The sequence below is a fragment of the Pristiophorus japonicus genome, chromosome 1 (genome assembly GCF_044704955.1).
Source record: "Pristiophorus japonicus isolate sPriJap1 chromosome 1, sPriJap1.hap1, whole genome shotgun sequence".
Lineage (NCBI taxonomy): Eukaryota > Metazoa > Chordata > Chondrichthyes > Pristiophoridae > Pristiophorus > Pristiophorus japonicus.
The window spans coordinates 20,803,803-21,047,900 of NC_091977.1; the positions used below are offsets into that span (position 1 = coordinate 20,803,803).

A 244,098-nucleotide genomic window follows, 5' to 3' on the forward strand; every position below is an offset into this window, starting at 1 on the left:
GCCTGCCTGACATACTGGTCAGTGACAACGGGCCATGTTTCACCAGTGTTGACTTTAAAGAAGTCATGACCCGCAATGGGATCAAACATATCACCTCGGCCCCGTTTAAACCAGCCTGGGCAGGCAGAGCGGGCAGTACAAACCATAAAACAGAGCCTTAAACGAGTCACAGAAGGCTCACTCCAAACCCGCCTGTCCCGAGTACTGCTCAGCTACCGCACGAGACCCCACTCGCTTACAGGGGTGCCCCCGGCTGAGCTACTCATGAAAAGGACACTTAAAACCAGACTTTCGCTGGTTCACCCCAACCTGCATGATCAGGTAGAGAGCAGGCGGCAGCAACAAAATGTAAACGATGGTCGCGCCACTGTGTCACGGGAAATTGATCTGAATGACCCTGTGTATGTGCTAAACTATGGACATGGTCCCAAGTGGATCGCGGGCACGGTGATAGCTAAAGAAGGGAGTAGGATGTTTGTAGTCAAACTAGATAATGGACAAATTTGCAGAAAACACCTGGACCAAACGAGGCTGCGGTTCACAGACTGCCCTGAACAACCCACAGCAGACACCACCTTTTTCGAGCCCACAACACACACCCAAAGGATCAACGACACCACGCCGGACCAGGAAATCAAACCCATCATGCCCAACAGCCCAGCAAGGCCAGGCTCACCCAGCAGCCCTGCAGGGCCAACAACACGCCAGCCCAGCGAGGGCACAGCCAAAACACCACAACAGGCAGTCCACCAGGGAAAGAAAGGCTCCCAACCACCTCACCTTGTAAATAGTTTTCACTTTGACTTTGGTGGGGGAGTGATGTAGTGTATCTGTAAAGCATGCACTCCCATGTTCCGCCACCAGGGAGCTCATCTCCTGAAGTTCCAAGGGATCCCAGCATCCCTTGGGAGCACTGTATATAAGGCCTGTTCCTCACTCTGGAGTGTCTTATTAAAGACTGAGGTCACTGTTACTTTAACCTCCCTGTGTGCAGCCTCATCTGTGTTCGGAACACAATAGATACCCTCAAAGCCTCCCTGATAAAATGCAACATCCCCACCGACACCTGGGAGTCCCTGGCCAAAGACCACCCTAAGTGGAGGTAGTGCATCCGGGAGGGCGCTGAGCACCTCGAGTCTCATCACCGAGAACATGCAGAAATCAAGCACAGGCGTGAAAGAGTGTGCGGCAAACCTGTCCCACCCTCCCTTCCACTCAACGCCTATCTGTCCCACCTGTGACAGAGACTGTGGTTGTCGTATTGGACTGTTCAGCCACCTAAGGACTCATTTTAAGAGTGGAAGCAAGTCTTCCTTGATTCCAAGGGACTACCTATGATGACCTTTTTAAATAAGGAGACCAATACTGTACACAAAGAGACAGAGAGACCGGCGGGGGAGGGGGAGGGTGGGGGGGGGGGGTATGTGTGAAGGTGGCAGGGCAGGTTGAGAAAGCACTAAAAAAAACATACGAGATCCTGGGGTTCATAAATAGAGACATAGAGTACAAAAGCTAGGAAGTTATGATGAACCTTTATAAAACACTGGTTTGGCCTCAACTGGAGTATTGTGTCCAACTTTGGGCACCGTACTTTAGGAAGGATGTGAAGGCCTTAGAGAGGGTACAGAAAAGATTTACGAGAATGATTCCAGGGATGAGGGACTTCCGTTCCGTGGATAGACTGGAGAAGCCGGGGTTGTTCTCCTTGGAGCAGAGAAAGTTGAGAGGAGATTTGATAGAGGTGATCAAAATCATGAGAGATCTAGGGTGAGTAGATGGAGAGAAGTATGGCGAACCAGAGGACACAGATTTAAGGTGATCGGCAAAAGAACCAAAGGTGACATGAGGGAAAACGTTTTTACGCAGCGAGTGGTTAGGATCGGGAATGCACTGCCTGAGAGGGTGATGGAGACAGATTCAATCATGGCTTTCAAAGGGGAATTGGATAAGTACCTGAAGGAAACATATTGCAGAGCTACGGGGAAAGGCCGGGGGGAAGTGTGACAGGCTGAAGTGCTCTTGCAGAGAGCCGACACGGACTCGACGGGCCGAATGGCCTCCTTCTGTGCTGTAACCCTTCTATAATTCTACGATTCTCTCCTCGTCATCATCATCACAGGCAGTCCCTCGAAATCGCGGAAGACTTGCTTCCACTCTAAAAGTGAGCTCTCAGGTGACTGTGCAGTCTATCTCTAATGCCCATATCTCTAAGGCCGTCTCCTGAGGTCCCCACCATCACAGAGGTCAGTCTTCAGCCAATTCGTTTCACTCCACGTGATATCAAGAAACGGCTGAGTGCACTGGATACAGCAAAGGCCAAGGGCCCCGACAACATTCCGGCTGTCGTGCTGAAGACTTGTGCTCCACAACTAGCCGCGCCTCTAGCCAAGATGTTCCAGTACAGCTACATCACTGGCATCTATCTGACAATGTGGAAAACTGCCCAGATATGTCGTGTCCATAAAAAGCAGGACAAATCTAATCCATCCAATTACCACCCCATCAGTCTACTCTCAATCATCAGCAAAGTGCTGGACGGTGTCCTCGGCCCAATCATCTTCAGCTGTATCATCAGTGACCTTCCCTCCATCATAATGCTGGAATTCTTTGAGGATGCAACAAACAGGATGGATAAAGGGGAACCAGTGGATGTGGTGTATTTGGACTTCCAGAAGGCATTTGACAAGGTGCCACACAAAAGGTTACTGCACAAGATAAAAGTTCATGGGGTTGGGGGTAATATATTAGCATGGATAGAAGATTGGCTGACAAACGGAAAACAAAGAGTCGGGGTAAATGGTTTATTCTCTGGTTGGCAAACAGTAACGAGTGGAGTGCCGCAGGGATCAGTGCTGGGATCCCAACTATTTACAATCTATATTAACGACTTGGAAGAGGGGACTGAGTGTAATGTAGCCAAGATACAAAGATGGGAGGAAGGGTAATGTGTGAGGAGGACATAAAGAGACTGCAGGAGAACATAGACAGGCTAAGTGAGTGGGCAAGAATTTGGCAGATGGAGTATAATGTTGGAAAGTGTAAGGTCATGCACTTGGGCAGAAAAAAAATCAAAGAGCAAGTTATTATTTAAATGGAGAAAGATTGCAAAGTGCTGCAGTACAGCGGGACCTGGTGGTACTTATGTATGAAACACAAAAGGATAGTATGCAGGTACAGCAAGTGATCAGGAAGGCCAATGGAATTTTGGGTTTTATTACAAAGGGGATAGAGTCTAAAAGCAGAGAAGTCTTGTTACAGCTGTACAGGGTAATGGTGAGACCACACCTGAAACACTGCGTGCAGTTTTGGTTTCCATATTTACGAAAGGATATACTTGCTTTGGAGGCAGTTCAGAGAAAGTTCACTAGGTTGATTCTGGGGATGAGGGGGTTGACTTATGAGGAAAGGTTGATTAAGTTGGACCTCTACTCATTGGAATTCAGAAGAACAAGAGGTGATCTTATGGAAACGTATAAGATTAGGAGGGGGCTTGACAAGGTGGATGCAGAAAGGGGATACTAGAACTAGAGGGCATGATCTTAGAATAAGGGGCCGCCCATTTAAAACTGAGATGAGGAGAAATTTCTTCTCTCAGAAGGTTGTGGATCTGTGGAATTCGTGCCTCAGAGAGCTGTGGAAGCTGGGACATGAAATAAATTTAAGACAGAAATAGACAGCTTCTTAAACGATAAGGGGATAAGGGGTTATGGGGAGTGGGCGGGGAAGTGAAGCTGAGCCCATGATCAGCTCAGCCATGATCTTATTGAATGGCAGAGCAGGCTCGAGGGGCTGTATAGCCTACTCCTGCTCCTATTTCTTATGTTCTTATAATGATGACTGCAGTGGTCAGTGCCATTCACAACTCCTCAGATAATGAAGTGGTCCATGCCCGCATGTAGCACGACCTGGACAACATTCAGGCTTGGGCTGATAAGTGCCAAGTAACATTCGCGCCACAAAAGTGCCAGGCAAGCGAGAGTCTAACCACCGTCCCTTGACATTCAACGGCACGACCATCGGCAAGTCCCCCACCATCAACATCCTGGGGGGTTACCATTGAATAGAGACTTAACTGGACCAGCCACATAAACACCGTGGCAACAAGAGCAGGTCAGAGGCTGGCTATTCTGCTGCGAGTGTCTCACCTCCTGATGGGAAATGTGGAAATGGCTGATACCTTAAACAATTATTTTGCTTCGGTCTTCACAGTGGAAGACACAAAAACATGCCAAAAATTGCTGGTCACAGGAATGTGGGAAGGGAGGAACTTGAGACAATCACTATCACTAGGGGGGTAGTGTTGGACAGGGTAATGGGACTCAAGGTAGACAAGTCCCCTGGTCCTGATGAAATGCATCCCAGGGTATTAAAAGAGATGGCGGAAGTTATAGCAGATGCATTCGTTATAATCTACCAAAATTCTCTGGACTCTGGGGAGGTACCAACGGATTGGAAAACAGCTAATGTAACGCCTCTGTTTAAAAAAGGGGGCAGACAAAAGGCAGGTAACTATAGGCCGGTTAGTTTAACATCTGTAGTGGGGAAAATGCTTGAAACTATCATTAAGGAAGAAATAGCGGGACATCTAGATAGGAATAGTGCAATCAAGCAGACGCAGCATGGATTCATGAAGGAGAAATCATGTTTAACTAATTTACTGGAATTATTTGAGGATATAACGAGCATGGTGGATAGAAGTGTACCGATGGATGAGGTGTATTTAGATTTTCAAAAGGCATTCGATAAGGTGCCACACAAAAGGTTACTGCAGAAGATAAGGCTACGCGAAGTCAGAGGAAATGTATTAGCATGGATAGAGAATTGGCTGGCTAACAGAAAGCAGAGAGTCGGGATAAATGGGTCCTTTTCGGGTTGGAAATCGGTGGTTAGTGGTGTGCTACAGGGATCGGTGCTGGGACCACAACTGTTTACAATATACATAGATGACCTGGAAGAGGGGACAGAGTGTAGTGTAACAAAATTTGCAGATGACACAAAGATTAGTGGGAAAGCGGATGTGTAGAGGACACAGAAAGGCTGCAAAGAGATTGAGATAGGTTAAGCGAATGGGCTAAGGTTTGGCAGATGGAATACAATGTCGGAAAATGTGAGGTCATCCACCGTGGGAAAAAAAACAGTAAAAGGGAATATTATTTGAATAGGAAGAAATTACAACATGCTGCGGTGCAGAGGGACCTGGGGGTCCTTGTGCATGAATCCCAAAAAGTTAGTTTGCAGGTGCAGCAGGTAATCAGGAAGGCGAATGGAATGTTAGCCTTCATTGTGAGAGGAATGGAGTACAAAAGCAGGGAGGTCCTGCTGCAACTGTATAGGGTATTGGTGAGGCTGCACCTGGAGTACTGCGTGCAGTTTTGGTCACCTTACTTAAGGAAGGATATACTAGCTTTGGAGGGGGTACAGAGACGATTCACTAGGCTGATTCCGGAGATGAGGGGGTTACCTTATGATGATAGATTGAGTAGACTGGGTCTTTACTCGTTGGAGTTCAGAAGGATGAGGGGGGATCTTATGGAAACATTTAAAATAATGAAAAGGATAGACAAGATAGAGGCAGAGAGGTTGTTTCCACTGGTCGGGGAGACTAGAACTAAGGGGCACAACCTCAAAATACGGGGGAGCCAATTTAAAACCGAGTTGAGAAGGAATTTCTTCTCCCAGAGGGTTGTGAATCTGTGGAATTCTCTGCCCAAGGAAGCAGTTGAGGATAGCTCATTGAATGTATTCAAATCACAGATAGATAGATTTTTAACCAATAAGAGAATTAAGGGTTATGGGGAGCGGGCGGGTAAGTGGAGCTGAGTCCACGGCCAGATCAGCCATGATCTTGTTGAATGGCGGAGCAGGCTCGAGGGGCTAGATGGCCTACTCCTGTTCCTAATTCTTATGTTCTTATGTTCTAATGACTCCCCAAAGCCTTTCCACCATCTACAAGGCACTAGTCAGGAGTGTGATGGAATACTCCCCACTTGCCTGGATGAGTGCAGCCCCAACAACACTCAAGAAGCTCAACAGAGCATCCATCCAGGACAAAGCAGCCCGCTTGATCGGCACCCCATCCACCACCTTAAACATTCACTCCCTCCACCACCGGCGCACCGTGGCTGCAGTGTGTACCATCTACAAGGTGCACGACAGCAACTGGCCAAGGCTTCTTCAACAACACCTCCCAAACCCACAACCTCTACCACCTAGAAGGAAAAGGGCAGCAGGCGCATCGGAACACCATCATCTGCAAGTTCCCCTCCAAGTCACACACCATCCTGACTGGGAAATATATCGCCGTTCCTTCATTGTCGCTGGGTCAAAATCCTGGAACTCCCTCCCTAACAGCACTGTGGGAGTACGTTCACCACAGGGACTGCAGCTGTTCAAGAAGGTGGCTCACTACCACCTCCTCAAGGGAAATTAGGGATGGGTAAAAATGTTGGCCTTGTCAGCGACGCCCACATCCCAGGAACGAATACAAAAAAAATTTAGTTACCCAACATCACCTCCTAAGTTAACATGCAGGTACAGCAAGCAATTAAGAAAGCAAATGTTGTCCTTTATTAAAGTATAAGAGTAAAGACATTTTACTGCAATTATATAGGACCTTGGTGAGACTGCACCTGGAGTACTGTGTACAGTTTTGGTCTCCTTGCCTAAGGAAGGATACACTTGCCATAGAGGGAGTGCAACGAAGATTCACCAGACTGATTCCTGGGATGGGGGGATTGTCCTGTGAGGAGAGATTGAGTAGACTAGGCCTGAATTCTCTAGAGTTTAGAAGAATGAGAGGTGATCTCATTGAAACATACAAAATTCTTACAGGGCTTGACAGGCTAAATGCAGGGAGGATGTTTCCCCTGAGCTGGGGAGTCTTGAACCAGGGGTCACAGTCTCAGAATAAGACTCCTCGAGCCTGTTCTGCCATTCAATAAGATCATGGCTGATCTTCGACCTCAACTCCATCTTCCTGCACTGTCCCCATATCCCTTGATTCCATTAGTATGCAAAAATCTATCGATCTCTGTCTTGAAAATGCTCAACGACTGAGCCTCCACAGCCCTCCAGGGCAGAGAATTCTAAAGATTCATCATTTATTGAGTGAAGAAGTTTCGCCTCATCTCAGTACTAAATGGCCCCTTATTCTGAGACTGTGACCCCCTGGTTCTAGGCTCCCCAGCCAGGGGAAACATCCTCCCAGCATCTACCCTGTCAAGTCCTTTAAGAATTTAATGTTTCAATAAGATCATCTTATTCTTCTTAATGCTAAACTTTAATCCATATCGCTTGATAGAATTTGCTCAACAAAAATATATCTATCTCAGTTCTGAAAATTTCAGTCGACACAGAATCCATAGCCTTTTGGGGGAACGCGTTCCATATTTCCACTGCCCTTTGTGTGGAAAAAGTGCTTCCTGAATACACTCCAAAATGGTCCAGCTCTAAATTTAAAATGATACTCTCTTGTACTGAATTTCCCCACCAGAGGAAAAGGTTTGTCTTTATCTATTTGTACACTAGCTTTCGGATGAGACATTAAACCGAGGCCCCGTCTGCTCTCTCAGGTAAAAGATCCCATGGCACTATTTCGAAGAAGAGCAGGGAGAGTTATCCCCGGTATCCTGGCCAATATTTATCCCTTAATCAACATAACAAAAAAAAAACAGATTAACTGGTCATTATCACATTGCAGTTTGTGGGAGCTTGCTGTGCACAAGTTGGCTGCCGTGTGTCCCACATTACAACAGTGACAACACTCCAACAGTACTTCAGTGGCTGAAAAGCGCTTTGAGATGTCCGGTGGTCGTGAAAGGCGCCACACAAATGCAAGTCTTTCTTTTTCTTTTAACTGCATTCGGGTGAGGGTTAAAGGAGTTTGAGATAGCATCTACCAACAAGGGTGCTGTGCTCAAGGATCTTGGAAGGACAGATTATGCTGGTGAAAAGGAACCTGCGTATTGTGTGATGGAGATAATGATAGTAATTAACAAAGCTTGTTAGCGTATCAATGATTTGACTGAAGGATCATTTGTTCTGCATTTATGCAAATAAGCTGTATGCAAATTCATTATCAAACCATTCCTGTGGTAATGAAAGATTGTGGGAGTTCAGTTCTTTTTCCCAAAGTGTTGCCATACTTGGGAGGTTTTGAGTAAGCTTATCTTTGGGAAGTTTGCCCTGAAAATCGCACTTCTTCCTGTTAAGTCATAGCCTTTGCCGTAGTGGTTTGGTACAACTGAGTGACTTGCTCAGTCATTTCAGAGTCAACCATGTTGCTGTGCGTCTGGAGTCACATATCGGCTAGACCGGGTAAGGACGGCAGATTTCCTTCCCTAAAGGGCATTAGTGAACCAGATGGGTTTTTAATGATAATCCGGTAATTTCGTGGTCACCATTACTGGCACTAGATTTTAAATTCCAGATTTATTTAATTAACCGAATTTAAATTCCCCCAGCTGCCGTGGTGAGATTTGAACTTATGTCTTGTGGATCATTAGTTCGGGCCTCTGGATTGTTAGTCCAGTAACATAACCACTACGCTACTGTGTGTGTGTCTGACCGTGGGACAGATCCAGAGCACTGGGCAGCAACACTCCAGTAACAAAATCACGAGAACAGATTATCCGGTCATTATCGCATTGCTGTTTGTGGGACCTTCATTTGCGCAAATTGGCTGCCGTGTTTCCGACATTAGAACAGTGACCACACTTCCAAAAGTATAATATTAGTTGTGCAGGGCTTTGGGATGTCCTAAGGTTTTGTGTAAATGCTGGTTCCATCTTTCTGATTACCGGATTTATCGTCATCGCTTTGGGGTTTGTATTCTGGACGCAGTCCATGATCCGTGGAAAACTGCAACTAGTGCCCTTAATCATAATGGCTCACGTTGCAACATTAATGATGCCCAAGCACTGTATACCAGCCTACTGGTGGCCGAGATTACATTACAGCCTCGGAATCACGCTCCTTCAGCTACAGATTGAACCTCCCTTATCCAGGACTCCCTTATCCGGCATCACCCCTCGTCCGGAACCAGGGGGTCGGGTCTGTGTGTGAAAGCAGCAGGAGCTGCTGCAGCGTCGCATGTGGGATGGCCGGTGATCCGGAGAATCGTCCGGCATCCCATTCTCTCACCGAACCCCCCACACCCACAGCCCCTGAGAGAGAGAGAGAGAGAGAGAGAGGGACAGCCCGACAATCACACACACAACTGCAGCCGTCCAGCTGCACAGCGCCCGCCATTTTGCCCAACAATCCGGCGTCAGCAGACCCGACCTGGGTGAGAGCAGTCAGGTCTCTTGGTGCGAGGTCGAGCCCAGCGGGGGGGGTCACGGCCCACATGAGGTCAGGGAGGAGTGGGAGGTGAGAAGTCAGGGAGCAGTGGGAGGTGCGGGGTCGGGGAGCAGTGGGAGGTGAGGAGGTCGGGGAGCAGTGGGAGGTGAGGAGGTCAGGGAGCAGTGGGAGGTGAGGGGTCAATGAGCAGTGGGAGGTGAGGAGGTCAGTGAGCAGTGGGAGGTGAGGGGTCAATGAGCAGTGGGTTGTGAGGGGTCAGGGAGCAGCGGGAGGTGAGAGGTCGGGGAGCAGTGGGAGGTGAGGGGTCAGCGAGCAGTGGGAGGTGAGAGGTCGGGGAGCAGTGGGAGGTGAGGGGTCAGCGAGCAGTGGGAGGTGAGAGGTCGGGGAGCAGTGGGAGGTGAGGAGGTCAGTGAGCAGTGGGAGGTGAGGGGTCAATGAGCAGTGGGAGGTGAGGGGTCGGGGAGCAGTGGGAGGTGAGGAGGTCGAGGAGCAGTGGGAGGTGAGGAGGTCGGGGAGCAGTGGGAGGTGAGAGGTCGGGGAGCAGTGGGAGGTGAGGGGTCAGCGAGCAGTGAGAGGTGAGGAGGTCAACGAGCAGTGGGAGATGAGAGGTCGGGGAGCAGTGGGAGATGAGGAGGTCAGTGAGCAGCGGGAGGTGAGGGGTCAATGAGCAGTGGGAGGTGAGGGGTCAATGAGCAGTGGGAGGTGAGGAGGTCAATGAGCAGTGGGAGGTGAGGGGTGAGTGAGCAGCGGGAGGTGAGGGGTCGGGGAGCAGTGGGAGGTGAGGGGTCAGTGAGCAGCGGGAGGTGAGGGGTCAGGGAGCAGTGGGAGATGAGGAGGTTGGGGAGCAGTGGGAGGTGAGAGGTCAGGGAGCAGTGGGAGGTGAGGAGGTCGGGGAAAAGTGGGAGGTGAGAGGTCAGGGAGCAGTGGCAGGTGAGGGGTCAGTGAGCAGTGGGAGGTGAGGGGTCAGTGAGCAGTGGGAGGTGAGGGGTCAGCGAGCAGTGGGAGGTGAGGGGTCAGATAGCAGTGGGAGGTGAGGAGGTCGGGGAAAAGTGGGAGGTGAGAGGTCAGAGAGCAGCGGGAGGTGAGGGGTCAGTGAGCAATGGGAGATGAGGAGGTCGGGGAGCAGTGGGAGGTGAGGGGTCAGTGAGCAATGGGATGTGAGGGGTCAGCGAGCAGTGGGAGGTGAGAGGTCAGTGAGCAGTGGGAGGTGAGGGGTCAGCGAGCAGTGAGAGGTGAGAGGCCAGTGAGCAGTGGGAGGTGAGGGGTCGGGGAGCAGTGGTAGGTGAGGGGTCAATGAGCAGTGGGAGGTGAAGAGGTCGGGGAGCAGTGGGAGGTGAGGGGTCAGTGAGCAGTGGGAGGTGAGGGGTCAGTGAGCAGTGGGAGGTGAGGTGGACGGGGAGCAGTGGGAGGTGAGGAGGTCGGGGAGCAGTGGGAGGTGAGAGGTCAGCGAGCAGCGGGAGGTGAGAGGTCAGCGAGCAGCGGGAGGTAAGAGGTCAGTGAGCAGCGGGAGGTGAGAGGTAAGCGAGCAGTGGGAGGTGAGAGGTCAGCGAGCAGTGGGAGGTAAGAGGTCAGCGAGCAGCGGGAGGTGAGAGGTCAGCGAGCAGTGGGAGGTGAGGAGGTCGGGGAGCAGTGGGAGGTGAGGGGTCAGTGAACAGCGGGAGGTGAGAGGTCAGCGAGCAGTGGGAGGTGAGGAGGTCGGGGAGCAGTGTGAGGTGAGAGGTCAGCGAGCAGTGGGAGATGAGAGGTCAGCGAGCAGTGGGAGGTGAGGAGGTCGGGGAGCAGCGGGAGGTGAGAGGTCAGGGAGCAGCGGGAGGTGAGAGGTCAGCGAGCAGCGTGAGGTGAGGAGGTCAGGGAGCAGTGGGAGGTGAGGAGGTCGGGCTGAGGACACAGCGTGGGTGTTGTTGGTGCCTCAGGTCAGCAGTAAATCTGGGGGCGGTCGGCGTGACCTCCACTCATCTGGTAAAATCCTTTATCCGGCACAGGCCAGGTCCCGAGGGTGTTGGATAAGGGAGAGTCAACATGTATTACTATTTACAGTAGAAAATAAACATTTTATTCGTGTTGCTCGAAGCTTTTTGTCTGACCATTTTGGGTGTTGATCTGACATGTGCAGCTGTGACTCATTGTTAAGGCGCTTTGCAGTTCATGTTAAATAATTTTTTACTAACAAAAAGCAGTTTTAAAGAAGTTGGTAAAAGGAGTCAATTAACAAACTATATTGAACGCTCGTGGGTTCGTTCCTCTGTGGGTTGACAGCTAAATGTAGTGAAGGACTTTAATAGATCACGACATCTAGAATATGGCTTTGTAGATAATAAGTCCTTTCTCAGGTAAGTTGCATCTCTGACAATGCAACACTCCCTCAGAACAGTGCTAGACTGTCATCTCGATTAGGCAATCAAGGCCAGGAGTATGGCATAAGTTGTCACTGGCAACCTTGAGAGTCAGAGACAAGAGTGCTACCCACTGAGCCATGTCAACGTGTCAACAAGAAAAAAAGAAAAAGACATTCATTTATATAGCGCCTTTCACAACCACCGGACGTCTCAAAGCGCATTACAGACAATGAAGCACTTTGGGAATGTAGTCGCTGTTGTAATATGGGAAACGCGGTAGCCAACTTGCGCACAGCAAGGTCCCACAAACAGCAATGTGACAATGAACAGATAAACTGTTTTGGTTATGTTGATTGAGGGATAAATATTGGCCAGGGCACCGGGGATAACTCCCCTGCTTTACTTCGAAATAGTGCCATGGGATCTTTTACGTCCACCTGAGAGAGCAGACGGGGCCTCAGTTTTAACGTCTCATCCGAGAGACGGCACCTCCGACAGTGCAGCGCTCCCTCAGCACTGCACTGGAATGTCAGCCTAGATTGAACCCACAACCCTCTGCCTCAGAGGCAAGAGTGTTGCCCACTGAGCTACAGCTGACAGGAGTAGATAACAATGAAAAAAGCAAATTACTGCGGATGCTGGTAATCTGAACTGAAATCAGAAAATGCTGGAAATGCTCAGTCGGTCAGGCAGCATCTGTGGCGAGAGAAACAGAGTTAACGTTTCAGGTCGATGACCTTTCATCAGAACTGGAAGCAGTTGGAGATTTAACAGCTTTTTAAAGCATATGCAGAACCTGGGGAAAAGGACGGCAGGGCAGAGAACAAAAGGGGAAGGGCTGTGGAAGGATGGAGGGGAGGAGCAATTAAATGACAAGAAGGATGATTGGTGCAAGGCAAAAGGGAATGGTGATGGAAAAGAGTTTTGGCTGTGAAAGTGCGCTTTGGCAAGATGTTATTGATTTTAATACAGTCGAATTTGTTCCAATTATTTTATGTTACAGTGCTCTACGGTGTCTAAATTGAAATGGCCTGGTAAAACTAGATTCATAGAATGGTTACAGCACAGAAGGAGGCCATTCGGCCTGTCGAACCCGTGCCGGCTCTCTGCAAGAGCCCATCAGCCAGTCCCACTCCCCGGCCTTTTCCCCATAGCCCAGCAAATGTTTTTTCTTCAGGTACTTATCCAATTCCCTTTTGAAAGCCACGATTGAGTCTGCCTCCACCACCCTCTCAGACAGTGCATTCCAGATCTTAACCACTCGCTGCATAAAAAAGTTTTTCCTCATGTCGCCTTCGGTTCTTTTACCAATCACCTTAAACTTGTGTCCTCTGGTTCTTGACTCTTCTGCCAATGGGAACAGTTTCTCTCTATCTATGCCGTCATGATTTTGAACACCTCTATCAAATCTCCTCTCAACTTTCTCTGCTCCAAGGAGAACAACCCCGGCTTCTCCAGTCTATCCACGTAACTGAAGTCCCTCATCCCTGGAACCATTCTCGTAAATATTTTCTGCGCCCTCTCTAAGGCCTTCACATCCTTCCTAAAGTGCGATGCCCAGAATTGGACACAATACTCCAGTTGAGGCCAAACCAATGTTTTATAAAGATTCATCATAACTTCCTAGCTTTTGTACTCTAAGCCTCTATTTATGAAGCCCAGGATGTCATATGTTTTTTTTTTAACCACTTTCTCAATCTGCCCGGCACCTTCAATGACTTGTGCACATATACCCCCAGGTCTCTCTGTTCCTGCACCCCCTTTAGAATTATACTTTTTACTTTAGAGTGCCTCTTCTCATTCTTCTTACCAAAATGTATTACTTCGCACTTTTCTGTCTTTAATTTCATCTGCCACGTGTCCGCCCATTTCACTAGCCTGTCTATGTCCTCTTGAAGTCTATCACTATCCTCCTCACTGTTCACTATACTTCCAAGTTTTGTGTCATCTGCAAGTTTTGAAATTGTGTCCTGTACTCCCAAGTCCAAGTTATTAATATAGATCAAGAAAAGCAGCGGTCCTAGTACCAACCCCTGGGAAACACCACTTAGCTTCCTCCAGTTCGATAAACAACCATTCACCACTACTCTGTTTCCTGTCACTTAGCCAATTTCATATTCAGGCTGCAATTGTACCTTTTATTACATGAGCTTCAACTTTGCTGGCAATCATATTATGTGGCACTTATTCAAAAGCCTTTTGGAAGTCCATGTACATCACATCAACCACATTGCCCTCATCAACCCTCACTGTTAACTCATCAAAAACAAATCCGTGCTGGCTTTCCTTAATTAACCCACATTTGTCCAAGTGACTGTTAATTTTGTCCCAGATTATCATTTCTAAAAGCTTCCCCACGACCGAGGTTAAACTGACTGGCCTGTAGTTGCTGGGTTTATCTTTACACCCTTTTAACAATCAATATCATCTCCGCTAACGAAAGGTCATTAACCTGAGATGTTAACTCTGTTTTTTTCTCCGCAGGTGCTGCCTGACATGTTGAGTGTTTCCAGCATTTTCTGTTAATATCATCTCCTGCTTCGATTCGTGCCAGATACTGGATTGAATGGGCATTCCCAGATATCTATGCATGGTGTGGATTTAACCTCTTTCTGCGCTGAATTTAACTTATTAACAACATCTTAATATAAGTTTTATCGGAAGCCCCACTCCCCCAGCCAAATAAGCAAAATTCTGGAAATGCGACACAAGAGGCGAAGGTTGGACCGAGTCCCCGCAAGGAGAAGGAAGCACTGACCACTGGCTGTACCACTTGGTTCAAAGGGCTCAGCCACGACCTACGGTCAGCTCGGGACAGAGAAAGAACACCGATTACAAAAGGATCACATCACCTTGGAATCTGGTATTTAAGGAGGGATATTCTTGCATTGGACGCTGTTCAGAGAAGGTTCACGAGGTTGATTCCGGGGATGAGGGGGTTGACTTATGAAGATAGGTTGAGTAGGTTGGGCCTATACTCATTGGAGCTCAGAAGAATGAGAGGTGATCTTATTGAAAGATATAAGAGAATGACGGGAGACGCAGAGAGGATATTTCCACTCATAGGGGAAACTAAAACTAAGGGACATAGTCTCAGAATAAGGGGCCGTCCATTTAAAACTGAAATGCGGAGGAATTTCTTCTCCCAGAGGGTTGTAAATCTATGGAATTCTCTGCCCCAGAGAGCTGTGGAGGTTGGGTCATTGAATATATTTAAGGTGGAGATAGACAGATTTTTGAGCGATAAGGGAATAAAGGGTTATGGGGAGCGGGCAGTGAAGTGGAGCTGAGTCCATGATCAGATCAGCCATGATCTTATTAAATGGTGGAGCAGGCTCAAGGGGCCAGGTGGCCTACTCCTATTTCTTATGTTCTTAGGTGGAGTCGTTTGGTCACTTTTCAAGGGGTGTGTTTTATAGCAGCATTAAAAATCCCTTCTGGTTCTGTGTGTGTAACAAAGCACTTTTAATGGAGACAAATCTATTTTCTGCAACACCGAGTCAAATGATGTATTTATTGCATGAGGAGCATTGTTTGTTCAAGAGTTGGAAGAACATATAACCTTTGTCACTATATGAATAATGCGCCACAAACAATTTGGGGCAGAACTGGTGCCAACAACTAACTTTGAGCTTCATTCTTCAACTGTCGAAATGATCCCTCCCGGTATTGCGACCAAACTGCAGGCAAAATTAGATCTACCCAATCTCCGCCACATCTTGGGAACAAGATCTCAATCTATCATTCCGATGAGACATTAAGTTCACGCAACTGGACATGAAAGATGCCATGGCACTATTCAAAGAAGGACAGGGAAGTTCTCCCCAGTGTCCTGGCCAATATTTATCCCTCACTAAAACAGATAATCTAGTCATTATTACATTGTTTGTGGGAGCTTGCTGTGCGCAGATTGACTGCCACATTTCAACATGGACTACACTTGAAAGGCGCTACATAAATGCAAGTTTTTTTTCTGTCAAACTGGATCAGAGTCAGGTGCAGAATGGGTCAGGTGCAGAATGGGTACACAGATACAGAATGGGTACACAGATACAGAATGGGTACACAGATACAGAATGGGTACACAGATACAGAATGGGTCGGGTGCAGAATGGGTCGGGTGCAGAATGGGTCGGGTGCAGAATGGGTCGGGTGCAGAATGGGTCGGGTGCAGAATGGGTCGGGTGCAGAATGGGTCGGGTGCAGAATGGGTCAGATACAGAATGGGTACACAGATACAGAATGGGTCAGATACAGAATGGGTCAGATACAGAATGGGTCGGGTACAGAATGGGTCAGATACAGAATGGGTCAGATACAGAATGGGTACACAGACACAGAATGGGTCAGATACAGAATGGGTACACAGATACAGAATGGGTCAGATACAGAATGGGTCAGATACAGAATGGGTCGGGTACAGAATGGGTCGGGTACAGAATGGGTCGGGTACAGAATGGGTCAGATACAGAATGGGTCAGATACAGAATGGGTACACAGACACAGAATGGGTCAGATACAGAATGGGTACACAGATACAGAATGGGTCGGATACAGAATGGGTCAGATACAGAATGGGTCGGGTACAGAATGGGTCAGATACAGAATGGGTCAGATACAGAATGGGTCAGATACAGAATGGGTACACAGACACAGAATGGGTCAGATACAGAATGGGTCAGATACAGAATGGGTCAGATACAGAATGGGTCAGATACAGAATGGGTACACAGATACAGAATGGGTCAGATACAGAATGGGTCAGATACAGAATGGGTCAGATACAGAATGGGTCAGATACAGAATGGGTCGGATACAGAATGGGTCAGATACAGAATGGGTCAGATACAGAATGGGTCAGATACAGAATGGGTCAGGTACAGAATGGGTCAGGTACAGAATGGGTCAGGTACAGAATGGGTCACATACAGAATGGGTCAGGTACAGAATGGGTCAGGTACAGAATGGGTCAGGTACAGAATGGGTCGGGTACAGAATGGGTCGGGTACAGAATGGGTCGGGTACAGAATGGGTCGGGTACAGAATGGGTACACAGATACAGAATGGGTCAGATACAGAATGGGTACACAGATACAGAATGGGTCAGATACAGAATGGGTCAGATACAGAATGGGTACACAGACACAGAATGGGTCAGATACAGAATGGGTCAGATACAGAATGGGTCGGGTACAGAATGGGTCGGGTACAGAATGGGTCGGGTACAGAATGGGTCGGGTACAGAATGGGTCAGGTACAGAATGGGTCAGGTACAGAATGGGTCAGATACAGAATGGGTCAGGTACAGAATGGGTCAGATACAGAATGGGTCAGATACAGAATGGGTCAGGTACAGAATGGGTCAGGTACAGAATGGGTCAGGTACAGAATGGGTCAGATACAGAATGGGTCAGATACAGAATGGGTCAGGTACAGAATGGGTCAGGTACAGAATGGGTCAGGTACAGAATGGGTCAGGTACAGAATGGGTCAGGTACAGAATGGGTCGGGTACAGAATGGGTCGGGTACAGAATGGGTCGGGTACAGAATGGGTCAGGTACAGAATGGGTCAGGTACAGAATGGGTCAGGTACAGAATGGGTCAGGTACAGAATGGGTCAGATACAGAATGGGTCGGGTACAGAATGGGTCGGGTACAGAATGGGTCGGGTACAGAATGGGTACACAGATACAGAATGGGTCAGATACAGAATGGGTACACAGATACAGAATGGGTCGGGTACAGAATGGGTCGGGTACAGAATGGGTCGGGTACAGAATGGGTACACAGATACAGAATGGGTCAGATACAGAATGGGTCGGGTACAGAATGGGTCGGGTACAGAATGGGTCGGGTACAGAATGGGTCAGATACAGAATGGGTCAGATACAGAATGGGTCAGATACAGAATGGGTACACAGATACAGAATAGGTCAGATACAGAATGGGTCAGATACAGAATGGGTCGGGTACAGAATGGGTCAGATACAGAATGGGTCAGATACAGAATGGGTCAGATACAGAATGGGTCAGATACAGAATGGGTCAGATACAGAATGGGTCAGATACAGAATGGGTACACAGATACAGAATGGGTCAGGTACAGAATGGGTCAGGTACAGAATGGGTCAGGTACAGAATGGGTCAGGTACAGAATGGGTCAGATACAGAATGGGTACACAGATACAGAATGGGTCAGATACAGAATGGGTCGGGTACAGAATGGGTCGGGTACAGAATGGGTCAGGTACAGAATGGGTCAGATACAGAATGGGTCAGATACAGAATGGGTCAGGTACAGAATGGGTCAGATACAGAATGGGTACACAGATACAGAATGGGTCGGTACAGAATGGGTCAGATAGAGAATGGGTCAGGTACAGAATGGGTCAGGTACAGAATGGGTACACAGATACAGAATCGGTCAGGTCCAGAATGGGTCAGATACAGAATGGCTACACAGATACAGAATGGATCAGTACAGAATGGGTCAGATACAGAATGGGTCAGGTACAGAGTGGGTCAGGTACAGAATGGGTCGGTACAGAATGGGTCAGATACAGAATGGGTACACAGGTACAGAATGGGTCAGGTACAGAATGGGTCAGGTACAGAATGGGTCAGGTACAGAATGGGTCGGGTACAGAATGGGTACACAGATAGAGAATGGGTCAGGTACAGAATGGGTCAGGTACAGAATGGGTACACAGATAGAGAATGGGTCAGGTACAGAATGGTCAGGTAAACAATGGGTCAGGTACAGAATGGGTCAGGTACAGAATGGGTCAGGTACAGAATGGGTCAGGTACAGAATGGGTCAGATACAGAATGGGTCAGATACAGAATGGGTACACAGATACAGAATGGGTCGGTACAGAATGGGTCAGATACAGAATGGGTCAGGTACAGAATGGGTACACAGATACAGAATGGGTCAGGTACAGAATGGGTCAGATACAGAATGGGTCAGGTACAGAATGGGTCAGGTACAGAATGGGTACACAGATACAGAATGGGTCAGGTACAGAATGGGTACACAGATAGAGAATGGGTCGGTACAGAATGGGTCAGATACAGAATGGGTACACAGATAGAGAATGGGTCAGGTACAGAATGGGTACACAGATACAGAATGGGTCTGTACAGAATGGGTCAGGTACAGAATGGGTACACAGATAGAGAATGGGTCAGGTACAGAATGGGTATACACATACACAGTAAAACTCCCTTTGCTCTGTTCCACCAATGTCCATGTCCTCAACCGCAGAAGGTCGCCCCTTCTGCTGCACCAGTGTGACTTTGTCATTTTGCACACCAGCTACCCTTATGATCCTTCAATGTTGGGGAAATCCAGAACCAGGGGTCACAGTCTAAGGATAAGGGGTAAGCCATTTAGGACCGAGATGAGGAGAAACTTCTTCACCCAGAGAGTGGTGAACCTGTGGAATTCTCTACCACAGAAAGTAGTTGAGGCCAATTCACTAAATACATTCAAAAGGGTGTTAGATGAAGTCCTTACTACTCGGGGGATCAAGGGGTATGGCACGAAAGCAGGAATGGGGTACTGAAGTTGCATGTTCAGCCATGAACTCATTGAATGGCGGTGCAGGCTACAGGGGCTGAATGGCCTACTCCTGTACCTATTTTCTATGTTTCTATGTTTCAGAGAAATTGCCAGTTTAGCAGCAAATTATGGGTTTGTGCACTGGGTCCATGCCCACGAAAAACTGGATGGAGACCATTGAACCTTATTTCAAAGTAAGCAGAAACCTCTATCAGTCTGGGCCAGATCCGAGAAATCAAAGATTAGTGAGCGAATCCACTGCACCAGACTAGGCGAACAAATTGCATTTATATAGCACCTTTCCTGACCGCAGGACGTCCCAAAGCGCATCACAGCGAATGAAATACTTTTCAAGTGAGGCAGACACTGTGGTAATTTAGGAAAACACGGCAGCCCCAATTGGCACACAGCAAGCTCTCACAAACAGCATCTGATAGTGACCAGATATTCTGTTTTAATGAGATTAGTTAAGGGATAAATACTGGCCAGATGTCCTCCCTTGCTCTTCTTCGAATGGGATCTTGTACATTCATCCGAGAGGGCAGACGGGGCCTCGGTTTAATGTCTCATCGGAAAGATGGCACCGATGAGTCAGCCCTAGATTAATATGCTCAAGTCTCTGAGGTGGAACTTAGACCGGAACCAACTTAGGGGTAAGTGTGTTACCCACCGATCCATGGCTGACAGCTAATTATCAGTAGGCACCTTTTGTACAAATGAAATGTTGGTCATATAAGAAAGCGGCAAGTGTAAGTGTAAGTTTTTACTGATTCAGCAATGCCATTTGAAATCAAATGACCCAATTATAACAATTGTATGTATAGCTCCTATGCACCCTTGCTCAATCGGTACCACACTCTCCTCTGAGTCAGAAGGCCGTGGGCTCAAAATCCCACTCCAGAGCACAAAAATCTAGGCTGACACGCCAGTGCAGTGCTCAGGGAGCGCTGCGCTGTGAAAGGTGCGGTCTTTTGGATGAGACATTAAACCGAGGCTCCATCTGCTCTCTCAGGTGGATGTAAAAGATCCCACGGCACTATTTCAAAGAAGAGCAGGGGAGTTATCTCTGGTGTCCTGGCCAATATTTATCCATCAATCAACATAACAAAAAAACAGATTCTTTGGTCATTATCACATTGCAATTTGTGGCAACTTGCTTGTGCGCAGATTGTCTGCTGAGTTTCCTACATTACAACAGTGACTACACTTCATTGCTTCCACACTGCGATATGTGTGCGTGCTAGGTCCATGCAGCAGAGCTGGTCTCCAGTTGTCTTGGTTAACCCTTGCCACTGGACCAGGACCTAGCTCTGTCAAGCCCGTGTGGTGGCTGATGAGCAACAGCCACCACACGTTAAAAAAATCCACGCACAGGCATCTTCCACCCTTCAATATGTAATTCGGGATCTGGAATATTAGGTCCTTCCTTGAAACACCTGTGAACTCATCCTTTTTGACGAGGAAGCAAGTCATGATCATATTGAATGGTGGTGCAGGCTTGAAGGGCCGAATGGCCTACTCCTGCACCTATTTTCTATGTTTCTATCCTCGTTTCGGGGGACTGTCTATGATGATGATGACACTTCATTGGTTGTAAAGCGCTTTGGGACATCTGGTGGTCGTGAAAGGTGCTATATAAATGCAAGTCTGTCTTTCTTTCTATTCAGTTGGAACGTACACTGCAAAGCGAACATCACAGATGAATAAGCCAAAAGCTGCATGCTGCCCGAGGGGAACATAATATCGAGGAGCAGCAGGAACTTCTCGTCTCCAACCTTCCAGTGCCAAAGTTTGAAAAATACCAAGCACTGGGCGCTCTCTCATTCCCTTTCTCTACCATTGGAATGGATCAACAGAGAAGGAAATGGACTCCCTCTGCTGAAAACATCCACGGAGAAAACGCACACAGCAGCCTTGATGAGGTGAATCAATGCAACTTTTGTTTGTAAACTTCGGACAACTTTTGAAGCGATGGGTTTGTGCCCACAGAAAACGAAGGAGAGTAGCGGCCTAATGCAGATGCAGTAGCAGAAAGGAATTAGAAATTAAAGATTTTTTTTTTAAATCGAGCTGTCGACCGAATTATTCCTGGTCACGTACTGCAAGATCGACACGTACAAGGTTCGATCACAAAAACAATGCAGGTCACCTTGCACATTGCAAAGGTCTCCTGTCACATGCACTGGCAGACAAGAAGTATTTGGGCTCTGGCACACCTGCAGATAACAAAGGCCGTCACACCCGTCGGAGTTCTGTCCTCCCTCCCGGGATAGCTTGTTTATACGAGCTTGATTAGCATTAATTGTTGAAGAGTTTACAGCATCGTATTTGCTGCTGTTTTATTGTGTGCCTGCTCCATTAATTCCAGTCCAGTCCTCGACAGGAACCCGTTTCAAAATGGATTTTGAAATTGCTGTTACATTGCCTGTATCAGGTCAGTCGAGGAGAAAAAAATTATCCCTCGAGTCAATCTCCTCTCCTTTTATGTTGAGTACTGTCGGCCGATAGAACATGGAAAAACTGTGGGAAACTTTAATCTCACCCACCCGTTGGGTTCATGTTCATTACATTACATATATAATGGTGGACATACTAAATATATTAATATATTATTTTATATCATAGTTAAATAATAATAATGCAGATAAATAGTAAAGATCTTGTCTCTGCAAAAAAAGTTATAAAAACATAAGAAATAGGAGCAGGAGTAAGCCATACGGCCCCTCGAGCATGCTCCGCCATTTACTACGATTATGGCTGATCCGATCATGGACTCAGCTCCACTTTCCTGCCCGCTCCCCATAACCCCACATTCCCTTATCGGTTAAGAAACTGTCTTAAATGTATTCAATGTCCCAGCTTCCACAGCTCTCTGAGGCAGCGAATTCCACAGATTTACAACCTTCTGAGAGAAGAAATTTCTCCTCATCTCAGTTTTAAATGGGCGGTCCCTTATTCTAAGATTATGCCCCCTAGTTCTAGTCTCCCCCATCAGTGGAAACATTCTCTCTGCATCCACCTTGTCAAGCCCCCTCATAATTTTATATGTTTCGATAAGATCACCTCTCATTCTTCTGAATTCCAATGAAGGTCCAAACTACTCAACATTTCCTCATAAGTCAACCCCTTCATCTCCGGAATCAACCTAGTGAACCTTCTCTGAACTGCCTCCAAAGCAAGTATATCCTTTCTTAAATATGGAAACCAAAACTGTACGCAATATTCCAGGTGTGGCCTCACCAATACCCTGGATAACTGTAGCAAGAATTCTCTGCTTTTATACTCCATCCATTTTGCAATAAAGGCCAAGATTCCATTGGCCTTCCTGATCACTTGCTATACATGCATACTAACCTTTTGTGTTTCATGCACAAGTATCCCCAGGTCCCGATGTACTGCAGCACTTGGCAATTTTTCTCCATTTAAATAATAACTGGCTCTTTGATTTTTTTTCTGCCAAAGTGCATGACCTCACACTTTCCAACATTATACTCCATCTGCCAAATTTTTGTCCACTCACCTAGCCTGTCTATGTCCACGTTAAGCCAATAAACAGTATTTTCCTTGGTCTTGTTTTTCCTTTCTTATTGTCTATTCTATTCAGCCTATTTGGGAGTCCTTATATTTTTTTCCTACATTTATTTGGTGGGCCTGGGGTTACAGCCCCATCCGCCCCAGGGTTAATCCACCCCTGGTCGGGACCCTGACGGGATCGGGTGCAGCATTGGTTTTGCACCTCGCCTGATTTTGCTCTCCACTGAAATCAATATTGGGCAGGATGTAAATCCAGCATTCCGCCCTTTCCCATGGGTTTCCCCCCTGGTGAGACATGTGGGAGGCTCCATGTGTTCACTTTACTAAAGGTATTACTGCAACTTGCATTTATATATCGCTTTTAATGTAGTAAAACACGTCCCCCAAAGCGCCTGACAGAAGCGTGATCGGACAAATATACTGACATCGAGCCAAAGCAGGAGCCCTTAGGACAGGTGACCAAAGGCTTGGTCAAAGAGGTAAGTTTTAAGGAGCTTCTGAAAGGAAGAGAGGTAGGGGAGTGGAGAGGTTCACGGAGGGAATCCCAAGGCCTAGATGGTTTAAGGCACGGCCTTAAGGTTGGAGGAGTACGAGGTTGGGGGGGGGGGGGGGGGGAGGGCGGATGCACAAGGGGTGTCAAAACTGGCTCTCTTAATCCAACAGCGCAGTTGTAGGCCTGCATTTTCATGGGTTTACAAAGCCTTCAGCTCCCTGAGCCTGGGACTAGCTGTATTATGGAATGCAGCTCACGGAGGGAGACCCCTCCATCTTTTGCAATATAGAAGCCCCATAACAATCCAGGTGGTAACTATGAAAATGAGGTCTGAAAGAATAGGTGTGTGAGCACTCCCCAGGAGCCTGTCAATATTTGCAGGGATTATATAGAAACACAGAATTCTACAGTGCACGCCATTTCGGCCCATCATGTCTGTACCGGCCGGCAAAGAACCGCATACAGCCCCCGAAGGTTACATATAAACCTATAAACAATGAACAATGGCGAAAAGGTAAAGAGCACCCAGCCCAACCAGTCCGCCCCACACAACTGCGACACCACTTGTACCAAAACATTCTACACTCCATCCCAACCACAACCATGTGATCTCCTGGGAGTGGCAAAAAAAGATAAAAACCCAGGCCAATTGGGGGGAAAAAAATCAGGGGAAATTCCTCTCCGACCCATCCAGGCGATCAAAACTAGTCCAGGAGATCACCCTGGCCTTATTCCGATTCCCTGCAGTACTTACCATCATATCTGCGCCAGACAACAAAAGGTCATCCAGCCTAATCCCACTTACCAGCTCTAAGTCCATAACCCCGCAGGTTACGACACTTCAAGTGCCCATCCAAGCACCTTTTAAATGTGGTGAGGGTTTCTGCATCCACCACCCTTCCAGGCAGTGAGTTTCAGACCCCCACAACCCTCTGCGTGAAGAAGCCTCCCCTTAAATCCCCTCTGAACCTTCCACCAACCACCTTAAAACTATGCTCCCTCATAAGTGACCCCTCCACCAAGGGAAATAGACCCTTACTATCCACTATGACCAGGCCCCTCAAAATGTTGTACACCTCAATGAGGTCTCCTCTCAGCCTCCTCTGTTCCAATGAGAACAAACCCAGCCTATCCGATCTGTCCTCATAGCTAAGATTCTCCATTCCAGGCAGCATCCTCATAAATCTCCTCTCTAATGCAATTACGTCCTTCTTATAATACGGCGACCAGAACTGCAAAGAGTACTCCAGCTGTGGCCTAACCAAAGTATTATACAATTTAAGCAAAACCTCCCTGCTCTTATATTCTATGCCTCGGCCAATAAAGGCATGCATTCCGTATGCCTTCTTAACCACCTTATCCACCTGGCTTGCTACTTTCAGGGATCTGTGGCCAAGGACTCCAAGGTCCCTTTGTTCATCTACACTTTTAAGTGGTCTACTGCTTAACGTGTATACCCTTTCCTTATTAGCCCTCCCAAAGTGCATTACCTCACACTTCTCTGAATTAAATTTCATTTGCCACTGTTCTGCCCACCTGACCAGTAGATTGATATCCTCCTGCAGCCCATGACGTTCCTCCTAATCATCAACCACACAGCCAATTTTAGTGTTGTCTGCAAACTTCTTAATCATACTCCCTATATTCAAATCTAGATCATTGATGTATACCACAAAAAGCAAGGGACCCAGTACTGAGCCCTGCGGAACCCCACTGAAAACATCCTTCCAGTCATAAAAACATCCATCAACCATTACCATTTGCTTCCTACTTCCAAGCCAATTTTGGATCCAACTTGCCACTTTGCCCTGGATCCCATGGGCTTAAACATTCATGACTAGTCTATCATGTGGGACCTTATCAAAAGCTTTGCTAAAGTCCATATATACTACATAGTACGCACTACCCTCATCAACCCTCTTGGTTACCTCCTCAAAAAATTCAATCAGGTTAGTCAAACACAATCTTCACTTAACAAATCTGTGCTGACTGTCCCGATTAATTTTCGCCTTTCCAAATGTGGATTCCCCAGGAATGTGTCCACACGCAACACGGGATGTGGGCATTGCTGGCAAGGCCAGCATTTATTGCCCATCCCTAATTGCCTTCAAGGTGGTGGTGAGCCGCCTTCTTGAACAGCTGCAGTCCGCGTGGTGAAGGTACTCCCATAGTGCTGACTTTTTTGTAGTGGTTTGGTGTAACAGAGCCATTTCAGAGGGCAATGAAGAGTAAGCCACATTGCTGTGGGTCTGGAGTCACATATAGGCCAGACCGGTTAGAGGTGGCAGATTTCCCAGATTTCCCAAAAGAAAGAAAGTGAACCAGTGGGTTTTTTCAACACAGACACTAGCTTTTTAATTTCAGATTTATTTAATGAACTGAAGTTAAATCCATAGCTGCCGTGGTGGGATTTGAACTTACATCAACAAATTTAGTCCAGGCCTCTGGAGTACTAGTCCAGTAACATAACCACTATGCTATCGTACCTCCTGTGTGCACAATATTCTCTCAATGTGAGGGAGAAAATGGCAAGTGCATCCACATTATATACAAAGTGGTGATGCTTTATTTATGAGATAAGACAGGTCAAGATAAAGCCACGAGCCCACATTCTAGTTTTGAAAAATCCTACATTTCAGGTTTCCCTCGTAACATTTGAAGTTAAATGCAAGACTCAATCAAGACACCAGTTTCAATTCTGCTGCAGGAACATACCGATGCCAGTCTCTCCAGCCAAGGCAATTTTCACACATTTAAAAAGAAAAATCCCAGATAAGATATGCAACAATTACTCATTTAATTTCATTCAAGTACATATATAGCTTTTTTTTGTGTGTGTGTCTCTTTCTAAAGGATTTATAAAAAGATAGGTTGGCCACATCATTATATTTCAAGGGCGTTTCATGTCCATTACAGCATGGTACAGGCCATCCAAAAAAAATCAAAGAAGGTACTCGTCAGGTTAAAACAGGACTCAACATACCCAGCACTGTACCGAAGCACCGGCAGGTTGGTGCCTTTCCAGGTTGACAGTGAACCAGATAGTTCTGACTTCAGGCACACCCCACGTCCAACCGAGTTGCCACTAAAACATTCAGGTACAGCGCCAGGAGACAAGCCCAAGTCGTGGGCCCAGTATGATCTAAACTGAAAAGTAAAAACAGAAGAGTGTAACGGAGAGAGATTTTTTTGGGAGGGAAAGAAAGACAAAACAAAAAGTGGTCCTGCACCATTTCACGTGGTCAAGTAATATTGGTCCAAAGCTGTAGGCCCCAGCTGGGAAGCTGTGGGTTCATAAAAAGTGACCAATGTAGCCATTGAGAATATAGGCAGCATGCACAGTTTGAATTACTGTGTGTCGGGGTGGTGGGGGAGGTCATGAACAAGGGAGGGGAGGAGCCACTGTGCCCAAATAAGTCAAAATCAATTATCATTACGGGGGCTAACCAGGCTGTCCCGGGACTTCTGTTTGGAGAATTGTATTTTGAGATTGTATTTTTCCCCCGCGTACAAGCCACAAACCAGTGGCCTTGGTCACAATCAAACGTGCTTCGAATGGCAAGAGCATGTGAGAAGCGGTGGTGACAGAGTGGAGAATTCCTCTCGTTCTATCGATGTGTTTTGCCAGTCACTGTACTGCCGCTCCACAGTTTCCCCTGTTGCGGTCCGCTCAGTGCCATATCACGCTCCGCGGGATCCTTTCTGTACAAGAGTACAGTTGGGGTCCCAAACCTCTGCATTTCACACCAACAGGGTCTAAAACCGTTACTCACCTGCGCCGGACAACATGACAAGACCGTACAGGCCCTTCCCTTACACCTCTGATAAATTCACTAAATAGGTAACGGAGATAAACGCAAGGAACCAGAGCAGGAGTCAGTGTTCGGCCATTCAATGACAGCAGAAAGGGAGGTGTGGGTGTGTGTGTGTGTGTGTGTGTGTGTGTGTGTGTGTGTATGTAGAAGAGGTACTCTGTCGAACTGAATGGCGAGGAGAGAATCCAGCTTCCCCTCTCAGATAATAACACTTATAAATTATCACAACTTTCAACACTTGACATTATAGAACTTTCACTTTACATGATGAATCAAAGACTAAAAAAAAAATCTAATCCAATAAGTTACAAAGTTTTTGTCTCAATTACAGCCTCTTTGTAAACTGTTTGATGTCATTACATGTGCCACAGAGAGAGTAGCTGGGGTGTTTTTGATTCAGTAGAGAGGAAAACAAACAAGTAGCCGGCGACGGACTGAATGACAGCGAAAGGCACAGACTGACTGGGAAAGAATGTCACAGACTGCACCCGCCAGGAGTCCTGTCACTGGTGAACATTCACTGGTGCTGCTCCTGTATCTCTGCAAACCCCAACACAAAATCCAAGCAGCCGACGATGTCTTGTTGCGCGGAATCTCCTTGTTCAGACTGTTGCTTAGGAATGTTCTGCTAAATAACCGGTGCTCTTAGACTGTTGGGTGTGCTTTATACACTTCTCGGGTGCGGGCGGCGTGCGAGCGCTGGATCAGATGCTCTCCACGAAGCTGCCGGGGAACAGGCCGGTTTTCCCATTGCGCTGCAGGGTACCCTTGAACCAGCCATCCTCACGCCTCTTGTGCACAAACACAATGTCGCCCTCTTTCAGCTCCAGCTCCGCCTCGCTCTGGGGGGGATAGGATACAACAACTCTGTACCTGTTGACAAAACAAATATATACACATCACTCTCAGCTGGAATATCGTAGCTCGCATGCTGCAAGACCTGGACAACATTCAGGCTTGGGCTGATAAGAGGCAAGTAACATCTGCGCCACACAAGTGCCAGGCAATGACCATCGCCTACAGCAGCGTCCAACCATTACTAAAACTAAAAACAAAAAATGTTTTTTTTAGGGGCATAGTTTTGGACTGCAATATTTTACAACAGGCTATAACTGGGGTCACTGGTTCACTGTGACTGGATGAGTCAAATTTTAATACTGGGATTTAAAAAATAATTGTTTTGCACACTGCTTTCTGTGATTACCACCATTTCTAAATGAAAACTGTAAACTGGTCAGCTCGTAATTTACCAACGCAAGAATCCTCTACTTGGTGGGGGGGGGTGGTCCCGACCGAAGCTCAGTAAAATATCCAGCTTAGAATATACTGCTGCTGTTCAAACAATGCAAGCAGATTCAATAGTAATATTCAGAAGGGAATTGGATAAATACTTGATAAAGAAGAAATTTTCAGCAATATGAGGAAAGAGCTGGGGGAGTGGACTAATTGGATAGCTATTGCAAAGAGCAGGCACAGACACGATGGGCCGAATGGCCTCCCTCTGCTGTATGATTCTATGAATGTAACTTCACAGCCTCAGAAATTGGCTTGTGTCTTAAAACTGTTTGAAAAGCACAGAAAAAAAAAAATCACATTAACCTGGACGCCGGAGGATGCACAATGTGCGTGGGTGATATTTAGATAGAACAAAAGACTCTATCCGATTTCTCAACAGGACATTTGCCTCAAATATTCCAGGCAGCAATCTCACCTCTAAAAATTTTTTGGGGGTGCACAGTCCCTTTTACAGACTGCGCGACCCATTCAAAATTTTGCGCATGCCCGAAATCTCGCGTTTTAAAGCCAGTGAGTGGCCTGCGTGGGACCTCCAGACAGCAGGAACGTTGCCAGGTACATGAAGGAGGTTAACAGACAGCAAGCAATCTGAAGACAAACTGCGAACCCGTTGCCACAAAGCTTTCTCCACCTGTTCCTGCCACAGCTGGGATGTGTTAAAGCCACCTTGAATTCAATCACCGCCCCCCCTCCTCCCCCCGGAGCAAAACCATACAACACATTTCCAATTAAACAGCATATTCCAAGTGGAATAAGCTATTTTAATGGCTATGCAGATAAGTTTACAGTTCGGAAATTGTGGACGGGCAATTAGCTCAACGGTGCCTCGTTAGTCGCCCGTTGGTTTCCTCCAGTTTTAATAAAGTTCCAAATAAAAAATGATCTTTAGCAATTTGCTCCATATTTATACTGGTGTTTGGGCTCCTGTTTTTGGCTGCCCGCAGATTTTCTCCCAGTAAGTGACATTTTTCACAAGCAAAACTTTAAAGCACCTGAAAAAAACAAGTTTTTATTGATTTTAACGACTGGAGCCCAAAAATAAGCATACATTTAGAAACATAGAAAATAGGTGCAGGAGTAGGCCATTCGGCCCTTCGAGCCTGCACCACCATTCAATAAGATCATGGCTGATCATTCACCTCAGTACCCCTTTCCTGCTTTCTCTCCATACCCCTTGATCCCTTTAGATGTAAGGGCCACATCTAACGCCCTCTTGAATATATCCAATGAACTGGCATCAACAACTCTCTGCGGTAGGGAATTCCACAGGTTAACAACTCTCTGAGTGAAGAAGTTTCTCCTCATCTCAGTCCTAAATGGCTTACCCCTTATCCTGAGACTATGTCCCCTGGTTCTGGACTTCCCCAACATCGGGAACATTCTGTCTGCATCTAACCTGTCCAGTCCTGTTGGAATTTTATGTTTCTATGAGATCCCCTCTCATCCTTCTAAACTCCAGTGAATACAGGCCAAGTTGATCCAGTCTCTCCTCATATGTCAGTCCTGCCATCCCGGAAATCAGTCTGGTGAACCTTCGCTGCACTCCCTCAATAGCAAGAACATCCTTCCTCAGATTAGGAGATCAAAACTGAACACAATATTCCAGGTGAGGTTTCACCAAGGCCCTGTATAACTACAATAAGACATCCCTGCTCCTAGACTCAAATCTCCTAGTTATGAAGGCCAACATACCATTTGCCTTCTTCACCGCCTGCTGTACCTGCATGCCAACTTTCAATGACTGATGTACCATGACACCCAGGTCTCGTTGCACCTCCCCTTTTCCTAATCTGCCGCCATTCAGGTAATATTCTGCCTTCGTGTTTTTGCCACCAAAGTGGATAACCTCACAGTTATCCACATTATACTGTATATGCCACACGCTTGCCCACTCACCTAACCTGTCCAAGTCCCGCTACAGCCTTTTAGCGTCCTCCTCACAGCTCACACTGCCACCCAGCTTAGTGTCACCTGCAAACTTGGAGATATTACACTCAATTCCCTCATCCAATTCATTAATGTATATTGTAAAGAGCTGGAGTCCCAGCACTGAGCCCTGCGGCACCCCCCTAGTCACTGCCTGACATTCTGAAAAAGATCCATTTATCTCGTCGCTCTGCTTCCTGTCTGCCAACCAGTTCTCTATCCACGTCAGTATATTACCCCCAATACCATGTGCTTTAATTTTGCACACCAATCTCTTGTGTGGGACCTTGTCAAAAGCCTTTTGAAAGTCCAAATACACTACATCCACTGGTTCTCCTTTGTTCACTCTACCAGTTACATCCTCAAAAAATTCTAGATTTGTCAAGCAGGATTTCCCTTTCATAAATCCATGCTGACTTGGACCAATCCCGTCACTGCTTTCCAAATGTGCTGCTATTTCATCTTTAATAACTGATTCCAACATTTTCCCCACTACTGATGTCAGGCTAACCGGTCTATAATTACCCGTTTTCTCTCTCCCTCCTTTCTTAAAAAGTGGTGTTATATTAGCTACCTTCCAGTCCATAGGAACCGATCCAGAGTCGATAGAATGTTGGAAAATGATCACCAACGCATCCACTATTTCTAGGGCTACTTCCTTAAGTAGATGCAGACTATCAGGCCCCGGGGATTTATCGGCCTTCAATCCCATCAATTTCCCTAACACAATTTCCCGCCTAATAAGGATTTCCTTCAGTTCCTCCTTCTCACTAGACCCTCGGTCCCCTAGTATTTCCGGAAGGTTATTTGTGTCTTCCTTCGTGAAGACAGAACCAAAGTATTTGTTTAACTGGTTCGCCATTTCTTTGTTCCCCTTTGGAGGAAATATTAAATGGTTTTTAATTATAATTTTACTAGTTTATATAAAAGTGTCTCCAATTGAACTACCCACTTTGTCTGTCAATTGCCCAACAGGAGCAAGAAACCCATTCATCTACCAGAAGTAGCAAATCAAGTTCAAAAAGTTCCTTGATTTATTGAAAAACATTACGGTTGGGTCCCGTCTGTCTTTCGGGTGAGACGTTAGACCGAGGCCCCATCTGCCCACTCAGTGCTACTATCTCGAAGAGCAGGGGAGTTCTTCCCCCGTGTCCTGTCTAATATTTATCCCTCAAACAACATCACTGACAAGCAGATGGAATCATAGACGTTACTGCACAGATCGTAGCAATTTGGTCGGTTGAGTCCGTGCCGGCTCTCTGCAAGAGAACTTCAGCTAGTCCCACTCCCCCGCACTTTTTTTTCCTTCAGGCACATAATGTCAGCTGTGGCTCAGTGGGTAGCATCTTCGCCTCTGAGTCACAAGGTTCTGGGTTCAAGTCCCGCTCCAGGAACTTGAGCACATAAATCTGGACTCGACATTCCAGTGCAGCGCTGAGGGAGTGCTGCGCTGTCACAGGTGCCGTCTTTTGCATGAGATGTTAAATCGAGGCGCCGTCTGCCCTCTCAGGTGGACATTAGAAACATAGAAAATAGGTGCAGGAGTAGGCCATTCGGCCCTTTGAGCCTGCACCGCCATTCAATGAGTTCATGGCTGAACATGCAACTTCAGTACCCCATTCCTGCTTTCTCACCATACCCCTTGATCCCCCGAGTAGTAAGGGCTACATCTAACTCCTTTTTGAATATGTTTCTCTTCATCTCGGTCCTAAATGGCTCACCCCTTATCCTGAGATTGTGACCCCTGGTTCTGGACTTCCCCAACATTAATAAGAACATAAGAACATAAGAATTAGGAACAGGAGTAGGCCATCTAGCCTCTTGAGCCTGCTCCGCCACCCAACAAGATCACGGCTGATCTGGCCGTGGACTCAGCTCCACTTACCCACCCGCTCCCCATAACCCTTAATTCCCTTATTGGTTAAAAATCTATCTATCTGTGATTTGAATATATTCAATGAGCTAGCCTCAACTGCTTCCTTGGGCAGAGAATTCCACAGATTCACAACCCTCTGGGAGAAGAAATTCCTTCTCAACTCGGTTTTAAATTGGCTCCCCCGTATTTTGAGGCTGTGCCCCCTAGTTCTCGTCTCCCTGACCAGTGGAAACAACCTCTCTGCCTCTATCCTGTCTATCCTTTCATTATTTTAAATGTTTCTATAAGATCACCCCTCATCCTTCTGAACTCCAACGAGTAAAGACCCAGTCTACTCAATCTATCATCATAAGGTAACCCCCTCATCTCCGGAATCAGCCTAGTGAGTGAAGTTTCTATAGATATGTAAAGAGAAAAAGGTTAGTAAAGACAAACGTAGGTCCCCTGCAGTCAGAATCAGGGGAAGTCATAACGGGGAACAAAGAAATGGCGGACCAATTGAACAAGTACTTTGGTTCGGTATTCACGAAGGAGGACACGAACAACCTTCCGGTTATAAAAGGGGTCGGGGGGTCTAGTAAGGAGGAGGAACTGAGGGAAATCCTTATTAGCCGGGAAATTGTGTTGGGGAAATTGATGGGATTGAAGGCCAGTAAATCCCCAGGGCCTGATGGACTGCATCCCAGAGTACTTAAGGAGGTGGCCTTGGAAATAGTGGATGCGTTGACAGTCATTTTCCAACATTCCATTGACTCTGGATCAGTTTCTATGGAGTGGAGGGTAGCCGATGTAACCCCACTTTTTAAAAAAGGAGGGAGAGAGAAAACAGGGAATTATAGACCGGTCAGCCTGACATCGGTAGTGGGTAAAATGATGGAATCAATTATTAAGGATGTCATAGCAGTGCATTTGGAAAGAGGTGACATGATAGGTCCAAGTCAGCATGGATTTGTGAAAGGGAAATCATGCTTGACAAATCTTCTGGAATTTTTTGAGGATGTTTCCAGTAGAGTGGATAAGGGAGAACCAGTTGATGTGGTACATTTGGACTTTCAGAAGGCGTTCGACAAGGTCCCACACAAGAGATTGATGTGCAAAGTTAGAGCACATGGGATTGGGGGTAGTGTACTGACATGGATTGAGAACTGGTTGTCAGACAGGAAGCAAAGAGTAGGAGTAAATGGGTACTTTTCAGAATGGCAGGCAGTGACTAGTGGGGTACCGCAAGGTTCTGTGCTGGGGCCCCAGCTGTTTACACTGTACATTAATGATTTAGATGAGGGGATTAAATGTAGTATCTCCAAATTTGCGGATGACACTAAGTTGGGTGGCAGTGTGAGCTGCGAGGAGGATGCTGTGAGGCTGCAGAGCGACTTGGATAGGTTAGGTGAGTGGGCAAATGCATGGCAGATGAAGTATAATGTGGATAAATGTGAGGTTATCCACTTTGGTGGTAAAAACAGAGAGACAGACTATTATCTGAATGGTGAGAGATTAGGAAAAGGGGAGGTGCAAAGAGACCTGGGTGTCATGGTACATCAGTCATTGAAGGTTGGCATGCAGGTGCAGCAGGCGGTTAAGAAAGCAAATGGCATGTTGGCCTTCATAGCAAGGGGATTTGAGTACAGGGGCAGGGAGGTGTTGCTACAGTTGTACAGGGCATTGGTGAGGCCACACCTGGAGTATTGTGTACAGTTTTGGTCTCCTAACCTGAGGAAGGACATTCTTGCTATTGAGGGAGTGCAGCGAAGGTTCACCAGACTGATTCCCGGGATGGCGGGACTGACCTATCAAGAAAGACTGGATCAACTGGGCTTGTATTCACTGGAGTTCAGAAGAATGAGAGGGGACCTCATAGAAACGTTTAAAATTCTGACGGGGTTAGACAGGTTAGATGCAGGAAGAATGTTCCCAATGTTGGGGAAGTCCAGAACCAGAGGTCACAGTCTAAGGATAAGGGGTAAGCCATTTAGGACCGAGATGCGGAGGAACTTCTTCACCCAGAGAGTGGTGAACCTGTGGAATTCTCTACCACAGAAAGTTGTTGAGGCCAATTCACTAAATATATTCAAAAAAGAGTTAGATGAGGTCCTTACTGCTAGGGGGATCAAGGGGTATGGCGAGAAAGCAGGAATGGGGTACTGAAGTTGAATGTTCAGCCATGAACTCATTGAATGGCGGTGCAGGCTAGAAGGGCCGAATGGCCTACTCCTGCACCTATTTTCTATGTTTCTATGTCTCTGTACCCCTTCCAAAGCTAGTATATCCTTCCTTGAGTAAGGTGACCAAAACTGCACGCAGTACTCCAGGTGCGGCCTCACCAATACCCTGTACAGTTGCAGCAGGACCTCCCTGCTTTTGTACTCCATCCCTCTCGCAATGAAGGCCAACATTCCATTCGCCTTCCTGATTACCAGCTGCACCTGCAAACTAACTTTTTGGGATTCATGCACAAGGACCCCCAGGCCCCTCTGCACTGCAGCATGTTGTAATTTCTCCCCATTCAAATAATATTCCCTTTTACTGTTTTTTTTCCCAAGGTGGATGACCTCACATTTTCCGACATTGTATTCCATCTGCCAAACCTTAGCCCATTCGCTTAACCTATCTAAATCTCTTTGCAGCCTCTCTGTGTCCTCTACACAACCCGCTTTCCCACCAATCTTTGTGTCATCTGCAAATTTTGTTACACTACACTCTGTCCCCTCTTCCAGGTCATCTATGTATATTGTAAACAGTTGTGGTCCCAGCACCAATCCCTGTGGCACACCACTAACCACCGATTTCCAACCCGAAAAGGACCCATTTATCCTGACTCTCTGCTTTCTGTTAGCCAGCCAATTCTCGATCCATGCGAATACATTTCCTCTGACTCCGCGTACCTTTATCTTCTGCAGTAACCTTTTGTGTGGCACCTTATCGAATGCCTTTTGGAAATCTAAATGCACCACATCCATCGGTACACCTCTATCCACCATGCTCATTATATCCTCAAAGAATTCCAGTAAATTAGTTACACATGATTTCCCCTTCATGAATCCATGTTGCGTCTGCTTGATTGCACTATTCCTATCTCGATGTCCCGCTATTTCTTCCTTAATGATAGCTTCAAGCATTTTCCCCACTACAGATGTTAAACTAATCGGCCTATAGTTACCTGCCTTTTTGTCTGCTCCCTTTTTTAAACAGAGGCGTTACATTAGCTGCTTTCCAATCCGATGGCACCTCCCCAGAGTCCAGAGAATTTTGGTAGATTATAACGAATGCATCTGCTATAACTTCCGCCATCTCATTAAAGATCCCATGGCACTATTTCGAAGAAGCGCAGGGGAGTTATCCCTGGTGTCCTGGCCAATATTAATCCCTCAATCAACATAACATAAAAAACAGATTATCTGGTTATTATCACATTGTTGTTTGAGAGAGTTTGCTGTGTGCAAATTGGCTGCTGCGTTTCCCATATTGCAATAGTGACTACACTCCAAAAGAACTTCATTGGCTTTAAAGCGCTTTGAGACATCCAGTGATCGTGAAAGGCGCTATATAAATGCAAGTCTTTATATAAATGCAAGTCTTTCTTTCTTTACTTATCCAATTCCATTTTGAAAGCCATGATTGAACCTGTCTCCACCACCCTCTCAGGCAGTGCTTTCCAGATCATAACCGCTTTCTGCGTAAAAGTCTTTCCTCATGTTGCCTTTGGTTCTTTTGCCAATCACCTTAAATCTGTGTCCTCTGGTTCTCGACCCTTCCGCCAATGGGAACAGTTTTCTCCATCTACGCTGTCCAGACCCCTCATGATTTTGAACACCTCTATCAAATCTCCTCTCGACCTTCTCTGCTCCAAGGAGAACAACCCCAGCTTCTACAGTCTATCCACGTAACTGAAGTCCCTCATCCCCGGAACCATTCTTGTAAATCTTTTCTGCACTCGCTCCAAGGCCTTCACACCCTTCCTAAAATGCAGTGCCCAGAATTACTCCCCTTGAGGCTGAATCAATGTTTTATAAAGGTTCATCATAACTTCCTTGCTTTTGTACTCTATCTGGTCATTATCAAATTGCTCTTTCTGGGAGCTTGCTGTGCGCAAATTGGCTGCTTCGTTTCCTACATTACAAGAGTGACAACACGTCAAAAGTACTTCATTGGCTGTAAAGGTCTTTGGGGCGTCCTGAGGTGGTGAAAGGCGCTATAAAAATACAAGTTTTTTTTTCTCACCCCACTGCTTTTGGCCTTGCTGCTCAGTATGATACTCCTGACCAATCAGGGACACTGTTAGCTCACAAACAGCACTCAGACAGATGTCTCAGCCAGTCTGTTCCCATGGCAACCCTTAGCTGAATCAAAATAAAACAAAGATATTTGGCTTGGTAGTTGCTACTTTCCTACATTGTCACTTGATCAAAATAAAAGATATTTATTGAAAGTGTAAACTGTAAAAACGTAAATAAATACCATTTATAAAACCTTATTTACACAATGGACTCCAAATATTATATTGAAAATACCCTATGTGAGGTACCTTTAAAGAAAGAAACACTTGGGTACAGCAAAGCTCCACAAACAGTAATCACAAAAATGATCGTTAACGTGTTTCAGTGATGTTGTTGGAGGAATATAAGGAAACATCAGCTGTTGTTCTTCAAATAGTGGATTGAGATATTTTGCATCCAGAGGGCAGACCAGCTCTCGGTTAAAGGTCTCATCCAAAAGACAGCGCCTCTGACAGAGCAGCAATCCCTCAGTACCGCACTGGTGTGTCAGCATGGATTATGGACTCAAGACAAGGCTCACACACAAGAAACCGGGGTTATTAGGAACAGGAGTATTCCATTCAGCACCTCCAGTCTGTTCCGTCATTCAGTGTCAGCTGTGGCTCAGTGGGTAGCACTCTCGCCTCTGAGTCAGAGGATTGTGGGTTCAAGGTCCCACTCCAGAGACTGGAACACAAAAATCTAGGCTGACACAGTGCAGTACTGAGGGAGCGCTGCACTGTTGGAGATGCCGTCTTTCGGATGGGACATTAAACCGAGGCCCCGTCTGCCCTCTCGGGTGGACGTTAAACATCACTTGCCATTATTTCGAAGAAGAACAGGGGAGTAATCCCCGCTGTCCTGGCCAATATTTATCCCTCAATCAACATAGCAAAAAAACAGACTATCTGATTATTGTCACATTGCTGTTTGTGGCAGCTTGCTGTGCACAAGATGGCTGCTGCATTTACAACAGTGGCTACACTCCAAAAGTACTTCATTGGCTGTAAAGTGCTTTGGGACGTCCGGTGGTCGTGAAAGTTGCGACATAAATGCAAATCTTTCTTTTATTTTAGATCATGGCTAATCTGTACCTCAACTCCATTTACCCGCCTTTGCTCAATATCCCTTGATACCCCTCCCCAAGAAAAATTTATTGATCTCAGTCTTGAATGTATCAATTGACCCAACATCCACAGCCTTTTGGGGGACAGAATTCTGGATTTCTACTACCATCTTTGTGAGGAAGTGCTTCTTGATTTCATACCTAAATGGCCTGGCTCTAATGTTAAGGTCCGGCCCCTTTGTTCTGGATTCATCTACCATTTTAAACACCTTGAATTAGGTCACCACTCAATCTTCTATACTCAAGGGATTACAAGCCAGGTTTATGCAACCTGTAACCCTTTAAACCCCTCCAAGGCCACTATCTCCGACCTGGAGTGCTGCGCCCAGAACTGAACACAGTTACTCCAGGTGGGATCTGACCAAGGCTCTGTTTAGCTGAAGCATCACTTCCTCCCCGTTCTATTCTCGTCCCCTTGAGATAAAGTCCAATATTCCATTAGCCTTTTTGATTTTTTTTTGTACCTATGCACTAGCTTTTAGTGATTTGTGTACACGGACAGCCAAATATCCTTTGCTCGTCTACAGTTTCTAGCTTCTCGCCGTTTAGAAAGTACGACTGTTCTTTCTTAGATCCCGAGCGGATGCCCTCACACTTTGCCGCACTGAACTCCATTTGCCACAGTTTTGCCCACTCACTTCATTTGTCTACTTCATCAGAACAAAGGAGGCTGAGGAGCAGCTCTGTTTGGGGGTGCTCAAAATTATGAAGGGTTTTAACTATTTCTACTGATCAACTAGAGCACATAAATGTAAGCATATCGTTGAAAGAATGAAGAGAAGGGTTAGGAGAATTTAAAAAAAGAGGGTAGTTTTTAAAATTCATTTCTGGGATGTGGGCATTGCTGGCAAGGCCGGCATTTATTGCCCATCCCTAATTGCCCTTGAGAAGGTGGTGGTGAGCCGCCGCCTTGAACTGCTGCAGTCCTTGTGGTGAAGGTGCTCCCACAGTGCTGTTAGGGAGGGAGTTCCAGGATTTTGACCCAGTGACGATACATTTCCAAGTCAGGATGGTGTGTAACTTGGAGGTGGTGGTGTTCCTATGCTGTCAAAGAAGCCTTGGTGGGTTGATGCAGTGCATCGACAGGTTGTGCGTACTGCAGCCACGGAATGCCCGACCAGGAACAGCAGTGCAAGCAGTTTCCAGAATCTCCTTCAAAAGTGGATAGAATAAATATTTTAAAAAGAAAAGTTTGTCAGGTATATGGGGAAAGGGCAGGAAAATGGGAAGCTCTTCTTGAGAACTGGCGTAGGTGTGAAGGAACAAATGGTTTCCTTCTGTGCTGTAACGTACTGTGATCCAGTGCCATTTATTTCATGTTTGGGCACACGGTGACTTTTCAATTGCTGCCGCACAGAGAAGCTGAAGTTACTGATGGACTGCATCATTTTCCAGTCTCTTTGGATCTGGGTATGGTGCCGGAGGATTGGAGGACAGCTAATGTAGTACCCTTGTTTAAGGAGGAAAAAAGCGATAGGCCGAGTAATTACAGGCCCGTCAGCCTAACCTTAGTGGTGGGAAAATTATTGGAAAAAATCCTAAAAGACAGGATAAATCTGCATTTGGAAAGGCAAGGATTAATTAGGGACAGTCAGCACGGATTTGTTAAGGGAAGATTGTGTTTGACCAACCTGATTGAATTTTTTGAGGAGGTAACCAAGAGAGTCAATGAGGGTAATGCGTACGATGTAGTATGTATGGACTTTAGCAAGGCTTTTGATAAGGTCCCACATGGTAGACTGGTCATGAAGGTTAAAGCCCATGGGATACGGGGCAAAGTGGCAAGTTGAATCCAAAATTGGCTTGGAGGTAGGAAGCAAAGGGTAATGATTGATGAATGTTTTTGTGACTGGAAGGATGTTTCCAGTGGGGTTCCGCATGGCTCAGTACTGGGTCCCTTGCTTTTTGTGGTATATATCACGATTTAGATTTGAATATAGGGAGTATGATTAAGAAGTTTGCAGGTGGTACTAAAATTGGCTGTGTGGTTGATAATGAAGAGGAAAGTCATGGGCTGCAGGAGGATATCAATCTACTGGTCAGGTGGACAGAGCAGTGGCAAATGGAATTTAATTCAGAGAAGTGTGAGGTGATGCACTTTGGGAGGGCTAATAAGGAAAGGGTATACACATTAAGCGGTAGGCCACTTAATAGTGTAGATGAACAAAGGGACCTTGGATGCTTGTCCACAGATCCCTGAAAGTAGCAGGCCAGGTGGATAAGGTCGTTAAGAAGGCATACGGAATGCTTGCCCTTATTGGCCGAGGCATAGAATATAAGAGCAGGGAGGTTATGCTTAAATTGTATACTTTGGTTAGGCCACAGCTGGAGTACTGCATGCAGTTCTGGTCGCTGTATTATAGGAAGGATGTGATTGCACTAGAGAGGGTGCAGAGGAGATTTAATAGGATGCTGCCTGGAATGGAGAATCTTAGTTATGAGGACAGATTGGATAGGCTGGGTTTGTTCTCAGTGGAACAGAGGAGGTTCAGAGGAGACCTCATTGAGGTGTACAAAATATTGAGGGGTCTGGACATAGTGGATAGTAAGGGTCTATTTCCATTGATGGAGTGGTTTATTACAAGGGGGCATAGTTTTAACTTGGTTGGTGGAAGGTTTAGAGGGGATTTGAGGCGGGGCTTCTTTACGCAGAGGGTTGTGGGGATCTGGAACTCGCTGCCTGGAAGAGTGGTGGATGCAGAAACCCTCACCACTTTTAAGAGATGGTTGGATGGGCTCTTAAAGTGCAGTAACCTGCAGGGTTACGGACCTCGAGCTGGTAATTGGGATTAGACTGGATGACCTTTTGTTGGTCGGCACAGATATAATGGTAAGTACTGCAGGGAATAGAATACGGCCAGGGTGATCTCCTGGACTAGTTTCGATCGCCTGGATGGGTCGAGGAGGAATTTTCCCAGATTTTTTTCTCCCTAAATTAGCCTGGGTTTTAACTGGTTTTTGCCTCTCCCAGGAGATCACATGGCTCCGGTTGGGGTGGAGTGTAGAATGTTTCAGTATAAGGGGTGTCGCAGTTGTGTGAGGCGGACTGGTTGGGCTGGGTGCTCTTTGCCTTTCCGTCATTGTTCATAGGTTGATATGTAACCTTTAGGGCTGCTGACCGAGGGCCGTGCAGCTCTTTGACAGCGGCGCGGACACGATGGACCGAAATGGCCTCCTTCTGCGCTGTAAATTTCTGTGTTTCTACATCCACCTCATGTGATGAAGTTGGTGAAGCAGAGGAACAGCATTTGGGGAGGGTGAGAGGACTCAGTGCAGTGCACTGAGGGAGCGGATCAAGTTGCCCTCAAATTCCAACATCCCAGTGAAAAATTCACATAAAATTAACACAAAAAGTTAGCATGCAGGTACAGTAAGTAATCAGGAAATGGAATGTTGGCCTTTATTACAAGGGGAATAGAGTATAAAAGCAGAGAAGTCCTGCTACAACTGTACAGGGTATTGCTGAGACCACACCTAAAATACTGCGTGCAGTTTTGGTCTCTGTATTTAAGGAAGGATATACTTGCATTGGAGGCTGTTCAGAGGAGGTTGACTAGGTTGATTCTGGAGATGAGAGGGTTGACTTATGAAGATAGGTTGAGTAGGTTGGGCCTGTACTCAGTGGAGTTCAGAAGAATGAGAGATGATCTTATCGAAACATATAAGATAATGAGGGGGCTCGACAAGGTGAATGCAGAGAGAATATTTCCACTCATAGAGGAATCGAACTGAATAGTGTCAGAATAAGGGGACCACCCATTTAAAACTGAGATGAGGAGGAATTTCTTCTCTCAGAGGATTGTAAATCTGTGGAATTCTCTGCCCCAGTGAGCTGTGTAGGCTGGATCATTGAATATATTTAAGGGGGAGATAGACAAATTTTTGATCAATAAGGGATTAAAGGGTTATGGGGAGCGGGCAGGAAAGTGGAGGTGAGTCCATGATCGGATCAGCCACGATCTTATCAAATGGTGGAGCAGGCTTGAGGGGCCGAATGGCCTACTCCTGCTGCTATTTCTTATGTTCTCATCATCTGTTATTCCAAAGAAATGTTCTGGCTTCATTTTGTTGTTGTTAGGTTTCTATTTTGCAAAAAGCACTTCTGGTAGATTTGTAACCATAACACAGTGTTAATAATTTACAATTAGAAACTGGTTTGTTTCTCATTCTCCAAACAGCAAGGTACAGATGCACAGAAGTGAGTTAGCTTTAATTTGTGAACGTAGTGTTGCCAACAAATGGCTGTGTTAATGATTTATTAACTCTGCATTATTGTTCTGATGCTGGTGATTCACCAGAAGAGACAGAGAGAGAGAGTAAAGAAAGAAGAAAGAAAGATTTGCATTTATATAGTGCCTTTCGTGACCATCGGACATGGCAAAGCGCTTTACAGCCAATGAAGTACTTTTGGAGTATAGTCACTGGTGTAATGTGGAAAAGAGAGCAAGAGAAAACAAGATCAAGAACGAGAGACTGAAAGAACGAGAGAAGGAGAGAGAACATGAGAGAGAGACCGAGAGAATGAGAGGGGAAGAAAGAAACAGAAAGAGAGAGAGACAGAGAAAGAGAAAAAGAGAGAGAGAGAGAGAGAGAGAGAATAAAAGAGACAAAGCGACAGAGAGCGAGAAAGAGAGAGCGAGAAAGAGGCAGAGAGCGAGAAAGAGGCAGAGAGCGAGAAAGAGGCAGAGAGCGAGAAAGAGGCAGAGAGCGAGAGGCAGCGAGAAAAAGGGGCAGACAAAGAGAGAGAGAGAGAGAGAGAGAGAGAGAGAGAGACAGAGATAGAGAAAGAGACAGAGAGAGGAGATGGTACTGAAGTATAGTGAGGAGAATACCTTTCACAGGGTATGGATTTGGATTCCAGCTGAACTGAAGCCATGGATGAACAAGGCTGCCTGGGAGGAGGGGCGATGGGGACGCCGGAATCTAAAGAAGCTGTCTTTCGATGGAGTGTTTCGAACATTGCTCCTTGGGCCTCGGTGTCCACGGGGCAGGACCCGGCTCTGCTGTGGTTGACACTTGAGGGAACCTCCGGCCCCACGGCTCCCTGGAGGAATGACTCTGAAGCTGCCTGCTCCGATTCGAACGTGGGTGAAGACGGGGGCGAGGGCCGAGACTTTCGCTTCGCCGATGCGCCAGACAGGAGTTTTAGGAAACCTTTCTTCTCCTTCTGTGAGGCAGCAAAGAGTTTAAAACAATCAGTTTCAATCTTAATCAATGGTCACATTTAACAGATGGATCTGATATTTGGCACTGAGAATATTGGTTATACATTAACATGCAACAAGAGACAAGAACATTCTTCCGTGTGAAAAGGGTGCTCACAGAGAAAGTCTCATCAGACCAGCCATGATCTTATTGAATGGCGGAGCAGGTTCAAGGGGCCAAATGGCCTACTCCTGCTCCTATGTCTTATCTTCTTATGTGCTTATTAAATCACTCGGAGGATCCCCTTATCCCCTTCCATTTTTCACCAAGTTTCTCCCCCTTTCTCTCTCGAAGGCATTGACATTTCCGAGGTACTGGACAGTTCCATGGGGGTTGTTATCAGCCAAATGGCTATTCTTTATGTGGCAGCCTCGACTGTGGGAGCTGGCAGGCTGTGTGTGTAAGGGGCATTGCCACAGAGCCTGATCCTGCTCCCCCACAAAGCGCACTTCCCAGCAGGAGGCGCTGGATGCAAATCGGGAGTGGGAACCCTGCCTAATCCAGTGAGCTGCGGCTAACTGCAGCCACTCCTGGCTGGGAGCAGTTGATATCAGCATAAACCAAGGCATGCACTCCAGATCATCTTGGCTCAGCGAATACATTTAAATTGAGCAAACCAGGGAAGTGTCCTAATTTCTACCCATCAGTTTAAACACAATTGGCCTCAGCACTCTGGATCAGGGAGGGGGAAAACAGGCCTGAACTCCAGCTCCTAATCTATAGCCAGTGCCTCCTTGTGGATAGCGCGCATTTTGCAGGCATCAATTGAGGACAAAATCAGGCTCAGCTATGATTTCCCCCTTTAATCGAATGACTGCTAAACCTCACTGTGCCGGCTTTTTAAAAAAACATTCTTGGGATGCCGGCATTGCTGGCAAGGCTGGAATTTATTGCCCATCTCTAGTCGCCCTGAGAAGTTGTGAGCCGCCTTGCTCTTGGTTGCAATTTGATACAATTATCTAGTGTGCTAGGCTACTTCAGATGGCAGTTCAGAGTCAACCACATTGGTGTGTGGCTCGAGTTAATCATAGGGCAGTTCACCAGGTTTCCTTCCCTAAAGGACACGAGTGAACCAGTTTGGTTTTCACAACAGTCTGACCACTTCATGTTCACTTTTACTGAGAGCAGTTTTTTATTTCCCCTTTTCAATAGAAAGCTGAATTCAAACTATCAAAATTGCCATGGTGGGATCTGAACTTGCAAGTTGTGGATTATTACACCAGGCCCCACTCTATCTTGCTTAAAAACAGAAAATGCTGGAAATACTCAGCAGGTCAGGTTCCGTGGAGAGAGAAAAAGTTAACGTTTCAGGTCGATGACCTTGCGTCAGATAACGTTAACTACGATGGGCACTAGGATGTAGAATTAGAAAGGAGTAACAGGGCACAAAGGATTGGGAGAAATGGACAGCACTAAAGAAATAGTAAGGTATTAGGTGGGTTCAGACTAAGGGAGAACACAGGATGATCTAAGTTGGTTTACAGTGCATGTATGTGAACACACAAAGCATTATAAACAATGTTGGTGAGCTGCAGGGGAACATAGCCACGTGGGATATGACGTTGTGGCAATCGCAGAGACCTAGCTCAAAAAGGGCAGGATTGGGTACTAAATATTCCTGGATATAAGATGTTCAGGAAAGATAAGGAAGGAAAGATAGGATGGTGTGTCTGTATGGGTTAAGGAGAATGTTACAGTGCTGGAGCGAGAGGATGTCCTGGAGGGGTCAAGGACAGAATCTATTTGGTTAGAGTTAAGAAATAATAGAGGTGCCATTACACTACTGAATAGAATGGCAGCCAACATAAAAGGTAATCCACAAGTCTTCTACTGGCATATAAATAGTAAATGGGTAGCAAGAGGTGGGGCTGATTAGTGGCCAAAAAGGAGACCTACGCATGGAGACAGAGGGAGGTATGGCTTAGGTGATAAATGAGTACTTTGCATCTGTATTCATCAAGGAAGATGCTGCCATAGACATAGTGAAGGAGAAGGTGGGGAGGTACTGGATGGGATAAAATTGATAAAAAAAAGAGAAGGTACTAGAAAGGCTGGCTGTACTTAACGTAGATAAGTCACCAGGGCCAGATGAGATACTGGGACGCTGAGGGAAGTGAAGGAAGAAATCGCGGAGATGCTGGCCATAATCTTCCAATCCTCCTTAGATATGGGGCAGGGGGGGGGGGGAGCTGCCAGAGGACTGGAGAATTGCAAATGTTACACCCTTGTTCAAAAAGTTGTTAACCCATCAGCTATAGGCCAGTCAGTTTAACCTCGGTAGTGGTTTTAGAAACAATAATCAGGGACAAAATTAACAGTCACTTGGACAAGTTCGGATTAATTAAGGAAAGCCAGCATGGATTTGTTAAAGGCAAATCGTGTTTAACCAATTTGATCGAGTCTTTTGATGAGGTAACAGAGAGGGTTGATGAGGGCAATGCGATTGACGCGGTGTACATGGATTTCCAAAAGGCGTTCGACAAAGTGCCACATAATAGGCCTGTCAGCAAAGTTGAAGCCCATGGAATAAAAGGGACAGTGGCAGCATGGATCTGAAATTGGTTAAGTGACAGGAAACAGAGAGTAGTGGTGAACGGTTGTTTTTCAGACTGGAGGAAGGTATACAGTGGTGTTCCCCAGGGTCGGTACGAGGACCACTACTTTTCTTGATATATATTAATAACTTGGATGCGGGTGTAGAGGGCACAATTTCAAAGTTTGCCAATGACTCAAAACTTGGAAGTTTAGAGAACAGTGAGGTGGATAGTTATAGACATCAAGAGGACACAGACAGGTTGGTGGAATGGGCGGACACGTGGTAGATGAAATTTAACGCAGAAAAGTGTGAAGTGATACATTTTGGTAGAACAAGGAGAGGAAATATAAACTAAAGGGTACAATCCTAAAGGGGGTGCATAAACAGAGAGACCTGGGGGTATATGTGCACAAATCGTTGAAGGTGGCAGGACAGGTTGAGAAAGCGGCTAAAAAAGTTTACAGGATCCTGGGCTTCATGAATAGAGGTATAGAGTACAAATTCGTGGATATTGTGATGAACCCTTATGAAAAACTGGCTCAGCCTCAAACGGAGTATTGTGTCCAATTCTGGGCACTGCACTTTAGGAAGGATGTGAAGGCCTTAGAGAGGGTACAGAAAAGATTTACAAGAATGTTTCCAGGGAGGAGGGACTTCAGTTGCATGGATAGGCAGGTGGAGATTTGATAGAAGTGTTCAAAATCATGAGGGGTCTGGATAGAGTAGAAGGAGAGAAACTGTTCCCATTGGCAGAAGGGTCGAGAACTAGAGGACACAGATTGAAGGTGTTTGGCAAAAGAGCCAAAGGCGACTTAAGAAAAAACTTTTTTACGCAGCGAGTGGTTAGGATCTGGAATTCACTGCCTGGAAGGGTGGTGGAGGCAGGTTCAATTGTAGCTTTCAAAAGGGAGTTGGACCTGAAGGGGAAAAAAATTGCAGGGCTACGGGGAAAGGGTGGGGGAGTGGGACTGGCTGAAGTGCCCTTGCAGAGATCCGTGCAGTAACCATTCTGTGATTCTATCAATAAAAAGGTCAATGCTGCTTGCTCAGCCTTTTAGCCATGGGGCAGTCAGTGACATTATTACCGCGGGGTTGGAGGAGAGAAAATATATTTGAAAAAGATGGACAAAGGGGAGAGGGGGGGCGAGAATCGATTATACTATTCCAATGCACTCCTGGCCAGCCCCCCACATTCCACCCTATGCAAACGTGAGGTCATCCAAAACACTGCTGCCTGTGTAATAACTCGCACCAAGTCCCATCCATCCATCACCCCTGTGCTCGCTGACCTACATTGGCTCCCGGTTAAGCAATGCCTCGATTTCAAAATTCTCATCCTCGCTTTCAAATCCCTCCATGGCCTCGCCCCTCCCTATCTCTGTAATCTCCTCCTGCCTCCTCCTGCCTCCTCCTCCCCTCCACCTCCCCCGCCCTCTTGAGCATCCCTGATTATAATCGCTCAACCATCAATGGCCGTGCCTTCTGTTGCCTAGGCCCCAAGCTCTGGAACTCCCTGCCTAAACAACCTACCTCACTGACCAAGCTTTTGGTCACGTGCCCTAAATTCTCCTTATGTGGCTCGGTGTCAAATTTTGGTCTTATCTGAAGGCCTTGGAATGTTTTACTGTGTTGAAGGCGCTGTATAAATACAAGTTGTTGTTGTTAAATGGTATTCACCGTAGGTCGTTGACAGCGACAGCAATCACACTATTGCCTCCTGCACTGTCAGTGCTGTCAGCCGGGTCATGTCTCGTGCAGGTTCAGTGCAGCACAATTCTCCATAATCAACCAGAACATGCAGCTTTCACAGTTCACAAATCGCTAAAGAGATTAAGTTTCCAATCACCACGCCAATTTAACAAAATGTGACTATTATTTTTTGTTGCTACAATTAATGGACCCTTCCTCGTCAAAAACATCGCATGGAAAATATCTTCCCTTCCGATCAATTCTGATGGTTGCGTGTGGCAAGGAGGTGGGGAAACAAGTGAGTACCTGGAAAGGCCCTCTCAGACCAGAGACCCAAGATACACGCCGGTGGAGTGGTCCGCACCCCTGGGGTCAACCCAACTCTCTCCGCCTCACATCCGGACCACGGGAGCCTTCTCCGCTTGGCCAGGCTTGCCACGCTTCCCTCCCCTTGCAATTCTGATGTTGCCATTTACGCCTCTTCTGGACCCATCTTTCCTTTACCTGTCTCAGTATCTCCCCCTTTTAGTTTGCACCATCATCGGACGGTCTGCACCTGGGCAGGACTGGAACCAATGTCCTCGGGGGAGTGTTTGCTAGTGCTGTTGGGGAGGATTTAAACTAATATGGCAGGGGGATGGGAACCAATGCAGGGAGACAGAGGGAAACAAAAAGGAGCCAAAAGCAAAAGACAGAAAGGAGATGAGGAAAAGTGTAGGGCAGAGAAACCCAAGGCAAAGAACAAAAAGGGCCACTGTACAGCAAAATTCTAAAAGGACAAAGGGTGTTAATAAAACAAGCCTGAAGGCTTTGTGTCTTAATGCAAGGAGTATCCGCAATAAGGTGGATGAATTAATTGTGCAAATAGATGTTAACAAATATGATGTGATTGGGATTACGGAGACGTGGCTCCAGGATGATCAGGGCTGGGAACTCAACATTCAGGGGTATTCAACATTCAGGAAGGATAGAATAAAAGGAAAAGGAGGTGGGGTAGCATTGCTGGTTAAAGAGGAGATTAATGCAATAGTTAGGAAAGACATTAGCTTGGATGATGTGGAATCTATATGGGTAGAGCTGCAGAACACCAAAGGGCAAAAAACGTTAGTAGGAGTTGTGTACAGACCTCCAAACAGTAATAGGGATGTTGGGGAGGGCATCAAACAGGAAATTAGGGGTGCATGCAATAAAGGTGTAGCAGTTATAATGGGTGACTTTAATATGCACATAGATTGGGCTAGCCAAACTGGAAGCAATACGGTGGAGGAGGATTTCCTGGAGTGCATAAGGGATGGTTTTCTAGACCAATATGTTGAGGAACCAACTAGGGGGGAGGCCATCTTAGACTGGGTGTTGTGTAATGAGAGAGGATTAATTAGCAATCTCATTGTGCGAGGCCCCTTGGGGAAGAGTGACCATAATATGGTGGAATTCTGCATTAGGATGGAGAATGAAACAGTAATTTCAGAGACCATGGTCCAGAACTTAAAGAAGGGTAACTTTGAAGGTATGAGGCGAGAATTGGCTAGGATAGATTGGCGAATGATACTTAGGGGGTTGACTGTGGATGGGCAATGGCAGACATTTAGAGACCGCATGGATGAAGTACAACAATTGTACATTCCTGTCTGGCGTAAAAATAAAAAGGGGAAGGTGGCTCAACCGTGGCTATCTAGGGAAATCAGGGATAGTATTAAAGCCAAGGAAGTGGCATACAAATTGGCCAGAAATAGCAGCGAACCTGGGGACTGGGAGAAATTTAGAACTCAGCAGAGGAGGACAAAGGGTTTGATTAGGACAGGGAAAATGGAGTACGAGAAGAAGCTTGCAGGGAACATTAAGGCGGATTGCAAAAGTTTCTATAGGTATGTAAAGAGAAAAAGGTTGGTGAAGACAAACGTAGGTCCCCTGCAGTCAGAATCAGGGGAAGTCATAACGGGGAACAAAGAAATGGCGGATCAATTGAACAAGTACTTTGGTTCGGTATTCACTAAGGAGGATACAAACAACCTTCCGGATATAAAAGGGGTCAGAGGGTCTAGTAAGGAAGAGGAACTGAGGGAAATCTTTATTAGTCGGGAAATTGTGTTGGGGAAATTGATGGGATTGAAGGCAGATAAATCCCCAGGGCCTGATGGCCTGCATCCTAGAGTACTTAAGGAGGTGGCCTTGGAAATAGCGGATGCATTGACAGTCATTTTCCAACATTCCATTGACTCTGGATCAGTTCCTATGGAGTGGAGGGTAGCCAATGTAACCCCACTTTTTAAAAAAGGAGGGAGAGAGAAAACAGGGAATTATAGACCGGTCAGCCTGACCTCAGTAGTGGGTAAAATGATGGAATCAATTATTAAGGATGTCATAGCAGTGCATCTGGAAAATGGTGACATGATAGGTCCAAGTCAGCATGGATTTGTGAAAGGGAAATCATGCTTGACAAATCTTCTGGAATTTTTTGAGGATGTTTCCAGTAAAGTGGACAAAGGAGAACCAGTTGATGTGGTATATTTGGACTTTCAGAAGGCTTTCGACAAGGTCCCACACAAGAGATTAATGTGCAAAGTTAAAGCACATGGGATTGGGGGTAGTGTGCTGACGTGGATTGAGAACTGGTTGTCAGACAGGAAGCAAAGAGTAGGAGTAAACGGGTACTTTTCAGAATGGCAGGCAGTGACTAGTGGAGTGCCGCAAGGTTCTGTGCTGGGGCCCCAGCTGTTTACATTGTACATTAATGATTTAGACGAGGGGATTAAATGCAGTATCTCCAAATTTGCGGATGATACTAAGTTGGGTGGCAGTGTGAGCTGCGAGGAGGATGCTATTAGGCTGCAGAGTGACTTGGATAGGTTAGGTGAGTGGGCAAATGCATGGCAGATGAAGTATAATGTGGATAAATGTGAGGTTATCCACTTTGGTGGTAAAAACAGAGAGACAGACTATTATCTGAATGGTGACAGATTAGGAAAAGGGAAGGTGCAACGAGACCTGGGTGTCATGGTACATCAGTCATTGAAGGTTGGCATGCAGGTACAGCAGGCGGTTAAGAAAGCAAATGGCATGTTGGCCTTCATAGCGAGGGGATTTGAATACAGGGGCAGGGAGGTGTTGCTACAGTTGTACAGGGCCTTGGTGAGGCCACACCTGGAGTATTGTGTACAGTTTTGGTCTCCTAACTTGAGGAAGGACATTCTTGCTATTGAGGGAGTGCAGCGAAGGTTCACCAGACTGATTCCCGGGATGGCGGGACTGACCTATCAAGAAAGATTGGATCAATTGGGCTTGTATTCACTGGAGTTCAGAAGAATGAGAGGGGACCTCATAGAAACGTTTAAAATTCTGACGGGTTTAGACAGGTTAGATGCAGAAAGAATGTTCCCAATGTTGGGGAAGTCCAGAACCAGGGGTCACAGTCTGAGGATAAGGGGTAAGCCATTTAGGACCGAGATGAGGAGAAACTTCTTCACCCAGAGAGTGGTGAACCTGTGGAATTCTCTACCACAGAAAGTAGTTGAGGCCAATTCACTAAATATATTCAAAAGGGAGTTAGATGAAGTCCTTACTACTCGGGGGATCAAGGGTTATGGCGAGAAAGCAGGAAGGGGGTACTGAAGTTTCATGTTCAGCCATGAACTCATTGAATGGCGGTGCAGGCTAGAAGGGCTGAATGGCCTGCTCCTGCACCTATTTTCTATGTTTCTATGTTTCTATCCCTTTTGTCATTTGTGTTCTTTCCTCTCTTTCCGCATCCAGTCCCACCGCTCCTTCCTCCCTGGCTCTGGACTTGCTTAAATCCTGTTCCATCTCTTAGATCTTTCACTTCTGAGGAAAGGTCATTGACCTGAAACATTAACTCTCTTTCTCTTTCCACAGATGCTGCCTGACCTGCTGAGTATTTCCTGCGTTTTCTGATCTACCGCTTCCGCAGCATTTTTACTTTTGTTCCCAATTTACCGATGCTTTAGAGGATCTGCTGTCTTCGGGTTCCTTTCGAAGCAAGCTGTGCTTCTGCTTTGCAACTCCATCACTGAACAGTACAACATTTAAAGAAAGACTTGCATTTATATAGTGCCTTTCACGACCCCAGTGCTTTACAGCCAATGAAGTACTTCTGAAGTGTAGTCACCGTTGTAATGTAAGAAGCACAGCAGCCAACTTGCACAGCAAGTTCCCCGAAACAGCAATGAGATAATGGTGATGTTGATTGAGGGATAAATATTGGCCAGAACACCGGGGAAAACTCCCCTGCTCTCAATCGAAATAGTGCAATGGAATCTTGTACATCCACCTGAGAGAGCAGACGAGGCCTCGGTTTAATGTCTCATCTGAAAGGCGGCACCTCCGACAGTGTAGCACCCCCTCACTGCTGCGCTCGAGTGTCAGCCTAGATTTTTATGCTCAAGTCTCTGGAGTAGGACATAAATCCACAAGCTTCTGATTTCAAGACAAGAGTGCTATCCACTGAGCCACTTCATAGAATCATAGAAATTTACAGCACGGAAGGAGGCCATTTCAGCCCATCGTGTCTGCACCGGCCGACCAAGAGCTATCCAGCCTAATCCCACTTTCCAGCTCTTGGTCCGTAGCCCTGTAGGTTACGGCACTTTAAGTGCACATCCAAGTACTTTTTAAATGCGGTGAGGCTTTCTGCCTCTACCACCCTTTCAGGTAGTGAGTTCCAAACCCCCATCACCCTCTGGGTGAGGAAATTTCCCCTCATATCTCCTCTAAACCTCCCCCCAATTACTTTAAATCGATGTCGCCTGGTTGTTAACCCCTCTGCCAAGGGAAACAGGCCCTTCGTAATTTTATACACCTCAATCAGGTCTCCCCTCAGCCTCCTCTGTTCCAAAGAAAACAGACCCAGCATCTCCAATCTTTCCTCAGAGCCAAAATTCTCCTCCGTACCCGCTCCAGTGCAATCACATCTTTCCTGTAATGTGGTGACCAGAACTGCACGCAGTACTCCAGCTGCGGCCTAACTAGTGTTTTATACCGTTCAAGCAAATTGGACTAATGTCTCAAACAAACTGGGAAAGAAAAAGAAAAACATCTCACCTTTTCTCTGCTCTCCTTCTCGAATTTATTAGCAGCCGAGACCGTCGCAGGCGAGGCGACGGAGACCGCCGGAACGACGCAGGTTGCCATGGCCGACGGCTCCCCCTCCAGAGACGTGGCACTGATGTTCGGAGGAGTTATGGCAGCTGCTGCAGAGGTGAGGGCAACACCCGGCCTGGTTGCGGTGGGAGCGGCGACCACGGTGAAAGGGGCGACCGCCTGCAGGGCCTGCTGTGGGTGCTGCAGAGAGACAGCTTGCTGAGGAGCCACTGGAGTAGTCGGGAGGGGGGAAGCCGGGTTGTGGGCTTGTATGGGAGTCACAGCTGCAGTCGGTCTCTCCTGGCCCTGGGCAGCTGCTGTCGGGAGTAAAGAGATTTCATTTTTTTTCATTCTTTGTCATTTCTGAATCACAAAGCAACAGGTGGGAAATGTCAGGTAAAATTTTTATCTAAAATTAAATTGGAGATTTATTACAATGGTACTAGGGAGAAGCGACTTATTTGGAGAGACTGGAGAAGCTGGCTGTTATGTATGCAACCCTATGTAACCAGCATTCTACCGCCACCAGTGGGCGCATCTGTTGGAATCCCGAGGGATCCCAGCATCCCTTGGGAGCACTGTATATAAGCAGGCCTCCCATGCTGTACCAGCACTCTGGAGTTAGAATAAAGAGAACAAGGTCACACTTACTCACGTCTACAGTACTCAATCACATTATTTTATTCTGGACATAACAGACTGTACTTGCTCAAAACCTGTTACATCTCTAATCTTTTGTAATTTCTGACGAAAGGTCATCGACCCGGAACATTAACTCTGTTTCTCTCTCCACATATGATGCCTGACCCGCTGAGTATTTCCAGCATTTTCGGTTTGTATTTCAGATTTCCAGCATCCGCAGTATTTTGCTTTTGTATTGGAGAAGCTGGAGTAGTTCTCCTTCGAGCAGAGAAGGTTAAGAGGAGATTTAAGAGAGGTGTTCAAAATGATGAGAGGTTATGATGTGTAAAGAGAAACCGTTTCTACTGGGAGGAGGGTCAGTGACTAGCGGACACAGATTTAAGATAATTGGCAAAAACTCCAGAGGGAGATGAGGAGAATTTCTTTCACTCCGCGACTTATACTGATCTGGATTGCATTGCCTGAAAGGTTGGTGGAAACAACAATTTCAACAACAATAACAACTTGTATTTTATAGCGCCTTAATGTAGTGAGTGGGACTTGGTGCGAGTTAGGACATGGGTAGCCGAGTTTTGGATCACCTCTTGAATGTGGGAGGCCAGCCAGGACTGCATTGGAATAGTCAAGTCTAGAGGTAACAAAGGCACGGATGAGAGCTTCAGCAGCAGATGAGCTGAGGCAAGGATGGAGACGAGCGATGTTACGGAGTTGGAAATAGGCGGCCTTAGTCATGCTGCGGATATGTTGTCAAAAGCTCATTTCAGGGTCAAATATGACACCAAGGTTGCGAACAGTGTGGTTCAGCCTCACACAGAAGTTGGGGAGAGGGATGGAGTCAGTGGCTAGGGAACGGAGTTTGTGGCGTGGACCGAAAACAATGGCTTCGGTCTTCCCGGTATTCAATTGGAGAAAATTTCTGTTCATCCAGAACTGGATGTCGGACAAGCGGTCTGACAATTCAGAGACTGTGGAGGGGTCGAGAGAAGTGGCAGTGAGGTAGAGCTGGGTGTCATCAGCGTACATGTGGAAACTTATGCTGTGTTTTCGGATGATGTCGCCAAGGGGCAACACGTAGATGAGAAATAGGAGGGGGCCAAGGATAGATCCTTGGGGGACACCAGAGGTAACAATGCGGGGGTGAGAAGAGAAGTCGTTGCAGGTGATTCTCTGGCTACTATTAGATAGATCAGAATGGAACCAGGCGAGTACAGTCCCACCCAGCTGGACGACGATGGAGAGGCGTTGGAGGAGGGTGGAGTGGTCAACCGTGTCAAAGGTTGCGTCAGGTTGAGAGGACGAGGAGGGATAGTTTGCCTTTGTCACGGTCACAAAGAATGTCATTTGTGACTTTGATGAGCGCTGTTTCGGTCCTGTGGCAGGGGCGGAAACCGGATTGAAGGGATTCAAACATGGAATTGGGGGAAAGTTGGGCATGGATTTGGAGGAGTCAACACGTTCAAGGACTTTGGAGAGGAAAGGGAGGTTGGAGATGAGGCAGTCGCTTGCACAGAAGGAGGGGTCGAGGGTCGGTGATGACGGCAGATTTGAGGGAGAGGGGGTCAGTACCTGAGGAGAGAGAACCGTTAGCAATGTCGGCTAACGTGGGATCCAGAAAAGTTTGCTGGGAATAAGGTCAAGGGAGCAGGAAGTGCGTCTCATGGACAGGATGAGCCCGTACCTTCATCGTCGCTGGGTCAAAATCCTGAAACTCCCTCCCTAACAGCACTGTAGGAGCACCTTCACCACACGGGCTGCAGCGGTTCAAGCAGGCCGCTCACCACCACCTTCTCGAGGGCAATTAGGGATGGGCAATAAATGCCGGCCTTGCCGGCGACGCCCACATCCCGGAACGAACGAAGCTCACCTGTTCGAACAGCGTTGCGAGCCTGGTTGACCGTCATCTGGCCCGTCATGTGCATCAGAACCTTGGCCTGCGGATTGGTAGCCTGCACGTGCGCTGCTGAGATTACTGCGGTGGGGAGCGGTTGTGTCGGACTAATCGGCCTGCTGAAGTCCAGGCCGTTGCCAGGAGATTTCGGCTGCGGCGCCACCACCGGCAAAGGCACAACGGCGGTCACCCCTCGCCCCACCTGTGCTGTCGCCGCCGCTGGCAACTTCGACTGCCCCGCTCCGGAAGTCGCCCTGCCAAGAATTTCAAATTGCGAGATTGAAATAAGCAGGCTGAATACGAAGCTGCCCTTTTTACACACGTGAAGCACTCTGCAGAACATTCTGCTGAAGGGCTCTGTCTCAAAGCTCAGTGATAGTTGAGGCAGGCTTAATGTAAAAAAAGAAATAGAAGCAGAAAACACTGGAAATACTCAGCGGCAGTGCTCCCTTTAAGCTGCGTGGCCGAGCAGCGCTCTGGAGCTCCCGGGCAGACGGCTCACCAGCTTTTAAATGGAAAAAAAAACTGCGCGCGTTTGAAATTTTGAATGGGCTGCGCAGCCCAAAAAAAAAAATTAGGGGGGGGGAAAACATTGCTCAGCAGGTCAGCCAGCATCTGGTGGAGACTGTAAAGTGCCTAATCAAAAGACGAGGTGCTGTTCCTCGAGTTTCCGTTGAGCCTCATTGGAACAGTATAGGAGGCGGAGGACGGAGAGGTCAGAGTAGGAATTGTGGAGAGGATTATCTCCACAGCTGTTGCCCGCCCTGCTGGGTACTTCCAGCACTTTTCTGTTTATATTTCGGAACTCCAGCATCCGCAATATTTTGCTTTTGTGATTCAAAAAAAGAGAGTTGCATTATTTAATTAACTACGTGGTTCTGTGCCAGTTAAAAAAATGTAAAAGGTGAAGCAGTGTCCCGCTGCTGTCACCCTGCCGGGACCGCTGCTTTACAAGGGGACGTGCTGACCAGTCTGCAGCTCCATCATTCTACCCACCCGCAGAGCGGCTTTGCCGAGCAAGCTGGCCACGGTCCAATGACGGGCACAGCAGGTTTTATGTTCGTCACGCCAGCTGATCCCAGAGCAAGACGGGACCCCACCGGGCTCGAGGCGTGTTGGAGCAACAGAAATAACTGTAGCCACAGTTCATGTTAATGGGCGGCCCTCTCCATTTCTGGATATCTACCATCGCACTGGAGGATGTGGCAAAGCCATCTGCATTTATATAAAGCATCCCTCGTGTATTTCATGGGGTGCGGACAGAAGAACAGGATGCCAAGATGACAAAAAGGGAGATGGTTTAAATGCACAAAGCGGTATTTTTTTTTTTTTAAAAAGAGGCTTTTGAAGAATGGAGAGTTACAGGAAGGTAATGTTGTTTCGGAGCAGTTTTCCAAAAAGCAACAAATTAAGCTTGGAAAAAAATGCCTCCCAACATAGGTGTAGTTGAGGCAGTCAAAACACCAGGCACAGATTAATATCGCCACGGATTTGTAAGAAAATATGCCTCGGATTTGATATCAGAACATGAGACCCAATACGGACTCTAGAATGAGACACAAATGCCTGGAGTAAAGCTCTTAACTCCTTACAAAGAATTAATATCCTCTTCTCTATGCCACTGACTCTATCCCTTAATTGTAATTCCACAATGCAGGCTCAAGTTTTGATTATATGCCTGAACAATTTGTTTGCTAATTCAGGTCAGATTTATGTGTGAGGCATTCTTGAATTATGTACCTATTACAACAACTTGCCCATTTAAATCTGAGATGAAGAGGAATTTCTTCTCTCAGAAGGTTGTAAATCTGTGGAATTCACCGCTTCAGAGCTGTGGAAGCTGGGACATTGAATAAATTTAAGACAGAGATAGACAGTTTCTTAACCGATAAGTGAATAAGGGGTTATGGGGAGCGGGCGGGGAAGTGGACCTGAGTCCATGATCACATCAGCCATGATCTTATTAAATGGCAGAGCAGGCTCGAGGGGCCGTACGGCCTATTCCAGCTCCTATTTCTTAAGTCCTTATGTCCTTTTAAAATAGTAAAACTTCTCAAGACACTTCACAGGAGTGCAATCTGACAAAAATATATATACCGGGCTGAAGGTGGTGATATTAGGACAGGTGATTAAAAGCTTAGTCATAGAGGTGCTTTTTAAGGAGTGTCTGAATGGAGTAGAGAGGCGGAGAGGTTTAGGGAGGGAATTGCAGAGCTTAGGGCCTTGGCAGCTGAAAGCACGGCCGCCAATGGAGCAAAGGAAGTTGGGGATGCACAAGAGGCCAGAATTGGAGGGGTGTCTAGATCTCAGAGGGTTGTAGGGCTGGAGGAGAGCGCGGCGAAGCCATGGAGGGATTTGAACACAAGGATGAGAAATGTTAAATTGTGGTTTTCGGGGACCGGGAGCCAATGTAGTTAAGCACAGAGGGTGATGGGTGAACGAGACTTTCCTCTTCAGGGCTCTTAAGAATAACCCACAAAAGGGTAAATTACATGATCTGTGGATGAAGCGGGCTTGATAGGCCTCATGAACTTTGCTTGAACTTAAGTGATAATGGGGTACATGTGAAGTTTCAGTTCCCATCTCACTTCAACATAAGAAAATGGGTGATTCCGTTGTGCCACACTGTGCGTCTGTGCAGGCCTGCACTTTTGGCCTGAGCACTGCTGGAGAAAGCTATGGAGCATTTTCCGATTACACATTCCAGCCGAAAAATCCTTAAGGTAAATATTGACTACTGTAAGACTGCAAACAAATTTTAATTAAAATTCAAAATGAGAAGGAACCTTGGGCACACTAACACATCGAGTCAGAGCAAAGAAAAGTATTTTACATAGATCATTTGACACGCAAGGGCATAATTTGAAGCCACACGAAAATAGAATGAGTATTGTCAGCAGACATCAATTTAAAAGCGTCTTGTAAAATTCTGGTTGAAGAAAATTGCTTGTACCAGTTCAGGTTACATTTTAATAGAACGGTGCGTTAAGTCTTAAAAACTTGATTCTGCGTAACAATCCATCAATGGCTACATTCACTTTTGGTCCACAAAACCTTATTTCTGTTGCCATGCTTTTCGTCACACTTTGTGCGTTAACTTTTTTAATTCCTGCACCTACATTTAAAATGGAAACCGCCGATAAACTTGTCATGCTGCAATGACACCCTCCTGCCAGTGGTGACGCTGCAGCGCCTAGTTTTGCATCTCCCAGCTCCTTTGCAGTGCAGAGTAACTCCCATGCTCCGGCCAATGCTACACCTTCTGCGGTAAGTTTTTAATATTAGCTTTAAATAATATAAAATCAAAGTATAAAACAATAGGGAGAGAATGAATGACGCAAAATGGGGAGATTAACTAGTAATAGGCCGAGGGGATAGAAATTGCCCTCCGCCCTTAACGGGCGCACCCTCCAGCTTTTAAAGTTTTTCTCTGCCACAACCCGGGTGCCGTCGATATTCGGCACTTGGAAGTTTTTTTCGGTTGGAGCGGATGCTGTGGCACCTGCGGGGCGGAAGTGCCCATACAGTGGGTCAGCCGCTCCGACCAGTCATCAGCACCACGCTGGGGATGTCAGTGAGACACGGGCCGACGCCGAACAATGTCCCTCCCCTCCAGTTAAAGGGGAGAGCCGCTGCGAGCTCTGCATATTTTTCCAAATAGGTTCACTGGGCTACCCGGGAGGGTTTCGGCCGAGCCAGCGGCCTGCCACCCAAGAGGGGGGGGGGGGGGGGGGGGGGGTGCCAGGTTGCCTGTTGGCAGCCCGGCCAAACCTGGGGGCGTAATTGTCAGGCCGTAGCTGGCAGTCAGCCGACAGTAAAAAAATAAAATGGCGTCGCCAGCAGCACCACTTCCCCTTTAAGGGCGGCCATGCCGCCGACCAACAGGAAAGTGCACCGACAGAAAAAGCCGTCGGGGGCAGCGGCGCCGCTCCCCCGGGGCAATTCCGCAAAAGGGCAATTTCCTGTGGGGCAATTTCGGGAATGGGATCGCCGTAAGGGGTCAGCGCATGCACGCCGCAGCAGGAAAATGGGCGGAACGGTCCCTACACCACTCGGACCCTCGGGAAGGGGCAATATTTAAAATGGCGGCCCCTCCGCGGAGACTCGGCGGTCAGCCCACACTGACCCGTGGCCGCCTGAGGCGAGGGGAAATTTCGGCCCCTAAAAATGTTGGATATATCCTGCTTTTCTAAGTGTCAGACTTCTTGTAACATAAGAACATAAGAAATAGGAACAGGAGTAGGCCATACGGCCCCTCGAGCCTGCTCCGCCATTCGATAAGATCATGGCTGATCTGATCGTGGACTCAGCTCCACTTCCCTGCCCGCTCCCCATAACCCCTTCTCCCCGTATCGTTTAAGAAGCTGTCTATTTCTGTCTTAAATTTATTCAATGTCCCAGCTTCCACAGCTCTCTGAGGCAGTGAATTCTACAGATTTACAACCCTCAGAAGAAATTCCTCCTCATCTCAGAATAAGGGGCCGCCCATTTAAAACTAAGATCATGCCCTCTAGTTCTAGTCTCCCCCATCAGTGGAAACATCCCCTCTGCATCCACCTTGTCGAGCACCCTCATAATCTTAGACGTTTCGATAAGATCACCTCTCATTCTTCTGAACTCCAATGAGTAAAGGCCCAGCCTACTCAACCTTTCCTCAGTAGTCCTTACTACTAGGGGGATCAAGGGGTGTGGCGAGAAAGCAGGAATGGGGTACTGAAGTTGCAATTTCAGCCATGAACTCATTGAATGGCGGTGCAGGCTCGAAGGGCCGAATGGCCTACTCCTGCACCTATTTTCTATGCTTCTCAGTCAACCTCCTCATCCCCGGAATCAACCTAGTGAACCTTCTCTGAACTGCCTCCAAAGCAAGTATATCCTTTCGTAAATATGGAAACCAAAACTGCACGCAGTATTCCAGGTGTGGCCTCATCAAAACCTTGCATAGCCGTAGCAAGACTTCCCTGGTTTTATGCTGTACCTGCATACTATCCTTTTGTGTTTCATGCACAAGTACCCCCAGGTCCCGCTGTACTGCAGCCCAATAACTCACTCTTTGATTTTTTTCTGCCAAAGTGCATGACCTCACATTTTCCAACATTATATTCTATCTGCCAAATTTTTGTCCACTCATTTAGCTTGTCTATGTCCTTTTGCAGATTTTTTTTGTGTGCTCCTCACACATTGCTTTTCCCTCCCATCTTTGTATCGTCAACAAACTTGGCTACGTTACACTCAGTCCCTTCTTCCAAGTCGTTAATATAGATTGTAAATAGTTGGGGTCCCAGCACTGATCCCTGCGGCACCCCGCTAGTTACTGGTTGCCAACCAGAGAATGAACCATTTATCCTGACTCTCTGTTTTCTGTTAGTTAGCCAATCCTCTATCCATGCTAATCATCATCATCATCATCATAGGCAGTCCCTCGGAATCAAGGAGGACTTGCTTCCACTCCCTAAGTGAGTTCTTTGATGGCTGAACAGTCCGATGTGGGAGTCACAGACCCTGTTACAGGTGGGACAGACATTCGTGGGGGGGAAGGGATCGGTAGGGCTGGTTTGCCGCGCGCTCCTTCCGCTGCCTGCGCAAGGCCTCTTCATGCTCCTTGCATTGAGACTCGAAGAGCTCAACGCCCTCCCGGATGGACTTTCTCCACCTCGGGCGGTCTGCGGCCAGTGTCTCCCAGGTGTCAGTGGTGATGTCGCACTTTACCAGGGAGGCTTTGAGGGTGTCCTTATAACGTTTCCGCTGTCCTCCTTTGCCTCGTTTACCATAAAGGAGCTCCGCATAAAGCATTTGCTTAGGGAGTCTCGTATCTGGCATGCGTACTATGTGGCCTGCCCAGCGAAGCTGATCGAGTGTGGTCAGTGCTTCAATACTGGGGATGTTAGCCTGGTCGAGGACACTGATGTTGGTGTGCTTGTCCTCCCAGGAGATTTGCAGGATCTTGCGGAGACATTGTTGGTGATACATCTCCAGCGACTTGAGGTGCCTTCTGTGCAGCGTCCATGCCTCAGACCCATACAGGAGGGCGGGTATTACTCCAGCCCTGTCGACCATGAGTTTGGTGGTAGATTTGAGGCCCTGGTCTTCAAACACTCTTTTCCTCAGGTGGTTGAAGGCTGCGCTGACGCACTGGAGGCGATGCTGAATCTCTGCATCAATGTCTGCCTTTGTTGATAAGAGGCTCCTGAGATATGGGAAATGGTCCACGTTGTCCAGGGCCGCGCCGAGGATCTTGATGACTGGGGGGCAGTGCTGTGCGGCGGTGACAGGCTGGTGAAGGACCTTTGTCTTATGGATGTTAAGCGTAAGGCCCATGTTTTCATATGCCTTAGTGAATACACTGATTGACTATATCCTGGAGTTTAGCCTCTGAAAGTGCACAGACGCAGGCATCGTCCGCATACTGCAGCTCAACGACAGAGGTTGGGGTGATCTTGGACCTGGCCTGGACGCGGCGTAGGTTATACAGCTTCCCACTGGTTCTGTAGTTTAATTCCAATCCAGCGGGGAGCTTGTTGACTGTGAGGTGGAGCATGGCAGCAAGGAAGATTGAGAAGAGGGTTGGGGCGATGACGCAGCCCTGTTTGACCCTGGTCCGGACATTGATTGGGTCTGTAATGGATCGGGTCTGTAATGGATCTGTTGGTAAGGATCACGGCCTGCATGTCATCGTGAAGCAGGCGAAGGATGTTGACAAATTTTTGGGGGCATCCGAAACGGAGGAGGATGCTCCATAGACCCTCACAGTTGACAGTGTCAAAGAAAGATCGAAAAAGGCCATGTATAAGGGCTGGTGTTGCTCCCTGCATTTTTCCTGCAACTGGCACACTGCAAAGATCATGTCTGTTGTGTCCCGTAGGGGACGAAATCCGCATTGTGATTCCGGGAGGACCTCCTCGGTTACAGGGAGAAGACGATTGAGGAGAACTCGAGCGACAACTTTCCCAGTGGCTGAAAGCAGGGAGATTGCTCTGTAGTTGCCGAAGTCGGACTTGTCCCCCTTTTTAAAAATGGTCACAATCACTGCATCTCTGAGATCTCCCGGCATGCTCTCCACCCTCCAAATGAGAGCGATGAGGTCATGTATCCGCGCCAATAGCGCCTCTCCGCCATACTTTAGCGCCTCAGCAGGGATTCCATCCGCATCCGTAGCCTTGTTATTCTTCAGCTGTTTTATGGCTTTGCCAACCTCAAGCAACGTTGGAGTTTCACTGAGTTGGTGGCGGGTGGCATACTGCGGGATGGAATCGAGAACACTCAAGTCAAATATGCTAATATATTGCCCCGACCCCGTGAACTTTTATCTTGTGCAGTAACCTTTTATGTGGCACCTTGTCAAATGTCTTCTGGAAGTCCAAATACACCACATCGACTGGTTCCCATTTATCCACCCTGTTCGTTACATCCTCAAAGAACTCCAGCAAATTTGTCAAACATAACTCCCCCTTCATAAATCCATGCTGACTCTGCCTGACCGAATTTTGCTTTTCCAAATGTCCTGCTACTGCTTCTTTAATAATGGACTCCCAACATTTTCCCAACCACAGATGTTAGGCTAACTGGTCTATAGTTTCCTGCTTTTTGTCTGCCTCCTTTTTTAAATAGGGGCGTTACATTTGCAGTTTTCCAATTTGCTGGGAGCTCCCCAGAATCCAGGGAATTTTGGTAAATTACAACCAATGCATCCACTATCCCTGCCGCTACTTCTCTTAAGACCCTGGGATGCAAGCTATCAGATCCAGGGGATTTATCTGCCTTTAGTCCCATTATCTTACTGAGTCCCACATCTTGCCCCATCGCACTTGGTTGGTAACAGCCCTGTTATTAGAGAAATACATATCCTCTGATTCGCAGTGAGCTACGCTGCAGGAGATCCGCAAGTTTTATTTTATTATTCCTTTTCGGATGTGGGCCTCTCTAGTTGACGAGAAGATGGTAGTGTACCTTCTACAGTCCGTGTGGTCTTGTTATTCTTTGCAATGCTTTTTTTGAAACAACTAGGCCAATTCGGGAGGCCTTTGAGATTCAACCACTTTGCTGTGGGACTTGAGTCACATATCGGCCAGACCGGGTAAGAGCAGCAGATTTCCCTCCCTAAAAGACATTAGTAAACCAGTTGGGTTTTCAACAACTTCAGGGTCACTTCTTTTTGTTTACTGATAGTAGCCTTTTATTTCCAGATTTTAGTTTATTAAACCGAATTCAAATTCCTAAACCAATGGGATTTGAATGAACTTTCTCTGGATTATCAGTCCAGAAACAAGACCACGACACTACAGATAAGTGCAGTGGTGCAATGTAATATGATAATGCTTTAAACTAGGTTCTTGATCACAGAACTGACATACTGACCTTGTTACAGGAGCCATGTAATTCCCAGGAAAAACACCAATTTTGCCCGTGTGCATAGACGTTCCCTTGAACCATCCATCTTGGCAACGCTCCAGCACAAGAAATATCTCCCCCTTTCGCAACTCGAGCTCATCCTCCTTGCGGGGAGCGTACGGATACAAAGCAACGTACCTAAAGGCACAAATGAAACATGTCAAAGGAGGCAAGCTGGCTGTGGTCAGAGCCAAGGACTACAGCAGAGCTGTAAAAGGGAGAGAGAATTCCAGTCTGACCCATAATTGACGCATTCATTTGAGGAATTACATTTGGTGGCCTGGTACACTTTAAACAGCAAAATAATACATTGTGTGTTACACGGCAAAAGGCTCCTGTTCTTATAACACAGCACATCCTAATGTACTGTGTACAGTACCGTGGACATACAAGATAAACAAGACAATGGATGAATATACTGTTTGCACTTTTCCAAAACTCTTCCACAGCCACCTAACTTCCTCAGGAACCGAAGCACATAGTACATGTGTTATGTTTTGTGTTAAAAGCAAAGAGGTACTTCAATTCTAGTGCGTGTAATGCAATGCTAGGGCGTCATGATTGACAAGCTAGCAGGTAAGCAATGAGGTGAAGATATTTACAGCAGTTACTATTTGGGATATCTCTAGAAATGAGAAGACTGAGATGTAACCTGACAGAAGTTACAAGAGGCTTTTTGATAGGGTATATATGGAGAAGATGCTTCCACTTGTGGGAGAGTCCAAAACTAGGGTCCATAAATAGAAGATTGTCATTAACAAATCTAATAGGGAATTCAGGAGAAAGCTCTTTACCCTGGGAGTGGTTAGAATGTGGAATTCACTACCACAAGGAGTGGTTAAGGCGAATAGTATAGATGCATTTCAGTGGAAGTTAGATAAGTACATGAGAAAGGAATTGAAGTATATGCAGATAGGGTGAGATGAGGGCGGGATGAAGTAGGAGGTGGGAGGAGGCTCGTATGGAGCATAAATTGGGCTGAATGGCCCGTTTCTGTGCTGTAAATTCTAGATATTACAAGTGACTCCCGCAAATCCGGCATAAAGCTGTGTTAAAACGTGCACTGCCAGATGGGCACGTGAAGGCCAATTCATCATCAGGGGGTTATTGGTAGGGAGCTCCACTCTCTGGGAGCTTGCTTTGGCGAGGAAAAGAGGGAAGGAAACAAATTAAATTTCAAAAGCACCCTTTTCTAACTTGATCCACCCTCGAAATAAATCGTCTTACTCACATATTTGGCCGCACTTGAGGTCTTGGATGTGCGACCTGGTCTGCCGGTCCCAAGGTCGGTCGTGGAGCGCTAGAAGCAGAGGTGGTAACTGCAGCATTCGAGGGAGGTGGTGGCGGTGGTGGTGGTTGATTCTCCTGCATTAACAAAAGACAAGGGTTGAAGGAGAGACGGGGACACAGCATGCGTAACAAATAATGACATACAATTTACAGCACGGAAACAGGCTAATCAGCCCGACTGCTACGTGCCAGTATTTACGCTCTACACTAGTCTTCTCCCACCGTATTTCATCTAAGGAACATCCTTCTATTCCTTTCTCCTTCATCAACATGTAGCTTTTACCTCAATCACGTCCTGTGGTAGCGAGTTCCACATTCTAACCACTCTCTGGGCAAAGATTCTCCCGAACTCCATATTGGATTTACGAGTGACTCTTTTAGAAGTTTAGAAGAATGAGAGGTGATCACAGTGAAACATACAAAATTCTTACAGGGTTTGACAGGGTAGGTGCAGGGAGGCTGTTTCCCCCTGGCTGGGGGGTCTAGGAATCAGGGGTCACAGTCTCAGAATAAGAGGTCGGCCATTTAGGACTAGGATGAGGAGAAATCTCTTCACTCAGAAGGTAGTGAATCTTTGGAATTCTGTACCCCAGAGCTCAATCGTTGAGTCGAGACAGACATCGATAGATTTTTGGATATTAAGGGAATCAAGGGATATGGGGACGGTGCAGGAAAGTGGAGTTGAGGTCAAAGATCAGCCTTGATCTTATTGAATGGCGGAGCAGGCTCGAAGAGCCGAATGGCCTACTCCTGCTCCTAATTCTTATGTTCTTATGTTCCCTCATTTATGGCCCCTAGTTTTGAACTTCCCACAAGTGAGAACATCTTCTCTACATCTACCCCATCAAAAAGACCTTCATAGTTTTGAAAACCTCTGTTAGATCATCTGTCGGCCTTGTCTTTTCTAGAATGCCCAGCTTTAACCGGATGTGTAGCGATCACAATTTGGTGGGACAGGCTAGTCTTTTCCTGCTTCTTCTTTGCTGGTTTATTATTACAAAGGATCTTCCTTTGTTATTCTGCCTCTCTCAGGAGACTGCACAACAGTGTGTGTGTGGGTGTGTTTGTGGGGTGTAGGGGTGTGTGGGGTGTGGGTGTGGTGTGTGGGGTGTGGGTGTGGTGTGTGGGGGTGTGTGTGTATGGGGTGTGGGTGTGTGTGGGGGATAGGGGGATAGGGGTGTGGGTGTGTGTGTGTGTGGAGTGTGGGGGTGTGTGTGTGGGGTGTGGGGGTGTGTGGGGTGTGTGGTGTGTGGGGTGTGGTGTGTGGGGGTGTGTGGGGTGTGTGGGGTGTGTGTGTGTGGAGTGTGGGGGTGTGTGTGTATAGGGTGTGTGGGGTGTGGGGGTGTGTGTGTGGGTTGTGTGGGGGGTGTGTGGGGTGTGTGTGTGTGGGGTGTGGGTGTGTGTGTGTGTGGGGTGTGTGTGTGGGGTGTGGGGGTGTGTGTGGGGTGTGGGGGTGTGTGGGGGATGGGGGTGTGGGTGTGTGTGGGGGTGTGGGGGTGTGGGGTGTGTGTGTGTGTGGGGTGTGGGGTGTGGGGGGTGTGTGTTTGTGGGGTGTGGGGGGTGTGTGTTTGTGGGGTGTGGGTGTGTGTGTGTGTGGGGTGTGGGGGTGTGTGTGTATAGGGTGTGTGGAGTGTGGGGGTGTGTGTGTGGGGTGTGGGGGTGTGTGTGTGGGGTGTGTGGGGGTGTGTGTGGGGTGTGTGGGTGTGTGTGTGTGTGGGGTGGGGTGTGTGTGTGTGTGGTGTGTGGGGGTGTGTGTGTGTGGGGTGTGTGTGTGGTGTGTGTGTGGGGTGTGGGGTGTGGGGGTGTGTGTGGGGTGTGGGGGTGTGTGTGTATAGGGTGTGTGGGGTGTGGGGGGGTGTGTGTGGGGTGTGGGGGTGTGTGTGTATAGGGTGTGTGGGGTGTGGGGGTGTGTGTGTGGGGTGTGGGGGTGTGTGTGTGGGGTGTGTGGGGGTGTGTGTGTGTGGGGTGTGGGGGTGTGTGTGTGTGGGGTGTGGGGGTGTGTGTGTGTGGGGTGTGTGTGTGTGTGGGGTGTGGGGGTGTGTGTGTGTGGGGTGTGTGTGTGTGTGTGGGGTGTGGGGGTGTGGGGTGTGGGGGTGTGTGTGGGGTTTGGGGGTGTGTGTGGGGTGTGGGGTGTGGGGGTGTGTGGGGGATGGGGGTGTGGGTGTGTGTGGGGTATGGGGGTGTGTGTGTGGGGTGTGTGGGGGTGTGTGTGGGGTGTGTGGGGGTGTGTGTGGGGTGTGTGGGGGTGTGTGTGGGGTGTGTGGGGGTGTGTGTGTGGGGTGTGTGGGGGGGGGTGTGGGGGTGTGTGTGGGGGGTGTGTGGGGTGTGTGTTTGTGGGGTGTGGGTGTGTGTGTGTGTGTGTGTGTGTGGGTGTGGGGGTGTGTGTAGGGTGTGGGGGTGTGGGGTGTGTGTGGGGTGTGGGGGTGTGTGTGGGGGTGTGTGTGGGTGTGTGTGGGGTGTGTGGGTGTGTGTGGGGTGTGGGGGTGTGTGTGGGGTGTGGGGGTGTGTGGGGTGTGGGGGTGTGTGTGGGGTGTGTGGTGGGTGTGCGGTGGGTGGGTGTGGGGTGTGGGGGTGTGTGTGGGGTGTGTGGTGGGTGTGGGGTGGGTATGGGTGGGTGTGGGGTGTGGGGTGTGTGTGGGGCGCATGGGGCGGGGCACGCGCGGCGGGCTGTGGGTCGTGCGATGGTGTGTGTTGGGGGGGGGGGGGTGTGTGGCGTGGGCTGTGTGTGGTGTGGGGGTGTGGGCTGTGGTGGTGAAGAGAGGGATGGGCAGTGATGATGTGTGTTGGGGGTGGGGAGGGGAGGGTGTGGGGTGTGGGGTGTGTGGAGGGGGGTGGGGAGGGGATGGTGTGGGGTGTGTGGAGTGTGGAGGGGGGGGTGTGGCGTGGGCTGTGTGTAGTGTGGGGGTGTGGGCTGTGGGGCGTGTGATGGTGTGTGTTGGGGGGAGGAGGGTGTGTGGCGTGGGCTGTGTGTGGTGTGGAGGTGTGGGCTGTGGGGCGTGTGATGGTGTGTGTTGGGGGGGGGAGGAGAGGGTGTGGGGTGTGTGGAGTGTGGAGGGGGGGGAGGGTGGGTGTGTGTGGAGTGTGGAGGGGGGGGAGGGTGGGTGTGTGTGGAGTGTGGAGGGGGGGGGGAGGGTGTGGGGTGTGTGGAGTGTGGAGGGGGGGGAGGGTGGGTGTGTGTGGAGTGTGGAGGGGGGGGAGGGTGTGGGGTGTGTGGAGTGTGGAGGGGGGGGGGGGGAGGGGGGGTGTGTGTGGAGTGTGGAGGGGGAGGGAGGGGGGGTGTGTGTGGCGTGGGCTGTGTGTGGTGTGGGGTTGTGGGCTGTTGTGGGGAAGAGAGGGATGGGCGGTGATGATGTGCCTCATGGTGCCAGGATGGGACAGACTGTGTGGACCAGTCTGCTCTTTTTCGTTCCTTCTTCATATCTCGCCATTCTGAATTGGGCCGAAGAATTATTCTCTGGTTCTTTGCCTCTCTCAGGAGACTGCGTGATGTTCGGGGGACCGGTGGGGTGGGGGGGCGGTGATGTGTGCTGATTTTACGCCATGCCAAGCTGGGACAGGCTCGATAGATGGCATGTTTTTTTTTTCTTTCTGTCCTTTTTCGAATGTTGCTATGACTATACGCTCAGCTCAACAGGCAAGGCATGAAAGTCCAGCAACTGAGTGAAATGCAGCCAATGTCACAAAATGAACCTCAATTTTCAAACAGAAAGCTTTCTTGGTGCAAGATGTGGAAAAAAGTTTTTAAAAAGCAGGTTACACACCAATGTTTTAACAGACACAGCAGAATATTATTGTAAACCATTGGGACACAATCTGTTGAAATATCTTCAAGTTGTTGAGGTAGATTAGCTGGTAATGTGCCACAAAGCTCCCCGCTCCCCGCTCCCCCCTCCCCCATTCAAACATTGCAGCAGATGATTAAAAATAAATAGCCTTTGACGCATCCTCCTCTAAAAGCGCTTTGCATGCAATTTTAATGAGCCTGAGAACCATCGCTGCACTGATCATTTAGGTCACATCCTATTTCAGTCATAACGCTGTTTAAAACCCTGAACACTGCCAACCTTTTACCAAATGCCACAGCGTGTTAGTTGAAAGCTACAAATTTTTATGTTGAGCTTTCTAATATCTGACATTTTTTTTTTTAAAAAGAGTGCAACATCTCTGAATTTTGTATGTCAAGATATGTCAAGATATGCAGACTGAGGAAAGCACGATATGAGGAATGAATAAAATATTTTCCGCTCATTTCTCTTTCCTCCCATGGGATTCTCGAGGGACCATCAATGCTACTTTCCTTGATCAATACATCAAGAAGCATGTTTAAGTAGCACGAAAACAGGGCCCTCTCTTTCTCTCGCACTCTAGCTACTTTTAACCGTCTATCTGGCCACCATGTCTTAATCCAAGATTCAGATTCTGGAGATCCTAAACTGACCTTTCAGTAATCCAGCACCAGGCAACGCATTGCCCTTCGGGTCACGTACGTGGGAACAGAAAACAGCAGACCTGTGCACAACATGAAAGAGTCTCCATCGGCTGAGGCCGAAAAGAGAAAAGGATTCAGCAGTGATCGCTGGTCACACTCCGGGAGCATCTGGTCAGGGTGAGGCCGTTATTAATAAAGGCAAATTGGACACTGGGAAGTATCTGGAGTGCAGAGGACAACGAGTCAGAACAAGTTACACTGACGTTGTACACACCAATGGGCCACGGATCAAGAGCTGGAAAGTGGGGTTAGGCTGGATAGCTATTGGTCGGCCAGCGCGGACACGATGGGCCGAAATGACCTCCCTTCCGTGCTGTAAATTTCTATGATTCTATGATCAATGGTGTGCCCAATTCTGGAGCATGGTGTGCAGTTACCTATCTCAACAAGGGCATCAATGCATAAAGAAGGGTTCAGGGAAGGGTGACCAAACTGATACCAGGCTTTCAGGGACTAAGGGCCCAAGTTTCCACACGATAAAAAACGGGCGCCCCTCCGAGCTGGGCGCCCGTTTTTCGCGCCTAAAAAAAAACTCGCGATTCTGGAGCGCCCTGCAGCTCCTTGTCTACCTGGCGCGGCGCCCGGGGGGGCGGAGCCTACACTCGCGCCGATTTTGTAAGTGGAAGGGGGCGGGTACTATTTAAATTTGTTTTTTTCCTGCCGGCAACGCTGCGCGTGCGCGTTGGAGCGTTCACGCATGCTCAGTGTGAAGGAAACATTGGCACTCGGCCATTTTTGTAGTTCTTTGTAGCTGTTTAATTTTTGAACATTTTTTAATAAAAGCACATTGCCTTCAGCACTTGCAGCCTTCTCACTGTCTCCTTCCCCCCCGCGGGAAGAACGGGTGCCTCCTCTCCCCGCCCCTCGCGGGAAGAACGGGCGCCTCCCCCCCCCCCTCGCGGGAAGAACGGGCGCCTCAGGCTGACTGCAGCATTCTCCGTGCCTGAAGCACTTTCACACAGGTAGGAAGATGGTTTATTTAATCTTTTCTTTGCTTATAAATGTTTATTCAGGTTGGATTTATTTGTATAATATTTGTAGAAGTATAAATAAGGATTTATTATAGAATTTAATGACTTCCCTTGGCCCCCCCCCTCCCCCCCCCACCTCGTTCTGGACGCCTAATTTGTAACCTGCGCCTGATTTTTTAATGTGTAGAACAGGTTTTTTCAGTTCTACAAAAATCTTCACTTGCTCCATTCTAAGTTAGTTTGGAGTACGTTTTCACTGTGGAAACTTTCAAATCAGGCGTCAGTAGCCGGACACGCCCCCTTTTGAAGAAAAAATTCTGTTCCAAAGTAGAACAGTTCTACCTGACTAGAACTGCAGGAAAAAAAATGTGGAGAATTGCAATTTCTAAGATAGTCCGTTCTCCACCAGTTGCTCCTAAAAATCAGGCGCAAATCATGTGGAAACTTGGGCCCAATGTTGTGAAGAGGAACACAAGTGATTAAACTTAGTTTCACTGTAGAGAAAAAAAGACAGAAGAAAGTTCCTTAACATAATGAAAGGCGCAGATGAAACTGCAGTAAATGAACTATTAACTTGAACAATAAGCACAGGACAAAAGGCAGAAAGTACAATATTCACTAGCCTCAAGCAAGGTTGGAGTTTAGAAAGAGCTTTTCATAAAATGAATTCTCAGGATGTGGGCATCGCTGGCAAAGACGGTATTTATTGCCTATCCCTCCCTCGTCACCCTTGGGTGTGGCTTGCTAGATCACTTCAGAGGGCAGGTAAGAGTCATGGGGGCCGAAATTGTCCCTTTCTATAGGGCTGCGGCCGCCCGAAAGCAGCAGCTACGGGTCAGTGTGGAGTGGCCGCCGAATACTCGGCAGTGAGGCCGCCATTTTAGAAACTGGCCTTCATCAGTTTTGGAGCGGTGTAGGGGACCGCTCCGCCCGTTTTCCTGCCGCGGCGTGCACGCGCTGACCCCTTACCGACTGGCGGCAACCCATGACCGAAATTGCCCCGCGGAAATTGCCCCTTTTGAAGACCACCGCCCCCGACAGCGTCTGTTGCCGGTATCCTTTCTGTGGCTTGGCAGTGTGGCCACCCTTAAAGGGGAGGTGGCGCTGCCGGCAACTCCAAGTCTTTTTCTTGGCGTCCAACTGCCAGGTCAGACCAACAATTATGCCCGCGGGTTCGGCCAGGCCGCCTGACACCCCCTCTTGGGTTTGCCTCTGATGGGGAGGGACGCTGTGACGTGCCAGCGCGATTACGTCATCACAACTCCGACCTGCCCCAACTCCCGACTACTCCGGCTCGACCGCAATTCCGCCCCTCTCCCCACGCCAACACCGCTCCAACCGGAAACATCACTCAAAAAGCCGAATTTTTCCAGATTGCCCACCCCATGCATTGAGGCGGACGGAACACTTCAAGAGCGGCAGGCGCAACTCGTTTCGAGTGGTGGGCAATTTGAATCACAGAATGATACCGCACAGAAGGCGGCCATTCGGCCCATCCTGCCTGTGCCGGCTCTTTGGTAGAGCTATCCAATTAATCCCACTCCCCTGTTCGTTCCCCATAGCCCTGTAAATGTTTTCCCTTCGAATATTTATCCAATTCCCTTTTGAAAGTCACTATTGATTCTGCTTCCATCACCCTTTCAGTCAGTGTATTCCCACAATCACAATAACTTGCTGCTTAAAACAATATTTCCTCATGTTGCCTCTGGTTTTCTTTCACTGATCACCTTAAGTCTGTGTCCTCTGGTTCCTGACCCTCTTGCCAGTGGAAACTGTTTCTCCTTATTTACTCTCTCAAATCTTTTCTTAACCTTCTCTGCTCTAAGAACAATCCCAGCTTCTCCCAGTCTATCCACGGAACTGAAGTCCCTCATCCCTGGTACCATTCGAGCAAATCTCTTCTAAACCCTCTCCAAGGACATAAGAGTGGTGCCTAGAATTGAACACAATACTCCAGCTGAGGCCCAACTAGTGTGATATAAAAGTTTAGCATAACTTTCTTCCTTTTAGTACTCTTCTACAAATAAAGCCAAGGATCTCATATGTTTTTTTAACAGCCTTCTCAACTTGTCCTCCCACCTCCAAAGATTTGAGTAGATACACCCCGGGTCTCTCTGTTTCTGTACCCCCTTTAAAACTGTACCTTTAGTTTATATTGTCTCTCCGCATTCCCCCTACTAAAATGTATTACTTCACACTTCTCGGTGTTAAATTTAATCTGCCATCTGTCTACCCACTTCAGCAGTCTTGTCTTGTCTATGTCTTCTTGAAGTCTGTTACCATCCTCCTCACTGTTTACTACATTTCCGAGTTTTGTATCCTCTGTAAACTTTGAAATGTTGCCATGTAGACCCAAGTGCAGGTTATCAATCTTTATATTAAAAAGAGCAGCGGTCCCAATAGAAACATAGAAAATAGGTGCAGGAGTAGGCCAATTGGACCTTCGAGCCTGCATCACCATTCAATAAGATCATGGCTGATCATTCACCTCAGTACCCCTTTCTGCTTTCTCTCCATACTCCTCGATCCCTTTAGCCGTAAGGGCCATATCTAACTCCCTCTTGAATATATCCAATGAACTGGATAATACCAACCCCTGAGGGCCACGACTGTATACTTCCCTCCAGTCTGAAAAACAACCATACACCACTACTCTCTGCTTTCTGTCCCTCAGCTAATTTTGTATCGATGCTGCCACTGTCCCTTTGGGCCCAAGTTTCCGCCCTCTGGAAAAACGGCGAATCTCGATAAGGTGCACCGACTTTCTGGAAGAAACAGGGCGCCGAAAACTTACCTTGTGATTCTCCGGTGTCCTCAGGACGTCTTTGTGCTCGGCGTGGCGCAGCAAAAGGGGTCGGGGGCGGAGTCAGGTCCCGGCACTGAAAACAGTGCCGGGACCTCTGCACATGCGCGCTAGAGTCTGTGCGCATGTGCAGTAGCTCCAGGCCCCCGAGTCTGCGAGGGAGGGGCCCAACCCTAGCCCTGGCCGAATGGGCTCACAGGGCGCAGATCGGGACTCGGACCTCCCTCCCGTTCAGCCTTCCTCCCCCACCCTCCCCCCTCCCATTCAGCCTCCCCCCCTCTTCTCTTTCTCTCCCCCTCCCCCCACGTTGGCCCGGCATCTCTAAGTGTCGGTGGTGACCGCAGCCCGGCCCATTCAGCCTCTCCCTCCCTCCCTCACGCTCCTCTCCCTCCCTCCCCCCTCTCTCTCTCTCCCTCCCCCCCACCTCCCCCCCCCTCTCTCTCTCTCTCTCTCTCCCTCCCCCCCTCCCCCCCTCTCTTCCCCTCCCTCTTCCCCTCCCCCTCTTCCCCCCCCTCTCCCCTCCCCCTCTTCCCCCCCCCTCTCCCCTCCCTCTCTCTCCCTCCCCCCCCCTCTTGCCCCCCCTCACTCTCCCTCCCCCCCCTCCCCCTCTCTCTCTCTCCCCCTCCCCCCTCTCTCTCTCTCCCCCTCCCCCCCCTCTCTCTCTCCCCCCTCCCTCTCTCTCTCTCCCCCCCTCTCTCTCTCCCCCCCTCTCTCTCTCTCCCTCCCTCTCCCCCTCCCTCCCCCCCTCTCTCCCTCCCTCCCCTCTCTCTCCCCCCCTCTCTCTCTCTCTCTCTTTCTCCCCCTCTCCTCCCTCTCTCCCCCTCCCTCTCTCCCTCCACCCCTCGCTGTCAGAAACACAGAGACACTGACAGAGACAGAGACAGAGACACTGACAGAGACAGAGAGACACTGGGGGGTGGTGGGGGCGTCCCAGCATGCTGCTGGAGGGCTCCCAGTGCTGCAGTAGGTGAGTAGAAATAATGTTTTATTTATTGATTGATTTTTAATTTTTTTTGATTTATTTATTGGTTTATTGATTTATTTATCATTTATTATTGATGATGGCTCTTTATTTGTAAAAGTGAAGTGTTTAATGTTTGTAAACTTCCCTCCCCCCCCCCCCCATATCTTTTGTTCCCTACGCCTGATTTATAAGTGTAGGCAAGGTTTTTCTGAGCGTACAAAAATCTACTCCATTCTAAGTTAGTTTGGAGTAAGTTTTCGCTGCCTAAATTTGCAAAACAGGCGTAAGTGGCTGGACACGTCCCCTTTTGAAAAAAAACCTGCTCCAAAATGAAACTGTTCTAACTCACTAGAACTGGAGCAAACTAAATGCTGAGAATTGCAATTTCTAAGATGCTCCATTCTAAACTAGTTGCTCCAAAAAAATAGGAGCAACTCAGGCCGAAACTTGAGCCCTTTAATTCCATGGGCTTTAATTTGCTAACAAGTCTATTATGTGGTACTTTGTCAAACGTCTTTTGAAAGTCAGTACACACATCAACTGCACTACTCATCAACCCTCTCCATTACTTTATCAAAGAACTTAATCAAGTTCGTCACACACAATTTGCCTTTAACAAATCCGTACTAGCTTTCATTAATAGCCCATACTTTTCTAAATGGCAATTAATTTTGTCTGAGAATATAAGAACATAAGCCTTGGAATATTTTCTCTATAAATTTCCCCACCACCGACATTAGACCACGAATGACTGGCCTGTAGTTGCCGGGATTATCCTTCTGCCCTTTTTTATTTTGAAAACCGGAGTTTAACATTTGTAATCCTCCAGCCAACCATGATGATGTGGGATTGGAATAAAACCAGAAAATGCTGGAAATCCCAGCGGGTCAGGCAGCATCTGTGGAGAGGAAGCAGAGTTAACGTTTCGGGTCGATGACCCTTCGTCAGAACTGGAGAGTGTTCAGAAAGGGAGCGGAGAGGAAAGAACAAAGGGAAGGTCTGAGATCGGTTGGAAGACAGGAGAGATTAGAGCGACAAAAGGGACGATGGCCCAAATTCAAATGGTAATGCCAGGAATTAGAAAAGATAGGGTCAAGTTAGGGCGTGAATGGTGGATTATGACCAGCTACCATTGGAGACAAGGAGAAAAAAATTAAGAAACAGGCTCTGAGGGGGGCGGGGGGCAGGGGAAAGGGAGCCAAAGATGGCAGCGGTTACGCTCTGAAATTGTTGAACTCGATGTTCGTCCAGAAGGCTGATCTGTGCCGAAACGAAAGATGAGGTGCTGTTCCTCGAGCTTGCGTTGAGCTTCGTTGGAACAGCGCCGGAGACCGAGGACGGAGAGGTCAGAGTGAGCTATGGAGTAGAGAATTTAAGTGACAGGCAACCAGAAGCTCATGGTCACATTTGCAGACTGAACGGCGGTGCCCCGCAAAATAAGAACATAAGAAATAGGAACAGGAGTATGCCATACGGCCCCTCGAGCCTGCTCCACCATTCAATAAGATCATGGCTGATCTGATTCTCTCCACAGATGCTGCCTGACCTGCTGAGATTTCCAGCATTTTCTGTTTTTATTCCAGATTCCAGCATCCGCAGTATTTTGCTTTTGTATTGGTGTGGGATTGGAGTCCGGGTAAGGACGGCAGGTTTCCTTCCCTAAAGGACATTCGTGAACCAGTTGGGTTTTTATGACAATTAGACAGCGTCATGGTCACTTTTCCTAATGTTAACTTTTCATTCCCAATGTTTTTATTTTTTTATAAACTGAATTTATATTCTCCAACTACCATGGTGGGATTTGACTTCTCATTCCCTGGATTACTAATCCAGTAGCATAATCGTCCAGGAACTTTCGCACATAATCTAGGCTGATGCTCCACTGCAGTGCTGGGGTGTGCTGCACTGTCAGAGGTGCCGTCTTTCGGATGAGGCCCCATCTGCTCTCTCAGCTGAACGTAAAAGATCCCATGGCACTATTTCGAAGAGGAGCAGGAGAGTTATCCCAGGTGTCCTGGCCAATATTTATCCCTCAATCAACATCACTAAAAAGATTATCTGGTCATTATCACATTGCTGTTTGTGGGAGCTTGCTGTGCGCAAGTTGGCTGCTGTGTTTCCCACATTACAACAGTGACTGCACTCCAAAAAGTACTTCATTGGCTGTAAAGCGCTTTGAGACGTCATGTGGTCGTGAAAGGCTCTTTTTAAATACAAGTCTTTCCTTTTAGAAACATAGAAACTTACAGCGCAGAAGGAGGCTATTTCGGCCCATCGTGTCCGCGCCGACCGACAAAGAGCCTCGGTCAGCAGCCCTGAAGGTTACATATAAACCTATGAACAATGAACAATGGCGGAAAGGCAAAGAGCATCTGGCTCATCCAGTCCGCCCCACACAACCGTGACACCCCTTACACTGAAACATTCTAGTTTAATGTCAATTAAATGTATTGACATTGTATTATATGATAACATTAGCACAGTCAATGGGTTGCAAAAGTGGAGATGGGCAGTGAAGCACCTTGAAGCCTGATGGGTGTTTATGCTGTAACTTTCAGCCGTCCCACAGTCAAATTCAACCATGCATGGGCTTCAGGTTTGTTTGGTTATCCCCACTGTTAACAAAAACGTTATGAACAAGAGTAGAAGGAAACTTGATGCAACAAAACACTTGGCTTGAAAAGCAAGCAACTGTAATCTAATGCACATCATAATTCAAATGTTCCACGCCCAGTACACCGGGATGAAACCTATTCATTCACCACCTGGCAGCTGCCTTTGATGTGCAACTTCAGTGAAAGCCACGACACAGATCACAATGACTGACCTTATCATTGTCCCTTTCTATGCCTCTGTTTAAGTGCAGAAGGCTTTGAAGTTGCGTCGTGATGAGCATCAGTAATCTTGAGCAATCAGACCTGAATAATGGCGACTTATGAATAGCGGCAATCCTTTGTAATGCCACTTTCTGACCACATGACGCTATTTTAATATCAATAGATAAGCTACAGTTACGATTAATGTAACCTCTCGCTGATTAAGAACGGATTTCCCTCCCCTCCCCAGCTCTGTATACTGACACTCCTGGGAAACCTGGCACACAGCAATAGAAATGCATGCACGTACACCACCACATCACCGTGTCGGAAGCACCGGGCAAGGCACTTAATGTGCCAAGTGTAATTTTGCAGACTGCAAAAATTCAAATTACAAAATTAGCTGGTCCACCACACCATGATGACCGGAGCCCCCCCCCCTCCCCCCACTGCCCCATTCCCATTGCCCCTCAGCCATGTAATCTCCGAGGAGAGGCAAAATAAAACAAAACAAGAGAAAAAAACCCAGGGCCAATAAGAGAAAAAAATACTCTGGAAAATTCCTCTCCTTGCCCCTCAGGCGATCAGAAGCAGTCCAGGAACAAGTGTAATTTCCCTCTTTACTCTTCTGCCAGTGAAGTGGAAAGCTCTCTTACTGGAGTGTTATTTTATATACAGAGTGACCCCGCTTTCTGCATGGAGGAGGGGAGCTCTGCCCCAAAAACCGTCACGCTCTCAGGAACACCCCTCAGTGAAGACCGACACACTCCTGGGTAATGTTCCCGTTTAGCCGCGCGGATGTCTGAAGCCCCCACTCAGGCCGCTTGCCGGTTTCTCAATGGAAAAACTGCGCAAGCGAAGAAGCTTGAAAGGGTTGTGCAGCCACTTAAAGGGGCCAAGCACCCCAAAAACATTTACAGGGAACACTGCCCCTGAGAATTACTGCCCGCGTATCCGGAAGTCAGTCAGCAATCTGAAGTGTTGTATAATTTTATAGCAACAGAAATCATACGACGGCAAGTCAACTGATACAGAAATCTGATGAGACAGACAGGTATCTGACAAGCTTACGCACCGCACCTAACGAGATTCCTGAAAAACCTGAAGGGTTAGGGTTAGGGCATGCTGGTCTTTCATTAGTATTAGCATTAAAAATCCCCCTGGATGCCGCCACTGTTCTCGGTCTGACCACCCACACTAACCCTGTATTTACAGTTTGAAAGTAGCCACAATGCCCTTAGCTCCAATCAATGGATTTACCGAGTGGACTTCTGTATTGTCAACTTGCCCTGACTGTGGTTTCCTTGTAAATGGGCAAACCATCCCATCTGGGACATGTCAGTTATTACAGCCCATTGTGGGGAAGACTCTGTAGTACAGTTCCTTTGACCACCGGGAGGTCCGAGGTCAAGACCCAGTCAATTCTTACTGACATGGAGGATGAGGGGGAAGGGGAATGGAGAATAACGGGGCGGGCGAGGCATCAAATTGGGGTAAGAGTCATTAGCTGGACAGGCTCAGTAGTAGTCTCAATGGGCCCAAGTTTTGGGCCACGCCTAGAACGGCGCAACCCCGACCTGGACGCCTGTTTCTCGCGCCACAAAGTGCGCCTAAAAAAACCTACAGATTCTCCGGCTCCCTGCTGCTCCTCTGGAGCCGGGCGCAGCGCAGCACGAGCTGTGTGGGGGTGGAGCTAGGTCCCTGCGTTGAAAACAGTGCCGGGACCTCTGCACATGCGCGCTACAGTGGGCATGCATGTGCAGTAGCTCCAGGCGCCCAAAACTGTGTGGGAGGGGCCCGAAGCACGCAGCCCCTAGCCCTGGCCGAATGGCCTCACTGGGGCTACGTGCATAAGACTGCCTCCCACGCCCAGCTCCTGCTTCCTCCCGACCCGACTCCCGCTCCCACCACCCCCCTCCCGACCTGACCTCCCTCGCCCCCCTCCCGACTCGAACTCCCTCCCTCCCACCACTCCCCCCCCCCAACCCGCGCTCCCGAACCCGCCCCACACCCCCCCCCCCGATACGACCTCCCCCTGCCTCCACCCCCCCCCGACCTGAACCGACCCGACCCGCGCTCCCTCCCTCCCCCCCCTACCCGAACCAACCCACCCTCCTGCCCCGCCCCCCCCCCCTCCCCCCTCCGACCCGACCCATGCTCCCGACCGCCCCCCCCCACCCGGACTGGACCCGACCCGACCTCCCTCCGCCCCCCCAACCCGACCCGCGCTCCCGACCCCGGACCTGACCCAACGCCACCTCCCTGTAAATCTGGTGCTGGGGACGCGCCCTGCCCGAAGTCTTGGGCCCGGCCTGTTCAGCCTCCCTCCCCCTTCTCCTTCCCTCCCCCCCTTCTCCTTCTCCTCTCTCCCCTTCTCCTCCCCCCTTTCCCCTTCTCCTCCCTCCCTTCCCCTTCTCCTCCGCCCCCCTTCTCCCCATCCCTCCCCCTCTCCCTTCTTCCCTTTCCCCTGCCCCCCCCTCTCTCCCTCTACCCCCCTCCTCGCTGTCAGAAACACAGACACTGACAGACAGAGAGTGAGGGACACACACAGACAGACAGAGAGATAGAGACACTGACAGAGACACACTGAGGGGGGCATCCCAGCACACTGTTGGAGGGCTCCCGGTGCTGCAGTCGGTAAGTAGAAAATGTTTTATTTATTGATTTTTTTAAAAATTATTTATTAATTTTTTGATTGATTTATTGGTTGATTTATTGATGTTTTTATCATTTATTATTGATGATGGCTCTTTATTTGTAAAACTGAAGTGTTTAATGTTTGTAAACTTCCCTTTAAACCCCCCCCCCCCATTCCCTATGCCTGATTTGTAACCTACGCCTGATTTTCTAAAGTGTAGACAAGGTTTTTTCAAGCGTACAAAAATCTTCACTTACTCCATTCTAAGTTAGTTTGGAGTAAGTTTTCACTGCCGAAACTTTGAAATCAGGCGTAAGTGGCCGGACACGCCCCCTTTTGAAAAAAAAGTTCTGTTCCAAAGTGAAACTGTTCTAACTGACTAGACCTGGAGCAAACTAAATGCCGAGAATTTGAATTTCTAAGATACTCCGTTCTCCACCAGTTGCTCCAAAAAATCAGGAGCAACTGAGGCCGAAACTTGGGCCCAAGAATTTCAGATTTTGGTAATTACAAAGATGGCTTCTATCATTAGTCCTAAAAATTTGGTAAGTACTCTTTTGCTGGATCTACATCTGTTCCTGGTAAGGGACATTAGAGATACTACAGTCAAGTTTACAAGGAGTTCGCCAAGTTCAGTGGGGCTGTAGGTTTGTCGTATTTAGGATTAGAAGTTGATTAGTTGGTTCATTAGTGCAGAGCTTTGGGGCGCGAGTGCAATATTGAGGGAGTGCCTTCTCATGTGGACATAAAAGATTCCATGGCAATATCTGAAGAGCAGGGGAGTTCTTTCTGGTGTCCTGGCCATTATACATCCTTCAACCAACGTCACAAATAGATTACCTGATCATTATTACATTGCCGCTATGGGACCTTTGCGCAAATTGGCTGCCGCCTTTCCTAAATTACAACAGTGACTACACTTGAAAAGTACTTCATTGGCTGTACTGCGCTTTGGGACTTCCTGAGGTCGTGAAAGACCCGATAGAAATGGGAGTTCTCCTTTCTCTTGTTTGTGGTGCTTTGTTCATGAGGAATCCCAGATATAAAAATCACAATGTGGTCCATGGAAGATCTGAAGAAGAGTTCTATTCCAGAGTTTGGGAGCACTAGGGTCGTTACGTCAAGACTTTGGATGACTCCCGCTTTAAATACTTCTGTGTCTAATAATGTGCCCTCAGATAATTCTTTGCCGTATTCCACTTTCTACCCTCCCTCTCAAGGAGGAGCCCCTTTTACGGTTACCTATTGGTAGATGGGCACATTTTAAAGTGGGGCCGTGGGTCTCCCCCGGCTGCATTGTTGTTGGTTGGTCCCACTGTGGATGGGAGTCTTGCTCTTACTGATCCCTCATAATCATGGTCTTGTTCAGGGAGTCGAGTGTGTGTGTGTGTGTGTGTGTGTGTGTGTGTGTGTGTGTGTGTGTGTGTGTGTGGTGAGTGAGACAGTGTTTATGTGAGAGAGAGTGTGTGTTTGAGGTGAGTGAGAGAGTGTGTATGTGAGAGTGTGTAAGTGAGAGTGTGTAAGTGAGTGTGTGTAAGTGAGTGTGAGAGTGTGTAAGTGAGTGTGAGAGTGTGTGAGAGAGAGAGTGAGAGAGAGAGTGAGAGAGAGAGAGAGAGTGTGAGAGAGTGTGAGAGAGTGTGAGAGAGATTGCGTGTGTGTGCACGCGCGAGAGGGTGCACGAGAGGATGCGCGAGCGAGTATGAGAGTGTGTGTGAGAGAGAGAGAGAGAGAGAGAGAGAGAGAGAGAGAGAGTGAGTGAGTGAGTGAGTGTGTGCCACAAACCACACACAAATTTAATAAGTACAAGTTATCTCCTCATAACTATAGTGTCCCATCCTGGACCTGACCCTGGTCTGTCTACACTGCCTTTAATGTTCTTTCCATAATTGGGTGCCCAAAACTGCACATTACAGTACTCTAAATGGCCTAACCAATGTCCTTATAATTTGAAAGGCATTTAACTCTTGGCCATGTGGTTGACAGTGAGGAGGAAAGCTTTAGACTGCAGGAAGATATCAATGGACTGGTCAATTGGGCATAAAAGTGAAAAATGGAATTCAATCCGGGAAAGTGTGAGGCAATGCATTTGGGGAGGGGCAATAAGACAAGGGAACACAATAAATGGGAGAATACTGAGAAGTGTGGAGGAACAGAGGGAGCTTGAAGAATATGTCCACAGATCCTTAATGGTAGCTGGACATGTTGATAAAGTAGTTAAAAAGGCATATGAATGCTTTCCTTTATTAGCCGTGGCACAGAATACAAGAGCAGGGAAGTTATGCTAGAACTGTATACAACATTAGTTAGGCCACAGCTTAACGGGGAGATTAACGCAGTTCTGGTCACCACATTACAGGAAAGATGTGATTGCACTAGAAAGGGTGCAGAGGAGATTCACGAGGATGTTGCCAGGACTGGAAATTTATAGCTATGAGGAAAGATTGGATAGGCTGGGCTTGGAACAGAGGAGGCTGAGGAGAGATTCAATTGAGATGTATAAAATTATGAGGGGCCTAGATGGAGTGGATAAGAAGGACCTATTTCCCTTAGCAGAGGGGTCAATAACCAGGGGGCATAGATTTAAAGTAGTTGGTAGAAAGATTAGAGAGGAGATGAGGAACTATTTCTTCACCTAGAGGGTGGTGGGGGTCTGGAACTCACTGCCTGAAAGGTGGTAGAGGCAATGGCTTTCTCTTGATCTATCTTTTGGGTAATCCTTGCTACTGGACCAAGACCTAGCTCTGTCAAGCCCGTGCGGTGGCTGGTGTGCAACGGACACCACACGTTAAAAAAATCCACGCACAGGCATCTTCCATCCTTCAACATGTAATTCGGGATCTGGAATATTAGGTCCTTCATTGAAACACCTGTGAACTCATTCCTTTTTGGCATGGAAGCAATTCATCCTCGCTTTGAGGGACTGCCTATGATGATGATGGTAGAGGCAGAAACCCTCATCACATTTAAAAGGTACTAGAATGTGCACTTAAAGAGCCTTAACTACAGGGCTACGGATCTCGTAATGGACTGTGGTATTAGGCTGGAGAGCTTTTTCGACTGGCACAGACACGATGGGCTGAATGGCATCATTCTGTGTTGTAATTTTCTATGATTCTAGCACTTTATGGCCGGAATTTTAATCGGGAGCCGGGGGGGAGAGCGGGAGACAAACCTGGGAGAACAGGTTTCCCACAGGCTCTGCTGAATTTAATGGCAGGGGCTGATACGCATTTCTAAGGTCTGTTTTCCACCTGCACCCAGGGAAGGTGGGGGGGAGGGGAGGAGATGATCGGAGGTCTCGTGGGACTTGTCAGATCGCCGGGGATGGTCGATCCAGGAGCTAAGCGTAAAGAAACTTACCTCCTGGATCCAGCAATCCTCACCTTCCATGAGCTGGGGTTTCCTGAGGCCTGTGAAACCCGACCAACCAAAGTTAAATTTGAAATGCTGGTTAAATCTGAGGCACTCCTGCCTCATTATAATATTTAAATGTGCGACCCGCCTCCTGGGAGCGGGTTGGCTTCCCGCACACCCCACCCCCCCACCCCCCGCCCCATACCACCTCCATTAAAACCAGATGTTGGCAGGTTGGAGGCAGGAACTGGTCAGGATTCAGTTCCTTTAAGCTCCCACCCCAACCCACATATTTGTTTAGAGTTAAAATTCCCCCCCGATAAAACCTAAAATGCTGTTAAGTCTATTCTGTGGCTTTACGAACCTGCACTTGCACTTTAAGGGTAGCATTACTACCAAGAACCCCAGTGCTATACCTGCATTATTCCTTATTGCACTTTCCAGTGACTAGATACGCAAAATGGTGGGGCTCACGAGAGAAAACAGAGGTCATTCAAGTGAGACACAAAATCAAATGCCTTTTCTGCCTGTGGTTGGGAACACCTTAGGAAAATTCCTGCTCACTTCCTCTTCATATCCAATACAAAAGACATATACAAAACCAAATATTTACAAGACACAAACCTAGAGAGCATCGTCACTGAGACAAACTAGTACACAAGGACTTCAAACGCATTTGTGAAAGCAAATGTCGCCTTCCCAACAAATCCCAAGAGCAGCAACAAATTCTGTCGCTTCAAATACAGTCATATATCTTCCATTTAAATTGCTGCAATGTTTCAGTCCTATTTATTGCATACACTGTGACGGGCAACGAGAGAGGTGGTTTCAATTTAGCATTTTTTTTTAAAATCTTCCCTCGCCGATATATGTTTAAACCTGACAGAACTCAGAATGCTTGGCAGCTAATCAGGTAACCCTTTAATCATACCGTGCTTGTTAAAAGCAGCCAGAGCTTTGCCGATCAGCTGACTGCAGCTTATCATTAGAAGGCTGGAGCATTAACTGTGAACACAGAGGGATGTAATCTGGTCAAATATTTATCCTACTTTTTCAGTCCCTGCTGGCAGCTGGTTCACATGACTTCACATTCTGTCTACTCCAGAGGCATTTTATGATTAGCTGCACTTTTCAGACAACAGTAATCTAAATTCAAGACATCACTTCAGAAAAGGTGTGAAACAAGCTGGTTATTTGCAATGAGATTGTTTGCCGTACCTTATGATACAGAGAAGATAGAAGACAACAAAAGCAGTGAAGGGAAGAATCAGGAAAACAATTAGATGGGTAATGCGTATCAAGGAGTACAAGAAAGAATTATAGGATGTGTATAAAAACAAAAAGACTTGGATGTATATAGCGCCTTTCACGACACTGGAAGTCTCAAAGCACTTTACAGCCAATTCAGTACTTTTTGGAGTGTAGTCACTGGTGTAATGTAGGAAATGTGGCAGCCAAATTGCACACAGCAAGCTCCCACAAACAGCAATGTGATAATGACCAGATAATCTGTTTTTGTTATGTTGATTGAGGGATAAATATTGGCCAGGACACTGGGGATTACTCTCCTGCTCTTCTTCGAAATAATGGCCATGGGATCTTTTACGTCCACCTGAGAAAGCAGACGGGGCCTCGGTTTAACATCTCATCCGAAAGATGGCACCTCCGGCAGCGCAGCACTCCCTCAGCACCGCACTGGAGGGTCAGCCTAGATTCATGTGTCCATCCCTAGAGTAGGATGGGAACACACAACCTACTGACTCAGAGGTGAGAGTGTTACCCACTGAACCACAGCTGACAAAGCAAAAAGGGAGATTAAGAAAGCTAAAAGGGAATGTGAAAAGTCTGAAATGGAGCAGGCTGGATTGAAGTATAATCCAGGTAGCTGTGGGAATCAGTGGGCTTGTGATAGGTGACAGTGGAAAGTCCATCCCTGGAGACAAAGGGAGAAGTCTAAGCAGATCAGGGAAGAGTCAGAGATGGACCATGTAGAGATAAGGGATGAGAAATTTGAAGCGTAGTTATTAAAATTGTCCAGATCATGGTGAAGGCAGGATGTAGTCATCGATATTTTTTTATTCATTCATGGGATGTGGGCGTCGCTGGCAAGACCAGCATTTATTGCCCGTCTGAATTGCCCTCGAGAAAGTGGTGGTGAGCCACTTTCCTGAACACAAATGAGTGGTTTGCTCAGCCATTCCGGGAAGCAGTTAAGAGACAACCACATTGGTTTCATATTATATCTACCATTTCCTTCCCGAAAGGACATTAGTGAACCAGATATTTTTTTTTAACGACAATCGGTAGTTTCACGGTCACCATTACTGATACTAGCTTTTTATTCCAGATTTAATTAGCCGAATTTAAATTCCCCCGCTGTCGTGGTGGGATTTGAACTCATTAGTCTCCGATCATTAGTCCAGGCCTCTGGATTACTTGTCCATTAACATATCCGTTAACATTACCGCTTAATAGAAAGAGGACAGGGAGGGGGCCCACGAGTAGAAGTGGAGCAAAGAGTGTTTGACACAAGACTGGCATAGCAAGGACCCATGTGGGATCACACGGTGACATCTTTTACCTGGAACAAGTGAACGAAGTTGATCCACATCTCAAATGTGATCATACCAAGCCTATCTCGTCACCCCTCGCTGCTGTCCAAAGGGACCATTCTCTCTGTGACACCTACTCTCTTTTGCCTGGTACAGGACAATAGGTGTCGGTGGTACAGGATATTCGACACATTCTCGTTCACCACCTTCCAAAACACTGCCCAGGACCTCAAACACCCCTTTCGTGTGTGACAGCAATTTACACATGCTTCCTCCAACCATGTGTATTACATCTACCATACGCAATGTGGTCTGCTGTACAGTGGGGAGACCGCTTTGCCAAACACCTCCACTCTGTCAGCAACTGCGATCCCGAGATTCCTGTCACTTGCCATTGCAATTCAGATTTCTACTCGCAATCCAAGTCTTTGGTCTTCTACACTGTTCCAGTGAAGCTCAAGGAACAGCACCGTAACTTATTAGACACTAGCCTACCCTCGGGCCTTAATAGTAAACTTAGTAACTTCAGATCTTAGCTTTAGCCCCCACTTTCTTTTCAGCAGGAGTCTCTGACGATGTAGGATGGTGTGTCGGTAATTTGGGGGAAGCGGGGTGAGAAGGGACAATGGGCTGTGGACCCTCCATTGGAATATCGTGGGCAGGGCAGTCTGTACCCTTGGCATCGACCTGCTTTTTCTTACTTCTTCCTGGCTGGTGTACACTGTTGCATTGAGCCAACTTTCCCTGCTTCCATTTCCAACCACCTTAGCTATTCGCACACTCTCGGAGTCACTTTAATGTCTCTCAATAACCTTATCAACTCATGTCCGTATCACGTCAGCCATCTCCACGAAGCACTTTTTTGGTTTGAGTGCATGTCGTGTATGCATGAGTTCCCCCCACTCTTCCATTTGTTTTAAACGCTGTACATCGGTTCTATTTTCCAGTTCTGATGCTGGGTCTACACCTGAAATGCTAACTTGTCTCTTCTCTTTAGAGATGCTGCCTGACCTGCTGAGCGTTGCCAGCATTTTCAGTTTACTTTCTTGGTTTCAGGATTCAGCTCAAAAAATAAAGTCTAAAAGGACATGTGATGAAGCTGAAGCATGTCACACAAGTGAGTCATGAGAAATACAATCTACAGACAGAAACAAAAATAGAGGTGAGGAGAACTGTGAGGGAGAATAAAATAAACTTGCTCACCACACAAGCAGAAATAGAAAAGGCTTTTTATAAAACCAATTAAGAAAAACAGAATCATTAAGGCAGGGTTTGGGCCACTCAAAAAAGAACATTATGAGATTATTATGGTGGAGAAGGAAATGGCAGTCGCCTAATGAATACTTTGCTTCAGTGTTTCACAGACTGAAGGAAGTCTTCAAAGGCGTATGGATGAGAAAGTAGAATGGGAAGCAGTAAACACACGCATTAATAAGGAAATGGCTCTTAATGGGCTGAGAGCATTAAACTTACATGTCCAGCACCAGATTACTGAGATATGTGAGGAGAAAAGTAAGTAAGAAAGACTTGCATTTCGATAGCGTCTTTCACAACCTCAGGATGTCTCAAAGTGCTGTTCAGCTAAATTAAGTACTTTTTGAAGTGTAGTCACTGTTGTAATATAGGAAACACAGCAGCCAATTTGCACACGCCAAGCTCCCACAAGCAGAAATATGATAATGATCAGATAATCTGTTTTAGTGATGTTGATTGAGAGGCGAATGTGATGTCGTCAGTGGGGCGGAAGCGCAGGCGGGTCAGTTCCATAAAAGATAAGGGAATAAGGGGTTATGGGGAGCGGGCAGGGAAGTGGAGCTGAGTCCATGATCAGATCAGCCATGATCTTATTGAATGGCAGAGCAGGCTTGAGGGGCCTTATGGCCTACTCCTGCTCCTATTTCTTATGTTCTTAGAACGGACGTCGCTCCAAGTCGTCAGCGCCGCTCTGACGCGTCACAACGTCCCTCCCCTTCAGGTAAAGGGGAACTCTGCAGCCACTTTAGTGGCAAACACTGGGCCAGCAGGGAGGGTTTCGGCCCGGCCAGCAGCCCAGTACCCAAGAGGGGGTGCCAGGCTGCCTGCCGGCGGCCCAGCCGAACCCATGGCCACCGTTGTCGGGCCGACCTGGCAGTCGGCTGACATTTAAAATAAAATGGCGACTGCAGCAGCGCGCCCTCCCCTTTAAGGGCGGACCCGCCACCCAGCCACAAGAAGCTTTCCGCCAGGGAAAGCTGTCGGGGGCACTGAGCGGCGGCCAATCCGCTTCCGGGGGGGGGCAATTTCCCACGGGGGACGGAAAGGCGTCCGCTGCCGGTCGACAGGGGTTGGCGCGTGCCCAACGGGGCGGGAAGATGGCTGGGGCAGTCCCGTATGCAGCTCCGAAAATAAAGGAGGGCAATTTTCAAAATGGCGGCCCCTCCGCGTTGACCGAGCGGTGAATCCTCACTGACCCACAGTCGCCTCTTTGAGGCGGTTACGGCTCTTATAGAAAAGGGAAATTTCGGCCCGCTCATGTTCACAAGCGTCAATTTACTGATTCGCCTCTCCCGATCACCGTAACCTCCTCCAGCCCTACAAGCCTTCGAGATATCTGCACTCCTCCAGGTATGCATCCCTGATTTTAATCGCTCCACCATTGGCCCTAAGCTCTGAAATTCACCTCGTTAACCCGCTCCACCAATACTCCCTTTGAGTTACGCGGCCGGGCAGCGCTGTGGAGCTCTCGCGCAGTCGCCTCGCCGGCTTTTAAATGGAAAAAAAACGTGCATTTTGAATGGGCCACGCAACCCCCCCCCCAAAAACTGAAGGGAACATTGCTCTCTCTACCTTAAAGATGCTGCTTAAAACCTACCTGTTTGACTGAGCTTTTGATCACCTGCCTTGATATCTGCTTATGTGGCTCAGTGTCAAGCTTTGATTGATATCACTCGTAAAGTGCCTTGGGATGTTTTGCTAAGTTAAAGGTGCTATATAAATGCATTACCACCATCAAGTTGTTGTTGACTGACATCACCAAGACCGATTCCACCATGTTGGCAATTGAAACATGGATGCTGATTCTAAGAGAACAGCTACATGTTTTCACACGACAGATCGATACATTGCACAAAGTACTTACCCCAGGAACAACGGAGTAGGTGCCCTCTGGTGGGAAGACACATGGAGCTACTGTATTGACGGGACTGCTGGGAGGTGGGGTCACTATTAAACCAGTAGTACTAATGTGGACCTGTTAATAAAGAGAGAGTGTATATTAAAATCACACAGCCACAAGTACTACACTGTATCATCAGCAAATCACACCTCAAAACATAAAGCAGCGTTCAAGTAACAGATCGGTTACATCCTTCAGGTACATGTTAATCCTTTTGGAACATCATAAATAATGCCACCCAGAACTTTCCACGGAAATGTCTGAGTAGTTAACAAAAGTGGACATTCAGCATCCTCCTCAAAAAAAAGAGGGAACTAGAAGCTGTAAGAGAGTAAAGCCATGGTTGAAGAGATGTTTATAGGCGTTTTTTGAAGAGGAATATGACATGGTGGAGATATTTTGATAGGATTTTAGGGAGCTCACTGATTGGATAGACGAGAGAAGCTGGGGTTGTTCTCCTTAGAGCAGAGAAGGTTGAGAGGAGATTTGATAGAGGTGTTCAAAATCATGAGTAGATAGAGAGAAACTAGGTTGATTTCAGAGATGAGGGGGTTGACTTATGAAGACAGGTTGTGCAGGTTGGGCCTATACACACTGGAGTTCAGAAGAATGAGAGGTGATCTTATCGGAATATATGATAATGAGAGGGCTCGACCAGGTGGATGCAGAGAGGATATTTCCAGTCATAGGGGAAACTAAAACTAGGGGACGTAGTCTCAGAATAAGGGGCCGCCCATTTAAAACTGAGATGAGGAGGAATTTCTTCTCTCAGACGGTTGTAAATCTATGGAATTCTCTGCCCCAGAGAGTTGTGGAGGCTGGGTCATTGAATATATTTAAGGTGGAGATAAACAGATTTTTGAGCGATAAGGGAATAAAGGGTTATGGGGAGCGGGCAGGGAAGTGGAGCTGAGTCCTGATTAGATCAGTCATGATCTTACTGAATGGCAGAGCAGGCTCGAGGGGCCAGGCGGCCTACTCCTGCTCCTATTTCTTATGTTCTAAACTGTTCCCATTGGTGGAAAGGTCGAGAACCAGAGGACACAGATTTAAGGTGATTGGCAGAAGAACCAAAGGCGACATGAGGAAAAACTTTTTTTACGCAGCGAGTGGTTAGGGTCTGGAATGCACTGCCTGAGGGGGTGGTGGAGGGTGATTCAATTGTGGCTTTCAGAAGGGAGTTGGATAAGTAGCTGAAGAAAAAAAATGCAGGGCTGCAGGGAAAGGGGCGGGGGAGTAGGACTAGCTAAGGTGCTCTTGCAGAGAGCCGGCACGGGCTTGACGGGCCGAATGGCCTCCTCCTGTGCTGTAACCCTTCTAGGTGGAGATATTTTGTGAGAAGATTTTAGGAAGCACATTGATTGAAATAACAATCACTGGTGGCAGGGCAGAGGGAGTGAGGGACAAGTAGTAGTTTGCTGTCAAAGGATTGTAGAGCACAAACAGACTGGATAATATTCGCAAAGCCACTAAGGCATTTGGAAACAATGGCACATCAATTCACCGGAACACAGGAAGTCAGTGGAGCATAGCAATGATGACTGAATAGCCATTTCCGGAATAAAATGCAAAATGGCATTAGGATTCATCATTATGCAATGTATTTTTAAGAATTATACGCCTCCTCATCCCTCCACACCCTCATGGGTCAACCATTGCTGCCTTCCATCAGCTGGTTAGAGAGAATACTGAACGAGGAACCTCCCAAATAACAACAACTTGTATTTATATAGCGCCTTTAACGTAGTAACACATCCCAAGGCGCTTCACAGGAGTGTTACAAAACAAAATTTGACAACGAGCCACACAAGGAGAAATAAGGGCAGGTGACCATAAGTTTGGTCATAGACGTAGGTTTTAAGGAGCGTCATAAAGGAGGAAAGAGAAGTAGAGAGGAGGAGAGGTTTAGAGAGTGAATTCCAGAACTTAGAGACTAGGCAGCTGACGGCACGGCCACCAATGGTTGAGCGATTAAATTCAGGGATGATCAAGAGACCAGAATTAGAGCATCAATATTATCCTCTCTGGTTAAGATGTAATGCACTGTACTAGTTAGGATTAGTATCTTCCAGAATTAAGTGTCCAATGTTTCAACTTGGAATCAGTAATCTCACCTACGAGGACAGATGACCTCACCACTAATCCTTTCCAGAAGTCAACCTTCTGGTTGAAATTGCAATTGAGTTAGGTGGGTGTCACATATATACTGAGCAAATGGAGCTGTAATTACTTGTGATTTTAACACTTATAGAAGTTAGAAACTTCGAGATCAGAGCCACCTTAACTAATCCAAACATTCCTTTTTTTTTAAAAAAACTGTATTTTCTATTCTGAGCACTTTTGATTCTCTGCAACTAAAACTGCTAGGATTGATATACAAACCACAGGGAGAGTAAATTGGAAAGAACAGGGCTTCATTTGAGCCAAATATAGGACACAGTTTTGAGGGACAAAGCTGCTTTTCTTGAACACCCAATCTATTACAATCTTTGCGCGGATGTGGTGTTGCAATATCCAAATGTACTTAGTTCCTGATAAATGACGGGAAAGCTACATTTCAAACTTTCCTCTGTCTTTGCAACCAAGATAAACAGTTGAAGAGAAACAATTGGCATGAACTTTCCCACATTCAAGAACTCAAAAACCACAGTTCCTACGGCTTGGACACTTGGGAGGATTTGATGGCGATTCGAGTCAAACCAACCAAATCTAGAAGTGTGTTTTGAAATTTGACGATTCACTTTCTTGTAAAATTAGTGTCTTCTCTTCATGAAACCTGGTGTGTGTGTTGAAACTATAAATGTGAGAGAAGGAAGTTAACAGATCTAACTTGTAAGTGGCAAAATAAGCCAGACTACCTCTTCATACCCAAATACCTGTTGTTCAAATATAATGGTACTGCTTTGTTTATCTTAGTTACAGTGTCAAACTAAGTAATAAAACGGCCTAAATGATTAAGAATTGCATCAATGGTATTTCAAAATGATTTTCAACTTGCAAGGTTACTAAGTTCCTTATTAAAACTTGTGAGGAAAGAACAAAACTAGGAGTCATAAATTTAAGATAGTCATTAATAAATCCAATAGGGAATTCAGGAGAAACCCAGCGAGTGATTGGAACTTGTAACTCGCTCCAAAAGGAGTAGTGAGGCGATTAGCACAAATGTAATAGCAAAATATTATGGATGTTGGAATCTGAAATAAAAACATAAAATGCTGGAAATACTCAGCAAGTCAGGCAGCATCTATGGAGAGAGAAACAGAAGCATAGATGCATTTAAAGGGAAGCTAGATAAACACGAGGGAGAAAGGAATAGAAGGTTATGCTGATTGGGTTATATAAAGAGGGGTGGGAGGAGGCTGATGCCGAGCATGAACACCAGCATGGACCAGATGGGACAAATGGTTTGTGTCTGTGTTGTACATTCAATGCAATTCTATGTAAAAGATTTGAAGGTGATCAGGAAAATTGCACCATCTAAAAGCGCCTTTCACATCATACTCCACACAAGCTAATGACTACATCTCAGGACCACTGACTAACCATGATTAATGTGATGAACCAATAACAACTTGCATTTATGTAGCGCCTTTGGTGTAGTAAACCATCCCAAGGCATTTCACAGGAGCGTAAACAAACAAAGTTGAACACCGAGTCACTTAAGGATATATTAGGACAGATGACCAGAAGCTTGGTCAAAGAGATGGGTTTTAAAGAGCATCTTAAAGGAGGAGAGGTAGAGCGGCGGTGAGCTTAGGACCCAGGCAGCTGAAGGCACCACCGCCAATGGTGGGGCAAAAGAAACATCGAAACATAGAAAATAGGTGCAGGAGTAGGCCATTCGGCCCTTCGAGCCTGCACCACCATTCAATATCATCATGGCTGATCATGCAACTTCAGTACCCCATTCCTGCTTTATCTCCATACCCTTTGATCCCTTTAGCTGTAAGGGCCATATCTAACTCCCTTTTGAATATATCTAACGAACTGGCCTCAACAAATTTCTGTGGTAGAGAATTCCACAGGGTCACAATTCTCAGTGAAGAAGTTTCTTCTCATCTCAGTCCTAAATAGCTTACCCCTTATCCTTAGACTGTGACCCCTGGTTCTGGGCACCTGGGTTAGTTCTATGGCTCTTATCAAACATCTCTTCTACACCCAAGGTATGGTGGCCACCCGAAACAACTGTTCGGCATTCAGTAAACGTCTATCTAAAAGTGGGCAGAGGAAACGTTTCAAGGACACCCTCAAAGCCTCCTTGATAGAGTGCTGCATCCCCATCGACACCTGGGAACCCCTGGTCAAAGACCGCCCTAAGTGGAGGAAGTGCATCAGAGAGGGCGCTGAGCACCTCAAGTCTTGTCACCGAGAGCATGCAGAAATCAAGCGCAGGCAGAGGAAAGAGCGTGTGACAAACCAGTCCCACCCACCCTTTCCCTCAACGACTGTCTGTCCCACCTGTGACAGGGACTGTGGTTTTCGTATTGGACTGTTCAGCCACCTAAGAACTCATTTTTAGAGTGGAAGCAAGTCTTCCTTGATTCCGAGGGACTGCCTATGATCTAAAATCACTGGCAGATGTATCACTGTAAAGATTATGTAAACCAGTAGAAAAAGTGGCCCCAAAACAAACCGCGATTATCACATTATAAGGGTTCCTGTTTTAGTTGCCACTAACATGAGAGTTGCTCTTGGCAAGAACCCATTTCATTCTAATTTGTTTAACTTTTATGCTACACATATCTATTCAATATCTGCCCCTGAAGGAAACTTTAGTCACAAGATCGTCTGCACCTGTGGCTCCCTTTGTCCAGAATCCTTTGTAGTCCACTTATTAAAATCCTAAAAGAGCTATAATAGGTTCCGCAGAATCATTTTAATATACTTTGAAAGATCAAAAGATAGAGTTGGGCAATGAAGACCATTCTTACATGATTCATCCAGACAGCCGACAGTTCTCTAATCACAGCAGCCAACATTTCGTACAAATGTTTTACTCCATGAGACTACCCAGAGGTCCATCCCATCTTCTGGCATTTGTGCTAAATTTAATCTTCACCAGTGTGAATCTGTGCCCCTACTGGCATGGTTTAGGCTGAAGTACTGCATTTTTATAGATTTATCTTTTCTATATGGTTTACAGTTTTATATGTACCTCAGTAAAAGTCACTTCAAAGTCACTGATTTCCCAGTCTGAAAAGCCCCAGTTCCTTTGGGATTTTAGCATTACTCAGTCGTATGATGCTCGAGAGGTGTTTCATGGCTCTTCTCTGCATTGTCCTCAAAGCTTGAATGTCTCCCTTGTGGGCAGAAGTGGACAATACTCAAGGGGTTTTCTGACTGAAGTATTGAGCAGTTTAAACTTGAACTTCTAAGAATGCACCCTGCCGGTCTGTAACATAGCATTCTATTTACTTTGTCAATTGCTGTTCCACAGTGCACAGAGAGAGCCTGCATAAAAACTAACATGGAAATAGGCCATTCGGCCCATTCAATCCATGTTGGCATTTACCCTCCATGCGAGCACATAGTCCCAAACACATTAAACCACCCAGTTTCCATATCCCTTCAACCCCTTTTTCCTGAAGGCAGAGGGGTGACCTATTAGAGGTCTTTAAAATCATGAAAGGTTTTGATAGATTGGTTACAGAGAGAATGTTTCCACTTGTGGGGAAGAGCAAAACTAGAGGCCATCAATATAAGATAGTCACCAAGAAACCCAATAGGGAATTCAGAAGAAACTTCTTTACCCAGAGAGTGCTGAGAATGTGGAAGTCGCTACCACAGGGAGTGGTTGAAGCGAATTTAATGGGAGGCTAGACAAGAAGAAGAAGGGAATAGAGGGTTATGCTGATGAGAATTAGATGAGGAAAGACGGGAGAAGGTTTGAGTGGAGCATAAACATCGACATGGTCTGGTTGGGCCGAATGGCCTGTTTCTGTGTCATATATCCTATATAATCTTCTGTGATCATCTTCTCAGGGCAACGAGGGATGGGCAATGCCAGCCTCGCCAGCAATGCCAATATCCCAAGAACAAACAAAAATCTCTTACATTTAATCTTGTATCTATGGCATCATCACAGTATTCAACTGTTTGCTAAATGATTCCAATCTGAGTAAGATTCCCAGATCGCCGTCAAATATCTGAATTATTTAACATCTAGAAACACAGAGAAGTATTGTTTGGTGCCCTGGAGGACTGAAACAGACAAAAGGCTAATGAAAGGGGACAGCATTCAGTCTGCTCCTGATAATTAACAGCCCTTCCAAAGTGTCTTCAGAAAAAAAAGTGCCAAGTAGATGATCTGACTTGGCTTTCTCCTGAGGTTCCCATTACCATAGATGCCACTGTCTAGCCAATTCAGTTCACTTCAAGTAATGTTAAGAAGTGGCTGAGTACACTGCACACAAAGACCCTGACAATATCCCAACTGCAGTGCTCCCTTAGTCAAGCTGTTCACTGCAGCTATGACACAGACATCTGACCAACAATGTGGAAAATTACCGAGCTATGTCCCATCTGCAAAAAACAGAATAACTTAATCCGGCCACTTACCGCTCCCTCAGCCTCTTCTCAACCTTCAGTAAAGCAATGCAATGAGTCAACAACACAGCTATCAAGCAACACCTACTCACCAGTAACCTGTTCACCAATGTTCAGTTTGGGTTCTGCTAGAACCATTGACTCCATCACAGTCTTGACCGAGACACAAATACAAGAGCTAAATGAATATCTGACACCAAGGAAGACAGTTGCGGCTGTCAGAGGCCAATCTTCGCAGCCCCAGGACACGGCTGCATAGTTCCTCAGGGAAGCGTCCTCGGCTCAACCATCTTTAACTTCTTCATTAATGACCTTCCCTCTTCATATAGGTCAGAAGCGAGTCCTCTCTCTGATGACACGTGTACAAGAAAGACTGGATCGATTACGCTTATATTCACTGAAATTTAGAAGAATGAGAGGGGATCTCATAGAATCATAAAATTCTGACGGGATTGGACAGATTAGATGCAGGAAGAATGCTCCCGATGTTGGGGAAGTCCAGAACCAGGGGTCACAGTCTAAGGATAAGGGGTAAGTTATTTAGGACCGAGATGAGGAGAAACTTCTTCACTCAGAGAGTGGTGAACCTGTGGAATTTTTTTACCACAGAAAGTTGTTGAGGCCAGTTCATTAGATATATTCAAAAGGGAGTTAGATGTGGCCCTTACTGTTAAAGGGGTCAAGGGGTATGAAGAGAAAGCAGGAATGAGGTACTGAAGTTGAATGATCAGCCATGATCATCTTGAATGGTGGTGTAGGCTCGAAGGGCCGAATGGCCTACTCCTGCACCTATTTTCTACGTTTCTATGTTTCCTCCAATAATGAAGCAGCCCTTGACAACCTGCAGCAGAACCTTGACAACACCCCAGACTCGGGCTGTCAGGTAGCAAGTACTAAGTGGCAGATAATGATCACCAGTGACTAGAAGAGCAAGGTAGAGGCTGGGCACTCTATTAATGAGTGGCTCACCTCCTTACCCCTTCAAAGCAAAACTATGATGGAATACTCACCACTCGCCTGGATGGGTGCAATTGAAATGCTCAGGAAGCTTGATGCCATCCAGGACAATGCAGTCCAGTTGATTAGCACTACTGGCTCTGGACTCGATTATGTACCCTTTCCATCAGCAGACATTGCGATTTAGTGCGTATGATCTAAATGGTGCACTGCAGCAATTTCCAAAACTTATTCCAACAGCACCTCCCCACGCTACAGCCTCCACCACCAAGAAGGACAAGAGCAAACAATGTTGTTTGAACACCTTCACCTCCAAATCACACACCGTCCTGACACGGACAGATATCGCTGTTCCTTCATCGTCACTAGGTTAACATCCTGGAATTCTCCACCTAATGTCATCGTGGGAGTATCATTACCACAAGAACGACAGCAGGACAAATAAGGTCAATCACCTTTCAGAATAACGAGGGATGGGTGAGAAATGCAGACTTGCAAGAACTATTTTTTTTTTTTTAATGTGCACTTCAGTCGAACTATGGAATACAACAATGTACATTTAAAATAGAACTATCCATTCAATTGTCATTTACATTTCTGTAGTTCCCCATCCAATTTCTCTTTTTCGTAATGGGCAACAGGAAAGACCTGGACCCAAGCTTTAAACGACATTATTGACGGTCAGAACACAGGAAAGCCAGAATGAGAACATCAGCAACTCGAAACAATGAGAATGTCAGAGGCAAGTTAGGCATTGCAAGGACTCTGAAGATTACTGTGAGAGGAGTAGCATAAAAATGCAGTACACAAATAAGACAAGGCAGGAAAGAGGGTACATGGACTGCTAAAGGAGGAAATAAACCATAGAATCATTCAGTACAGGAGGAGGCCACTCGGCCCATCCGTCTCTCAGAGAGCTATCCAATTAGCTCCACTCCAAGTTCCCTTTAAATTTCTTGGGGTGGGCGGCCCATTCAAAATACCGGGCATGCGTGGTTTTTCCTATTTATGCGCGGTGAGCCGGCTGCACGGGAGCTGCAGAGCACAGCGCGGCCACACAGCTTTACGTGACCATCGCTCCACTCCCCCCATAGTCCGGCAAATGTTTCTTTTTCAAGTCTATCTCCAATTCCCCTCTGAAAGTTACAACTGCATCTTCTTCCACAACCATTGCAGGCAGGGCATTCCAGAACATAATTCTATGACTTTTATAATAACGTCACGGTCACAACAGATCCCTTCAGAACTCGCGAGCAGCCGGAACAACGAGGCGCGGTACCTGAGAAGGAGCGCTGCAGGAGAGTCCACCCAACTCACTGATGCGAGCTGCGGCTGTTGGGTTACTGGAGCTGATCAGGACGGGAGGGCTGATCTCCATCGAGTGGCGGTTTTGAGATGACTGCGACGCTTTGTTGGACATGGTTAGCGAGGTGAAGGAGTGGCGCTTTTTGGTGTTCTTCTTCGTGATGTCTGTGGGCTTCTGGGCAGAGTTGCTGTGGGTGGCACCCGAGGTAGTGCTGCTTCCTTCTCCTGAATCGACTCCTCCAGAAGTGGTGGCTGAAGGTTTATCCAGCTGTATTAGCTGTTTGGCTGTTGAGTTGAACTAGAAATAGAAAAAAAATAGTAAAATATATTCTCAAACTACGGAAATAACCCTGTATATATTTATATAGTATTGGCATGCTGCTGTTGGGTATAAAAGGACTTACTTTATACTTTTCTCATTTGCATATGAAAGAACGTTGCACTGCAAAACTTTGCTTAGTTTTTTAATTACCATCTGTGCTGAACCAATACTTCTCAACTGAATGGACAGATTCAGCGCGCTGCTGCATCAATCAGCTCGAATTTTAATTTTGAGTGCAATCCAAATTAAATTTTGAAATGTTATCACTGTCGTTTACAAATATTTCAGCACTAAAAACACTGAATAAACTGGAGGTTGGTGCTATTAGCATGTCTGCAGCAGAATGATTATGGCATTTGCTTTGCACTTTCCAGTGTTATAACACCAAATTAGCGCAAGAATTGTGAACGAACATGCAAAATGAGCCTGTAAACTGGAGTATAAATTGGCAGCTCATTTCAACATGATCTGTGATCAATTTATATTTTATCTTGGGAGGCATCTATATATTATAAATAAATTATATTATATATTATAACATTAATATATTATTAATTCCAGTGCGATAATGAGGGAGCAGTCAGAGAAACATGAGCTCACTGGGTTAATCTCCTCACAAAGTGCTTTACAAATAATGGATTTCATTTGAAGTGGAGTCATTGTTCTTACATAGGCAGCCAATTTGCACACTGCAATATCCTACAAACAGCAATGAGATAAAGGACAGGTCAAAGGTGGGTTATTTTGAGGAGGCTTGCGATGATGGCAGTTTTCAAAGGGACCTATGAAATTAGTTTCCCCTATGATGGTACCTGAAGATAAGGACCCATTGATGGTGCCTGCTAGTTTGGAGACCGGGAGAGAGCGCTATGTGGCCAGCGGTTGAGGCAGGAAGGAATCAAGTGAGCAGTGGGTTTGGGAGAGGAAATGGCGACAGGGATTACTACTGCAATGGGTTGGGGTCTGGGGGAGATCAAGGTCAAAAGACAAATGAGATGTAGCAGCATAAACAAATGCAAGATGATCCCAATTTTGGAGATGAACATAAGAACATAACAAAATAGGATCAGGAGAAGGCCATTTCGCCCCTCGAGCCTGCTCCGCCACATGATAAGATCATGGCTGATCTGATCATGGACTCAGCTCCACATAACCCTTAATTCTCTTATCGCTCAAAAGTCTGTCTATCTCCACCTTAAATATATTCAATGACCCAGCCTCCACAGTTCTCTGGGGCAGAGAATTCCATAGATTTACAACCTTCTGAAAGAAGAAATTCCTCCTCATCTCAGTTTTAAATGGGCGGTCACTTATTTTGAGACTATGTTCCCTAGTTTTAGTTTCCCCTATAAGTAGAAATATCCTCTCTGCATCCAACTTGTCAAGATCCCTCATTGTCTTATATGTTTCAATAAGATCACCTCTCATTCTTCTGAACTCCAATGAATATAGGCACAACCTACTCAACCTTCTTCATACGTCAACCCCCTCATCTCCGGAATCAACCTAGTGAACCTTCTCTGAACAGCCTCCAATGCAAGTATATCCTTCCTTAAATACGGAGACCAAAACTGTACCCAGTACTCCAGGTGTGGCCTCACCAATACCCGGTACAGTTGTAGCAGGACTTCTCTGCTTTTATACTCTATCCCCCTTGCAATAAAGGGCAACATTCCATTTGTCTTCCTGATTACTTGCTGTACCTGTATACGAACGTTCTGTGTTTCAAGCACAAGGACCCCCAGGTCCCTCTGTACTGCAGCACTTTGCAATTTTTCTCCATTTAAATTATAATTTGCTTTTTTATTTTTTCTGATAACCTCACATTTTCCCACATTATACTCCATCTCCCAAATGTTTTGCCCATTCGTTTAACCTGTCTATATCCCTTTGTAGATTTTTTGTGTCCTCCTCACAATTTTCTTTCCCACCTGTCTTTGTATCATCAGCAAACTTGGCTACCTTACACTTGGTCAATATAGATTGTAAATAGTTGAGGCCCCAGCACCGATCCCTGCGGAACCCCACTGGTCACTGTTTGCCAATCCCCCATTTCTCCTGACTCTGTTTTCTGTTCGTTAGCCAATCCTCTATCCATGATAATATATTACCCCAACCCAGTGAGCTTTTATCTTGTGCAGTAACCTTGTGAAGAAACTCGCGAGGTTTGCTACAGTTGCTACTTGAGGTAAGGGTTAAGGGTGTGATCCATTAACCTAAACCAGTCAACACTGAACTCCATGATCTTCTTTGAAAAGTGCCACAGTATCTTTTACAGCTATTTGAGCAGACTATTGGAGCTTCAGGTTAAAAGACAGGCAGGCTTGCATTTATATAGCACTTATCCCGATCACAGTACGTCCCTAAGCACTTTACAGCCAATGAAGTACTTTTGAAGTGTAGTCACACTGTTGTAACGTAGGAAACGCGATAGCCAATTTGTGCACCGCAAACAGCAACTTGACGATGACCAGATAATCTGTTTCAGCGATGTTGGTTGAGGGATAAATATTGTCCAGCAAACCAGGGGATAACTCCCCTGCTCTTCTTCAAAATAGTTTCATGCGATCTTCTTCGTCCGCCTGAGAGGGCAGATGAGGCCTCGGTTTAACATCTCATTCAGAAAATGACAGTGCAGCACTCCCTCAGTGCTGTAGTGGAGTGTCAGTGTCGCTTTTGTGCTGACAGTGACTTCTGGAGTGGGACTTGAACCCATAACCTTCTGACTTGAGCTGAGGGTGCCAACACTGAGCCACGGCTGACATATGAAGCACAGCACTTCAGACACTGCAGCACTCAAGTGCTCAAACTCACAGTGGGGCTTGAATTGTGACTAAGAGGTGAGAGTGATTACAACAACGAAGATTTCAGGAAGCTTTTGAAGGCACAATAGCAAAAGGGAAAGTGGTTTAGAATTAAAGCTCCGGAGGACAGAGGCACAAAGATCAAACAAATAATTACATGAACATATCGACACAACAGGAATGTTGTCCAACTCATAGTTTATCAAATAAAGTCAAAAGGGGTTGTGTCCACATTGCTAAATAAATTGCGTTTCGAGATACACGGTTGTATATAGAAATAAGTAAAACAAAGTTTTAATAATCTAAAAAAGAGGGAGGTTTTATTTCACGAACACTACGGTAAGAGAATAAACTTGAATTCAATAAACACTTGCCTGCCCTACTTTACTGCTGTCGTGACTGTGGTCCCAGGCAGACAGGAATAACATGAATAAAATCATATGCTGACTGGTGTGATATCGAACGGTGAAGAAAACATGACCACAAGCTCAACTCAGCTGTCCCACATGATCTGCATTAACCGCTGACTGGAGACTTCTAGCTCCTGTTGTATTAACACGACTACACTGAACGCACCTAGCCTCCCTGTGCTGGAGAACAAGGCCTCACTGCCATACAAATTCTAGCCAGCAACAACAACTTTTATTTATATAGCGCCTTTAACGTAGTAAAACGTCCCAAGGCGCTCCACACCAGTGTTATAAGACAATACAAATAAATTTGACACTAAGCCACATAAGAAATTATGGCAAGTGTTTGGTCAGAGAGGGAGGTTTTGCGGAGCGTCTTAAAGGAGGAAAGAGAGGCAGAGAGGTTTAGGGAGGGAGTTCCAGAGCTTAGGGCCCAGGCAGCTGAAGGCACGGCCACCGATGGTTGAGCAGTTATAATCAGGGATGCTCAAGAGGGCAGAATTTGAGGAGCACAGAGCACAGGCATCTCGTGGGGTTGTAAGGCTGAAAGAGATTACAGAGATAGGGAGGGGGCGAGGCCATGGAGGGATTTGTAAACACGGATGAGAACTTTGAAATCAAGGTGTTGCTTAACCGGGAGCCAATGTAGGCCAGCAAGCACAGGGGTGATGGGTGAGCGGGACTTGGTGCGAGTTAGGACACGGGCAGACGAGTTTTGGATGTCCTCAAGTTTACGTCCGGTAGAATGTGGGAAGCCAGCCAGCTGTGCGTGGAGTAGTCAAGTCTAGAGGTAACAAAGACACGGATGAGGGTTTCAGCAGCAGATGAGCTGAGGCAGGGGCGGAGGCGGGCTATGTTACGGAGGTGGGAATAGACGGTTTTAGTTAAGCCGCGGTTATGAGGCTGGTAGCTCATTTCAGCAACACGCAAAGTAGCACTTTCACCAGGAAACCACGTCACAAGTGTGTCAGTCACCTTTGCAAAAAGTAAATCCTCCATCTTTTACACTAAAAAAACTTGTTGAAATAAAATATGTGCCCACATACGTCTCCCACCTGCTGAAAGTGATGGCTCACCTCAACGTACGAAATTGGGAATATTCCTATCTTGTCTCCCAACATTCCTTCAGCCCAGTTTTCATCCACTCGGCGTATCACTGTCAAGATATCATCCTGAAGGGGAAAAATAAATGAGCTCTTCTGGGAAACCAGTGATCCTCTGTTACAAAATAAACAAAATCTACCACAATAAGGAGAACTAGGATTTGGAAGCGGTATGTAAAATATTTAATGATGCTTTGTCGAGTCGAGGTAGACTTCGGTCATGGCTCAGTGGCTGATTTTAATGATTTCTCGGGTGAAGTTGGATGCATCACCATTATAAATATGCATGCGATTTACATTAAAAACAAAATCAAAAGAGTTTGTGCTGATCTGACATGACAAAACCCCTTCCTGATCAGTATTATAGCAAGTTCGCATTACTGAAACATCCCTCAGATTTTACATCTTGGGGTAAATGGTACAAAAAAAAAGCATAGCTTCTCACAAAACACCCAGGGCAGAGTCTGGTTATTTTATGATTACCATAATCTAAAGGTAAAGGAAAACCCATTGTTGGTACAGGTTGAACCTCCTTTATCCGGAACCAACCTACGTCCAGAACCATTCCCGGCCACTGGATGGCACATGCGCAGAACTGATATGAACAAATTGAAATCCTTCCTCGTTGCCAACTCCCGCAATCGCCACCGCCCCCCATGATTTCTCTGCCGCACTCCCAACCCCAAGCCTGCCAGCCCCGATATCCCCTTGCTCAGTACCTGTACCATCCAATTCAACGTGACCACCCGTCGTCCGGAAAAATCCCTTATCCAGGACAGGCCATGTCCCGAGGGTGCTGGATAAAGGAGGTGCAGCCTGTATATATTGAATGCTGCACTGTGAATAGTTTGGGCACAGAATAATTCCATAGAAACACTCCCAAAAGTCGAGGAGGAAACCCTCACCTTTGAGAATGGCAAGCAGTCTTTATCTGCTTCCTTATCCTTCACTTCAAAGTCATAAAGTGCTTTGCACTGTGGCGGAGGCTGAGGTAAAGGTTTAATGATCTGCACAAAGTTGGTGGGGAAAAAACCATGGACACCATTGAGCTCCCCGTGGTACCAATTCTCATCCACTTGTCGTCGCAGGATAATGATGTCGCCCTTGTTGAATTTGAGATCGCCGGGCTCCTTTCCTTCATAGTTGTATAATGCTTTGGCACACGGGAGTTGAGGTATACCCTGCAACACAATACAAGTACAATTTTAACAAGTATAGTTTCCTCTGACACGGCCATACATTATGCAACAGCTCACATATAATTCTCACACTCCCAGAGAAGTGCAATTTTGAACGTGGACTTGCAAACATTTTCATGGGAAAGATCTGCCAGTAACAGTGCTTGGTGAATTTTTTTTAAAATTTGCATCTCTCAAAGTGAGGGAATTAAAACACTTGGAAAAAGTATTTTATTGGCTGCAAAGTGCCTTAGGACGTCCTGAGGTCATGAAAGGCACTAAGTTCGTTCGTTAACCTTGGACATCATGTGTTGGCATTGGTTACACTTGGTGGGGCTTCCTCTACTCTGCCCCAACAATGTCACACACCATCCTGACTTGGAAATATATCGGCCGTTCCTTCATCGTCGCTGGGGTAAAATCCTGGAACTCCCTCCCCCAACAGCACTGCGGGAGTACCTTCAGCACACGGACTGCAGCGGTTCAAGGCGGCGGCTCACCACCACCTTCTCAAGGGCAATTAGGGAGGAGCAGTAAATGCTGGCCTTGCCAGCAACACACACATCCTTTGAATGAATAGATATTTTTAAAGTGTGCCTCAGGCCCAACTTGTGCAAATTGTTCACAGTGCACCATTCTGAATTTTTCGGTTTTTCACATCACCCATCTGCATGGTCGGAGCAACAGGCCGTTCCGTGATGTTGGCCAACAGCCTCTGAAAACCAGTTCAAAACTTCCCAAACTTATTCCACTTAAGTTTCTCACAGTTGTTGTTTCATTGACTTGGGCTAGATTCAAATGCAGCTCTGAATAAGTGAAGAAACATTGGGCCCAAGTTTCCACAAGAAAAAAAATCCTCGGTAGTCTGCACCTACTTACAGGTCCTCTGGCCCTTGGCGCAGTCAGCACGAGCTGTGGGGGGCGGAGCCAGGTCCCTGCGCTGAAAACAGTGCCGGGACCTCTGCACATGCGCGCTACAGTCGGCACGCAAGTGCAGTAGCTCCAGGCACCGAACTGTGTGGGAGGGGCCCGAAGCACGCAGCCCCTAGCCCTATGGCCTCACTGGGGCTCCTCCCACGGCCAGCTCCTGCTCCCCGCCTGACCAGACCCGACACCCGCTCCCCCCCCACCCCGACCCCCGCTCCCCCCCAGACCCGAGACCCGACACCCGCTTCCCCCCCCGCACCGACCCGACACCCGACACCTGCTCCCCCCCCCCGACTGACCCAACCCGCGCTCCTGTTCCCCGATCCGACGCCCCCCCCTCCCTCTCTCTCTCTCCCTCCCTCCCTCCCTCCCCTCTCTCTCTCCCTCCTCCTCTCTCCTCTCTCTCCCCCCCTTCCCCTCCCCCCCTCTCTCTCCCCCTCCCCCCCCTCTCTCTCCCCCTCCCCTCTCTCTCCCCCCCCCCCCTCTCTCTCCCTCCCTCCCCCCCCTCTCTCTCCCTCCCCCCCTCTCTCTCTCCCTCCCCCCCCTCTCTCTCTCTCCCTCCCCCTCTCTCCCTCTCTCCCTCCCCCCTCTCCCTCTCTCCCCCCATCTCTCTCTCTCTCTCCCCCCCTCCCTCTCCCCCTCCCCCTCTCCCTCTCTCCCTCTCTCTCTCTCCCCCTCCCGCTCAGCGGCACGAACGGCTGCAGAATTCTCCCTGGCTGAAGCACTTTCACACAGGTAGGAAGATGGTTTATTTAATCTTTTCGTGGCTTATAAATGTTTATTCCGGTTGGATTTATTTGTATAATATTTGTAGAAGTATAAATAAGGATTTATTGTCGAATTTAATGAGTTCCCTTCCCTCCCCACCTCGTTCTGGACGCCTAATTTGTAACCTGCGCCTGATTTTTTAATGTGTAGAACAGGTTTTTTCAGTTCTACAAAAATCTTCACTTGCTCCATTCTACTTTAGTTTGGAGTACGTTTTCACTGTGGAAACTTTCAAATCAGGCGTCAGTGGCCGGACATGCCCCCTTTTGAAGAAAAAATTCTGTTCTAAACTAGAACTGTTCTGCCTGACTAGAACTGCAGAAAAAAAAATGTGGAGAATTGCGATTTCTAAAATAGTCCGTTCTCCACCAGTTGCTCCTAAAAATCAGGCGCGAATCATTTGGAAACTTGGGCCCATTGTTCCAGTGCACCGCACCACTCCGTCCCTGGCCAACAACAACACTCACCAAGTTCCGACAGGATACTTGGCTCCTCACAGCTTCTCTCATTTGAAAAGTACAGTCAAATCTTCAAACAAGAAACAAAATGTACCAGACATTGTACACTATGCAATGAGCAAACATTACAAGTAATAGACACAATTTTCTAGCATCCTGTATTTGTGTATCTGTCAGAGTATTACATTGCAGCCTGACAGTTTTCAGAAACTCCGAGATGACACCAGTATAAAGAACACACTGCACTCTCGGGATATCTCAGTAATAGATAATGAAATAACACAGTGCCTTGCAGCAAACATCGAGCACGTTATAACTTTGAAGTGGATGATGAATAATATTTGTGTCAGGCTGAGGTAATGAAGGCAATGAGAGAGGAAGTGGGAACTCGGTGGCCTTTAGGTCTGGCCCGATTGCTTAAAATGGTGTTTTCTAACTCCGAACCATCCAAATGTTCCCAAGGACATAACTGGGTGGGTGCGTGGGTGGGGGGGGGTTAGTTAAGTACATTTAGTGATAGACCATGATCACCTGGAGCACCCTTGATTTTCTTAGAAAGTTGGGCAGAAAATTTCCTAGGTTTTCCCCTACGAACATTAACCGTGGCTTTTATTTTTAAAACTTAACTGTCCCAGGAGCTGGAATTCCAAATGATGAGGTGGGTGGTGGTTGAGACTACACTGTCCAAGAGAGGGTGAGCATTGATGGGCCTTTTCTTATCTTCCTTTCCCTATGAAAGGTTGGATATGAATGAGGACCAGTCACTTGATGCAGAAACATGCATTTTGCAAATGTTCTCCGTTTAACATTGGTGTTACTTGTGTTAGCTGTGGCAAACGAGCCAAAGGTGGGCAGAGGAAACGTTACAAGGACACCCTCAAAGCCTCCCTGATAAAGTGCAACATCCCCACCGCCACCTGGGAGTCCCTGGCCAAAGACCGCCCTAAGTGGAGGAAGTGCATCCGGGAGGGCGCTGAGCACCTCGAGTCTCATTGCCGAGAGCATGCAGAAATCAAGCGCAGGCAGCGGAAAGAGCGTGTGGCAAACCTGTCCTACCCTCCCTTTCCCTCAACGACTATCTGTCCCACCTGTGACAGGGACTGTGGTTCTCATATTGGACTGTTCAGCCATCTAAGGACTCATTTTTGGAGTGGAAGCAAGTCTTCCTCGATTCCGAGGGACTGCCTATGATGATGATGAACTTTGATACAACATTTTCAAGATTCCCCCACCCCCTCCCCACCTCACCCCCTGCCCTAGCCTTCAGTGAAACAGGATAGATACCTCAATTTGGGACAGTAGGTAAGCTTTAACAGCAGTAACAGTAAAACACCTTTTCACCGAGGAGCCACGACACTTAGTTAGGAACATATAGGGACAGGAGTGAGCCATTTAGTCCCTCGAGCCTGTTCTGCCATTCAATGAGATCATGGCTGATCTGGGACCTAACTCCATATACCCGCCTTTGACCCTTGTCCCTCAATATCTTTGCGTAACAAAATTGATCAATTTCAGATTTATAATTAACAATTGACCTAGCAACAATTGCCGTTTGCGGAAGAGAGTTCCAAACTGCTACCACCCATTGTGTGTCGAAGTGTTTCCTAACTTCACTGGTGAAAGGTCTGGCTCTAACTTTTAGACTGTGCCGCTAGTCCTAGAATCCCCAACTAGCAGAAATAGTTTCTCTCTCTCAGTTCCCCTTAATATCTTGAAAATATGATTAAAATCACCTCTTAACCTTCTAAATTCTAGGGAATACAACCCTAGTTTATGTAATCTCTCCTCGTAATTTAACCCGAGCTCATCTTTTCAAATGCTTGGAGCCTTTAAGGAACTTTGAGATTTGTTGCATTAGGATGAAAATGCAAATATGGAAACGTGGAAGATGGCAGACATTTAGATGTGATAATGGGTGTATCTTCTGTTTTATTCTGCACACCATCTTTATTGCCAGCAAATGACACCTTCTGTTTGGAAACCAATTCTTTCGCATTGCCGTATATCATTTCACAGCTCTCGATCCGAGGCAGCCGAGACGTGTGCATGTCAGCATGATTTATAACTGAGAAACACACTGAATTGGTAATGCAAAAAAAAAAGATAGCTGGAAGCAAATTGAAGTATGTAGCACAGTTTGATCGGCATAAATTAAAACATCTGAAGCCTGTGTACGGAGATGGGTACCTCCTAAATACGCACAGCACTGCCAAATATTACTAGACATAAAAAGCCCTTGATATTAATATAACTGGAACTCCCTTCCCAACAGCTCAATGGGAATACCTTCACCTCACGGACTGCAGCGGTTCAAGGCAGCGGCTCACCACCAACTTCTCAAGGGCAATTAGGGATGGGCAATAAATGCTGGCCTTGCCAGTGATGCCCACATCCCATGAATAAAAAGAACACTCACTGCATCGTGAAAATTAACAATTAAAACAAAAATTACACAGAAATGGGACACCAACAACTATTCCACAACAAAGTTATTAAAGTGGACAAAAAAAAAGGGGTCAGTCACAGCAGTGGCCCCAGCACCACTTCCCATATTTTACCAGTCTGAATAGCTGCGCTTTATACCTCTAGTCTCTGTTTTCTGTTTTGTAACCAACTTGCCATTCATTCTGCTACATGTCCCCTGACTCCACATGCTCTGACCTTAATCATGAGTGTACTATGCGGTACCTTTATTGAAGGCCTTTTGAAAATCCAAATGATTACATCTACTGCATTACCCTTGTCTGTGAACGGTCTCTTCCAGCCTGCTGACACACCAGCGAGTTCACACTGAGGAGAGACCGTTCACCTGCTCAGAGTGTGGAAAGGGATTCGCTCAGTCACCCACCCTGCTGAGATACCAGCGAATTCACAAGTGACTGCAGGAGTTGGATTGTGCTGTTATTCACATCCCTACTGAATCGTGTTTATTCTGTTAGTTGGGATTTGTTTCTGATGATAACCCTTCAACTAGGCTGGAGTTTAATATTTTGATATTTCAAATAACAGTGTGTCGATATTTGATGTCTCCAAGATAAGAGGAGGCTAATTGATGTCCTGTTACTGACTGCTCCATTTTTGATCGGGGTGGAGGAGCGGTGAGAGATCAGGGCCCAGGAGCGGCGAGGGCCCAGGGGCAGCACGGGCCAGCCCACACTGCGATCTATGGAGAGTAGGAGCATGTGTGCGCACTAGGTCCGTGCAGCAGAGCTTGGTCTCCAGTCGTCTTGGTTAACCCTTGCCACTGGATCAAGACCTAGCTCTGTCAAGCCCGTGTGGTGGCTGGTGTGCAACGGTCACCACACGTTAAAAGAATCCGCGCACAGGCATCTTCCACCCTTCATGATGCAGTTCGGGACCTAGACTGTCAGGTCCCTCATTGAAACACCTGTGAACTCATCCCTTTTTGGTGTGGAAGCGAGTCACTGCCTAATAATACTAATACTCCATTTTAATGGCCGCAAGTGTAGGCTTGTTTAAGAAGCATTCTTGTTTATAGGTAGGTAAGTGGAGAGCAAGCCATGTGGTGATGTTACTGCTTTATATTGACATTGCTTGTGTGCAAATGTAATGATTTGGGGGGAGGGGGGGGGGGAAGGAGGGGAAACAGCTGAAACAACTCACTCGGCATCGCAACCAAACGTTTTCACAACCACAATTTGATTGGGAAAAAAACCCAGAAATCTGTTCTATGTTGCTGGGAAACGGAAATGAGTGAAAAGTAAATTTAGAATAGATTATCAGGAAAACTTTCTTTACTCGTAGGATACATTTTTGGAATAAAATACAAGGAAAGGACACAAAGGCAAGAACAATGGGTTGTTCTGCAATCTCCTTGAGCCCCACAACCTCCTGAGATCACTGCACTCCTCTAATTCTGGCCTGTTGCACACCCCCAATTTCCATCGCTTCACGATCGGTGGCTTTCTGGACCCGAAGCTCTGGAATTCCCTCCCTAAACCTCTCAGTCTCGCTCTCCTCAAATCCTCCCTCTTTGACCAAGCTTTTGGTCATCTGCCCTAATATCTACTGAAGTGGCTCGCTGTCAGATTTTATTTTATGACACTTCTGTGAAGCGCCTTGGGACATTTTACTACTTTAAAAGCGCGATATAAATACAAGTTGTTGTTGAATATAATTAGATGCTCTGACGAAGATTTAGTGTACTGGAGAAGTTTGTTCGAGCATCTCTGAGATCTAAATGCTGACTGACTTCTCAGAACCCCCAAGGTTCATATGGACATCACACCTCACGAGTTCTGAGCAAGTGCAACGCTTATATCAGGAAGGTGTTAATATTTTCTGGGAATTCAAATACAACAAAATCACTGTGTGGCTACCATGCGTTACGTAGTCACTGGACCATCAGGAGTACATGCTTGGAATAATTTGCTAAGCAAGGTATGAGGGTAAAAGTGCTTTAATTGCCCAGGACTGGTGTGGTACCTATATAATGTTCAAAGGAACATAAAAGACATGAAAAGCCCATTCAGCTCATCGAAGCTCATCAACTTAGAGGACTGAAAATTGAAAAGTCTTTCTGGTACACTGAACCTTACTTCATTGCATCTAATTGCCGTGAAAATCCCTATTGTACTTGTCTCCATTACCTTGCTGATCAGATTATTCCAAGCAATCCAGCGAGCATATAAGACAAAGTGTCAACTGGATAAACTTCCTTCGCCCGACCATTGGTGGCCATGCCTTCAGCTGTCTAGGCCCCGAACTCTGGAATTTCCTCTCCAAAGCACATGGTATTGGGGGTAAATATACTGACGTGGATAGAAAACTGGTTGGCAGACAGGAAGCAGAGAGTCGGGATAATCGGGTCCTTTTCAGAATGGCAGGCAGTGACTAGTGGAGTGCCGCAGGGCTCAATGCTGGGACCCCAGTTCTTTACAATATACATCAATGATTTGGATGAAGGAATTGAGTGTAATATCTTCAAGTTTGCAGATGACACTAAGCTGGGTGGCGGTGTGAGCTGTGAGGGGGACGCTAGGAGGCTGCAGGGTGACTTGGACAGGTTAGGTGAGTGGGCAAATGCATGGCAGATACAGTATAATGTGGATAAATGTGAGGTTATCCACTTTGGGGGCAAAAACGCGAAGACAGAATATTATCTGAATGGTGGCAGATTAGGAAAAGGGGAGGCGCAACGAGACCTGGGTGTCATGGTACATCAGTCATTGAAAGTTGGCATACAGGTACTGCAGACAGTGAAGAAGGCAAATAGAAACATAGAAAATAGGTGCAGGAGTAGGCCATTCGGCCCTTCTAGCCTGCACCGCCATTCAATGAGTTCATGGCTTAACATGCAACTTCAGTACCCCATTCCTGCTTTCTCACCATACCCCTTGATTCCCCTAGTAGTAAGGACTTCATCTAACTCCTTTTTGAATATATTTAGTGAATTGGCCTCAACAACTTTTTGTGGTAGAGAATTCCACAGGTTCACCACTCTCTGGGTGAAGAAATTCCTCCTCATCTCGGTCCTAAATGGCTTCCCCCTTATCCTTAGACTGTGTCCCCTGGTTCTGGACTTCCCCAACATTGGGAACATTCTTCCTGCATCTAACCTGTCTAACCCCGTCAGAATTTTAAACGTTTCTATGAGGTCCCCTCTCATTCTTCTGAACTCCAGTGAATACAAGCCCAGTTGATCCAGTCTTTCTTGATAGGTCAGTCCCGCCATCCCGGGAATCAGTCTGGTGAACCTTCGCTGCACTCCCTCAATAGCAAGAATGTCCTTCCTCAGGTTAGGAGACCAAAACTGTACACAATACTCCAGGTGTGGCCTCACCAAGGCCCTGTACAATTGTAGCAACACCTCCCTGCCCTTGTACTCAAATCCCCTCGCTATGAAGGCCAACATGCCATTTGCTTTCTTAACCGCCTGCTGTACCTGCATACCAACCTTCAATGACTGATGTACCATGACACCCAGGTCTCTTTGCACCTGCCCTTTTCCTAATCTGTCACCATTCAGATAATAGTCTGTCTCTCTGTTTTTACCACCAAAGTGGATAACCTCACATTTATCCACATTATACTTCATTTGCCATGCATTTGCCCACTCACCTAACCTATCCAAGTCGCTCTGCAGCCTCATAGAATCCTCCTTGCAGCTCACACTGCCACCGAACTTAGTGTCATCCGCAAATTTGGAGATACTACATTTAATCACCTCGTCCAAATCATTAATGTACAATGTAAACAGCTGGGGCCCCAGCACAGAACCTTGCGGTACCCCACTAGTCACTGCCTGCCATTCTGAAAATTCCCCATTTACTCCTACTCTTTGCTTCCTGTCTGACAACCAGTTCTCAATCCATGTCAGCATACTACCCCCAATCCCATGTGCTTTAACTTTGCACATTAATCTCTTGTGTGGGAACTTGTCGAAAGCCTTCTGAAAGTCCAAATATACCACATCAACTGGTTCTCCCTTGTCCACTCTACTGGAAACATCCTCAAAAAATTCCAGAAGATTTGTCAAGCATGATTTCCCTTTCACAAATCCATGCTGACTTGGACTTATCATATTACCTCTTTCCAAATGCACTGCGATGACATCCTTAATAATTGATTCCATCATTTTACCCACTACCGATGTCAGGCTGACCGGTCTGTAATTCCGTGTTTTCTCTCTCCCTCCTTTTTTAAAAAGTGGGGTTACATTGGCTACCCTCCACTCCATAGGAACTGATCCAGAGTCAATGGAATGTTGGAAAATGACTGTCAATGCATCCACTATTTCCAAGGCCACCTCCTTAAGTACTCTGGGATGCAGTCCATCAGGCCCTGGGGATTTATCGGCCTTCAATCCCATCAATTTCCCCAACACAATTTCCCGACTAATAAGGATTTCCCTCAGTTCCTCCTCCTTACTAGACCCTCCGACCCCTTTTATATCCGGAAGGTTGTTTGTGTCCTCCTCAGTGAATACCGAACCAAAGTACTTGTTCAATTGGTCCGCCATTTCTTTGTTCCCCGTTATGACTTCCCCTGATTCTGACTGCAGGGGACCTACGTTTGTCTTTACTAACCTTTTTCTCTTTACATATCTATAGAAACTTTTGCAATCCGTCTTAATGTTCCCTGCAAGCTTCTTCTCGTACTCCATTTTCCCTGCCCTAATCAAACCCTTTGTCCTCCTCTGCTGAGTTCTAAATTTCTCCCAGTCCCCGGGTTCTCTGCTATTTCTGGCCAATTTGTATGCCACTTCCTTGGCTTTAATGCTATCCCTGATTTCCCTTGATAGCCACGGTTGAGCCACCTTCCCTTTTTTATTTTTACGACAGACAGGAATGTACAATTGTTGTAGTTCATCCATGCGGTCTCTAAATGTCTGCCATTGCCCATCCACAGTCAACCCCTTCAGTATCATTCGCCAATCTATCCTAGCCAATTCACGCCTCATACCTTCAAAGTTACCCTTCTTTAAGTTCTGGACCATGGTCTCTGAATGGTATGTTGGCCTTCATAGCTAGGGGATTTGAGTATAGGAGCAGGGAGATCTTACTGCAGTTGTACAAGGCCTTGGTGAGACCTCACCTGGAGTATTGTGTTCAGTTTTGTCTCCTAATCTGAGGAAGGACGTTCTTGCTATTGAGGGAGTGCAGCGAAGGTTCACCAGACTGATTCCAGGGATGGGAGGACTGACATATGAGGAGAGACTGGATCAACTGGGCCTTTATACATTGGAGTTTAGAAGGATAAGGGGATCTCAGACGGGACGGGACAGGTTAGATGCGGGTAGAATATTCCCGATGTTGGCGAAGTCCAGAACCAGGGGACATAGTCTTAGGATAAGGGGTAGGCCATTTAGGACTGAGATGAGGAGAAACTTCTTCACTCAGAGAGTTGTTAACCTGTGGAATTCTCTGCGCAGAGAGTTGTTGATGCCAGTTCATTGGATATATTCAAGAGGGAGTTAGATATGGCTCTTACGGCTCAGGGGATCAAGGGGTATGGAGAGAAAGCAGGAAAGGGGTACTGAGGGAATGATCAGCCATGATCTTATTGAATGGTGGTGCAGGCTCGAAGGGCCGAATGGCCTACTCCTGCACCTATTTTCTGTGTTGCTATGTTTCAATACCTCTCCACCTCGCTCTCCTCCTTTAAGATACTCCTTAAAACCTACCACTTTGGCCAAGCTTTTGGTCACCTGTCCTAATGTCCCTTTAATTTTCTTTTGGGGTGTGTGTCCCTTTTAGCGTGCTGCACGGCCCATTCCAATTCATGCATGAGAGCATTTGTTTCTATTGTAAAGCCGGCAAACGGCCTGCACGTGAGTTCCAGACAACGGCACAGCTTAGAGGGAACATTGGTCTTGGGGACGTTTTTCGGATGGGACGTTAAAACCTGCTCTCTCAGGTGGACGTAAAAGATACCACGGCACTATTTTGAAGAAGAGCAGGGGAGTTATGACCAGTGTCCTGGCCAATATTTATCCCTCAATCAATATCATGAAAAAAAAACAAGTTATCTGGTAATTATCACATTGCTGTTTGTGGGAGCTTGCTGTGCGCAAATTGGCTGCCGGGTTTCCCACATTGCAACAGTGACTACACTCCAAAAGTACTTCACTGGCTGTAAAGCACATTGGAACATCCAGTGGCCATGAAAGGTGCTATATAAATGCAAGTCTTTTTGTCAACAGCCTCCTCGATCACAATCGATCTTATCTCTACTTCGTCCTCCCTCTAGAAAGTACAGTCAAAAGTCACAATAATCGTTCTTATTTAAAAAACGAACATGTTTTTTTCTGGCATACAAAAACATTGCAGTGCCACATTGGAATGGACAGGTTTAAGTGGCATTGCACAAGACGGTGATCAAGAGTATGTTTTAACAGCAGTACTTTCAAAAGAAAATGTTTTATGGCAACATTCATGAGAAAAGCAATGCTTCATTTTACAGGGCTGTTATATTGATGTTGAAAAGCACTAGGAAATACACTGCAGGAATCCTGCAGTTAAGCACAGTGACAATACAGCAAACAACAGGAGCAGCTGCAAAAGCCTAAACGCACAAAGGGATGCTTGGAAAATGGAAAGCAATTTGGGCAGCACAGAGTGGTTTTCATGGAAGTCTTTACAACTTGAGTTGCTTTGTGTGTGTGCTGGTTACTCATTGGTACATTGCTTTGTGTGATAAAAATTACCTGAAGACAGAGGAATGCTAGATTACAGCATAGTCTGCCGACACGGACACCCAGTGTTTCCAGTTGCCCTGCACAGCTTTGAGCAGCTGTGTCCACTTCACCTCCGTAGGTTCCAAATGAGTTCAGCAGCATGTTTATTCTCAGTGTTGCCCCACCCCCTCCTTTTAAAGTTTTCCTTTGTCCTGAAAGAATGGATGTGTGGCAACGGATACAAGGGTACTCATAGCCCTGTGCTTCTCTGGGGGGTTGAGACGGCAAGGATTTTTATAAAAAAAACAGACCTGCAATTATATAGCACCTTTCATGATCAACAGACGTCCCAAGGTGCTTTACAGCCAATGAAGGACTTTCACTGTCGAAATGTAGGAAAGGCGGCAGCCAATTTGTGCACAGCAGGCTCCCACAAACACAATGGGATAATGACCAGCTAATCTGCTTTAGTGATGTTGGTTGAGGGATAAATATTGGCCCTGCTCTTCTTCGAAATAGTGCCATGGTATCTTTCACGTCCACCCGAGACAGCAGACGGGGCCTCGGTTTAAAACCTCGTCCGAAAGACAACACCTCTGACAGTGCAGCACTGCACTGGGGTGTCAGCCGAGATTTATGTGCACAAGCCCCTGGAGTGGGACTTGAACCCACAACTTGCTGACTCGGAGGCGAAGGTGCTACCCACTGAGTCTTGGCTGACATATTTTGACTAGGGGTGGCATAGCTATCCTGTCCTCACTTTAATCCCCACACGTACACACACCTGATTTTTACCTCCCAGTTGCTTTTAGGAAGATTTTAATGCCCCGCTGCCACCCAATAGGTTTACCCGCACATCGGTCAAGGAAGCTCTTGCTCTATTTAATCCTGCTCTGGAAATAAGTGCTCAATAGGCCCTGGACATAAACATAAAATGAAAAAGGCACAACATTAAATACAATTCTAAAAAGTGGCATATGGTTTCTTTTGTTGAATTATATACACATTCGCGGTTTGTATATGTTCTCAATATTGGCTGGTATCACGGGACTCGAATTGCAACTCGGCAGAAGTTGGGCACTAATTCATCATGGGCAGTCCCTCAAGATCGATGAAGACTTACTACACTCTAAAAGTGACTTCTCAGATGGCTGAATAGTCCAATACGGGAATTACAGTCTCTGTCACAGGTGGGACAGACAGTGGTTGAAGGAAAGGGTGGGTGGGGAGTCTGGTTTGCCGCACACTCCTTCCGCTGCCTGCGCTTGGTTTCTGCAGGTTCTCGGCGACGAGACTCGAGGTGCTCAGCGCCCTCCCGGATACTCTTCCTCCATTTTGGGCGGTCTTGGGCCAGGAACCCCCAGGTGTCGGGGGGTCTGTCGCACTTTATCAAGAAGGCTTTGAGGGTGTCCTTGAAACATTTCCTCTGCCCACCTGGGGCTCGCTTGCAGTGTAGGAGTTCCGAGTAGAACGCTTGCTTAGGGAGTCTCGTGTCGGGCATGTGGACGATGTGGCCCGCCCAACGGAGCTGGTCAAGTGTGGTCAGTGCTTCGATGCTGGGGATGTTGGCCTGATTGAGAACGCTGACGTTGGTGTGTCTATAATCACATAGAAGGCATAGCACAGAAACAGCCCATTCGGCCCAGCTGGTCCATGCCGGTGTTTCTGCTCCACACGAGCTTCCTCCAACCCTACTTCATCTGAACCCATCAACTTATCCTTCTATTCCTTTCTCCCTCATGTACTTAGGTAGCTTTCCCTTAAATGCAGTTTATCTGTGACTGTTCCAACTTCCTAGTAAAACTGTTTCAATCTCACTTCAAGACCGACGACTTGTTGGAGATGCAGTGAGAAACCACATTCAGAGAACGTGCTGTGGTCACAGTCGAAATGCAAGCCTTTTTAACCGATTGTCTTGGAGATTGCCATAATTTGGAACAGAAATTAATAAAAGGGGCATATATTTAGAGTAATTGGTAGAAGGTTTAGGGGGGATTTGATGGTAAATTTTGTCACCCAGAGGGTGGTAGGGGTTTGGAACTCACTGCCTGAAAGGGTGATAGAGGCAGAAACCCTCACATTTAAATAGTACTTGGATGTGCACTTAAAGTGCCGTAACCTACAGGGCTATGGACCAAGAGCTGGAAAGTGGGATTAGGCTGGATAACTCTTTGTCGGCCGGTACGGACATGATGGGCCGAAATGGCCTCCTTCCCTGCTGTAAATTTCTATGATTCTGTCAAAATAGGTGATGCTGCACCTTCTACCGCCTGTGATCTCTGTTGCCACAGGCCCCCGATTTACCAACATTCACCTTTCATTGTAGGTCCACTTCTAACTTCACTGGGTGCAAAGCGCTTTGGGACGGCCAGTGGTCGTGAAAGGCGCTGTATGCATGCAAGTCTTTCTTTCTTTGTAACTAACCCCGAGCTTTTGCCGACCTGCCATTTTGAAATGTCATTGTTAAAAGAAGCCTGCAAGTACTTAGCATTGTAGCTCGACATTTACTCGACTGCGAAGAGCATTAACAGACATGAAGATTTATTTAAACAGGACTTTATCATTAGCACCAATTTAGTGACACTCCATTCTATTTAAATGTTGAGAGTTGTAAGGCTCAGGGGGATAATTTACACAATAAACAGCAGTGGAATACACATGGTGGAACCAGCCTAGGTTTGATTGGACAGTACGTTGTTGCTTCACTTACTCCGTTGGTTCAGCTGAAACGTACTCCCACTTGCGGTATTGTAAACTGCGAAGGCTTGTTACAACTTCGAACCAATGTTACCATTCCTGGAGGTCCCGCGCAGACTGCTCATCGGCTTTCAAATGGAAAGAAAAAGTGCATTCGCAGAAATTTGACTGTGTCGACAGCCCGTTAAAGAAAAGTTACAGGGAACGTTGCTTAAAGCCCGTGATGCTCAAGAACATCGATTCTGAGGGGGATTGACAGGGTGGACGCTAAGAGATTGTTTCCCCTGGCTCGAGAGTCTAGAACTAGGGGGTATAGTTTCAGGATAAGGGGGCGGCCTTTTAAGACCGAGATGAGGAGGAATTTCTTCACTCGGAGGGTGGTGAATCTTTGGAATTCTCTACCCCAGAGGGCTATGGATGCTGAGTCGTTGAGTATATTCAATTTTTGGACTCTAGGGATATGAGGATCGGGCGGGAGAGTGAAGTTGAGATCAAAGATCACTCATGATCTTCTTGAATGGCAGAGCAGGCTCGCGGGTCCCTATGGCCTACTCCTGCTTCTAATTCTTATTATGCTCTTATCTTCATAGGTGATCCCTCGAAATCGAGGAAGACTTGCTTCCACTCCTAAAGTGAGTTCTTTGGTGGCTGAACAGTCCAACACGAGAGCCACAGACCTTGTCACAGGTGGGACAGATATTCGTCGGGGGAAGGGGAGGGTGGGACTGATTTACCACACGCTCCTTCCGCTGCCTGCACCTGACCTCTTCACGCTCTCGGCGTTGAGATTCAAGGAGCTCAACACCCTCTCGGATGCACTTTTTCCACCTAGGGCGGTCTTCAGCCAGAGTCTTCCAGGGGTCAGTGGTAATGTCGCACTTCACCAGGGAGGCTTTGAGGGTGTCCTTGTAACTTTTCCACTGCTTTGGCTCGTTTGCCATGAAGGAGTTCCACGTAGAGCAATTGCTTAGGGAGTCTCGTGTCTGGCATGCGAACTAAGTGGCCTGCCCAGCGAAGCTGATCGAGTGCGGTTAGTGCTTCAATGCTGGGGATGTTAGCCTGGTCGAGGACACTGATGTTGGTGCATCTGTCCTCCCAGAGGATTTGCAGGATCTTGCGGAGACATCGTTGGTGATATATCTCCAGCGACTTGATGTGTCTTCTGTACATGGTCCATGCCTCTGATCCGTACAGGAAGGTGGGTATTACTACAGCCCCGTAGACCATGAGCTTGGTGGTAGGTTTGAGGGCCTGGTCAACGAACACTCTTTTCCTCAGGAGCCGAGGGCTGCACTGGAGGCGATGCTGAATCTCCGCATCAATGTCTGCCTTTGTTGACAAGAGGCTCCCGAGGTATGGGAAGTGGTCCACGTATTCGAGAGCTGCGCCGTGAATCTTGATGACTGGGGGGGCAGTGCTGTGCGGCGAGGACAGGCTGGTGGAGAACCTTTGTCTTACGGATGTTAAGCGTGAGGCCCATGCTTTCATACGCCTCGGTGAATACATTGACTATATCCTGGAGTTCGGCCCCAGAATGTGCGCAGATGCAGGGATATGTTCTTATCACTGCGTCAGTGTCAGCTGTGGCTCAGTGCGTTGTGCACTCGGGGCGAAGGAGCTGTGAAAGACTGTGGAGGGATGTGATCGGGGCCCAGGGGAGGCGTGAGTTCAGGGCCAGGGCCCAAGGTGCACCATGGGTCAGCCCACACTGCGATATGTGTGCGCACTAGGTCCGTGCAGCAGAGCAGGTCTCCAGTTGTCTTGGGGAATGCTTGCCACTGGACCAAGACCTAGCTCTGTCAAGCCCCGCGGGGGGGCTGGTGTGCAACAGCCAGCGCACGTTAAAAAAAATCCACGCACAGGCATCTTCCACCCTCGAGGATGTAGTTTGGGTTCTTCATTCGAAACAGCTGTGAACTCATCCTTTTTTTTGGCGTGGAAGCAAGTCATCCTCGTTTCGAGGGACCGCATATGATGAAGATGAGTGTACTCGCCTCTGAGTCAAAAGGTTGTGAGTTTACGTCCCACTCCTGGGTGACAATCCAGTACAGTGCTGAGGGAGTGCTGCACTGTTGGAGGTGCCATCTTTTGGATGAGACGTTAAACCGAGGCCCCGTCTGCTCTCTCACGTGGATGTAAAAGATCTCATGGCACTATTTCGAAGTAGAGCAGGGGAGTTACCCTGACCAATATTTATCCCTCATCATCATCATCATCATAGGCAGTCCCTTGGCATCGAGGAAGACTTGCTTCCACTCTTAACATAAGTTCTTAGGTGGCTGAACAGTCAACACGAGAACCACAGTCTCTGTCACAGGTGGGACAGATAGTCGTTGAGGGAAGGGGTGGGTGGGACTGGTTTGCCGCACGCTCTTTCCGCTGCCTGCGCTTGATGCTCTCGGCGACGAGACTCGAGGTGCTCAGCGCCCTCCCGGATGCACTACTTCCACTTAGGGCGGTCTTTGGCCAGGGACCCCCTCAATCAACATAACAAAAACAGATTAGCTGGTCATTACCACATTGCTGTTTGTGGGAGCTTGCTGTGAGCAAATTGGCTGCTACATTTCCTACATTACAACAGTGGCCACACTCCAAAAGTACATAATTGGCTATAAAGCACTTTGAGACACCCAGTAGTAGTGACAGGCGCTATATAAATGAAAGTCTCTCTTTCTTTTTCTTTTCATTGCACACGACTGCCTTGAAATAAAAGCACCTCTATGAATTCCAGAACGTCAGGGCAGCTTATTTCTCAGTCGCCTCGAAGCAAAGGAGCTCATTTTCAATGTTACCCTATCTTGAGTGAACCCTACACCTAAAATAGTCCATACTGTAATAATTTAAGAAGGTCATAGCCCCTCTTTGAAAAAAGTTGAAAAGAACTGTGAATGCTGGAGGCGAATGTACATTGCGCAAATGCAGCTGGAATCCCTCAGCATGGCTCCCGTGCAATGGACTGCAAGTAAAATGTAAAACTGCTGGTACGCAGCAAGACTGGGCAGCCTCCAACTCCCCATTCAAAGAGGGTCTCCCCCGCAGCCGACCTTGGCAAGTCATAGAATTCTAGAACAGTACAGTCTACACTTTCGGAAAGCAATCCAGTTCGTCCCACTCACCCTGCTCTTTGCTCATATCCCTGCAATGTTTTTCTCCATCAAGTCCTGGAGGTTTTATAGATGGCCTTCGTGAGAGCCATGCCTGGGGAATACAGTCTCACCAGCACGGGTCTCACACAAGGTAGAAGCACCGTAAAAACAGTTTTGAAAAAGGAGGGAAGAGAGAAAACAGGGAATTATAGACCGGTTAGCCTGACATCGGTAGTGGGGAAAATGTTGGAATCAATTATTAAAGGTGTAATAGCAGCGCATTTGGAAAGCAGTGACAGGATCGGTCCAAGTCAGCATGGATTTATGAAAGGGAAATCATGCTTGACAAATCTGCTAGAATTTTTTGAGGAAGTAACTAGTAGAGTGGACAAGGGAGAACCAGTGGATGTGGTGTAATTGGACTTTCAAAAGGCTTTTGACAAGGTCCCACACAAGAGATTAGTGTGCAAAATTAAAGCATAGTATTGGGGGTAATGTATTGATGTGGATAGAGAACTGATTGGCAGACAGGAAGCAAACAGTAGGAATAAACAGGTCCTTTTCAGAATGGTAGGCAGTGACTAGTGGGGTACCGCAAGGTTCAGTGCTGGGCCCCCAGCTATTTACAATATACATTAATGATTTGGACGAAGGAACTGAATGCAATATCTCCAAGTTAGCAGATGACACTAAGTTGGGTGGCAGTGTGAGCTGTGAGGAGGATGCTAAGAAGCTGCAGGGTGACTTGGACAGGTTAGGTGAGTGGGTAAATGCATGGCAGATGCAGTATAATGTGGATAAATGTGAGGTTATCCACTTTGAGGGCAAAAACAGGGATGCAGAATATTATCTGAATGGTGACATATTAGAAAAAGGATGAGACCTGGGTGTCATGGTTCATCAGTCATTGAAAGTTGACATGCAGGTACAGCAGCTGGTGAAGGCGGCAAACGGCATGCTGGCGAGAGGATTTGAGTATAGGAGCAGGGAGGTCTTACTGCAGTTGTACAGGGCCTTGTTGAGGCCACACATTGAATATTGTGTACAGTTTTGGTCTCCTAATCTGAGGAAGGACATTCTTGCTATTGAGGGAGTGCAGCGAAGGTTCACCAGACTGATTTCCGGGATGGCAGGACTGACATATGAAGAAAGACTAGATCGACTAGGCTTATATTCACTGGAATTTAGAAGAATGAGAGAGGATCTCATAGAAACATATAAAATTCTGATGGGATTGGACAGGTTAGATGCAGGAAGAATGTTCCCGATGTTGGGGAAGTCCAGAACCAGGGGTCACAGTCTAAGGATAAGGAGTAAGCCATTTAGAACCGAGATGAGGAGAAACTTCTTCACTCAGAGAATTATGAACCTGTGGAATTCTCTACCACAGAAAGTTATTGAGGCCAGTTCGTTAGATATATTTCAAAGGGAGTTAGATGTGGCCCTTACAGCTGAAAGGATCAAAGGGAGAGAGAAAGCAGGAATGGGGTACTGAAGTTGCATGATCAGCCATGATCATATTGAATGGTGGTGCAGGCTCGAAGGCCGAATAGCCTACTCCTGCACCTATTTTCTATATTTCTATGTTACGCCTGTCAAGAGTCTGAAAAGAGGGAAGAATGGTTCGTGTTTTGGACTCCCCAAAACACCAACGGCAGCCAGAGGCGGCCCTAGTGCGAGTCAGGAGGCTGGAGCTGAGTGCCGCCATCACATCGCAGAGTGGACTGGCTGTCTCAACTCGGAGGGGAGCAGGCATGGAGGAATGTTGAGAGCGACACGAAGATCGTCAGGTGGACCCGCGGTGAGAAGCAAGCACACCCATTTCACTGTAAGCAAATACCTGTGTCCGTAAAAGCATTATTGAAACACTTTACATGCAGCACTGGCATATTGAGTGTTATGTAGTATTATAATTTAGACGAGAGAGTCCGAGATTACTAATCCATTTGAAAAGGGGTCTTTGAACCACAATCATTTGGGAGCCACTGATCTACGCTCGCATTTGAAGAATAGCAACTCAACATCCTTGGAATCATATCCCACGAGGAAGACAGGAGAACAATTTGCATTTATATGGCGTCTTTCTTGACTTCAGGACATCCAAAGCGCTTGACAGCCAATGAAGTACTTTTTGAAGTGCAGTCACTGTTGTAATGTAGGAAATGCGGCTGCCAATTTGCGCACAGCAAGCTCCCACAAACTGCAATGTGGTCATGACCAAATAATCTGTTTTAGTGATGTTGGTTGAGGGATAAATATTGGCCAGGACACCGGGGAGAATGCCCCAGCTCTTCTTTGAAATAGTGCCATGGGATCTTTTACTTCCACCCGAGAGCAGACGGGGGCCTCGGTTTAATGTCTCATGTGACAATAGATGGCATTTCCGACAGTGCAGCACTCCCTCAGCACTGCACTGGGAGTGTCAGCCTAGATTTTGTGCTCAGGCCTCTGGAGTGGGGTTTAAACCCCGTGACCTTCTGACTCAGAGGCGATGGTGCTACCCACTGAGCCACTGGCTGACAGAATGACGGATGGCCTTTTCTACCTCGTGCAGGGCTGGGGATTTGCTGATATGCTGCGGTATGGAGTCGAGGATACTCGTGTCAAAGGCAGAGTCTCGATTAAGGAGATCCTCGACGTGCTCCTTCCAGTGGGCCCTGTCCAGCGGCAAGCGAGCCCCAGGTGGGCAGAGGAAACGTTTCAAGAACCTTCAAAGCCTCCTTGGTTAAGTGCAACATCCTCACCGACACCTGGGAATCTAAGTGAAGGAAGAGCATCCAGGAGGGCGCTGAGCACCTCGAGTCTCGTCGCCGAGAGCATGCAGAAAACAAGCGCAGGCAGCGGAAGGAGCGTGCGGCAAACCAGACTCCCTACTCACCCTTTCCTCCAACGACTGTCTGTCCCACCTGTGACAGAGACTGTAATTCCTGTATTGAACTGTTCAGTCACCTGAGAACTCACTTTTAGAGTGGAAGCAAGTCTTCCTCGATTTCGAGGGACTGCCTATGATGGCTGACATAAAGAACATGCTTCTCAACACCTTCAGAAAATGGAGTAACATTTCGATCCTAGTATATCGTACCCATGCTGATTTAATGTAGTTAAGAATTACAATCTAAAGTCTTGAATTGTAACTAGAATTTGATTTGAAAGAGTATCACAGGTTAGCTCCACTGTACAGTCCAATGAAATTAGAGTGTTCAAGGTTTACAGGGTAGGCCATTGTCACTTATAACACACACACCATATAGATATTGTTGCCATTTTACCACTCATATATATCATTTGCATTGTTCCCTTTAAGCTTTGTGATTGCGCAGCGCTCTAGAGGTACCGAGCAGCTGGTGAGCCAGTTTTTAAATAGAAAAACTGCGCATGCGAGGAATTTTGAATGGTCCACACAGCCTGTTAAAGGGGCAGCGCGGGCTAAAAAAAATTAAAGGGAACATTGCCTATTATGTATACATGAATATTACATGTATATTGGGCCAAAAAGCACGGTCTCTACGGGCGCGTACGGTAGATGCCCCGCAAGTGCTGGTTCTTGGCGTGCAATGCGGATGCGCCTAAACCCGGCACTTACGAACTGTCAAAATGACATTTGTCAGATCGCACACATCCCCGGGAGAAGGGTCTTCGCGAGCAGCGAATGTCCTTCAAATTCTTACGCTCGGAAAAAGCAAGCGTAAGGCTGCTTTTACCAGCATAAGCGTTTTAAAAGATAGAGAAATAAAATGTCATCAATAATCAGATATTAAATGAACTCTCCATTACTGTGAATGGGAATGCTCCATTTTCATTGGTTGGTCAGGCCCACGTGATCCCAGGCTGCACATACGCTCCTGGAATACGTGGGTATTGCGCTGGTCTGCGAATGGAGGCTTCGGAACGCAAGTTTATTTTATCCAGGACCACCAGGTACTTTGGTTTAAAAAAAAATTCCATTGGAGGCGTAGCGTGCAGGAAGCCTCCGACCGCAATTTCTGGGCCAATATTATGATGTCTGTAATGTACTTATGAATGACTCCACGAGGCAGTGTGTTGTACCCAAACTGTGGTGACCTTGGTCCTTTATTCCAAACTGCAGAGTGAGGCAGCTGCATGGTGGCTCTGCTTTTATAGCCCCTGCCACCAGGGCAGGAAACCCCAGTCTCTACCAGTTGCACCCTCTGGTGATGACAGCATTGTATGTACACAGTGTAAACCTCATTGATAGTACATCAGGAAAACAAGTCTCCATCTTATGCAACTATACAGTGACGACACAGAGAGTATATCTATAGTCTGCATATACAACATCTATGTCTACATAAGCCCATCAATTGCTGATGGACAAATCCCGATGGCACTCCCACGCCTAAATCTTTTGGAAGCCAATATATTGCAGGTCTTCGATCCAATCAGCTTTCAGGGAACTAAAACTGTAATTAAAAAATAAATATCCTAATGCTAACAAGAATACAAATGAAAAGGTTAACAGCTGGCTGGGTTTGCAGAGACGGAGAGAAGCTGGGGCTAGCTGTGAGAGTGAGAGTCAACTTGGCGGTAAAAGGGACAAGTGTATTCCAAGTGAGGGAGCAGAAGCCTTGGAAAGGCTCTTCAGTTTTTAATGAATTAATTAATCTGGTTCAAAATACTGTAATTCACACCCATAAGTTTCTGAAACATTTTAAAACAAGGCAAAAATCACACTCTGCAAGCTGTTATTTGCTCACACGAAAGACTACGTAAAATATGCAGTCAACAACATTTAAAAAAAAACCCCATCTGACAAATTGGTTTATTTGCAGTTATACGAGTTGAAGCCATCAAGCTGCGGGAAATCCCCTTAACAGAGACATCACAATGCACAATGGAGCGTGACTAGGCAGCAAACTACACAGTGTCTGCTTTTGATTTTGGGCTGGCAACACTGATGTCGCCTTTATCTCCACTGTTGGTGTACAGATAAGAGTGCAACTGAAAGTAGTGAATGAAATGTGAATAGATGGGAGTTGTCTGCAGTGGTTGCAAACAGGGCTAAAGTTACTAATTAAACAGTATGTAAAGTAATCCAGTAAAGGCAGAAATTGTCTTTTTAAAGTACTTCGGAGCACATGCCAACACACAATATAGTTGAGTAAGTCAACACACTATAAATGCAATCGCATGCACTGGCACAAATCGCAATTCACGTACTGACTAGATATTTATGAGCTAAGCGCACAGATGTGTGGGTGACTCAATGAGTTTTATGCAACGCCCTTTTAGCTCTGTAACGTCTATTTGAATCCAGCCCCTCCTGTTTGTAAGTTCCATTAATAAAAAGTGTGTTTGGGGCCAATTTTAACCTGGTTCCTGGTGAATGCTCAAAAAACAGCAAATAATTCAAGCCAAACGAGAAATCTCACAGAGCAGCTGGTGTGAGCAAACAGAGAATAAGGCTTGCACAGTAGGAAACATTGATCTCAAGTTGGAGATGATGCATATTTGGAGGGCATGGATTTCTGCTCTACAGCTAGACTCATGCTGTACCTGACCTGAAGGCATTGCATTTCTAGCACTGATGATACTAAAGCCGGAAAGGAAATCATAACAAATACTCATTGTGAATGTAAGAAATTACAGATTTTAAGAAGGGCAGGATAATCCTACCATTACACTCATCCGGTCAACTATACAACAGCTTGTATTTATATAGCATCTTCAACGTAGTAAAACATCCCAAGACGCTTCATAGGAGTGTTATCAGACACAGTGTGACACCGAGGCACATAAGGAGATATCCGGGGCAGATGACCAAAAGCTTGGTCAAAGAGGTAGATTAAAGGAGGGGAGAGAGCGAGGAAGAGAAGCGGGGAGATTTAAGGAAGGAATTCCAGAGCTTAGGGCACAGGCAGCTGAAGGCATAGCCGCCAATGGCGGAGCGATTATAATCAGGGATGCGCAAGAGGCCAGAATTGGAGGAGCATAGATATTGTGGAGGGTTGTGGGGCTGGAGGCGAATACAGAGAAAGGGAAGGGCAAAGCCATGGAGGGATTGAAAACCATGAATTTTCAAACACCCTTCACCCATCCCAACCATCATCATCATCATAGGTAGTCCCTCAAAATCGAGAAGACTTGCTTCCACTCCAAAAGTGAGTTCTCAGGTGACTCAACAGTCCACTACGGGAATTACATTTGTTGGAGGAAAGGGTGGGTGGGGAGTCTAGTTTGCCGCATACTCCTTCTGCTGCCTGCGCTTATTTTCTGCATGGGCTCAGCGACGAGACTCGAGGTGCTCAGCGCCCTCCCAGATGCTCTTCCTCCACTTAGGGTAGTCTTTGGCCAGGGACTGCCAGGTATCGGTGGGGATGTTGCATTTTATCAGGGAGGCTTTGAGGGTCTCCTTGAAACGTTTCCTCTGCCCACCTGGGGCTTGCTTGCCGTGTAGGAGTTCCGAGCAGAGCGTTTGCTTTGGGAGTCTTGTGTTGGGCATGCGAACAATGTGGCCCGCCTAACGGAGCTGTTTGAGTGTGGTCAGTGCTTCAATGCTAGGGATGTTGGCCTGATCAAGAACACTAACGTTGGTACGTCTGTCTTCCCAGGAGATTTGCAGGATCTTGCAGAGACATCGTTGGTGGTATTTCTCCAGCGATTTGAAGTGTCTACTGTATATGGTCCACGTCTCTGAGCCATACAGGAGGGCAGGTATTGCTACTCTGTCTTGAATGCAGCATATAAATCAATGCAGGGCAAGCCTTGGCCAATTGCTCTCGCACTTCTTTGCTCTGGGTATTGTTTCTATGATTCCTTATACTAACACCTCCTATAACTGGAAACATCTTCTGTCAGGAAGTTGCCTTTTAAAGGGCTGTCCCTATTGGCCACATCTCTGGTTGTAATGTGCTTCCCCACTTCCTTCACGTTAGCGCTCTGTAATTTCACTGGGATTGAAAAGGGTTTCATATGGCAAATTAAAACTGGAGACACCAATTCCTTTGTGGACTGGCTGAACTATTTATTTTAAGGAATTAGGGTCACTCACAATACCCCAGAGTTTCAGACGCAACGTCAAGCAATTTGTACTCCACTTTACCTCACAGTCGTTGCGGCAGGCACACAGGCCACTGAAAACTAGGCAATTAAAAAAAAATGTAATGTTGATGTTGCTGTTTCCTCAGCCGTGCACTTAATGCATTGCAGTAAGAGACAGTTTAAGAAAAAGAACATGACCTTTCATGTGTCTCATGATTAAGTGTTGGTACTGCAGAATGCAATCCAAGCACATTTATGTCCTAACAGGTAATGCAATTCAGTCCATTGTTTGTTCACATGCTTGATTTATATTTCATTAAAATGTCCAGCAACCCTTCATTTACACAAAATATCAACAGTAAATGCACAGTGAAGTAGACAATTTATTAAAAATAAATATAATAAGAGTCATCTCTTGGTGAGGTTCGATTCCAAGAGCGGTTGAAACCCTTGAACATGGTTATAGATTTTCCCACCTACTCTCTCCAGAGTCAGAGACTGTTCATCATGCCACTGTCCTCGCAGTATCTGCTGAGCCAAAGCCTGCATTTCACTTGGACCGACTTCAAAGGAACTCTGCAAAGGATCTCTGCAGGTTGGGAGTTCCCATTCACTGGCAACCCAGCCAACAAAATGTCCAGCCGCTCAGCACATGGTATGCCAAGACACATTGGGGCCGAAATTGATGGCCTTGCCGCCGACTGCCGCCGAGATTCCTCTTCGGGTTCCGCCCTGTGCCAGTTTGCACTTGGGCTGGAACGGGCGGGAGGGATGGCCAAGTGGCGCAAGTTACCTCCCGCCCGCTGAGACGTCAGATTGGTGCGGGTGGGAGTGGGCAGGAGTCTACGCCAGGACGGGGAAAGACCGTTGCGAGGAGGCAGGTCTATCCCCGTCGGTAGGTATGACCACCTGCAAAAAAAGTTTAGTGAACATTTTAAAAAAAAATTTTCTTCAACGACTTACCTGCATGGGATCCCCTGAAAGTGTTCCGGTTTTTTTGGGGGGGGTTTTTTGCAATGATTTTTCTTTTCAGCTCTTTGACGACCCTCCGTGGGCCTGACTCCATCCTCGGTGACACTTGGGAGGCAAGAGATTGGGAGCTCCCACCCGCTGCCGCCCAGGTTGATGGCACAAGTCCCTCTTTTGCCGCAACTCTCGCCCAAAGTACCGTCAGGTATCTCGACGGCCATCGGCGGTCCTTTGGGCGGCACTTGGGCAGCTTGGCCTTCATCAATTTCAGCCCCATTATATCCAGGTTAAACACAGACGCTGCAATACAAAAAGCCAATTGTTTATGACTGAATCAGAGTTTTAGGCTGATTCATTTTGTTTACCTTCACACAAAGATAAGTGACCAACGGAGCCAGAGACCATCAGATATTAAATGAACAAGGCGTCCATGTTGGAACAAACAAGACACCATCCCAACTTGGAAATGTATCGCATTCCTTTATCAGCGCTCCCGGAACCCACTACCTGTCAGCACTCTGGGACTTCCTTCACCACACGGACAGCAGCTGCTCAAGTGTGCGGCTCACCACCTCCTTCTCAAGGGCAAGAAATGCTGGCCTTCCCAGCAATACCCACATCCTGTAAATGAGTAAATAGTTTTTTTTTTAAAAAGACAGCTTTGGATAGAGAAGGCTCTTCTTGACCTCATCCTTCTAAAGTATAAACCCTATGCTGTCTTGCTGTTCCAGCATCCAGCCGGGTCTTACAACGAGACCAGTGTTGACCACCCTTCCTGGCAGCTACTGATCAGCCGCTGTGTAAAGAATACATTTATTATACATTACCACAGCAAGTGTAGAGGTTTGTAAGCTTGCTTGGGTGACGTGAGACTAGATATTCCGTGAAGCTCAACTGCCGCAGAAAAATGAAGATGTACGCCATGGTCAGGCCAGCTTCAGGGACCATTCATTCCCAATCTGACACGACGCGATCGTCCAATGGTGTACGTCATCCTGCACAATGACACGTATACAAAAAGGGTTTGAACGAGCCCCAGCACTCGGGGCCGAAATTGCCCCTTTCTATAAGGCCTCTGGCCGCCTGAAATCTGCGGCCGCGGGTCAGTGCGGAAAGGCCACCAAGTCTCCGCGGAGGGGCCGCCATTTTAAAAATTGCCCTTCCTCAGGTTTGGAGTGGTGCAGGAGAGACCCTGCAGCTTGTTTTCCCGCTGTGGCATGTCGCACCGACCTCTTCCCGAAATTGCCCCGCGGGAAATTGCCCCTTCCCTGGAATTGCCCTGGTCGGTACACTTTCTGTGGCTTGGTGGCATGTCCGCACTTAAAGGGGAGGTACGCTGCGGCAACGTCGTGTTATTTTTTTTTTGTCGGCTGACTGCCAGGTCGGGCCGACAACTATGTCCGCGGGTTCGCCCGGGCCGCCAAGAGGCAGCCTGTCACCCCCGCTTTGGTGCCAGGCTGCTCGCCCGGCCGAAACCCTCCCTGGTGGCCTGGTGCCATTAAAATGGCTGCAGAGTTCGCAGCGGCACTCCCCTTTAACTGATGGGGAGGGACATTGTGACGCACCAGCGCGATGACATCATCAGCGCAGCGCTGCTGACTTTGAGCGTCAGCTGCTCCGCCCCACCCCCACTTCCACCCCGATGATGAGGCCACTTCCGCCCCACTCCAAAAAAAAAAGCACGAAGTGCTGAATTTCTCTAATTTGGCCGCCTCATTCATTGGGGCGGCCAGAACACTTCGAAAACAGTAGGAGCAACACGTTTCGGGTGGTGGCCAATTTCAGCCCCCTCAAGTCTGCCATAATCAGTAATCCTGTCAAGTATAATTTTATCTGCACAGCAAGAAAATAAAATGTGCTTGGGTTAACTTTCATGGTGCTTTCCCTGTTAGAAACTTTCTATGACAGGTGTAAAGTACCTGAGCACTGGCAGACATTGAAACGGGGTTTCACTTTGTTGCTGTAAACACCTTGTTGACTGCATCTAATTTTTTTTTAGAAAAGTCATTTAACTAAAGTCATTTGTCCTTTTCAATTATATTTACCAGCAACTGACCATTAATCGTTGAGCAATGACATTATAATAGTTAATATAGTTATAATAATGAGGGTTGTCTTAGGAAGAGAGATGGGGTAAAATGGGCATCTATTTTCTAGCGTTTAGAAGAATGAGAGGTGATCTCATTGAAACATGTAAGATTCTGAGGGGGATTGACAGAGCAGATTGTTGAGTGGTTGTTTTCCCTGGCTGGAGAGTCTAGAACTAGGCATCATTGTCTCAGGATAAGGGGTCGGCCATTTAGGACTGAGACAAGGAGAAATCTCTTCACGCAAAGGGTTGTGAATCTTTGGAGTTCTCCACCCTAAAGGATTGTGGATGCTCAGTCGGTGAGTATATTCAAAACCGAGTTCAATAGATTTTTGGACACTAAGAGAATCAAGGGATATGGGGGTAGGTCGGGGAAAGTGGGGTTGAGGTAGTAGATCAGCCATGATCTGAATGAATTGGGGAGCAGGTTCGGGGGCTATTTGGCCAACTTCTGCTCCTATTACAGGTTGAACCTCCCTTATCCGGCACCCTTGGGACCTGGCATGTGCCGAATAAGGGATTTTGCCGGATGAAGGGAGGTCAGCGACCCAAGGTCGGGGACGGGGAAAGGGAAGTGGTCAGCGCTCAGGCCGGGCCGCGAAGGAAGCGTCGGCGGGCCGGGTGTCGGAGCGGCCCGAGTGTCGGAGCGGCCCCGGTGTCGGTGCGGGCCGGGTGTCGGAGCGGCCCCAGTGAGCCGGTGTCGGAGCGGCCCCAGCGAGCCGGGTGTTGGAGCGGTCCCGGTGTCGGTGCGGGCCGGGTGTCGGAGTGGCCCCAGCGAGCTGGGTGTCGGAGCGGCCCCGGTGTCGGTGCGGGCCGGGTGTCGGAGTGGCCCCAGCGAGCCGGGTGTCGGAGCGGCCCCGGTGTCGGAGCGGGTTGGGTGGGCCGGGTGTCGGAGCGGCCCCAGCGAGCCGGGTGTCGGAGCGGCCCCGGTGTCGGAGCGGGCTGGGCGGGCCGGGTGTCGGAGCGGCCCCGGTGTCGGAGTGGCCCCAGTGGACCGAGTGTCGGCACGACCCCAAAGCCAGAATCATGCCGGACGAGGGGTGGTGCTGGATAAGGGACTCTCGGATAAGGGAGGTCGAACCTGTACTTATGCAATCCTTCCATGTCATCACAAAGAAAAAAAACTGGGGACAACCATGACCCACTGCTGTAGAAAGAAAGGCTTACACTTAAAAATAATGCTGTATTATGAATCTCAGAAATATTTCAAAGCGCTTCAATGTGCAATGAATTACTTTGAGGTGCTGTCACAATTGTGATGTAGGCAAAATAAATACTGTGGCAACAAGAGCAGGTCAGAGGCTGGGTATTGTTCGGCAAGTGTCTCACCTCCCGACTCCCCAAAGCCTTCCCACCGTCTACAGGGCAAGTCAGGAGTGTGATAGAATACTCTCCACTTGCCTGGATGAGTGCAGCTCCAACAACACTCAAGAAGCTCGACACCATCCAGGACAAAGCAGTTCACTTGATTGGCATCCCTTCCACCACCTTCAACATTCACTCCCTCCACCACCAGTGCACTGTGGCTGCAATGTGTACCATCTACAAGATGCACTGCAGCAACTCGTCAAGATTTCTCCCAAACCCGCGACCTCAATCAATGAGAAGGACAAGAGCAGCAGGCACATGGGAGCACCATCACCTCCACATTCCCCTCCCAGTCACACACCATCCTGACTTGGAAATCTATCGCCGTTCCTTCATCATTGCTGGGTCAGAATCCTGGAACTCCCTCCCTAACAGCACTGTGGGAGCACCTTCACCACACGGTCGGTCTGCAGCAGTTCAAGAAGGCGGCTCATCACCACCTTATCAAGGGCAATTGGGGATGGGCAATAAATGCTGGCCTTTCCAGCGACGCTCACATCCCAAGAAAGAATTAAAAAAAAGATGCAACAGCCATTTTGTACACAGCCTTGTCACACACCAATAGTAGTGACGGTTGACTGGGTGTGTGGATGCTGGCTAGGGAATCAGAACTTTCTACACTTTCTGAAATAGTGTTGTTGCAGCCTCAATATCATGACACGGGCAGGTGGTGCCTCGATTTTTACACTCACCTGAAGGGTGGCACGTCAGACAATACGGAACCGCACTGAAGTGTCAACCTAGATTTTGTGCTGCAGTCCTAGTGTGCGACTTGAAGTCAGAATCTTCTGACTCAGAGGTGACAATGCTATCCACTGCGCCAGACTGACACCCGGAAATGATTTCAAAGCTATCCAACGTGACAAGCCACTATGTAATTGAGTTGTACAAAATTATGAAGGGCCTAGATAGAGTGGATAAGGAGGACCTATTTCCCTTAGCAGAGAGGTCAATAAACCAGGGGGCATAGATTAAAAGTAATTGGTAGAAGGATTACAGGAGAGTTGAGGTGAAATGTTTTCAGCCAGAGGGCGATTAGGGTCTGGAACTCACTGCATGAAAGGGTGGTAGAGGCATAAACCTCCATCACAGTTAAAAAGTACTTGGAAATGCACTTGAAGTGCTGTCACCTACAGAGCTATGGACATAGGGGCCAAGTTTCGGCCTGAGTTGCTCCTGTTTTTTTGGAGCAACTGGTTTAGAATGGAGTATCTTAGAAATTGCAATTCTCGGCAATTAGTTTGCTCCAGTTGTAGTCAGTTAGAACAGTTTCAGTTTGGAACAGATTTTTTTTTCAAAAGGGGGCGTGTCCGGCCACTTACACCCGTTTTGAAAGTTTAGGCAGTAAAAACATACTCCAAACTAGCTTAGAATGGAGTAAGTGTAGATTTTTGTACGCTCAGAAAAACCTTGCCTACACTTAGAAAATCAGGCGTAGGTTACAAATCAGGCGTTGGGAATGGGGGGGGGGGGGGTTTGAGGGGGGGTTTAAAGGGAAGTTTACAAACATTAAACATTTCAGTTTTACAAATAAAGAGCCATCATCAATAATAAATGATAAATACATCAATAAATCAACCAATAAATCAATCAAAAAAATTAATAAAAAATAAAAAACATTAAAAAAATCAATAAATAAAACATTTTCTACTTACCGACTGCAGCACGGGAGCTCTCCAACAGCGTGCTGGGACGGCCCCCCCAGTGTGTCTCTGTCAAGTGTGTCTATCTCTCTGTCTGTCTGTCTGTGTATCTCTCACTCGCTGTCTGTCAGTGTCTGTGTTTCTGACAGCGAGGGGAGGGGGGTGGGGGGAGAAGGGGGGGAGTGGGGGGAGGGAGAGGGGGAGAGAGGGAGAGAGGAGAGGGGGAGAGAGGAGAGGGGGAGAGAGGGAGAGGGGAAGGGAGGGGAGTGAAGAAGAGGGGAGGCTGAACGGCTGGGCCCAAGACTTCGGGCTGGATTTACAGGTATGTGGCGTCAGGTCTTGGGTCCCGGGGCGGGGGGTCGCGGAGATCGGGGGGGGGGGGGGGGGGGGGGTCGGGTCCGGACCGGGAGGGAGGTGAGCCTTATCCACACAGCCCCAGTGAGGCCATTCGACCAGGGCTAGGTAGGGGCTGCGTGCTTCGGGCCCCTCCCACACAGTTTCGGGCGCCTGGAGCTACTGCACATGCGCGCCCACTGTAGCACGCATGTGCAGAGGTCCCAGCACTGTTTTCAGCGCAGGGACCTGGCTCCGCCCCCCACAGCTCATGCTGCGCCGCGCCCAGCTCCAGAGGACCTGCAGGGAGCCGGAGAATAGGTGAGTTTTTTTTAGGCGCACTTTGTGGCACGCAAAACGGGCATCCAGGTCCGGGCTGCGCCGTTTTAGGCGTGGCCCGAAACTTGGGACCCTAGAGCTAGAAAATAGGATTTTTCGGCCAGCACAGACACGATGGGCCGAATGGCCTCCTTCTGTGCTGTAAATTTCAATGATTTTTGACATCTAATGGTTACAAAATACTAATACATTTATTTGAATTTGGAAACGTGCAAGGTGCAAACGCTGGTTGGCAACTCCAAAAATGAGTGAGCGTAAATAATAGACCCATTCTGGTAACTTTACAACCAGTTATAAATCTCTTTGACCAGCCATTTCAGAAACAATGCCCTTTTGCCTCACATATACAGTGCTCACACAAGCCAAGATTTCAATCCAGTTTCTGTTAAAACCTTTTGCTGAAACCCATGAGAATAAGGTGACTGGGCTGTAAGGAATGCAGATTCATTCCGTGCTTTTAGGGCAGGACAAAGCTCAGGCGAATCTGACACCAGCAGCATACTGGCACGCCTCACACGCACACACTTTCAACTGGTGCGTAAACTGCAGACGGATCACAGGCTACTATAACTTGTGCTGTGGTGCAACTTATTCACTGAACTTCACTACTACAACAACAAGCAGCATTTATTTATCGCCGTTAATGTCGTAAAACGTCCTGCAGCGCTTCACAGGAGCATTATCACACAAAATCTGACACTGGGCCACAGTAAGAGATAATAGGACAGGTGACCAAAAGTTTGGTTAGAGAGGTAGGGCTTCACGGAGTCTTAAAAGGAATCGTTCAAGGCAAATCTTTGAGGTGGCAATTATTTTTAAATATATTCATTCGTGGGATGTGGGCCTTGCTGGAAAGGCTGGCATTTACAGACCATCCCCAGTTGCCCTCGAGTTCGGTGGGCAGTTAAGAGTCAATCACGTCAATGCAGGACTGGAGTCACATATAGGCCAGGTAAGGACTGGCAGATTGCCTTCCCGAAAGGGCATTGGCGAGCTAGCTGGATTTTTAAGACACCCCGACAGTTTCACGGTCACTTTTACTGATGCCAACTTTTTATTTCCAGATATCTAAAACGGAATCCAAATTCTCAAACTGTCGTGGTGGGATTTGAACCGACGTTCTCTGGATCATTCATCCAGGCGGATCACTACCGCCACTGTTGCCACAACCATTACACTACAGTTCCATATGAAACCCAATATATTCAAACAGTATTTATCTAAAACAGTATTTATATATCCCAAAACATACATCCTTATCTGGACAGCAACGGCCAACTGCTACAAACTAGTCCAAAAGAAAGCTGTTTCATTATTTCATGAGAAGTTGAACAATCAGTGCAGGTATAGAATGCAGGAGCAGCTACTGCCAGGTGAAGTCACCATTCATCCCCCTCCCTTTCAAATACAGTGCAATCTCCATTATCCTTACCTCCTATTATCTGCCCCAATTTTCACAGGACAAAATCTTCCATCAGAAGCCACCTTCATGACAGAACGCATTTTGTTATTTGTATTTCATCTCCTTGGTCAACAAGGGAGCGGAACTAAACTAGAGAACCAATGGGAACCTGTTCAACCATCGTCGCCTCCAGGCTAGGTCCAAGACTGCCCCAACCTCGGTCATCGAACTACAGTACGTGGACGACGCTTGCGTCTGCGTACAGTCAGAGGCAGAACTCCAAGCCATCATCAACATCTTCACCGAGGTGGACGAAAACATGGGCCTTACACTAAACATCCGTAAGACAAAGGTCCTCCACCAACCTGACCCCACTACACAGCACTGCCCCGCCCCGATCATCAGAATCCACGACGCGGCCTTGGGACAACGTGGACCATTTTCGACACCTTGGGAGCCTACTATCAGCAAGGGCAGACATCGACGATGAGGTCCAACACCTCCTCCAGTATGCTAGCGCATCCTTCGGTCGCCTGAGGAAGAGTGTATTTGAAGACCAGAACCTCAAATCTAGCACCAAGCTTATGGTCTATAGGGCAGTAGTGATACCCACCCTCCTCTATGGCTCAGAGACATGGATCATATACAGTAGACACCTCAAAGTGCTGGAGAATTACCACCAGCGCTGCCTCCACAAGATCCTGCAAATCCTCTGGGAGGACGCACCAACGTCAGTATTCTCCATCAGGCCAACATCCCCAGCACTGAAGCACTGACAACACTTGACCAGCTCCGTTGGGCGGGCCACATCATCCACATGGCCGACACGAGACTCCCAAAGCAAGCGCTCTACTCGAAACTCCTACACGGCAAGCGAGCCCCAGGTGGGCAGAGGAAATGTTTCAAGGACACCCTCAAAGCCTCCTTGATAAAATGCAACAACCCCACCGGCACCTGAGAGTCCTTGGCCCAAGACCGCCCAAAGTGGAGGAAGAGCATCCGGGAGGGCGCTGAGCACCTCGAATTTCGTCGCCGAGAGCATGCAGAAACCAAGCACAGACAGCGGAAGGAGCGTGCGGCAAACCAGACTCCCCACCCACCCTTTCCTCCAACCACTGTCTGCCCCAATTGTGACAGAGACTGTAATTGGACTGTGCAGTCACCTGAGAACTCACTTTTAGAGTGGAAGCAAGTCTTCCTCAATTTCAAGGGACTGCCTATGATGATGATGATGATGATGAACAACAGTATATACTGTTTCTTTTGTCATTTGTATTACCATTATCTTCATTCCTTTGTATTATTCCTAGGAAACATAATGGAACCATATATGTTAACTCTCAATTCATTGCACTATTGGATTATTTAGTTGTTCCTTGAGCTGGCCTTCCCCTGCCCGCCGGCTCTCGCTTAGGGCGGCGATGTCGATGTCAAAGCGTCTAAGTTCCCGGGCAACTATGGCGGTGCGGCGTTCGGCCTGTCGCTGTTGGAGTTGGCCATGAGGATCCTGACGTTCCAGGTCCCGAACTTCATGTTAACGGAGTGGAAGGTGCCTGTGCGTAAGTTTTTTTAACATGGGTTGGACGTTGCACACTGGCCACCACACGGGCTCAGCTGAGCAAGGTCTTGGTCCAGTGGCAAGGGGGTCCAAGATGACTGAAGACCAGGCACTGCTGCATGAGCCTAATTGCCTACAGCGAGATGTTGGCTGCAAGCTTGGCGCCGAGTAGCGCCCTTGATGGTAGGTGGTCCGAGGCTTGGTTGGGGGCAGGCATTGGGAGGGTCAGTGCTCCGCTGGAGTTCCGAGTGACAAGTTGCTGGAGATGTCTCCGCAAGATCCTGCAAATCCCCTGGGAGGACAGACGCACCAACATTAGCGTCCTCGACCAGGCCAACATCCCCAGCATTGAAGCACTGACCACACTCGATCAGCTCCGCTGGGCGGGCCACATTGTCCGCATGCTAGACAAGAGACTCCCAAAGCAAGCGCTCTACTCTGAACTCCTTCATGTCAAACGAGCCAAGGCTGGACAGAGGAAACGTTACAAGGACACCCTCAAAGCCTCTCTGATAAAGTGCTGCATCCTCACCAACACCTGGGAGTCCCTGGCCAAAAATCGCCCTGAGTGGAGGAAGTGCATCCGGGAGGGCGCTGAGCACCTCGAGTCTCATCGCCGAGTGCATGCAGAAAACAAGCGCAGGCAGCGGAAGGAACGTATGGCAAACCTGTCCCATCCTCCTTTACCCTCAACGACTATCTGTCCCACCTGTGGCAGGGACTGCGGCTCTCGTATTGGACTGTTCAGCCACCTAAGGACTCATTCTAAGAGTGGAAGCAAGTCTTCCTCGATTCCAAGGGACTGCCTATGATGACGATGATGGTGGATTATTTAGGGTGGTGGGGATGTTCCAATTTATTCCCTATACCCCAAAATTTTTTTAAAGTACTCAGTATTGCATGTTTAGATTCGTAAAATATATGGCATAATTATCTTGTTGCAGAATAATTGTTAGAGACAGCTATACATCAGGCAAATATTTGCTTACAGGACAGTTTTAATGTTAATTGCTTTGCACAGCACCACACCGAGCCTATTCTGCTGCAAGCTTCTAGCACCAACTTGAAGATCTGTAACTGCAGGCCTCCAAGTCTGGGAGGCTGGGTCAAAACCTGAGCAGTCTTGAAAGACTTGAATTGATACATTGCCTTAATCCACCTCAAAGAATATGTCCCAAAGCGCTTCACATATTGTGGATTACTTTAAATTGCAGTGACTGTTAAGCAAGCAAGCACAGCGGCCAATCTGGCACAGTAAGATACCGCAAACAGCAATGGGGATGTATGACCAGTTCATCTGATTTCGGTGGTGTTGGTTGAGGGATGAATTGGGGGGAGTCGCCACAGAAGAATCAAATGTCATGGGATCTTCTAGATCCACCTGAGGAGTCAGACAGATCCTTTGCTTTGAAGGAAGGCTAAAGGAAAGCACCTCAATCAATCCAGTAATCCTCAGCACTGCACTGAAGTGTCAGCCTAGATTATGTCCTGGAATTGGGATTCAAACCCAAATGTTTATGTGGGTTTTTTTTGTAAGGTGTGTCAACCCCCCCGCCCCCCCCCCCCCCCCGGCCAGGCCTCTCTTGAAGAGCACACGGCCCGGCACTTTAGTTCGTGAGTTTCCTATTTTTGCACCACAAAAAGAAAAACGCCTCCCTTGGCGCTGCGTCCCCTGACGCAGGGCCCAGATGCTGAAACTTCCTTACCAAGGCGCAAACTATTCCCGGCCGGTAACTTCCCCGCCTCAGTTTTCGCCTCGAAAACAGAAAAGCCTAAAATCCAGCCCAATACCTTGATGTGTACAGAGGTCGCCACTGAATACAAGAAACAGTATTTGTTTTAGATTGCATTGCTGCAAAATCTAGGAACTATTGTTATACATTTGACAGCCTCTATAATAACAGTTCTTCCACAACAGCATGTTTTGCAAAGAACATTTTCAACCACAAAAAACCATGATGAAAGATCATTTTTTGCATGTAAATCCCATGCCGAGTGAACAGAAATTCCCTACAATTAGGTTTTCGCTTCCATTCTGCAATCTCTGAGCCCCGCACAGCAATGAGTTTGTGTTTGTATGACAGTTAGCTCCAATAATCCTGCACCAGCAGAGTTAATTGCTATTAGTATATGAACGCTTAGTACCACAGTGGTAGGTCTTTGGTTTTTGCTCCTTGATTCTCTACATAAATCAAGAGTTTCTATCATTAGCCAGGGGAACTGGGGACAAGACAGCCAGGCCACCATCATTTTTTGGTAATCAGCAGGGCTCCATGATGCTCTTGTACAATCTAGGAGCAGATGGTTCAGAGGGCAGAAGTCTGGAAACAAGCTGGCTGTCCACTCTTTCATTTGCAAAATAGTGCTCTACGGGGCATTTATGGAACCAAGGGAGAAAAAGAGGGAGTTTAGAAACGGCTGGCACTGATTATTCAGAAAAGGCCAGATCTACATTCAGAAGGGTGTCAGAATATTTTCAGATATTTTTCAGGTATCGATTAGCTGCTTTCTGCAATTCAAATTTAAAATGCCGTGGCAATATGCGTCATTCTATACTGGACATTATGAAAGGTCAGGTATCTTTGTGAATCCATCTTTCCCTGCCTTAATTAACATTTTTTTTTAAAAAGAGAGGCAGAGCGCAAGAAAGTCTTTTGATCAGAGACTTTTAAAATGCAAAGCAGTTTGCTGTTTGCAGATGCAGCCTTTCAATTCCCTTCTTAAAATAAATTGCTTGTGAATAACAAAACACCGCCCATCGCCTGAAGAGATTCACTGGCGAGTCTAGAAAAACATGTAGCCCTGGTGCTTCATGATCCAATCTTGAGTTGGTTTAACACCATGTATACGTTATTCTGCGGCGCACAGATTCTCAAGCGATGAACTTGGTTTGCATTCAGCTGCGGGAGAGAAAGACTCGTTAAACAGCACCTTGCCAACCTTTGCGTAATGAAGACCAGCTCCAAATCACACAGCTGTGGAGCTCACAGGAGGTGTCCCTGGGCCATTGATAATGCTCACTCAACTGTGCAGGAAGCTGAGTGAACTTGCACGAAAGTGGAATGTAAACGAGATTGAACAAAAAAAGTATAGGGACGTGGATCTCTGGAATAGCCAGACACCCCCGACGTGATGCAGAAACGACAGAGATCCATCCCTCCTCGCAACTCATTGTTACTCGACGCCTCGCACTAAACATTTTCCAGTTTGTGTCGCCTCCAGTGATCAACTTTCCCTCTGCAAAGCCGCGTTCATCATTAGGAGCAGCAGAACCACAAATACTAATTCACCTTTATTGTAGCACAGAAAATGAATTTCAAGCACAGTACTTGCAATCTGGGTACCTGCAACAGCCTACTCCCACTGACCTGCAACCTGCCCAAATTCCTCAGGCAGCGTGTGGTAAAGTGACTGGCAGACCTGGCTCACACTCACGTCTATCACATGCAGGGAGGGCCAGCTGCATTAGGATGGCTAGAGTTACAGGATTGAAGAAGTCAATAGGCCCAGATTGCAAGTACTGGGATCTAAGCCATGCTGTGTTTGAAATTCATTTTCTGTGCTACAATAAAGATGAATTAGTATTTGTGGTTCTGCTGCTCCTAATGATGAACGCGGCTTTGCAGAGGGAAAGTTGATCACTGGAGGCGACGCAAACTAGAAAATGTTTAGTGCGAGGCGTCGAGTAACAATGAGTTGCGAGGAGGGATGGATAGTATCTTTTTGTAATTATCAGTGCCCTGTACTAAGCATTACATAGACTGTACAGCACAGAATCAGGCCATTCTGCCCAACAGGGCTATTGTGGTGTTTATGCTCCACACAAGCCTCCTCCCACGCTTTTTCATCTTATCCAATCAGCCAATCCTACCCGATCCTTCGATTCCTTTCTCCCTCATGTGTTTATCTAGCTTCCCCTTAAATGCATCTGTGCTATTCACCTCAACTACTCCTTGTGGCAGCCAGTTTCACTCTCTGGGTGAAGAACTTTCTTCTGAGCATCAGAACGCAATTGACAAATGCGTCCAAATGAACAAGGCAGAGGTCAAATTATGTTTCCCGTCAAGTCTCAACCTCAATGAATTACACTAAAACTATAATATAATCATGTGGGGGAAAGAGAGAAAAAAACCTCAAACCTTGTTTGGATGTTGAAGATTTTATTGTCATGTCCTCTTATTTAGTGCTCCAATTCAAAGAATGAACGTGCATTTATATGATTTTAGGTCTTATCACATCCTGAGGACGTGGCGAAGTACAGTCAATATTATTATGTGGGCAAACATGGCAGTCATTCTGCACACAGCAAAGTCCCAAGGTCAGCAAATAAAACGACCAGCAATTAATATGTTTCTGTGGTGTTGGACAGGACACAGATTACTAATATAAATAGATTTCAGATTTTCTGCACTAAAGGACAATGCATTAAAGGACATTTATTTCCATTAAAATCCATCTGCCATTCCTTAGTCCAGTGGTTCGCAACCTTATCTGAGAAAGGACATATCTGCCTTAGAGGTGGTGGTTCACGAGATTGATTCCTGTAATTAGAGGGTTGTCCTATCATGAGAGATTGAGTAGATTCTCACATTTAGAAGAATGAGAGGCGATCTCATTGAAATATACAAGATTCTGAAGGGGATTGACAGGGTAGATGCTGAAAAGGTCGTTTCCTCTGTCTGGAGAGTCTAAAACTAGGGGCATAGGCCCTGAAATTCACTTTCCCGCGAAGGACCGGTTTTGCCCGTCAAAATCGAATGGCCACCGCTTTTGGCCTCAACTGGCTGCCCCGACATAGATTCGGCCCGGGAGGTCTTACAGCGGTGTAGGCCACCGCTGACTCTCATGGTGATGTAGTAGTAACGCGGCAGTAGTAACGCGCTAACTGTGCGCACCGCTCCCGCTCCGCGCCCGGACCCATTTTCAGCGTGAAAAAGCCGGCCCTTTAGCTGACGGTGCAGAGTGGCAGAGATCTCGGAGCCGTGGGAACGGAGAGAGACAAGAAGGTAAGATCCAAACCTGAGGATGTTCAGCACAGAATCTGCACTCAAGGGGAGAGAGAGGGGGAAAAAGGGAGAGGGAAAGGGAGAGGGGTAAGAGAGAGAGGGGGAGGGAAGGGAGCAAAAGAGAAAGGAGAGAGAGATAGAAATGAGGAAAGGAAATGAGAAACAGAATGAGAAAATTTGATTAGGAGAGAGAGAATTAGGAATAGAGAAAGAGAAAAGGGGAAAAAAACGAGAGAGAAAGGGAGAAAGAGAGATCCTGAGATTCACAGAGAGAAAACGGAAATCTCAATCCAGGGGCTCAGACTGGAAACGTTGTCCCAGCTCAGCATTCCGAGCGGTAACCAATGGGAATCTGTTCCACCTCCGCCGCTTCCAGGCCAGATCCAAGGTCGTCCATTCTCTGTAACCGAACTACAGTAAGCAGATGATGCTTGCGTCTGCGCACACTCGGAGGCCAAACTCCAAGCCATTGTCAACACCTTCACCGAGGCGTACGAGTGCATGGGCCTTACACTAAATATCCGTAAGTCCTCCACCAACCTGACCCCGCCACACAGCACTGCCCCCCAGTTATCAAAATCCAAGGTGAGGCCTTGGACAACGTGGACCATTTTCCATACCTTGGGAGCCTACTGTCAGCAAGGGCAGGCATCGATGACGAGGTCCAACACTGTCTCCAGTGTGCCAGCACAGCCTTCGGTCGCCTAAGGAAGAGAGCATTTGAAGACCAGGACCTCAAATATGGCACCAAGCTTATGGTCTCCAGGACAGTAATGATACCCACTCTCCTATATGGCTCAGAGACGTGGACCATATACAGCAGACACCTCAAAGCGCTGGAGAAATACCACCTCTGTAAGATCCTGCAAATCCACTGGGAGGACAGACACACCAACGTCAGTGTTCTCGCTCAGGCCAACATCCCCAGCATCAAAGCACTGATCAGCTCCGCTGGGTGGGCCACATTGTCCGCATGCCTGACACTAGACTCCCAAAGCAAGCGCTCTTCTCGGAGCCTTGACACGGCAAGCAAGCCCCAGGTGGGCAGAGGAAACGCTTCAAGGACTCTTGATAAAGTGCAATATCCCCACCGGCATCTGGGAATCCTTGAACCAAGACCGCCCTAAGTGGAGGAAGAGCATCCGGGAGGGCGCTGAGCACCTCAAGTCTCATCGCCGAGAGCATGCAGAAACCAAGCGCAGACAGCGGAAGGAGCGTGCGGCAAACCAGACTCCCCACCCACCCTTTCCTTCAACAACTATCTGTCCCACCTGTGACAGAGATTGTAGGTCCCGCATTGGACTGCTCAGCCACCTGAGAACTCACTTTTAGAGTGGAAGCAAGTCATCCTCAACTTCGAGGGACTGCCTGTGATGATCTTACGCATGCCTAGCCTGCGACTTGGCCTCAGTGTCTCCCCTGTGGCTGCCTCATGTGTCTGGGAAGGCTGCTGTGTTCCCTGTGTGGAAGATGCAGGTGTCGAGGACACCCTCGAGCAGCTTTGGGCCTGGAAGAGCCGGCGGGAGACTGGTCAACACCCTCCTGGGAGGGCTCGGTCTGACTTGGCTCGGGCGAGGCCATGCGTGGAGGCACTGGCGGAGTGACAGGTCTGGGGCCAGGAATGCTGCGAGCCGGAGGGAGCGCATCATCCGTGTCCTGGCCCGAGGAGCCTGAATAACTCACCAGGAGCAGCACAATACCACCACCACCAATCTGAGGGAGCTCAGGTCGGTGCTGTGGCTCCACACTTGAAGGTCCCCCATGGCCCGTGGTGGACCCAGCCGTGAAAGCAACACTGAGGTCTCGGGGGGCATTCAGCTGAGACTGCACGCGGGCAGCCACAGTCTGAAAGCCACCAGATAAGATAGAACTTAGACGCTCCGTCGACTCTTGCAGAGTCGCGGCCATCCTCTCCAAAGCAGCACCGATACGCTCGTTCCCTCACGCCTGTGCTGCAATGGCAGCTGCCACATCGCCCGAAGGGTGAATTTCCCGTGAGAATAACGCCCCAATTAAGACTGCAAACTTTCAGGTTTGAAGGGTTAATAAGACTGGAGCACTTTCTGTGGTCAAAAAGCTGAATTTGGATCCAATGGCCACCGCAAACTTTGCGGCGCGAATCGGGGAAAAAAGGCCTCAACACCACCAGCTTTCTGGCCGCACTGAATTTCGGCCCCATAGTTTCAGGCTAAGGAGTCAGCCATTTAAGACTGAGATGAAGAGGAATTACTTCACTCATGGGGTTTTGAATCTTTGGAAATCTCTATAACAGAGGGCTGTGGAGGTTCAGTTGTTGAGTATATTTAAGACTGCGATTGCCAAGTGTTTGGACTCTAGGAGTTTCTAGGGTGGGAAAGGAGAGTGGAGGTCGAAGATCAGCCATGAGCTTATTGAATGGAGGAGCAGGCTCGAGGGGCCGTATGACCTACTTCTGTGCCTAATTCTTATGTTATGTTCTTTTCTTCATGCACAAATATTGGTGCACTCCAAGTGTTGTTGCAAACTCTAACCTGCACACATGGGCCACCTGTCCTCATTTCTGATAGTCAGTGTCAGCTCGTCAAAGGAAGGCATAAAATAGTACGTGTCAGGCAGCAAATTTAGAAATGTGATGGTCTCGGGTCCTTCCAGTTTGAAAACCTGTGCTTGAATACATCCACTTAATTTAACAGGGTCCTTCGAATATTGTCAATTGCTCGTACCTAGCCACACAGCTTGGTTTCATTACTAAATTTTGTGTTATAATTTTCAATATTTATAAATAGTATGAATAGCAGAGGCCCAGAACAGATCGCTGAGAAACTTTCCTGCTCCAAACCAGGGGTGGATTAATGTGGAGGGAGGGAGAGAGGGAGGGAAGGAGAGGAATAGAGAGGAGGGAGAGGGAAGGAGGGAAATAGAAAGGAGGAAGAGGGAAGGAGATAATATTATTACATAAGATTACAGAGGATATATAGCAGAGAAACAGGCCATTCGGCCCAACCAGTCCATGCCAGCGTTTACACTCCACTCGAGCCTCTCCCGTCTTTCCACATCTAAATTTGGGATAGACAAGATAAAGGCAGAGAGATTGTTTCCACTAGTCGGGGAGACTAGAATTAGGGGGCACAGCCTCAAAATACGGGGGAGCCAGTTTAAAACCGAGTTGAGAAGGAATTTCTTCTCCCAGAGGGTTGTGAACCTGTGGAATTCTCTGCCCAGGGAAGCAGTTGAGGCTAGCTCATTGAATGTATTCAAATCAGATAGATAGATTTTTAACCAATAAGGGAATTAAGGGTTATGGGGAGCGGGCGGGTAAGTGGAGCTGAGTCCACGGCCAGATCAGCCATGATCTTTTTAAATGGCGGAGCAGGCTCGAGGGGCTAGATGGCCTACTCCTGTTCCTAATTCTTATGTTCTTATGTAAATCTATCAGCATAACCCTATTCCCTTCTCCCTCATGTGCTTGTCTAGCCTCCCCTTAAATGCATTTGTACTATTCACTTCAACCATTTGCTCCCTGTGGTATCGAGTTCCACATTCTCACCACTCACTGGGTAAAAAAGTTTCTTCTGAATTCCCTATTGGATTTCTTGTTGACTATCTTATATTGATGGCCTCTAGTTTTGTGCTTCTCCACAAGTGGAAACATTCTCTGTGTCTTCTCTATCAAAACCTTTCATAATTTTGAAGTCCTCTATTAAGGCTATCCCTCAGCCTTCTCTTTTCCAGAGAAAAGAGACACAGCCTGCTCATCCTTTTCTGAAAGGAGAGGGAAGGAGGATGGGGAATAGAGAGAGAGAGAGAGAGAAAATAGAAAGATGAGAGGGAGGAAGGGATCGGAGGGAAAGGATGGAAGGAGAGAAAGACAGGAGGGAGGGAGAGAAAGGAGATGGGGAGAGAGACAGACAGAAAGGAGGGAGAGAAAGCAGGGGGGGGAAGAAAGGAGAGAGAAACAGATAGAAAGAAGGGAGGGAGACATCGGAGAGAGAGTGGGAGAGGGAGGGAGAGTGAGACAGAAGGGAGGGAGGGAGAAACAAGTCACACGATGAGCCAGGTCACCGCCACTGAGTGTGTTAATAGGGCTTTTCCTGGACTCCCCTTCCCAGCTCCTCAGTGTCACTGTGAGATTCCTGCCTCTACCTCCACCCTGCCCCCCTTAACAAAGTACTCCATTAATTTATTGCTGTAAGGCACACCACACGAGATCTAGCTTTTTTTTTTTAAAAAAGAGATGTGAATAGTGCAATCTTAGCTGAAAATATCTTGTGGTCAGTACAGTTGAGGTAACTCCTGTGTCTGGTTTTAAGTGGTTGTAAAAGTCAGAGAGCTATGTAACTAATTCTTCCATGGCCCAGTTAATTAACATTTGAGACACCGTCTTTTCACTCGTTTTGCCATTAGAAAGCAAGAATCAAACAAACGTACAGGCGACGAAGCAAAACTGAAAAAAAAAGGTTGTGACAGCTTAACAGAGAAATTTTTTTCAACTAGATGCTTAGAAAGTCCTTTGACAATCCAGGTAACATCAATGCAATTTTCATGCTACGTTCCAGGGCACCACAAATATTAAAACGGGTCGCACAATTGCACACATCATGCTACGTCTGCTATGAAATATTTACAAGACAAAACTGAGCGATGGCAGTGTATACTTGGTCATTCCTCTCCCACAAACCTTTCCCCCCACCCAGTGCAGCAGGTTGAGCCTGGCTAGCCTCTTGGGTCTGGAAGATAAATCGCTGTGCGTACCTCTGTCTACCGACACAGACCTACTGCTGACAGTAACTGGTTAGGTTTCTTCGCACTGGCCGTTCTCAGGGGCCTCGTGGGAAAGTCAGGCTTTGAGACACAACAGTAACCAGCATTCGACACACAAACAGCCACCTCCCTTAAAAGAATATAGATACAACAAACGGTCGGGAATGCGTTGCAAAGCTGCAACATAACTGTGGGAGATCCAATTACATTGTGAACTGCAAAAGCCAAGCTCGCTTTATTAATGCAATTTGAGCCACAAAATTATATTCTCACCATCTGTTATTCTACCTAATGTGCCAGCCCCTTAACTGCACAATCCGTGGATCATGACCTTTAAAAGCGCTGCGTTGCCTGAAGAGAAACTTTATAGACCATTTGGGAAAGACTTCTTGGGTAGTTTCTGAGACATTCAAGTGTTCAGACTGCGGAAGAAAATTGAATAGGGCAGCACTGTTGAGCACAGTTGAGACAAGCCGTGAAAATCACACAACTAACAATTTGCATTTTGTTGGTGCGTGTCCAGCAACCAGTCACACTTAGCAAGTGTGAAAGCACAGGCTCACTTTCCTCCCTTTGTTGGTACAGTGCTCCACTCGCCAGGTCACAAACCACAGGCTCCAAAAAAGGAAAGACTAGCATTTCTACAGCACCTTTCATTATCTCAGGAGGTTCCAAAGCTCTTTGCAGCCAATGAAGTACTTTTTAAGTGTCGTCTCTGCTGTAATGTAGGAAACATGGCAGCCGAATTTGCACGCAGCAAGATCCCACAAACAGCCAGATCATCTGTTTTTAGTGATGTTGGTTGAGGGATAAATGCTGGTCTGGACATCAGAGAGATTTCTCCTGCTCTTCTTTGAATGGTACCAATTGGGATCTTTTACATCCACCCGGGCAGATGGGGCCTCGGTTTAATGTCTCATCCGAAAGACGTCACCTCCGACAGTGCAGCGTTCCCTCAGTAATGCACGGGAATGTCAGCCTAGATTGTGTGCTCAGGTGGATGTACAAGATCCCACAGCACTATTTCGAAGAGGAGCAGGGGAGTTATCCTCGGTGTCCTTGTCAATATTGAGCCCTCAATCAACATCACTACAACAGATTATCTGGTCATTATTACACTGCTGTTTCTGGGACCTTGCTGTGTTTACAATTACACCCTGAACTGCAAAGGCGACGACACTTCAAAAGTACTTCATTGGCTACAAATGAAGACTTTAGGACGTCCTGAGGTCGAGAAATGCAAGTCTGTCTTTCTTTTTTCAGCTCGATGCTTGCTGGCGTGAGAAGGTAATTGTCATCAGCCAGTAACACTGGGCAGTAGTACAACTTTATCTCAAAGTCAGCGTGACTGTGCTTGTTTTTGAAACCTCTTGGTTCAAGGAGAGGAGTACTGCTCTCTCCGTGGGCAGTGCTTATCTGCCACCAGTTCAGGAAAATATTGATCCTGAAAAACTTGCTCTCATTCATGCTGACTGGGGCACTTGCCTCTTGATATTGTACCTGACAATCCAGGTAACATCAGAAACTGGAATAACTCAACTTTTCAAACCATATTCACAATATTGTTAGCCAATCTGATCCCTTAAACTCAGCCGTTTTCAGACAGTTCTGCGCATCACCGCTTCAATAACTTTTGAACAAACTCCCTACTGATTTGCAGGTTGTCAAAGATCATTTTTTTTTACTCCCCTCTCCCCCTGCTTCTCCTCGTTCCCCCACCTCCAAGGACACAGTACATGTGCGATAGTTTCACTTATTGTAAGTCACCTGTGTCAAGAAATGCAGATGGGATCGCAGAGGGTAGTAGGTTACAAGAACAACTAGCATTTATATCGTGCCTCTAACATAGTAAAATGTCCCAAAGCGATTATCAAACAAAATTTGACACTAGGCCATGCAAGGAGATATTAGGACAGGTGACTTAAAGCTTGGTCAAAGAGGCAGGGTTTAAGGAGCAACTTGAGAGAGAGAGAGAGAGAGAGAAATTACAGAGCTTGGGGCACAGGCAACTGAAGGCATAATCGCCAATGGTGGGGCGATGGAAACCGGGGATGCGCAAGAGGCCACAAACAGCAAAGAGGAAAGATCCCAATTATAGAACCACAGCATTGGGAGCTTCAGTTTATACCTGCTCGGCAACCTGTCATAGTAGTTCTCTTGTTAACTGTCCAAATGCTGCAATTACCACTAAGGGCACAAAGCCTCAATACATTTTTTTTCATATAGATTATTTTTCATTTCCTCATACTTCTACAACTTGGATTCTTCTCCACTCAGTTTCCCTTGTGTCACATAAGAACATAGAATTAGAAGCACGAGCCTGCTCCACCATTCAAAAGATCATGGACTCAGCTCCACTTCCCTGCCCGCTCCCCATAATCCCTTATCGTTTAAGAAACTGTCTATTTCTGTCTTGAATTCATTCAATGTCCCAGCTTCCACAGCTCTCTGAGGCAGTGAATTCCACAGACTTACAACCCTCTGAGAGAAGAAATTTCTCCTCATCTCTGTTTTAAATGGGCGCCCCCTTATTCGAAGATCATGCCCTCTAGTTCTAGTCTCTCCCATCAGTGGAAACATCCTCTCTGCATCCACCTTGTCAAGCCCCCTCATAATCTTATACGTTTCTATAAGATCACCTCTCATTCTTCTGAATTCCAATGAGTAGATATCCAACCTACGCAACCTTTCCTCATAAGTCAACCCCCTCATCCCCAGAATCAACCTAATGAACCTTCTCTGAACTGCCTCCAAAGCAAGTATATCCTTTCGTAAATATGGAAACCAAAACTGCACGCAGTATTCCAGGTGTGGCCTCACCAATACCTTATATAGCTGTAGTAAGACTTGCCTGCTTTTATACTCCATTCCCTTGGCAATAAAGGCAAGATACCATCGGCCTTCCTGACCAGTTGCTGTACCTGCATGCTAACCTTTTGCATGCAGGTACAGTAACTGTTGGCTAACCTGTACTGCGGCACTTTGCAATCTTTCTCCATTTAAATAATAACTTGCTCTTCGATTGTTTCCTGCCAAAGTGCATGACTTCACACTTTCCAACATTATACTCCTTCTGCCAAATTTTTGCCCAGTCACTTAGCCTGTCTATGTCCTTTTGCAGATTTTGTGTGTCCTCATCACACATTGCTTTTCCTCCCATCTTTGTATCACCAGCAAACTTGGCTACGTTACACTCAGTCCCTTTATCCGAGTCGTTAATATTGATTGTAAATAGTTGGGGTCCCTGCGGCACCCCACTGGTTACTGGTTGCCAACCCGAGAATGAAGCATTTATTCCTACTCTCTGTTTTCTGTTCGTTAGCCAATCCTCTATCTATGCTAACATATTCCACACTAGGCAATGCCATGGTGAAAGTATATTTGTACAATAAACATGTGATACAAATATACTATGAAATACAGATTTACATCAAATTTGCAGCACACAAACAGGCCATTCGGCCCAACGGATCAGTGCCGGTGTTTATGCTCCACACGAGCCTCCATGCACCACTTCTTCATTTCACCCCATTAGCATATCCTTCTATTCCTCTCTCCCTCATACGTGTATCTAGCTTCCCCATAACCGATAAGGGATTAAGGGGTTATGGGGAGCTGGCATTTGTCTCAATCGCTCCCTGTGGTAGCGAGTTCCACATTCTAACCACTCCCTGGGTGACAAAGTTTCTCCTGAATTGCCTATTGGATTTATTAGTGACAATTTTATATTTATGAGCCCTAGTTTTGGACTTCCCCCACAAGTGGAACTGTCTTCTCTACATCTACCTAATCAAACTCCTTGCTAATTCAGCAAGATTAGAAGATAGCACAAAATGTTAACCCAAGACTTGTCACTGATGGACAGTGCAAGGAATTTAGAGTTTTGAACACCGTGGTGTGCTAAATGCTGAGGGAATTGAGCAGCTTCGCTGTGCAAATTAAGTGCCTTTCTAAAGTGCCAAGAAAAGTTGGACCCAGCTAACTAGGGAAAAAATACACATTTAAAAAAAAAAACCTGACCAAATTTTTAAATCGATACATCAGAATTTACTGTGCATTCCAAACAGCTATCCCGTTGCGCACAACTTTCTGATTAATGCTGCTCCATATCTTTTGAAAATCCTTCAACAGTTAATTAAGAGTCAACAGTACCTGGACCTCTGCCACTGCTGTATGTGTAACTACTTTTTAATGAATTTCATGTTACGCTCTAAATTACTTCACAAACACTATGCTGCTGAATTTGACTGCACAACCATTATTCATTTCTCAGTCTTTAAATTTTCGTTTCCCCCAAGGTAAGATTTACATTTTTCTTTTAACATGACTAAGGGGACCGACTAATTAGAAGTGTGTTACAAAGATTACATATTGCGTACTCATTATATTTACCAAGCCATAAAAAAACCATCATTACCCTAAATGAAAACTCCTGATAATGAAAATTCCTCTGCCCAACACCCTTCCCGAAGTATGTGTGCCCTTTCACACACTCAAGCAGGCTTCCTAATGGTTCGGCTTGTTAAACCAGCCTCAGCCTGACAACACCACGTGTGGCAGCTGAATAGTAATTCGGCCAACTTCTTAACCAGTCCCATGCTCTGTTCCCGTGGTTTATTGGTATGGTTCGAAGTCTGCCGAGTGGAACTATATGAAATCTTCCTCTCAAAGTCTAAGTAATCACGGGTAGTTCATTAATCCTTTCACAAGAGAAAACAGGGAAATCCACAGTAGAATACACCTCATTGGATCTTAGTAGTGGTTTGGTACGACTGAGTGGTTCGCTAGGCCATTTCAGAGGGCAGTGAAGAGTTAACTACAATGCTGTGGGTCTGGAGTCACATATAGGCCAGACCTGGTAAGGAAGACATTAGTGTACCAGATGGGTTTTTATGACAATTTGGTAATTTCATGATCACCATTACTGATACTAGCTTTTTATTTCAGACTTATTAACTGAATTTAAATTCCCCAGCTGCCGTGGTGGGGTTTGTCTCTGGATCATTGGTACGGGCCTCTGGATTACTAGCCCAGTAACATAACCACTATGCAACCGTACCCTAGGAAAAAGGAGCAGGTTGAATGGGAACACCACCACCTCCAAGTTCCCCTCCAAATCAAACACCATCCTAACTTGGAAATATATCGCTGTTCCTTCATCATCGCTGTGTCAAAATCCTGGATCTCCCTCCCTAACCACATGGAGGGAGCACACGGACTTCAGCGGTTCAGGAAGACGGCTCACCACCACCTTCTCCTGTTCGATCAGGGATGGGCAATAAATGCTGGCCTTGCCAGCGATGCCCACATCCTAGGAACGAATAATATAAAAAAGTGACAATCTTACTCTGTTGTTTGCTTAGTCTTACACCACACAAATAATCCATCGCCACTATTTTTGTTGGATATGGATGCTGACAAGCAACTTGCTGCAATGCCTTCATGGTTGTCTATAAGCAACTGCCCAAGTGTAAGCTGGGGATGACTCACCCGCAATCCCACCTATGTGGAAAGCTGCTGCCTTCCATTTGATAACTCGTTCTGATTGCAGCGTTAGGACAGGGCACTCAAAGGAAAGAGAATCAATGCAAAAATATAGACCAATTTGCTACCAACAAGAAGAAAAAAAACCCATCAATGTAGTGGATCTGTGAGACAGGATTCCTATAATAAAGTGACACTATACTGAATAATTCTTTCAATAAGGAGCCAGGTAGGCATCCTGTGGAATATGGGGTTGGAAGTTCTGAGAATAGCTATGGACTTAAATTGTTGAAACTGTGCTACATCTGTGCAGGGCAGCAAGTCAGAACTGAATAGTGGGGGTAGGTAAATATCCTGCATCTTTAGAACATAAGAAATAGGAGCAGGAGTAGGCCATACGGCCACTCGAGCCTGCTCCGCCATTCAATACGATCATGGCTGATCTGATCATGGACTCAGCTCCACTTCCCCACCTGCTCTCCATAACCCCTTATCGTTTAAGAAACACTCTATTTCTGTCTTAAATTGATTTAATGTCCCAGCTTCCACAGCTCTCTTCGGCAGCAAATTCCACAGATTTACAACACTTAGAGAAGAAATTTCTCTCATCTCTATTTTAAATGGGCGGCCCCTTATTCTAAGATTATGCCCTCCAGTTCTAGTCTCCCCTATCAGTGAAAACATTCTCCCTGCATCCACCTTGTCAAGCCCCCTCATAATCTAATATGTTTCGATAAGATCACCTCTCATTCTTCTGAATTCCAATGAGTAGAGGCCCAACCTAGATTATCTTTTGGATAGTGGGAGGCAGTGGATGGAATTGATGTAAAACTTTCCCTCGTGAGTTTAAATGGATGGGAGAGTCCATGACTGAGTAGGTAGTACTGGGCAAGGAGCAGTTTAATGGGCCTTTCTTCGTTCCACATTTTAAAGCTAGAAGCAAAATTACCAGCATAGTTTTGGCCCGTAAAATGTACAACTTGAGAATGGAAATCTCCGAGCTCATTCACAGAAATCATGTGGTGCAAGGTACGATCTTGTGGAATGAGGTAATGTTGGCAGAACTTACTTTGACATTGAAAGCTGAATTGGACAAGTTTGAGCAAGTATGCTGGCTTCTCCTCCTGCAGGCTAGCAAGTTTTCACATAGAATGATTAAACACTCTCTCGATTCGCCTCAGTGCTTAACACTGGAACATTCGACTGCACACCAAAACTAAAACACCAACCCCCTCCGCCCTCTTTCTGACCAGACGCTACTCAGGGCTCTCTCCCCGTGCGCCCCACCGCCCCCCACAAATTTCTCTTTTCATTATCTCAAGCTCAGTTTCAGTGTCAGCCGTGGCACTTTTGCCTCTGAGTCAGAAGGTTTGTGTTCAAGTCCCACTCCAGGCAATTGAGCACAAATATTTAGGCTGACACTTCGAGTGCTGCATTGTCAGAGGTGCCAGCTTTCGGATGAGACGTTGAACCGAGGCCTCGTCTGCCCTCTCAGATGCACGTAGAAGATCCTGTGGCATTATTTTGAAGAGATGCAGGGCAGTTAGCTCCAGTATCCTGGCCAATATTTATCCCTCAATCAGCATCACTAAAACACATTACCTGGTCATCATCACATTACTGTTTGTGGGAGCTTGCTGCGCGCAAATTGGCTGCCGTGTTTCCCACATTACAACAGTGACTACATTTCAAAAAGTACAAATTGGCCGTAAAGCGTTTGAGATGTCCGGTGGTCGCGAAAGGCGCTATATAAATGCAAGTCTTTCTTTCTTTCATAGGTGGTGCTGGCTACCATGATGTTTTTTGTATGCAAGCCCATGCAATGAGAATCAGTAGGATAGTCAACTGAACGATGGAAACAGCAGCTTAACACGATCTTGAAATGCGCATGTACTTTTCAGCAAGATTCAATTTAAGATAGCGATAAAGAAGAAAAACACTGGTTGATTTCTTTCCTCACGCCCCCCACCCCACCCCCACCCCTCCCCACACCCCAGCTATTACTGCCTTAGCCCAGACCAGTTGACAGCACAAACTGGGATGATCCCTGGGACTTTGGGGTTTTGTATGGCTCAGTACTCAGGCAGGGACCCATTGGAGGAGGGTGGGGGCAGGCACGGGGAGAACAAGGGGATTTATTTCTGCAAGTACAACTTCAAGTAGTTAATCTCAAAGTCTTTCATGGCCCAAGATGATTCTCTACAGATGGTAACACAAATCCTATTACCGCTGCTCAGTTAGTTCAGATGGTTAGTGTAGAGAGATTAAGACCACGTTTTCGGATTCAATTCCTTGATACAAAGATGGTTGGGAAAGCAAGTTGTGAGGAGAACACAAAAAATCTGCAAAGGGATATAGACAGGTTAAGTGAGAGCGCAAAAATTTGGCAGATGGAGTATAATGTGGGAAAGTATGAAGTTATCCACTTTGGCAAAAAAAATAAAAAAGCGAATTATTATTTAAATGGAGAAAAATTGCAAAGTGCTGCAGTACAGCGGGACTTGGGAGTCCTTGTGCATGAAACACAAAAAGTGAGCATGCAGGTTCAGCAAATAATCAGGAAGGCAAATGGAATCTTGGCCTTAATTGCAAGGGGATGGAGTATAAAAGCAGAGAAGTCCTGCTACAACTGTACAGGGTATTGGTGAGGCCACACCTTGAGTACTGCGTATAGTTTTAGTCTCCGTATTTAAGAAAGGATATACTTGCATTGGAGGCTGTTCAGAGAAGGTTCACTAGGTTGATTACTAAGATGAAGGGGTTGACTTAGGAAGAATGGTTGAGCCTATACACATTGGAGTTCAGGAGAATGAGAGGTGATCTTATTGAAACATATAAGGGAATGAGGTTGATACATAGACAAGGTTGATACATAGAGGATGTTTCCACTCATGGGGGAATCTAGAACTAGGGGACATATCTCAGAATAAGGGGCCGCCCATTTAAAACTGAGATGAGGACAAATTACTTCTCTCAGTGGTTTGCAAATCTATGGAATTCTCTGCCCCAGAGAGCAGTGGAGGCTGGGTCATTGAATATATTTAATGCAGAGAAAGACAGATTTTTGAGCGATAAGGGAGTAAAGGGTTATGCAGCTGAGTCCATGATCAGATCAGCCATGATCTTATTAAATGGCAGAGCAGGCTCGAGGGGCCGTATGGCCTACTCCAGTTCCTACTTATTATGTTCTTATGTCCGTATGTGGAGCTCTGAAAGACTCACGTTTGAAGGGGTTTGTGATCAGTAGCAGTGGATGCTGTACGAGTCCCAAGAGCCCGCCAACACCCACAGCCCAGCTGTGTATGTTGGTGCAGAGTATCTGTCTCTGCTGTGATTCTGTCCTGAAACACTACTCGGTTTGCTCTACCTAAATGAGATCATCGTCCTGACTAGAAGCTCAATGTGCTCAGCTTAAGCCACTGTTATTAATATTCTGTGAAGCAAACAGAATTATCAACACAAGTCCTTCTGGCAAATTTGAAGCAGCCTTTACACTTCAAAAGTCATGCAATATTGGAAAACAAAAGACCAGGGCTCATGACGGAGGCAGTAGGTGTTGTGGTTTTTGGCGTTCCATCGTATGTACCATATTCCAGGACTGAAGTCAAAGGTCCAAGATGTCCAATGCAAGCCTTAACGCTGAGAAATGTCATCAATCGAAGGCCAAAGGTGAGCGGATTCGATCTGATTTGCCCAGTTTAACACCATGCACAGTGGGCTATTACTGAGGTAACAAATCCTCTACAGTCTGATAAGATGGCATTGGTGTCTCGTCCAAAGAGATTTCATTGAAAACTGACCACATTTTTCAACAACTTATGTAGAATAGGAAAACTCTTCTCTCTTGGAAAGAGAAGGATGAGGGGTGACCTGCTAGAGGTCTTTAAAATTATGAAGGGTTTTGATGGAGTGGATACAGAAAGTGTGTTTCCATTTGTGTGGAAGAGAAAAACTAGAGGCCATCAATATAAGATAGTTACCAAGAAATTAAATGGGAAATTCAGAAGAAACTTCTCCACCCAGAGGGCTCAAGTTTCCACATGATTCGCGCCTGATTTTTAGGAGCAACTGGTGGAGAACGGACTATTTTAGAAATCGCAATTCTCCACATTTTTTTTTCTGCAGTTCTAGTCAGGTAGAACAGTTCTAGTTTAGAACAGAATTTTTTCTTCAAAAGGGGGCGTGTCCGGCCACTGACGCCTGATTTGAAAGTTTCCACAGTGAAAATGTACTCCAAACTAAAGTAGAATGGAGCCAGTGAAGATTTTTGTAGAACTGAAAAAACCTGTTCTAAACATTAAAAAATCAGGCGCAGGTTACAAATTAGGCGTCCAGAACGAGGTGGGGGGGAGGAGAAGGGAAGGGAACTCATTAAATTCGACAATAAATCCTTATTTATACTTCTACAAATATTATACAAATAAATCCAACCTGAATAAACATTTATAAGCCACGAAAAGATTAAATAAACCATCTTCCTACCTGTGTGAAAGTGCTTCAGCCAGGGAAAATTCTGCAGCCGTTCGTGCCGCTGAGCGAGAGGGGGAGAGAGAGAGAGAGAGGGGGGGGGGAGAGAGAGAGAGAGAGGGAGGGGGCGGGAGGGAGAGAGAGAGGGGGGGGAGGAGAGAGAGGGGGGGAGGGAGGGAGAGAGAGAGAGAGGGGAGAGAGGGAGAGAGAGAGAGAGAGAGAGGGGAGAGAGGGGGGAGGGGGAGGGAGGGAGAGAGAGAGAGAGGGGAGAGAGGGGGGAGGGAGAGGGAGAGAGGGGAGGGAGGGAGCGAGAGGGGAGGGAGGGGGAGAGAGAGAGGGGAGGGGGAGAGGGAGGGAGAGAGAGAGAGAGAGAGAGAGAGAGAGAGGGGGAGGGAGGGAGAGAGAGGGGGGGGGCGTCGGGTCGGGGAACAGGAGCGCGGGTCGGGTCAGTCGGGGGGGGGGGGGGGGAGCGGGTCTCGGGTCGGTGCGGGGAGAGCGGGTGTCGGGTCGGAGCGGGTGTCGGGTCGGGTCTGGTCGGCGGGGGGGTGGGGAGCGAGTGTCGGGTCTGGTCAGGCGGGGAGCAGGAGCTGGCCGTGGGAGGAGCCCCAGTGAGGCCATTGGGCCAGGGCTAGGAGCTGCGTGCTTCGGGCCCCTCCCACACAGTTCGGCGCCTGGAGCTACTGCACTTGCGTGCCGACTGTAGCGCGCATGTGGAGAGGTCCCGGCACTGTTTTCAGCGCAGGGACCTGGCTCCGCCCCCCCACAGCTCGTGCCGGCTGCGCCGAGGGCCAGAGGACCTGTAAGCAGGTGCAGACTACCGAGGATTTTTTTAGGCGCCGTTTTAGGCGCGAAAAACGGGCGCCCAGCTCGGAAGGGCGCCCGTTTTTTTTCTTGTGGAAACTTGGGCCCAGGGAGTGGTAAGAATGTGGCACTCAATGGGCCCAAGTTTCCACATGATTTGCGCCTGATTTTTAGGAGCAACTGGTGGAGAACGGACGATCTTAGAAATCGCAATTCTCCACATTTTTTTTTCTGCAGTTCTAGTCAGGTAGAACAGTTCTACTTTGGAACAGAATTTTTTCTTCAAAAGGGGGCGTGTCCGGCCACTGACGCCTGATTTGAAAGTTTCCACAGTGAAAACGTACTCCAAACTAAAGTAGAATGGAGCAAGTGAAGATTTTTGTAGAACTGAAAAAACCTGTTCTACACATTAAAAAATCAGGCGCAGGTTACAAATTAGGCGTCTAGAACGAGGTGGGGGGGGAGGTGGGGGGAAGGGAACTCATTAAATTCTATAATAAATCCTTATTTATACTTTTACAAATATTATACAAATAAATCCAACCTGAATAAACATTTATAAGCAAAGAAAATATTAAATAAACCATCTTCCTACCTGTGTGAAAGTGCTTCAGGCAGGCCTTTCGGGACCGAAGGCTGAACGGGCCGGCCCGAGCGCGGGTCGGGTCGGGTCGGGTCGGGAGGCGGGAGCGCGGGTCGGGTTGGGTCCAGTCGGGGGGGCGGGAGCAGGAGCGCGGGTCGGGTCCAGTCGGTGGAGGGGGGCGGAGCGGGAGCAGGAGCGCGGGTCGGGTCAGGTCCAGTCGGGGGGGGGGCGGAGCGGGAGCAGGAGCGCAGGTCGGGTTGGGTCCAGTCGGGGGGGCGGGAGCAGGAGCGCGGGTCGGGTCGGGTCGGGGGGTGGGAGCGCGGGTCGGGTTGGGTCCAGTCGGGGGGGGCGGGGGAGCGGGAGCAGGAGCGCGGGTCGGGTCCAGTCGGGGGAGGGGGGCGGAGCGGGAGCAGGAGCGCGGGTCGGATCGGGTCCAGTTGGGGGGGCGGGGGAGCGGGAGCAGGAGCGCGGGTCGGGTCCAGTCGGGGGGGTGGGCGAGCGGGAGCAGCAGCGCGGGTCGGGTCGGGTCCAGTCGGGGGTCGGGGTCGGGTCCAGTCGAGGGGTCGGGTCCAGTCGGTGGGGGGGTGGGGGGTCGGGTCCAGTCGAGGGGGTCGGGTCGGGTCCAGTCGAGAGGGGGGGGGGGGGAGCAGGAGCTGGCCGTGGGAGGAGCCTTATTCACGCAGCCCCAGTGAGGCCATTCGGCCAGGGGCTGCGTCCTTCGGGCGCCTGGAGCTACTGTACTTGCGTGCCCACTGTAGCGCGCATGTGCAGAGGTCCCGGCACTGTTTTAGAAACATAGAAACATAGAAACATAGAAAATAGGTGCAGGAGTAGGCCATTCGGCCCTTCTAGCCTGCACCGCCATTCAATGAGTTCATGGCTGAACATTCAACTTCAGTACCCCATTCCTGCTTTCTCGCCATACCCCTTGATCCCCCTAGCAGTAAGGACCTCATCTAACTCCTTTTTGAATATATTTAGTGAATTGGCCTCAACAACTTTCTGTGGTAGAGAATTCCACAGGTTCACCACTCTCTGGGTGAAGAAGTTCCTCCGCATCTCGGTCCTAAATGGCTTACCCCTTATCCTTAGACTGTGACCCCTGGTTCTGGACTTCCCCAACATTGGGAACATTCTTCCTGCATCTAACCTGTCTAACCCCGTCAGAATTTTATATGTTTCTATGAGGAGCGCAGGGACCTGGCTCCGTCCCCCCACAGCTCGTGCTGACTGCGCCGAGGGCCAGCGGACCTGCAGGTAGGTGGAGAATACGGAGGATTTTTTTAGGCGCACTTTGTGGAAACTTGGGCCCATAATCACAGGAAGTAGTTGGCACAAATAAGGGAAAGCGAGATAAGCATGAGAAGGGGAAGGGAGTTATGCTGACAGAGTTAGATGAGGAAGGATGGGAGGAGGCTCGAGTGGCATGAGCTGATTGGGCCGAATGGCTTGTTTCTGTGCCGTATATCCTATTGTAATCCTATGTTGATTTTGTTGGTGACTGAATGACTGAATAACGAACTGAGTACTGTCAGCAGTCAAGACAGCTGCCAACACGGAGGCATAAACAATCAATCAAAGGCTGCAGCTCAGAACAAGCTTGAGGGAGGGCGGAGGGAGAATTTTTCTGCGAGGTAATTGCCCACTGTTCAAGGGAGCATATTGTTAAATTTTCACATTATGTTTACTGAATTCTGAGAGAAAGTTCTTGTAATATAATGTATGACGCTGTTATAAACACATTTAACATAAGAACATAAGAAATAGGAGCAGGAGTAGGCTACCTGGGTCCCTCGAGCCTGCTCCGCCATTCAATATCATGGCTGATCTGATCATGGACTCAGGTCTACTTCCCCGCCTGCTTCCCATAACCCCTCATCCCCCATCGCTCAAGAAATTGTCTATTTCTGTCTTAAATTTATTCAATGTCCCAGCTTCCACAGCTCTCCGAGGCAGCAAATTCCACAGATTTACAATCCTCAGAGAAGAAATTCCTCCCCATCTCAGTTTTAAATGGGCGGCCCCTTATTCTAAGATCATGCCCTCCAGTTCTTGTCTCCCCCATCAGTGGAAACATCCTCTCTGCATCCACCTTGTCAAGCCCTCTCATAATCTTATACGTTTCAATAAGATCACCTCTCATTCTTCTGAATTCCAATGAGTAGAGGCCCAACCTCCTCAACCTTTCCTCATAAGTCAACCCCCTCATCCCCGGAATCAACCTAGTGAACCTTCTCTGAACTGCCTCCAAAGCAAGTATATCTTTTCGTAAATATGGAAACCAAAACTGCACGCAGTATTCCAGGTGTGGCTTCACCAATACCTTGTATAGCTGTAGCAAGACTTCCTTGCTTTCATACTCCATCCCCTTTGCAATAAACTATACTGTTGGATTTTTCCACTGCGTTGCCCACAATGAGTTGAAGGTGACACTGAGGGTGCAAGAGGCTGAGAGCCGTAGCCCGGGTGTTTAGAGTGGCTAACTGCAAGAATTTGGAAAGAAGTTGTTGAGAGATGTGCTCAGAAATAGTAAAGTGTTTTTTTCAATTGGCTTTTGTAAATCGGAGCCAACTGGTCTTTTTTAGTGTGACAAACTTATCACTTTCACATTTGTGACGGGTACAGAAATGTTATACATTTATGTAGACCTTGATTACCTATGATGTGGCTCACAACCTGCTGTCTAACCTGCTGAGTAAAGATCAAAATATTTTCACGACCTCATTCCCCTGTGACTGCACATTTCGCTCTCATCCAGTAAGGTCGACAGAGCTCGCCAATCCGCATGACTTCATGATGGGCAGTGGCTGCCTCAAGAGACCCAAGTCATTATTCCTCCACCACTAAAACACACCACTGGTAATCTGCCAAACCTCATGACAATTCTGGCAAATGGATTTTGGAAACTGGCTGTGACAGAACCTGACCCTTCAACTGTGGCTGTGAAAACCAACAATTTTTTTAAAAATCCGTTTATGGGAGGTAGGCGTCGCTGGCAAGGCCAGCATTTATCGCCCATCCCGAATTGCCCTCGAGAAGGTGGTGGTGAGCTGCCTTCTTGAACCGCTGCAGTCCGTGTGGTGAAGGTATACTTCTTTGAGGCGGTTTGGTACAACTGAGTGGCTTGCTAGGCCATTTCAGAGGGCAGTTAAGAGTCAACCACATTGCTGTGGGTCTGGAGTCACATATCGGTAAGGAAATTCATGAACCAAATGGGTTTTAAGACAATCCAGCAGTACTGATACTAGCTTTTTATTCCAGATTTATTTAACTAACTTAAATTCCCCAGCTGCCATGGTGGGATTTGAACTCATGTCTCCAGATCATTCATCCAGGCCTCTGGATTACGAGTCCAGAACTATGCTACTGTATACAGCCAGGAGCCGATTACCCGACATTTCAATTTTACAACTCCTAGGGCCCAAGTTTCCACATGATTTGCGCCTGATTTTTAGGAGCAACTGGTGGAGAACAGACTATCTTAGAAATCGCAATTCTCCACATTTTTTTTTCTGCAGTTCTAGTCAGTTAGAACAGTTCTACTTTGGAACAGAATTTTTTCTTCAAAAGGGGGCGTGTCCGGCCACTGACGCCTGATTTCAAAGTTTCCACAGTGAAAACGTACTCCAAAACTAACTTAGAATGGAGCATGTGAAGATTTTTGTAGAACTGAAAAAACTTTGTCTACACATTAAAAAATCAGGCGCAGGTTACAAATTAGGCGTCCAGAACGAGGTGGGTGGGGGGGGAGGTGGGGGGAAGGGAAGTCATTAAATTCTATAATAAATCCTTATTTATACTTCTAAAAATATTATACAAATAAATCCAACCTGAATAAACATTTATAAGCAAAGAAAAGATTAAATAAACCATCTTCCTACCTGTGTGAAAGTGCTTCAGGCACGGAGAATGCTGCAGGCGTTCGTTCCCGCGGGAGGGGGGGGGGAGGAGGCAGCCGTTCGTTCCCGCGGGAGGGGGGGGGGAGGAGGCAGCGGGCGGGGAGGGGGAGGGAAACGGCTGCCTCAACTTTCTGAGGCTTGCTGCAAGAAGCCTCAGTGCTGATGTGCTGATGGCAATGTGCTTTTATTAAAAAATGTTCAAAAATTATACAGCTACAAAGAACTACAAAAATGGCCGAGTGCCAATGTTTCCTTCGCACGCGCAGCGTTGCCGGCTGGAAAAAAAAAATTTAAATGGTACCCGCCCCCTCCCACTTACAAGATCGGCACGAGTGATAGGCTCCGCCCCCCTGGGCGTCGCGCCAAGCAGACATGGAGCTGCAAAGCGCTCCAGAATCGCGCGGTTTTTTTCCGGCGCCGTTTTCGGCGCGAAAAACGGGCGCCCAGCTCGGAGGGGCGCCCGTTTTTTATCATGTGGAAACTTGGGCCCCTAGTGTCTAGTGAAACTCTTTTGACCATTAGGCGAACAGTAAGGAGTCTGAAAAGCAATGCAGTTCAAATTGTGCAGTAAAACAGTGCTGGTTGCATGCCAGGTAACAAAGTTAACCAGTAACTATTCACTCAGGGCCAACCTTCTACTGCAGTGCTTCACAAAACATCTCCAGCAGTTCCTCGTTCCAAATAAACTAGATGTGCAGTAATACTTCAATCTGAAAATAATTACAGGAAATATAGTCCACCAACTCCTCAGGAAACTAATCATCTTGCAGAGAAGTTTAAATAACCAGAAGTTGGTCATTAGTGTTAAATGTTTTTTTTTGGGGGGGGCGGAGGGTAGGTTAAAAACCAACACAGACGCATAGTTCGGTTGCACTAAAATAGTTGGGAGTCAGTCACAGAATGTGAAATGTAATTGGATGAAGGCCGACTGTTCCCATAGTTTCACTGTAATGACATTATCACTCCAAACCAAATTGTTTTGTGCACCAGTTTGCATCTTATTGGAGGATCTCTCACTGTAATAGCATTTGCTTTGCATATAAATCCAATTACTTTGGCGGGAGGAAAAAAAACTCCACTTGCTCTCAAAAATATTTATCCAGTTATATATTTTTTTTAAAAAGTGTTCTGGGCAGTGAAATGGTTCAGATCAGAAAGCAGCGCTGCCAGTGAGGTGGTACACACTGCACTGGAGTGCTCAACCTTTTTGTCCTTGTTGGCCATGTAGATGCAGTGGGAGCCACGTATAAAGTTTGAAATGTGCTTCCATTAACTTGTATATCTCGGTTCACTAGATTCTATTCCTGGGATGAGAGAGTTGTTCTAGGAGGAGGGATTCAGCAGATTGGGCCTATACTCTCTCGAGTTTAGAAGAATGAGAGGTGATCTCATTGAAACATACAAAATTCTGAGGGGGATTGACAAGGTAGATGCTGAGAGGTTGTTTCTCCTGGCTGGAGTGTCTAAAACTCGGGGCCCAATCTCAGGATAAGGGGTCAGCCGTTTAAGACTGAGATGAGGAGAAATTTCTTCACTCAGATGGTTATGAATCTTTGGAATTCTCTACCCCAGAGGGCTGAATGCTGAATCGTCGAGTATATTCAAGGCTGAGATAGATAGATTTTTGGACTCCAGGGGAATCAAGGGATATAGGGATAGTGCGGGAAAGATCAGCCATGATCTTTTATTGAATGGCGGAGCAGGCTCGAGGGGCCGTATGGCCCACTCCTGCTAATTCTAATGATTTTATGTCCTTATACCTCAAGTTACAGAAAACTAACAGATTGCGGTTTTCTGACCAGATTTATCCAACAATGAGGCCACAACGTCAGCTGCACAAGCTTCACAGGTGAATCATAATCATAGAATGGTTACAGCACGGAAGGCGGCCATTCGGCCCGTCGAGCTCATGCCAGCTGTCAGCTAGTCCCACTCCCCCGCCCTTCCCCGCAGCCCTGCAATTTTGTTTCCTTCAGATACTTATCCAACTCCTTTTTCAAAGATAACACTGCCTCCACCACCCTTTCAGGCAGCGCATTCCAGATTTTAACCACTCGCTGCGTAAAAAAGTTTTTTCTCGCATCGCCATTTGTTCTTTAGCCAATCACCTTAAATCTGTGTCCCCTGGTTCTCGACCCTTCCGCCAATGGGAACAGTTTCTCTATCTACCCTGTGCAGACCACCTCCCCCCTCCGCCCCGCCCCACACCACACCACCAACCCCCCCCCCCCCCCACCCACCGCATGATTTTGAACGCCTCTATCAAATCTCCTCTCAATCTTCTCTGCTCTGAGAACAACCCCAGCTTCTCCAGTCTATCCACGTAACTGAAGTCCCTCATCCCTGGAATCATTCTCGTAAATCTTTTCTGCGCCCTCTCAAAGGTCTTCACGTCCTTCCTAAAGTGCGGTGCCCAGAATTGGACACAATACTCCAGTTGGGGTTGAACCAGTGTTTTATACAGGTTCATTAAAGTTTCCATCATAATTTGGATTGGCAAAGCTCGGAGGACAACAGTGGGCAGTTCTGCATGACGGCACTTCTGTACAAAAGGAAGCCCGGGGTGGTGGTAAGCAGATGGCGAAAGTCATTGCCAGGCCACCGTTGAAAGCTTTGCAGCAGCTGGCAGAGGGACTGTACTGGTTCGAAGGACTTAGGGATTTATACCCTCGTCTTCTGAGATTTTAGTTTGGTGGCTTTTAGTTGCATTTTTTTTTTAATTAGATTTGGAGGAATGATGACAGAACAGCCAGAACACAGTATTTTTCTCCAACTCTTGGTTGGAAACAAATGTAGTTACGGGCTCAATAATGGGCTTCGATCCGAGTTACTTGAGAGCAACGTTTAATTTGCCAAGCTGAAAAGGTGAATGCATGGCAACAGTCTGAACTTATTACTGCTGCACCACAACACTATTTAACTTAACAGCAGTACCTTTTCACATAAAAGCCTTTGAACTTTTTTTTTTAATTAAGAAAATTATTGGCTTTAATCATTAACTCGGAAGAATTCAGAATGGCGTGTGAACTGGGAATGTTCCAGTCAATCGGCAAAACTATGAGCTTATTGTAAGACAAAGATTGCCAGCATTTAAAACAAATGAGGAACCATGGTGCAAATCATCCATAAACCTAGCAATTTAATTTCCAAGCAACAGTTATGTGCTTGCTGAGGCATATAACTACAATCTCCCAGCATCTGGGACCATCTTTATGTGCTGTGACCTATGAAAAGTACCAGCTCTGCACAATAAAACACCATTATAAAACCACAACAGAAATCAACAGGTTTCTTCCAACGCCCACGTCCACAAAGGGCAACTACTTTTAAATTAAAAATGACGACAGAATGGATTTGATGCAACGTAGAATGGGGTTAAAGGGCACAGCTATGGATAACGCAATGAGTGGAACAGAGGAACAGGAGTAGGCCATTTAGTCCCTTGAGCCTGTTCCGCCATTCAGTGAGATCATGGCTGAACTGCGATCTAACTCCATATATCCTTCTTTGGCCCATATCCCTTAATAACTTTGCTTAGCAGAAATCTATCAATCTCCAATTTAAAATTAACAATTGATCTAGCATCAATTGTCGTTTACGTAAAAGAGCTCCAAACTTCTATCACCTTTTGTGTGTACAAGTATTTCCTAATTTCACTCCTGAAAAGTCTGGCTCTAATATTTAGACTATGCCCAATAGTCCTAGAATCCCCAACCAGTGGAAATAGTTTCTCTCTGTCTACCCTATCTGTTTCCCTCAATATCCTGAAAACTTCAAACAAATCACCCCTTAACCGTCTAAACTCTGGAGAATACAACTCTAATTTGTGTAATCCTCTCCTTGCAATTTAACCCTTGGAGTCCGAGTAACATTCCGGTAAACCTACGCTGCACTCCCTCCAAGGCCAATATATCCTTTCTGAGATGTGGTGCCCAGAACTGCTCACAGTGCTCCAGGTGTGGGCTAACCAGGGCTTTGTATAGCACATTCAAGAATGAGTTGTACTGTTGTGCATTACTGCTGTGAAGTGTAGGATTTCATTCCTTCTGGCACTTATTCTGACTGAATGAGAGCACTAAAGATGCTGGATCTCGGTTGCTCTGACCCAATCTCGAAAACACACAGCAGAAAATAAATCCATTCCTCTGCTGTTCCAATTACAGATATTGTGACAGAGTCGTGGTTTTGACTGCTTCATTTAGCTTGCAAAATTCCTATTGACGGAGTGCGCAATTGCACAACATGCTGGGATAGCTGGGTGACACTGAATGCAGCAGCAGTCTTGTTCAATCGAGTCATGCCCATGTTCAGAACGAAAGCAGCAGAACTAGGGGGTAACCCGTCTCCCGGATAACATACAACAAAGAAGTATCAACTTTGCAAGAGGGCTCCATCTCTTTGGCACATTGTATAAATAACCTATTAGCCAAGTCTATAAATCTCAGAATTTCTCCCCTCCCTATTTTCTGCCTTTGCAGCTGATGATCAGGAAACAGAGTCAATTCTTTCCCACTTTCTGTCTGGCGAAATAGTGGCTAAAAGTGCAACGCAGGTGAAATAAATAATTTAAATTCTCAAAAGCATCAATTTTAAGTGCTACACGGAATTGAATTAATCATTGTAGAGAGCATGATGAAGTGTGCAGAGTGAAGATTAATCTGCTTTAAAAGGTTTCCTGGAGCAATAGTATATTGGTTCGTCTTCCTCCACAGAGATTTGCAGACTTTTTTTGAGGCGTTAGTGTGGGAAAAGAGAAACAGAAAATAGGGCTAAATGCAAGTTCAATAGTGCCTGCTGCTACTATTTAACTTTATGACCGGACAGGAAAGGCCGCACGCGAGACTAATTTTAGATATTCCAGCACAGAGAATAGAACAGATACAGTATTGTAGTAGAAATGGTAGTGGACCAGCAATCCAGAGGTTGTGAATTCATATCCCGCCACGGCACATTGTGAAACTGAATTCAATAAATCTGAGCATTTGTGGGCTAACACTAGGAAACAACGACCATGAAAACGGGCTGATTGTCATAAAAGCCCAACTGGTTCACTAATGTACTTCAGCGAAGGAAGCCTGCCAAACCGATTAGGTCTGGCAGCCCGGCCTAAAAATGGTTCTAATCCACACTTAACTCTTGATGCCCTCTGAAGTGGCCAGGCAGGTCACCACCACAGTCACAACTGCAGTACTGTGTGCATACAATTCTGGTCACCGCATTACAGGAAAGATGTGATTGCACCATAGAAGGTACAGAGGAGATTTATGAGGATGTTACACAAGAACATAAGAAATAGGAGCAGGAGTAGGCCATATAGCCCCTCGAGCCTGTTCCGCCATTTAATACGATCATGGCTGATCCGATCATGGACTCAGGCCCACTTCCCTGACCGCTCTGCATAACCCCTTATTCCCTTATCAGTTAAGAAACTGTCTATCTCGGTCTTAAATTTATTCAATGACCCGGCTTCCACAGCTCCCTGAGGCAGTGAATTCCACAGATTTACAACCCTCAGAGAAGAAATTTTTCCTCATCTCAGTTTTAAATGGGTGTCCCCTTATTCTAAAATTATGCCCTCTAGTTCTCGTCTCCCCTATCGGTGGAAACATCCTCTCTGCATCCACCTTGTCAAGCCCCCTCATAATCTTATACATTTTGATAAGATCACCTCTCATTCTTCTCCCTGCAGGACTGGAGAATTTTAGCTATGAGGAAAGATTGGATAGGCTGGGGTTGTTTTCTTTGGAATAGAGGAGGCTGAGGAGAGACTTAATTGAGGTGTATAATGAGGGACCTCGATAAGAGTGGATATGAAGGACCTATTTCTCTTAGCTTAAGCTTTTGTTACAAAGAGATTAGAGTATAAGAGTAAAGAAGTCGTACTACAATTATACAGGGCATTGGGGAAGCCACACCAAGACTACTGGGTACAGTTCTGGTCTCCCTCCCCAAGGAAAAACAGACTTGCCTTTGAGGGAGTGCAGTGAAGGTTCACTAGACTGGTTCCTGTGATGGGGGTATTGCCCTAAGAGGAGAGATTGAGTAGACTAGGCCTATATTCTTTGGAGTTTCGAAGAATGAAAGATGCTCTAATTGAATCATATAAAATTCTTAAGGGGCTTGACAGGGTTAATGCTAGGTAAATGTTTCCCCTGTAGAATCTAGAACACAAGGTCACAGTCACAGAATAAGGGGTCGACCATTTAAGACTGAGATGAGGAGAGATTATTTCACTCAAAGGGTGGTGAATCTTTGGAATTCTCTACCCCAGAGAGCTGTGGATGCTCAGTCGTTGAGTATATTCAAAACAGAGGTCGTAAAATTTTTGGGAACAAAGGGAATAAAGTGATATGGGGATAGTGCGGGAAGGTGGATTTGAGGTAGAAGATCAGCTATGATCTTGAAGAGTGGTGGAAAAGAAAGACGTGCATTTATATACGACCACTGGACGTCTCAAAGCGCTTTACAGCCAATGAAATACTTTTGGAGTGCAGTCACTGTTGTAATGTGGGAAACACAGCAGCTAACTTGTTAATGACCAGATAATCTGTTTTTGTTTTGTTGATTGAGGGATAAATATTGACACCGGGGATAACTCCCCTGCTCTTTTTTGAAATAGTGCCATGGGATCTTTTACATCCACCTGAGAGGGCAGACCGTTTAATGTCTCACCTGAAAGACGGCACCTCTAACATTGCGGCAGTCCCTCAGCACTGCCAGCCTAGATTTATGTGCTCAAGTTCGTGGAGTGGGACTTGAATCCACAACCTTCTGACTCAGAGGCGAGTGAGCAGGCTCGAAGGGCCAAATGGCCTACTCCACCTCCTATTTCTTATGCGCTTATGTTCTCAGCAGAGAGGTTAGTAACCAGGGGACATGGATTTAAAGTAATTGGTGGAAGGATTAGAAGGGAATTCAGGAGAACTTTTTTCACCAAGAGGTTGGTGGGGGTCTGGAAGTCACTGCCTGAAAGGGTAGTAGAGGCAGAAACCCTTATTGCCTTTAAAAAGTACTTGGATATGCACTTGAAGTGCTGTAACCTACAGGGCTACGGACCAATAGCTGGAAAGTGGGATTAGGGTGCATAGCTCTTTTTCAGCTGGTACACTCAAGATGGGCCGAATGACCTCCTTCTGTGCCTTAAAGTTGTATGATTCTACGGCCTACTCAGGGAAACTAGGGATAGACGATACAGATGGGCCTTACCAGTGTTGTGAAAGCTAAATTGAATGCAATCATCAGAAATATTCTTGACCCATAGTGCGATTAACAGCTAGCCAGGAATACTTGTTGAGACAAAGAAAACGGAGTTGTAGAATAGAATAGAATGGTTTCGGCCCATCATGCCTGTGCCAGCTCTTTGAAAGAACTATCCAATTAGTCCTACTGCTCTTCCCTTTCGCAATAGCCCAGCAAATATTTCCACTTCAAGTATCTATCCACTTCACTTTTGAAAGTTATTATTGAATCTGATTCCACCCCTGTACTTTCAGGCAGTGCATTCCAGATCATTGAAACAGCTGAATATTGCAATGCGAAAATAGATTTGGAATGCGAGGAAGAGGATAAAATGGGCTGAAGAGCCTTCTTCACTTAAACTTAGCCTATGATCCCGTCTGGATAACATCGGTGCATTGTGCCGAAGCATTAATACGCATTACCAGATGGAAGAACGAAAGCTCAATCCTCCCATTTTGCCGAGTTTCTTTCATCAACTGCATTATTCTCCACCGGAAGTGAGATTGGTAGTGCCGGGCCAGTTAGCTCAGCTGGTTAGAGTGTGGAGCTAATAACACATAGGTTGTGGGTTCAATCGCAGTGTTGGCCAACACGCTGCTCGACTCTGCTTTGCCTGAAACGCAGCAATTCCTCGGGGGGCAGGGCACAGTATTGGAATTTTCAGATGACCCGGAACTGGAAAGTGACAAATATAGTGATAGACTTCAAGAGGACATAGATAGGCTGGTGGAATGGGTGGACATATAGCAGGTCAAATTCCACACAGAATAGTGAGGTGATACATTTTGATCGGAAGAATGAAGAGAGACACTACAAGCTAAATGGTACAATTTTAAAGAGGGTGCAAGAACAGAACGAGACCTGGGGATGCTGGCGCACAAATGTTTGAAAGTGGCTGGACAAGTTAACAAAGCAGTTAATAAAGCACAAGAGATCCTGGTCTTTTTAAATAGGGGCATAGAGTATAAAAGCCAGGAAGTTATGCTAAACCCGTATAAAACACCAGTTCAGCCCCATAGCTGGAATATTGTGTCCAATTCTGGGCACCGACTTTAGGAAGGACCTAAAGGCTTTCGAGAGGGTACCGAAGAGATTTACTCGAATGGTTTCAGGGATGAGAGATCACAGTCACCTGGACAGACTGGAGAAGCTGGGGTTGCTCTCCTTCGAGCAGAGAAGGCTAAGAGGAGATATGATAGAGGTGTTCAAAATTATAGAGTAAATAAAGAAAAACTGTTTCCAATGGCTCAAGAGTCGATAGCAAGAGGTCACAGATTTAGGACCACAGAACCAGAGGCGACATGAGGAAAAACCTTGCAAGGATATGGGGAAAGAACCAGGGAGTGGGACTAAGTGGATTGCTCTTCAAAAGAGCCGGCACAGTCTCGATGGGCCGAATGGCCCCCTTCTGTGCTGTAGTATTCTATGGTAGGTCATTATCACGTGCCTTAGAGCAATGGCAGCGAAAGAGATCCAAATAAAATACCTGCAATGTCCCGGTTATTACAGCTGTTGCAACACAAATGCCAGCTCCCACACAGCTTTCACCATACTGCTGCGCATGGTTTGCGAGTCAATTGTGAGCCATTCTCAAGCGATATTTGTGCTGTTAAATAAAAGTAGTTACCATTTACCTTGAACATAAAGCACAAAAACATTCAACCCTCAAATACAAGATATCGCATCTCCACAGATTATAGCCAATTGTTACGTGACTGACACAATCCTTAAATGGCATCTTCATCTTAGAAACCGTCGACACAGCGCAAACTGCACTTGGTCAGTCAAAATTGACATGACACGTTGCATCTTGGTAATGTGTTAATTAAATACTGCATTTGCAGCAGGGACACGAAGGAACCAAATAAATCAAAGCAGAAGGCGAGTGAACAGCAGGGTAGGGGGCTTCCAGGCATTTCATGAGCAGCTGGTCAGGAGGTCAGCAGCTGAATGCTGTTTTTATAATTCAAAGCCCTGGTACAGGAGCATTCAACCTTCATTACATGTCAATTTGCTTTTAACACTCTGAACACATTGCCTAAATAAATCTCTTGCTACAATGTACCATCCAGTGAGTAAATATTATCAACCAAGAATCTTTAATAACTTAACCACAGATTTTTTTTCTTCAGAATATAGTTTTACAAAATGCTTCAATATTTTCTCTATGCAATCACATACTGCCTTCTAGGTCAATGGAATTTGAAAAATCAGATTTCCGACAGATACCATGTCGTATCTGCCTCAATTGTGGCCTGCATGAGATAATGAACTTCATTGCCGGTCGAATTCAATGAAATGCAGTTAGCATTTCCGACATGAACAGATAAGACATCTCCTTCCAGTGAAACAGCCATTTACTTCTCATACTTTCAATTTAGTATACTGTATTTGCTGCTCACGATGTGGTCTCCTCTACGTTGGATTTGACTGACTGCTTTGCGGAACCTCCGTTCAGTCCACAAGCGTGACCTCAAGATTCGGGTCGCCTGCCAATTTAATTCTCCACTTCATGCCCACTGTGTCCTTGGCCTCTTAGACTGTTCCAATGAAGCTCAGCACAAGCTCGAGGAACAGCACCTCATCTTTCTATTAGGCACTTGACAGCATTCTGGACTTATCAAGTTCAACAATTTCAGATCATAACCTCTGCCCCCATTATTTCAGACAGCAGCTGTTGGCAATGATTCTGCTATTCTCATTTACACCTCCTCTAGATCCATCTTTTGTTTCTTTACTTGTCCCATATATACTTCATCGGAGTAAAAATGGGATTGTTGAACTCTTCAGGCAGCCTGGAATGGGCTTCAGCTTAGAGGCAACAGCAAACGCACCAAAGTAAATTAAAATGGAATGGCAGCGCAGACAACTATTTAACCCGCCCTTTGAGAGTAATACCTGAAATATGCTAGAATGAAGGATGTGCGATGGGGAATTTATCCGATCATTTGTCCACTAGGGAGTCACAAGTCTGCTATCATTGATTGAAATGACAAAACTATAGTAACGTTCTTACTAAATTCCCTTGAAATGACACACAGGGAGAATATGTTATTGGCATCAGTTGATTCAGATTCCTGAACTGATAGTGTGCTATTCTGATCAATGCGTCATCCTTTCCAGAACTGCACACAGTAGATGCCGTTTCAGTAACTTGCTGCATATTGTGCTCTTTTGACATGCAATATTTCTGTGGATATACATTTCTGTGTGACCGCACCGGGATAAGTGATTCCATTTCCCGCATGGGTGACATTCTATGCCCGTAACTGAGCAATCTCAGTACTGGGGAACTTTCAACCACATTAAGAACACATACGATTGGAATTGGCCTGGCTGGACAATGCTTTCACTTTGATATAATGCAGTGTGCACGGTTTTGACATTAATCCAGCTGTCAAACGCAAACTGCATTACATCAAGATGAAACCATCTTGTTGTTTAGATTCCAACGTTCCTGTACGACACTCAGCTAGATCAAGTTCGTGAACAAGTCTAAAAGCTCATCCAAAGCCCTGTACTGCCAAATTTTCGATGTAATCGGTATAGTAATTCTCACTATCAGTGGAATCCAACTTTGCTGCTCGCATGTGGAAAAAAGCATTTGTAGATTAATTCTGGTGTGCGTATATCGAAATGTGATTGGGTCATGTGGATTTTGTTTGGGAGTAAAATAATTTGTTAACTTTATCATAATCTGAAGAAAGACAAACTTGCATTTATATAGCACCTTTTAGGACCTCAAGACGTCCCAATGCACTGTACAGCCGATGAAGTACTTTTCTAACGTGTAGTCATTGTTGTAATGTAGAAATGTGCAGAGTGACAGTGATATAAAAACCATCATGGCTCATTTCAACCATTTCTCCCACCTTAAAGAGTGAGAAGTTGGATTAGATCAAAAAGGGGCATATGAGGGAATCCCAAAGCCATACTAATAGAATTGCACCATTTAAGTGGTAATGCTCTTGCTTCAGAGTCAGAAATCATGGCTCAAACTGTACTGTAGGATTTGAGCACTGAGGGAGTGTTTCATTGTTGGAAGTGCAATCTTTTGGACCAAGGTCCAATTTGCTTGTTCAGGTAGACGTAAAAGATCTCATGGCACCATTTGAGGAGCAAGGGACACCTCCTGGTGTCCCAGCCAATACCACCAAACTAGAAGTAGTGGTCATTTATCTCATTGCCCGTTGTGGGACTTTAACATAACATAAGAATTAAGAGCAGGAGTAGGCCATACGGTCCCTCGAGCCTGCTCCGCCATTCAATGAGATCAGGGTTGATCTTCAACCTCAACATTTTCCCGCCCGAGCTCCATATCCCTTGATTCCCCTCGAGTCCACAAATCCATCTATCTCAGTATATTCAATGACTCAGCATCCACAACCCTTTTGAGTACAGAATTGCAAAGATTCACAACCCTGAGTGAAGAAATTACTCATCTCGGTCTTAATTGGCTGATCCCTTATCCTGAAACAATGCTCCCTAGCTCTAGACACTCCAGCCAGGGGAAACATCCTGCCCGCTCAACCTCGCTAAGAATCTTATATATTTCAATGAGATCACCTCTCATTCTTCTAAACTCAAGAGAGTAGGGGCCCAATCTACTCAATCACTCCTCATAGGACAGCCCTCTCATCCTTGGAATCAGTGTCGTGAACCTTCGTTGCACAGCCTCCTAGACGAGTATATCCTTCCACAGATAAGGAGACCAAAACTGTGCATAGTACTCCAGCTGTGGTCTCATCAAGCCCCTGTACAACTGTAGCAAGACTTCCTTACTCTTGTATTCCAACCTCCTTGCAAAAAAGGCCAACATGTCATTTGCCTTCCTAATTGCTTGCTATACCTGCATGCTAACTTTGTATTTACGGCACGAGGACACCTAAATCTCTCTGAACGCCAACATGTCATAGTTTCTCACAATTTAAGAAATATTCTCTTTTTCTATTCTTCCTACAAAATTGAATAACCTCACATTTCCCCATATTATACTCCATTTGCCAACTTTTTGCCCACTCATTTAACCTGTCTATATCCCTCTGTAGGCTTCTTTGTGTTCTCCTCACAGCTTACTTTCCCACCTAGCTTTGTATTGTCAGCAAACCTGGATACATTGCACTCGGTCCCTTCATCCAAGTCATTAATATAGATTGCAAATAGCTGAAGCCCCAGCACTGATCCTTGCAGCACACCCCACTGCCAATTTCCTGTTTATCCCTACTCTGTGTTATCTGTCCGTTAACCAATCCTCTATCCATGCTAACACCTGACCCCCAACCCCTTATCTTGCGTAACAACCTTTTATGTGGCACCTTATCGAATGCCTTTTAGAATTCCAAATATTAACTGAAGTCATGCACTAATTGGCTACATTTGCCCACACTAATTTATCAATTGTGAAGCACTTTGGGATGTCCTAAGGAAGAGATAGGAGCTATATATCAATGCAAGTTCTTTGCCTCCTTGCATCGCAAATAGATAGATATGTTGGTTACACTGTAACTATTATACTCATAATAAACGGTGAGACTGAGTACTGTGTGTAATAAGCAAGTGTGACCTTAGCTCCTTTATTAAGGTTCCAGAGTGCAGGTATCTCGTGGGTGGCCTGCTTATATACTGTGCTCCCACGGGATGCTAGGATCCCTTGGGACTCCAACAGGTGGGCCCTCTAGTGGTCAGGTGTAATGCAAGTTACAAAGGGTTAAATACATAACAGTAACTATGGTTATATTCCAAACATAAATTGGCCTACACTTCTACAATACCTCTTAAGAGGACGCTAACGTTGGTGTGTCTGTCCTCCCAGGGGATTTGTATGACCTTGCGGAGACATCATTGGTGGTATTTCTCCAGCGACTTGAGGTGTCCACTGTACATGGTCCACGTCTCTGAGCCATACAGGAGAGTGGGTATTACTACAGTCTTGTAGACCATGAGCTTGGTGACAGTTTTGAGGGCCTGGTCTTCAAACACTCTTTTCCTCAGGCGACCGAAGGCTGCACTGGCACACTGGAGGCAGTGTTGGATCTCGTTGTCAATGCCTGCTCTTGTTGATAAGAGGCTCCCGAGATATGGGAAGTGGTCCACGTTGTCCAGGGCCGCACCGTGGATCTTGATGACTGGGGGGCAGTGCTGTGCGGCGAGGACAAGCTGGTGGAGGACCTTTGTCTTACTGATGTTTAGCGTAAGGCCCATGCTTAAGTACGCCTCAGTAAATACATCGACTATGTCCTGGAGTTCAGCCTCTGTGCGCAGATGCAGGCATCGTCCGCATACTGTAGCTCGACGACAGAGGTTGGGGTGGTCTTGGACCTAGCCTGGAGACGGCGACAGTTGAAAAGGTTCCCACTGGTTCTGTAGTTTAGTTCCACACCAGCGGGGAGGTTATCAACTGTGAGGTGGAGCATGGAGCACCAACGTTACAGTCCTCGTCCAGGCCAACATCCCCAGCATTGAAGCACTGACCACACTTAATCAGCTCCACTGGGCAGGCCACATAGTTCGCATGCCAGACACGAGACTCCCTTAGCAAGCGCTCTACTCGGAACTCGTCCACCGCAAACGAGCCAAAGGTGGGCAGCGTAAACGTTACAAGGACACCCTCAAAGCCTCCCTGATGAAGTGCGACATCCCCACTGACACCTGGGAGTCCCTGGCCAAAGACCACCCTAAGTGGAGGAAGTGCATCCGGGAGGGCGCCGAGCTCCTCGAGTCTCGTCGCCGAGAGCATACAGAAACCAAGCACAGGCAGCAGAAGGAGCATGCGGCAAATCAGTCCCACCCACCCTTTCCTTCAACCACTGTCTGTCCCACCTGTGACAGAAACTGTGGTTCTCGTATTGGACTGTTCAGCCACCCAAGAACTCATGCTAAGAGTGGAAGCAAGTCTTCCTCGATTCCAAGGGACTGCCTATGATGATGATGATCTCTTAAGACCACTTGACAAGAAGTGGGGGGGGGGGGGGGGAAGTAGGGGTAGAAAGAGAATGGGCATCACAATTACACCTCATCTGATGTCCAGGCCCAAAATTCAATGCCATTACCATCACTGGGTCCCACGCCAATAACCAGAAACCGGCAGGTCAGAGGCTGGGTATTCTGCGGCAAGTTTAATGTACTGCAAACAACTGCAACAGCTACAAAATGAGCCTTTACACAATTCTAATGCTGCTCATGATCCAGCAGACAAGGGCATTAGTGTATGTAATTCATTGTACAGCAATCAAAGGACAGATAGCTATTTTTAAATTTGTAACAGTAAAGTATCACCAGTCATAGATTTGCTTACGTAATGCATTTGGATCAAGTTTTTATAGTCCGCTCTCATTTTTTTTTGTTGCACAAGGGAAGTAATTCATCCAGATACAAAGCGACCTTGCCAAGACACCTACTTTGTTTCCCTTTAGGCACCTACACAATCAGCCCTTCAGTTTGACTTTGAAAACACATTCTGCATTATAGACCTATTTTCCTCTTTACAGCTGCCGTTTTCTAAAAATATCTCATCATTCAGTAGTGAGGGAAAAATACTAATTGTTTCGAACGAGTGACTCCGGGGTAAACACTTGTTAAGCTCGGATGCTTCATGTAAGTATCACCCTCATCGGCTGCTGCACTGAAATCACTCTGCTGAAAAAGCAGGGCAGACACGACATAGATGAATCATCTCAAGTTCAGGAAAAGTAAACTCTCTTCATGAATTCCAAACACTTGGAAGTCTGGGTGTTTCTCAGGTCTGGACACTACAGGGAAATAAATGCCTGCTCTTATTTGCCTAGATACACATTGTTGCTAATCCAACACCATCGCCCTACAGGAGTCCGCAGGAATAATGTACAGAGACAGCGAGCTCTGCGAATATAGACTTCATGTCCAGACAAGCAAAAACAGTACAATACAAAGTATTTCCATAATCCTCTGAGAATTTACCTCATGCAAATTAATGTCGTCCAATACATCGCAACAACCTGACCGAGAAGCCCAATTTGTGATTACATGGACACTTTAATTGGAATTCCACAAATCATACTTTTTTGGTTACTTTATGAAGGACTTAGAACTGGGGCTCAGTGGCAGCTCTCTCATGTGAATTAGAAGGCTGTGGGTTCAAGGCCCACTCCAGAGCACAAAATCTAGGCTAACTCCAGTGCTGAGGGAGAGATGCACTGTTGGAGGTGCCATCTGCTCTCTCAGGTGAACGTAAAAGATCCCATGGCACTATTTCGAAGAGCAGGGGAGTTATCCCGGGTGTCCTGGCCAATATTTATCCCTCAACCAACATCACTGAGAGAGATTATCGGGTCATTATCACATTGCTGTTTGTGGGAGCATGTTTGTGTGCAAATTGGCTGCCGCGTTTCCGACACTACAACAGTGACTGCACTTCGAAAGCACTTCATTGGCTGTGATGCACTTTGGGACACCCTGAGATTGTAAAAGGTGCTATTTAAATGCAAGATATCCTGAAGGAAATGAAGGCTATCCTTATTAGGCGGGAAATTGTGTTCGGTAAATTGATGGGATTGAAGGCCGATAAATCCCCAGGGCCTGATAGTCTGCATCCCAGAGTACTTAAGGAAGTGGTCCTAGAAATAGTGGATGCATTGGTGATCATTTTCCAATAGTCTATCGACTCTGGATCAGTTCCTATGGACTGGAGGGTAGCTAATGTAACACCACTTTTTAAAAAAGGAGGGAGAGAGAAAATGGATAATTATAGACCGGTTAGTCTGACATCAGTAGTGGGGAAAATGTTGCAATCAATTATTAAAGATGAAATAACAGCGCATTTGGAAAGCAGTGACAGGATCGGTCCAAGTCAACATGGATTTATGAAAGGGAAATCATGCTTGACAAATCTTCTGGAAGTTTTTGAGGATGTAAATAGTAGAGTGGACAAGGGAGAACCAGTGAATGTGGTGTATTTGGATTTTCAAAAGGCTTTTGACAAGGTCCCACACAAGAGATTGGTGTGCAAAATTAAAGCACATGGTACTGGGGGTAATGTACAGACGTGGATAGAGAACTGGTTGGTAGACAGGAAGCAGAGAGTCAGGATAAACGGATCCTTTTCAGAATGGCAGGCAGTGACTAGTGGGGTGCCGCAGAGCTCAGTGTTGGGACCCCAGCTATTTACAATATACATTGATGATTTAGATGAAGGAATTGAGTGTAATATCTCCAAGTTTGCAGATGACACTAAACTGGGTGGTGGTGTGAGCTGTGAGGAGGATGCTAAGAGGCTGCAAGGTGTCTTGGACTGGTTAGGTGAGTGGGCAAATGCATGGCAGATGCAGTATAATGTAGATAAATGTGAGGTTATCCACTTTGGGGGCAAAAACACGAAGGCAGAATATTATCTGACTGGCGGCAGATTAGGAAAAGGGGAGGTGCAACGAGACCTGGGTGTCATGGTACATCAGTCATTGAAAGTTGGCATGCAGGTGGTGAAGGCGGCAAATGGTATGTTGGCCTTCATAACTAGGGGTTTTGAGTATAGGAGCAGGGAGGTCTTACTGCAGTTGTACAGGGCCTTGGTAAGGGCTTACCTGGAATATTGTGTTCAGTTTTGGTCTCTTAATTTGAGGAAGGACGTTCTTGCTATTGAGGGAGTGCAGCAAAGGTTCACCAGACTGATTCCCGGGATGGCTGGACTGACATATGAGGAGAGACTGGATCGACTGGGCCTGTATTCGCTGGAGTTTAGAAGAATGAGAGGCGATCTCATAGAAACATATAAAATTCTGACGGGACAGGACAAGTTAGATGCAGGAAGAATGTTCCCGATGTTGGGGAAGTCCAGAACCAGGAGACACAGTCTAGGGATAAGGGGTAAGCCATTTAGGACTGAGATGAGGAGAAACTTCTTCACTCAGAGAGTTGTTAACCTGTGGAATTCCCTACCGCAGAGAGTTGTTGATGCCAGTTCATTGGATAAATTCAAGAGGGAGTTAGATCTGGCCCTTACGGCTAAAGGGATCATGGGGTATGGGGAGAAAGCAGGAAAGGGGTACTGAGGTGAATGATCAGCCATGATCTTAATGAATGGTGGTGCAGGCTCCAAGGGCCAAATGGCCTACTCTTGCACCTATTTTCTATGTTTCTATGTTTCCAAGACTTTCTATCACTGAATTTATGCTTGAACCCCAATACATGACAATTACATATCATACAACTGTAATGGGAATGTTTACCATTATACAACGTTATGGTACGATTTTACAGATTTTTTTTCCTCCTAAATGGCCCGGGATTTTATCTGGTTTCTCACCTCTAAGATTGCATGGCTTCCGAGCGGGGTGGGGAGTTCTGTAATGTGATGCACAAGTCATCACCACTGTTTGGGACAGGCTGGATGGATGGATCAGTGGGTCTATTCCCGTCTGTTATTTTTCGTATGTCCGTACAACTCCCCTTAATTTCAACCAACACCACTGGCCATTTACCTCATTGCCGCTTGTGGGATCTTGCTGCGCAGTCACTGGCCGCTGCGTTTGCTTGAACTGCAACACTGACTACACTTCAGGGAGAAATCATGGGGTGTAGAGCACTTTGGGACATCCTGAGGTTGTGAATGAAAGTTCTTTGTTTTCTCAGTTGCATTTTACCAAATTAGCTATCCAAACCAATGTGTGTTAAACAGAGTACGGTAATCACATAAGGCTTCACAGGATTTGTGCAATCCAATCCAAATCACACTTTATAAGTTTGAAGAGATTCTGATTTATTCCTTCATTAAAATATTTCACTAATAAACCGTGAAACAAACATTGGCCCAGAAATCCCAGTCGGCTGCTTCCCACGGGCGATCGGGTAAATAAACTTAAATAAGATGCGCACTTACCTGAAGCTGCTGAGGCCACGCGAGTTCCCAGTCCTGAGGCCTCCACTGACTGCACATCGCAGCATGTGCACATCAGGACGTGCGCAGGGCTGGAGTTGCAGTCACATTGCTCTGGGCAGCCAATCCAGGTAAAGCATGTTCTCATTCATAATAATGGGAACTCCGTAAGTTGGAGTTCCCATTATTATGAATGAGAAAACCCCCTCCCAAAACATTAATAAAAAATAGAAAAAAATACATGTTTTTTAACATTAATTTATTCCGATTTTTTTTTTTAAAGTCTTTAAAATTATGCTTTAGAGTAAATTTAATGCAGAGTTTTTTTAAATTTAAAATTTAACATTTTTTATGTTTTAACTGTGTTTCATCTGTGCTTTTATCAGGCGCAAGAGTTTTCAGGACATTTTCTGGGCAAGATATGGGTAAATACTGCAATCTTGCCCGTGCAAATGTCCTGGCTGCTGAAATATGGAAGATCTGTTAAGCTCCAGCTTGACAGATCGGAAGAGCCAGTTTTCAGCGCATGCGCATTGCACGATGATAACCGGCTTTTGCGATGCCTTCCAGGGTCCGTATACACTCCATACGGACCCGGGAGGCTCCGGAATTTCTGCCCCAATATTTGCCGACCCTGAACTGAAATCCCTGATTTATGTTTTTTTCAATGTCCATTTTATATTTTTAAAAATTGACTTGGGTTGTGGCATGTTGCACCTAATGTTTTTAAAGATCTGTGTGTCAGTGGCTCCGAAATCTCGGTTTCTCTGGTTGCTCAAGCATCTCACCATTTAGGATTCCGTTCTCTGCTTTTTCTCCAAGATGTACTACTTCACATTTATCTACATTGAACTGCAACTACCAATGTCTCTGCTCACTTCCCTGACCTACCGATTATCCTCCTGCAACCTTTCGACTTGGCTTCCGATTTGGAATCCACTGCCTAATAGGGTGGTCGATACAGATTCAACAGTAGCCTTCAAAAGGGAATTGGATAAAGACTCGAAGGAGAAAAAATGTCAGGGGTAGGGGGAAAGAGCGGGGGAGTGGGACTAACGAGTGCTCTTCGAAAGAGCCAGCGCAGACTCAATATTGTGCTGTATTATTCTATCCCTATAGACTGGTGCTGCTGGCTAATTTTGACATTAGGCCCTTATGCCAATATCCAAATCATTTATGTATGAGAAGAACAAGAGAGTTAGCTACACAGCTCCCTGAGGCAATTATCATTTGATAATGTTTGAGTGTAATTGGTTTATATCTTCACTAAAACATTTCTTAATAAGCAGCAAAATGAACAATATTCATTACATACCCAGAACAGAAATGTTTGATTAATGTTATCCTTCAGCGACCCGTCCATCCACTCTCCCATTTTATCTCGAATACAATGGGCCTTAATTATTGCAAGTCTCTCTTGTGGCTCTTTTTGAACATCCATATATACGTCAACTGCATTCACTTCATCTATATTCATAGTAATTTGCTGGAAAAACTCGATTAAATGTTCAAAGCATGACCTGCAGCTTACAAATCCATGGTGAGCATCCTTAATGAGTTCATAACTTTCCTCATGCTCACCAACAGACAGAAAAGGGACACAAATATTTACTCTTCTTTGCTGATCTGATTCTTAGCATCTGTTTACCTAATTCCATATAATTTTATGTATTTAGATTTATATACAAAGGATATATTTATACAACGCCAAAATTTTCAAATAACAAAATTAGAGTTAACTGTGATTATGACACTGACGGGTTAATGGATTGAGCAGATAGATGTTAAATGAACTTTATTGCATAAAGCGCCTTTCTCTACCTCAGGTCGTCCAAAAGTGCTTTACAGCCACTGATGTACATTTGGAATGTAGTCACTGTTGTAATGTAGGAAATGCAATAAGTCAATTTGCGCACAGCAAGCTCCCACAAGCAGCAATGTGATAATGACCAGATTATCTGTTTTTGTTATGTCGATTGAGGGATAAATATTGACCAGAACACTGTGGATAACTCCCCTGCTCTTCTTTGAAATAGTGCCATGCGATCTTTTATGTCCAACAGAGAGAACAGATGGGGTCTCGGTTTTACATCTCTTCCCAAAGACGTTATTCTCTGACATTGCAGCACTCCCTCAGCACTATAGTGGAGTGTCAGCCTAGATATCTGTTCTCATGTCTCTGGAGTGAGACTTGAATCCACGACCACCGGAAGTCCCAAAGCACTTTACAGCCAATGAAGTACTTTTTGAAGTGCAGTCACTGTTGTGATGTAGGAAACATTGCAGCCAATTTTCGTACAGCAAGCTTCCACAAAAAGCACCGAGATAATCTGCTGTCGTGATGTTGGTTGAGGGATATATATTGGTCAGGACACCGGGAATAACTCCCCTGCTCTTCTTCGAAATAGTGCCATGGAATCTTTTACGTCCACCTGAGAGAGCAGACGGGGCTTTGGTTTAACATTTCTGACAGTGTAGCTTTCCCTTAGCACACCACTGGAGTGTCAGCCTAGATTTTTGAGCTAAAGACTCTGGAGTGGGACTTGAACCCACAACCTTCTAACTCAGAGGCGAAAGTGCGACCCACTGAGCCATTGACTGACACTAAAGGTAAGCTCCAAGTTGTGTAGAATGTGGAACTCACTACCACAAGGAGTAGTTGAGGCGAATCACATACATCATTGGCCATTTAGAAACATAGAAAACATTGAAATTTACAATGCAGAAGGAGGCCATTTCGGCCCATTGTGTCCGCGCTGGTCGACAAAGAGCCACAGGGCCCTCGGTCAGCAGCTCTGAAGGTTACATATAAACCTATGAACAATGAACAATAGTGGAAAGCTACAGAGCACCCAGCCCAACCAGTCTGCCCCACACAACTGTGACACCCCTTACACTGAAACATTCTACACTCCACCCCAACCGGAGCCATGTGATCTCCTGGGAAAGGCAAAAACCAGATAAAAACCAGGCCAATTGGGGAAAAAACATCTGGGAAAATTCCCCTCCGACCCATCCAGGAGATCGAAACTAGTCGAAGGCATAGGGAATGCTTGCCTTTATATACCGAGGCATAGAATACAAGAGCAGGGAGGTTATGCTTAAATTGTATAATACTTTGGTTCAGTCACAGCTGGGATACTGTGTGCAGTTCTGGTTACTGTATTATAGGAAGGACGTGATTGCACTGGAGAGGGTGCAGAGGAGATTTACGACGATGCTGCCTGGAATGGAGAATCTTAGTTATGAAGACTGATTGGATAGGCTGGGTTTGTTCGCTTTAGAACAGAGGAGGTTGAGAGGAGACCTCATTGAGGTGTATGGGCCTGGATATAGTGGATAGCAAGGCCGATTTCCCTTGGTGGAGGGGTCAATTACGAGGGGGCATAGTTTTAAGGTGATTGGTGGAAGGTTCAGAGGAGATTTGGGGGGAAGCTTCTTCTGGTCAAAACTAGTCCAAGAGACCACTCTGGACGTATTCAATTCCCTACAGTACTTACCATCATATCTGCGCCAGCCAACAAGTTATCCAGTCTAATTCCAATTACCAGCTCTAGGTCCGTAACCCTGCAGGTTACGGCACTTCAAGTGCCCATCCAAGCACCTTTTAAATGTGGTGAGGGTTTCTGCACCCACCACCCTTCCAGGCAGTGAGTTCCAGACCCCCACAACCCTCTGCGTGAAGAAGCTTCCCCTCAAATCTCCTCTGAACCTTCCACCTTAAAACTATGCCCCCTCGTAATTGACCCCTCCATCAAGGGAAATAGGCCCTTGCTAGACCTCTCAAAATATTATACACCTCAATGAGGTCTCCTCGCAACCTCCTCTGTTCTAAAGCGCACAAACCCAGCCTATCCAATCCGTCCTCATAACTAAGATTCTCCATTCCAGGCAGCATCGTCGTAAATCTCCACTGCACCCTCTCTCGTGCAATCACGTCCTTCCTATAATTCAGCGACCAGAACTGCACGCAATACTCCAGCTGTGGCCTAACCAAAGTATTATACAATTTAAGCATAACCTCCCTGCTCTTATATTCTATGCCTCGATATATAAAGGCAAGCATTTGTATGCCTTCCCAACCACCTTATCCACCTGGCCTGCTACTTTCAGGCATCTGTGGACAAGCACTCCAAGGTCCCTTTGTTCATCTACACTATTAAGTGTCCTACCATTTAATGTGTATACCCTTTCCTTATTAGCCCTCCCCAAGTGCCTCACTTCACACTTCTCTGAATTAAATTCCATTTGCCACTGTTCTGTCCACCTGACCAGTAGATTGATATCATCCTGCAGTCCATGACTTTCCTCTTCATTATCAACCATACAGCCAATTCTAGTGTCATCTGCAAACTTCTTAATCATAGCCCCTATATTCAAATCTGGATCATTGACGTATACCACAAAAAGTAAGGGACCCAGTACTGAGCCCTGCGGAACCCCACTGGAAACATCCTTCCAGTCACAAAAACATCCATCTACCATTACCCTTTGCTTCCTATCTCTAAGCCAATTTTGGATCAATTTTGCCCTGGATCCCATGGGCTTTTACCTTTGTGACCAGGCTGCCATGTGGGACCTTATTAAAAGCTTTGCTAAAGTCCATACACACATTGTATGCACTACCCTCATCGATCCTCAGGTTAGTCAAACACAATCTTCCCTTAACAAATCCGTGTTGACTGTCCCTAATTAATCCTTGCCTTTCTAAATGTAGATTTATCCTGTCCTTTTGGACTTTTTCCAATAATTTTCCCACCACTGAGGTTAGGCCGACAGGCCTGTAATTACTCGGCCTATCCCTTTCTCCCTTCTTAAACAAGGGGACCACATTAGCAGTCCTCCAATCCTCCAGCACCATGCCCAAATCCAAAGAGGACTGGAAAATGATGGCCAAGGCCTCTGCTATTTCCTCTTTTACTTCGCTCAACAGCTTGGGATGCATTTCATCCGGGCCTGGGGACTTATCTACTTTCAAAGATGCTTAAACCCCTTAATACCTCCTTTCTCACTATGTTTATTTCATCCAGAATTTCACACTCCTCCTCGACAGCAGTATCTGCATTGCCCCTTCTTTTGCGAAAACAGACGGAAAGTATTCATTAAAAACCATACCAACATCTTCTGCCTCCACACAGAGATGACATATTATCCCTCCTCACATAGTTTCTTTAATCAATACCGCATCCCGCCCGCACCCCGATCCCCCTCCTTTTTAACCCCCTGATTGACTGCTGTGTTTGTCTAAATTGCAAGTGTGACTATACTTCATAAGCAGATCTTTGGTGTAAAGCACTTTGGGACATCTGAGGTTGTGAAAGGTGATATACAAATGCAAGTCTTTTTTGGTTTAATTTTAAACAAATTAGATGCATTTAAAGGGGAAGCCTGAAGAGCACGAGGAAAAAAGGAAGAGAAGGAGATATTGATGAGGTTAGGAGAGGCTCGTGTGGAGCATAAACATCGGCAGGGACCTGTTGGGCTGAATGGCCTGATTCTGTGCTGTAAATACTATGTAATGGTATAATCAGAGTAAATCTCGGGAATGGATAGGAAATAGGATGAGTGGTAGAAAATAACAGGTACTTGTTTGGACATTCATGTCAGGGTGGGGGTCGTGGGGGCAAGAGGTAGTGAGTGATGTGCTGGAACTACTTGTGTTGTTGATTTGTATAAATGGCTCAGTCAGTAAAAATGCTAATGGGTCAAATTTGCTGATACCACCAAACTAGGAGGGGTGACGGAACTGAGAGCACCTCAGAAATTTATAGAATGAGTTGGACAAAATATGTAAATGGGCAGAATAATGACAGATGGAATTTAATGAGGACTAGTGTAAAGTACTGCACATAAGAAGGAAAACTGCATGTCGCAGATACAGCACTGAAGCAGCCAAGGACGCAGGTCGAAAGAGAGCTGGAGGCTCTGTAGAATCAATGTTCAGCATGTGTAATCAATACAGATCAACAAAGCTAAACAAATGTTTAACTATAATAGCCAAACTGTAGAATAGGACTCGGAGGAAGTTATGATCAAACTCTATAAGTGTTCTGGTCAGACCACACCTCAGTTCTGGTCACTGAGGACCATTCAAACGTTGGGGGCGGGGCAGAGAAAAGGCTTAGTCTCAGGGTCTGACTTATCAGAAAACACTGGAGAAGTTTGAATCTTTCAGCATTGAAAAGAGGCGTCTGAATAACAATCTTAGAGGATATACAAGATTGTAAAAATGTATCAAGGCGGTGAACATCAGATAAGGAAACATTGGCCTTGCCTGCGATCCAGACCTTGAGAGTAGAGAGGTGACTCGAGATGGCAACCAAAACGTCAACTTTCCTATTCCCTCCATACATGCTGCCTGACCTGCTGGAACACAGGTTCTGCCATCCAGGGGAAATCTCTGTGTCTGCTTGGTTACACGGACACGCAGAACACCTCTGCCAGCAGTCAAGTGTCAAGAATGCAACAGTACCCTCACTGTTGCCACATTGAGAAGAATTGTATTGTGTTCGCGATATCCGCAGGTCGCCACTGGGCAGTTTTCCCCACCCGGTTGGGTGCTGCACTGGAGGTACACACCATGTGGTCCCCAGACCGAAGTACTGGGAGAGCAGCTCCTCCAGGGATCATACACCATTGTGTGCCGCTCCCTCACAGCAGATTTATGCTGCAACTTTCGAGTAAGTATCTGCTTTCTATTCATGTTGAAGTTACACTGCAATCTCAAGATTAATGTAAATGCTGTACATTGAAGTTTTACAGTCTGCTCTTCCTCGTTTCACTAAGTGGCACACTTCACCAGAAGAACACGGAACTTGAAATGTACAAGTGTTCAGCTTCTTGTTGAATTCATCTTTTTGAGTGGTGCTTCATCTCACATTCACAAGTTCTGCTCATGTTCTTGCTTACTTTTGACCCAAAAGCTATTTTCCTTCAATGATTGGCAACAAAAAATGTTTTTCAGGTTCAGCATTTGGGTTTGTATTTACAGTACCAATGATATATATGAGGTACAGATTTAGACCAATTCCTTGACTAATTGTTACATTATGCTTGATTTTTTTTTTGCAGCATCGACACAGGCACCTCTGAGTGGAACACAGGAAATGAATCCATCCTCATATCTGAGCCAAATGCGTAAATTAAATCTCTGAACAAAACTCCCCTCCTTAACCTACATATTCGAAATAAACTATTCACATACGTCTTCCACATGCAGAATATTCCAGTCCTTGTGAGGCAACCACTTCCCAGTTTTCTACAATAGGGAATTTATGAGGAAGATTTCACAATCCAAGAATAATATGCAACGTAATGAAGCCATAAATCAGTCACTCACAATGGACAACCTTAACGTGGTTAACAGATTTACATTTGTAGAACGATTCTAATGTAACTGCATTTGGTACAACCCACACGTAGCTGTAAATAATTTAAATACATGCCAGAATTTGTTGTTGGAAAGTAGCACGACATTGCTGTCAAACACGAATTCTATTGATAATTCAATTAGCAATACTTAAACACACGGGAGCTCAAGTATTCTTTCTGTGTTGGTCGGTCAAACCTGTGGCACTAAAGATAAGATCCAACTTCAAAACATAGGGACTATGGGCCCAAATTTCCCCAACCTCTTTTTCTGGCGCCCTCACTCGAGCTGCGCCACTTTTGCCTGCCTCCAAGCGCGCCGACAAAAGACCTCCGTATTCTGGCCGCTCCCCAGCCTCTCCTCCGTCATGGCGCAGCGTGGCCCAATGGATTGGGGCGGAGCCAGGTCCCGGCACTCTACACATGCGCGCTAAAGTCTGCGCGCATGTGCAATAGCTCCTGGCAGGCCGTTTCTGCAAACACGCACTGCAGGCTGTGTGTGAGGGACCGAAGCATGCCGACCATAGCCCTGGCCAAATGGGCTCCCTTATCGGCGGCCTGCTACGTTCCTTAAGGCAGGACTTCGATTTTTTATTTGTTTTTTACTGATTGATTTTGGTGCTTTAGAGGCAGGGTTCCTTCTATTTTATTTGTTAATTAATTGCTTATTACTTTTTATGCTTTGTTTGGTGCTTGGTGGTGCTTGAAATGTTGTTATTTGCGCCGATTCCTTAACTGTAAGTAATGTCTTTCTGTGCGGACAAAAGCGGACACATACGCTGCCCTAAGTTAGTTTAGTACAACTTTTTTCTGGCCAAATTGGCATAAATGGTGCAAGTGGCTGGGAATGCCCCCTTTTATAAACATAAGAAACGTAAGAAACATAAGAATTAGGAGTAGGCCATCTAGCCCCTCGAGCCTGCTCCGCCATTCAACAAGATCATGGCTGATCTGGCCGTGGACTCAGCTCCACTTACCCGCCCGCTCCCCGTAATCCTTAATTCCCTTATTGGTTAAAAATCTATCTATCTGTGACTTGAATACATTCAATGAGTTAGCCTTAACTGCTTCCTTGGGCAGAGAATTCCACAGATTCACAACCCTCTGGGAGAAGAAATTCCTTCTCAACTCGGTTTTAAATTGGCTCCCCCGTATTTTGAGGCTGTGCCCCCTAGTTCTAGTCTCCCCGACCAGTGGGGACAACCTCTCCGCCTCTATCTGAGCTAACAAAAAACCTAACTAACTCACTTACACTGGCGCAAATTAAATGGCCATATTTGCAACTAAAAAGATACACCAGAAAAATCAAGTTACACCAAAAAAAACGGTGCAACTCATGATCTGTAGAGGCACTTTTGTACTACTTTTCTCTTTTTTGGTGAGGTCTGGTCACTGCGACCTCCATGTGCCACTCTCCATTCCAGCTGCTTTGATCCAGCCTTCATCTTGTCCCATCGGAGATGGTTCCAGGATGGGAACCTGTAGGCGCATGCATCTTGAACTGGATCTAGTACACTGTTTGCAAATTGCAAGATGATTGGGATAGTTAATATACAGGTATGCAGACTAAGAAGGAGGAAAGAACTTGCATTTAAATAGCGCTTTTCACAATCTCTGGACATCCCAAAGTGCTCGACAGCTAATGAAGTACTCTTGAAGGGTAGTCGCTGTTGTAATGTAGGAAAAGTGGCAGCCAATTTGTGCACAGCAAGCTCCCAAACAGCAATATGATAATGACCATGTGATGAGGAGAGTGATTGACTTCAAGAAGGCATAGACAGGCTGGTGGAATGGGCGGACACGTGCCAGATTAAATTTAATGCAATAAAAGTGCGAAGTGCCAAAGGATGAGAGAATTGTAAATGTTACACCCTTGTTCAAAAAAGGGTGTAAAGATAAACTGAGCAACTATAGCCCAGTCTGTTTAATATCAGTAGTAGGGCTTTTAGAAACAATAATCAGGGACAAAATTGTCACTTGGACAAGTATAGATTAATTAAGCAAAGCCAGCACGGATTTGTTGAAGGCAAATTGTGTTTAACTAATTTGATTTGAGTTTTTTGATGAGGTAACAGAGAGGGTTGATGAGGGCGATGCGATTGATGTGATGTACATGGAATTCATAACAGGCCTGCCAACAAAGTTGAAGCTCATGGAAAGGGACAGTGGCAGCATGGATACGAAATTGGTTTAGTAACAGGAAACAGAGAGTAGTGGTGAATGGTTGTTTTTCGGACTGCAGGAAGGTACACAGTGGTGTTCCCCAGGGGTCAGTACTAGCACCACTGCTTTTCTTCATATATATTAATGACTTAGGTTTGGGTGTACAGGGCACAATTAAAACATTTGAAGATGATCAAAACTTGGAAGTAGAGTGAACGGTGAGGAGGATAGTGATAGACTTCAAGAGGACATAGACAGACTGGTGGAATGGGCAGTCACCTGACAGATTAAATTTAATGCAGAAAAGTGCAAAGTGATGCATTTCGGTATGAAGAATGAGGAGAGACAGTATAAACTAAAGGGTACAATTCTAAAGAGGCTGCAGGAAGAGAGAGACCTGGGGGTACATGTACACAAATCGTTGTCGGTGGCAGAGCAGGTTGAGAAAGTGATTAAAAAAAACATGGGATCCTGGGCTTCATAAACAGAGGTATGGGGTACAAAAGCTAGGAAGTTATGTTGAACCTTTATAAAACACTGGTTTGGCCTCAACGAGTATTGTGCCCAATTCTGGGCATCGCACTTTAAGAAAGGATGTGAAGCCTTAGAGAGGGTGCAGAGAAGATTTATAAGAATGGTTCCAGGGATGAGGGACTTCAATTACATGGATAGACTGGAGAAGCTGGGGTTGTTCTCCTTAGAACAGAGAAGGTTGAGAGGAGATTTGATAGAGGTGTTCAAAATCATGATGGGTCTGGACAGAGAAGATAGAGAGAAACTGTTCCCATTGGCAGAAGGGTGGAGAACCAGAGGACACAGATTTAAGGTGGTTGGCAAAAGAACCAAAGGTGACATGAGGGAAAACATTTTTACGCAGCAAGTGGTTAGGATCTAGAATGCGCTGCCTGAGAGGGTGGTGGAGGCAGACTCAATTGTGGCTTTTAAAAGGGAATTGGATAAGTAGCTGAAGGAACAAAAAATCGCATTGCAACGGGGAATGGGCAGGGCACTGGGACTAGCTGAGGTGCTCTGGCAGAGAGCCGGCACAGGCCGAATGGCCTCTTTCTGTGCTTCAACCATTTTATGATTCTATGATTCTATTCTATAATCTGTTTTCATGACACAAAAGCAGAATACTGCAGATGCTGGAAATCTGAAATAAAAACAGAAACTGCTGGAAATACTCAGCAGGTCAGGCAGCATCTGTGGAGAGAGAAGCAGAGTTAACGTTTCAAGTCGATGACCTTTCATCAGAAGTGGAAAAAGTTGAGAGATATAACAGGCTTTAAGCAAGTGCTGAGACAGGGAAAGGGGGAGGGGAGGAAAGAACAAGGTCTGTGATTGGCAGGAAAAATTTAATGACAAAAGGGGTGATGTTACAAGGCAAACGGAGATGGTAATGAGATAAGATGGGTTTAGAAGAGATGTAAATGGGAGTAGCAGAATCATGAACAGCTGCTGTCTGAAAAATGGGGGCAGAGTTTATGATCTGAAGTTGTTGAACTCAGTATCGAGTCCGGAAGGTCATAAAGTGTCTAGAAACATAGAAAATAGGTGCAGGAGCAGGCCATTCGGCCCTTCGAGCCTGCACCACCATTCAGTATGATCATGCAACTTCAGTACCCCATTCCTGCTTTTTCTCCATACCCTTTGATCCCTTTAGCCGTAAGGGCCACATCTAACTCCCTTTTGAATATATTTAATGCACTGCCTCAACAACTTACTGTGGTAGAGAATTCCACAGGTTCACAATTCTCTGAGTGAAGAAGGTTCTTATCTTGGTCCTAAATGGTCCTAATCGAATGATGAGGTACTGTTCCTCGACCTTATGATCAGCTTCATTGGAACAGCGTAGGAGGCCGAGGACAGAGAAATCACAGTGGGAGTGGAGCAGAGAATTAAACTGACAGGCGACCGGAAGCTCGGGGTCACGCTTGTGGACTCAACGGAGGTGCTCTGCAAAGTGGTCAAAGCTATTCTCCTGTTTAAATTCACGTCCCCATTAACTGGCAGATATCTCACACTGCTGACGGCAACAGAACTTGGTGTTTCGACTTAGGATTTATCCACTAATGAGACAGCGGCACTAAGAACAGCCCTGTCCAAACCTCCAGATGCACAAAGTTCAGTCAGGATAAAATAATTAATAAGCAACAGAAGCGCAAACACGGCTGAGTTGTCTGGGCTTTGAGAGCTATATTTCTGGGGCTCAGGGACCTGAGGTGGAAGCAAGTGGGGGCTATGGTAATGTCGTGATTATGGTACTGGACTAACAACCTAGAGGTTACGAGTTCAAATCCCACCATGGCTAGTTGTAAAACTGGAAGTCAATAATCCTGGCAATTTGTAGTTGAGCACCAGATGCAGGCGGGGAGGGGGGGTGAATCACCATAAAAGCCAGCTCACTAATGTCTTTCTGGGAAATGAACCAGCCGCCCTTAATGGTCTAGCCTACATGTGACTCCAATCCCACGCTATGTGATTAACTCCTCATACCCTCAGGCAACAAAAGCTGCTGTCATAAAATTTTTTTAAAAAGAAAGCTGGACACGCTGTTAGAAAGGATCTGCACTTCACAGAAATCTAATCGTCTCATTTATTCATAACTAATTAGTCTTACAGGAAAATATATTCAAGTATTCTGGACTTCAATATCCTGTAAATCTTCTGAATGCCTCACTGCTTTTAATCCAGTAGCTCGCAATGGTTTTGCATGAAGTCCTCAGTCCACGAAGAACAAGGTTGAGATGCAGTTTACAGCTCAGACTGACAGCCTTGTGTGTCAGTGGGGAAAGGAGGAGAGGTTAAGGGGAGAAACTCTCAGTTCGCATTTACCACAAAATGTTGCAGTATTGAATCGTCAAGAACTGAAAAGGGTAAAAATCCTGTACTGAAGGTGTGGGTGTGAGGGGGGGGGGGAAGAGGGAGGGGCGGCTGTGAGCCAATATTTAAAATTATGAAGGGGTTTGATAGAGTAGATGTAGAGAAGATATTTCTATTTGTGTGACGGAGCCCAAAACCAAGGGTCATAAATATAAGATGGTCACTAATAAATCCAACAGGGAATTCAGGAGAAGCTTATTTTATACCCAGAGAGTGGTTACAATGTGGAACTCGCGACCATGGAGGAATTGAGGCGAATAACAGAGATGCATTCAAGGGGAGGCTAGATAAACACACAAGGGAGAAGGATGCTGAAAGACTGAGATGAAATGTAGCGGGAGGAGCACAAACCCCGGCATAGACCAGCTGGGCCGAATGCCCTGCTTCTGCGCTGTAGATTACACATTAGGTGATACATAATTTCTCCAATTACAAAGTAGACAAGATTTGACAAAATAAGTCGCGTAGCATAACACGGTCAGGTTTGGCGTACAACTTGCACAATGTGCGAGCTGGGCACAAAAACTGAAAACACTTTAACTGCAAACACCCATAAACACAAACCTCAAGTCAAGCCTGAACAGAAATGTTACCTCATCGTGTGTTCATTTTAAGTATAATATCATATTTGTATAATATGCTCAATTGGCAGCACCCTTGTCTGAGTCAGAAGGATGTGGGTGGTCATTTTAAGTATATTATATTTGTACAATATGCTCAGTTGGCAGCACCCTCACCTCTGAGTCAGAAGATTGTGGGTTCAAGTCACACTTCCAGGAACTTGAGCATTAAAATCTAGGCTGACACTCCTGTGCAGTGCTGAGGGAGTTCTTCTTCTTCTTAGGCAGTCCCTCGTATCGAGGATGACTTGCTTCCACGCCAAAAAGAGATGAGTTCACAGGTGTTTCAATGAAGGACCCAATATTCCAGGTCTCGAACTGCATATTGAAGGGTGAAAGTTGCGAGGGAGTGCTACACTGTTGGAGGTGCCGTCTTTCGAATGAGACGTTAAACTGAGGCCCCGTCTGTACTCTCGGGTAGACGCAAAAGATCCCCATCACAACTATTCTGAAGAAGAGCAGGGGAGTTATCCCTCAATCAACAGATTACCTGGTCATTATCGCATTGCTGTTTGTGGGAGGTTGCTGTGCACAAATTGGCTGCCGCATTTCCTACATTACAATAGTGACAACACTTCAAAAAATACTTCATTGGCTGTAAAGCGCTTTGCGGTGTCCGATGGTCGTGAAAGGCGCCATATAAATACAAGACTTTCTTTTTGCGCGCACACACATTTCAGAAGCCATTTACCACACTACAGAGGGATGGGCCTTAATTGCATTTGCTGCACTGCAGTCTCCCAGGAGTTAATTCATCAAGTTTGGACCTCATGTCTTTATCATGCGGTTATTTCTAGCAATTAAATTTCCAGCGGCAGGGTAAGCTTCTGCCAGCTGAGCCTGCACATGACTATGTAATGCCAATAAGACACACTGCGTAGCTCAGAAAGAGCTGGGCTCTCCTGCTGTTTCCAACAATGGTCCTGCAGATGTACGCTTCGAAGCAAGCAGCATGGTGCAATCTGTAGTCTGTGATCTAGCAGAAACTGGGTCCAATTTGAGACAGCTGTCATGCTGGCTTATTCCAGCTCATCGCCAGGAAGAAAAGTGTGCAGAATGTACAGTACGATCAAAGTCAGTCATCCTTGAAAGAATCTGAAGATTGACAATGCTCGGCTAAAAATCTCATTTCACATCTACGAAAGAAAACCAAAATTGTATCCAAGCTCCTTTTTTAAATTGCTGAAGCTTCACTGCACTGGCTAATGAAATTCTGGGGCTCCAGAGACACCATTTGACCAGTCGAGAATCAAAACACACGATTCTGGGCATAATGGAAAGCAAAAGCAGGCAGAAAAAAAATGTTTCCCCGCGCATCACCGAAGTGTCAAAGTCACAGCCTCCAGCCACCGTTTGAATAACCAAAAAAGGAGACCGTATCATACCCCAAACGGGAACAGTCGAGGTTTCCTCACTTGTAATGGAATATTTTTGTCTTAATTTTTTAGGAAAGGAAGTTCAAATCCTTATGGACAGATGACTCAAGAGATTTTTCTGCCACTGTGAGGTTTCTAAAAAAAAAATCAAGCACGTCTCAAAAAGGCATTGCTGAATGAGGGAGAAGGGAACAGAGGGTTACGCTGATAGATTTAGATGAGCAAATTCGGGAGGAGGCTCGAGTGCAGCATAAACGCCGGCATGGTTGGGCCGAACGGCCTGTTTCTGTGCCGTATAGCCTAAGTAATCCTCTGTAAATGTTATTCCTCAATTCCCGCAAATTCACACAATTTCTTCATCTGTTCCTGAATAGTCTAGTCAAGATGTGTTTATGGCATATTTAATCTAACTGTATAATGTGAGCTATAATCCAGAATTAGGTTTTAAGAAAACTGCTCTGTATGCAGGGAGTTCAAAGTTGATCCCTCAACCAACACCAGCAAATACAGATTAAATGGTCACATTGCATTTTGCTGTTTGTGGGACCTTGTGCAACATCTGCCTATCAAACACAGCATTCAAATTAATGCCAATAATCCGAGAATTTAAGTAGCCATATTCTTGTCTGCTTGGCGCGGCACGCTCTTCGCAGCAGGGGGCGGAGCCTAACACTCGCGCCGATTTTCTAAGTAGCAGGGGGCGGGTACAATTTAAATTAGCCTTCGTGGTGCCGGCAACCCTGCGCGTGCGTGTTGGAGCGTGCGCGTGCGCACAGTCTCACACAAACATTGGCACTCGGCCATTTTTTAAAATACTGCAGAAAAAGTGAAGATTTGTTTCTTGGACCCCTGCAAAGGCTTGTAATTTAATTTTTTTTGATATTTCTGTGTGTGAGAGAGTGCTTTTAGCAGCACTGCTGAATAAATCACCTGCTGAAATCAGTGAGTTCAGCTTTTCACTGCTAAACTTGCAGAACCGGTGCTGCATTGGTGTATGCAAATTAAGGACTGTGTGTTTGGAGAAATAAGAGTGCCAATTCAACTTTGCAATAATACGTGATGTTGACAATGCAGCACCCATTCTGCAAATTTAAATATAAAACTGTCGATGTGGCTGCCTCTCCCTGTCCAAATGGCCTCAGTCCCCCTCACAGCTCGAAGGCTGCTGCTGTATCTTCGGCTGCCGTTGAGCCACTGACGCCGCCCCTAAAGCGTGGCCGAATGGCCTCAAGCACCATAAAGAGCTGCGTGTGTCAGGTGTTGATTCTTCGGCTGCCGGCCAGCCACTGACGCCGCCCCTAAAGCGTGGCCGAATGGCCTCAAGAACCTTAATGAGCTGTGTGTGTCCTGCGTTGATTCTTCGGCTGCCGGCCAGCCACTGACGTCGCTGCTATCTCATGGCCGAATGGCCTCACATCGGTCCGCTGATTCTTCGGCTGCTGGCCAGCCACTGACGCCGCTGATATCTCATGGCCGAATGGCCTCACATCGGTCCGCTGATTCTTCGGCTGCTGGCCAGCCACTGACGCCGCTGCTATCTCATGGCCGAATGGCCTCACATCGGTCTGCTGATTCTTCGGCTGCTGGCCAGCCACTGACGCCGCTGATATCTCATGGTCGAATGGCCTCACATCGGTCTGCTGATTCTTCGGCTGCTGGCCAGCCACTGACGCCGCTGATATCTCATGGCCGACTGGCCTCGGGTCCGTCCGGTGCTGCTTCTTCGCAGCCAGCCACGAAGAGAATGACGGCCTGCCTCAAGCACTGCAGCTCAGCTCGAAGCTTGCTGCCGCTGCCGTCGAGACATTGACGCCACACCCCTGCCTGTCTCCAACATGAAAGGCCTGCCTGAAGCACAGCAGCTCGAAGGCTGATGCTATTTCACACAGGTAGGAACATGGTTTATTTAATCTTTTCTTTGCTGATAAATTTTTATTCAGGTTGGATTTATTTGTATAATATTTGTATAAGTATAACCAAGGATTGATTGTAGAATTTAATGACTTCCCTTCCCCCCACCTCGTTCCCTACGCCTAATTTGTAACCTACGCCTGATTTTCTAAAGTGTAGACAAGGTTTTTTCGAGCGTACAAAAATCTTCACGTACTCCATTCTAAGTTAGTTTGGAGTAAGTTTTCACTCATGAAACTTTGAAATCAGGCGTAAGTGGCCGGACACGCCCCCTTTTGAAAAAAAAAATCAGTTCCAAAGTGAAACTGTTCTAACTGACTAGAACTGGAGCAAACTAAATGTCGAGAATTCCGATTTCTAAGATACTCCGTTCTACACCAGTTGCTCCTAAAAATCAGGAGCAAATCATGTGGCAACTTGGGGCCATAGTTTCTGCTTTCTGTCTGACTCCTTTTTTAAATAGGGGCATTACATTTGGAATCGCCACAGAATCCAGGGAATTTTGGTAGATTACAACCAATGCATCCACTATCCCTGCAACAATTTCTTTTAAGACCCTAGGATGCAAGCCATCATGTCCAGGGGATTTGTCCGCCATTATTTTACCGAGTACTACTTCTTTAGTGATACTGTCTGTATTAAGTTCCTCCCTCCCTATAGCCCCTTGATTATCCATTATTGGGATGTTTTTAGTGTCCTCTACCGTGAAGACCGTTACAAAATATTTGTTCAAAGTCTCTGCCATTTCCCTGTTCCCCATTATTAATTCCCCAGCCACTCTCTTCCTTTTTATGTACCTGTAGAAACTCTTACTATCTGTTTTTATATTTCATGCTAGTTTGCTTTCATAATCTATCTTCCCTCTATATTAGTTTTTTAGTCGTTCTTTGCTGGCTTTTAAAAGTTTCCCAATCCTCTGGCCTCCCACTCGTCTTGGCCACTTTGTATGCCCTTGTTTACAAAGTGGCCAAGAGCAGGGGAGTTTTCTCCTGTGTTCTGGACAATATTTATCCCTCAATTAACATCACTTAACAGCTCCATCACTATCTGGTCATTATAACATTGCTGTTTGTGGGAGTTTGCTGTACATAAATTGGCTCCTGCTTTCTTACATTACAACAGTGACTATACTTCAAAAAGTACTTCATTGTTTGTAAAGCGTTTTGGGACGTCATGAAGTCTTTCTTTCTTGTAATTTTTTTCCATACTGAAACGCAAGAATAAGGCAGCTCCTTTTTCTCAAATCCAGATCCAATGCACAGTAAAACAGCAGGTTTTCTGTTCCAAGACTGTGCACAAATTAGTATTGAGCGTGTAACAAGGTCTGCGGCCAGACACAGACTGAGAATTCACGAAAAGCACTTTTACTCAGGAACCGTCCAGCGCCTTGTTTTATTCCATTTCCGTCCCACCACCCGACCATACGATACCTGCCCAATTGAATTGCTGCCAACTTCCATGCTTTATGAATGCCACACTCAAAATTGCAGTGACATTTTTAACCTTACCCCCAAAGGAAATGTAAAACGATACCAAAAAATACCCAAATAAAAATGGGAAACATGAACAAAGTGACACCAAAAAAATTCTTTTGACGAAGCAGTCCAGGAGTTTAACTAGAGCAGCAGAGTGTTTTTAAACTGACCAGCGCAGGATAAAATCCCAGCTCTGATTTAGATTTATTTTTAATGGAGGGGAATAAATGATCTATAAAGTGCCTTCTACGAGACTGCTGCCTGCTGACTCAGCAACCATCTTTCTAAAGCACTTTTATTCAGTAACTTTCCAGCACCTCATTTCATTTCACTTCCTGCCATCATCTCGATTTTTGGATCAGAGTACGGCAGAGTAGGAGTTATGGTCCTGGATCAGCAATCCGTTGGCTGCGAGTTAAAATACCAAGTTGTGAACTTGAATTACTGAAAAAATGACTACCAAAGGTGTCAAATAAAACCCAACTGGTTCATTCATGTTCTACAAGGAATGGAATCTGCTCTAAAAATGACTCCAATCCCAAAATACCGGCATGGCTCTTGCTGCCCACTCAAATGGCGAGCAAGCCTTTTAGTTTTAAAAACAGTCCTGGGAAGACATCTTACAGCCTCTTCCTTTTAACAACTAGGGATGGGCAATAAATGGGGCCTTATGCCATTGCCCACATCCTGAGAGAGCAGAAATGTTTTATTACTAGAGTACCTGTAGTAGCAGAACATTTAGAAAATCATAATGCAATCAAGCAGAGCCAGCATGGCTTTATGAAAGGGAAATCATGTTTGACACATTTGCTGGAGTTCTTTGAGGATGTAACGAGCAGCGTGGATAAGGGGGAACCAGTGGATGTAGTGTATTTGGATTTCCAGAAGGCATTTGATAAGTGGCACATAAAAGGTTACTGCACAAGATAAGAGCTCACAGGGTTGAGGGTAATATATCGGCATGAATAGAGGATTGGCTGACTAACAGAAAACAGAAAGTTGGGATAAATGGGTCATTTTCCGGTTGGCAAACAGTAACTAGTGGGGTGCCACAGGGATCAGTGCTGGTCCTCAACTATTTATAATCTATATTGACGACTTGGATGAAGGGACCGAGTATAATGTAGCCAAATTTTCTGATGATACAAAGATAGGTGGGAAAACAAGTTGTGAGGAGGAAGCAAAGAATCTGCAAAGGGATATCGATACACTAAGTGAGTGGGCAAAAATTTGGCAAATGGAGTATAATGTGGGAAACTGTGAGGTTATGCACTTTGATAGGAAAAATAAAAAAACAAATTATTTAAATGGGGAGAGATTACAAAATGCTGCGATACAGAGGGATCTGGGGGTCCTTGTACATTAAACTCAAAGTTAGCATGCAGGTACAGCAAGTAATTAAAAAAGCAGCTGGAATGTTGGCCTTTATTGCAAAGGTAATGGAGTATAAACGTAAGTCCTGCTATAACTATACAGGGCATTGGTGACACCACACCTGGAGTACTGTGTATACAGTATTGGTCTCCTTATTTAAGGAGGGATATACTTGCATTGGAGGCAGTTCAGAGAAGGTTCACAAGGTTGATTCCTGAGATGAAGGGGTTGTCATATGAAGAAAGGTTGAGCAGGTTTGGTCTATACTCATTGGTGTTTAGAAAACCGAGAAGTGATCTTATTGAAACGTATAAGTTTCTGAGGTGGTTTGACAGGGTAGATGCAGAGAGGATGGGGACATAGTCTTGAATAAAAGGTCGCCCATTTAAAACGGAAATGAGGAGGAATTTTTTCTCAAAGGGTCGTGAATCTTTGGAATTCTCTACCCCCAGAGAGCTGTGGAGGCTTGGTCATTGAATTGGAGTAAGTTGGAGATAGAAAGATTTTTGAAAGACAAGAACAGACAGGAAATTAGAATCGAGGCCAGGATCGGATCAGCCATGATCTTATTGAATGGAGGAGCAGGCTCGAGGGGCCGTATGGCCTACTCCTGCACTTATTTCTTATGTTCTAAAAGCACAAGAGCAGGAAGGTACCAAATTTAAGCTTCAGTATATGCTGAATTAGCTGATATCAGCCCACAAGGGTGAGAAGAGAAAAAAAAATCATAGAAACTTTCAGCACAGGAGGCCGCCATTTGGCCCATTGGGCCTGCGCTGGCTCTTTTAAAGAACAGCTGTGCTTAGTCTCACATCACCGCCTATTGTCCGTAACCCTGAATGTTCCTCATCCTCCAGTGCCTCCACCACCTTTTCAGGTAGAGCATTCCAGATCCCGACAATTGTCTCAGTGAAAACATTTCTCCTCAACTCCCCTGAAGATCTTTTGCCAATGAGTTTGAATCTATGACCTCTGGTTATTGACCCACTCGCCAGAGGGAATAGTTTTTCTCTATCTGCTCTATCAAAATCTCATCATCTTGAAAACCTCTGTTTGGTCACCTCTTAACCTTCTCTGTTCCAAGTCATCATAGGCAGTCCCTCGAAACGAGGATGACTTGCTTCCACGCTGAAAAGGGATGAGTTCACAGGTGTTTCAATGAAGGACCTAATATTCCAGGTCTCGAACTACATATTGAAGGGTGGAAGATGCCTGTGCGTGGATTTTTTTAACGTAGGGTGGCCGTTGCACACCAGCCACCACATGGGCTTGACAGAGCTAGGTCTTGGTCCAGTGGCAAGGATTAACCAAGATGACTGGAGACTAGCTCTGCTGCATGGACCTAGTGTGCACACAGTGTAGAATACAGTTCCAAGTAGAACAGTCCTAACTATCCAACCTCTGCTCCTAACTAAAGTCCCTCATTCCTGGTAACATCCTGTTCATCCAGGGCTCCTTTCCTTGACCACTAGCATGAAACTCCTGCTGGGGAAGTGCACGTCGACACTGGCAAAGGATAGCACCAGACATTTATTATGGGATGGCCTCACTCCCACCGTCAACATTCACGGTCAAGGTTTAATTTTTTTTTTTAAAAAGCCACATGGGTGAGGATTCAGAGGACAATTAGCATCTCAATTGAGAGTCAGAACATGAACATATGAAATAGGAACAGGAGTGAACCATACGGCCCCTCGAGCCTGTTCTCCCATTCAATAAGATCATGGTTAATCTGATCTTGGCCTCAGCTCCACTTTCCTGCCCTTGACTCCCCTGTAGTTCAAAAATCTGTCCATCTCCACCTTGAATATATTCAATGACCCAGCCTCCACAGCTCTCTGGGGTAGAGAATTTCAAAGATTCACGACCCTCAGAGAAGAAATTCCTCCTCATCTCTGTCTTAAATGGGTGATGCCTTATTCTGAAACTATCACCCTAGTTCTAGATTCCCCTACGAGGGGGGACATCCTCTCAGCAGCTACCCTGTCAAGCCCCCTCGGAATCTTATACATTTCAATAAGATCACCTCTCATTCTTCTAAACTCCAATGAATACAGGTCCAACCTTTCCTCACAAGATCTTCAGGTATTTGGGGCGGGGGGTGGGAATGGGGGCAGGAGAAATATGAAGAGCGATAAAGCCAACAGGCAAAGAAAAACAATTCAGTTCAGTAGGTCGTAATCCAGCACCTCAGCCAAGCTCGCAGAGTTAAACCTGTGCGTGTCGGTGAAGGACTCCAACCAAAGAAAGAAATGACAAGTCCAAGCCAAAAGAATTCATGGCCCCATCAAAGAAAACATTTCCAGTTGAAAGGGGTGCAGATAGAAAGGAATGCATTGGGACTATTTACTGCACTGTTGACTATTTGAATCCTGGCAACTTCCTCATCCAACCCTTTAAAACAGAACATTCCTCAGCTTCTGTTTAAATGCTGACAGGGACATTTCCTACTTCCACACATCAAGGTCTCTCAACTAATGTCTTAAGCTTAACTTTCAGTCTCCTAATCACATCTGAGGAAAAATTTAATTTGCAACTGTTGCGTTGGTGTGTACATTTTCTATTCTTTCCTGCTGTCTGAATCTCATCCAAAAAAGCTACAGCTACTCAGACCTTCAGCTAATGGCTTTAAGATTAGAAGGCTCATGCTTTTGATGTGCTCTAGAAATTCAATGAAATATCACCTGAAGACGATGACATACTTCTCAAACTAATTCTTCCATCACACAGTGAATTATAGAATCGTGGTTAAGATGTTTTTGGAAACTTTGAACGAGAGAAAATACCACACACAGTTGCACCCACACACAAGGCAGACACAAAGGGAGAAATGAGGGCGAAATGACAAATTGTAGTTAAAAGAAATCTCCTCTTTCTCTGCTGTAAAAAGAAAATGAGTTTGTCGAATTATGACATAAGTAACTTAGTTTGAGCCTTGCCTTTAGCTTGCAAAACAAAGAGTGGCACTCCGAAGACCGTCCCGGCTCTCTTCGTTGTCGTGCGTTTGGCAAAACCAAATCGTGCTAGTCTCTGGTGCGGAGGACAGCTGACAAGGTTGAAAATAGGAAAAAAATCTATCACTGCTGTTGAGATCATGCACTGAGGCCTCGTGACTAAATCAGGACAGCTCTCAGGATAGATGCTCTATAAAAAAAAAATTTAAAGTGAAGACCAGAGAAGGATATATTGACCTACTTTAAGCAATTATCGGCATTTTCATGGCACTGCTCATGAAGAAATGTCTGAAAACTTAGGCGTCTCTATGATAATTGGCTGCTGTAAGAAACTCATACTTTCTCTCCTTTCTTCCCTTCTGATCCCTTATCTTTCCATTGGCTTCAGATGTTGCCTTTCTTTTGACCCATCAAGGTTTTGTGACATCTACTGTATGCTTCCATGCTTTTATTTAACCTTCCAAGGTCTTTATGTTTTGGTGTTTCACTTGATTTTATTGTCCTTACTTGCTTTGGGCTCAATTTTCCCCAATGCCGTTTCTTGGCGTATTGCAAGAGTTACACCCGTTTTTTTTGGCCCCAACTACTCCAGAAAAATAACTAGCAAGTTTCCCCATTCTATTTTTTGAAATTGGCACTGCGCAGCCTGTCCTTTAGCTTCGGGGTGGAGCCTAATGTGCGCTGAATAAACGATGTCCCTCCTCCTGCGCATATGCGGGGGGAAAAAAATGAAGTTTTTGACGTGACTGCTATGGGCACGCATGTCCAGTACAGCTCCCGGTCTGCATTCAGCCAGTTTTAAAGAGCCAGTTGTGTGTGAGAACTTTAATTCTCATTGGAAAAATCGGAGCTGCAATACAATATGCAACGCGGCTCAAGGACCAAGAATTTCTTACAGGATGAAGTTACTGTGACTGAGGGCAGATGGTACGAGCTGGACACCAGCAGAGGTCACATAAAAGTTTCACCAAAAAAAATGAAGAAATGCTGGAACCAACTTGCAGAAGATTACTGTGCAATAGTGACCACCCCAAGGTCTGGAGTCCAGTGCAAAAAGAAATGGTAGGACCTTGGTCAAGTAGTTAGTGAAAGTAATATTTTCATTTAGTCACTGGAATTGCAATTGTAAATGTGACCATCTGTATATAGCTCACCCAGCAGAAACCACTCTCTCTAAAAAGTTATTTTCATCTTTGCAGAGGAAGGTGGCACACAACGAAAGAGAAACAACTCGAACAGGAGGAAGCCCGGCAAATCTGCAGCCACTGACATCCTTGGAAGAGAGGGTCGCGGCATTGATGGGTCCTGCCTGGAGAAAAGCAACCACCACTGCACAAGCTGGGCCCACACTCGAGGGAGAGGGTAAGTCCTGCAAATTCCACAGTCTGGCTTTGCTAAAGTACTACGCGGGCTAGCCCTGCTTTGGTTCATGGGGATGTCTCCAACTACGCTTCGGTTGATGCAATGTGCTATCATCCATCGTGGTCCTTTAAATGAGCCTGCTGCCTGCGCTGTGTGAGTCTACTCATGCCACCCACCCTGCCCCCTCCTCTGCTGCTAACCATTTGTCTGTTCTGTTATATTTTGCAGAACTTGAGACCAACCCTGACGAGACTGAAGCCGATGCAGAAGATTCAGACGCGGACGAGCCTGAAGAGGAGGACCATCTTCCAATCTGACCTTCCAGACCAAGAGCATGGGGGTGAGGAGGAGGTGATAGATGAAGACCCCACCTTTGCACTCACTCTGGAGGGAGGTGCAGGTGCCGCCCATTGAGGTATCAGGCCCTTTCCTGAGTGGTACGAGTGTTGGTGCATTCTATGGTTTCTCACAGTCCGAGGCTGCGGGTCCCAGTGGGATGCAGCGAGGCAGACCCAGGGCCCCACCGTCCCAGGCTGCGGGTCCCAGTGGGATGCAGCAAAGCACACCCAGGGCCCCATCGTCCAGGGCTGCGGGTCCCACTGGGATGCTGCGAGCCACACCCAGGGTGAGGAGGGGAAGGAGCGCTCTCCTGAGGTGCAGAAGCTAACAGATGTGGTTCGGATGATGGCAATGAGTGCAGAGAGCACTGACCTTACACGATCACTCCTGGACACTATCAGTGGAGTGGGTGATGCGGTATCGGGACTGTCGGGAGAAGTAACAACACTCGCATGAGAAATGGGAACACGGTCCGGGAACATGAGGGAGGGAATGTCGGAATTAGCTGCTGCAATAAGGGAACACACCCAGATCCCGCGCCTATTGACAGAATCAACTGCAACTCCCACACCAGCCTCTGAGAAGGGCCAAGCCGGGCCTTCCACAATATACCTGCCCACGCCCCCCCATCAAGATGTGCGCATTACCCGAGATGCTCGAAAGAATAAGCTTGGTACCAACCCGAGAAACGCTGCACCACCGCCTGCGGGCAGGGGTGGAGTCAACAAGACCAAGCACAGCGGGCGGTCTTAGAATAAAGTGGAGGAGAGATGGGTACAGCCTTTCTTTGCTGTTGTTGTTGTTACGATTGTAACTGTTCTGAAATTAAACATTTTGTAAGTGATGTAAATTTACAAGATTACAAGTTTGTAAGTGATCTTAACTGAAAACTTTAAAGTTTGATAACTTTAATAAAAATATTCATGTGAGTACAAACAAGTGTTAAAATATATTTTATTAAAAAGTTTAAGTTATAACTAAATCATTTCCATTATTTGTTCCATTAACGCAACACATTATGGAACAGCTCCAGTCAGTAAACATGGTCCATTTGGAATAATTGCCGCTGAGCCTTCAGGCAGCAAAGCGTTCACATGAGCTGCTGGCGCAAGGCTCGAGCAATCGTTAAAGGGGCACGACGGTCCTCCCTCCTCCGCCATCATCCTCCGGGTTCAGGTAGTTGCCTTCCTCGTCCTCCTCCTCATCAGCCACTCTCACCTCAGGTGGGTCTTCTACTACCAGCTGCTGCTGCCTCATGATGGCTAGTTATGCAGCATGCAGCAGGCAACAGTGAACTGACCGACAATCTCAGGGGAGTATTGCAAGTAGCCTCCGGAATGGTCCAGGCATTAGAAAAGCTGTTTTAAGATGCAAATGGTCCACTCTATTATGCTGTGCGTCACAATGTGTGACAGGTATTCCCGGTCAGCTTCCGTCCGTGTTACAAGTAGGGGCATCATGAGGTGGCAAGGCCATACTCTTTGTCTCCCAGCAGCCAGCTCTGTCCTTCTGGCTGCTGCTGAAACATGGCAGATATAGCACTCTTGCGTAAGATGATCGCATCATAGGTGCTCCTAGGGTATCTTGCATCAACTGACATGATGCGATGCATGTTGTCACACACAAGCTGCACATTCACGGAGCGGAAGCCTTTTCTGTTCCTGTACATCTCTGAATCCTCCAAAGGTCCCCGCAAGGCGATGTGGGTACAATCAATGCAGACCTGTACTTTTGGGAAGCCAGCAATCCTGGAGAAGCCCACATCCCTGTCACGCATTGTCTGGGCGGTCATGGGGAACTTTATGTAGCCATTCCTCTGGGCACTTGCCGAACGCAGATATGTGTTGCACGTTGAGAAATGGCGCACACATCCCCAGTTATGGCCTTGAATGATCCAGATGCATAGAATGAAAGTGCAGCTGTAACCTTCACTTCAACTGACGCTTCTAGGTTGCAGGTCTGCTTTTACTAACTCAGATCTGTTACAACTTCTTTGCGGAAACGCAGCCTTCTCACACATTCTGCATCACACAGGTGCCGGTCTGAAAACCTGTCTCAATATACCCGATGTGGATAAGGCCTCCTTACCCATCATCCTACGGGCTATGAGGTTTCTCATGTGATGACGTCAAATCAATCGTCTCCTCCGCAGCATCACCATGCAGATGGTTTGCATGAGGTATGGCATTGTCAGTATTTCCCCCATGATTAAATTGCAGCTTTGCAAGGAGCTCAAAACAGCAGGACAAGCTTTTGTTCTCTCTCTCCTCAAGGTCGACGCCCTAGTATGGTCCACACCCAGGTCTGCGCATGCGCAATAGGCTTGCTTTAGAATGGGAAGCTAGGCATTCAAATTTGGGGCAACAAAGTCTAATACAATTCTTTAACTTTCGATTTTTTTCAAAGTACCACCCCACCACCGACCGAACGTCGTCTCATCGGGCTCGAGGGTCGGCCGGCAGAATCGCTCCCTCGCATGGACACAAGGGCTCGGCAAACATCCACCCCACCGGGCTTCTTTTGAAGCTGAGCCCCGAGCCCGTGTAGGTAACGATTCTGCCGGCCGACGCTCCGACCCTTGCGCCTGGTTTGGAGACGTTCGGTAGTGGCGTGGCACTTTGAATAAAAATCCAAAATTAAAGAATTGCATTCGACTTCTATTTTCTGCATTTTAAGTTTGAAAAAATTAAGCTTCATGATGCATATTTAATGTGTTCTTGACTCCCTCCAAAACTTCGCCTAAAAACAATGGCGTCTTTCTGCACCGATTTTTTAATGTGCGCTGGTTTTGCTCAAGTGCCCAGAAGGTTTTTGGGAGTGGTCACATACGCCATGCTAGGAAAAATGTATGTAGGCCAAACTTGCATAAATGTGAAAAACTGGCGCAGATATCAAGGTTACGCTCTCTATGACGCAAAAAAACCTTTAAAAATCGTAACTAACTGAGTTACGCTGACAAACTTGGATAATTTAATTTCGGCCAAAAATGCGGTGCACACCAAAAAAACGGCGTAGATAACTGGGGCAAATTGAGCCCTTTATTCTTTTTGGTTATAAATAAGGGGCTTTTGTCAGCACGATCCTTTGTCATGATGGAGGGAGGAGGAGCTGTGGGCCCCATGCTGAGGCTGGGTCATAGGATACACAAGAAGTCTTAAGCTGTGGCTCAGTGGGTAGCACTCTCACCTCAGAGTCAAAATGTGGTGGGTTCAAGTCTCACTCTAGAGACATCAGCACAAAAAACTCCAGTGCAGTGCTGGGGGAGTGCTGCACTGTCGGAGGTGCCGTTTTTCGGATAAGATGTTAAACCGAGGCCCCGTCTGCTCTCTCAGGTGGACATAAAAAAAAGATACCATGGCACTATTTCGAAGAAGGACAGGGGAGTGCTCCCCAGTGTCTTGGCCAAAATTGAACAACACCTGAAATAGATTATCTGGTCATTATCACATTGCTGTTTGTGGGAGCTTGCTGTGCGCAGATTGACTGCCGTGTTTTCTAGATTACAACAGTGACTACACTTCATTGGTTGTAAAGCTCATCTTGAAGTTGTGTAAGGCACTATATAAACACAAGCCTTTCTTTCTAATTTGGGAGACGAGGCTTATCCGAGTCACCGCAGCTCCTGAAGTGAAGCACATGTTTAAGGTCGCCGAGAGAAAAACATGCTCTGTGTTGCGGCAGCTGAAGCTGGGGTTGCCACACCTTCTGGATTCTCCGAGAGCCTGCCAGAATCGAGGGCTCTTCTCCAGAGTTGCTAACAGTCCTCATGCCTGTGCGCCTCAGATAGATGGTAAAATCCCGCCGATAACTGAGAGGACGGGGAAGGCCCTGCTTTACACAACTTTGAGATGAGCTTTACAACCAGTGTAGTCACTGTTGTAATCTTGAAAACACGGTGGCCAATCTGCACACAGCAAGCTCCCACAGACAGCAATGTGAGGGTGGGGGTGCGTTATGAATTTAAAGCTGAAAAATTTACCTCCAGCCCGGTAACAATACAATTCTCCCCTCAATGTAACTTACCTGGGAGAGGTCCATTGATTGACAGGGAGGGAGAGGGGTGGGGCCAGGATAAAGGACGGCATAAATGCAGTGTTGGAAAATACAGGTAATGTGATGGAAAAAATAAGGAATATAAGGGGAAAACTAAGGATGACAGAGAAACACAGAGAATGTGTAGGTAAAAGCATTTGGAGCAGAGGAAGGTTCTCTCTTGGTAGAGAAAAAAGTTCATCAGCTCAGGACTTGCTTTAATTTATAAATTATGTTGCAATTCATCTCACTGAAATCTTTTTATTCCACAAAACACAAAGACAAAAATATCTTCTTCAGCCCTCTGGTAGATACTGAGGCTGGCCTCTTAGCATCCCTGATTTTGAGTATCCCCGATTTTAATTGCTCAACCACTGGTGGCCATGCCGTCAGCTACCAAGGCCTTAAGCTCTGGAATTCCAACCCTAAACCTTTCCTCCTCTCTTCTCTCCTTCAGGATGCACCTAAAACCTCCCGTTTTGATTAAGCTTTTGGTCATCTGTCCCGATATTTCCTAATGTGGCTCAGTCAAATTTTGTGTCACAACGCTCCTGTGAAGCACCTTGAGACGTTTTACTACGGTAACGGTGCTATATAAATGCAAATTATTGTTGTTGAGACACTTAACTAAAGTAAATGTAACATTTTGCAAACAGTGGGTCAACTCTCGCATAAAAAGCCCAGCCAGAGCTGGCAAGCATATGTGGAGTGACTGTGCCTGGTAACTTGTGAGGTGGAGTGGTGTTACCATGGGGGAACTGTCAGGGTAACTCAAAAGTTGATATTTTGAGGTTTTTGATGGACTGCTTTTTCTGCAAAAGGATTTTTTTTTGCGAACGATACTATTTTAGGTGGTTCCGCACTCAATCAGCAGGCGTGCGATTCTGTGGAAACTTTTCCACACCAAATGAACACATAAATATTAGGCATCGTGGATATACTGCACACCTTTTCACTCACCTGAGAATCGGTAACATTTCCCCCACACAAACAGAAAGTCAGCACCCAAAAGACTGAACCGTTCTTATCAATTCATTTCGTTCTTTTGCCAACGGGAAGTTTGCTTTAACTGCCGAAATATTACAATCAAACAACTTCCACGAGAAGTATGTCAAACAGGACTTCCCTGGCACCTCTGCACCCTCTGCGTAGTACTCAAGGGCAACATTTTATGGAATTGGTCTCATACTTCCATGAAAATCTGCTGCTTTTCCAACTGTCCATGCATCACCTTAATGAAGCCCGTGAGCAACTTAGTTTGCACGCAGATCCGAGGCATCCTACACACTTTTATGAGCTCTAATATATAAGCATCTTACTTAGCACGTTCTCACTGTTAATCAAGATGAATCACTCACGGATACATAATCACATTTTTTGAGGAACACTAATTAAATTGAAGAACGACTAATTTGGCCTGATATTTTATAGATGTTTCTGATGCCGGTTACTTTTTTTTGAGAGAGGGTTTTTTTTTTTAATATGTTTAAGTGACAATTAGAGAAAATTAAATTCCATTGGCATCTTCCACTTTCTCAACATCTGGGGCATTTCAAAGGCTCTGGAAATAATCGTGTACTCCCCCCACACAGCACTTTGATCTCTTAGTTCTGCTTGTAAAGCAGGCTAACAGCTTGTCGCTGTGAACTCTCGAGCGATGGTCCCACAGCCAACCAATGTGTGCCATTATTTTATTGGGTCGACTTAATTGCCAAATTTCATTCCACCCAACAGGATGATGTTAACACAAACTAAACGTGCTCCCCTCCACACACATTTTACTTGGCTCCTGTTCACACATGGCAGGTCATCAGCCGTGGCTCAGTTGACAGCACTCCCGGCTCAGAGTCAAAAGGTCGTCCCACTTCAGAGACCTGAGTACATAACCTCGGCCGACACACCCAGTGCAGTGTTGAGCGCGGCGCGCTGCACTTTCGGAGGTGTCGTCTTTTGGATGGGACAGTAAACCGAGGTCCCTTCCGCTCTCTCAGGTGGGCGTAAAAGATCCCACAGCATTATTTCGAAGAGCAGGAAAATTCTCCCAGGTGCCCTGGCCAACATTTTCCCTCAACCAACACCTAAAACATATTATCTGGTCATTACCACGTTGCCGTTCGTGGGAGCTTGCTGTGCGCAAATTGGCTGCGCGTTTCCTGCATTACAATAGTGACTACACTTCACAGGAACAGGTACTTAATTGGCTGTAAAGCGCTTTGGGATGTCCGGAGGTTGTGAAAGGCGCTGCTTAAAGCAAGTTATCGATCGGGACTGGGGCAAAGAAAGCTGCAAAGAATTTCCAGACAATTACAGCATAATGTAAACAAGGCCCTCCAATCCACAGCTTCTCATGTTGGTTATGCAACAAATACCCGCCAGGACACTGAGGCGGACCCACCCACTCCTCCTCGATAATGCCGTGGGATCCTGTACGACGTGAGCGAGGGAATAATATCTCACTGAGACAAAGAATCCGGATACCCAACTTTTTCCAAAATGAACAACCTACAGAGTCCAAACGCAGCCCATCAGTACTGAAAGAAAACGATAACAGAGACAGTGCTCTCAGTTGGTTCCATATTCAAACTCAGCCTTAGTAACACATCAAAACATTTTTGGAAGTCCTTTTGATTTTGAAGATTAAAAAAATTGCACAAGGGCAATACCACTTGAGTGCACATGCTGTCCTGACTAACTCAGGAAGACAATCTTCAAAGCTTGTCTGCAATTTGCACGACCACTGTAGTGCCTGTGCACAGCTTCACTCTTGGCGGCTCAGGCCCGCACTCCTGATTTACACTACAACTGCAGCATCAGTGTGAAGTGAAAGCACTCTGCATGAACGCAATGGCTGCGGTGTGAATGCAGCCCAAGATTAAAATGTTGCTCGAAAGTCAACATCATCATAGGCAGTCCCTCAGAATCAAGGCAGACTTGCTTGATGACTGGGGGGGCAGTGCTGTGCGGCGAGGACAGGCTGGTAGTAAGTGGAGAAGCAGTCGAGGTAGAAAGTTCTGCAAAAAAGTCACAGTATTCAAGAAGAGAAGCCAGTGAAAGAGTGGGCACACCGAGTTAAGTGCTGAGCGGCTGCAGTCGACCAGTAACTGCTCATTATTTACCAGCGCTGCACAGAGAGAAATTAAGGGAATTGCAACTTGGGAGTTAAAAATCACAAATCACAGCAGAGCCAAGGTGAAAACACTTGCACAGTTTCTTTTAAACAAAATTATTACAATTTTAAATTCTCAGTGGAAGGTTTAACTTCCTAAGATACTAATCTGGTGACATCAATGATACATGTTGCAAGTTGCAAGCACTTTCTTTCTACATAATGATACAAGGTCTTACATAGAAATATCACAATCATAGAATAATACGGCACAGGAGGAGGCCATTCGACCCATCGAGTCTGCGCCGGGTCTTTCGAAGAGTAATCTAGTTCGAGCCACTCCTCCCTGCTCTATCCCCATACCTCTACAATTTTTTCTCCTTTAAATATTTACCCAATTCCCTTTTGAAGGCTACTTTGTATCCACCACCCTATCAAGCACTGCATTCCAAATCCTAACCATTCATTGGGTAAACAAGTTTTTCCTCATGTCGCCTCTATTTTGTTTGCCAATCACCTTAAATCTGGGCCCTCTCGTGGTAACAGTTTCCCTTTATTTATTCTATCTGAACCCTTCATGATTTTAAACAGCTCTATCAAATCTCCTCTTGGCCTTCTCTGCTCTAAGGAAAACAAACTGAGCTTCTCCAGTCTATCCACGTAACTGTAATCCCTCATCCCTGGAACCATTCTAGTAAATCTCCTGTATCCTCCACAAAGCCTTCACGTCCTTCCCGAGGTGTGGTGCCCAGAATTGGATACAGTGGCCCTGAAATTCCGGTTGGAGGCTTCTTTCGGATGAATGCTTCCGACCAGAGAATTTTTCCGAAAGTAACTGGCGGTCCGGGAGGAGTGTGGGATTCCGGTGGGGAGGCCTTCTCTTCCCGCGCTGCAAAGCACGCTCCCATCCTCCAGGTTCCCACGCGGAAGATGCAGTCACGTGTGACTGCTCAGCCAATCAGGTATTCTCAATTATTCTAAAGTAATAGCAATGGGAACTCCGTATCTACGAGTTCCCATTGCTATTAATTGAGGAAAAAAAAATATCAAATAAAAAATAACACACCTCACATAATTAAAATTAATTGAAATTAAAGTTAATAAATACCTTAGAGAAAAAAAAATTGAGTTTAAAAAAAAATAGTTTTTAAAATTATGGTATAAAATAATTTTAACGTAGTGGGCAAGGTTTTAAAAATTAAATGTGTTTTTTAAATTTTATTTTTTATGTTTTAAGTGTGCTTTAAGACTCTTACCTGTAAAAGTAGGCTGTGCGCCTGCCTTTATCAGGCACAAGAGTTTTGAGGACATTTGCCGGGCAAGATATGGGTAAATCCCGCAATCTTGCCCGTGAAAATGTCCTCGCTCCCGATATGCGGATGATCAGTCACAGATCGGGGAAGCTGGTTTTCAGCACGTGCGCATTGTGCGCTGAAAAATGGCTTTTGCGATGCCTTCCCGGGTTCGTACACACTCCGTACAGAACCGGGGAGGCCGGAATTTCTGGGCCAATACTCCAGCTGCGGCCGAACTAGTGTTTTATATTTTTATACTTCAGATTTGTGTATCATCAGAAAGTGAAACCAAGTGGCGAGGTTCCAGAAACAGTTTCGCAACCGAATGCAAATTGCTAAAAAGCTCAGCACTGAAACAGAAAGCAACATTTGAAACAATGAGGCATCCCCTTATTAAATGTGTGTGAATGACCCAGAGCTGACAGTATAATGCTCTTGGTAGGTCTGTTCTAAATGAGAAATTGTTTGGCCAGGCTCTTGTGGGGGTGTGGAGTCATTTGCTTTAAACAAGGCATGCATTTAACTCTGCATCTGTGGTATCAGTGCAAAGTTTGGTCATCATCAGTCCCTCGGAGTCATGACATGGACCATATACAGCAGGCACCTCAAAGTGCTGGAGAAATACCACCTGCGCTGCCTCCGCAAGATCCTGCAAATCCACTGGCAGGACAGACGCACCAACGTTCGTGTTCTCGATCAGGCCAACGTCCCCAGCATCGAAGCATTGGCCAAGCTTGATCAGCTCCGCTGGGCAGGCCACATCGTCCACCTGCCCAACACGAGACTCCCAAAGATCGCGCTCTACGTGGAGCTGCGACACGGCAAGCGAGCCCCAGGTGGGCAGAGAAAAAAAAAAGTTTGGTATCGGTGTGGTGTGAAGCAGTTCTGGCTTCAAGAATACAATGCTGGCATTTATACAGTGCCTTTCACAACCACCGGATGTCCCAAAGCGCTCGATAACCAATGAAGTACTTTTTGAAGTGGAATGCTGTAGCAATGCAGGAAACACGGCAGCCAATTTGTGCAGAGCAAGCTCCCACAAACAGCCTCTCTTCTCTTCTTAGGCAGTCCCTCGGAGTCGAGGTTGACTTACAGCAATGTGATAATGACTGGATAATTTGCTTTAGTGATGTTGATTGAGGGGAAAGATATTGTCCAGGACACCAGGAGAACTCCCCTCATCTTCTTCAAAATAGTGCTGTGGGATCTTTTACGTTCACCTGAGAGGGCAGGCGGGGCCTCGATTTAACGCATCATCCGAACGATGGCACCTCTGACAGTGCAGCACTCCCTCAGTGGTGTGTCAGCCTAGATTTTTGCGCTCAAGTCTCAGGAGTGTGACGGCACTGCTAAAATGACCATTAAAGCTTGCAATATTATCCAACACGTAAATACAATCGATAATATTAGTATCTCAGTCAACGGTTAGAAAGTACGCATACCCATTTTGCTTAAAGTGTGCAAGATCTTGAAGCTATTGAAGAAAATTCAAAAACATTGCATAATGAAAAGCATCTTTAATCATAGCACAGATCATGGTCAACACACGCAATACGGACTGAAGGCTGCAACATTAGGGCTCGGTGAGAAATCAGGCAGCCAAAAACGCCGTCTGTTTAGCAAAATAACTGGCTCTCCCGCAAGACCAGGAAAGGCTGGAGCTTTACTCTCCTGAATAAGTCAGTAATTCATAACACATTCCTCATTTCCTCAGCAGAAGTCGAGGTAGGTGTTCGTATGCAGTCTGAAGCTTGTTATTTCTCACAATCTACTTCAACACGCTGGAGCAAAACGAGCGCATAATTCAATGAGTTTTATTTCTCGTTGTTGCTGTGTTTCACTTGAAGTTGAAGATATGAGATCTGACTGCAGCAAAGTGAAGTCAACCATCACCATTAGCCAAACAAGAGGCCATTGCCGGCACAACTGCCCCGAGCGGTCTCAGCACTCAAACTGGAGTGATTTCAGAACCAGTAACTGGTGCCAAGGCTCCCTCAGCCAACTGTTTAAATCAGGCAAGAACGTTTTTTTTTCCAACAAACTAAAAGAATTGGATGTGCATGCAGCCAGCTGGCACATGCAGAGTTTATAGTTTAAAAGCTGCAGCCTGAGTACGAAGAGGATTTGGCCACTCTGGCTCAAGGCAGCCATGATTTTACAGCCTCCTCCCTCTCCCTTCTACCGGAGAATCCACCTAGGATTCTAGATAAACTAGGCAGTTTTATCACAGAGGCCTACAACCAAAAACATGCATAGCCATGCTCAAAAGTAGTTATATACCACAAATGCATGAAATGCAAAGAATCAAAATGGCCTGTAACTAGAACTTGACAATGAATCACACCGCATGGCTATTCATCACATTGTTTTTATGTCAGCTGTGGCTCAGTGGGTAGCACTCTCGCCTCTGAATCAGAGGGTTGTGGGTTCAAGTCCCACGCCAGAAACTTGAGCACAAGATCTAGGCTGGCACTCCAGAGCAGTGCTGAGGGAGTGCTGCACTGTCACAGGTGCCTTTTTTCGGATGCGACGTTAAACCGAGGCCCCGTCTGCCCTCTCAGGTCGATGTAAAAGATCCCATGGCATTATTTCGAAGAAGAGCAGGGGCGTTATCCCCGGTGTCCTGGCCAATAATTATTCCTCAATCAATATCTCACACAAATTATCTGGTCATTATCACACTGCTGTTTGTGGGAGCCATATAGGTCAACGAGGTCAGAGACTCACTTGTCTCAGTCATAATGGCAAAAGGGCCTTAGCAGCATGCACTGGGGAGGGGGGAGGACAAAAAATAAGCCAGGGCTTCCACTCCCGATTTCAATTCAGCAGCAGCCACTGGAAGTTTCATGTGTGCAGACATTGGGTGACGACAGAATGGCACTTGGTCATGATGCCTCCAAAGACAAGTAAGCTGCTGACAATCGCTGTTTAAGTGCACGCCTGAAGAATGAGTGAGATACTACAGACCAGCTGAGGACCACTGAAGCACCCCAACATGAATCAGTGCCTTTAGCACAGGGATGGCTAAAATTAGAGGAACAGAAGTGAAATAGAAAGAAAGCACACACAACGTCAACAAGATAACTGAGCAGTGAAGGTCGCCCGTCTCTGCAATTCCCTCCAAAAAGACTTGCATTGTGTGGTGTCTCGTCATTTCTTTCAAACACCTAAAAGTGCTTCACATACAGTATAATGAACTAGTGACTGCTCTAGTGAGGTGTGGCAGCTAGGTCCAAATCCCACAAACAGCAAACAAGGCGATCAATTCAAATGGTTTTGATGGCGTTGATTTGAGAAAGGAATATTCCCATGGATATCGGGAGAATTTCTTGCTCTTCAAATAATGCCATGGGATCATTAATATCCAGCTGAACCAGTCAAACGGCTCTCCAAAGAGCAGTAGCTCTGACGGTGCCGCACTCCCTCAGTCCCACACTGGTACGTAAGCTGATGTTACCCGAGGACACTGACGAGCAGCTTCCTTGAAAGGTGAACAGGATACAATTCCGTAATGCAATGTAATTTTTAAAAAAATGGAATTTGACTTAATCAGTTATCTTAAAATAATGCTCCTGCCCATGACAAACACAGCTCAGCCTATTTAAAAGGCACAGTGACATGAAATACAAGATGCATTCTTGACTTGTACCACATCAACCTTGGGAAATGAATCACTTAATGCACTTTGGGCATCCAGTCAGTGCCAAGCATTCTCAGGTCAAGTGCAGCTTTAAGTTTCCTAAATGCTGACACAACAATGTGAGTCAACTCCAACTTCAAGACCATACACGCACCAGTGTGAAGTCTTCCATTTCCCACAGTTGCTTGCTTACCTTGCAGCCTAAATATAATTGCTACCATGCCAACCCAGATCCGTGAGGAATGGAGGCCAAAACCAGACTCCTGCACCCAGCTGGGAGACCCGGCAGTGCATGGCCTACAGGAGCCTGGGGCTCGAGCAGAGGCTCATGCTCTCCCAGCACTGATGCGCCTTTTTTTTTTTAAATAAAGCGAACCCTTCACCTGAGAGCCAACAGATAGCAATGTATCCATGTTTACCACACCTCCAGTCTTCATTCTCATGCCCCCACCAAAAACGTGATCCTGAGCAGAACCGCTTACCTCCCGACGTTTAGAAGAACGAGAGGTTATCTCACTGAAGCATATAAAGTTCTTCGAGAGCTTGACAGGGTAATCGCTGAGAGGCCGTTTCCCCTGGCTGAAGAGCCTAGAACTAGGGGTCATAGTCTCAGGGTAAGTGGTCAGCCATTTAGGACCGAGAACGAGGAGAACTTTCTTCAATCAGAAAGGTTGTGAATCTTTGGAATTTTCTACCCCAGGGGTTGTGGATGCTCATTCGATGAGTATATTCTAGACAGAAAGCGGTAGATTTTTGGGAAACAAGGGATATGGGGATCAGGCAGGAATGTGGAGTTGAGGTATATCAGCAATAATCGTATTGAATGGCCGAGCAGGCTCGAGGGACCGTATGGCCTACCCCTGTTTCTTGTGTTTTTATTAGTGTGCTGTTATCTGTGGGAGCACCACACTGCAACTGCCAGCTCCTTAACACCCATTCTGAAGTGCTTTTTTGTCCTGTCGGTTTTGGATTGGATTCAAAAAGCAAGGTGAAAGAGTATCACATCAACCCTGTAATATTACATTACCCAATGTAAAACATCCGGCTCCAGACAAAAGATCTTGGCTTAACAGTCGATTGGGAAAAAAGTAGTCAAAATAAAGCTCCCAGGAGCCACTGATGTATGACAACTCGATTAAAACAGCAAACAGAATGTATTGGCGTTCCGATAAAGGTTCCATACATGCCCTCCTTTGTGACTCCAGCATATTGCGTTTTTTCTTACCTATTGTTTATTGAAATAAACTCCAAACAGCTTTACAATTTTATTTTTAAATAATTAGGTTTTGACTGGTACTATTAAATGTAGTGCTTCTTTCCCCAGTGCCAGAACATCCCCACCGGACCTGATCAGCAGAGAGTCACTTCTCATGGGAACTGACTGCACCCAGCTTAATTAAAAGTGGAGGCGCCTCTTCACATCACATGGGGCTTATTCAACACACAAACTTCCTGCTGACTAAATACGTTCTTCACAGGCACAAAACAGTGAATGATCTGATCTGCCTCTGACAAACATGTTTTATCCACACAGAATTCCTTCAGCTATCCTTGGAATTCACTTTTGTGTTCCACTGTCTGCCTTTCCTCAACTTATAATCTGTCGCTCCCACATTCCCCAAGGGCCAAATATTAGAAGATTTAAGCTTCTTTTATACAACAAATTGTTAAGATCACACAACTTGGCTGTGGTGTGCCCCAAAGCAATAAGCTTAGCCTGAAGAGGGATAACAGATTGCATTGCAATGCATGTTGGGTTGAAATGCAAATGCCCACATCTTTCACAGCTAAAAAGTACTTGCATGCAATGTGTATTTGGATTACTGACACGAGGAGACTGTGCTAGTTGCAATGTTTTCCATTGACAGAACAGCACTGAAAATAAGACTATTTTGCCATTCATCTTTTTGCTGTTTGTGGGATCTTGCTGTGTGCAAAATGGTTCCCACATAATGGTCAGGCCTATTTCAGGGCTTCACAGTGTCACGGGTATTCTAGCAGGCTCTGTCTTTCTCTCACCATTATATCATGGGAGTACAGGGTCTGCCTCCAGTGCTGGACCTGGCAGTACTTCCCTTCTCATATTGTTTACCCATTTACTTCTGATTTTTGATTTCCCTCAGCTAAGATACTCAATTGACTAACCCAAATAATTGCTCTCTGGTTCTACTGAAAATCATGCCGAAAACATTCACTGAGGCAAATTCCTTGACTTGCTCTGCTGATACCAAAACTCAACCACCCTGCCTTGCACTGAGCCCCGCTTATTCATCATTAACCACCTCTCCACCACTGCCTACCTTTGCCCCAACGTAACTTCTTTACGCTGAACCTCTTTGACACCTCCAACGCTATCCTTTCACCATCCTCACTCCATAAATTCCATTCAAGTAATAGGTGCCCTGCACTTAACCCTGCTAATATCTCCTTATTAATATCTCCTTAAGTGGCTCGGTGTCAACGCTCCTGGCAAGCACCTTGGGACGTTTTACTACGTTAAAGCCGCCATATAAATAAAAACTACTGTTGTTGTCGTCACGTTCACTGTCCACAACGGCTCCCTGGCCCCCAGTGCATGGAATATAAAATCCTGTTCTCCAAACCACTTCCTGGCTATGCTCCTCCATCTGCAACCTCCTGCAAACTCACTCTGCCTTCTGCACCCTTTGATCTTCTGATTCTGGCCTCCTGATTACCCCCACCTTTCTTCAGCCGTTTACCCCTCACTCCGAGATGGGGTCCCAAGATCGATCTCGCCTCCTTTAAAATATTTTTCCAAGCCCACTTTTTCTTCCAAGCCAGCCATCGCCATCTCCAATTGCTCTCCCATGATCTGGTGTTTCTGTAGGTCCACTGCGAAGCACCGTGAAGTGCTCGGTATATGAAAGGCACTTACATATGTAATTATATTTAGCCTTTATTACAAAGGGCTCGGAGCATAAGAGTAGGGAAGTCTTACTACAGTTGTATAGAGCCTCAGTGAGACCACACCTGGAGCACTGTGTACAGTTTTGGTCTCCATATCTAAGGAAGGATATACTTGCCTTAGAAGGAGTGCAACAGTGGTTCACCAGACTAGTTCCTGGGATGGGGGATTGTCCTATGAGGAGAGTTTGAGTAGACTAGGCCTATATTCCCATGAGTTTAGGTGATCTCATTGAAACATATAAAAGTCTTAAGGGGCTTGACAGGGCAGATGCTGGGAGGATGGTTCCATGGCTGGGGAGTCTAGAACTAGGAGTCACAGTGTCAAAATAAGGGGTCGGCCATTTAGGACTGAGATGAGGAGAAATTTCTTCACTCAGAGGGTTGTGAATCTTTGGAATTTTCTACCCCAGAGGGCTGTGGATGCTCAGTCATTGAGTATATTCAAGGTAGAGAGCAATGGATTTTGGACACGAAGGAACTCGAGGAGTATGGGGATAGGGCAGGAAAGTAGAGTTGAGGCAGAAGATCAGCCATGATCTTATTGAATGGTGGAGCAGGCTCGAGGGGCCGAATGGCCGACTCCTGCTCTTATTTCTTAAGCTATGTTTATATAGTTTTGCATTTATATTAATCGGATTCTCCAAATGAATATAGTTATATTATTATTCCTCTTACTATTGGAATTAGTCAAGAGTGGGCTGTCTTTCACTCACTGCTGCTGCAGGGAGCTTGGGTTCGGTTGACGTGGATCTGGCTGCAAGCGGCGCTGGTGGACCCGCACACAGGCTAACCAAGTCCGCACGTGCCGTGGTCTCCAGCACTTCATCGGTCGGTTCGGGGGGAACGAGGGGCCATGTCTGCAGCCAGGAGAGGATCAGTGGTGCCCAGGATGACCGAGCTCAGAATCGGGGACAGTGCACTCGAGGTGGGATTGTCTGGGCTGGAGAGAAGGCAGTTGGATCCTCGAGCTGATTCTGGGAGGGAGGCACTGAGCTGTAGGCAAGGCGGCTGGAAGGTAGGCCAGCTAGTCACTAGAGGGGCTGAGTCCAAGGTCAGTGAGATAATAGAGGAGCTGGTAAGAGGAAACCATTACTGAAGTGAAATCCAGAAAATCACTACGTTTCTGCGGCCACATCATTCCCATAGAGAAGTAATGAAGGTTAAGGGGAAATTTAATAGAGATGTTCAAAATTATGAAGGGTTTTGTTAGAATAAATAAAGAGAAACTGTTTCTAGTTGCTGGATTGTCGGTAACCAGAGGAAATCAGATTTAACATAATTGGTAAAAACAATCCAGGGGGGAAATTAGGAGAATTAATTTTTTTACGCAGCGAGTTGTTGTGATCTGGAATGCACTGCCTGAAAGGGTGGTGGAAGCTGATTCAATAGTAGCATTCAAAAGCGAATTGGATAAATACTTGAAAAGGAAAATTTGCACGGCTATGGGGAAAGAGCAGGGATTGTGAGACTGATTGGAAGAGCCGGCACAGGCAAGATGGGCTGAATGGTGGCCTCCTGTGCTATCATTCTATGACACGATTTCCACAGACCAAATCCCCAAAATATTGGAGACATGAGTCACGATTCCCACAGATGAAAACAATGACTCAATGGGTCAATCAAATGGTAACAGGGCACAAACTCCATATTTTTAATAAACTGGTTGATCTCGTGCAGCGCTGCTCATAGGCAGAACAGAACTCTCTCTTGTAATCGCAACGGTCTCCCATTCTCTAGCTGTTTGTCTTTCACTGTCGATATGGCTGACATGCTTCCTCTCATCTCAGTGGCTGGCTGTCTGACTCATTTGCTCCGCTATCTCCTGCGTTTTCCATTGTCTGTGTGTGCCGAGTTAATATTTAACATTGCTCTTGTACAAATCTAGATTTAGAACCATCTGTACTCCTAGAACAGCAGATTGGTAATTTAGTTAAATTCTGTTTTAAACTATCCAATTTTAATCCCTGCTTCAGCCCATTATTTTTTCCGGTTAGTTTCTTTGTTTTAGATCATCTTTATGAAGTGGCTCTTTCTCTCTAGCCAACTTGCAACTGACCTGCAGCAGATTGATAAAAACGTACTTCTGTTGTTAAGCACCCAAAATGCACATATCCTGCACTTTGCATCCGAAAGAAAGAGGCTTGCATGGTGCTTCAGATCCCAGGCCACCTTCGAGTAGTACCACAAGAGATCTGCTAAAATACAGAAACCACAGGGTAGTCACTACTGCAGTAGTCTTTGCTTGATTGTACGCATTGTGGGGAATCTGAAGTTAATAAAAGCATTTATATAGTGCCTTTCACGACCTTAGGACGTCCCAAAGGCCTTTACAGCCAATGATGTATTTGTGAAGTGTAGTCACTGTTGTAATGTAGGAAACGCGGCAGCCAATCTGTGCACAGCAAGCTCCCAGAAACAGCAATGTGATAGTGACCAGATCATGTAATTTTTAGTGATGTTGGTTGAGGGATAAATATTGGCCAGGACACAAGGGAGAATCCCCCCTCCCCCCGCCCCCAGCTCTACTTCGAAATAGTGCAATAGAATCTTTTACGTCCACCTGAGAGGACAGACCGGGCCTCGGTTTAATGCCTCATCGGAAAAGGCGGCACCTCCCTCACTGCGCAGGGAATGTCAGCCTAGATTTTGTGCTCGAGTCTCTGGTGTGGGACAGTGAAGTAGGAACCCACAACCTTGCGATTCAGAGGCGAGAGTGCTACCCACTGAGCCACAGCCGACATGAAGTGGAGCAAAACTGATCTTAACTCAAGCAGCGAAAATAAAATAGTCCTGGACTCCTGAGGTACTCTGCAGATCTCGAACCGCACCCGACGCCAGGCAGAATCTTTTCATTTTGGAGTCCCTTAACAGGAGGTCTTTAAAATTATGAAGGGATCCATTAGGGTGGGCATGGGGAAACTGTTTCCATTTATGGGTGGGTCCCAAGCAAGGAGGCATAAATATAAGATAGCCACCTAACAAATTTAGGAGGTATTTCTTTGTATCGAGAATGGTGAGAATGTGGAACTCACTGCCACATCGAGTTGTTGAAGCAGAAAAGATTGATGCATTTCAAGGGAGGCTTGATGCATAGATGAGAGAGCAGGGAATAGAGGAATATAGGAAGAGGTATTTAGAGGAGGCTCATATGGAATACAATCACTGGCTTAGGCCAGATGGGCCGAATGGCCTGTTACGCGCTGTAGTTTCTATACAATTCCTTAGAAGAGATCTTTAAATAACGGATGAGAGCGTACAGAAAAGATTTACTAGAAAGGTTCCAGCGATGAGGGAATACAGTAGCGTGGATAGACTGGAGAAGCTGGGGCTGTTCTCCTTGGAGCAGAGAAGGCGAAGAGGAGAATTGATAGGAGGTGTTGAAAATCATGAAGGATTTAGACAGAGTAAATAGAGAGAACCCGTTTCCAACAGCTGAAGGCTGGAGAACAAGAGGGCACAGATTTAAGGCAATAGGTTGAAGAATCTGAGGAAAAACTTTTTTGCGCAATGTGTGGTTAGGATTTGGAATACACTGCCTGATGGGGTGGTGGATGCAGATTCAATAGTAGCCTTCAAAAGGGAATTGGATAAATACTTGGGAGAAAATATTTGCAGGGATATGGCAAAAGAGCGGGGGCAGTGGGTCTAACTGGATTGCTCTCTGAAAGAACCGGCACAGACTCGATGGACCAAATGGGCTCCTTCTGTGCTGTACTGTTCCAAGATTTGTTAGGCCTGTGAAGCAGCTTACGAGGAGACAGAAAAACAGGACAGATTCCACTCACTTCTAATGGATTAATATTAAGGCTCCTACATGCCATAAAGGTCATTCTATCAGCGTAGCTTTGTGTTCTCTCTGGTGAGAAACTTTGTGCTCACATCCAAGCATGGACTTCAAGCCTGATTTTAAAAAGTATTGTTTTTGACTAAATGCACTAAAAAAAAACGCTTTTCTAAATCCACTTAAAATCCCTCGTTACCTTTCACCAGAATATATGGCATGTTATTTCAGGAGACACGGGCCTTTGTCGGGCTTCATAGCTGGCTACTAGAAAAATAGACTCCGTTTCTTACTTTTCAATAGCCTTCAAAATCAGGAGATAGTGGACATAAAGGCTTATCGCATGAAATGGGTCCTTTGTCTGCCATCAGACCATTTTAAAATAGAAGCATGTTGTCGTTTCATGTCAGTTCATGCTTTACAAAGCCTTTGAATCTGGCAATAATTCTCTCAGATGTTTGCTTGCTTGCCTTTAAACCTCATATCCAGCCATTCGCGCGGCCCCCCCACACCCCCACCCCCCCCCGCCCCATCTTTCACAACTGACAGGAGGAATGCACAAGGAGAGGCTGCTATTCTCTCAAACGCAAACATCCTCTGGGCGAAATTACCTCACCTGAAAGCAATGAGTCGGTGCAGAGAAATGTGCCATTTACCTTGTATCGGCAACAAAGCCCCTTATCTGAAAGAGTGCATTATAGTTTAACCCGTCTGGAACTTGTGGTCCGTCATTGGCCAATTTGTGCATTAAAAACAGACTCATTTAGACAACAGCAACTAATCTTTGCAAACCCTTCGGATTTACAGCATCAAAATGGTAACCTTTAACTAGAACTGGGTGGTGTCGAAATGGATACTTCTCTTGCGATCAAAGCCTTGGGTGCATTACACTCAGATATTAAACAATAGGCTATTGTTGGTCTCAACACCGACTTCCCATCCTTACTAATGCTGGCTACCTCTGACATAACTGACTGGAAAAAGAAAACATTACAGAGCATTAAAGCAGGCAAACTTTTGTAGACTTTGATGTTATTCTAAATCAGGAGGGCATGTGATCTCCAGTTTACTTGTGCAGATTGGTAGCTTTGTAGCCCAATGAAGAACGAACTTATATTTAAATCATCATCATCATCATCATCATAAGCAGTCCCTCAGAATCGAGGAAGACTTGCTCCCATTCTTAACATGAGTTCTTAGATGGCTGTACAGTCCAATACGAGAACCACAGTCTTTCTCACAGGTGGGACAGACAATGGTTGAAGGGAAGAGTGGGCGGGGAGTCTGGTTTGCCGCACGCTCCTTCCGCTGCCTGCGCTTGATTTCTGCATGCTCTCAGCGACGATACTCGAGAAGCTCAGCACCCTCCACTTAGGGCCAGGGACTCCCAGTGGGGATGTCGCACTTTATCAGGGAGCCTTTGAGCGTGTCCTTGTAACGTTTCCGCTGCCCACCTTTGGCTCGTTTGCCTGAAGGAATTCCAAGTACAGTGCTTGCTTTGGGAGTCTCGTGTCTGGCATGTGGACAACGTGGCCTGCCCAGCGAAGCTGATCTCGTGTGGTCAGTGCGTTTCACAACCTTACAATGTCCCAAAGTGCTTTACAGCCTATCAAGTACTTAAAGTATACTCTCTATTGTAATGTAAAAAACGCGGCAGCCAATTTGCAAGCAGCAAGCGCCCACAAATCGCAATGAGATCTGTTTTTAGTGGAGTTGATTGATGGATAAATACTGGCCCAGGACACCGGGGCGAACTCCCCAGCTCTTCAAGTAGTGCCGTGGGATCTTTTGTGTCCACCCGAGAGGGACCTTGGTTGAACATCTCCACCGAAAGATGGTATCTCCGACAGCGCAGCACTAGAGTGCCAGCCCAAATCTCTGGAGTCTTTGCAGCAGCATCATCATAGGCAGTCCCTCGAATCGAGGATGACTTGCTTCCACGTCAAAAAGTCCACAGGTGTTTCAATGATAGACCTAAAATTCCAGGTCCGAACTAAATCTTGAAGGGTGGAAGATGCCTGTGCTTGGATTTTTTTTTTTTTATAAACGTGTGGCGACCGTTGCACACCAGCCACCACACGGGCTTGACAGAGCTAGGTCTTGGTCCAGTAGCAAGGATTAACCAAGACTGGAGACCTGTTCTGCTGCACGGACCTAGTGCACACACATAGCACAGTGTGAGCTGGCCCGTGCTGCCCCTGGGCCCTCGCCTCTCCTGGGCCCCGATCACGTTCCCCTACAGGCTCTCGCCGCTCCTTCGCCCCGATCTCGCCGCTCCTGATGTACCTGCCCACGCTCCAATCACTGACCTGGACCTTGGTGACATCCCTGTTCGCTGCCGTTGCTCTCCTGCTCCAGCACGTGCTGCTCCCTGGGGTGGTACCCCGCCACGCTGCTCCTTCCACTCCCCGGCCTGCTCCGATGGTGCTCGCAGGCCGGGGCCGTGCAGACTGCCACTGACAGTAGCCCTGATGTCAGCAGCATGCTAGTGTGTCTAGATGCCCCGATAGCCTTATTAAAAAAAAAAACAATTCTTCCTTTCCACTTTCAGAGGGAGCAGCAAGTTTGCGGTAATAAACGGAGCACAAGGAGCCATCGGTTCTGGCCACTGGTGGAGCTGCCAGCAAAGAGCATAGTTAGAATTACCAATCCTCCAGGATTGTCCTGGAGTCTCCAGGAATTAAAGATTCATCTCCAGGACACTGCAGCGAGCAACACCCAGGGAAAGATCATTGGGGCATTAAAATAAAATTGTGTGTATCTTTCATTTTCTGCCAACACTTTTGTTTATTAGGAATAAAAAAATATTGGAGATGGGAGTGTGTGGGAAAGCGGTTTGTCAGTCAAAACACATCCAATCAGATAACAGAGTCTGTTCACTCTCCAATGAGTGTGGAAAGGCAGGACGTCGTGAGGATGGGCGAGTCGGGCGACCAATAGCGTGGCAGGTAGGTCATGTGATGAAATTTCCTGGAATACATCCAACCAGAGTTGGCAACCCTAAGCATAGTGGTTGTACTCACCAGCCTGCTCCTACCTTCCCATGGCCATTGCCCATGGTCCAATCGCCAGAAACCAGTGAGACGTGACTTCCGACCAAGCTCGAGCGTAATTTCCTGCCCCACAACATAAACAGGGCTGTTTCTACATCATCAGGCCTCCTCAGGCAATAATTCAGGGACAAGTCGTGAAGTGCTTCTGCAATCAGCAGCACAAATGTGCCACAAGAAGAAGCACAGCAGGAAGCCTGGGAGCAAGTCACCCACCCACTGGGCCACAGGTGTGTGGTCTGAAGCGAACAGAGAAAGAGAGAGAGAAGGGGGGGAAAGGAAGAGTTAGAGGGTGTTCCATTTATGACTTGACCCTCCTGCTAAACAGGGAAGCAAATACTAGTTTGTTTTTAAAAACAGTGAAGTGAGCGGATTGTTTGAGATACCAGCATCTGCAACAGTCAATTCTGCAAATGTTTTAAATTCTAAAGTTTCCTATTTTGCATGCTTGTAGATTGGTTCCGAAAAACATCAAATGCTTTGGTCACTCGTGCACACACTTACATTTAATTCCTTCACCTAGCTCAGTCTTTCAAACAAGAACTGTTGATACACATGGTACACACTTCATTTTTCTGCTCAGCACAGCATTTGCTTTCCGTTACTGAAATAACCATCCGATCATCCGCCCAGGGAGAACAGAAATGTCCAGAATTAGTGTTAGCAGACTCGAGGTACAAGCACATTAGCGACTTGTTCGTTATCAGGTGCCAGCCGTGGCTCAGTGGGTAGCACTTTTGCCTTAGAGTCAGAAGGTTGTGGGTTCAAGTCCCACTCCAGAGACTTGAGCACAAAATCTAAGTGCAGTACTGAGGAAGTGATACACTGTCAGAGGCACCGTCCTTATGATGTTAAACCGAGGCCCTGTCACAAGGGAATTAAAAAATCTCATAGCAATACTTCGAAGAGGAGCAGGGGAGTTCTGGACTATCTATAATCCCTCAACCAATACCACTAAAAACAGATGATCTAGTCATCATCACATTACTGGGAGCTTGCTGTGCGCAAACTGGCTGCTGCATTTCCTACATTACAACAGCCACGACACTTCGAAAGTACTTCATTGGTTGTGAAGTGCTTTGGGACGTCCTGAGAAAGTGAAATATAAATGCAACTCTTGCTTATTTTTATGGACTTTAGATCCCCCACAACCGTAGTGATGTTTGTATTGTAGCCAGTCTCCTGTGGTACTGCTCACAGATGGCCACTGCTCTTATTAGGTAAACTCAAGTATTTGTAGCTTCCTCAGGGTCTTTCAGTCATAATCTTAGAGTATCTGCTGCAGCCCTCCACTGTTGTAAGCAATGGATTCTCGAGTGCAGTCGGCCATTCTCCTAAAATTAACTGGTCTTGGTGCGGACAACCAACCAGCTTTCAATGCATTCACTGAATTTACAACAACTCGCATTTACATGGCACCTTTAACAATAACAACTTGTATTTATATAGCGTCTTTAATGTAGTAAAACGTCCCAAGATGCTTCACAGGAGCAATCATCAGACAATGGGCCGAAATGGCCTCCTTCCGTGCTGTAAATTTCTATGATTCTATGAAAATTTGACACCGAGCCAAAGAAGGAGATATTAGGACTGATGACCAAAAACTTGGTCAAAGAGGTAGGGTTTAAGGAGTGTCTTGAAGGAGGAGAGAGGAGGAGCGAGGGGAAGAGAGGCGGAGAGATTTAGGGAGGGAAATTTACGTGCTTGAAGCAGGGCTACAATGCTGGCATCCTACCATGGTTAGCTATACAACATGCAATTGTGTTGACCTTTGAAGACACGTACATACGGCTTTTTTGGCCACCTCTGACACTTGCTTTCTGCAATAAAGACTTGCTATCATGCCAAGGAGGCTGGAATGTCTATATGGTTGAAAGCTGCTCATCATCTTTAAGTATAGGTGAGTATACTAATATCAGTTGCTGCTGCATGCTGCCAACATTCCTTTTAACCTTCGTAGGTGATTGCGGTGTACTTTGGCTACAAATTTACGAACACTGATATCCTATTTCCTTTCATGCTGTTGAGCAGAAACCACTACATTGGGTTATTGCTTCCACCACTTCTTGCTGAGGAAATCAAATACTCGTGTTTCAAACCTGCCTGATCTTTGCTTACCATCTTCATCCTCTGTATACATAAATCGGGGTGTCCGGGAGGAGAAAAACAGCTGTGATCTAAAGCTGTACATCATTTATTTTTTTAAAAAGGAAAAAACATTGAACAACTCTTTTCATGCCTTTTTGAGGGTGAACCTTGAATCTAACCACCCACCTCGGGTTCTGACAGCTAATTAAACACTGTTTTAAATCTCGAATGCACAGCTTAATTGCCAAACAACAGCATTCTCTTTTCGTACAAACTGTTCCGCTCGATGTGGTCAAGTGTGGGAACAAAACACAATTAAACATGGCTGTGATTCAATGTGCTCAATTCTCCCGACGGGTGATTCAACAAGTTAAACCTTTTGGAAAAAAGTTGTATGGATCTATTCTTGGTCAGATGTTACCAACTTTTAAATTATTTCAGCTCGGTAAGGAAGGAATGAATGACGTAGCAGACGGGTACGGATTTCTAAAAGAAGAAAAGTCCAAACAGCATTTTTGGCACCACCAGAACATTGAAACGCTCACATTTCTGCAAAAGACTTTCGGCCAAAGTGCAAATCTTATACTAGTATCTCAAAGTGCAAGAAATCATGTTTTATTGCAGTCCTTTATCTTAAGCTGCGTCATGTTCAAATAACAAGAGATCTTGACTGCTGCAGTAAATGACCTAACTTGTGGTATTGAGAGAGATGTGGTGGTGTAATCTTGATTTAGTATTTGAATCCACGGGAGCAGAATCACCATTTGAAATTGCTAGCTCTTGCCGTCACTGAAAATTGACTTCTGGATAGACCCACAAATACAACTTCTCTGGCCCAAGTCATTATTACCGATACCACTTGGCAATGCAGATTTGGGAGTTTTACTGGCCATTGGAAATCAAGATTTCTGATCCCAATTCAGTCTTCATTTGCTGCTATAAAGCACCTTCAACATGGTAAAATGTCCCAAGACGCTTCACAGGAGTGGCAGACAGACATTTGGCAAAGAACCACAAACGGAGATAGTAGGACGAGTGACCAAGAGCTTTCGGTCGTCAAACCACTGGTGGCCGTGCCTTCAGCTACCTGGGCCCCAAGCTCTGGAATTCCCTCCCTAAACCCCTCTATCTCTTGCTCCTCCTTTAAGACTCTCCTTAAAATCTACCTGCGACAAAGCTTTCGGTCACCAGTCCTTATGTGGCTCGGTATCAAAAGTGTGTCTGATTACATTCCTGTGAAACGCCTTGGGGTGTTTTGACTACATTAAAGGCGCTGTGTTGGTTTAACAGGTTGTTGCTGTGGTTAAAGTGAGTTTTGTCACTTTTATACCAAATGGGCCACTGAAATCAGCCCGATAACTGAAGCAGCCATGCACAAAAACAAATGGCATTCCATTTACACCTCAGATTAAAGGAGACAATTTGTCCTTCGTTTACTGCTGTGACACCAGCTGCTTCAGCAACGGGGTTTTTTTTTAAAAAAGGTGTTTAATCACTGCAGGAAGTTCTGCAATGCCAGGAAGAAGAAAAGCCAATGTTTCTGCCTCTCGTTAACTGGGACTTACTCAGTTGCAATGTTTATATAGTACATGAGATTTTAAGTACAAACCAGCTTTAGTACAAACAGTTTGAAGTCATGATAAACCAGTGTAAGACGTCACATCACGGAGCCTAAATCCACCTGGATTTGTTTCAAATGGATCATCCCAGCTTCTCACACAATAGACCTTTTATAGTGTGTGTGTGTGTGTGTGTGTGTGTGTGTGTGCGCGTGGTGGTGGGAGGAGGGGAACCTGAACAGGTTGGATACTGCGCAACATTTTTTTACATCTATTCTCTTTCCCCCACCCTCTCCCACCTTCAACTGCCTCCTTTAGTAATGCACAGCTAAGGCCAATTTATCTGACTGCATTCCTGAGCCAGAATAATTAGCATTTGCCAATAAGAGGGTTACATACCCAGATGAAGTTTTATTAACCCTAGTGAACCCCACCTTTCTAAATCCAATCTAAAACAAGGCAGAGTAGAGCATCTCTCCCAGCAGCTGTTGAGTATATTGCAGGCTGGATTTACCCGCGCTGTGTTTGATGAACTATTCCTCACAGAATCACAGCGACTTCCAATTTTAGAAATAAAATGGCTGGGGCATCCGTCAGCTCAGATGAGCTCTTCTCTGTCATTCTGTCCACAAGGCTTTCGGGCATTTACCAATAAACTGCCTCTTCCATTAGATTTGTTTTGTAAAGCCGCAGTTGGAGTACTGCGTGCAGTTCTGATCACCACATTACAGGAAAAATGTGATTGCACTAGAGAGGGTGCAGGGAAGATTAACAAGCATGTTGCCTGGACTGGAGAATTTTGGCTATGAGGCAAAACTGGAGATGCTGGGTCTGTTTTCTTTGGAACAGGGGAGGCTGAGGGGAGACCCGATTGAGGTGTATAAAATTATGAGGGGCCTGGATAGAGTGGCTAGGAAGGATCTGTTTCCCTTGGCAGAGGGGTCAACAACCAGGGGGCATAGATTTAAAGTAACTGGGGTGAGGTTTAGAGGGGATTTGAGGGGAAATGTCTTCACCCAGAGAATGATGGGAGCCTGGAACTCACTGCCTGAAAGGGTGTTAGAGGCAGAAGCCCTCGCCATATTTTAAAAATACTTGGATGTACACTTAAAAGTGCAGTAACCTACAGAGCTATGGACCACGAGCTAGAAAGTGGGATTAGGCTGGACAGTTCTTGGTCGGCCAGCGTGGACATGATGGGCCGAAATGGCCTCCCTTCCGTGCTGTAAATTTTATGATTCTATGAAAGGGTTAGGACACTCCAGTTTGCAGCCACTGTGTCCCAATGCTTCGATCACAGCAACACGTTTGGCGAGAGTACAGAAAGGATTGTTTAAGAAATAGGAGTAGGCCACACGGCCCTTCGAACTTGCTCCGCCATTCAATAAGATCATGGCTGATCTCCTACCTCAACTCCACTTTCCCGCCCAATCCCCATATCTCTCGATTCTTCTTGTCGGTTCATGTCGGGGTCCATTTGCACTAGTTGGGAGCAGCGCTCTGCTACCTCATCCTGGTGATTCTTCGAGGGGAGACACGAGCTAATTAACTGCGGGGGCCTAATTCCAGCCTCTGTCATGAACTGCCTCATGCGCATTCCCACCAGAGACCCATTGCAGTACCTGAACCACATCAGCTGAGATTGACTAACGAATAATAGACTTAATTGGACCTGGTGCTCTCCTGGTCTTTTTGTCTCAGTACTCCACCACACAACTTGTTGACCCACTGAGCAAACAGGAGTGGATTGGGCAGGGGGGGTGGGGAAAGAGAGAAAACAAAAGATTTGTATTTATATATTGCCTTATCAGGTCAAGGAAACATGGCAGCCATTTTGTCCATACCAAGATCACGGAGATGAATTGCAAATTGAACTGAATATGGTGGCGTTGGTCAAGAGGGGAACTTTGGCTAGGACATTAGGAGAGCACTCTATTCTTCTTCAGTCACGCCACGGGTGGGGACCTTGCCCACCCACCCGACCCACAGAAACAGGCTGACTGGGGCCTTGGTCCTTCTTGATTCCTGCCCCAATATCTCCTTGTGGGGCTCAGTGTCAAATTGTTTGACAGCATTCCTGTAAGTGCCTTAGGATGTTTTACTACATTAAATGTAAATTGTTGTTGAGTAGTTTATGAATACCAAGCATGAAGCGTTGGAGTAAACGGGAAGGGAGTGAACAAACTTGAGAGGACACACAAGGCAGCCACCCACAGAAGGAAAAGTTGCTTTTGGCATTAGCATGCCGTTAGCATTTTGCCCTGAAACATTATTTTAAGTGCTGCCATTATCTACACAGTTCTAAAGATGTGCTTAGGAATCAGAAAAATATCTGTCCTGTGTGAGACTGAGAAGTACATTCACTTCAGATCCTCACTACCTCATAATAGCATAAACAAGAAGCGATTCAAACATTATTTGCTCAGTCCAAGATAGGTAATGTTGACTGGTAGCCTTGTAACAGCCTAACAATTATTGCATCCGCAGGGTAAAACGTTTATTCCATTTAATCTATTTTCACAATAGATATTTTTTTCCCATTCAAAGTCACAACCAATACTCAGTCACCATTGTACTGGGGAATTATCCCCACTGTCCTGGCCAATATTTATCCCTTAATCAACATCACTAAAACAGATAATCTGGACATTACCATATTGCTGTTTGTGAGAGCTTGCTGTTCACAAATTGGCTGCTGCATTTCCTACATTGACAACATTCAAAAGTACTTCATTGGCTGTAATGCAGTTTGGGCTGCCCCGAGGTTGTGAAAGGCACTATATAAATCCAAGTTTTTCTTTCCTTCTTTCTTACAGGAAGAGTGCAAGGCGTACAACTCCACAGTAGCTTGTTGCAGCTTCAGCTATAGTCCGCAGCTCATGTTACCTCTTCCTAAAATGGCCACTCTTCCTTTTTGGACGGGTACGTTTCAGATTAGTCCCCCACACAACCCCTCCGCCCCCCCTGCTATTTGCTCTGTACAGCAAACAGGCAGGTCAAAAGAAAATCGGAGCACACAGAGAAAATGGCAGATCGATGAATATAGGTATACACTCTGGAGGGAAATCTCTATTTGTGTTTAAAAGGAGGAGTTCCAGCTCCAAGGACTCGCTCTCAGATATGAAGCCGAAGCCAAAAAGGAACGAAACTAAAATTAGAAAATATTGATTCCTACATTTAAAAGACTTCTTGCTCCAGCTTCGCTCTGGTCCTTCAATGACGTACGCCATTCCTCCTGTCAGGAGATTATTTACATGACTCAAGATTGTTTATGCAATAAGGAGCCGTGGACTGTGCCTCGCACATCAATGGAAAGCAGTACCCTTGGTAATAAATTTATTTGCACAACTGACTCGCAGTTCAACTCATTTCCAAACAGCCTTGTTTCACAAACCTTTTGTATGATGCATGCAACCTGGATCGCTACCTGCAAGAAGGCAGCTAGCTTCGTTGGGCTAGAGTGCCTTTGAACACCTCACAATGAACCACCAATTTCAATGTCGTTTTCTGCAGCAAACATGTGGATCTCAGTTTCAAAGTCAGCATCGTTCAGCTGCCCGGATTATCGGGAGATGCTTGGCTGTAACTTTTTGTTGAAACATATATTCACCCAAATGAATTTGAGGCCTTTAAAAAAAAGTTACCTCCTCAGGTTCGATGGCTCTCTGAATGAATGGATTTCTCGGTGTGGTCCTGGGAGAGGGGGGTGGGGAACAGTTTCAATCCTTGATCCATGCTAAACAGCAGGAGCAGGGCATTTGAGCTCTCCTCCCTAAGGATTTTATGAGAAGGGAAGGGGGAGAAAGGAAGCTCGGGTTCCGCGGTCGCTATGCAGTGTCCCAGACTGGAACCCGTGTCTGCACCAGGTGAAGACAAGGACGAGCCTCTGCTGTGATACCGCCTCCCCCATATCTCTCCCCCCTGCCTCTCCCCCGTCAATGAACAGACAGTTGATTTGCACAGTAAAGGGAAAAGCCAGATGTGGAAAACCATGGGGGGGGAGGGAGAGAGAAAGAGCAGAAAATAAATGGTCAACCAATATCAAATTCTAAATGTGGATCATCAGCAGAGTTTGTGATAGCCACAGTATTGTTTCCCAATTGAAAAAGTAAAGAATATATGTTGAACAAAGGGACAATATATAGAATCTAAGTAATTTTAAATACATATAACATCCATCACTCAGACCATCGACTTCCACCTCCAGAACATCTCCTGTCTCCGCCCCTACTTCAGTTGATCTGCTGCTGAAACCTTCATCCATGCCTTTGTTACCTCTCGACTCAACTGTTCCAACGCTCTTCTGGCCGACGGTCCATCTTGCACCTTCTGTAAACGTGAACTCATCCAAAACTCTGCTGCCCATGTCCTAACTCTCACAAAGTCCCGTCCATCCATTGCCCCCGTGCTCACTGACCTACGTTGGCTCCCGGTTGGGCAACACCTCGATTTTAAAATTCACATCCTCGTTTTCAAAACCCTCCATGGCTTCCCTATCTCTCTAACCTCTTCCAGCCCTACAACCCTCCGAGATATCTGCACTCCTCCAATTCTGACCTCCCTGATTTTAAACACTCCACCATTGACAGCCGTGCCTTCAGCTGCCAAGGCCCTAAGCTCCCTAAATTCCTCCTTAAATCTCTCTGCCCCTCTACCCTCCTTAAAACCTACGTCTTTGACCAAGCTTTTGATCACTTGCCCTAATAACTCCTTACGTGGCTTGGGGTCAAATATGTTTTTTTTAAATTCAGTCATGGGTTGCGGGTGTTGCTGGCAAGGCCGGCATTTATTGCCCATCCCTAATTGCCCTTGAGAAGGTGGTAAGCCGCCTTCTTGAACCACTGCAGACCATGTGGTGAAGGTGCTCCCACAGTGCTGTTAGGGAGGGAGTTCCAGGATTTTGACCCAGCAGCGATGAAGTAACGGCAATATATTTCCAAGTCAGGATGGTGTGTGACTGGGAGGGGAACTTTGAGGTGATGGTGCTCCCATACATCTGCTGCCCTAATCCTTCTAGGTGGTAGAGGTCGCGGGTTTGGGAGGTGCTGCCGATGAAGCCTTGGCGAGTTGCTGCAGTGCATCTTCTAGATGGTACACACTGCAGCCACAGTGCGCCGGTGGTGGAGGGAGTGACTGGCAGCCCATACACCACCTTAAACAATGAAGTTTGCTGCTTTGTTCTGGATGGTGTCGAGCTTCTAGAGTGTTGTTGGAGCTGCACTCATCCAGGCAAGTGGAGAGTATTCCATCACACTCCTGACTTGTGCCTTGTAGATGGTGGAAAGGGTTTGGGGAGTCAGGTGGTGAGACACTCGCCTCAGAATACCCAGCCTCTGACCTGCTCTTATTGCCACGGTATTTATGTGGTTGGTCCAGTTAAGTTTCTGCTCAATGGTGACCCCCAGGATGTTGATGGTGGGGATTCGGTGATGGTAGTGCCATTGAATGTCATGGTTGGTTAGACTCTCGTTTGTTGGAGCTAGTCATTGCCTGACATTTGTGTGGCACGAATGTTACTTGCCACTTATCAGCCCAAGCCTGAACGTCATCCATATCTTAACTGCATTCGGCATGGACTGCATCATTATCTGAGGAGCAGCGAATTGAACTGAACACTGTGCAGTCATCAGCGAACATCCCCACTTCTGGCCTTATGATAAAGGGAAGGTCATTGATGAAGCAACTGAAGATGGTTGGGCCTATGACATTGCCCTGAGGAACTCCTACAGCGATATCCTAGGGCTGTGATGATTGACCTCCAACCACAACAACCATCTTCCTTTGTGCTAGATGTGACTCCAGCCAGTGGAGAGTTTTCCCCCTGATTCCCATTGACTTCAGTTTTACTGGGGCTCCTTGATGCCACACTCGGTCAAATGCTGCCTTGATGTCAAGTGCCGTCACACTCAGCTCACCTCTGGAATTCAGCTCTGTAATGAGGTCTGGAGCCAAGTGGTGCGGGCGGAACCCAAACTGGGCATCGGTGAGCAGTTTATTGGTAAGCAAGTGCCGCTCGATAGGACTGTCGACGACACCTTCCATCATGGAGGGTGTCTTCAGTGTGAAGACGGGACTTTGTCTCTACAATGACTGTGCGCTGGTCACTGCTACCAATGCTGTCATGGACTGATGCATTGGCGACAGGTAGATTGGTGAGGACGAGATCGTGTTGGTTCTCTCACCACCTGCCACAGGCCCAGTCCGGCAAGTGTTGCTGGATAATTGCTCCTGTGAAGCACCGCGGGACTTTTTACTACAGTAAAGGTGCTATAAAAATACAAGTTGTTGTGTAGACGTTTAAAACATCAGTATGTCATGCTTAGCGATTCTGTGCTGCATTTATTCTGAAACCATTAATTTGATATGCAGGTATTGCATAAACACTTCATGTTTGGTAACTATAGTAACAAAGCAGAGAATTTCATTTCTGGAATTGTACCAGTTTAATTACACAAATTCATGTACCACCCAAGCAGTCAACATACCTGCACAAGTTGCCAATTAACGGCCGCACAGGTATGTCTCGTCTGTCAGTGCTTTTTAAAGGCAATGAAATGGTCCATGACCTGAAGGCAGGGATTTTGGTTTAAGGCTGAACTGCCACTACTGCCTTTCAATTCACCACCTGGCCTTCCTCTTTGAAACCACAGGGCCACGGGGCGTTTAGAATCATCAGTGGGCCATTTCGACAGGTTCAGACACCCAGCACATTGCGAGCATGTTTAATCTATCCGAGATTTCCAGAAAGAATTACCTGGAGCAAACGTTAAGAGGAGGGAATTACCATTACACCCGGTCTCCCCGGGGGAGAGTCCTGCCGGGGTTCCAAAAACTAAAAAGGGGCTTTTAAATTTCACACCCCAATTTGCACTGTGGTCCAACACCATTCTCCATCGTCAGAGGCTGGCCAGCAGCACATGTGGGTTTCTGTTGCTGCTGAAACAGGACAAATCAGCAAATGCGTATTATGAACGATGGCGGAGATCGCACGCTTCGTATCAGCTGTGGTTTCTGAAAGGTAAAAGCACCTGTATATACTGTGAAGGAGGGCTTCCCAAGAGCCAGCACTCAAACATCGACAGTGCTATCGAGCGGCACTTGCTTATCAATAACCTGCTCACTGATGCCCAGTTTGGGTTTCGCCAGGACCACTCGGCTCCAGAACTCATTACAGAGCTGAACATGGGGCTGTAATCTCCAAACACACATCCCCCCCTCCACTACTTACGTTTGCCCCCTGGCATTACTGCCAATCAGGAGGCCGGAGAACCAAAGAATTCCCCATGTCAACAAAAAAGAAGGAACCCAAGCAATGAGCTTTCAGCTTTAAGAAAGAAAGATTGGATCCTTAATATCACAGCGACTGAATCTGTGCTGGTGACAGTGTAAAACGGCCTGTAATAGCACATAGCTGCAGCGCTCAATTTCTGCCAAGACAACTCTGCAGTCTAGAAATTACTGTCGGTGATACAAGTGCTGAGCTGCTCAAAATGTTCACATCTGCTATTTTAAGAGAGGTTCGGAAATGAATAGGTTGGTACCTCCATTCCAATAGCACCAATACAGGATGCTAACTATTTGTGCATTAAAATCGCAAATAGTCATTTCTGGGCACGTTCAAATCGATTAATAGAAAGAGAGTTTCCACAGTATGTGATTACAAAGGAATGCTTTCCAGCCACTGGCACAAACCTATTAGGATATTTCCCCACACCCTCTGGACGACAGGGGAATATTTTCATCAGGACGAGACAAAGGCCGCAGGTATTATTCAGACCAAAGGAATTTGCAAAGGCTGTTTGCACAATAGTAAGTCTCGGAATGGCACACAAAACAACTTAATTCTGAATGAATCGTTTTACCGGCACAAAATGAATGGGGAGGTACGACTGGAATAAGGCGATTTCAAACTTAGCATGGAAGCCAGGGGTAAGAAGCCACAGTATTAGCTCCTTCGGATGAAATAATGGGTGGAGCCATTTAACTGGAGCATTGAAGCTCCACTGAGGCAGGTGCAGATGTAGCAATTGAATAACGTCTTTGAGCCATCGCGCTAAAAATTGCAAAGCTTGCCACACGTACATACACTCTGAAGGGTGACTTTTTTCAGATTGGATTGCATATACCGGTTAAATATTCATCGGCACGTCTTGAACCCTGCAACTCCGAAATGTCTCCGGCACACTTGATCTGCAGCAATGATAAGCATCAATTCGATTGGAGTGGTCATCCAGTACTGAGTGAGTCAGTGAGTGAGTCAGTGAGTGAGCCAGTGAGTGTGAGTGTCACATCACACCGTGTGTGAGAGAGAGTGAGTGTCACACCTTGTGTGAGAGAGAGTGAGTGTCACACCTTGTGTGAGAGAGAGTGAGTGTCACACCTTGTGTGAGAGAGAGTGAGTGTCACACCTTGTGTGAGAGAGAGTGAGTGTCAAACCTTGTGTGAGAGAGAGTGAGTGTCACACCTTGTGTGAGAGAGAGTGTCACACCTTGTGTGAGAGAGAGTGAGTGTCACACCTTGTGTGAGAGAGAGTGAGTGTCACACCTTGTGTGAGAGAGAGTGAGTGTCACACCTTGTGTGAGAGAGAGTGAGTGTCACACCTTGTGTGAGAGAGAGTGAGTGTCACACCTTGTGTGAGAGAGAGTGAGTGTCACACCTTGTGTGAGAGAGAGAGAGTGTCACACCTTGTGTGAGAGAGTGCGAGTGTCACACTGTGTGAGAGAGCGCGAGTGTCACACTGTGTGAGAGAGCGCGAGTGTCACACTGTGTGAGAGAGCGCGAGTGTCACACTGTGTGAGAGAGCGCGAGTGTCACACTGTGTGAGAGAGCGCGAGTGTCACACTGTGTGAGAGAGCGCGAGTGTCACACTGTGTGAGAGAGCGCGAGTGTCACACTGTGTGAGAGAGCGCGAGTGTCACACTGTGTGAGAGAGCGCGAGTGTCACACTGTGTGAGAGAGCGCGAGTGTCACACTGTGTGAGAGAGCGCGAGTGTCACACTGTGTGAGAGAGCGCGAGTGTCACACTGTGTGAGAGAGCGCGAGTGTCACACTGTGTGAGAGAGCGCGAGTGTCACACTGTGTGAGAGAGCGCGAGTGTCACACTGTGTGAGAGAGCGCGAGTGTCACACTGTGTGAGAGAGCGCGAGTGTCACACTGTGTGAGAGAGCGCGAGTGTCACACTGTGTGAGAGAGCGCGAGTGTCACACTGTGTGAGAGAGCGCGAGTGTCACACTGTGTGAGAGAGCGCGAGTGTCACACTGTGTGAGAGAGCGCGAGTGTCACACTGTGTGAGAGAGCGCGAGTGTCACACTGTGTGAGAGAGCGCGAGTGTCACACTGTGTGAGAGAGCGCGAGTGTCACACTGTGTGAGAGAGCGCGAGTGTCACACTGTGTGAGAGAGCGCGAGTGTCACACTGTGTGAGAGAGCGCGAGTGTCACACTGTGTGAGAGAGCGCGAGTGTCACACTGTGTGAGAGAGCGCGAGTGTCACACTGTGTGAGAGAGCGCGAGTGTCACACTGTGTGAGAGAGCGCGAGTGTCACACTGTGTGAGAGAGCGCGAGTGTCACACTGTGTGAGAGAGCGCGAGTGTCACACTGTGTGAGAGAGCGCGAGTGTCACACTGTGTGAGAGAGCGCGAGTGTCACACTGTGTGAGAGAGCGCGAGTGTCACACTGTGTGAGAGAGCGCGAGTGTCACACTGTGTGAGAGAGCGCGAGTGTCACACTGTGTGAGAGAGCGCGAGTGTCACACTGTGTGAGAGAGCGCGAGTGTCACACTGTGTGAGAGAGCGCGAGTGTCACACTGTGTGAGAGAGCGCGAGTGTCACACTGTGTGAGAGAGCGCGAGTGTCACACTGTGTGAGAGAGCGCGAGTGTCACACTGTGTGAGAGAGCGCGAGTGTCACACTGTGTGTGAGAGCGCGAGTGTCACACTGTGTGAGAGAGCGCGAGTGTCACACTGTGTGAGAGAGCGCGAGTGTCACACTGTGTGAGAGAGCGCGAGTGTCACACTGTGTGAGAGAGCGCGAGTGTCACACTGTGTGAGAGAGCGCGAGTGTCACACTGTGTGAGAGAGCGCGAGTGTCACACTGTGTGAGAGAGCGCGAGTGTCACACTGTGTGAGAGAGCGCGAGTGTCACACTGTGAGAGAGCGCGAGTGTCACACTGTGTGAGAGAGCGCGAGTGTCACACTGTGTGAGAGAGCGCGAGTGTCACACTGTGTGAGAGAGCGCGAGTGTCACACTGTGTGAGAGAGCGCGAGTGTCACACTGTGTGAGAGAGCGCGAGTGTCACACTGTGTGAGAGAGCGCGAGTGTCACACTGTGTGAGAGAGCGCGAGTGTCACACTGTGTGAGAGAGCGCGAGTGTCACACTGTGTGAGAGAGCGCGAGTGTCACACTGTGTGAGAGAGCGCGAGTGTCACACTGTGTGAGAGAGCGCGAGTGTCACACTGTGTGAGAGAGCGCGAGTGTCACACTGTGTGAGAGAGCGCGAGTGTCACACTGTGTGAGAGAGCGCGAGTGTCACACTGTGTGAGAGAGCGCGAGTGTCACACTGTGTGAGAGAGCGCGAGTGTCACACTGTGTGAGAGAGCGCGAGTGTCACACTGTGTGAGAGAGCGCGAGTGTCACACTGTGTGAGAGAGCGCGAGTGTCACACTGTGTGAGAGAGCGCGAGTGTCACACTGTGTGAGAGAGCGCGAGTGTCACACTGTGTGAGAGAGCGCGAGTGTCACACTGTGTGAGAGAGCGCGAGTGTCACACTGTGTGAGAGAGCGCGAGTGTCACACTGTGTGAGAGAGCGCGAGTGTCACACTGTGTGAGAGAGCGCGAGTGTCACACTGTGTGAGAGAGCGCGAGTGTCACACTGTGTGAGAGAGCGCGAGTGTCACACTGTGTGAGAGAGCGCGAGTGTCACACTGTGTGAGAGAGCGCGAGTGTCACACTGTGTGAGAGAGCGCGAGTGTCACACTGTGTGAGAGAGCGCGAGTGTCACACTGTGTGAGAGCGCGCGAGTGTCACTGTGTGAGAGAGCGCGAGTGTCACACTGTGTGAGAGAGCGCGAATGTCACACTGTGTGAGAGAGTGCGAGTGTCACAGTGAGAGAGTGCGAGTGTCACACTGTGTGAGAGAGTGCGAGTGTCACACTGTGTGAGAGAGTGCGAGTGTCACACTGTGTGAGAGAGTGCGAGTGTCACACTGCGTGAGAGAGTGCGAGTGTCACACTGCGTGAGAGAGTGCGAGTGTCACACTGCGTGAGAGAGTGTGAGTGTCACACTGCGTGAGAGAGTGTGAGTGTCACACTGCGTGAGAGAGTGCGAGTGTCACACTGCGTGAGAGAGTGTGAGTGTCACACTGTGAGAGAGTGCGAGTGTCACACTGTGTGAGAGAGTGCGAGTGTCACACTGCGTGAGAGAGTGCGAGTGTCACACTGCGTGAGAGAGTGCGAGTGTCACACTGCGTGAGAGTGCGAGTGTCACACTGCGTGAGAGAGAGTGAGTGTCACACTGTGTGAGAGAGTGAGTGTCACACTGTGTGTGAGAGAGTGTGAGTGTCACACTGTGTGAGAGAGTGAGTGTCACACTGTGTGAGAGAGTGTGAGTGTCTGTATGTGAGCGCGAGTGTGACTGCGTGAGTGACTGCGAGAGAGTGAGTGAGTGTCTCGTCTGCGGGCGCGCACCTCTCTCGTGTGTGTCTGTGTCTCTCGTCTGCGTGTGTGTGTGTCTCGTCTGTGTGTGTGTGTCTCGCGTCTGTGTGTGTATCACATCTTTTAGCAAATCACCTCAACATACCAGAGCTTGGCAGCTGCAAGCTACCTTTGGCTTCTATATGAGCTTAAGTGCACAACTCCCAGTGGACTAAGTAGTCGAGCATTAACTAGCTGATAGCTAGTGCCACAAGACACACGCATTAACATTTAGTGGGGAGTCTGGCTACATTTATGAGCTACAGTTTTGTTAATTTGACATTCATAGTTTTACTTAAAAGACACTGAATTCCAAATATTTCTCTGTCCGTGACAGATAAAGGAGAAAACATCAGCTGCATCTTTACTGATTAAATGCACCATAAACTAGGGGTGGTTTACTATTTGGAAAAAGGCTGCAATAACCGTGTGTGTGAAGGGGGGAGGGGGTTTATATTGCAACTTTAGCAGGAGAGGTTTCCACTTTTCAAAGATTGCCGAGTCACAGTATAAATTGGGTCACGACCTGACTGCAGAGCAAAGCGGTCTCACAACACGGGGTTGCCTAGAGTTGTAACTCCAGCATCAAACAGTTCATAAAGAGCCCAAGGGGGCTGGCGGGGATGCGGGTGGGGGGGGGGGGGGGGGAGAAGCGGGGGTCCCATCCGTGACCTTTCGGGTACATCTAAACTGGCCAGGAGTTAATGCAAACGTGTAGACAATATGGAAACTGGCCACCCACGCTCTCTGTGTAAATGGTTATATTTTAAGCTTCCGCAGGAGAAGGACTGCGCATGCGTCGACGAGCAAACGCGGGCAGGGGAGGCTGCAGTGCCAGTCAGCCGGTGTAAATAGGACGCTGTCTGGCTTTAAACCAGACTGCAGTGAGATAATGCAGCAAAAAGCTCTGGGGACATCCGGCCCCACAGTTTGGGGCGCTCAGAGCCATGCGGAGCTGGAATTAAACTCGAGCTGTGCACGCACCGGGGCCAGAGATGAACTGAGACTGGAGTTTGTAAAGCTGCTGGAAGAGCCGTCGGTACCAGAGCCCTCTTTGAACAAACATTTGAAACCAGCGGTGCTCGGTTGCAGTTTTTTTTGGGGAGGCAGAAAATTGCTGCTGAATAATAATTTATCCGGTTACTTGCGACCGTCTCCGTACGCAAGCAGCAAGAGTTTACAAGTGACATTCCAATCTGAAAGTATCTCGGGAATGTTAAATTTTCAGCATGCAAGCACTTGCATTCCTCACTGTTTTAACTTAACTCTTTGCACATAGAAATTTACAGCCCAGCAGGCGGCCATTCGGCCCATCGCGTCTGCGCCGGCCGACAAAGAGCGATCCAGCCTAATCCCACTTTCCAGCTCTTGGTCCTTAGTCCTGTAGGTTACGGCACTTCAAGTGCACATCCAAGTACTTTTTAAATGTGGTGAGGGTTTCTGCCTCTACCACCCTGTCAGGCAGCGAGTTCCAAAGCCCTCTGCAGTCAGGTCGTGACCCAATTTCCCCTCAAATCCTCTCGAAACCTTCCACCAATTACTTTAAATCTACGTCTCCCCCCCCCCATCGTTGACCCCTCCGCTAAGGGACATGAGCGTGTCCTGGAGTTAAGCTGCCCATGAGGAAGCGCCTGTTCACTTACCCTGACTGGAGGGCTGCGTGCCTGCACTCGGTGAGTGCTCTGAAGCTCCCGCAGCGCAGTGCCACAGTTTGCGGTGGTGACGGCCCCGTTGCCTTGCACCCTGGCGGTGCCGTTGACGTTGCCGTTGACGGCGCTGCCGCCGCTGTTGGGCCTCCGGGGCCTGTGCTTGATGCCGTCGAGCAGCCGGACCAGCAGGATGTTGGTGGGGAGCTCGTCGACACCGCAGTCCACCAGGGTCCGGCACTCGGGGCAGCGCAGCTCGCTGCGGGAGTTGAGGATGCCCTGCAGGCAGCGGCGGCAGAAGGTGTGCTGGCATGGCAGCACTTTGGCCGTGGCGTCCAGCCGCTCCAAGCACACGGGGCACTCCAGCAGGTCCAGCAGCACCGACTCGTCCATCGTCTTCTCGTCGCGCTTCCAAAGCTTCAGTCCGAGGCAGGTCTCTGAAGAAGCAAGCTCATCACAACAGAGGCTCTGCTGAACGATGAATCACCTGTATCCCAGCCAAGCTCGATCACGTCACATCCATTCCCTTCACCTCAACTCCCAGTAACTATTTTGAAATAAAACAAACAGGCATAAATACAGGGAAACATCGGAAAGACCAGGGAGCAGAAGAATGCACATTTGAATGTATTAAAGAACAAGAGTTCCCAATAAAATTTTAGCCCAATAAGGGCGTCAATTTCCCCACCCCCCACCATTTACTGCATCAGGTTTCAACACACCATTCTTCCTATTATTTTTAAATCAACAACGAAAGATTTTCCTTTAATATACTACAAAATCATATACAATATTCACATTTTAGAAATGATTAGAAATATTTTGCCATAATGTAATATTTCTCTATTTTTTTTACGGTCAAAATCAACTTTAAAAAAAAATTCAGAGGAACTGTACCGAAAAAGGAAAACTCTGCAGGGGCTCTGGAGAAAGAGCAGGCAAGTGGGACTAACCAGGTCGCTCTGTCAGAGAGCCAGCACAGGCAGAATGGGCCGAGTGGCCCCCTTCTACGCTGTCTGATTCAAGGATATCCCTCGCTCGCTATCAAGTCCGTTGATCTATTGCCACTCGCAGAGGCAGCAGAGGCGATTTAACCCAAGTAAACATGCCGATGTGTGTCGGTGGGCGTCAATACTCCGGGATTTCAAACAGTTCAAGGCAGTCTGTTCCTCCCCACTCCCTCAGCAATCTCTTTCACAAGCACGGCACTACAGAGCAATGAAGCCAGCGGTAAATGATGCACTTACGAGTTTGGAAATAGAACCACTCCCCCCAAGCTGTTGTAGAGTAAAACTAGCCCGGCAGCTGAACCTTTATGGAGTTTGGAACTCTGCACGGGGATTATTGCACAATGTACAGGCAGCTTAGAGTTGCAAGCCCTACAGATATTAGTACAAAAATGAAAAATGCCGCCGTCATTATTTGGTAATTATACTTGGACCATCCCAACGTGGTTATATATTGAAAACCCCCTGGGGGGGGGGGGACTATTTGAACCAGATTCCCATTCATTCTGCGTGCAGTGACTATTTATAAGCGCCGTGTTTATTACATGCACAGCGCAGGATTTTAAGAGGAACACTTTTCTAATTTCGACATTGTTTGGGGGAACTTCTTTCTGGGAGGGGGTGGGAAGAGGGATAATAATTCGGAAAGTATTCTTAAACTGGTGGATTAAAATTGTCCACAAGTTTTCAGAAATGGGAATCCCCTTTTTGGTCCCACGACCCAAAATAAAACCATTTAAAAGCTGGACACTAATGCGCTCACTAATCATAGGAAAGCCGCGATTGTGTTTCAATCTGTTTCTTCCTTCTGCGCTCTGTGGGTCTGTCAATCTTTCAGCACAGCCCGGAGCTGGCAAACGAGCTGCCACTCGGGATTTGGGCATGGGGGGAGAATGGACCACATACATCCATCCCACTCGGATTTCTTTGTCACAGATTGCTGGAACTGGGATCTCGTTAAATGGCAAATCGTGCGAGCAAAAAGGGAGATCTGAAC

The 244,098-nt window shown here is 46.6% G+C and overlaps 1 protein-coding gene across 2 annotated transcripts; it reads right to left on the bottom strand.

Annotated features, from left to right (window-relative positions):
* Positions 1-25,575: 25,575 nt before the first annotated feature.
* On the bottom strand, positions 25,576-243,263 carry sh3rf1 (SH3 domain containing ring finger 1). 2 transcript variants are annotated; one of them, XM_070877994.1, is made up of 12 exons: positions 243,048-243,263; positions 242,092-242,641; positions 102,346-102,621; positions 101,414-101,509; positions 96,776-97,099; positions 87,958-88,068; positions 64,194-64,327; positions 62,930-63,100; positions 54,551-54,828; positions 52,006-52,358; positions 42,353-42,687; positions 25,576-27,916 (listed from the first exon to the last, which is right to left on the bottom strand). In XM_070877994.1, the coding sequence occupies exons 2-12, from the start codon at positions 242,485-242,487 to the stop codon at positions 27,748-27,750; spliced, it is 2,643 nt and encodes an 880-aa protein (XP_070734095.1). In that variant the 5' UTR covers positions 242,488-242,641; positions 243,048-243,263; the 3' UTR covers positions 25,576-27,747. The 2 variants fall into 2 exon arrangements, with proteins under 2 accessions (XP_070734095.1, XP_070734086.1); XM_070877985.1 differs by having other exon boundaries at positions 52,006-52,361.
* Between the last annotated feature and the right edge of the window lie 835 nt (positions 243,264-244,098).

Excerpts from the sequence above, each read along its gene's own strand:
- sh3rf1 (XM_070877985.1), bottom strand. The coding sequence starts at position 242,487 with ATGGACGAGTCGGTGCTGCTGGACCTGCTGGAGTGCCCCGTGTGCTTG. Across the intron at positions 101,510-102,345 it reads ACTGCTTGCCATTCTCAAAG|GATGATATCTTGACAGTGAT; the intron begins GTGAGGGTTTCC and ends TTTCCCCTTCAG. Across the intron at positions 52,362-54,550 it reads TCGCAACGCTGTTCGAACAG|CAGCTGCCCAGGGCCAGGAG; the intron begins GTGAGCTTCGTT and ends TACTCCCGACAG.